Genomic DNA, 288,358 nt, shown 5'->3' with positions numbered 1-288,358 from the left:
AAAGTTGCATTTTCTCTACTCCTTAGCAAGGCTTGAGCAACCAGGAGCAGGAAGTCGAATAAATTAATGCAGAAATGGCCACGCTGCAAGGGACTCAGGCCAATTTAAAAAGCCACAAAGAGACAAGAGTTTCATCATCTTTCATACAAGATTTCCTCCAAATGGTAGTTGTCAGCTGCAACAGATGAAGCCACATGTCTGAACAAATCCTTATATTTACAACTCACTCCATCCTTTCTTCGAACCATACTGTGCCCTCCACCCAGATTTCTTCTCAACTTTTTTCAACCTTCTTCTGAGGCAGTGTTGGCTAGAAATCCATGGCTCTGTGGAATTACAGTCGACTGACTTTGCATTTGGCTTTTCTCATGATCATATTGGTAAAGGGACAGCAGGGGGCACGCCATGACAGGCCAATGGAGAGTGGGCTGCACAGTCTAAGCTTAATTCATCGCTTTTTCCATTTGGTTAAGCCACTCTCTTACCACAATGAGACTATAATTACTCCACAGTCTCCTCTTTTTCATCTTGCTTGTTTTTCTCTCAGTGTCTAAGTCACAAATATTCTCTTTAACTCCCTGATTTTTAGTTCAATTAATTAACATGTAAAAATCCCTAAGCATATTTAATCTCATAATTATAAAATCTCATAATTTACTAAATCTCTTACCAAACAACAACTCTATTGAGAACCCCACATGATGGGAACTGTTCAAAGAACATCCATGTGTTCAAATAATTACTTCTCAGAAAAGTCCCGTAGGGCAGTCACTAATATTATTCTTGTTTTATTGAATAGTATACAGAGGGGTAAAGAGGTTAAGTAACTCTCAGTAAGAGTTGGCATTGGGATGCAAATCCAAGCATTCTAAATGCAAAATCCACTTAATTACAATATTTACATTACATATATTAAATCCCTTCACTCTAATACAAAAATAAAATTCTAAACAGCATTATTCATCACCCCATAGGATACCTGGGAATCTTGCGGAGGTAAGCTCTGGCAGTACATTTAGATAGTTTAAAATCAAATGTGTACAAGGTCATGTCTAGGCAGGTAAACTAGGGGTGGCCACCGTCTCCTGCACCAATCATTGCCTCTTTCCTCCTCACCCCCTTACTCTACAAGCAGAACCTTCCCAGATCATTTTCTGAAAAGCTCGTTTCCAACAACCCCTGAAGAGTGAGTGGCAGTGGATTGGACCTCACTCACATAAGATCATCAAGGATCCAAGTTAGGTCCACCAAATTCTCTACCACAGAGATCGTGGAAGTGGGTTTAAGAGACTCACGTGGGCTCTGAGATTGAAAGGGGATTTATGAGAGGGTTAGGATAGCTTTTTTTTTAACCTGTTTAACTCTTTTAGAATTTATTTTTTTAATTGACAAATAAAAATTATGTATATGTACAACATGATGTTTTGGTATATGAATCACTGTGGAATAGCTAAATTAAATGATTAACATATGTATTGCCTCATTTTGTGGTGAGAACTTATCATTTTTGTGGAAGAACACTTAAATTCCACTCTCTTAGCAATTTTCAAGTATACAATATATGGTTATTAAGTATAGTCACCATGGTGTACAATAGATCCTTGAACTTATTCCTCTTGTCGAACTGAAATTTTGTATCCATTGACCAACATCTTCCTAACTCTCCTTCCTGTCCAGCCTCTGGTACCCACATTCTACTCTTTGCTTCTGTGAGTTCAACTTCTGTAGATTCCTTTTTTAAGTGAGATCCTGAATGGTACTGCCTAGGTTTTCTTCTAGGGTTTTTATGCTTTTGGGTTTTACATTTAAATCTTTAATCCATCTTGAGTTAATTTTTGTATAAGGTGTAAGGAAGGATTCCAGTTTCATACCATTCAGGACATAGGCATGGGCAAAGACTTCATGACTAAAACACCAAAAGCAATTGCAACAAAAGCCAAAATTGACAAATGAGATCGAATTAAACTAAAGAGCTTCTGCATACCAATAGAAACTATCATCAATATGAACAGGCAACCTACAGAATGACAGAAAATGTTTGCAATCTACCCAGCTGACAAAGGTCTAATATCCAGAATCTACAAGGAACTTAAACAAATTTACAAGAAAAAAAAACAACCAACCCCATCAAAAAGTAGGCAAATGATATGAACAGACACTTCTCAAAAGAAGACATGCGGCCAACAAACATATGAAAAGAAAAGCTCATCATCACTGGTCATTAGGGAAATGCAAATCAAAACCACAATGAGGTATCATCTCACACTAGTTTGAATGACAATTATTAAAAAGTCAGGAAACAACAGATGCTGGCAAGGATGTAGAGAAAAAGGAATGCTTTTACACTGTTGGTGGGAGTGTAAATTAGTTCAACCATTGTGGAAGACAATGTGGAAGACAGTGTGGTGATTCCTCAAGGATTTAGAACCAGAAATACAATTTGACCCAGCAATCCCATTACTGGATATACCCGAAAGATTATAAATCATTCTACTATAAAGACACATGCACATGTATGTTTATTGCAGTATTATTTACAATAGCAAACACTTGGAACCAGCCCAAGTGCCCATCAATGATAGAATGGATAAAGAAAATGTGGCACATATACACCATGAAATACTATGCAGCCATAAAAAAGAATGAGATCATGTCCTTTGCATGGAAATGGATGAAGCTGGAAGCCACCATTCTCAGTAAACTAACACAGGAACACAAAACCAAATACTACATGTTCTCACTCATAAGTGGGAGTTGAACAATGAGAACACATGGACATGGGGAGGGGAACATCACACCCTGGGGTTTGTCGGGGGGCAGTGGGGAGGGACAAGTGGAGGGAGAGCATTAGGACAAATACCTGATCCATGTGGGCCTTAAAACCTAGATGACAGTTTGATAGGTGCAGCAAACCACCATGGCACATGTATACCTATGTAACAAACCTCCTCATTCTGGACATCTATCCTAGAACTTAAAGTAAAATTAAAAAAAAAATAAATTTTTAAAAAGTGAGATCATGCAGTGTTTGTCTTTGCCCCTGGCTTATTTCACTTAACATAAAGACCTCCAGTATCAATGTTGTCGAAAATGACAGGATTTCTTTCTTTTTTAAGGCTAAATAGTATTCCATTATGTAAATGTACCACATTTTCTTTATCCATTCATCTGTTGATGGACACTTAGGATGATTCTACAACTTGGCTGTTGTGAATAGTGCTGCAATAAACACAGGAGTGCAGGTATCTCTTCACCTACCAATTTATTCCTTTCAATACACCCAAGAATAGGACTGCTGGATCATACAGTAGTTCTATTTATAACTTTTGAGAAATTTTCACACTGTTTTTCATAATGTCTGTACTAATTTATATTCAGGGTGGCCATTATCTGCCAAGTGCTTGAAGAAACAGAAAAGGCCTAACTGCAGAGACAAGGAAGAATAAATTACATCAACAGAGATGAATAGAAATGAGATCGCACTTGACTCTTGAAAAATGAAAAGCATAGTTTTAGTTTTTAAATTCATAATTTCCAGTTCCAGTCCCTTGAACCTGTGTGTATTTGTGGCTCCTAAATTCTTAAGACATCCCAATCCTCTCAAATAGTTACACACACACACACACACACACAGAGAGAGAGAGAGAGAAACACACATACTTTTTTTCTAAAACATAATCAAATTTCACTAAGTCTCTGTTACTTGGAACCAAAAATTACCAAAAACAAGAATGAAAGTTGTCATAGCATAAATAGCAGTGAAGCCAATTCTTTGTGGAGTCCAGCCATCACAACAAAGATGATACATTAAAAAACTCAAACACCCCGTAATTTTATGTGTTTGCCAAATATCCCACTGACCCTTATTTCATAAAATAGATACATGCCCTTCTTTTGCTTGCACTGGTCTGCTGGGGCAGAAGTCTCTAGGATTGGCTTCAGCATCATAAATTAGGGCTAAGAAATGATAGAACATCTAGTAGACCATGTTAAAGTCATAAAATTCAGAGCGTCAACATCTAGTAAGCCAGAAATCTGAAATTAGGGATCCAAGTTAATCACAAGAATCCTATGATCCAAAGCCCTATGAAAAAAACCCTATATGTATCTGGTTTAGAAAATGTTATGCACAGGTTACCAAAGGACACCTGCGGGGTGAGGGACATGTGGTCCCCCTATAAATGTAAACTTGTGTTAGGAGCCGAATGTGGTTCTTTCCGTCATTAAATGGTTACATCATTGACTAAATAATTACTTCCATACCAGATAATGTGTTAATACAATGTAAGGTAAGCACTATGACTTTGAGGATAAGGGTGCAGTTCCCCAGAGCCAGATGGATGTGATATTGATAAGGTTGCCCCTGGGTAGCGGTACAACCTCAAGAAGTTGCTCAAGGACTTTGATCCTGTCTCCTGGCTCTAAAATTAGCACAATGTAGCACCCTTTTCATAAGTTTGTTGTGAAGACTAAATGAGATGATGCTTTTCAAGTTCCTAGGGAAACCCCTCGTGCAGAGTAAGCGCTTCTTAATGTGAGTCATCTTCACCAGCTGCCCTGTTAAGAAGTCCCCGCCACTTTTCATTGTCATTTATCGAATTCAGGAAATAAAAATTGCTCCTTTTTTTTTCTTTTTTTTAAGATGGAGTCTCGCTCTATCGCCCAGGCTGGAGCGCGGTGGCACGATCTCAGCTGACTGCAACCTCCGCCTCCAGGGGTTCAAGCAATTCCCCTGCCTCCACCTCCTGAGTAGCTGATACTACAGGCACATGCCACCATGCTCGGCTAATTTTTTGTATTTTTAGTAGAGACAGGGTTTCACCGTGTTAGCCAGGATGGTCTCGATCTCCTAACCTCGTGATCCTCCAGCCTCAGCCTCCCAAAGTGTTGGGATTACAGGCATGAGCCACCAGGCCCAGCTGCTCCTCTTCTCTTAACCCACTTATTTCTATCATGGTTTATTTGTTACAAACATGTCTTTTCTCAAGCTAAACATTTAAGACCAAAGTCTTTCTTTTTTTCTTCCCTTTTCATGCAGATCCTATTTCCTACCACCTCAGATCCTGGATTCCCAGAAACATGGGCTTCATAGGATTAAGAAATCCTTGAGAACTTATGTGGAATTAAGTGGGCTTTCTTGTTCTTTCCTCCTTTGAGAATGCCTCCTGCGATTACATCGATGCGCCTTAGCTCATCTTGTAAGCAAATGTTGAGTAGGTTAACATACTAACCTTATGATGTGGGAGGTTTGACCTCTGAAAGCAGGAAACCTGAACCCACTTTGTTATATGAAAGGGGAGTACTGACACTTGGTTCAGGTTGCCCTTGGGACCTACAAAATTGACCTGAGGGCAGGAACTTCCAGAACACAGAAAAGACATAATTTTAGAGCCTGTAACCCCCAGATGTTGTTGACTATGTTCAAACTTTATCTTACAAAATAGCTTTCCCGCATTTCTGTAGGTGATTCATAGATATCCTGTGGTTTTCAACACTTTCCGTCGTTATTCTGAAAACCAGGTGTGAGGTCATATGGCAGTTACACTATGACATTTTCCAGTTTTAATCTCCAGCATACTCCCTAATTAATATAAAATGCTTAATAGGTGAGAGGATATTTTCTGTACTAAACCAGTGGTAATCATTTCAGTCATCCATCCCAAATCATGTTTGCTCTCACTCTTATGAATTAACTGTGTGCTTCTTCTTCTTCTATGGTTTCAAGACAAAAATCATTTCTCGGGCTTGGCACAATTGAATATGAATTCTTGATGTGAAATCTCTTGCTTATAAGCTATATAAATATTAATACCTTATCCTCGAAACCAGGCCCCGCCATTCAACATTCATCTGCCTACAATTGTTTAATGCCTTCAGAAAAGTAGATTATACTGAGGAATTGATGAACAAAACCAAAAGTAGGGTAGGGCTCCAGTGGGATAATTTCATTTCTGGAAACCAAATAACCAAACACTCACTAACTTAGGAGTTCAAGGTTGTGAGCTCTGATCATACCCCTGCAGTCCAACCTGGGTGACAGATCAAGACCCTGTCTCCTAAAAAGAAAAAAATGCACAGGTACCCACACACATACACACATTTGTAAATGCTTAGGAAATAATCTGGAAGGTTCCATATACCAAATTGTTAGCAGTGGTTTTCTTTGTAGATTAAAATTGTGTGGAAGCGATTCACTTTCTGTTCGTCTTTTATACATTTTTCCAATGTAATAATGTATTATGAAAATAAAATCTAGGACATATTCAGAAACAAAGGGTTAAGTATTTTATGTGCAATGCAATGGCTTTGAAAAATACAACATATTCACACTGGTCTATATCATCCTCATCATCATGATCCTCATCATCCAATTTATTCCTATTTTTTGCTTGTATGCCCTACAGTATTGAGTAAATTCTGGATCATACAGCTAAGAAGATCCAAACACAAACAATGTTTTAAATTTTCTTTGCAAACTCTAGCGAGTCTTTCTTCAACTGACTCATTAAAAAATGTGAGAGTGAGGTAGTAATTAAATTTGTTTCAACGTTGAAAAATTAGGCCTATCTACTGAATGCTTGATACTTCAAAATAAATACAGAAATGAAACAAGAAATTACAGCCTAGTAATTGCATTCTTACATGCATACCTGGAGAAGCTCTCACACATTCCACATAAAGAGGTCTGTACAATCATAATTGTTGCATGATTTCTTGTAAGAATGAAAGACTGTAAACAACTTTTATAAATATCAATTGAGAGATGTATTAATTCTTTGTGATATGTTCTTACTATAGTATTACTGCATAGCAATGAAATGAAATAGAGATTATTTTAGCATGAATAAATCTCAAAAAAATAGAGGAAGCTTCAGAAAGATACACGTAGCAAAGTATTATTTACGTTAATTTTTAACAACAAAAATACTACCACTGGCTTGTGAAACATAAATTTGTGTTAAAATACTAAAATGATAGATGCTTAAGATACACGGCAGCTTCAAACTAGCCTTACTGAAGGGAGGGAAGCTGTGGCAGATAGAGAAGGAAAGGGAATGGAGGAGGAGTCACTGTATCTGTAGTGTTTCATTTCTCTAAAAAGTTAGGTAAAAATCTTTAAAGTTGATACCTATTATGTCTAGATAATAGACACTATTCTCTGGGTAATATATACCGTTCTGTGTACTTTTCTCTATTTTTGAGATATTTTATGTATAAAATATATACATATGTAAATGATGTTATATACAATATGTACATATAAAAATACATATTTCTAGATATTTATAAATGAATACTTGCATTAAATATATATTTATATATGCATATAAACTATATGCAAATGTAAACATGCAGTGTTATATATAGCTTATATAAAATATATGCATATATAAACTACATAGAGATATTTGTAAAAGATTGTTTATATATAAAGTACATAGCATTTATTTTGTCTATCACATATGTTGTAAATTTAAAAGATAAAACAATTACAGAAGACACATAGACATTGTAATCAGATGAAAAATAACAATAAACACATGGTGATAAATAAGTGAATAAAATGGTATGACAGCATTTCAATATATGATGCATTTATTTGTTATCACCTGTCTTTGCATAGTAAATAATCATCAGTGCATATTAGTTCTGAATTAGGGTACATTTATGTAACATAACAATTTATGTAATTGGAAATGCATAGTTTTATATTTTTAATTTTTTAAAGACTAGGGCAGAGCTTCAATACTCTAAATGAACAATGCATTACAAGAAGCTCAGATAGATGAATGAGATGCCAGGGAAGGTTAATTCTGAGCTCTGCACGACAGCAGCAATGACAATCACAAATGAGAAGTGACATTCATTTTGTGTGTTCTATGTGCTGAATACATTTCCAAGTGTTTTACCTATTTAAGTTCATCCACTTCTTACATAGCTACCTGAGTGAGGGATTATTATTGCACCCATTTTACAAGTGAGGCGATGCATCACAAAGAATGCAGGTTCCCCGGGTGGCAGAGCTTGCAGTGAGCCGAGATAGCACCACTGCAGTCCGGCCTGGGCGAAAGAGCGAGACTCTGTCTCAAAAAAAAAAAAAAAAAAAAAAAAGAATGCAGGTTCCTTGCCAAGTCACCCAGGGAGGGAGCGCTGAAAGTAGTCTGTGGAGCAGACCTTATGGCTTTAAACTCTATGTTCTTTTTTTTTTTTTTTTTTTGTTGTTGTTGTTGTTCTGGTTTTTTTGTTTTTTGTTTTTTTGGTTTTTTTTTTCTTTTATTATTATACTTTAAGTTTTAGGGTACATGTGCACATTGTGCAGGTTAGTTACATATGTTTACATGTGCCATGCTGGTGCGCTGCACCCACTAACTCATCATCTAGCATTAGGTATATCTCCCAATGCTATCCCTCTCCCCTCCCCCCACCCCACAACAGTCCCCAGAGTGTGATGTTCCCCTTCCTGTGTCCATGTGATCTCATTGTTCAATTCCCACCTATGAGTGAGAATATGCTATAAAGACACATGCACACGTATGTTTATTGCGGCACTATTCACAATAGCAAAGACTTGGAACCAACCCAAATGTCCAAAAATGATAGACTGGATTAAGAAAATGTGGCACATATACACCATGGAATACTATGCAGCCATAAACTCTATGTTCTTAACTAAAGAGTGAATTTGCCAGCAGTGGTTGATATCCTGGTATTCTCCAGTGGGTTCGAGTTTGTCTAAGACACACTTGTGTGTACTTGCTGTCATTGGTGTTTTCAAACTAACTCATACCAGTTTTTAAAATAAAATACAGCAAGTGTTCACAGTGCCCCTTCAGCAACACAGAAGAGCTTTAGGGTTCCACAGAAAAATATTGCAACCCATTGTGAGAACCCTTTGGTGTCTGGGAGGTATAAATCCTGAGACGTTCATGAATCCCATTTGCAAGAATTCCAATTAACATAGAACAGTCTCCCATAAGGCAAAGACAATCGGAGCATTGGAGTAAACCCTGAGCTTGAGCACTGGTTGGCCATATTCCAGAAAGAAAAAGTTGCTGCATATTCAGGCTTTCTTCATGTGGATTGCAAAGGCCCATCGGTATGCAGTCTCACTAGGCAGCTGAGATCACTCATTTTCCTCTGCACCCCAGGCTCACAATGTTCAAAAATCAAATTCCAGCTTCAGTGAAACAGCCAATGGCTACACACCAAGGCCCTTTGGAGTGGCTTCCTGCACCCTAGAGTCTTCCAAGTCTTAGGAGAAAGCAGTGTGCTCAAGGTTACCCCAGGTGCAACAGACACCTTGAAAGAAGAAAGGCAGGCAGCCCACCCTTAGCAGTTAAGCAGAGCTCATGGACATCAGGACACTGTCATTCAGAATCCTTAAGATAATCCCGTGGCAACAGAGCACTCTCGTCTTGGTTGCTCAGTCCTCCTGGGAACTAACCAGGTCATCTTCTAATAACTATGGATTGCTGACACTCTCAACTCTTCTCTCAATCCCATGTCCCCTGTCTTTTTGTGATGGGTCTTACCTCTGCTACTCCACTTTTATCTGATGTCCCTCTTTGTCATAACAAACCTTCTGAGAGCAACAACCTAATTGGACCAGTCACTCATATCCCAAAACAGAGCAGCCTTCTCAGCCAGAGGCCCTCCCTAAGGCTACTGGCCATCTCTCCTGACTTGGCTTCTCCCTGGGTGACACAGTTTGGCTGTATCCCCACCCAAATCTCATCTTGAATTCCTATGTGTTGTGGGAGGGACCTGGTAGGAGGTAATTGAATCATAGGGGCAGGTCTTTCCGGTGCTGTTCTCATGATAGTGAATAAGTCTCACGAGATCGGATGGTTTCATAAAGAGGAGTTCCCTGCACAAGTTCTCTCTCTTTGCCTGCTGCCATCCACGTAGGACATGACTTGCTCCTCCTTGCCTTCCACCATGATTGCGAGGCTTCACCAGCCATGTGGAACGGTAAGTCCATTAAACTTCTTTCTTTTGTAAATTGCCCAGTCTTGAGTATGTCTTTATCAGCAGCATGAAAACTCACCAATACACTGGGTTTACATGAATTTAGGAAGTTATTTAACCTATTTGTGTCTCAGTTTCCCTGGATATAAAAGGGGAGTTTTCAGAGCATATTCCATTAAATAAAATGGCATGGAGAGGCATTTGGAAGAGTGTCCAGTTAGTACATGCATTTGTTATTCTGTGCCTATGCCCAGGTTACCCAGGCTTGTCCCAGTTTATATTGATTGTCCCAGTGTGTGATTAGTCAGAGTTCTTTCACAGACCTCTTATGACACCAGTGGGTAACAACAAGCCACTAATGTCCATCCTCCAAGGACAGCATTTACTATACAGAAGAAACAAAACTACATTTATTCAATAGGATCATTTGAGATCTTTTTTTTTTTTTTGATCCTTTAAACTTCTTTGTTACCACCAAATTCAGGTTGCTTTTGTTTCTCTTGGTTGAACTGGAAAACTGTAAGCCATGGCTGGATTCACTTGCTTTTTTGAAAGATTAGCACAGGCTCTTCCTAAGGCAGAGCCAAGATCTAGATGACCTTTCTCCCAGCCCTGGGCTTCTGCAAGATGAGCATGTAAAAAATCAAAAGCCGAAGAGTAAATGTAACTCGACAGTTTCTCCATGTGAAAGGCTGAGAGGTACTCTGAGCTATTTTTCAACTCTTAAGGGCCCCTGACTCCCAAATGGCCAGATCTGTGCAAGACAATCTCATTTGACACTTAGCTTGCCATGGTCCTTTGGGTCGAAAGAAGTTTCCAGAAAAAGATCAATAAAGTCCCAGCCCTCATGCCAAGATTCAAGATACCAGGGTGAAAAGAACCATCTGTACCTCTTTATTGAACTGGGGAAAAGTGGCAGAAGGAGGAACTGGCAGCTACATCTGTTGCCTAGAATTTATTAAGCTGGCGTACACATATATAGAGCCTGAGAGTTTATTTTTTTCTTATGACTGACACATGCTATAAAGATATCCTACATTTAATGGAACACAATAGAAGTGTTCACACGCTCCAGGAATAAATTTCATGTACCAGACACATTTCTGGTGGGGGTAGGGGGTGGGGTAAGCAGGTCCTCGAAGCAAATATTCAGCAGCTAAAAGAACTGCTAAAATAATTGAAACAAGATATTTTTATGTGTCTTGAAAAAAGTATTGAAAACATCATGCATTATTTTTTAAATGGTGTATTTTGTGTGTGTGTCAGCTGAAAACATTTTCTTCATACTGCTGATAAAACAACAAGCACCACAACAAAAAGTAATCCCTCCCAGAATCAAAGGCATACGGCATAAGAAAGTCTGATTACCGTGTCTAGCTCTCAAATTTGTATCCAAAGATTGCACTCTGCAGTACATTTACACTATCTAAATTCAAATGAACAGAAATTAAATACAATAAATTTGAAAAGCTAACTTTCAACCATTGTTTTGTGGCTCTGACATTCAGCCCTTTTCTGTGTTAATTGTTTAGGTCTTGAAAAATTCAAGCTAAGAATATCCTTCAGTGGAAAATTTAAAAGAATGACAAAATCTTATTATGAAAGTCAGAATGCTGAAAGGAGAGACTATTATTGAACTGTTTAGGATATCATTTGAGTTCTTAAAAGAACACTCAAAATAACAGTTGCTTTAAATGCTGAGAGATGAGAAAGAGAGCAAGAGAGATGAGAAAGAGAGCGAGAGAGAGAAAACGTGCACAATTATGAGGAATTGGCTCACTTGATTACAGAGGCTGAGAAGTCCCACAATTTGCCCTTTGAAGCTGGAGATCCAGGAAAGTGGGCACTATCATTTAGTCTGAGTCCAAAGGCCTGAGAACTAGGGGAACTGATAGTGTAAATTTCAGCCTAACGGCAGGAGAAGATAGGATGAGATGCCCCAGCTCAAGTAGTGAGGCAGGAAAAAGGGGGTGAATTTATTTCCCTTTCCCTTTTGTTCTATTCAGTCCCTCAGTGCATTGGATGATGCCCACACAAATCGGGGAGGGCCATCTATTTTACTAAGTCCATCAATTCAAAGGCTAATCTCATGCAGAAACTCTCTCACAGACATACGCAGAGGTAATGTTTGATCTGGGCACCTCCTGATGCAGTCAAGTTAACTCATAAAATTAACCAACAAAACTCGAAATAAAAATAGCAAAATAAAAGCAAAAGCAGCAGGAGATGACAGCAAACAATGAGAAAGTGCTGCTTGAATAAAGGGAGTTGGGAATTCAGACTTACAGGGCTGGGCTAATAATCGCATCTGGGGCATAGTGGATAAGTGGGTATCTCTGGGACACAGCCTGTCTTCCACACCAGCTCACCACTAACTGTTTGTGTGTCCTTTTGCAAGGCAAGATTCCACCCAACTTCCCTGTATTTTTACTTGCAAAATGGAAAAAATAATAACTAACTCATACAGTTTGCTGGATATTTAAGTAAGAAAATATAGATAGAGCATTGACTCATTAATATTTTCCAATGTGAGGGAAAATAGGCACCGTCAAACACTGTTGGTGGGAGTGTAGAACCTACAACATTTTCATAGGGCATTTTGAGAGTGTCAAACAATTTTAAAAGGATGTGATAACCGTTGACACAGGGTAAATTCATCTTATCAAAATACTGTCAAATGACAAAAATATTTTGGGAATAAGGATAGTTATAGTATTAAGGGTAATATTTTAAAAACAAAATTATCCTAAATTTCTTTATCAATAGGGAATTAGTTAAGCAAATTTTGTCACAATGCTAAGTAGTAAGAAAAATGAGCTAGAACTGCATTACTTTCATAAAGAAAATATTGAGCATTTTAATTTTAAATTATATATGTATATTGATATAAAACACAGAATATACAACATATGAGCATGCATTTGTTTCATGCTTGAGAAATATTCTGTTTGGCAGTTATATATGACAGGTATAATATTTGCATAATCCTAGAAAAATCTCTGGGAGGGTAGACACAAAAAATGACTAATGGAATTATCACTTTCTTTCATATTTTTTTCCTTTTTTGTTAAAATTTACTTAATTTTTTTATAATTTAAAAAGCAAAAGATAACACAGGAAATAGAGGTTTTTGACTAATATTTTACAAGGCATTCAAAACTTACCAGTCTAATAAACTGTATTTCCCTAAAGTTTAAAAGAAGTAGCCTATACTTTCTTCCAGTGAAGGGCCCTTATCTAAAGCTATAAATCTGCCACAACTTTCTCAACTAAAGGTCTGTCAAGAATTCTAGTATCACATTTACCGTTTCCCGATATTTTCCAAGTCAACTTGACTCTAGACTGTAAGTCTGTGGAGTTCACTTCTCTACCTGTTTCTCTCCATGACGCTGGGAAAATTGCACTGTAGCCAGGAGAAATCAATAAAAAACTTCTGGCCAACCACAGAAATTCTGTTATGTTAGGTCTTAGAGGCAACTCCTACCATGAAATGAAATGGAAAAATAAAAACGAAAAACCAGCTTCCTAGTTTTTTCCCCAAACCTCATTATAGATTATATTTTATTTGACATGTGGCTGAATATTGACCTAAACTTAATTTAATGAATCTGATTTTTCAGATAATAGCATTTCCAAGGTGTTTTGCTTTATTCATTCTGCTCTATCTGGTCAAAATATGTTTCCTAAAATCAAGCTTACATGATTAGTTCCTGTCAAAGGAACACTGAACCGATACAAGATAGAATCTTTGAATCTCTTCATTAACAAGCACAGAAATAAACAACACTACTTCAACATTAGAGTTAAATAATAATTTCTCTTCTTTAATATGGCTTCTAATCTGACTTTTAAGAGGACTAAATTCAAGTACTAATTTAACAATTGGCTTTACTGGAAATCAAAATGGTAACAAGATTCCATAAAGTCATTACAGAAACCATATAAATATATATTTAAGGCATCCCCAAATTAATAAAGGTGACTAGACACAATAAAAGAAGATGCTGTATTAGTTTGCTAGGGCTACCATAACAAAATACCATACCCTGGGTGGCTTAAGCAACAGAAACCTATTGTCTCACAGTTCTGGAGGCTGGGAGTCCAAGGTCAAGGTGTTAGTGGGCTTGGCTTCTGCTGAGGCCTCTCTCCTGGGCTTGGAGATGGCCACCTTCTTTCTGTGTCCCCATGTGGCCTTTCCTCTGTGCTCAGGCATATGTGCTGTCTCTTTGTGTGTCCAAATTTCCTCTTCTTATAAGGACACCTGACATGTTGGAATAAGGCTCCCCTAACAGCCTCATTTTAACTTACTCACCTTTTTTAATGTCCTATCTCAAGTATAGTCAAATTCTGAGGCACTTGGAAGTTAGGGCTTCTACATATGAACTTGGAGGGATGCAATTCAGCCAATAGAAGATAAATACAATACAAGCACTAAACATATCTTGTTGGCCTCACTTCCTTCAGCAAGATACTAGATTTCTGTTTGGAGTCTACTTTTCTCCACTTTCGGTCTACCTGGATTGAGAAGAGATCCAGCCTGACTTCAGCACACCACATTCTCCAGGCCACAGTCAGATGTTCAAGAGTTAATCCAATCCAAGTAGATCTCAGGAATTCTGCAGGAGTAAGTGGAGTGGCGACTGTTTCTGGCTAGACTTTATCTATGAGGTTGTGCTGCAGCCGATTTGTCATCAGTGAAGGAGAGCCTAGAGCGAGGAGGCAGGAGGCCAGGTGCACCACGTGCATCCTAACCACAACATCAATCCCACTGAAGGAGGCAATAAGAGTTGGAGAGAAAGAAAGTTCTATTGACATCATCTGAATCCAGCCACATGCCTGAAACCAGCATGGCCCTCAGACTTTTCAGCTATGTTTTCTAAAGTAAATTTGGGTTGAGTTCTTCTTTGTCTTGGAGCTGAAAAGTCCCACTAATCTAAAAGATGCCCTACCTTATGGAGATGTTGAAACTTCCTTAGTATTTGTACTGACATTTCCTTTCTTGAAAACAAGAGAAAAAAGATTGATGACATGTCTCTGTCATAAAATAAGTTTTGGCATTAGGCATAAGAAGTACTACTAAAAGTTCACTGTAAAAGTCACTTTGACTTCTTTGAAGCATGTAAGAATAAGTTTCCCATCTAAGTAGGAGGTATTGCCAGGTATTGCCTTCACGAAACTAATTTTTTTGAGACAGGGTCTCACTATGTTGTCAAGGCTGATCTCAAACTCCTGGGCTCAAGCAATCCTCCCACTTCAGCCTCCCGAGTATCCGGGACTACATGCATATGTCACTAAGCCTGGCATTCACTGAACTTTAAGAAATTCATGACTCACGATCTTAAGATATTCTGAGGACCATTTTTGCTTTACTCAAATGGTGATCATTGGTCCTCTCAAATGGTCAGCACTTCTGTAATTCCCCCTAGAGAGTATATAATGAATTACAATTCTCTGCATAGCATAGCAACACGTTATTCTCTCATCTGTGATCAACATTTTGGCAAGGGGTTCCAAATACCTGGAAGCCACCATTCCAGAAACTGCAGAATTGAGGATACCATCTTTAAAACTGAATTTGCAAATTGTGCACAAACTTTTAAGCCATTGCTTTGGAAACTTAATGAAGATAAATACCGTTGGCATCTCAGTGTTGCACTCAACTGGCAGGACAAGCCACTCTGGTGCAAGCCAAGCCCCGAATGTACATTAGGTAGGGGGTTTGTTTACTATGTAGCTCAACCTATTCAGAATGCTTCCTTGACATTGGCGACGTCTCTAAGAGAAGGAAACCCCAAGGCAACTGGCTTCTATGGCCTTAAAAAATAAAACAAAATAAAGATGAAATCCTAGAGTCTCTGCATAATATATGTGTGTTAGAGAGAAAACACACGCATTAAACTGCAGCCTTTCAGAACATGATGTCACAAGTCAGATCCTATTAAAGGAAGTAGAAGATGAATGTTTGCTCCAGGCAACTGGAAAGAATCAAACAAAAAATACATTGTAAATCTTTCTACTGCGTGCCTAAATTGTAAAAGATGACTTTCAGCATCATCCAGACTTTTCCAATGAATAACTTCTTCTCAACAAAAAAAATCCCAAGAAGACAGTAAATATAAAATATGGGTAGTCTGATGAGCTAAGGGAGACTTGAGCGTGTGATAAAGTTGAGTCCTCCGATTGAAATCTAACTGGGTCTTGAGGATGATGTATGGGCAGTAACCAGGAAGGACTCTGTTGGAACCGACCTCAGGCAGTGGAGAGGTGGAGAATTTGGAGGAAGAACTTAACTCACATAAACAACCCCACTGAACACTTTATTTTCTTTAAGAGTGGGGAAGTACTTATGTCATTTCCGCCAGCTAGACTAATTGCATGATTACAACAGCTCTCCACTTCACTTAGGCTCCTTCTTGGACCTAGAGCATCGGTTTCATTAACTGTAAATGTTGTTAACAGCATTTCATTTGGCAGAGCCTTAAACAGATTAAAATTAAGAACAGCATTGGGCATGCCTGCAGCACAATTTCAGGGACAGATACAGATGCAAGGTTTGCATCCTGTGCCACTGGTGTGTGCAAGAGAAAGAGAGTGGCCAGGAGGATAGATAAAAGGGCCTCTAGCAGTTTGATACATGCAGAAGGAAAACCCTTGTTGGAATAGAACCAAGAACCAAAAATCAAAGCTACTGCATAATTTCAAAATATTGCTAAATGTCTCTCATATATTATACACACAACATCTTTATACATCCGGGCAGCCAGCCACTGCATATGTCTTTACTTCCATGAGTAACTACAGTGCAGCTTAGGGACTGTGGAGCAAAGGTAACAAAAAGGTGTGGAACAGAAGAGGAGCATAAAGGAGCAGGCGAAAAGGAAATACATAGAGAATGGAACTCTAAGAAAAAAAATGGATGGAAATTGAGAAGGTTGTCAGTAGGCTTTATTAAGTTGTGTTTGCCATGTCTCCACATTAGGAACCCAAACTCTATTGGGTTGAAATTAATGAATGACTGCCATATTGAATGGTAGAGATACTGAATATTAGACAGAGGGTTAGTTTGAATTTAGAGTGGGAAATTAATGTTCCAGTTTATCATCCTAAGATAACAGAATTAGCCTCATCCCACAGATATATTGATTGACCTTAACATCTTTTGGTCGAAGGAATTCTACATTATAGATTTTTATATAACATTGATTACAGTAGTTTTCTAAATACTAGCCTTCAGATTTTAGAATTGCTGTTGTAAGAGAAGATTCTGAAGGACTAGTTTTTACAAAACTCCCAAGGTTTATCCTAGGAAAATCAGAAGTATTTTAAAATAATGATAAAATATTAAAACATTGACAAACTATTAGGATTTACTATATGATATTTGATTTAAAAAAGTGACATATGATGGGGAGAAGTCAGAAAACACAATAGTAATGATAAAATATTCAAACCCCCAAAATTTGAAAATCTTCTACAAACTTAGGCTGGGAGGGAACTCTATAGATTATCTCACTCAAACATGACAAATATTCTTCAAATCCCGTGTCAAATCTATCTAATTCTGAGTCTATTTCTGTGTTAAAGATTCTGAGGCTGATTAGATCCAGGAATAGTATAGTCATGAATATAGGGAAGGTGACAGCCCCACCTCATCCCCAATTACAAACATATTTCTGTTAGAGACAAACTGAAGCCCTCATCTTCAAAGAGGTTAAACAATTGGCAAAATGCTAGAAAGTGAATTACTAGAAACTCCATCACAAGATCCTATGTTTCTTAATATTCTTATTATCATCAGTATGGTATGTGTTGCCAAGCCCTATTGCCTCTTACATTGATGGTCTGGTAAATTTAATATACAGTTGGATGAATCAACTGAATACTTAAAACTGCAGATGGCCCATTATGAATATCCTAGCAGTTTGTGAAAATTTGACCCAACCAAGCTGTCCAAAGACATAATCTCACTGGGCAAAATGATTATCAAAAATGCTTCCAAGTTATCATCTTGATGAGAAAAATTTTCAAATCACAAGTGAACAGAATTCTTCCTTTACTTCACAGTGTCCTAAATTGCAACACAAGGTGTTGGAAAGAGAAAAGAAAATATACCACATACCTTTATAAACATGTCAAATCACTGGCTAACTGTGAGTTTACAATTAACTACAACCACCTAGTCTTTTTTGGAAAAATAACACATACTACCCACTCACCTACACTCAACCCAAAGACAAAAGCAGTTATGCTAAGTTCTTTGCCATCTATACTTATAAATAAAAGTGATTGTTTCAACCTAAACTTTTGTTTTTATGCCTGCTTTATATTGTCTTTTTGGTTTTGGATTCATAATTTTATAATCTGGGGTATTTTTAACATGATTCTTTTGGAATCTGCTTTGGTGTGAATGTCCACTCCAAAATTGATTTTGAAATTTAATTTTTATTGTGACGGTTAAGAGGTGGGACGTTTAAGAGGTGATTAGGTCATGGGGGCTCTGCTCTCATGAATGGATCAATGCCATTATCTCTGGAGCAGGTTATCAAAGAGTGGTTCTAGATACAAGGATGAGTTTGTCCTCTTTCCCCCTTGCTCTTGCACACTCCCTTACCCTTCTCCCTACTGCCATGGGATGATGTAGCAGAAAGGCCCTCACCAGATGCAGTCCCTTGACCTTGGACTTCCCAGCCTCCAGAACCATGAGAAATAAACTTTTTTTTTAATAGGTTATGCAGTCTTTGGTATTCTGTTCAGCAAAATGATGAAGACAAAAGCCCTTGTTAAACAGTCATTTGAAAATGTGAAGTGGCTTTAGTATTCAAGTTAACAGTCAGGCAGAAAGCAATTTAGAATGCTGAGCTGGCATTTAGGCATCCAAATTAATATTTAGCATCATGATAAGGTTTGACAGACTCAGTGGAATATAAACTCATCAATTAGTATACTTGAACATTGTTAAAACAATTATGACCCTATATAATTATGTTATTATTTAGTCAACTTCTTTTTTTTCAGTAGTGTATGTTGAAAATTTTGGCCTACTATTTTCCTGCATACTCAATATACCCTATATCTATGCCACTTATGCTATTTAAATAATGTAGTCTGCCAATTTTTTTAGAGTTTGATATTTATTTTTGTCATTCACTCTAGGGAGTAATCAATTCTTTGTGTCTCCGCTTGTTTAATAATGTGTTCCAATATATTTCAGTGATTGATCTCACACATTCTGGTCTATGGTTCCCAGAAGTGACAATTTACCACCTTTTACAACATTAGTACACAAGTTTGTCTCCAAATTTGATCCTTCACTCAGCCAATACCATCTGTTATGGTTTGTTGGTTCCTTAGTCATATCTCCAAGCTTTTCAGCATGCTAGTATATTTCATTTAATAGAAAATTTCATCACCACATTAAAAATGACTAAGTGATATTTCATTTCAGCATCATCAGACTGTGGCCCACAAGCCTACTTTTTCCTGTTGCATATTTTTAGAGGGATTAAAACATACATGTTTTAAAAACATTTTTAAACGGTTGAAAAAATAAGAGGCCAAAGAACATTGCATGACATGTGAAAATTACATGTAATTCAAAATTTAATGTCCATAAATTAAGACCTACTGGAACAAAGCCACAATAATTCATTTCTATATTGTCTACATCTGCTTTTCTTCCACAGCCGCAGAGTTGAGTAGTTGCAACAGAGACCATAAGGCTTGTAAAGCCAAAAATATTTATACATTGTGGGCCTTTACAGAAAAAGTTTGCCAACACTTGAGTTATCTTAATGTTGTAGACACAACTTTAATTCACCCATTAATGATGTTTGCTTGACACTTCCAGACTGATGATCAGGTTGGTTGGGAAAGAAGATTGAGATAAAATGATGACTGAATGTCCATGCCATTGTGAAACTTCTTACCATGCCCCTAAGAGATGTGTTGCTTTTTTTTCCAATTTATCTTCTTGTCTGACTTATCACTATAAAGCATTTTTCCCTTTATATAATATTTCCACAAGGTTTAATGGATCATGACCTTTAGCCTCCCTAAAACTCTTCCCATAGTTCTGTCACTTTTTTTTTTTTTTTTTTGTATTTGGCCTTATGTTCTTCTCCTTCTCTCCTCTGCTCATGTTGGCAAATACATCACAAATCTACCTGCCCACACACATCATCTACTTCAGATATTTCCTTTCCCACATGCCCAGATGATGAACATGCTAAATTTAAATAACTGAGCATCTTCTTTTAGTGCCATTATACTTTCAAATATCTTTTCAAGGGAATTTACTATTTCTACTCTTTTTTTTAAATCTGATTTCGTAAAGGCAAGTATAGAGATCGAACCTGTTTGACACCAGCCCTTCACTCTCCAATTCTTCATCTATAGTAGGCACTGCTAATATATGAGGGTGCTATTCCTCCAGCCCAAATGTCATCTCAGACCTCTGCTTGAGTAGAAGAGTGAGAGACCAAGCAGAGTCTGGGAACACACCTGGGTTAGTCTCATAGTCCGAGAAGCAGAAACCTCTCATTCAAAACTGAAACCAAGCCCATTTCTTCTAGGAAGGAACCCATATGATTTATTAAAGGTTGCAAATTTTCTGAATTACACGTCCAGTTCCTTGGAGTTATCTACCTTCAAGAGATGAAAAATGTAGGGAAAAATGTCTGCTCTGGACCTGCTATGTGGTCAGTGGAAATTTTAAATATCAAAACATAATTTGTTAGGAATACAACATTTTAGCTCTCACTTTAAAAACATGAGAAAATGCATCCTGTTAAGAGACTTCTCCCAGGTTGCCTGTTATCTTTTCTGGTGAAGAGGAAGGAAGACATGTTAGGAGGAATAGATGCAGGTTCCCAAGACATTCCTGGGAAAAGAAGTCACCTAGCTGGCCATCTGAGTGGTATACCATCTGCCTTGAATAGCATTTCAGAAAAAATGAATGGCAAAGATTCCCTCTTGTTCTTTTTTTTTTTTTCTTGTTTTGGAGACAGTCTCACTCTGTTGCCCAGGCTGGAGTGCAGTGATGTGATTTTAGCTCACTGCAGCCTCTGCCTCCCGGGTTCAAGTGATTCTCATGCCTCAGCCTCCCGTGCCTCTTCTTAAATGTGTCTACCATAGATAGATGTATAATACACTCACTAAAAGGTGCATAAAGCAAAAACCTTACCTATTACTTAAACACATGAAGTTGCTGTTATTCAACATTATTTGACTGTCATAAACTGTAATTTTATGTTTTAACCTAACATTTTAGAGTGATACAAGTTTAAAATATGATCAAACCTAGAATCATTATGAACTGAGCTCAAAATGAGAAATCCTGATGACAGCAATATTGAAATTTTTTAAGCCAAAGAATAAATTTGGAATCCCTGTTTGCTATCAGTGTTTTTCTTTTTAATAATCCAATCTGGCTGGGTGCGGTGGCTCACGCCTGTAATCCCAGCACTTTGGGAGGTCGTGGTGGGCAGATCACGAGGTCAGGAGATCGAGACCATCCTGGCTAACACAGTGAAACCCTGTGTCTACTAAAAATACAAAAAGAAAATTAGCAGGGCGTGGTGGCAGGCGCCTGTAGTCCCAGCTACTCGGGAGGCTGAGGCAGGAGAATGACATGAACCTGGGAGGTGGGGCTTGTAGTGAGCCAAGATCGCACCACTGCACTCCAGCCTGGGTGACAGAGCGAGACTCTGTCTCAAAATAATAATAATAATAATAATAATAATAATAATACAATCTTCATTCATTAGTATTGAAAAGATCCCCTTGACTCTGTCAGTTTAATTATTCCATATAATAGTTTTTCTAAAAAAATACAAAGCTTGTAGTTTATTTGGGGGCCCTTGTTTAGATTTTTTTAAATATATCCTAAAAAGTGATTAGAGGCCTTTAGATGCAGTTGTATCCTAATGAAAGGCAGCACTTATTATTCTTCCAGATCTCCATGAGATAGCCAAGAAACCAGAATGCTGATTCAGATTTGGAAATGAAGAAAGTTGTCATCCAAATCCCCAGACTCCCCAGAAATTACTGTGAGAGAGTAGATACAAAAGCTTTATAAAGCCATTCCCCTCCCATGAAATAGTACATTGCCTTGGATATACTAGGAGGAGATCCTGGAAACAAATCACTAGCAAGAAGTCATATCATGTGCATGTTTAGTTTCAAAATGTAAATATGCTTGCTGGACACAAGATGAAGAGAAGGGGCTGGGCGCAGTGGCTCACACCTGTAATCCCAGCACTTTGGGAGGCTGAGGCAGGTGGATTACCTGAGGTCAGGAGTTTGAGACCAGCCTGACCAACATGGTGAAACCCCATCTCTATTAAAAATACAAAAATTAGCCGGGCGTGGTGGCACACGTCTGTAATCCCACGTAGTGGGGAGGCTGAGGCAGGAGAATTGCTTGAGCCCGGGAGGCAGAGGTTGCAGTGAGCTGCGATCATGCCACTGGACTACAGCGTGGGCAACAGAGTGAGACTGTGTCTCAAAAAAAAATAAAATAAAAAATAAAAAAATAAGAGAAAGAAAGATAGCTAGTGGGGGAGGAGATAAAGGTACAAAGAGAGAAAGAAAATAAAGAAGGAAGGAGAGAAAAGAAGGATTAGATGAGTCACAGTGTCTAAAGAAACTTAAAAAAAAAAAAAAAAGTGGGTCCTGTGTTCCTTCCAGTGAAGAAAAACAAAACTCTAGAGGAAGGATATTGGCAGTGTGATGCACCAAGCATTTTGACACAAGTTACCCAATAGGTGATAATGAAACAGCAACAAATTACTGGTCCCGGTGTACCTTGATGCTCAGAGAAAAATGATGCCTCGGTGGTTCACAGGAGGGTCAGCTGACCAAGTCCAGATGTTATCTAGTCTCCAAGGTGGTCACATTATCCAAAACCGCAGATAATGGTCTGAATTCTAAAAGGTGGAGACTGAAACCAAGATTCTTGCTTTCTTTTCCTGCCAATCTGACAGAATGGGGTTTCAGAGTCAGACATTAAACTGACCTGAAAAACTGACAGTTAACATTCCTGTACAGCTGAATGTGTAGACCAGGATTAACACCAGCTACAGTCAGAAGGCATACATGGTGACATGCCGGTTGCCTCCCGCTGGAACTTACTGTAACAAACTTCATGGCCCCATGGCAAGACGACTTCTAGACATTGAGGCTAGACAAAGAGAAATTTCATGTGGTGCCAGAATGTCTCTTATAAACAGGCATCCTAAGTAAGAAGGATGCCTCTGAGACATGAGCTTCTCCAGAATAGCGACCCACCAAAACAGAACGACAGGAAGGAGGAGGGGCCCTCAGGATGAGCAAACAGAAAAGCTCTCTCTTCCCATGAAGTGAAGCACATGACCAAAAAAAGTTGACTTTCTGAACTAAATTTATACTAGAAATACATTATTTTAGAACATGTTTTTGGATCTATTGACAAAATAAAATAAAGAACAAAATATGACATCTATGGAACTTAGGGCATACAGTCCAGAAAAAAAAAAAAAAAAAAAAAAAAGAAACACTTTGAAATCAGGAAGCATTGCAAGTAAATTAAGAAATTTGCTAAACCAAGAAACATAATAGATACAAAGAAGAAGAAATTTGCTAAACTGAGAAGCATAACAGAGGTATAATAGAAGCATTGAAGGGCATATTGGCTACTGTAGAAAGATGAATTAGCGTGGTAGGAGACATATGCAAAAACTTTACTTTTAGGATAAAAAATGCATTAAAGGAAATGAGAGGGCAAAAGGAAGAGAGAGAAAGAAAGAGACAGAGAAAGAGGGAGACAGAGACAAAGAGAAACAAAGACAGAAACTTGAGAAACAGGTTGAAGAAGCTCAAATACAGTATGGAACAGAGAAAGACGTTGGAGCTAAATTAACAGCTACCGGAAGACTAAAACAATCTCTTCTAACCAGATGGCTGACCATTGCCGAACATCAAAAGGCTCCTTCCAACTGTCAAGTTATTTAATAAAAAGATTCTAATACCTAGGCCTATTCTGGTGGCTTTTTTTTTTTAATTTAGAAAAGGCCTACGAAAATTCAAAAACTAAAAAATAACTTGAGGATTCCATTTCTACTACTAACAGGAATGTTCCTTTTGGATCAAACTAACATGTAACAACTCTAAACTTTCTTTCCAAGTATAATAAACAACTACTTGAAGGCAGTGGAGAGTAACCAAAAGTGTTCCCAGGTAGAGTATAGAGTATAATGATGTCTACATCTTATGTTTTTAATTACATAAAAAATAATGTAGATCAATAAACAATGAGATGAATAATTAGAGAAATATGTGACAAGGTGAAAATAGAAAATGAATAATTAGAGAAATGTGACAAGGTGCTAATTGTGGAACTAGTTGCTGAAAATACAGGTGTTCATAATTCTTTCAACTTCTCTCTGGATTAAAAAATGTCATTATAAAATGTCTAGAAAAACATAAACTTAAGAAAGAAAATAAAAGATTAGATACAATTTTTTTAAAAAAATGAATCACAAAATTTTTACATAAGGACCATCTAGAGTTTTGAAAGAAAAGTATTATGATCAAGGAAATATTTGGTCAAAATTCATTAAGGGAAGATGCTGGAAAGATTTCTACTTTTTGGCATCTGTGAATGTTATTTTCTACCATATAAAGATATCCTTAACAATTTAATTTCAAATTTAAGATTTGTCGGCCGGTCGCGGTGGCTCATGCCTGTAATCGCAGCACTTTGGGAGGCCGAGGTGGGCAGATCACGAGGTCAGGAGTTTGAGACCAGCCTGGCCAACATGGTGAAACCGCGTCTCTACTAAAAATACAAAAATTAGCCAGGCATGGTGGCGGGTGCCTGAAATCCCAGCTACTCAGGAAGCTGAGGCAGGAGAATTGCTTGAACCCGGGAGATGGAGGTTGCAGTAACCCGAGATCACGCCACTGCACTCCAGCCTGGGTGACAGAGCAAGACTCCATCTCGGGGGAAAAAAAAAAGATTTGTCACTGTCCAGAAAAAACTATATATTTTAAAAAGAGGAGAATCCAGGACTGGTCCAGTGGGACTCAGCCTTTCAGTGTATGAACATGGACTTGGAGGCAGATACATCTAGAGGGTTAAAGCCTGGTTCCCCATTTCCAATTGACCATGAGTCAGTAGAAGACCTGCAGAGTCTGTGATAAGATGGAGAGTTCATGAGTATCCTAAAGATATACACATTCATTGGGAAAGGGCAATCTACAGGGAGAAATCTCTTGTGAGCAGCGTGCAGGTTCAGAACCCATGGGACTCCTGGCTGGGTTTAATCTTCTTTATTATGTCCTGCCACCTCACCATCTCTCTGGTCTTGCTACTCTCTGAATGTGTTCTCATTCTTCGTGGGCAATGTCCAGAGAAGGTCTGACACAGATATACACTTCCATCATAAAAAAGGAAAAATGAAAGGGCAAGAACAGTGTTTTCATTAATGAACTGGGAAATGGGGAAAGGCTAGCGACATATATATTTTCTTTTTTTTTTCTTTTTGAGATGGAGTCTCACTCTTGTCGCCCAGGCTGGAGTGCAATGGCAGATCTTGGCTTACTGCAACCTCTGACTCCCAGGCTCAAGCGATTCTCCTGCCTCAGCCTCCTGACTAGCTGGGATTACAGGCACCCATCACCGTGCCCAGTTAATTTTTTTATTTTTAGTAAAGACAGGTTTCACCATGTTGGTCAGGCTGGTCTTGAACTCCTGACCTCAGGTGATCTGCCCACCTTGGCCTCCCAAAGTGCTGGGATTATAGGCATGAGCCACCGCGCCTAGCCGACATATGTACTTTATATGTATTTATTAATTGTAATCTTCACTTGATTATGATTCCCTCTGTCAATGAGTCATCCATCCATCCATTACTTATTATAATCTGTACACTGAAGGGAGTATTGGATATATAAAGTGGAACTAGACACAATCTAATTGTCAGGCAGCTCTCAGTTTAGTTGTGGCTTTGAGCATCAAAAAAATAATTTAAATAAAAATATATAAATGCATTTTATATATATACACATATGCACATACACATAGGCATATACTGTGATGCTGGAATATAAAGAAAGCAAGAAATGTCTTAGCGTATATAGAAAACAATTGAAATATTAGATGTGGAAAATGGAAAATAGACACTTCTGAAAAAGGAATCATCATGGGCTAAGCAACACATACCTGACACAGCTTGTGGTTGATGGAGCCTGAGGAATTTGAAAACTATAAAGCAGACAGAGAAGTTAATAGGTAGGATGGGGCTAAGACAGAAAAGGCTGCGTGGGCCCTCAAAAAAGCTTTATGAAACAGAACCAATGACTTGATTTGTTTTTATAAGCAGGGGATAGAATACAATCAGTTGGTTTGTACAAAGATAACTTAGTTGGAAGTGGGGAAGATGTATCAGCAAGTTTGCATTAAATGGGCAGAACCAGGAAAACAATTATTCCATCTAATATGTGAAAATATTTGCTAGATACATTTTCTTACTTGGACATTGACAGGACAACTGAGAACCAGTTAGATCTTGGGGAGAATTTTAATCTCCCTAAAATGTGTTAATGTGTCTTCCCATCAGAAAATGGGATATTAAATGATTGATTATATTAATGAATTATTCTGTCCTTGTGCAGCTATCAAAAGGCATTTCTGAAGCATATTGCCATTTGGGGGCTCACAACAAATTACTAATGTATTATCACCATGCTGTGGTAGCCACTTCTTCCCCAAGCGCCAGCAAAATTCACATAGGCAACATGTGCTTATTCTACCAATGATGCCTGGAAACCAATACCAGGGAAGAAATATAACATGAAAATGTAAAACGATTTAGAAAAAAGTTCAAAATAATTTAATTAACATTTACCATTTGCCTTCTGGCCCCAGATTGTGTTTTTGATGTTAAAACGTATACGAATAAGCAATGAAAACACAAAATATAACTTGGAGCAACCAGTCCCCATATAGACACAAGGGCGAGGAATATATATCTCAATGTATCTCAAGGGCCATCCCAGTCCTGCTAGGCTGTACCATCACAGGCTGAGATGCGAAAACAGAATGCATGCTATCTAATGCAACCAATCTTCAATTATCTGCTCTAGCGGAAAGGATAATCACCTTTCATGTTATATTGTAATTTACATCTTTACACTCTGTTCCAACCTGTCTGTGGGCAGCTCAGGTAAGGAAAGAAAATCATCAGGAAGTAAAAAGAGCATGAATTTTAAAGACAATATTTGAAGCTTCCTTTACCACTGGCATCTGTTGTTTGTGTCTGCTAATCCTCATCACCCTTCTTCTAGCTATGTCACTTTGATTTTTCTGTTATCAACCACCCTTCCTTCATGCTTTGTCCCTACAGATGGTCCTTTCAGGTTCACTCTCCCCTTTCACTTCCCAACTCCAGTTCTGTGGATGGTAATGCAACTTAATCATGATCAATATACCATTTACCACGGCTGCAAAATAAATTTGCCCCAAATTCAGTGTCTTAAGGCAACAACAGCATCTTTTGTTTTTGTACACAGATGTGCAACTGGGGCTGGCTTTAGTGAGAATAGCTCATCTCTGTTCCACTCAGCATCAGCTGGGGCAGCGTGAAGGCAAGGGCTGTGGTCATTCAAAGTCGTACTCACTCACAGGTCTGGTCATTGAGGTTTGCTGTCGGCTGAGACCTTAGCTAAGTTTACTGCCCAGAACATCCACATGAAGCCTGTCCATGTGGCCTGGGTTTCCTTACAACATGGTGAGATTCCCAAAGTGAGTGCTTTAAGAGACAGAGGCCCAGATGAAAGGAGTCTGGCATTTTGTGACTTAGCTCAGAAGTTGTGCAGCCTCACTTCCACCACATTTTCTTCATTGAGAAAATGACAAAACTGCACCTGATTCAAAGAGAAGCACCTACCTTTCAGTAGGCTGTGACAAGGCTTTACAATGTTATCAGACCCGATTATTGTTGTGTCCAGTTTTGGAAAATATCATCTGCCACATTAGCATATTGCACCTCTTTGACCACACACCTTGGTTCAGGAACTAGAATTCCACTCCAAGACCAAATCCTAAGACTTTTCTTGGAACTGTTGTAAAATAAGTGCTCTTTTTCTTTAGATATGCAGAGAGGCTAGGTGGATATTGGAGCTTCTGATGAAATGTGCATGCTGAATCAAGCTAATATAGAAGAATCAAGAAATACAGAAAGACAGAAATCTAATAACATGGTCCCTGGGTCTATGCCTGAGCTTTTCAATTTTACAAACCAACAAATTCCTTTTATTTTCTCAATCTAGTTTGAGTTATTTTTCCCTCTTGTGACTAAAGTATCTTGATTAATAAAACCATTTACCAGGTGAGTAACTTCAAAGAAGATATTTAACTCAAGTTTTCATTACTTTCCTGCAAATGGGGGCTGGGGTACATATCCATATCACCACTATCACGTGGTGTTCTTTAGAGGACATTGTAGAGAAAAAATAGAGTTTGTGTAAATTAGTCATTAAAAAATGGCACTGACTTTCAGGTGTATCCACAAGAACCACCTTACCTCCCTTCATTCAGAAAACCTAGACTGAAATACATAGGAATCCTAAAGACATCACAGTTAAGAAGGGAACTCTTCCACACATAACCATAAAACCTGAATTGCTCAAAATGCTAAAAATCGAATCTAGGTAAGATACATTATGATTCAGAAGGTAGGTGTGCTTTCTTCACCTGCTATACCATGGGAGCAGACATCAAGGCTGCCTTGTTCATACCTATATCATCAGTTCCTGGCACAGAGCTTGCTGCAGTGTAGGGTGATCACACATCAACAGAATCAGTTAGTATAGGTAAACCCTCAATGAACTCATTGAAGACTATATTTTAGAAGAATAAGATCCCTGACAAGAAAATCAAGCTGCAGTTAGACTTGCTCAAAATAGAACTTCCAAGGAAGCTCTGTATGTTTTTTATCTCTGTGTCTTCTGTCCTCTCTACCTATAGTCCTGGCCAATAAAAAGTCTTCTCTATCATTCACTTTTTGATTAAATACTCTTTGGATATCTGCCATAAACCAGGCTCTGAAAAGGACCCTGCCATGGTAATCTCTTAGTAAACCAGGTTCACTGAAGTTTCACAAACTCATGGGTTGGCCATATAAACCAAATTAATTATTTGGAAAGTGGACAGACACAGTGGCTCCCACCTGTTGTAATGCCAGCACTTTGGGATGCCGAGGCCAGTGGATCACCTGAGGTCAGGGGTTTGAGACCAGCCTGGCCAACATGGAGAAACCCTGTCTCTACTAAAAATACAAAAATTAGCTGGGTGTGGTAGTGCATGCCTGTAATCCCAGCTATTTGGGAGGCTGAGGCAGGAGAATCACTTGAACCCGGGAGGTGGAGGTTGCGGTGAGCCAAGATCATGCCATTGCACTCCAGCCTGGGCAACAAGAACAAAATTCCATCTCAAAAAAAAAAATTGTATATTATGAATTCAGTCAACACCTGGCTAACTATGCTGGATTTTTGACCATAAAGAAAGGTGTTCCAGAGATTATAACTGGCTGCCCCCAGGCCACGTCTATTCTGAAGCCATGTTGGTTTGACCTGCATGGTAACAGGTAAGGAATATCACTTTGACTTTAACAGGTTGTCGTCAATATTAGAAAATTTCACAGAAAAATCCATATTCTCCAATTATCTTAAAAAATGAGAAGACAAACTTCTTTCCACATTTCTAAGAGGCAATAATCAGCTGGATGCATGTAATGCTTCCTCTATTTAAGAGGGAGGTCCTCTTTGCCACCACCTTGCTTTATTCATTTAACTTAGCTGCCAAGCCCCAATAAGTATTTCAGCTCACAGTTCCCACCCCTCACACAGGAGATAACACATGCGGCAGTTGAGTACATGACCTCTGAATTCACAGAGACCAACGTTTGCTTCCCAACTCTGCATTGCGCTAGCTATGTGTGGTTTTACCTCTAGAAGCCTCGGCTATCCTGTCTCTAAAGTGACAGCAATACTAGAACCCTCTTCAGAGGTGCTGAGAAGATTAAATGAGTGAATGCATAGAATGTGATTAAGCAAAGTAACTGACACATGCTGTATTAGCCCATTTTCATGCTGCTGATAAAGATATACATGAGATTGGGTAACCTATATAGAAAAAGAGGTTTAATGGACTCACAGTTCTATGTGGCTGAGGAGGCCTCACAATCATGCTGGAAGGCAAAAAACACGTCTTACATGGCAGCAGACAAGAAAGAAATGAGAACCAAGCAAAAGGGGATACCTGTTAGAAAAACAGTGGATCTCATGAGACTTATTCACTACCATGAGAACAGTATGGGGGAAACTGCCACCATGATTCAGTTATCTCCCACCAGGTCCCTCCCACAACATGTCAGAATTATGGGAGCTACAATTCAACATTAGATTTGGGTAGAGACACAGCCAAACCATATCACCAGCTAAGCTTTCTTTTTTTTTGAGATGGAGTCTTTCTCTGTTGCCCAGGGTGGCACATTCTCGGCTCACTGCAGCCTCCTCTTCCCAGGTTCAAGCAATTCTCCCCCCTCAGCCTCCTGAGGAGCTGGGATTATAGGCACACACCACCACACCTGGCTAAGTTTTTGTATTTTTAGTAGAGACGGGGTTTCACCATGTTGGCCAGGCTGGTCTCAAACTCCCGACCTCAGGTGATCCACTCGCCTCAGCCTCCCAAAGTGCTGGGATTACAACAGGCAGGAGCCACCGTGCCTGGATGCTTTCTTATTTTTAAAATAAGTCTTCATTAGGCAGTACATTAATCAGACGGAGCTGCACAACAAAAGTACTACAGACTGGGAGGCTTAGACAACAAAAATTTATTTTCCCATAGTTTTGGAGGCTGGAAGTCCAAGAACAAGGCACCAACAGGGTTTGTTCTTGGCGAGGGCTCTCTCCTTCGCTTGCAGACAGCTGCCTTCTCACTGTGTCTGCACAGGTGTTCTTTTCTCTGCCTACACACTCCTGGTGCCTCTTCCTCTTCTTCTAAGGATACCAACCAATCACTTCTGTTGGATTAAGGCCCTACTCTTTGACCTCATTTACCCTTAACTGACCCTTAAAGGTCCTGTTTCCAAATATAGTCACACTGGGAGTCAGGGCTTCAATCAATGTATTTTGGGGGGACACATTTCAGTTCAGAAGAGGCATATTAGCCACAAATTCTTAACAATGTGAAAAAAAGTTTACTGCCCGAGGAATTGATGACAAACTTTGAAATGCACATAAAGTAGAAGGAAATACAGTGCTTCTGCTTCTCTCCTAGAAATATTGTTTTCAGTGTGTACAGGGTCCAATTCCTGGTATGAAGAGTAATACAAAGGACATGTGGTAGGGTGAGGAAGGCTAAGGGGTCAGAGGTTCAGTAATCACTCACTTCAGGAGGGAGGTAGCTGGGCTTTGCAGACTCAAAAAATCCACTCAAATCAAGGAGAGACAGCTTTTAGAGAAAAATAAGGTAAAAAAACAAAATCTAAAACTAATGACTGTAAAAGGTAGTTTAAAGAAGTCAGAAAATAAAAATGCTTCCTTTTTTCTTTTTTACTTTCTAGACTGCATCTAAAAAGAAAAAAAAAGAAAGAAAAAATAGGCATTGAAAAATGTATCTCTTCCGTGTGAAGTCTCCACTAAATACTGACATGGTTTGTCAGTGATACTAATAAGAGTTAGCATTATTGAGCATCCTTGATGTAGCAGAAGCATCTTATTCAGCCTGTAAACCTTACTGCAGTAATACTGTAGAGTCATCATTATCATGATTGTTTAAAGGTAATAAAATGTAGCACAGGTACAGTTAACACATTTGCCCAACTGACTTAGCTAGAAAAGTTTGAGTCCCAGATGGAAACCCCAACACTATAGCTCTAGGACTCATGCACTTAAACAACTCTGTTCTTTTCAGGAAGACACTCTCTAGATTCAGCATGGGGCCTCTTGAAGATGTAAACATTGTAGTAACAAGAGGCTGCAGAAATAATGAGGTCAGCTATGGCCTCTTGAGCCAGTTATAGCTGGGAAACTGAAAAAAAAAAAGGCACCAGATTTATTTCTGCATTTTTTGAACATACAAAGTGACCCTGTGTTAGTGCCTAGAAATGAAGTCTGCATCTACATATACCAAAAGTTCTAAGGAACCAGGCATTTGTATTTAATGTCCTCAGACACCTGTTTCTAATTTAAGTCAACTTTTTAAAAATTGGCTTCACTGAAAGTCTTTGAAACTGGATATGTGAAATTTATAGATTATGCGATAAAGAAAAACAAATCTTATGACTGAAACTTATTCTTAGTTTTAAAATAATCCTGCTCAGTTCTAGAAATTGCCACAGAAGTTTGTGGATCAAGGGCTCTTCTGCCTGAAGATACCTGGAAGAATAGAGTTGGTCTTCTCATAACACTATTTTCTACAGCCTGGTATGGTAGACTGAAAAATGGCTCCCCACGGATATCCAACCTTCAGAACCTATGAATATGCAGCCTTGCATAGCAAAAGGGACTTTGCCAATGGGATGAAGTCAATGATCTTGAGATGAGGAGTGATGTGGTTTGGCTCTGTGTTCCCACCCAAATCTCATCTTGTAGGTCCCATAATTCCCAGGTGTTATGGGAGGGACCTCTTGGGAGATGATTGAATCATGGGGGCGGGTCTTTCCTGTACTGTTCTCCTGAGAGTGAACGGGTCTCACAAGTTCTGATGGTTTTAAAAATGGGAATTTCTCGGCACAAGCCTCTCTTTGCCTGCTGCCATCCATATAAGATGTGACTTGCTCCTCCTTGCCTTCCGCCATGATTGTGAGGCCTCCCCAGCCATGTGGAACTGTGAGTCCAATTAAACCTTTTTCTTTTGTAAATTGCCCAGTCTCAGGTATGTCTTTAACAGCAGTGTGAAAACAGACTAATACAAGGTTATTCTGCATTATCCATATGGGTTCAATGGAGAATCAGAGGCAAAGATGAACAACTAGAGCAGAGGTCAGAGACAGAGAGATTTGAAAGGTCATGGCTCTGAATATGGAAGTGGCCTCAGGTCATATCAGTGCAGGAGGCCTCTAGGATCTAAAAAGGCAAGGAAACTGATCTAAAGCCTCCAGAAGGAACACAGTCCTGCTGACACACTGGTTTTAGGAGTTCTGACTTCCAGAACTTAAGATCACAAATCTGTGTTGCTTTGTCATTAAGTTTGGTATGATTTTTTTTTTTTTTTTTACAGCAGCAATAGGAAATTAGTATGCCTGGTCATAACCAAATCTTCTCTGGTGCACTGTGTATTAGCTATGCAAGTGCCAGAGCTGTCTCATACTTAGTTTTTTTCTTCTATTAAAATAGTGGAGACATTCTTATGTCACAGGACAATGGTGAAGGTGAAATGTTTCAAGGTAGACCTGGGACAAAGTTAATTCTCTCCTTTGCAGTCACAAGCAGTGCTCAGTTAAAAAGAGGTCTCCTACCTCCTCAATCGGCCTTTCTTTCTTTTCTACAACTCAGTTTCTAATGAAGCTGCAAGGAATGAGAGGGGAGAGAACAGAGATTTCTGAATTTTGTTTCATTTACCGGAACTGCTTTGATGGATTCTACCCTTTTATTTCTTTTTGGAGCAGTCCTAGATAGGTATCAATAAGAATAAAGTCAGAGATAGGTTTGTGCAAACAAGTAACAGGAAATCAACATTTTATTACATATAAGGGCACACTAATGCCGCCTAACAACTGCCACCTGAACATTCAATATTTGTGCAAAGTGCCTCAACATAACTCAGCAAGTGGACACCTGGCAGCTTATTTAGGAACACAATCACCAAGCATGGAAGGTGAAGCTAGAGAAAGAAACCACCTTGCCAGCAGCATTCCTGTTGCAGCCTGCTGAAACATCTTCCTGGGCCCTCCGGTCCTAAAAGTCTCTCCTCAATCTTGGGGATTCATTTTGATTACATTGCTTTTTGTCCCTGCATCCAATTTATGGTACCTTTCTAGCAGAAGTTGAAGTGACAAGCTCAGCTCCAGCTGCGGTACCCTTGCATCCGGTGACAGCTGACAAACAGCGGCTAAAACTTTCCTATCACAAAGTTCATTCCCTCCTGATGGCTCCATTGTGCTTTAATGCATAGCAAACGGAAATCACGAATAGAAATGTCGCCCAGGCTCTGCAAAATTACATTTTATTCTTTGGCTCGTCTCTCTGATAACTGTTTTTGTTATCCTATTAACCAGATGCAGACAGATTACAGAGTCATCAACACAATGCTTATATTCTTGTACCTTCTTTTCATGAAAACAGTTTTTACTCCCTTTCTTTGTGTGAGGCAAGAATATATATTAAAAATTTCAGGTACCTCTGCTGCAAAAATGCAAGGAGGCCACAATTAAACTTCACTCAAGGATATTGATATGTACTGGAAATTGCAAATAAGAAGCAAAAGCAACACATGATATCATGGACAAGGAATCGGGATTGCAAATAATCTGAAAGTTGCATTCTCTGTAACTTGGACCAGACCAAAGCTATGACTCAGTCCTCTTCATATGGTGGCATTTCTTTTTGCTTTGATTCTGACTGTCTGGCTCACAGTTGTAGTGATAACAAAAGGCTTGCAATTTAAAAGCAATGAAATTCTCAGTTGATAGGGCCTGGGAAGCTACAACCTGCAAATCTGATTGTGTTACAAACAAGTTCACTCTCAAAAAAGGCAGCAGGAAACCCAGAAGCTACAGCTGCCCACCAACCAACCAAAGCACCGCTGAGCTCCACTTCTGCAAAGATAATTAAACTGTAATTAAATGCTCTGTCCCACTTTAAGCACTGGATCACACAATTTAAGCACTCTTTTGCTGGGATTGGACAGTCACGTGTACTGCTGAAAAAAAAAAGACTTTGGATTGATTTTGTGTCACTGTGTAAACAAGTAAATGAAATAATCCATTTGAGAAGCAAATGGCAGAAGTAACAGACCTACTCTGCCCCAAACCAAATCTAAATGAAATTTACATTGCATACGGCCATTTAAGAACACCTCCAAAAATATAGGATAAAGTAGAGCAGGGGAAAACCCTCCCTGCCAGGGAGGGGTTGAGGGGGTTGACCCTGAGAACAACCTATAGGACCTTCTTTGCCAAAACATGAACACATATGTGCATGCATATATTTGCAGTCGCAAGTATGCACACATGGACACACATCAGTGCATGTGCTTTTCCTCTGGTCTCACAGAAGATGGGACATTGCTGTGACTTCTCCTAGAATAATTCTACCCAGTTGCGGCATTCTAGCTTCTCCTCCCTGGCCTCAACATTTGGGCTTGAACATTCATATCTCACTGTCCGTGGATCTGCTTCTTCTAGCTCCAAAACTCAAGTGTTTATTGTAAGACTATAAGGAATGGATATATGTCATTAATTATAAAAGGACACACACCCACACAAATACACACACACACACACACACACACACACGTGAAGAAGAGATTATTCCAAGTATAGATGTCAGGTTCTATTTCAAAGGCTTTGTAGACTCAATGAATCTTCATAACAATCCTACAAAGCAGGTTTTACCTCTGATTTTTGCCTACATGTCACCTTGAAGAGGACTCCTCCAGCATCCTCCCTAAAGCAGCATTCTCAACCCCCATCATGTTAGTCCTTCCCACCAGTCACTAGCAGGCATCATGTTACCTGTGTACTTATTATTTCTTTATTGTCTCTCTCTGACAGTGGCACATAAAGTTCTTGAAGTCACTGGCTTACTTTATTCCCTGGGTATTAGTTGACTCTAATGAATTGTGATCCTGTGGCTTCAGTATACACAGTAACTTGCCAAAAATAGCTCACAACAGATCTACGATCGAAATTTGAGTCCATCTGAATCAGGCCTGAATCTTCAGCCAGTATTTTCAATCACAAACCAGACAAAAACTTTCTTCCCTGAAACATGATCTGCCACTTCCCCACAGTTATACTTTTAATAAAGTTATATTTTTAGTAAAGAGTTTTACAACAGTCAAGAAGCAAGATTTTGGCCGGGTGCAGTGGCTCATGCCTATAATTCCAGCCATCTTGGGAGGCCAAGATGGACATTTCACTTGAGGCCAGGAGTTCGAGATCAGCCTGGCCAACATGGTGAAACCCCATCTCTACTAAAAATACAAAAATTAGCCAGGAGTGGTGGTGGGCATCTGTAATCCCAGCTACTCAGGAGGCTGAGGTAGGAGAATTGCTTGAACCTGGCAGGTAGAGGTTGCAGAGACCTGAGTTCGCACCATTGCACTCCAGCCAGGGCGACAAGAATGAAACTCTGTTCCATCTCAAAAGGAAAAAAAAAAAAAAGCAAGATTCCACAAGGTCAGAGATTCAAGCTCAGTATTCAACTTGTGGTCGTCTTAGTCTCTTTCTAGATGGATATCTATATATCTATATAGATATATAGATATATATATATATGTGTGGCCATCTTCATCCCCTGCCCATATAAAACCCAAAACAGTAAATCAAAAATTGTCGGAAAAGTAAAACTGTCAACCCCAACTATGTCAGACCTGTCCTCAGATTCAATCTAAGGCATTTACTCCACGTGGTTTATAAGCAAGATATCTCCACAAACCTATTGAATGATTTCTCCTGATACTGGAAGGGATTATGATAGATGGGGAAAGTTGAGTAAAAAACAAAAATTAAAAGTAGGCAAACAATGTTTAATGCGTAATGAGAAATTCAAGACTTTATGAGGGAGAGAAAGGCTTTTCAGTATCACTGACTTGCAAGTAACTCTGACACTCAGAAAACAATAAAACAAAACAATCACCAAATAAAAACGTATTTCAAAACCAGGCTTAAAAATACCACTTGAGGTAAGTAAGTTCTGGAGATCTACTATACAGCATAGTGGCTGTATCTAACAATACCATGTTGCATACTTAAGATTTACTAAGGAAGTAAATCTTATGTTAAATATTCTTACTAAGAAAAAAGAAAAAAACAGCCATGATCATAATCTATGTTGGTGTTGTGTGGGAAGTTAAAAATAAAAAATAATAATAATAGTGATCAAGGGGACAGGAAGAAACTTTGGGAGATGATGGGTATATTCTTGACCTTGATGATAGTGATGGTTTCATGGGTGTATACTCGCCTCTAAGTCATGGAGATATATAAATTAGACATGCACAATTTTTTATATGTTAATCATATCTCAATAAAGTGGCTTAACATGTAATATATACCACTTAAGTCTTCTTTAGTACAATTTGTACTTAAGGGAGATATAAATGCATAAAGAGTATATATCAGTACACAGACACTATCATTAGATCTCTGAGACCTGAGAGCCATGATCCATAAGGCTGATCAAGAAGATACTACAAGCCTGGGGCCAGGCGCAATGGCTCATGCCTATAATCCCAACATCTTGGGAGGCCAAGGCAGGTGGATCATTTGAGGTGAGGAGTTCGAGACCAGCCTGGCCAACATGGTGAAGCCCCATCTCTACTAAAAATACAAAAAAAAAAAAAAACCCGCATGTGGTGACTCATGCCTGTAATCCTATCTACTCAGAAGGCTGAGGCAAGAGAATTGCTTGAACCTAGGAGGCAGAGGTTGCAGTGAGCCCAGATCAAGCCACTGCACTCCAGCCTGGGCAATGGAGTGAGACCCTGTCTCAAAAACAACAACTACAACAACAAAACAAGAAGGTACTACAAGCCTGGCATGGTGGCTCATATCCCAGCACTTTGGGAAGCTGAGGTGGGAGGATCACTTGAGCCCAGGAGTTGGACACCAGCCTCGGCAATATAATGAGACTCCATCTGAAAAAAATATTTAAAAATTAGCCAGATGTGGTGGCATACACCTCTGGTCTCAGCTATTCAGGAGGCTGAGGTGGGAGGATTGCTTGAGCCTGGGAGGTTGAGGCTGCAGTAAGCCATGATCATGCCCCTGGGCTCCAGCCTGGGCAACACAGCAAAACCCTGTCTCAAAAGAAAAGAAGCATAATATACAAGCTTGTGATGATGCTGAAGATACTATTGCCACTAAGGATAAACTGAAAATCACAGCAAACATTCAGTACATTAAGAGCTATTTGCCAGGCGCCAGGCTAAGTAATCTATATGTATTATGCCATTAAATGCTCAACAAGATCAGCATTATTTTTAAATCTTTGTACAGAGAAGGAAACTGAGGTTCAGAGAAATTGAGAAATTTCCCAAGGTCACACAGCCGATAAGTTGTAGAGCGCAAACCAAACCAAGTCTGTCTCCTGATCGCTCTCAAGCACTTGTCTGTGCTGTAATCTACTTGTGACTTGTAAGCAAACACATGATTCTGTATTAAATAAGTGTAAACAAATCATTAAACCTTAAATCTTTCTAAATTAGCAAGATAGATAAATTAGAAAAATAATACCAAGGAAATTAGGGAGCTGATAGTCTCATCAACTGCTGTTAGGAACGGGGTATCTACAGGCTTTGTGCTATGTAATATATAGCCACATCTAGTCATATTTACATGTACTTATCATTTAACCTAGTAACCTGGTGGTAGGACACACCCTGAGGTGGCCCCCAATGAGTCATGACCTTATATAATTTCATCCTTTGTGAGATCAGTCAGATCAAGTTACTTGCTTCTCATCAACAGAATATGGCAGAAGTGATGGAATGCCATACTCATGCTTAGATTCTGTTATGGTACATGATGCTGTATCTTGTCTTGCTCCCACATGGTGCTGGGTATGTAGGAAGCTGGGTGACCACCTTACATGCTGATCCAGCTTATGGGCCATGTAGATGGGGTAGTTGTCTTTTTGTAACTATTTTTCTACTTGCTGGGAAGGACTCAGGCTTTTAGGGAGGTTTCCTCACCAATACCTTTCCTTGGCCTAGATTCCTAAATTTATATCTCCCTGGTTCACCTCCAAAATGTAGGCATATAATTCATGTACACAGGGCTGTAATGTAGTTTTGATGTAGAGATTTAGAGCCAGGGGACCTCAAGATCATTACAGGCAAAAGTCACATTCTGCAGAAGAGGAATTCAAGAACTCAGTAAGCTGAGCAGTCTAGGTGGGTGGCTCACACTTACAGTCCCAGCAATTTGGGAGGCCAAGGCAGGCAGATCACCTGAGGCCAGGAGTTCAAGACCAGCCTGGCTAACATGATGAAACCCTGTTTCTACTAAAAATACAAAAAATTAGCCAGGTGTGGTGGTGCGCACCTGTAATCCCAGCTACTCAGGAGGCTGAGGCAGGAGAATCGCTTGAACCCAGGAGGCGGAGGTTACAGTGAGTCGAGATCATGCCATTGCACTCCAGCTTGGACAACAAGAGTGAAACTCTGTCTCAAAAAATAATAATAATTTAAGAATTAGCCAGGTGTGGTGGCACATGCCTGCAGTCCTAGCTACTAAGGAGGCTGACACAGGAGGATCACTTCAGCCCAGGAGTTGGAGGCTTCAGTGAGCTATGATTGTGCCACTGTACTCCAGCCTGGGCAATATAGTAAGACCTCGTCTCTAAAAAATAATCATAAGTGGAACAATTACAAAGTTTAAGTGCATGACTTCTGAATTTAGACTCACCAGGTTTACATCTGAGTTGACCACCTACTGCTGGCCTGACCTTGGGTGAGTTTATTAGGTACTGTAAGGTAGCTCAGTTTCCTCATCTATAAAACTGATAGTCCTTGATTCAAACCAAATCAACAGATATTCATTAAGCACTGTGCTGGCATAGAAGTTATACTGAAGAATAAACGAAGGAGTTCTTGCCCTTCGTGGAGCCTAGTGGACGTAGTAATACTTACCTCCTAGGTTTGCCGTGAAAATTAAGTGGAGAATACTAGTAGAGTGCTTAGATCAGTGTATGGCATGTAATACTAATGATTATAATTATTATAGTAATAAAAATTTTATAATCATTATTATTATTGTCATGATTATTGTTTAATAACATATAACCACCACATAATGAGTTAGTTTAAAAATCAACTGAGTAATGTATGTTAAATACTTAGTAAAAATATATAGAAACAATTCAATATATTTTATCTACTATTATTATTAGGTTAAGTGGTTTTGCCAAAGCCACAAATTATCGTCAGTGCTGAGTTGAGAATTTCCATCATAGGCCCGTACCATTTTGCAGACTTAACAGTCTGTACTATGATTATTTAATTTCCAGACTGTCTTAGTCCATTTTCTGTTGATATAACTGAATAGCTAGGACTGGGTAACTTGTTTAAAAAGAAGTTTATTTCTCACAGTTCTGGAGGCTGGAAAGTCCAGTCAAGGAAACATATCTGGTGAGAGCCTTCTTGCTGGTGGGGACTCTCTACAAAGTCCCGAGGTGGCACAGGTCATCACATGGTGAGGTACCCGTGAGAGACAGCCAAACTGGCTTTTATAACAGGTCCACTCTCGTGATAACCAACCCACTCCCATGATAACCCATTAATCTATGAATGGATTAACCCATTCATAAGGGCAGTGCCCTCATGAGCCAATAACCTCTTAAAGGCTACACTTCTTAATCCTGTTACACTGGGGATTAAGTTTCAACATGAGTTTTGGAGGGGACAAACATCCAAACCATATCACTGACTCTCTCCGCTATTCAACCTTGAGTTGCACAGTCACGTGCTCTCTGGCTCAGACTCATGGAGCCAGGCCTTACATGGGATTTCTGCTCACTAGGGCCTCAGCACCAAAAGTCACTAAGGATAGTAACACTTATGTGTGAAAACAAGCATGGTTTTATACACCTTCTGGTACTTTTTGAGACACTTTATGTCATCATCTATTTATTCAACATTTATTTAAACATTTTTGTAATCTCTTATAGGCACAAACCACCCCCCACAAGCTAAAGCAAACCCATAACAACTCTTCTAAACCCATCTCCTTACCTGTTACTATAACTAACCTACCACAACTTCCAATTATTTTGAAGTGTGTCTGTTTACTTTTTTTTTCCTGTTTTCCCCAAAGAATATATAACTCACGATAAGGATAGGTAATACTTATGAATAAATACGCCCTCAGCATGTGGCACATAGTGGGTGAATTACACCATAAGTATTCATGAATTGGACAATGTGCCAGGTTCCTGCCTTCAATGAGGTTAAATTCTAGTGAAGGAAACATTATTGATCCACACTACAACATGCAGTCACTGCAAAAGCAGCAAACGAAAGAAGCCAGATGCAAAAGACCATGTATCATAAAATTCTCTGTGAAATGCCCAGAATAGGCAAATCCAGAGCAATGGAAAATAGACTAGTGGTTGCCTGGAGTTGGGGGTGGGAAGAAGGATAGACTATAAATGGACAAGAGGTATTTTTTGGGAGTGAAGCAAAGCATTCTAAACAGAGATTATGGTGATGATTGCAAAACTCTATACATTTACTAAAAGTGGGTATAGTATATATTTACATAGTATATATTTACACAGTATATACGTAGTACATATTTATATAGCATATAAATTATACCTCAATAAAGCTGTTTGGAGGAAACAGACCTTCAACAACTAATTACTCAACTATTCAGTTGATTCCAGTTGTGATAAGTTTCATGAAGGCGAGGTCCACCATGCAGAGAAAGCATAGAACGGGCTTCAATGTCCTGCCATCTGGTCAGAAAACGTGTCTCTGGAAAGAGCTGCTTGAATTAAATTCATTGCAGAGGTGGGGGAGTTGGGGAATCACTAAGGGTAGAAGACTCAGCATGTGGGGGCTCAGGGATGAGCCAGAGCCAGGCAGTGTGAAGTGGGGGAGGAATGGAGAGAGGAGTGGGACATCCTTGTGGCTGAAACAGACTCCACAGAGGAGGCAGCTCAGGTGAGCCTGAAGAAGGGTGTGGCCTGACAACCACCAGGTACCCTTTAAGGACTTAGAACTTCGTCATTTAGGCCTTTTAGGACCACCACCAGTGGCTGTAGCAAGGAGAGGGGATTAGAGCCGACAGCTGGGCAAGAGTCACTGTAGTGACTCATGAGGAAGCTGTTGTGGAAGCCAACTTTTGATTGAACTTTTGGTTGTTTCTTTCCTCCGTATTTAGCTAAAATGATGGGATTTTGCATAGGTTCCTGACAGAGACTGTTTGATTGATGTTCCATACATTGCTGATTCAAATCACATTAAGAGGAAATCAGAAGTGTCCTGTTATGCAACTTTGATTTATAAAACATTTGAATCCAGGTGAACTTGATTGGAGAAGCCTTGGGTTTATCCCCTAACTAAAAGATTTCAAAGAAAAGCTCATAAAACTCCTCCCTGCATCTATAAAAATACTTTCAGATGAGTCCAGTTTCACCAGTAAGTTACGGTCAACTTTTAATAGATGGTCGATTAAGAGGATACTTACGGTAGAACAAATAGATTTGCAGCCAACTTTTAAAATTTTTGGCCAAAAATACCTGAGCATTTCCCTGATGTGGACAAACTATGCTCCACAGAAACTTAAAAAAAAAAGATTAGTTAAAATAGAATCTGAAAATCTGTTTTCAATAAGAGCTATTTTTGCAGAAATCTCCATCTTAAAAACATGTCCACACATGCACGCATGCACACACACACACACACACACACACTTTCTATCTAAAACATCCTGCGATCTTATTGTGAATCTCCTCTTTAATTCTCCATGCTTCTAAAAATACACGTAGTCCTTCATTAACACCAGAAGGCTCTCTCCTGAGTCATTTTACATTTGTGGAGAAACGAGCATGGTGTGTAATGATGAACACCAGCCCTTCCCATGTGTTCTTATGGAGCAATACATTTATCAGGACATCTGAAAAGTCATTTTGCCTTGCTCAGGTGATCTGTTCCCTCTCCAGCCTTCCCCCTACCATCTCAAGCATCTCTGCTATTACCTCCTGCCTAGGAAAGGGAGAGTGTAAGTTACCACACTGCTAAGACATACAAGGGAGCCTATGGGGTGTGTCAGAGCCTCAAAGGGTTTCTGGGCTCCCATTTTTTCTTCCACAATGAGTTTACTACTTTCATAGATAAATAAATTGAGGAATAGGGATCTGTGTGTAGCAAAGCTTTAATGAAAAGGGGGCTTATAGACACTGACTCCAATTATTTTCAAATGATATGTATAACATACACCTAACTGTATGTATATATGAATATATATGCATACCTAGATATATACACATAACTTCACATGCGTGTGCTTGCATGCACACACACACACACTCACACACCATGTTCTCCATTAGAAAAAATGAGAAAAATAAATGAGCCTTTGAAAATGCCAAAGTACTAGATCATACCTCTTCTCAAAACCCTCCAGAAACCTCATATTGCACTCCAAACAAGACACAAAAGCCCTACCAGGGTTTGCAAAGCCCTATATAGCTTCCTTGTTCCTACCTTCATTTCACCAGCATCCTTTTCTAGCAGTTTCTCCTTGCTACCTTCATCACAGCTGCACTGGATTCTTTGCTGTTGCTCTAACGCATTCCTCCTAAACCTACCTCGGGACCTTTGCACTTTTTGCTCCCCCTGCCTGGAATGTTCCAGCTCTTAAGAACTACTTGGCTCACTCCCTCAGCTCTCTGCTCAGGTTTCCCTGATCACCCCTTTCCCTCACTTCATTTTTCCCCTAGCCTTATTGCTACCTGACACATTATTTAGGTACCATTTATTACCTGTACCCACTCCCATTCTAATAAATTGCCCATGGCAGCAGGAACATTATCTTGCTTATCTTAAATCCACAGTGCCCAGAAGAGTGTCAGGGAGGCTCTCAAGGTTTGTTGAATGAATGAGGCTCAGCCTGGTGCAACTGGACTAGACTACTGCCAACCACAAAGCTCGGCACAGGCAGGGATTTGAAAATGGCAATTCACCCATCCCCCCTGCCAAGAGGGAAAGACCACACCTGAGCCTTGTAGCTGAACCCAAGCTCATGCCCTGAAAGTAAAATCATGGGTAACATCGCAGTCCAGAACAGACAGCTCAGAGAGCCAGCCGCTTTGGCAAACAGCCCTTTCAGTACAGCCTGTTTGGGAAGTTCTAGATGCCAGATTATTACCAAGCAGGCCAGTGAGATCCTCAGACCTGCAGGTATGTGGTACCCAGTGAGCAGGGGTCAGTGGGGCCTCCCCGCTAGCTGGCTGCACACTCCTTTGTACTGGGGAATGCATCCCTGGTTTTCAGTCTTGGCATTTCTTGCTAGGAAGGTCAGCTGAAACCTCCAGAAGCTAGACCCACTAATAACAAACACAGAGGCACAAGTTGAGCAATAAACTTGACCAGCTGATTGCAGACAAGGAGTCTTATGGGCAAGGTGCACATCAAAATTACAGTCAGGAGGCAATAGTTGAAGCTTATGGGCAGAATGCGACAGAGTGGAGGATGCCCATGCCACCTGGGCCCGCCCTGTGACTGCCCAGCAGAACCCCCTGGGACAAAGAACGGTGCCACCTCTCTCCAGCCAGATGCTAGAGGCAGGTCTCCTGGTCTGTATCTTTCGCTCGCTCTCCCCATTCTTCTACCCCTCCCCACCCCAGCAGGGTCCAGGTCTGCTCAAAGAAGGGGGTTTTGGTGCAGATATGCAGACAAGAAGCAGGCTTGCCTGGATTTTTTTTTTCCAGTGGGAGCTCCAGCAGGCTTGGAAATAGCTGGTCCCTAGCATCACCTTTCCATTCAATAGCAAAGCAGTGGAGGAGAGAGGGAGAGAGATGGAGAGACACTGGTCTGTGAGGAGCCAATGGCGAAGGGCAAGAAATGCTCCACAAACGAAGAACACAGTATTTATTCCCACTGGGGGAAGAGAAGCAGGTTCTGAATATACACAAATAAGAACCAGAATTGGGTAAAGCAGTGAAAAGTAGGAGGAAGAAAATAGAATTGGGGCTAGGAGGAGGATCTCAGCCCCCCAGTGCCTTGTGCAGGAGAGAAATGAAGCACAGGTCAGCACATGTGAGCGGTATACACGAAGCAGATCACTTTAACACTCATTCCTGACATCAAAGGGGATGGAGCGAGTCCTGCTGCACACTTTGCACTTGCTGGCCTCAGACCAAGCACTTCTCAGGCAGTTCCTCACCCCCGGCACAGGAGCTGGCGCCCATCATCCTTCCCACGTCAAAGAAGAGGGCACAAAGTCAGAGCCAGCCAGGGACAAGCTGAGCTGAAGAGGCAGAAGAAAGATCTGCCTGTTTTCCAGAAGAGCCGCACCCATCTCTTGCCTTTTCAAGTGCCTTTCCCCTGCCCCCTGAACTTATTCTCCTTCTTTGCACAGCTCCTGCCCAACCTCTTCCTTCATGCTGAGAAGGATGACGGTGAGAAAAAAACATATGGTGCCCAGAACAGTCCTATTTCTCTTTCTCAAGAGAAAAGCTGCAGGGGAAACAGGGGACAGGCTTATCCAGCTTCCTTCCAGAAGGGGCCAGACCAGTGCCTGTGTAAGCAAGAAGAAAAAAAAAAAAAAGGAAGGAGAAAACAAAAAGAAAATAATTTCTGCAAAGAAATTTGGACCGTTAGAACTGTTACTTGCTGTGAGGGCTGGCAATGCCCTCCTAAGGAACTGTCTGGATTCAATGCTGTGTTTTTGGAGTGGAAAAAAATCTACATGGGGTCAAAGAAATAAATGACAATTTTAAACTCTGCCTGCTGACTGTCCCTCCTTCTGCGGCCACAGCTGGTCACAGCTCTGGCTTTTGTCCCCTGCTGACTGGCCTCTGACAAATCCAATGCCCATTCACCTCTGGCTGGGTGCTCTTGGGCTGAGCTTCTGAAAACTTATCTGTTTAAAATAGTTCCATATTCTATTTGTTATAAACAGGTTTTCTGCAGCAGGTCTTCTGTTGAAATCCATATGCCTTGAGAAGCTGGAATATGGAAGAGGAAGCTCATTTTTTTTCTCCTCACTCTCAGCATAGTTCTCTGACCACCTATTAACTCATGCTTCTTTTCAGCGATGCTTCCAGAGACAATCCTTAGAATAATACAGATGTTCTCCTTGTATACAGTTTGCCTAGCAACCGCAGCAGACATAAACATTACGGGCTTGGCGTGGCACAAACTGAAGTAAGTGCCATAAGATAAATAGGAAAGGAAAAGTGTGTAAGCTGTTTTTATTTTATTAGCTTTAATAAACCTAGGCTTAGGCGGGGATCAGACAATCCAGCCAGCATCATTAAACAAAGAAAGTTGCTCATTTTTTTGCGCCTTTTTTTTTTCCAAATGAGAACATCGCCACCTGGCGGGAAATGTCTTCACCAGCAATTTCTGAAACAACGCAAAAGACAAAATTAAACCCAAACCTGACCACAGAGGTTAGCTGCCGGCAGCGAGAACGAACTCCAGACAATAGAAGGAGGTCAGGTTTCAAATTACTCGCTGACCTTTTAGAGTCCCTTATATATATCTGGTTCCCAGGAGATCAATCTCCTACAAACTCTTTGTTCTACTACAACGCTTGTCTTTCCTAGATATGGTCTTCCAGAAACACCTGTTCTAGCTGCTACTTACTCCTATTTTACCTATTATTTAATGGCTCGTACACTACCCACCTTCTTGAGTTCATCAAAACCCCCACATCTGTTTGCTTTCTCCCTCCTGTGACGTTCTAATACTCCGTGCATGCCAAAAGATGGACAATCAATAATCAATCAATCGATAATGATCAATAATAATTAATAGGAAAAAGATTTCCCAGTATCTGTTGCATAGGCAAAGGGAGATTAAAAAACAATCTGCTCATTGCTCCTGAGCTATTGGAATTTTCTCCTTAACTAAGGTATGAGCTCCTGGAGCTCTTAAATGTCTATGCCAAGGTCTCAAGCCAGAAGCCACAGCGACAATCCGGCCTGGAGATAGGTGTGGTTTTGACGTGCACACTGTAAAAACAAAACAATATCCATTGTTTCAAAATCAGATTTCACATAAAAATGTGGATTATCACAATTTCTTTTCTTTGTTTTTAATTTTTAGAGACGGTCTTGTTATGTTGCTCAGGCTGATCTTGAACTCCTGGGCTCAAGTGATCCTCCTGCTTCAGCCTCCCAAGTAGCTCGGATTATAGGCATGTGCCGGCAACCCCACCTCAGGATTTCTATAATTTCTAAAAACTCTTAATACCTGCCAAAGCTGACTCCACAGGGAGCAGACTTGTTCCCATTTTTCCACAGTCCCCAGCATATTCTGTTGTCTCATTAATGCTGAGTCTGAATTTCAGTTGTTGCTCTGAGCTTTTTCTTACATTTGAGAAATATGTTTTATATCTATGTCTCTACTGAAAGTAGGAAATAGTGGCCGGGCGCGGTGGCTCACGCCTGTAATCCCAGCACTTTGGGAGGCTGAGGCGGGCGGTTCACGAGGTCAGGAGATCAAGACCATCCTAGCTAACATGGTGAAACCCCGTCTCTACTAAAAATACAAAAAAAAAAAAAAAATTAGCTGGGCGTGGTGGCGGGCCCCTGTAGTCCCAGCTACTCGGGAGGCTGAGGCAGGAGAATGGCGTGAACCCAGGAGGCGGAGCTTGCAGTGAGCCAAGATGGCACCACTGCACTCCAGCCTGGGCGACTCTGTCTCAAAAAAAAAGAAAAGAAAAGAAAAAGGAAGTAGGAAATAGTAATAGCCCAAACAGAGCATATATTCAAAAAAATGATGGCAGAAAGCCTATTTCTTGGGAATCATATCCATATAATACACACACATACAATGCACTTTATTTCTTTGTGTTAACGCCTCTGTGAGCATTTGAATTCCCAAGCCCTGGTTTGCAGTAAGAAGCTCTATACCTCCCACAAGAGTTTTGTTCAAAATGCTTTCCCTGCCCAGCCCAGGCCTCTGCTCCTTCCTCGCTTTGCCTATGCAACAGACACTGGAAACTCTTTTTCTTATTTATTCATTGATTGTTATTGATTATTATTGAGGATTGATTGTACAGATGGGGTCTCGCTTTGTTGCCCAGGCTGATTTCAAACTCCTGGCTTAAGTGATCCTCCCATCTCAGCTTCCCAAAGTGTTGGGAATGCAGGTGTGAGCCACAACCATTTTTATCTTGTCTATTCATTTATGTATTATATAAATTAATTCTCAGTAAGAATTAGCTATTGTTAAAACTCCAAGGATGCAGCTACATCGCACTTTTCCATCGCTCCTGCTTGGAATGTTCTTCAAGATTGCACATGAGCTAGGTGCGGTGGCTCATGCCTGTAACCCCAACACTTTGGGAGGTCCAGGCAGAAGGATTACTTGAACCCAGGAGGTCAAGGCTGCAGTGATCTACGATCATGCCACTGCACTCCAGCCTGGGTGACAAAGCCAGACCCTGTCTCAAAGAAAAAAGATTTTATATGACACCCTCTTTCCCCAACACATAAAAACACTCCTCCTCCATGTTCTACCATTTGACTATAACTTTTTCATGAAACTTATTACTGTCAGATATTTCTTTTCTTATTTTAAAAATCATTCCGTGTTTCATTTTAAAACCATCAGTTATTTCTATTTGATTATTTGTTTATCATCTGTCTCACTGGAGTGAAGATATCCACAAGAATAGGAAATTCCTGGTACTTTGCAGACTTCAATAAATATTTCTCAATAAATGAATCTAGGAATCTTTTTTTTTTATTATTTCACACTAGAGAAGACAAGGAAAGGAGACAACTCATTCCTGCATAATTCACAGAGAGAACTTAGTATCCCACACCTGAGGTCATTCTGACAATACCAGTTTGCTATGACTGCAGCAGTGAGAGAAACATCCTTACTCAAATTTCAGTTGCTGCCCACCTGTCTGTGCTTACTGACACTGCAGCAGAGCTGTGCTTCTGCTTGCCTTCTCTATGAAGGTGTGTGCAGCTGCAGTATACATCAATGTCTTCATCAGCTCACTATGCACTGGAGAACCATGAGCTCAATGTTTAATGAAGATGAACGTATTTATTTATTTATATGCTCTCTTTCCAAAAAGGATAGAAGCAGAATGTTAATTGAATGAAAGGAAACACAATTCCACTTAGATTATTTTTTCAGACTTAGGGATTAATTTTTTAGATCAATTAATCAAATTATCGAAGTAATGTATTAGTACTAATTAGAGATTAAATCCCTTTGACTTAAAACGATACCCCCTTTTATAATGGGTGTCACCTCCATGTCTTCTGTCTCAAACAGGGACTTCCAGTATTGCTGAAATTTTCTGTGCCCTAAAAGTTGAAAAGAGTTGGCTAAGGTGCTGGACCACAGAGGACAATCAAATGAAGCAGAAGTTATCTCAGTGGTACCCAACAGCCCCTTCTTAGTGCTTTAGCAAAGGACCCTAGGACCTTTGCACAACCCAGCTGATGTGGGAGCCCTGATGGTAGCTGATATCCATTTATCTAGCCATCCAGCTGGATGGGGGCCTAGACAGGAATTTCATTTAATTGGAAGGAAAGTTAAAAATGTCTCTTTCTGGTCTGTCCAAGCTTGCAGACTGAGAGCCATCCCTACTGTACAATTTAACCAGGACAGAGGTATGTGGAAACCCACTCCCACCCTAGCCCTTATTCCTCTGTCATGTCAACAGAGCCAAGTGCCAGGATCAGGGACATGGCCATCTCCCTTGGGAAAGGGTGTGGCTTTCCATTTGAGAGGGACAGAACTGTGATGCCGGGCTGAGCAGAAGAAAATCATGTCCAAGCAACCACCACATCTCACCTGGAAGACCAGACTTGCCTCCTCCCTGATCTCCAGGCTGCCACCCTCTCCCCTAGGGGTTCCTCTCCACAAAAGAGGGATCCTTTTAAAATCAGGCCACCACTCTCTCCTCCTCAAGCCTTCCGGTGGCTTCTCATCAAACACAGGAAAAGAAAATCCCTGTGGTCCTCACAGCAGCTGGCACCTGACTCTTTCCACTTCTGCCCCTTCCTCTACAGCCACCCTGGCCTTCCTGCCCTAGGACCTTTGCTCTTACTGTTCCTTCTACTTGAAAAGCCCAGCCCCTCAAAACTTCTCCCAGCCCACTTCTTGTGTTTTTTTTTTTTTTTTAATTTTTTTACAGATCTCAGGAAGGTCTTTCTTGGCCAGTTTATTTAAAATAGTCTTTGCCTCCCATCTCTGCCACACTGCCTACCCTGCTTTACTTCCTCCATAGCAGGAATCACACTTTGCACTATGTTAAATATTCGTTTGAATGTTGTCTTTTTATCCCTTAGAATATAGCTCTTGTAGAGCAGGGCCTTGATTTTGCCCATCGTTGTTTTACTAGAAAAAGGCCTGATATAGAGAAGGGTCCCAATAAAACCTATCCAGTCAGTGAATCCATCTATCCATCCCCCCACCTATCCATTCATTCATCCAGCCAGACAGCCAGCCAGCTTCCAATGATTTCAGTGGTCTCAGTGGGATATTCAAAGAGATAGTAAGCTCACCATCACTGGAGGCATCCAAACGGTGTCTGCATTACCCTTGGCAGAGTTTTATAGTGAAGATTAGAATATTTGATATACCAGGCACTGAAGGGAGGTTTTCTGTGCTGAGATCCATAGACATGTACATGATTAGCCTCAGAGGGGTCTGTGATCTTGTAGATCATCTTACGATTTAATGTGCACAGCTGAATTTTTCCAAAGAGTGTGTTCGAGAAATATTTGCCAACAATTCCTCAGTTGTGGAGAAGTGGGAAATGCCTTCATGAAGGTTCAAGTCTAATGAGGACAATGGAAAGTGAAGAGACAAAAAAAAATTGGGTTCACTAGACAAAGGGGGCCATGGCAAGGGACTCCCACTCAATCTTGAGATTCAAGGAATTAACTTTTGAGACAAAACACAAGGAATGGTTGGGACTTAACCAGGTGAAATTAGGAATCAGGCCGGGCGCGGTGGCTCACACCTGTAATCCCAGCACTTTGGGAGGCCGAGGCGGGCGGATCACGAGGTCAGGAGATCGAGACCATCCCGGCTAAAACGGTGAAACCCCGTCTCTACTAAAAATACAAAAAATTAGCCGGGCGTAGTGGCGGGCGCCTGTAGTCCCAGCTACTTGGGAGGCTGAGGCAGGAGAATGGCGTGAACCCGGGAGGCGGAGCTTGCAGTGAGCCGAGATCCCGCCACTGCACTCCAGCCTGGGCGACAGAGTGAGACTCCGTCTCAAAAAAAAAAAAAAAAAAAGAAATTAGGAATCAAAAAGGTTAATATCTAGTGACCTAGAAGACTCTATCTAAGAACAGCAGAAGAGGATGCAAGATATGGTGTATGCCCATAACAGCCCACCTCTGCAGCCAGGACCCAAACTCTCAAGGGCCAACTCTCTTTGCTCTGAGAGGTCAGAACAATCATTTTCCCATAAGTCAGAGCTTGACAACAGTCAAGATACCAAATAGGCCTACAAGAGCAGCGTCCACAAAAATGCATCACTAGTGTTCAGTGCCAGCAACCAATCTGTCCTTGTGCAAGTTATTGAGGACATGAAAATATCACAGGGAGACCCGAGCTCCAAGCGCTTGAAGCAGTCACATTATTATGCACTGTTCAAAGCCTTGCAGAAACAAAACTGAGACCATTCTTTGCCATTCCGTGTGAGCACAGTTTTTATTTGTAGAAAGTATCTAGAGCCCCAGACGTGGAAAGCTTACCATTTGCTTAATGGACTCTCCAGCCTACAGAAAAGGTTTTATACAAGAGGACCCCATTCCACTGGGTTCAAACAAGAGGACCTTATTGAGAAGACTGGTTACACATAGACCTGCTGAAACCCATGAGCACACAGTGTTTCCCTGAACTCTCTAATCTAGAGAGTAGTCTAAGATAGTGCTCACCAGCCCAGTGATTTGGAAAAGTTTAAATTTTCTGTCACTCATGTTTCTTATCAATAAAATGGATATAAAAGCATTACTTCCCTATTAAGTAGTGGTGAAGAATAAATGATGTGTTTTGCATGCATATGCACTATTGTCAATTCTTCCTCATCCAACTCCTCCTCCCACTTTTCCGCTTCTGGGTCAGCTCCTAAACCACTCTCCAGGCTCTATATAAAACATATTTAACATATTAGACACCTCTTACACTGGAACCCAAACTAGCTACCTAATTGGTGGTATCCCATGCAAAATCAAAATGTAGAGCCAACAGTTCAATTAATAAGAAGCTCAGGTTAGCGACATCAGAGCATTAAATCAAGCATAGGGCCTTTCTAAGAGCAGAGCCCTGAGTGACTGCATGGGTCATATATCCATGAAGCCAGCTCTGAATGGAATAGCAGGTTAATCATATTAATGTTAATTTTACAAAATGACCTCAACTCCTACTACCCCTGTTGACATCTTACTTTGGGGTTAGAGTCTGTTGTTGTGTCTATAATCTCATTACAGCCTTATAATACCCAGGGAATGTGTACTATTATGCTTCCTAGTTTACAATGAAGAATCTTGGTTGCAAAGGGTTGAATTCAGTTGAGTAAGTTGATCAAGGTAACAGAGGTTTGAGATTCAGTTCTTTGTGATTCTAAGACTGTAACACTAACAGGGGTCATCTCTTTAGGCTCAGCTAAATAATCTGACTCATAAGACTACCAAACCTAACAAAATGCTTGGCACATATTAAGGTATTAGTCACATTTGAGGAATAAATAAATGCATGAGTGAATGTATTATATATGTTACTCTGAGCTTTCTTAACTGAAAGGATGTGATCCCTTAATACATTGAATTAGTCTATTTTCACACTGTTATAAAGATACTACCTGAGACTGGGTAATTTATAAAGGAGGTTTAATTGACTCACAGTTCTGCATGGCTGGGGAGGCCTCAGGAAACTTACAATCATGGTGGATGGGGAAGCAGGCACATCTTACATGGCAGCAGGTGAGAGAGAGAACGAGAGCAAGCACAGGGGAAACTGCCACTTATAAAACCATCAGAACTCATGAGAACTCACTATCATGAGAACAGCATGGGGGAAACCACCCCCATGATTCAATCACCTCCCACCAGGCCCTTTCCTCGACACATGGGGATTACAGTTCAAGGTGAGATTTGGGTGGGGACACAGAGCTAAACCACATCATAAATTATCATTCCCTGCTCCCCTGGGAAACTTTGGCTTTCAGCAAAACAATAGGTTGAGAAAAGATGAAATGGAAGACACAACAGGAATATATTTGAGAGATTCAGACATTCATAGTTTCCCCAAATTATCTGAATGCATAGTTAAATGGTGTGTTGAATGTGTTTAGAGCTTGAAACCACCAGATTTCTTAAAGCAATTGCCCCCGCCCACTACCAGGCACACTCTAGGCATCCAATCACAGGTCAGATAAGGAAGGGAGTACCCTGTCATTAGGATGGTCCCATGAGGATTTACCTCAATGCTGCCTCTTGAGCTACGCCCTGTCCACACAACAGGAAAGTGGAAAAGATTTGGCAATCATAGAGTTAATTTGTTCTGTGTCAACAAGGCAGTGTCAAGAGGATCATATTCCCATCCAGGGTAGAATATTATGGCACACAATTCTCTCTGGTGCCTCTTTAAAAATTCCTGAACCAGGCAGGAGACAAATGGGTTGAAATGGGCATATTTGATAGAAGAGGAAATGAAACCTTAGTTATCTGTCTGCTGTAGAAAAGAAGCGCTGATATTTCTCAAACAGGCTCTAAACAAAGTAACACAAGGAAAGGGTCTTCTTTCCTACTGGCAACTTTGCATTAGGGTGTTTTCTTATCACAGTGGGATCTATCATTGTGTTTGCCTCAAATTCACTTGGTGTGTTTTTCCGTATGCGGTAGAAAAATAAAAGTAAGACTTTACATAAGACATTTACATACAAATTATATTTGGCACTTTTATAACGTACTACAAAATCTTCAGTGCACTCTGATGAGGCACAGTATAATATTATAATGGGGAAATGTGCATTTTTCTAATAACCAATTGATTTTTTTCACAGATTGATCTTCAAGGGAGTTATAATAAGGCAGAAAAAAAAATCCCCACAACGACAACAAAAAACCATGTTTGAAATCCTGACAGCTTCTTCCAATGAGAGTTGAATAAGTGGGTCTTTGAATTAACCGATGTTACACTGTTCTCTGATTGCTGTGTGTGGGGAATGCATTTTACAAACAGTGATACAGAACAAAGTCATTAGAGAGGAATGATGGAATCTCATGGTCATGACTGTGGGAAGAAGCATGGGGTCTTAATTACACGCAAGTGAAAAGGATCGCTCTTTTGCAAAGATTGAGGACTGTATTCCTAGAGGAAGCCACCTTCCTGATCCCAGTGTTCCACACAGCAGTAGAGAAGGTAACTGGACTGTGCAATAGGCAAGCAACTCACAACCAAATGGAAGGTGATTTAAAAAAACAATATTTACTGAGTGTCAAACATGAGCCAAATATTGGGTTCCACATGTATCAATTTCTATAGTCCTCATAAGAGTGCTACCCCACTACAGAAATCACTTCTACATCACGGGCATTCAAGTTGTTGATTAAATACATGATATTAATCAATCCATTTTATAAAACTGATACCCAGAGAAATGAAAGAAGTTGTGTAGTCATGCCGGGGTTCAAACCCAGCTCTGTCAAAGGCTGAAGCCTTTCCAGTGCCCCCACCTCCTCTGCTGAATGCAGATATATGTTCCTTTATCCAGAGAAGGAAGAAATTGGAATGGAAAATTAACAAGAAGAAATGAGACCAATTTCTTTTTGACATGAGGAGGTATCCTAGGCTGTATAAATTCATGGGCTATAAATACTGTTGCCTTTATGGGCCCCTTTTTCCATTAAAAGGTCTTTAAAATTATATTATATGGCTGAGTTGGTATAAAGACAAAATCCAAAATGAATTTTTTTCTTCTGATTTTAGAAGAAAGTAAAAACATTTTCATGGATCTTAAAAGTACCATGAAACTGGGCACAGTGGCTCATGCCTATCATCCCAGCACTCTGGGAGGTTGAGGTGGGAGGATCACCTCAGACCACGCAGGGAAACATAGGGAGACCTAGTCTCTACAAAAAATAAAAAATTAGCTGGGCATGGTGGTGCACCTGTAATCCCAGCTACTCAGGAGGCTGAGATGGAAGGATCGCCTGAGCCTGGGATTTTGAGGCTGCAGTGAGCCGTGATCCTGCCACTGCACTCCAGGCTTGGTGACAGAGCAAGATCCTATCTCAAAAAAGAAAAAGTATCATAGGTTCCAGGCACCGCACTTACTGTGTCTCACAGAGAAGGCAGCCCTGACACTGGTGTGTAAAAACTCCATTCACTCAAAGAACCGTGCACACACACACACACACACACACACACACAAAACCTGTTCTAAATCCACATATCTGCCAGGTTTTGCTGTTCACAATGTTTACAAAATACCATGGAAATAAACCCCTATTGGCTGTTAGGATTCTGTTTGATTGCATATACTGGAAACCCATCTATAATGGCTTAACCAAACAGGAGATTTTTCTATGACATAGGTCCAGATGTGGTCATTCGCAGTTGGTACAGCAACTCATGGGGAGTCATAAAGGACCCACACTCTTGCTGACTTCCTCTCTGGCATCATTACCAAGCCTCTTTGCTCCTCGCGGAAGCAAGGTTCTCCACCTCTGAGCATCCTATTTGCATTCCAGGCAAGATGCAGGGGAGAGTGCTAAGGACGGAGGACAAAAACCTTGACTTCTAGAAGCTTTTTAGGGAGGAGAGGGGTGGAAGGACGTCTTCTGCAGAGACTTCTGCTTATATCTCATTGGACGTAATTGAGTCCCAGGATACCCCAGATCTGGAAAAGTATTTTCAATTAGAATAATTGCTTCCCCAAACAAAATCAGGGTTGTTAGTAAGAAAGAACATGGAGAATGCATAGGCAATTCAGCAGCGTCAACTTCAACAACCATAATTTATCTAAAGCAAAATGATTCTCTAAATGCACGACCAAATCTTTGAAAGGATCTCAGATCAGGAAAGTTTCAGCCTAGCAGAAAACTGGGAGACTTCTTAGATTTTCACCAGTGCAAGATAATCCAAGCCACTCTGCCCTCTGTTAGTGCCTGGGAAAACTGAGAAGTAGATATAAAATTACGCTTTCCATTAGCTAATAAGTCTGTGGCACCCGTTTCCCCAGGCTGCATTCGTTTATACAAATCACTTGTTTTCTAGTGTAAGACAATAGAGTTGTCTTTTCTGGGTCCATTAAAATAGGTATCTCATTCACATCAACTTCTCCCTGGAGAAATCTTGTCGGCTTGCTGATGTTTACCTGAAGTACTGTTCCCTCAATAGAAACACGGCGTATGCCGCATGATGCCTCTTGCTGCTCTGCTGGCCTGGCGATCCCAAACCCAGCTGATTGCTGCCTCTCCTATAGGACCGTGAGCATGATGGAACCCTTGCTACTGAGCACAATTCTTTGTTTATAAGCTTCCAATTGTTTATGTTTTTATATTTTTTATTTGTACACATGTATGGAGCACATGCAAAATTTTGTTACATGTATATAATGTGTAGTTATGAATGGTATTCAGTATTCAGGGTGTCCATTATCCAAGTACAATACATTTTTAAGTATAGTCACTACTCTGCTATTGAATAAATAATTTCTTCCATCTATCTTACTATGTTTGTACCCTTTAACCCACTTCTCTTCATCCTCCTCCCCAATCCCACTCACCCTTCCCTGTCTGATATTTATCTTTCTACTCTCCACCTCCATGTGATCAATTTTTCAGCTCCCATATAAGTGAGAACATGCCATATTTGTCTTTCTGTGCCTGGCTTATTTCACTTATGATAATGACCTCCAGTTCCATCCATGTTGCTGCAAATGACATGATTTTTTTTCCTTTTCTTTTTCTTTTTTGAGATGGATTCTCGCTCTCCTCTGTCCCCAGGCTGGAATGATCTCGGCTCACTGCAAACTCTGCCTCCCAGGTTCAAGCAATCCTCCTGCCTCAGCCTCCTGAGTACCTGGGATTACAGGCAATCACCACCACTCAAGGCTAATTTTTGTATTTTTAGTAGAGATGGGGTTTTGCCATGTCAGCCAGGCTGGTCTCAAACTCCTGACCTCGGCCCCCCAAAGTGCTGGGATTACAGGCATGAGCCACTGCGCCCTGCCATCATTCTTTTTGAGGGCCAAGCAATATTACATCGTATATATATATTCCACACTTTCTTGATACATTCATCCACTGAGGGACATTTACATTGATTTTGTATCTTTGTTATTGTAAATACTGAGCACAAGTCTTGGTAATGAAATCACACAGTGTTTGTGGACAAAACTATGGACAGGACGCAACAAAATATTGACTGTTGTACTGGGATCTGACTAGTGCGACCACGTGTCCCAGTTTGCCCAGTACAAGGGTTTTTTCCCCAGCCTTGGGATTTTCTATGCTATAAGCAGGAAAGTCCAGGGAAAGCTACGATAAGTTGGTCATGGTGAGAACAATCTTTATGCAGCATTGGCTTCGAACCTATCTAAAATAATATCATTAATAGAAACTAATGTTTATTGAGTGATAGCCCTGTACCAGGCACTATCCTGAAGACTTTACATTTATTACATTTATTACACTATTTAATCCTCGCAAGAACATTATTATTATTATTATTATTTTTTTTTTTTTTTTTTTTTTTTTGAGATGGAGCCTTGCTCTGTCGCCCAGGCTGGAGTGCAGTGGCTTGATTTCGGCTCACTGCAAGCTCCGCCTCCCAGGTTCACGCCATTCTTCTGCCTCAGCCTCCGGAGTAGCTGGGACTACAGGCACCCGCCACCACGCCCAGCTAATTTTTTGTATTTTTTTTTTATTAGAGACGGGCTTTCACCATGTTACCCAGGGTGGTCTCGATCTCCTGACCTCGTGATCCGCCCTCCTTGGCCTCCCAAAGTGCTGGGTTTACAGGCGTGAGCCACCACACCCAGCCAAGAACTTTAAAAGGAAGGGATGATTGCTATTCCCATTTTAAAAATGAGGAAACAGAGATGCAAATTGTTTAACCTACCTAAAGATTAACAGTAGAAGCAGCAGAGCCTGGACCCAAACCCAGGCAGGCTGGCTCTGAAACACAACCTCCTTACCAGGACTCAGTGCTGCCTCACTCAGATCCCCCAGAGATGTTGGGCCATGTGAGCCGAAGTCCATTTGCTGCTTGGGCAGCTGGTCCCCTACTCCTCCATCTGCTGTTATCTGCTGATATGCGACAGAACTTTCATTTTATGACGGTAAAAGAGAAGGGGATTCTTGGCCGTGCAGAAGCTTTTTAACTTGATATGATCCCATTTGTCCATGTGACTTGTAGATGTAGACACTGTATTTGTTTCTTTTTCTTGCTCTTTTCTTAGAGACAGGGTCTCACTATGTTGCCCAAGCAAGACTCACAACTCCTGGGTTCAGTCCATCCTGCCTCCTCAGCCTCTGGAGTAGCTGGGACAACGGGTGCAAGCCATTGCAGCCAGCCGGGAAGGGACATTTTATTCATGAGTTATTTTTGTAGTTTTCAACTGGGGAAATTTTGTTTACGGTGATTATACCTGGTGGGGGTGCTACTGCCATCTAGTGGGTGAAGTCCAAAGATGCTGCTAAGCACCCTGCAGTGCGCAGGGCAGCCCCCGCCGCAGAGAATGAGCCAGCTCAGGTGATCAATAATGCCGAGGGGGAGAAAGCCCACCTTATCTGACTCCTCACAAAGTCCTACAAATCACTATTTTACAAAGTAGGAACCTGAACCTCAGAGAGACCGAGGTCCCGCTAAGGGTCAAGGAACCTGTAAGCAGCAGAACAGGAACTGGAGTCCGGGTCTATCACCCAAGCCCACACTCTTTGCTGCCCAGTTCTGGACAACTTTATATCCTATCTGTGGGCAGAAAACACACCTTTCTGCCTGCTCTGACTTGCCGCATCCTGTGGCGGGATTGGCATTTAGTACTTAGTACTTGTCCATTAGCAATTTGATAATCTAATAACAGCCAAGAGAATACATAGTTATATTTGTATGCCAATCCTTCCCCTTCTCCAGTCTTATCAGCCACATGTCCAGGCTGCTTCTTAACTGCCCATGGTTTCAACTTTAGCTTCTATTCTCACCAGTTATGAGAACTTGAACTTAGCTTCCCCGAGCCTCAGGCTCCTCCCCTGTAAAAGGCAGATGTGCTTTCCTAATAGGCTTGTAGGGAGGATTAAATGAGATAATTCCTCATCACCTTCTGTGGCACAAAGGAGAACACACAATGATATATCAGCTCTTGTCATTCCAATTTCTAGTCCTCTGGACAAAAAAAAAAAAAAAAAAACTGGCTCAAATAATAGGTGAAAGTTGTTTCCATTTATCAGTGATGAATAGAGCTTATATTATGATTCAGGACACAGAGAAATATACATGAAGAGATACACACTGAAAACAAAGTTTCACAAAACATACTCACCATTATCAAGTGTGATTCACTCTGATATTTTCTGTCTTATTTAGAGAATGATGGTTGCAACACATTAAATTGATTTCACCCCACAGTTTTAAAAAGAGTACATGCTGTATAATTCCATCTATATAAAATTCTAGAAAAGACAAAACAATTGAGTGAGAAAGCAAATAAATGGTTTCCTAAGGCCAAAGGGTGGGGGGAGTTGATTATGAAGATTTAGGAGGAAACTCCTTGAGGTGATGAAATGATCTAAATCTTGATATCTTGTTTGTGACAGTGGTTATGTCACTGTGTACCTTTGCCAAAACTCCTCAACTACACTTACAAAAGACCAGATATTATGTCAATTAGAACTCTATGAAGCTGATTGTTTAGAAGAGCATTATGATAGTAAATGCCAATGTTTTATCCTATCTGATTTGGAATTTTTTAGCATTGAAATGACATAGTATAGGAAGTAAGTATTTAGGAAGCCAGGAACCCTTCACTATTGATCAATCCTCAAAATTGATAACTGATGGTGCTCAGAAAACTACCCCAAAATCTGGCACCTTAGCACTTGTGAAAACAGTAGAAGCAGGAAGGTATCTCTTACTTTCCACCTCATCTTTCCTGAAACAGGACATAAAACCTAGGAAAGTCACTGACATTCTCCTTCCCTTCTCCCTCAAAGACCTGATAGGAGGGATGTCACACAGAGAATCCAAGAAGAATCTGAACAAAGAGGCCTACCTAAGTTCCTCCCAGTTTATTACCATTGGATCACATTTTTCTTCCAATTATACTTCTATGTGACTGTCCATAAAAATATACAGGTTTTCCTTTTTCTAGAAAATCTTTATTTTTGAAATCTCCTGTGTCATGTAAAACTTTAAGGTCTTCATTTTGAAGCCTCTTGTGTCACATTAAATAAATTTGTATACTTTTCTCTTGTTAATATGTCTTTTGTGACAGGAGTCTTAGCCATGAACTTCAGCACAGGTAAGGAAAAGAGATTTTTTTCCCGCTACATAGCTGTATTTGTCCATTTTCATGCTGCTGATAATGATATACTTGAGACTGGATAATTTATAAAGAAAAAGAGGTTTAATGGACTCACAGTTCCAAGTGGCTGGGGAGACCTCACAATCATGGTGGAAGGTGAAAGGCATGTCTTACATGGTGGCAGACAAGAAAGAATGAGAAGCAATGAAAGGAGTTTGCCCTTATAAAACCATCAGATCTTCTAAGACTTATTCACTACCCCAAGAACAGTGTGGGGGAAACCACCTCCATGATTCAAATATCTCCCACCAGCTCCCTCCCACAACACATGGGAATTATGGGAGCTACAATTTAAGATGAGGTTTGGGTGGGGACACAGCCAAACCATATCAATAGCCATTTTTTTCAAAACCGATAACATTCTTGAGACCAATTCTATGAAAGATCCTATCTGAGGGCCTTATTATTTCATGAAGTAATCCTAAACACATTCTAAGTTAGGCATTGTTTTAATTATCTGAGAGATGAGGAAACAAACAACAGTTAAAGTTACTTATCTAAACTTATGCAGCTGATAAGTGGCAGAAGGTGAGATTCAGACTTAGGTCTGAATCTGAATTCCATGACACATAGTTTTAACCTTCAGGGACACAACCTCCCATGAGGAAAGTCTCTATTTTCTATTTCCCTTTAAGTTCTTTCTCTAAGTCACTTGACTTCAACAACCATTTGTCATTGCTTAAATGTTGCATCCAATCTGCTGCTGCCACTTGAAGAGATAACTTTCCTGTTTTGACAGATGTTAGATGTTACATATCAAATAATGTTACAGCACAAAAGCAATAATTCCATCAGTTTGGTTTTCTATAAGAAGGTTGATTCATAACCAAAAACCAAAAACTATTTTAAGGGACCTTCATGCAAAGACTAAGGTCACGGCATTTTCAGTCTTTCCAGATAACTGTGATCAAGTTTCACATCTATCAGTCTATTAGTAACATCTGGACAAAGGTATTTACTGGACTGTCAGGCTATTATGAAACTCCCCACACTGTTGGTGCTAAAGAAGATGAATTAAGGGGTCAGAGCTTTAAAGTCTCAGGGAAAAAAAAAAGGAGTAAAAATATTAACTGATTAGAAAAGCAGAATTAATGGAAGAAAGATCGCCTTACCCTACCCTGGGAATCATATGGTCAGTAGGTGCCACCATGTTACACAAGCATCACTTTGTCTCTCTCCACTTATAAAATAATATTATTAATGGCTAATATACAATTAACAATCTCCATAGCAACCCAATTTAACTTGGAGGGTTTAAATGGAAGGCCTACTGCTGATTTTGGCTCACTGACATTTTCTTCTATTCTCTGACCTACAAGGTATTAACCAACACAAGATTCTTTTTCATTAGTTTCAATTCTTAAAAACTGGGACATTGCACACACTAGAAGTTCTAGCTTCTAATTAATCAAAAACACAAAAACAAAAACTGAAGATTTAGAAACTTTGGGACCCCACATTCCCATATAGCCTCATTTGGCCGGATTTGAGTGAATTTGCCCATTCGACAGGGGCTCTGCTCCCCAGTCTCCATGGACCCCACTGCCCTCCAGGTAGGCCCAACCTCACACGTGGACCATTTCCTACCCAGCCACCATACGCATTTGAACTTGGCCCCTGGTTGAAATATAAGAATAACTAATTTTCTTAGTTAAAATAAAAAAAAGTATTCTGCCTCTTACTAATGCTGATGGATGGCTCAATTATTACTTAGATGCTTGGCCTTAAAAAATGATGGGCCAAAGTTGTCATAATGAAAAACTCACTTATTTTTCCCACTAGCATGCTCTGGGGGAGTAGCCAGAATTGCCCCATTGTACAGCAAGGAACACCAAGGCCAAGTAGAATAACGAGATTTCACAGTGTGGTAGAAATAGTGCCAGTTTTAGAATTCTGACTGGCTCAATTCAAGACCATTCCTACTTCCTGGCTATCAAAATTTGAGTGCTTCCCCCCTCTCTCAATTTCCTCCTCTGAAAATAAAATACTCACGCGTACATGAGCATCAAGTAGGATTATTAAAAAAAAAAAATCTCTGGAACAAAGCGCCTTCTCAGTAAGTACTAATTCCCTTTGTCCCTCCCCTACAACATGGAATTTATGGGTGTCTTTACGTATAAGACCATGAGCATCTTTTATTTTATACATACTCTTTCATTTCAGTCTGCATGACATGATGAGGAGAGGCATTTGATTTGGAACGAACCATAAAAGCACCTCACACCTGATCATCTTACAATTGCCAAAGAATTTCCATACAGATAACTTCATTTGATCTTAACTAGCCTCTGAGATAGAATAGTAGCTATCATTTTACAGATGATGATATTGGATCAGATACCCTGCATTCCAGCTACCTATGGAATTTTTCCAATTCTGACTCTTGCTGTGTCGGAGTCTCGCTCTGTCGCCAGGCTGGAGTGCAGTGGTGCCATCTCAGCTCACTGCAACCTCTCCCTCCCAGGTTCAAGCGATTCTCCTGTCTCCACCACCCGAGTAGCTGGGACTACAGGCATGTGCCACCAAGCCCAGCTAATTTTCATATTTTTAGTAGAGACAAGGTTTTGCCATGTTGGCCAAGATGGTCTCGATCTCCTGACCTCATGATCTGCCTGCCTCGGCCTCCCAGAGTGCTGGGATTACAGGCGTGAGCCATCGCGCCCAGCCATGACTCTTTCTTATAGTACTAGTGGGGTGTACAAAATGGTAACCCCAAAATCTGGCACCTTGGATATTGAAAAAAGAACAGAAGCAGAAAGATCTCTCTGACCTTCTCTTGTCACTTTCTACCCTAAAGCAGGCCATAGAAACTAACATTCCCCTTGTCCCTTCTTCTCTGAGGGCCATAAAATCCAGGAAGGTCAGTCTCTACCTTCTCCTTCTCTTCTGCCCTGAAAATCCTCTTGTGACAGATGTCCTGCCCTATACCCAGAGGGAAGGAACATCACACAGGGAAACCAAGAAGAATTGGAACAAACAGGCCTTGCTAAGCTCCCCTGAGTTTATTACTATTGGATCACACCCTTTTGTCCTCCATTCATACTTCTTACTATCTGTAAAAATAGTTTTCCCTGGGTCTGTGAGTTTTTATTAATCAAGTTTCCCATGTCAGGGAACGTTTCTATTAAATATATTTATTATGCTTTTCTCTTGCTAATCTGTCTTTTGTCATAGGGGTCTGAGCCATAAGCCTAGTGATAAGTGAAGAAAGATTTTTTTTCTCCCCTATAGCTCCTTGAAAGGCATTTAAAAAGTTATTATCACTACCAAGCTGAGAAAACAATCAACGATCAATGTAACACAACCACATTATAACTGAGAGGTCTCTCAGAGCACAAGTCTTTCCTCCCACACAACAGTTCCTAAAGTGGCGTCCTTGGAATCTCAACCCTAAAAGATATTTCAAGGAAAAGAATTCTCCAATGTTTCAAAAACTATTCTAGGATCTACAATTTAGTTTAAAATAGCAAAGACGACAAAGACACTAATTGGAAATTTACATTCCAGGAGTTGTGAGTTGGCATTTGGTAAAAGAAAAACTCAAACGAAACACAGGAATCAAAACTCCTTACTCCAGAAGTGGCTTCTGCTATTTTTATTCCTTGTCAACACCAGAAGTTTGTTAATGAAAAAGTGGGTTTTAGAAGTGCGCTCTTGGTGAATAAAGGGTATGCAAGGATAAATGGAATAGCTAGAAACACTGTGGACATTCCCATTCTTTGGGGGATTACGGAGTACAGCTCCTGCGGGCCCCAGCAAGTACCTTCACTTGCAAAATGGTGCCCTCACAAGCTTAGAATTCCCAACTGGTCTTCATTTGAACTCCTCCACCTCCAGCTGGAAACTCAGCTGAATGTTACTGCCAGAATATTGTCCTATCGGCCTCAAGAAATCTTTCCCATGCAATGCAAGCAGAACATCTGAAAGTACAGAGAGCTCACTGCTCAGCCCATATCACTGTCTTTGTGTCTGCTGACAAATGGTTATTAGCAAGTATCTGGAAATGTGGTGCATTTTGCACTGGAAACCACTAATTGATGGCCATGTTTGAGAGTAAAGGCCTGTCCTCACCTCCTAGTTATTGGAAGCTACTGAATTATTTTTAATTATTTTTCTGAGTCCCAACAGGAAACAAGAAACTACTGATGTAACAACCACCAGTCAAATTGGTTGCAAGAAAAACACTGCATCTTTTATATGCATTGGACCTACTGTTTACTAAATGTAAGGCTCCAACAACTCTGCGAAGTACTTGGTTTGACTCAACACTTACCAAAAATTCACTTAAGAACAAACTTTTTTTCTCCCCGTCTTAGGAACCTCAATTGGCATCTCATGGAACACATTTGGGGAAATCCTAGACTAGCCCTGTCTGACCCTCTCACTATTAACTGACATTTCCTCCAGGCAAAGAGAGGACCAGAATTAGACACTGGCTTTTATGTCTTCAGAGCTGAGTTCTTCCTATTGTTGTCTGCTCTTTTCTTCCTTCTCCAAGTAAATCAGAGGATCATCAGAAACCCTATTGAAGCCTCCCTCGGACGGCACTGTGATCTTTATCTTCAAAGCCATCCTGCTAGGGCTCCGCTTGAAATTTGCATGACAGCTGAAGGAAAATAAATTGGGGGGCTGGCTCCCTTTGATAACCAAATGATCCTCTTTCTTTCTTTGTTCTGAAGGTACAACTCTAAAAGGAATTCAGTGATGAGGAAAATAATTCTATAGCATTTAGCTCTGTGCAGTCACTGTGACTGGCTTGAGGATTTGATTAAAATAGGAACCCTGTGGCTTCTGTCCTCAACCGAGGTCAATTATTAAATGACTGGACTGCGAGTTTTAAAAGGCGAGCATCAGTCCTGGGTGGGAGCCACATGAAGAAGCACAAAAGAGACAGAAAAAGTCAACGAACAATCCCCAGTCCCGCTCAGTTGCCTTCTTCTCAAGGGGCACCTTCAGGACAGGGCGGCTACGGAATCAGGAGACCCAGTGTAAAATGAAAACGTGAACTTCCTGTTCCAAAAGCAGGAAAAAAAGTGGGTCAAAGGAACTAAAATACAAACATTTTTCCTTTCTTCCTCTCAACTTGTCATTGTAGGTTTTTTATTGCTATTTGATGTCATAAGTAAAAACAAAAAACTGAAATTTTAAATTATGGGCATGAATTTCACCATTTACCTTTATATTGTATAATGTCCTTTCTAAATGTTAATATAAGAACATGTAATTCATGTGCTGAATCACGAAAATTACACAGCTCATTTTTCCTAGCTCATATACTTGCTTATGTGTTCTCTTCTTGCCAAAACAGCAGAAATGCTGCATAGAACTACCCCACTTCTTTGCATCTCATTACTTGATACATGCATATTCTACCGACACTCCACTGTCAGAGTCATTTGAACCAGAGCAACTCCATCTTGAATACGAGCTGGGTAGAATAAAGCTGAGACCTACTGGGCTGCATTCCCAGATAGTTATGGCATTCTAAGTCACAGGATGAGATTGGAGGTCTGCAAAATACAGGTCATAAAGACCTTGCTGATAAAACAGGTTGCAATAAAGAAGCGGGCTAAGACTCATCAAAACCAAGGTGGCGATGAGAGTGACCTGTGGTCGTCCTCACTGCTACACTCCCACCAGCACCATGACAGTTTACAAAATCCATGGTAATGTCAGGAAGTTCCCCTGCATGGTCTAAAAAAGGGGAGAATCCTCAGTTACAGAAATCACCCACTCCTTTCCTGGAAAACTCATGAATAATCCACCCCTTGTTTAGCATATAATCAATAACCATAAAAATGGGCAACCAGCAGCCCTTAGGGCTCCTCTGCCTATGGAGGAGCCATTCTTTTATTTCTTTACTTTCATAATAAACTTGCTTTCACTTTATAGACTCACCTCAAATTCCTTCTTGTGTGAGATCCGAGAACCCTCTGTTTGGGTCTGGATTGGGACCCTTTTCCAGTAACACTACCACTGGCTTACTGATGAACAAGGAAGGAAATCCGGGTTGCTCCAGATTTGCTTTTCCTTCTGTGTTGTACGAGGAAGCAATGTACGTAAGAAAGGTTGAAATAGGCTTCCTCAGATGTTTATATTTCTTAGAATGCCATTGCCTTCTTTCTGCATTTGAAGCAAGCTCTGATTCAAAGGAAAAGCCGCTTCGGGGCCGTGGCCCCTCTTACTCAGCGACAGAGGTGACATACTTCCCTTTTGAACCCCAGGTATCTGAGACAGGTCTCAATTTAGGAAGTTTATTTGGCCAAAGTTTAGCACACACGCCCATGACACAGCCTCAGGAGGTCCTGATGACAGGTGCCCAGGGTGGTCAGGGCATAGCTTGGTTTTATATATTTTAGGGAGACATGAGACATCAATCAATACATGAAAGATGTACACTGGGGCCGGGTGTGGTGGCTTACACCTGTAATCCCGGCACTTTGGGAGGCCAAGGCAGGTGGATCACGAGGTCAGGAGTTCAAGACCAGCCTGGCCAACGTGGTGAAACCCCGTCTCTACTAAAAATACAAAAAATTAGCCGGGCGTAGTGGCGGATGTCTGTAATCCCAGCTACTCGGGAGGCTGAGGCAGAGAATTGCTTGAACCCGGGGAGCGGAGGTTGCAGTGCGCTACTGCACTCCAGCCTGAGTGACAGAGTAAGACTCTGTCTCAAAAATAAAAATAAAAAATAAAAAAAAAAAGTACACTGATTCAGTCTGGAAAGGTGGGACTTGAAACGGAGAGGGGCCTTCCAGGTCATAGGTAGGTAAGAGACAAATGGTTGCATTCTTTTGAGTTTCTGATTAGCCATTCCAAAGGAGGCCATCAGATATGCGTTTATCTCAGTGAGCAGAGGGATGACTTTGAATTCTGTCTATCTTTTGTCCACAAGGAAATTCCTAGGGAGGGAAGTATGCAGCTGTTTTATCTTAGTAGCTATCATTTTAGGTATAGAGTGGAAGTTAGGTTTGCCCTAAGCAGTTCCCAGCCTGACTATTTTTCCCTTTGGCTTCATGATTTTGGTGTCCCAAGATTTATTTTCCTTTCATAGTTTGTATTTGCGTTGGGACTCACTGCCACGCACCTCAGGTCCCCTGGAATTCTGTGTTCATGGGGCATCGTGAATGCTACATGCAAATAAAGCTGCAAGGCGCTCACTCAGTCTGCAGATATCTCTTCTGCTCACAGGCAGGCTCCATTATTCCATCAGACTTTACTTATAAAACACAAGTTCAAAGAAGGAAACACTGAGAATTTCAAGAAGGTTACAGCAGAGCATTAAATCAAGTGTGGGACGCTTCTGAGCATGGGGACCTGTGCAGCTGCCTGGGTTGCACATCCATGAAACCAGCCCTGCTTGTGTGTCCTATACAGGGCTAGGCACTCAAGCCACAGAACCTGCATCTCAGGGCTGTCCCCAGGCAGAAGGCAATGCAGAGCGGGAGCTTTCCTGCTTTCCCTGTTCATGGTGCCCTTAATGTCACAGTGATACTTCTCCTAGTACTCTTAGGCCAAAAGAAATATCTAGCAGTTCCATTTATTAAGCTGTTAAATCCAAACAATGTAATCAGTATTTATTTCCTGATACATTGGTAGCCATTAAAACAACACCTACGTCAAAAGAAAAAATACTTGTATTTCATTCCTAAGTAACTATAATTACTTGTTCATGTTGTCTCTGTGTGTGTGTGTTGAGCATTGTGGTCCCTCAAACCTGGGAATCAGATTGGACACCACCCCCCTCATCTCCTGATCCACATTGATTTTCACAGAGTATTTGCTTTTTTAATCAAAACAACGGCCAAAGACCCAGCTTCACAAAAAATGTGGTATCATGAAAATGAATTTCGTGTGATATCATGTTAAAACTGAACATCCTCAAGCCAGTAATTCCCAAGGGTCCAAGAGATGTTGAGAATCGCTATTTCCTGCAAAAATGAATGTATCCACAGCATCTCTGTGAGTTTACTGTGGTCTTCTGGGGTACCTTGGCACACCACTTAGGAATCAAAAGTACAGAAGCGTGTGAACTCTAGAGCCAGACTCCTGGATTTGCAGCCTAGCTTCTAAGCCCTGGAGCCAAGTTGCTTTAAGTGTCACTGCTTTAGATTCTACAGCATGAAACGCAGTAGTAGGGGCTAAAAGGGGGGACACCTTGCAGGGATGGTGTTAAGCATTATTGCAGCACATGGTGGGAGTTCCAGGAATGGTACTAGCGCGTACATCCCCAGCACTTATCCCTATATGACTTATCTGAGGAAAAAACTACTCTGCCTTACAACATGATTTTATAATGTATTCATTGCTATCTCACTTTCCATTTATTTACTTATGAAATGAATATTTATAAGCCATCTGCTAGATTAATTAGGCGCTTCATTTGCTGCTGGTGTTACAAAGCTAAACCAAATAGATATAGCACCTGCCCTCAGAAAGCTTGCAGAGGCATGGAGACAGCAGAGATCACAACCACTGCACAAAAATGTAAAACAGTTATGAGTGCAACATGTGCAGTGTTCAGAGTACTTTAAAAACATGTAGCTGGGCCAGGCACGGTAGCTCATCCCTGTAATCCTGGCCAAGGTGGGAGAATTGCTTGAGGCTAGGAGTTCGAGATCAGCCTGAGCAACACAGCGAGACCCCATCTATACTTTTTTTCTTTAATTTAGCCAGGTGTGCTGGCATGCACGTGTGGTCCCAGCTACTCTGGAGGTAGAGATGAGAGGATGGCTTGAACCTGGGAGGTGTAAGTTGCAGTGAGCCATGATTGTGCCACTGTACTCCAGAGTGAGACCCTGTCTCAAAAACAGTAAAATAAAACAAAACAAAATAAAACCATATAGCTGGCCACTTCTTCTTCCTCTGGCTTGGAGGTCTCAGGGAGGACTTCTGGGTGCCTGGTGCTTAAGTTGAAGTCTGAGAAAGTATCACTTTTGAAAGAGTGGAGGATTTTTGTAGGCAAAAGAAACAGAAGATACAATGACTCCTGCAGTGAGAGGGAGCAGGCCCTGTTCAGGAAATGGCTAAATGTTCCATTACAGGGAGAACATTAATTTCACAAGTAGTACATGTGGCAAGACATGTGAGCAGCAGCCTGGAGCCTGGATGATCCATTGGTTCGTTTGAGGGTGGGGATCATATAGAGGAGAGCTTGGCCAAACTGCCCTGCAGAGGGCATACGGTCCCTGTTGCAACCACTCAAGTCTATTGGTGCAGCACAAAAGCAGCCACAAATAATACTTTAACAAATGGACATGGCTGTCTGCCAATAAAACTTTATTTACAATAGCAGGGAATAGGCTGGCTTTGGCCCTCAGACCAGAGTTTGAAGACTTTTGTTATAGAGGCCTTCCATTGTTCCTCATCTGTCTTGCTACAGAAGTAGGCCTAGTGAGGTAACTGTCTACTACAAAAACAAACAATTAAATCTGGTCTTTGGCCTTTTAGGGTTTTCTATGTAAACAAGCAAATGTAAATGTAGCATAGAAACACAGAGAGGAGCAGTCATGGTCTGATAAAATTCAGAGCTTAAATGAAAATACTTGCAAACCATGCATCTGACAAAGGGCTAATACCGAGAATCTACAAGGAGCTCAACCAACTCAAAAAGAAAAAACACAAATAACCCCATTAGAAAGTGGGCAAAGGGCATGAACAGACATTTCTCAAAAGACAACCAAAAGCAGCCGACAAACATGAAAAAATGCTCCACATCACTAATCACCAGAGAACTGCAAACTAAAATCACAATGAGATACCATCCGACACCAGTCAGTTGGCTATTATTAAAAAGACAAGGCTGGGCACCGTGGCTCAAGCCTGTAATCCCAGCACTTTGGGAGGCCAAGGCGGGCGGTTCACAAAGTCAAGAGATCGAGACCAGCATGGCTAACATGGTGAAACCCTGTCTCTACTAAAAATACAAAAAATTAGCCAGGCGTGGTGGCAGGAGCCTGTAATCCCAGCTACTTGGGAGGCTGAGGCAGGAGAATTGCTTGAACCTGGGAGGCGGAGGTTGCAGTGAGCCGAGATCATACCACTGCACTCCAGCCTGGGTGACAGAGTGAGACTCTGCCTCAAAAAAAAAAAAAAAAAAGACAACAGATATTGGTGAGGATGCAAAGAAAAGGACACACTTATACACTGTTGGTGAGAATGTAAATCAGTACAACCTCTATGGAAAAAAGTGTGGAGATTTCTCGAATTCAAAATAGAACTGCCATTCCATTCAGCAATCTCACCACTGGAATCTTACCCAAAGGAAAAGAAATCACTACATTAAAAAGATAATTGCACTTATATATTTACTGTAGCACTTCTCATTATAACAATGTCATGGAATCAACCTAAGTGTCCATCAACAGATGATTAGAGAAAATGTGATATACATATATATTCATATATATCACATAGATAAAGAATAAAAATAAATTATATAAGTGCATACCATGGAATACTATGCAGCCATTAAAAAGAATGAAATTATGTCTTTTACAGCGACATGGATGAAGCTGGAGGCCATTATCCTAAGTGAAATACTCAGAAACAGAAAGTCAAATACCTCAAGTTCTCACTTACAAGTGGGAGCTAAAAATGAGTATACAAGATCATACAGGGTGGAATAACAGACACTGGAGACTTCAAAAGTGGGAGGTTGGGAAGTGGGTGAGGTTTGAAAAATTACTTATGGGTATGGTGTTCACTATTCGAATGATGGGTTCACTGGAAGCCCAGATATCAGCACTACGCAATAGTGAGGCAACAAAACTGCATTTATACTCCCTAAATCTAAAATAAATACATAATTTCAAAATGCTGTTATTTTGAAGAGAACAATAAAATTGATAAATAAGCCATACTAACCAAGATAAAAGAGAAAAGATACAAGTTACTAATATCAAAGATAAAAGCCAGGCCATCCATATCCGATCCCATGGACACTGAAAGGAAATTAGAAGATTATAAACTCCATACCCACAAATTTGATAACTAGATCAGTTGGACCAATTAATTCCTTGAAAGACCCAATCTACTAAAACTCGCAAAAGGATGAAATGGAATACCCAATAACCTTCAAAACATTTACATATTGCAAAACATTATGTTTAGCCATATTAACTTATTTAAACTAGTGGGTCCAGGGGTTCCCGATTTGTCAAGAACATTTGAAAATGGAAAATATTTAATTTTAATACATGACTCATTAAGTCAAGGAATCGATCCCCACTGTGGGATATCTTTGCACAATGGGTACATTTATAGAGAATGCAGGCAAAAATGATACTATGTTCATGGTTAAAGGAAGGCATAATTGTTTTAGGTATAGTAGCTTCCTCTAAGATCACAGGGGGTATCAAATGTAAATGTTGTGGTATCCCAAGGTATTATTCTTATTTGAGCCCTGTATTAAGGAGGTGGACATTTCCCAGTTGATGCATTTCAACAGATGTTGAAGTTAATTCACAACCTATTTTGTAGAGGCATAAAACTCAATCACCACTCATTTTTGTTTTACATATAACCTTTATATATGTAAACTTTGGCTTTTCAAACAAAAAATACTAAACCTTATCTGTATTAGTCTGTTCTCACACTTCTACAAAGAACTACCTGAGACTGGGTAATTTATGAAGAAAAGAGGTTTAATTGACTCAGTTCCACAGGCTTAACAGGAAGCATGACTGGGAGGCCCCAGGAAACTGACAGTCATGGCGGAAAGTGAAGAGGAAGCAAGCACCTTCTTCACATGGCGGCAGAAGAGAGAGTGAGAGAGTGAAGGGGGAAGCCCTAGACACTTTCAAACAACCAGCTCTTGTGAGAATTCCATCACGAAAACAGCAAGCGAGAAGTCCACCTCCATGATTCAATCACCTCCCACGAGGCCTCTCCCTCAACACTGGGAATTACAATTCGACAAGAGATTTGGCTGGGGACACAGAGCCAAGTTATAGCATTACCCATCTGCAATATCTGTAAATCCCCCTAAGCAACTCCTGCTTTTCTGTAGAGGACAGAAAGCAGCCTCACCAAAGGCCAAAGATAATAAATTTGTTATTATAATAAAAATGAAAGAACTTGGAGAAAGGAAGTAAGACAGGTTGGCTGGTGGCTCAGTGCTGATGCCTGAGCTAGAGCAGCTGGATTCTCGCTTCCTTCACTTCCTCACCCTGCCTGCCTTTTTTGCAGTCTCTGCTTTGCTTTCACAAGCAGCCCCTGGCTGGCGGCTCTTTCCTATTAAAAAAAACAGTGTGGGAAGGCCTCAAACTTCAGGCATCTCAGAGAAACAAAGAAGGTCAAACCAAGTCTCCTTATTAGTTGTTATAGCAACAAAGAAACTATTGCAGCGACGTTGAAAATGCCTCCTGGAATCCCACCTCTGGAGCTGCAATTACAGCACATCTCCCCTTCCTGTGTGTTATCCCAGGTACGGAATCGCGTCTTTACCTGTGTGCCAGAATTCTGCATCTCCTGACAAGGGAAGCGTCTTGGGCAGCCCACTCGAATGGAGGCACTGGCTTGGCTCTACCACCTGACTTTTCACAGGTGTCTTGGATAAAAGCGCATTGTCAATTGCCTCCAGGTGCCTCAAGTCTTACCTGATGGGTACTCCCTGCATTTCTGTCTCCTTGAGCTTTCTTAAAATGAGATTTTATGCCATTTACCAAAACCTGCACTGGAGTTACCTAGAAACACTGATCGAAAATGTAAATTTATGGACTCCACCCTAGATCTAGTGAATAAGTGTCTTTGCCAACATTTAAGAACTGCTAGCTTAGAGAGGGGAGTGTGGGTGATGGTACTTTATTTAGTGCAGATCCAGGCAAAAGATTATCACTTGGTCCTGCCTTGGCTGAATCAAATCACAACAGATTGATCCAATGAGTTTGCAGTGAAATCAGCCAACTGTTGATTTTCATGAGAAGATGGGCAGACTTACCTTTGCCCAGTATTTAATCTACAGAATTTAAAACCTGAATATCAAAGGGAAATTTCCAGTTTGCTGTCTTAATGGAAATCTGAACATCTATGTGTTTTTTTCCAGGACCAAAGGAAAGATTTTCTTTAATATAGTTTATACAGTATTTCAAGCTCATAAAGTATTCTCTTTCTCAAAAGTCAAGATTGCCCAAAGAAGAAATAATAAAATGTCTTCTCATACAAATGTATGTTCTTGTTAGTTTTTCTGTTTCCTGAGCAATTGGCTTACAAATTGAGTCTGTGGATCAGGCATGGTGAAGGCAAACACACTTTTCCTGTATACATCCTGGCATACCCATATATACTGTTAAATAAGTACTTGGAAAATGAATGAATAAATTTCAGAAACTCAAGCAGTCTTCCTTGAGAGCATTTTAATCACTACTGCAATATCCTGCCTTAAACTGGGTAAAAAAAAAGATATTTTTAACAGAGTTGAGGATGCAAAGAGGAATATGAGATTTACTTCCCTGCTCCCCCATCCTCACCTCCCACCAAAAGAAAAAAGTTGCTTTTTCTAATATGTAATTAAAACAGAAACATCATAGTTTAGCCTCCAGACCCCAGTTTATTTGCAAGTTACCACGAATGCTTTAGAATTTAGTGTGCATTAGGTAAAAATCCACCACAGCTTTGAAAAACTTTCTCACACTATGTTCACTACTTGAGGTAGGGATTTAGAAAAAAATCGAAATCACTTCAAATTATCACTCCCCTTATTTAAGGCCAGATAGTAAAGTATTTAAATTTCTTATGTTTTCTACCTGAAACTGTGAAATTAATATAAGATAGCATTTGAGGTTTTTATTTTAGAGCAGGGGATCCAGAAATAAGAGTCAACTCTGCCACTTGTATTTGTGAATAAAGTTTAATTGAAATAGCCATGCCTATCTGTTTATCTATGTTAAAAGCAGGCTGGGCACGGTGGCTCACACCTGTAATCCCAGCACTTTGGGAGGCCGAGACAGGCGGATCACTTGAGGTCAGGAGTTCAAGACCAGCTTGGCCAACATGGTGAAACCCCATCTCTACTAAAAATACACACAAAAAAATTAGCCGGGCGTGGTGGCACGTGCCCGTAATCCCAGCTACTCAGGAGGCTGAGGCAGGAGAATTGCTTGAACCTGGGAGAGGGAGGCTGCAGTGAGCCGAGATGGTGCCACTGCACTCCAGCCTGGATAACAGAACGAGACTCCATCTCAAAAAACAAAACAAAACAAAATACAAAACAGTCTATGGTTGCTTTTGCACCGGAAGGCAACAGAGACCATATGACCCAGAAAGCCTAAAATATTTGCATCTCAACTCTTTACAGAATAAGTTTGCTTTCCCCTAAGGAAGCCAGCCTTAGGGATTTACAAAGCAGATTTAGGAATCAGATTACCTGAGTTCAAACATGAATCTATCATTTAATAGGTAAAAGATCTTGGGCATATTAATTACATCATTTAGATTCCTTGAGCTCGGTTTCCCCGTCTGTAAAATGAAGATAATTATACTTACCTCATGGAGCTATTGGGGCGATTGAGATAATACCACAAAAGCACTTAGCGTTGTGCCCGGCCATAAATAAAAGCTGATAGCATAACCGAATCGAATGCTCTTTTCTGTCAATACGTTTCTTTTCTTAAAAATCCTCAAAGAGGTTCTCACTTCTAGTTACCTACATTCAGCAACATTTCTTTTCACACTCATTAGCTTGAGGCTTGCTTCAGTAATTTTAACTTCATTAAAATTATAATTATTTCTTTAATTCCATTTCCTTTATCTACTTCTTCAACGTAATTCTCCCATTGGCTGCCAAGGCCCTGGGAATCATGGAGAATCTCTGATGAGACAGTCTTAGAGAAAGAAAATAAATAAGAACCAGATAAAGTCAGGAAAATGAACAGTGAAGTAATTATCAAATGTGCCTGGCAAACCAAATTTTTAAAAGACAAAAATGAAGACCCCTGAGAGAAGTAGGATCAGCTAAAATTGTGTGAAAAGTAGCTACAGAGAACCCAGAGAGAACACACATGCATTTCGGGGAAGCCATTAGCACTAAACAATTTATATACCCTAATCTACTAATTAATTGTTAGTTGAATTCAATCCTTTCCCCAGTATTTCTCAACCGCTTAAAAAACATATCCTGAGCAGCAGTGTGCTAGGAAATCCCAGCTAACTCAGATCTATAAAACTATGCATTGCTTATCTGAAGTTCAAATTTAATTGGGTATCCTGTATTTTATCTGGCAAAGAGTAGTGAACCAGGCAGGCGCCATCCCTGCTTGCTCTGCAGCTTTAGAGGAACTCTAACTTTAGGTGCTCACAAAATTCAACTCACATCCAGCACTGACCTTCTCTTTAGAAGTTCATGGCCACTGGGGGCCCATTTGGCAGGTGTCACTGTATGATATTTCCAACTTGATTTTCTTGTGGCACTCTTCTGGAATTAAGGTCTTTGGCAACAAAGACTGTCTTTTGATTTCTACATCCCTGAACTCCAGTACAGTGCCGGAAACTCATAGATGCTCAATACAGACCACATTAATGAATGAGTGAGCAAATGCGTGAATGGTTGGATTCATATTAGACACAACACACAATACACTCACAGCTCACATGCAAAATGTCCACACACCCTTCAGAAATACCTAGGATAGAGAAAAACATGTTGCCAGAATCCAAAGAACATATGGGTGAAGAATGATCTTTTATTTTCAAATGTTTTATGAAGAGACTCCGAACAAAATAAAGGCTTTCAAAAAGGGGGGTAAAGGGGTGAGGAAAGCATGTGAGAGAAACTGTAACCCTGTAAACAACACTAACGGGTTCTTTGAACAAATAGTTTTGAACAGAACAGATAAGAGTGAGTCGAAGCACTGATTTAACTAATTGGTGATATAATCAAATATAATTTCCAGTAGTTAATCAGAACCACAGTAATAATAACTGAGGAATAGGGTGTAAACAAATAACAAATAATTAAAAGCCATTTTATTGTCAATACTGACTGTCATACAACTGAAACACTTGGAAGGAAAATCACAAGAATCCACAAAAGGACAGATTCAGAGAAGTGCAAGGGACAAAGTATCTACAATAGAAAATCATTTCGTGACATTGACTTCTTTCTGTCCAGCTGTAAAAGAGGGAACACAGAGTCAATATCTATAGAGCACGTTTCAATTACACTAAGAATTTAAAAAAGAAAAAGAAAATAAAGAAAATTATTGTATTGCAGAGTTTTCCAATGACCACACAATTAGCCAGGACTTTAAGCTTCTTCTCTTGGTCGTCATTTCCCTTGCTGTCATTCTGTGACCTCCTGGGTGAATCTGTGGCTGACACATCACAAGTGTGTTAACAATTCTTGGCAGTTACTGTCAGTGCTCAGATCTGTAGGCTGGAAAAGTCTCTGTTCGATGAAGCTTCAGAGGGCTGGAAACATCTTTTCCAAAAAGAATTTAAAATCAACAGTTACATTTCAAGAAAGCCCACAATCAAATTAGGTGGCAACAACTTTCTCTATAACAGAAATAAGTAAATGTACTTAAGGCAGAATTTTTTCCAAAGGCCTCTCAGGATGATATGTAAATGAGTCACAGAGATTGCATGATTTACGTATCATTTGCATGTGGCCTTTGGGCTGAGCCATGGTCAGTCCATTAGCAATTATTTTCTTCCTTAATTTTTCATCTGCATCAATCCCCATATCCAGGGTATTCAGGAGAAATGAGATAGAAACAGAACTATGGAAACTTTTAGCTAGAATATTCTGGAAACCTGAGCAGCAATAAGGCAGTCTTATGCTTATACTTTGGTAATCTTGTAAATGTTAAGGAGAACTTCCTAAAATTCATTTAGCCTTTATTATTTCAGGTTTAGATTTCAGACCAAACAGAGTTTAAAAAGTCAAGAAGGCAACACACAAGATCCCTATTAGCCCCCTTTGTGACATATTAATAATATAAGGGTTGTCAAGCATTTTCTAGAAAGAGCCAGACACTAAATATTTTAGGTTTTGCAGACCATATGGTCTCATTGCGACTACTGAGCCCTGCTGCCTGTAGCACAAAAGCAGCCACAGTTAATATGTAATGAATGTCGTCCTAATAATGCTTTATTAATGAAAATAGTCAGCAGGCTGGATCTGGCTCACAAGCCATTGTTTGCCAATCCCTGTAGATAATGCGTCCCTGATTTAACAAAAACTAGAGGTTCTACTGCCACCTGCTGGCCAACGGTTACCGCAAGCAAAGAAATGTACACGGCTAGGTGAAGATCTCAGGACTCACCGCAAAGCCTTTGGAACAAACTTCCGCAGCCTTGGTGAGTAAATGTGTGGATCAAGCAGGCACAAGAAACAGGATTGCAGCCAGTGGAGCATGTCCGCCCCACCCACACACATTCAAAACAATGTTGTTTTTATTTTATTTTATTTTATTTGTATGTATTTTTTTTCGCCCCGGCTGCAGTGCAGTGGCGTGATCTCAGCTCACTGCAGCCTCAACCTCTTGAGCTCAGGTGATCCTCCCACCTCAGCCTCCCAAGTAACTGGGACCACAGGTGTGTGCCACCACACGTGACTAATTCTTGGATTTTTTGTAGGGAGGGGGTCTCGCCTACATCCACCAGCCATGTGGCCTGGAGTAAGACCTTAACCTCCAAAGGTCTCTGTTTCTTCAGTCATTGAAATGGAGACCATAGTCCCACTCTCACCAACTCCCATGGTTGTCAGGAGAACCCCATAAGGCTACATGGAAGACGCCTGGTTCAGTGACACAACTGTTTAGTGCCACTCTTTGATTTCCTCAAATTATCTTAGGTCCGATCTATGATATAGGTGCCTAGTTTTTCTTGTTTTTGTTTTGAAACAGTGATGCTATCTTCCAAGGCAATTCCCACAGAAGAGTTCGGAAAACACTGGAGCAATGAAGCACCTTGGCCTAAGGGTAAAGATTGCTGAGATGATAACTTTGAGAAGGAGGTGAGAGAGTTAGAGGAACATTGTACTGAGGCCAGACACTCCGGTGCTCATGTGCAACGGCCTTGGGGCTAGTCTCCCACTTCCTCTCCTGTTCTCTTGCAATCCCTTGAATGAAAATATCGATTAAATCTGACACTGCCATGCTGAGGACCCTCTAATGCTTCCCCTCACACTTAGAATAAGCAAGTCTTGATTACCTGTATTCACCACCCCGGCTGTCTCTTTATGTCCCTTAGGCACCAGCCACACTGGCTCCTTCCTGATCTTTGAATGCCCGCAGCTCATTTCTGACTCAGGGCCTTTGCATTTGCTGACCTCTCTATGGAGAATGCCTTCCCCTGGCTCTCGGTATGGCTGCCTCTTTTAGACTTAAGGTCTTGGGGTGTTGCAGGGGCTTCCACTGACTACCCCATCTCAAGAAGTCCCTTTGTCAGCATCTTCTCAAAACCAACAGCTCTGCCTCACTTTCTTTATCATAAAAACTTTCTTTTCCACTGTTCCATATACCAAATCTGAAATTAACTATGTCTGCTTGATTATGGATTGTGACTCTCCATTAGATTATAAGCTCCGAGAGGGAAGGAATATCCCTGCCTAGGAGTCCCAGGTATGTCTGTCATCTAGCACAGCGCTTGGCCTAAACTAGATGCTCAATAAACGTTTACTGAGTAAACAAAGAATGGATGGATGGAAGAATGAGAGAGAAAAACCTTAAAATCTTTGTTACTTACTAGATAGGTAGTCTTGGACCCATTAATAACCCTTCAAATTCTCAGTTTCCTAACAGCAAATGAGAATAAAATACCCTTTCGGGCAGCTGTTTTGGGATCTAAATGAGATCATGTATGTTAGGTCCCAGCGGAAAGCTGGTACACAGTAGGTCCTCAGAAAGAGTAGCTTTTAGAAAGACCCCATTGAATATGGCTTGTCTCCCTCGTAATGATGAAATCTGAGATTTCAGCACTGCACTGGTGGCACGTGAATGCTTATTCATATAACAAGAAGGAAAAGAAGTTTCATGTCCAAATAGATGTGCAGAGCTTTGGTTTAAACAAGTTTAATCAGGTTTTTCATTGCAGGGCATCTCAGAGCCCTGAAATTATTGATTTGTTTTCTGACTCTCCATGAGAACTTAACATGTAGCATTTCCCCCAGACGCGTTTGACCACAGTAACCTTTCTTAGGGGAAAGGTGCTGTCTACCAGAGTTAGCTTTCCAAGGAACATAATTTGGGAAATGCTACTGATGTAACTGCTGTTATTTTATCCAATGCATTCCTAAAAGAATCCAGTGAATAGTATTCAACATAAACTTGTTGATTGCTTCTGTAAGTTTCTTCCATAGTTTTTTTGTTTTTTTTTTTTTTAACTGAGACAGAGTTTCACTCTTGTTGCCCAGGCAGGAGTGCAGTGGCATGATCATGGCTCACTGCAACCTCTGCCTCCTGGGTTCAAGCGATTCTCCCACCTCAGCTTTCCGAGTAGCTGGAATTACAGGCGCCCGCCACCATGCCCAGCTAATTTTTGTATTTTTAGTAGAGGTGGGGTTTCACCATGTTGGCCAAGCTTGTCTTGAACTCGAGATCTCAGGAGATCCACCCAACTCGGCCTCCCAAAGTGCTGTGATTACAGGTGTGAGCCACCACGCCCAGACAGTTTTCATTATAAACCTACTTCCAATGTTGATTTTGTATCTGCATAATCATAGAAGAGAATTTCTATGAAAATTTTAAAACGACGTGGGAGAAGCAGTGAAGGTAGATTAGGTATGTCTTGTGTGGCACGTGTCAAAACCAGCCACCTCCCTTTCCCCACCAAAAACTGTAGTAAAATGATAATTCCCAAATCAACCAGCAGGGGGCTCTCGAAGACTACATTTGAAGAAAATGACCATTATTCTCAAACCAATTTGTTAAATTCCTCCTTAAGGGTCTGTATGATTTCCAACCTTAACCTCCAGATTTGCCAGAAAAAAAAAAAAAAAGCCTGAAATTCATCAATGTAGGTGAATTGGCCAGAGGAATTACAACCCATAATCATCAGCAAAACAAGAAGAAATTAAAGGCTCTGTAACTTCATCATATGGCACACCCCAGGCCCCCAAGTCATTAACTTTTCCCAATCCTATTTCCTTTTTCTAAGGGGTATGAAAAGTAGGGGAGAGGGAAGGTAGGTAGTATAGGTAGAAGAATAAAACTTTTTTTTTAAATGTACTTGTTTAAATAGCCACTTTTGATAAGCAAGATAATTTTAGGTACTCTGTGAACATCTTTTAAATCTTCAATACTTATTATTTATTTTATTGTCTATTAAAAAGCATAACTAGCTGGGTGCAGTGGCTGATATCTATAATTCCAGCACTTTGGGAGGCCGAGGCAGGAGGACTACTTGAGCTCAGAAGTTTGAGACCAGTCTGGGCAACATAGTAAGACACCCTCTCTACTAAAAATAATAAATTAGCTGGGCTTGGTGGCACACACCTGTAGTCCCAGCTATTTGGTAGGCTAAGGCAGGAGGATCACTGGTGCCCAGGAGGTTGAGACTGCAGTGAGCCATGATCGCACCACTGCACTCCAGCCTAGGCGAAGAGCCAGACCCTGTCTCAAAAAAAAAAAAAAAAAAAAAAAACAGTATAACCAGTGGATATAACAGTATTAAGGTAGTAAAATATGCTTTTTTTAAAGAAGTATATTAAAATAGAAGAGAGTAAAATCGAGTAACATTCTGGTATGTATATGACAAAAATTGTGATGATATAACTCAAATATTGCAAACATTTTTGAAGTTTAAGTGAGAATCAGTGGCATTGTGACAACCCAATCTAACTCACTCTCTCTGCAGAGAAATCTTGGAAGGTAAGCTTATTTGTCAATTATTAATTCAGTCGTTTGCTCAGCTGCTCACAGAGGCACTCAGTATCTTTTTTTTTTTTTTTTTTTTTTTTTTTTTTTGCAGCATCTGCTATGTGCCATGCTCTCTGCTAGTGAACAGAGCACAGAGTCATGAAAACTAAAATGTAAATACCCCCAGTGCTTTCTTAACATTATGCATTCTTTCGACAAATCCTGATGGAAGGCATACAAGGTGCCGGGGGATAAAATGATAAAGATAGAAGGAGGCACAGCTCTCCTGCCCTCCTGTACATTATTGCTTCCTGGGAGAGCTGACCATGAGTCAATTGGCCACATAAATATGAAATGAAAACCGGCCATCATCTGCATCTTATGAGTGCACGTCATCAGAGATGTCCACTCCAGTTACAAGAAAGTCCTGAGGGCTTTCTTGGAGCCTGAGGGGCGCTGGAGGTGAGACCTGGAGGTGAGCAGGAGTTAACTAGGATGAGGGACGGGCGCAGCATACAGGAAAAGCTGCCTGGGGGAGAAAGGACCAACAGCAAAGACTGAGAAAAAAATGCTGTTGTGACCAGGGTTCAGAGCGGGCATGGAGGACTGAGGGTTCAGAGCGGGCATGGAGGACTGAGGGTTCAGAGCGGGCATGGAGGACTGAGGGTTCAGAGCGGGCATGGAGGACTGAGGGTTCAGAGCGGGCATGGAGGACTGAGGGTTCAGAGCGGGCATGGAGGACTGAGGGTTCAGAGCGGGCATGGAGGACTGAGGGTTCAGAGCGAGCATGGAGGACTAAGGCCATAGTCTTCCATGGTCATTCATTCATTCTTGCATTCAATTATTCAGCAAATTTCTGCACGTAAACTACGTGTAGTCCAGTGCACTCTATTTCCAGTTTGGTGGTCTTGTACCTCATCATTAAAGAGTTTTTTTGCGCGGAACTTGCAGTGAGCCGAGATCGCGCCACTGCAGTCCAGCCTGGGCGACAGAGCGAGACTCTGTCTCAAAAAAAAAAAAAAAAAAAAAAAAAAAAGAGTTTTTTTACAAGTATCCCCCACAAAGGCGCATAACATAATAAGCTATTCTTATGTACTATGAAATGAAAAACAAAACAAAACAAATATGTTTGAAAGGATAGGTTTAAATAGAATTTTTTTTTTTTGAGATGGAGTTTTGCTCTTGTTGCCCAGGCTGGAGTGCAATGGTGCAATTCTGGCTCACTGCAACCACCGCCTCCCAGGTTCAGGTGATTCCCCTGACTCAGCTGGGATTACAGGCACATGCCACCACGCCCAGCTAAATTTTGTTTTTTTTTTTTTTTTTTTGAGACGGAGTCTCTCTCTGTCACCCAGGCTGGAGTGCAGTGGCGCTATCTCGGCTCACTGCAAGCTCCGCCTCCCGGGTTCACGCCATTCTCCTGCCTCAGCCTCCCGCGTAGCTGGGACTACAGGCGCCCGCCACCACGCCCGGCTAATTTTTTTGTGTTTTTTAGTAGAGACGGGGTTTCACTGTGTTAGCCAGGATGGTCTCGATCTCCTGACCTCATGATCCGCCCGCCTCGGCCTCCCAAAGTGCTGGGATTACAGGCGTGAGCCACTGCGCCCGGCCTTGTATTTTTTTTAGTAAAGACAGGGTTTCACCATGTTGGCCAGGCTGGCCTTCAACTCCTGACTTCAGGTGATCTGACCGCCTTGGCCTCCCAAAGTGCTGATATTACAGGCGTGAGCCACCACGCCTGGCCATTTTAAGCAGATTTTTTCATTGTTCATGTTGTCCACACTATGGGCTGTTCTGCATCATGCTTCAGAGACCACTTCTCTAGAAGAAGAGCTTACTAGGATTTGCCTAAAGTCATTCAGCAAACCTGAAGCCATGGCTTCTGGCCTCAGTCCAGGGCCCCATCCACCAAAACATTGGCTCCTAGACCTGAGCTCTCGGGAGAATCACCTGGAGGACTTGTTCAAATACAGGTGGCCTGGCCCCACCCTCAGAGCTCCTGATTCAGTAGGTCTGGGGAAGGGCATGGAAATTTGCATTTCTAGCAAGACTTCAAGTAATGCTGATGCTGTGATTCATCAGTCCACTACATCATTTCTTGTAGCCTGGTCCCTGGCCCCTCGCCCAGACCCTGTGTACGGTCTGTTAAAAGTGCAGATTGCTCAGCCACATCCTATGCCTTAAGATCTAGAGTCTCTGGGGATGAAACCCAAGAATCTTCATTTTAAGTGACTTCCCCCCGGACACTGTGATAGATACAAATATCTCTAGAGCCATACAGATATTTGGCTCTACAAAGATTAAGTGCCTCGTGTGTGAGGCCTTGATGGGGGTCCTACCTTTGGAGGAAGGGCACTAACCAGCTGGCATGCAGCAGCTGCGAGTTGAGCTGAGCCCCCTCCCCAGTACTCCCAGGCCTGGCCCACACCCTGGACACAGGTAGCCCCACGCTTACCTTGCAAGCGGTAGAGCTGTCCCGTGCTGTGCTGCCGTGTGATGTGCTGCCAGTAGGCGCTGCGAGGCAGGGGCACCATGGTGCTCAGCGAGGCGGCCCGCTCACTCATCTTCATCTGGAGCTGCAGCCAAAGGGAAGAAAGTTGTGCGTCAGCAACACTGGGGCCGAAAGTGGCCTGACTGAGGAAACAGGAGAGCATGGAGTAAAAGAACCACAGAGCTGGCCAGGCTGCAAATCAATGAACATCGATTGAAGGTGGTGGGCATGGTGGCCAGCTACTGTTTTTGCTTACTTAGCACCATCCATTCTTTACCCTGCTGGCAACAGTGCCTTGATGACGTTCCTTTGGGGAACTTCCCTCCAACCCAGCTAAGTCCCTCTAGTCCCGGTGGGGCTGATTCCCCCATTCACTTTAGGGTTGGGCTGGTGACCCATGCCAGACCACTCCGAAATAATTTACTGAGACATTGTTAGCATTTTTGTGGAAGAGAGAATCAGCAGAAGTAAGCTAAAGATTTATGACTGTTTTGTTCATTGATCTATCCCCAGAGTGCAGAATATTGCCTTGCATGTAATAGATATACAAGTAACATGTGTTGAATGATTTCTCGTGGAGTTGTTAAGAGGCTGGAGATGGGACTGGAGCCTATCTTGGAACTACAAAGGGACCACGTGACAGTGAGTAGACACCATTCAGAAGAAGACAGCCAAGAAAAGCAGAGAGATCTTCACACACTCCACTGAGACCTTGGATCCCACTGAATCCAGAGGCTGGCCCCAGACTTTTCAATTGTATTAGCCATTTCATTCTTTTCAGTTTGGGGTTTTTCTGTTTTGTTTTGTTTTTGTTTTTTTTCAGATGGAGTCTTGCTCTGTCAGCAAGGCTGGAGTGTGGTAGCACGATCACAGCTCACTGCAACCTCCGCCTCTGGGCTCAAGCAATTCTCCTGCCTCAGCCTCCTGAGTAGCTGGAAGTACAGGTACATGCCACCACGCCCGGCTAATTTTTCTTTTTTTTTTTTTTTTTTTGTATTTTTAGTAGAGATGGGGTTTCTCCATGTTGGCCAGGCTGATTTCGAACTCCTGACCTCAGGTGATCCACCCACCTCGGCCTCCCAGAATGTTAGGATTACAGGTGTCAGCCACCACACCCAGCCTAATTCTTGTCAGTTTAAACTGACTTGTGTTGGGTGTTCTGGCATCAGAAAGAAAAAATAAAAGTCTGTTTGAACAAGTATTGTCGACAAATCATTGTTCCAGACATTGAGGGAGGAAAAAAGATGAAATGGCTTTTGGCAGCAGGCAACTCTAAAGACACAGTTCTAGTCCCCCAGATTATCAGAGAGCAGTCAACAGCCTGACCAACCACATCGGGGAAAGAATTATACAAAAGAAGGAAAGTTTCAGAGAGAAAAGAGCCTGTAGGATGGGTAGAATAAAAGGAAAGGTGAACGGGGTCAACGCATGCAAGAAGAATGGGGGTGCAAGTGGAAGCAGACCTCCAGGCACCCCCGTATCTGAGCCCTGGTCTTAGACACAATCATGACGCAGGTTGATTATGCCATTGTGTAAGAAGTGACTATTTGCAAAGTTGAATTTCCTGGATGCTTGAATATCAAATAATCCATTCCCATCTTTAAAAAAATTCACCCACAAAGATTTATGCAAGATGTTCATTGGGAGGTAATTTCACATTGGCGAGAGCTGACGGCTATTTAAGTATCCTCCCATTCAAGGCCCAGTTAACTACACATAGGCACAATGTAATACTTGGCAAAGATGGAAGATTTACATGAATTGGAAATGAAACATTTATATGTCGTACCACGAAGGAGACACAGGGGGTTACAGACCTAGTGCAATGTCATTTTAGTTGCTCATATGAAAATTGTCGAAATTATACACCTATCCATTTGGAAAGTATAAGAGTTTGATGAGATGATACCTACTTGGACTTACCTAGTAACAAATAGGTAAAGGGGAAAAATGGAGATGGAGATGATGATGATGATGATGATGATGATGATGATGATGATGATAATTAGAAATTGCAATGCCCATGTTAGGATTTTTTTTTTAAAAATTTCCAATCTCTTAAAGAAAAAAAAGTCTCCACTGTACACATCCCCTCAGCATGGTAGTTTCAGGCATAATTCACTCAGTAAAGCCAAAATAATAGGAGGCTTCATATGTTGAAGACCAAAACTCATTGTAGTTCATGAGATTCAACTTGAAAAAAAGATTATAATATTCACTCAAAAGAAAATTTAATTTGTATGCATTGAATTTACATTTGCTGAATCGAATTCCCTGTCCCTATCATAATTCCACAATTACCAAAACATGCCCCCAAGTGGAATCACACAGGATTAGATTCCATGAGGATAACTTTTCCTAAAAATAAACTTTTAGATGAAAAGGTCCAAAAGCTAAGTACTAAGCTAGTAGAAAAGTTCTGCAGCTGTTTCTTGTTTTTAATTTTTAAAATGTATTTTTAATGGACAAATAATAAGTATGCATATTTATAGAGTACAATGTGATGTTTTGATCTATGTACATACTATAAAAAAATTCATTTGAGCTAATTAACATATCCCTCACCTCGTCAGCTTCTCATAGTGGTTATTTCTGTATACATGAAAGTCTAAAAAAATCCAGAACGATTTACCAGTGACTTTTAGTAACATTCTATTTCATTTGCATGGAATTCAAAAAATAAAAGAAGGAAAAGAACTCAATTTAGAGGTAGGGGTTATTTGATTTTCTTGATATAAAGAGATTCTATTTAATTTAACAGAAAATTTCATATAAAGAAAACATTTGTGGAATACTAGTCACTTCAAATTATTCACTACTTCACTGCAAATATATTTAGGCAGCCCAGCATGATTTGACTGTATTTTCAGAAAGCTGATTTGGGATCAAGAGTGAAATGACAGCAACGCCGCGTTTTGAAGAGGAGAACGGTACAAAGCCGGGCTCTCTAGTTCTTTCTCAACCCTTTGGAAAAACATCTAATTTTATGAAAGAAGCATTTTAATTGTCTTTGGACAAAAAGAAAAGCCTTATAACAATGCAGAAATGTCTGCATAATTGTGTCAGGGAGAAAAGACGCAGGAAGTCATTTGGTGAGAATCCAGTAGGCAGGTTTCCGCTCCCTCTTCTGTGACGCCCTGAGTCCCTCTATCCTTGATATCAACCACCAGTGGAGGGCCACAAGTGGCACTGATGTACCGCCCTGGTGGAAATAGCAGTTAGCACTCATGTTTGGAAGAGTTGAAATTGGGTTACCTGGAGCGCCGCAGGTCCTCAAATAACGTCAATGCATTCAGCTTTGTTTCATTACAACTTCAATGTGAATATAGAAATCTGTTCCTGGCAGGGTCACTGTCTGTGTCGATTTGGCACGTTCTCCCCATGCCTGCTTGTGTTTTCTCTGGGTCCTCCGCTTTCCTTTCATATCCCAAAACTGCCTGTTGGCTTCACTGGTGTGTCTAAATGGTCCCTGTCTCAGTGGGTGTGGGTATGGGTGAGTGTGTCCTGAGACGGGAGGGCATCCTGTCCAGGCTGGGTCCCATTTGGCACCCAGAGCTGCAGAGATGGTGGGCTCTGGCCACCCGTGACCCTGAACTGGAACCACTGGGTAAATAATCGTCTTGTTTTGATTAATCTTTTCTCAAATGTACGTATAGCTCACATTTATTTCAATGTGTAATATTAGAAGTGTTTTTGTCTTTATCTAGAAGTTTGGTAATGTTTTTGTAACCAGAAATATGCCATAGGAATTTAACTCTTCTTTATTTCAATCAGCCTACGGGAAAATTGGTTTTGCTGTATGTCCTTCTGCTAAAGCCACAGAATCTATCAACAACATTAAATGAGGATTTAGTGTATTTGGAGAGAAGGATTACAGTCTTCCTACTTAAAAAATATATTTTTATATAGTTTTTTTTTTACAATAGATATAATATCTTCACATTAACAAGTAAAAATAAAAATTACCCTGAGCCATAGAATTGTAAAGTATGGGGATTTCCCCTGTAAGGTGACACAGAAGTTCTTGAAAAACCTCCCATTCACAAAATTGTGGGAAAATTCAGGGGGTGGGTTGGCCATTCAAATGTATGCCTATTTACAACCAGAGTCATTGTTACTTTGGGGGATAGTTTGCACAGCCCAGCTAGACTGGAGGTTGATTTGGGGTTATAAAAAATGTAGAAAACACTTGATTGGAAGTGCCAGCTTGAGGAAGTCCAGGTGACAGAGGTAGAGAAGGGGCTATTGCAGAAAGCTGGCAATGGTGGCTGTGCAGCCACATGAACAGGAGCTGAGCAAGACTGCAAAGGCTGGGCACACCCCTTTATAGGGAGGGAGTCCAGGGACTTGTGCTCATGGTTCATCTTCTGGAAGAGGCCATGCCTGTGCACCAGTCTGTAAGTACCTTTTCCTATCCAGCTTAAGGTTACAATTTCACTCCTTCTAATCTGGGCTTCCCTTTCTTAGAAAAAATTGCTTAGGAACCAACACAACCTTAATATTGTAGTGAATTTCCAATTTTTCAAATACATCTGAGCTCAGTGGCAATATAGAAGTGGTGTGGCTGGGCGCAGTGGCTCCTGCCTGTAATCCTAGCACTTTGGGAGGCTGAGGTGGATGGATCATGAGGTCAGGAGTTCAAAACCAGCCTGGCCAACATGGTTGAAACTCCGTCTCTACTAAAAATACAAAAGTTAGCCAGGCATGGTGGCAGCGAGCTGAGATCATGCCACTGCGCTCCAGCCTGGGCAAAAGAGCGAGACTCAGTCTCAAAAAAAAAAAAAAAAAAAGAAAAGAAAAGAAATGGTGTTATGGTGGAACAAACTGTATACTACACGTGACCCATACTCCTGACCCCGTATAACCTACTAAAATCATGTCCCTGGACTCTATAAAAAACAACCACAAAAATTACAAATAACCCATTTTGTTTCCTATGTCAGAAAAACTTAAAAGAATCATGGAACGTTAGAGTTGGAAGAACCATGGGGGACATCCAGCCTAGTCTCCTGAGTTAACCGGTCAAGGGACTATATATCCTCATGCTAACGGCCAAACTTCTTAGATTGGGGGGCTCTGATCTTGACACCCTTCCCTTCTCAGGCCTCAACATAGCCTAAACCACACCATTCAGCCCAGGCATTTCCAAGAGCCTGGAAATCCATTGCACATCTGCTCCTAAGCCCAAAGGTTCTCCCCATTACTTATGTGGTTAAATTCTACCTTCCCTTCAGGAGTCAGCTCAGGAATCACCTCCTTTAGATACTCTCCTGATGTCTCTTCTCCTCCCTTAATAGGATCAGGTGCTTCTACCAGATATCTCATCATTTCACTGTTTTGTGATAGTCACTAACCTAGCCTTCCTTCTGCTCTAGACCATGAACTGCTGAAAAGTAGGGATTATCTTTTTTTTTTTTTTTCGAGACAGAGTCTCGCTCTGTCACCCAGGCTGGAATGCAGTGACATGATCTCGGCTCACTGCAAGCTCCGCCTCCCGGGTTCACACCATTCTCCTGCCTCAGCCTCCCAAGTCACTGGGACTACAGGTGCCCGCCACCACGCCTGGCTGATTATTTGTATTTTTAGTAGAGACGGGGTTTCACCGTGTTAGCCACGATGGTCTTGATCTCCTGACCTTGTGATCTGCCCGCCTTGGCCTCCCAAAGTGCTGGGATTACAGGCGTGAGCCACCGCGCCCGGCCAAAGTAGGGATTATCTTTTATCTCTGTATCCTATTCCCAGCACCTAGCTAGAGCCTTCAGAGGCTTAACAAATGTGTGATGAATGAATGAATGAATGAATGAACCCAGGATTTGCCTAAGTAGCAGAAAATTGTCTTCAAAAATAAATCCTAACCAAGCTATCAAATTAGAAGCACTGTTAGCCCAAGGCTGAATTCATGCTGAAACTTTAGGTCCCGGTTAAATTAACATGGCTGTGACTGACTGTGGGGAACGTGGCAATAAGACTACTTCACTCGACTTTGCCATTCAAGTGATGAGCAGAAGCAGGACCTTGGGGAAAGATCTTTCTTATGTGTATATGCACAATCATTTAGGACTATCCAACAGCAGGGGAGTTTAGCACTGAACATTTATTAATTCTATTAGCAGTGTTAGCTCAAGATCCCACAAGAGTAGAAAGACAAGCCTTTGTGAAAGTCAAACAAATGCCTTCTTGTACTTCAACACTTGAACTTTCCCTCTAAACAGCATGAATGCATGCAGGTCTCTTCCTAACCTGGCCTAAGTGAGTCAAGATGCTGCCTGGTGGCATAAAATACTTAAAGCAATCAATCGACTTATGTCATCAATTGGGTTCTGAATGCACAAAAAGCATCATGCTGCTGGGGAGAGAAGCTAACCATGCAGTACGAGACCCATGTTACAATGTAGAAGCAGAAGACGCTTTGCTTCATGGGAGTTGCTTGGGCTTACAGGTCTCTTTTCTCATGGAACTAAGAGACCTGTGATGAAACTGTATACAAATTAACAAAAATATTCAGATTGCTATAAAAAGAAGAATGAAGTTCTGATATGTGCTACAACATGTATGATTCTGAAAACAATGTGCTAGTCATGAAAGTCCAGGGATTATGTTATTCCATGCTATGGTTTGAATGTTTGTCCCCCCCAAAAGTCCTGTTGAAATTTAATTGTCTCGTGACTGTTTTGGGAGGCGAAACCTTTCAAAGGGGCTGCCATTATCTTGGGAGTTCGTTTGTAACCATCTAATGAGTTATTCCTGCCCATTGCACAAATAAAATCAATTCATGGAGATCATGGCATTGCAGTAAAGAAAGAGCTTAATTGATGTGAGGTCAGACACACCACGTGGGAAATGGAGTTATTAGTCAAATCAATCTCACCGAAGGCTCAGAGGTCAGGAGTTTTTTAAAGACAGTTTGGCAGGCAAGGGGTTAGGGGATGGGGGCTGCTGATTGGTTGGAAATGCAATCATAAGGGTGTGGAAAATGGTCCTCATATGCTGAGCCCACTTCTGGGTGGGACCACAGGACTAGTTGAGTTACAGGTCTAGTGGGGCCATCTGGTTGTCAGAAATGCAAAAATCTGAACAGCCATCTCAAAAGGCCAATCTCAGGTTCTGCAATAGTGATATTATTTGCAGGAATAATTGGGGAAGTTGCAAATCTTGTGGCCTCCAGTATAATGTCCGGTCATTTTTAAACTACATCTAAATCTTAGAAGAACTGAGGCCCCTCTCATCCTCCTAACTTGGCCTTTCATTAATTTTACAAGGGCAGTTTAGTTTCAGGGAAGGGCTATTATCATTTAAACTATAAACTAAATTTCTCTTAAAGTTAGCTTGGCCCATGCCCAGGAATAAATGAAGGCAGCCAGCCTGTGAGGCTAGAATCAAGATGGAGTCAGCCATGTCAGATTTCTTTTACTGTCATAATTTTTCAAAGGCGGTTTCAGGTGTATTATTGCAGGAGTAGGTTCATCCCCTCTTGGTCTCTCTTCCGGCCCTCTCTGCTCTTTCACCACTTGATACTTTCCACCATGTTATGACACAACAGGAAGGCCTTTTCCAAGATGCCAGCACCTTGATCTTGGACTTCCCAGCCTCTAGAACTATAAGAAGTAAATTTCTGTTCATTATAAATTACCCAGTCTTTGGTATTCTGTTATAGCCGTAAAAATAAACTAAGATATTCCATTTACATAAAATGTCCCAAATAAACAAATCCCTAGAGAGAACATAGATCAGTGGTTGCTGAGGCCTAGAGGGTACTGTCAAAAATATTTGAGAAGATTTATTCTGAGCTAAATATGAGTGACCATAGCCCATTGACAAAGCCCCACAAGATCCTGAGAACATCTGCCCAAGGTGGTTGGGCTACAGCTTGGTTTTATATGTTTTAGGGAGACATAAGACATCAATCAATACATATAAGATGAACATTGGTTTGATCCAGATAGGTGAGACAACTCCAAATGGGGGCTTCCAGGTCATAGGTAGATTCAAAAATTTTCTGATTGGCAATTGGTTGAAGGAATTTATCGAAAGGCCTGGAATTAACAGAAAGGAGTATCTGAGTTAAGGTAAGGGGTTGTGGAGACCAAGGTTTTTATGATGCAGATGAAGCCTTCAGGTGCCAGGCTTCAGAGAGAAGAGATGGTAAATATATCCTATCAGAATTAAAAGGGCACCAGACTCTTAGTTAATTCTCTCCTGGATCAGAGAAAACACCTGAAAAGGGAAGAAGATTCTCTACAGAATACAGATTTTCCCCACAAGAGACAGCTTTGCAGGGTCATTTCAAAATATGTCAAATAATATATTTTGGAGTAAAATACTTAAATGTCTTTCAGGGCCTGCTATCTCTCATGTTAGTATCTTACTCCTACAAAGAGTCTGTTTTGTCAGTCTTGAGGTCTCTGTTTTAATGTTAATGCTGGTCAGTTTTGCCTGAACTCCAAAGGGAGGAGGGTATCATGAGGCATGTCTGACCCCCACTTCCCATCATGGGCTGAACTGGTTTTTCAGGTTAACTTTTGAATGTCCTTAGCAGAGAACAGGAGTTCTTCCAGTTGGCTGAAGAGCTTAGAATTTTATTTTTGGTATCCAGGGGTGATAGCTAAAGGAGGTGGGGTTTCTTCTTAGGGTGATGAAAATGTTTTGGAATCAATTGTGATAGTTTCACAAACCTGACTACATTAAAACCATTAAATTGTACAGTTTGAAAGGGTACATGTATATGGTATGGTACGTGTGGTATGTTCATATCTCAATAAACCTGTTACCAAAAAAAAAAAAGCAGATAGTAGTATATGCCCTGAAGATTATTTTAAAAGCATGATATTAATCCCGGCACTTTGGGAGGCCGAGGCAGGAGGATCACGAGGTCAGGAGATCGAGACCATCCTGGCTAACACGGTGAAACCTCATCTCTACTAAAAATACAAAAAATTAGCCGGGCATGGTGGCGGGCGCCTGTAGTCCCAGCTACTCAGGAGGCTGAGGCAAGAGAATGGCGTGAACTCGGGAGGCAGAGCTTGTAGTGAGCCGAGATCGCACCACTGCACTCCAGCCTGGGTGACAGAGGGAGACTCCATCTCAAAAAAAAAAAAAAAAAAAAAAGCATGATATGATGAATTAGTTGAGTGGCTACTTCTGGTCAAGCAGCCCCAGAAAAAGTAACATTGAATGAAGACCTGACCGACAACTGGCTGAAGCATGGTCCCCTGCCCCCGCCCCCACCCTGCCGTCATTATTGTCATTAACAGCACAGTAAAAGCCTTGTAAAAACTTCCCAATACTCACAGTGAGTGAAGGGCTGATTGCCAAGGCCCTTTCCTCATAATGGTGAGAAAATTCTATCAGCCCTCTTGGGAGAGAAAAAGATTCTAATGACCGGACCACTGCGCATAGCTTGTCACTGAGAAAAGAAAAACAACTGTCTGCCATACCTGCCAAATGCATTTCTGGTTTCCCAGTTCCTCATTTGGTTTCGCTGACACTGACTTGCTGCTGGTGCACTTCTTTCATGAGTCTGAGACCAGGAGTGCAGAGCAGTGGCAGGTCTTAGCCTCAATACTGCACCATATTGTCCTTCTCTGGAATCCAACTGTTTTTATGGTAGAGCATTGTGTTTTGCAAAATTGAACAGCACGACAGGATGTAATTGTTTTCTGCGACAGTCAATCATGAGTACCATATGCCGTCTTTGTGACATCAGTCTGGATTCATTCAGAAACGAGCACAAATCTTCACTATGGCAAAAAGATCAGTACCTCAATACCTAATTCCATCCTCATCAAGCTCTTAAATTTTCATCAGGTTGCTCCTTAAAGTATTAATAACTCAAGTGGGGTCTTTGCCAATAACAACTCTGCATATGCAAATCGTATTGTAATTTTCCTTTCATTCAACCTGGGCCCTAAAGCGACTGAATAAAGACACTGTCTTGATAAGATTCAGCTGAGTCAGAAGCCACATCCACGCCTGAACACATTCTCAACCTGAGAAACTTCCAATTCTAATCATATCTTCCGTTTCATATATGTAACCCAACTAATTTTCTATCAATATTTCAAGCACAAAACATGGGCAAAGTTGAGTCAGAAGGGACATCTCAGTCCAAGAGAGAAAGAATAAAACCACATTCCAAGTGAAGCCAGCCTCTGAATACCTGCTTTTCTCATTCTGCTGAAATCTCGGCTCTCATCTACACTACCCTCCACATTCACTGCCATTCTCCAGGTGGCTTCCTGAACAATATCTTTGGGTTCTGCCTACTTATTCTCTTGTGAAAATAATATTTGAAAACATGATCTCCCTATGCTTTCTGGGCCCTGGGTCAGCAGTTCAGCTATCCAACGGCAAGCAGAAGCATTACCTGGAGGGTTTGTTCAAATGCAGATTCCTGGCCCCACTCCTAGAATTTCCAAGGGTGGAGCCCAGGCATTTGTTTTTTTTGTTTTTTGTTTTGTTTTGTTTTGTTTTTGAGATGGAGTTTTGCTCTTGTCACCCAGGCTGCAGTGCAATGGCGCGATCTCAGCTCACTGCAACCTCTACCTCCCGGGTTCAAGCGATTCTCCTGCCTCAGGAGAAGCTGGGATTACAGGGACGCACCACCACGCCTGGCTAATTTCTGTATTTTTAGTGGAGATGAGGTTTTACCATGTTGGCCAGGCTGGTCTCAAACTCCTGACCTCAGGTGCTCCACCCGCCTTGGCCTCCCAAAGTGCTGGGATTCCAGGTGTGAGCCACTGCTCCCGGCCAGGAATTTGTATTTTGTAACAAGTTCCCAGATGGTTTTGATCTTAATGATTTAGGAACCATGCTTTGAGAATTACTGTCCTGTGCTATTTATTACCTTTAGAACAATCATTCTGGGAAATTTTCCACGGTGGTAAGAGCCCACGTGAAAGTCACAAAATCTGAGTTAAAGTCTAGAATCTGCCACTAATAGCTGCATGACCCTAGGCTCATTATTTAATCTCCCTTAGTCCTCAATATCTGGTCAGTAAAAAAGAGAGAAAATAGTTCTCGCTTTGCAGCTAATTCTTAGGCCACGCATAATTTATTGTGGAGTTCCATGGTTATTGCCAATATTTAGAATTAGCTCTATATCATGATACTGTCTTTAACAAGAATTTCTGAACAAGGTCATAATAGAAGCATTCATATTTTCTTTTCAAATCTAAATATCTGATATTGGACTGTTTTTCTAGCTTGAGGGCAGAAACCTTAAAATATTTTTAGGCAACAACGACAAAAAGCCATACATAAAACCACCAAATAATATGCTTAGAGAATACATTGAATCACCTGGTTTCAGTGAGTGTACAATGAATCCAAGGAACAAGCCTGAGTTAAGATGTTACTATAGGCATGGAACCATTGCAGGAACAAGAAAAAAGCAAAAAAGCTCTAAGCCCTCACATTCAGCCACGACCCCTGCAGGGAGTTTACAGTCTCCAAGACAGCTCTATCTTTGGGTCTGGTAGTATTTTGCCTGGCACCAAAAAGCGGGGAGGGGTCCATGTTTTTGTGATATTTATTACCCATTACCATTTTGTTGTTGTTGTTTTGTTTTGTTTTTGAGACGGAGTCTTGCTCTGTTGCCAGGCTGGAGTGCAATGGTGCAATCTTGGCTCACTGCAACCTCTGCCTCCCGGGTTCAAGCGATTCTCCTGCCTCAGCCTCCCCAGTAGCTGGGACTACAGGCACGTGCCACAATGCCCAGCTAATTTTTGTATTTTTACTACAGGCGGGGTTTCACCATGCTGGCCAGGATGGTCTCGATCTCTTGACCTTGTGATCCGCCCACCTCGGCCTCCCAAAGTGCTGGGATTACAGGTGTGAGCCACTGCGCCTGGCCTATTACACATTTTTTAACATGTAATAAATTATGTTCTTCCTTTTGCTATATTTTTTATTATGTTCATAAAATACAGGAAAACATATAAGGTAGATTTTAAATCAACCCGTATCCATTACCCAGAAAAACAAAACAAGGAAATAAAAACCACTTTTGACATATTGGTATATTTTCTCCCAGCCAGATAGCCTGGCTGGCTGCCTGCCTCCCTCCCTCTCTCCTTCTCTCCCTCCCTTCCTTCCTTCCTTTCTTTCCTTTCTTCTCTTTCTTTATTTTTTTGACAGGGTCTCACTTTGTTGCCCAGGCTGGAGTGCAGTGGCAAAACATGGCTCACTGCAGCCTCAGTCTCTTGGGCTCCAGTTATCCTCCCACCTCAGCCCCCCGACAAGTAGCTGGGACTACAGGCATGTGCCACTATGCCTGGCTAATTTTTGTATTTTTTGTAGAGATGGAGTTTTGCCATGTTGCCAGGGCCAATATTTTTTAAAAGGCACATACATAATGTATATTTAACACAAATTGGATAGCGTACGTATTCTCATGCCATTTTCTTTTGTCATTTAGTATATTATGAACATATCCTAACATTCCTAAATACTGTCTTCTACAGCATCATTTCAATGTCTGGATCTTAGTCCATCCTTTGGCTCTATCATACTTTGTTTGTTCATTTCCCTAACCACTGTTTAATTTACCAGATGAGACAGTAAAATTAAATTCTGACCCAATCTCCTCTGTAATATTTTTTTTTCCTGCTGACCACAATTTTCATCCTGGGACCTACTATATTGAAGACTGTTCTGATAACCGGTTTTTAAATGAATATTAGAATTTCATTTTAATTTGCATATTACAATAGATTTTAGACTGACTCAAAAATTGCTTATGTTGCTGCTATATCAAAAAAGTAGATGAGTTGGCAATTTCATTTTTATTCTTACACAGAGAAGTCTTACCTTCACATTATTGTGTAACAGACTAATCTGTAGCCAATAAGAAGAGAAAAGGTAAATCTTTGTGCAGTGATATGAAACGATCGTAAAAACAAGGAAGGGAATTATTAATCTAAACAGATTCACAGAGACAGCTTGTCATTCAGGCGGGTTTAAATACCATCTATCTACAACCTGACAATTCCCAGTTGGAAATCAGCAACCCTTATCTCTCCCCCAAATCTCAGAGTTGTGTATTAAGGAGACTATTTCCCACTCCCACCCGGATGACCGGTAGGCATCTCCCGTTTAACATGTCCTGAACTGTCGCTCCTCATACTCCTCTCCCCTCAACCTCTTCCCCTTCCGAGTACAGGTTTCCTCCATTCTACATGTTGTTCTGGTTAAAACACACACAGAAACAACTACAATCTTGAGATTGACTATCTCCTCTACTCTATAAGACTTCTTATGTATCAGCAAATCCTATTGGTCCAATCTTCAAAAATATACCCAGGATCCACCACTTTCCCTCACCTCCATCACCACCACCTTGGTCCGTACCCCGATGCTCACCTAGATACTCAGATGACTGCAGTAGCGTTTAACTCATCTTCTTGCTCGTACCCTTGCTCTGGGCACCCCCAGTCGTTTCCAAACAGCTTCCAGGGTGATCAATTCGAAAGCAAACTTAGCATATCACCCTTTCTCAAAACCCTCCAATGACTACGCAACTCTCCCCAAGGAAAATCCATAGCTCATAGCTACAGGGTCTGACAGGACCCGACTCACAGTTCCTTTCAGAATTCACCTGCTATGCTCTTCTCCTCATTTCAGCTGCTCCAGAATCACCAACCTCTTTGCACATGCACACGCAAAGCACAGACTGCCTCAGGGCTTTGGCACTTAAAGGCTCCTGGGCCTGAAGCACCTGGCCCTTAGGAATGGCTGTCTGCCTGGGTATCACTTTACCAGAGTGACCATTCCCGGTCATTCTCTCTGTCTTACACTGTTGTCTTCTTCATAGCAACTATCAGTTCTTGATATATATTTATATATTGATTGTTGATTGTCTTCTCCACCCACAGCAATGTAGTAAACTCCTTGAGGACAAAGACTAGTTCTTGTTCTCTGTTGTACTCCTGCTTCTTGGAACAAGGCCTTACAGAGAACAGGTACTTATATGTGTAGAATGAATGAATGTATTCATAAATATGTTTTATATCTATTAAACAATTTATATTCTGGAAAGATTCAAAGGAATCTGGTAAAGTGCTTCAGAGAATGTAAACTGGGTGTCTGGGACGATGGGACAGAGACTTGTTTTATAGAGTATGTTCTTTTGCACTGTTTATATTTTATATCATGTTACCAATAGAATCTTTTAATCCAAGTGCTTTATTTTGAAATTAATGCATCTCAAAATAAATCACAGCTTCCTCGCTCACTTGCACAGTATTCTATTCACCGGTTTCAAGGACTCTGTATCTGTGGATGAGGCACTGAGGGATATGTTAAGTGCATTACTCCTCTAAGCGCAATCTTATAAAGAGGAAATATCTTCCCACTTCATACACTGTGGTTTTATAAGTCCTGCCCCCAGCACTATCCCCAACCCTTTTGTTTTTCTCCAAATGACACTAGAAAATGAAAACCAGGGGAAATTCAAAGGAGAGCAGCAGAGTCCTCAAAGAAACCAAACATAATTTTGAGTCTCTAGAAAGAAGTATTCAAAATATTTCATGAATATTAAGTATGCTTTTAACTCAATCTTAAAATGTTCCCTGCATTTCTACAAGACTCAGACCAAATGGTCTCCCTTAAAAAAGAATGATGATCATAGATAATCCATTTTCTAAAAGACATTAAAAATAAAAAATGTGCTTGTGCAGTGTGTAATCTATTTACCAAGTCTGAAAAGTCGGTATTTCTGAGGTTTATAAAATACCTTCCTAAAGTTCTCACAAATGCATCTTGTATGGTTTGGTGAGGGGCATAATTTATTGAGAAAAACACATTAGCTGCATTTTGGGGGGCTCGTTCTGCTTGACGGAGCAGGTTCATTTAATCGATACAAACTGCGTAATATACTAATTGCTATGCTAAGTGGCAGTAACCAGTTCCTCTGGAACAGAGATGCAGATGTTATTGAACAAGTTTTGTGATAATCGTGGGGCAACCACGTGCTGATGAGAAGAGTAAGTCATTCTTAGGGCATACAGACAGAGTCCTGTGCATCAGTTCTGGTTCCTCCTCTTTCCTCCATCTGCTGGATTTGCTGCATTCCTCTTTGTGTTACAGGAAGAATGAATTCTTTTTTTTTTTTTTTTTTTTTTTTTTTTTTTTTTTTTGAGACGGAGTCTCGCTCTGTCGCCCAGGCTGGAGTGCAGTGGCGCGATCTCGGCTCACTGCAAGCTCCGCCTCCCGGGTTCACGCCATTCTCCTGCCTCAGCCTCCAGAGTAGCTGGGACTACAGGCGCCCGCCACCACGCCGGGCTAATTTTTTTGTATTTTTAGTAGAGAAGGAAGAATGAATTCTTAACAGGATCCAATTTTCTCCAATGAGAGAACATAATCACTTACAACTTGTTCTTGTTTCCCTAAACACTCGCAACCTTGTGAACATATAGTGCTAACACACACTAAAAGCTGGCTAGCGCCGATGTGATGAAACAAGTAGAAAAGTATGCCTGAATTGACTCTGTTCTCAGCACAGGATGTGATTACTGATCAGTGAGTATGTCTCACTGTGAACCGTTGTATCATGAAGGGTGGAGAAGCACAAGGTGCATGCTATGATTTCTGTAGCTCCCATTCCATCCCTTGTTTCTTCTTGAGACGGTCACACTTCTTGAGACTATACATCTTTTTGTTCTTCTCAGGACTAAGGGGCCAGATCCTGAAATTCACTCCAGAGCATCGGTTCTGAAAGCATGTTACCTGGTCTAGCGACCTCAGCATCGCCTGAGTACTTATCAGAAATGTGCATTTCAATGCCCTGCCCCAGGCCTGTTAAAACACTCAAGTGGAACCCCGAAATCTGTGGCTTTACAAGCTTTGTAGGTGACTGTGATGCACACGTAAGTTGGAGATCCACTGCGTCTTTCTTTCCCGTACCCTTACCCTGTCACCCTGACCCACGCCACAGACACATTTACCCTCAGACCCTAGAGGCTCTCTCCGCTTTCAACCTCTGACAAGTTTCCCAAACCTGTTTCTTCCTTTCAGTTCCCAGTGAGTATCAGTCCAGGGCTTTTGGTTCCCGTCCTGACTTTCTACTTAACTAAAGGGTGACCCACCGAACCTCAGTTTCTGCCATTATGAAATGGATCTACTAATATGTCCAATAAAATGCAAGATACTCCAGCATTTCAAAAGACAAGGCAGCAACACTGATTTAAATATTTTAAAAAGCGACTTAAATCCTTTAATTCAGCAATCCTACTCCCGAGTTTAGAAAACTCCATTAACTAAAGTTCACAAACTCAATTCAATAAGGTTAACAATCTATAAGAACTGTGTACAAGGATAATTGTTGCGGTATTGGTTTTGATGTTGTTGTGTTGTTTTGTTTTTTATTTTCAGGGACTCACTTCACAGTCAAAGAGTATTGTTTTAATGGCAAAAAATCTGATATTCTTATACGTACGTTTAATAAATTATGTTACATCAAGACTCTGAAATATCATGCAGCCATCAAAAAGAATGAATAGGAACAAAGTCGGCAAACTTTTCTGTTTTGGACCAGATAGTAAATGGCTTTGCAGGCCACACCATCACCAACTACTCGACTCTGCTGTTTCAGTGTGAACAACAACTCATAAATGAACAGGGAGGATGTAGCTGTGTTCCAATAAAATTTAAATTATAAAAACAGTCATAGGCCAGATTGCACCCGTGGGCTGTAGTTTGTCAACCTCTGAATTACAACTGTACTACAAGACTTCAAACTATTTCCATTAAATGTTTACTGTTGAACGGAAAAACTAGGGGTTAGTCGTGTGTTGTGATCACAATTTTGTAAAATAAACAATTGCATCACGACACCCATCTTTTGTATGTATCTGTGTATGTGTCTATGTATATATGTAGATGTGCATATCTGTACAGGATAATATGGGTACACAGGAAAACATGGAAAGGTACATGTGAACTTCTTAACAAGGTTAGGAATTGCTAATAAAGAGACAGGAGGGGGAAAATGCATGTAAACAAATTATAAAAAGAAAAAATAGAGCACTAATCATCATCTATATGACCATAATTTTGCAGTTAGTTAAATTTTACAGACATGTGTTTATGTAAAAATAAATAAGATTCAAAAACCAGTCCCTATCTCCAAGGATAGTTGTGAAAATTGAAGGAAATAAAGCACGCAGACTCTCAGCAAAGAGCCAGATGGAGCCACTCATTCCAACTCTAATTATCCCTCAATTAGAAGAAGCCTCCTAACTGGGTTTTCTGCTCACATGCTTCCTACCTAAAAACCTCCGCTCTTTCCCTCACCCCTTTCGATGAATTCTGCACTCGGTGTTCTTCGGCTCATTCATTCCCTCATCCCATCCATGTATGTACTCTGGGCATCATTTATAAGCCACACACTGTGCCAGGGTCTGCAAACTTAAAATGAATAAAAACTTTCACACTTTCTCTGTCCCCCAGGATTTTAGAGTGTCTGGTCAGACAGCTAGTTGAAAGCCAAGCTTTGGATATATCATTGTCTGCCTCCACAACGGTGCTCCTTCCTCTAAAAAGGAGAGAAGACCCTCCTCGCAGCAGCGTTCTCCTTCCTGAAGGCAGAGATTTCTTGTATATGCTCATAGATGTCGTGCCCACCATGATTCCTGGCATATAGTAGGCATTTAATAAAAAGGGATTGGATAATTGAATTATGGATGGATGAATTGATTGAAGAAATGAATGAATCATTTGTGTGAATGGGGATTCCCTATAATCTGCCTTCCCTTGCCATTTTATTCTCCCACTACAAGTCAGTAATAATAACAGCTCAGGTTGCTGCTATATTTAATAGGTACCAGGCACTGTGCCAAGAAATCACCTGCCTTATCTCACCTGGCAAGTTGTGAACTAATATAATCCACACTTTGTAGAAGGGGGAACAAGTACTAAGGGTGGTAAAGTTAGTAGCCCGAGGACCCTGAGCTGGTAAAGATGTCCAGCCAGGATATAGGACCTGGCCTCTTACTCCAGAGCTACAGTTCATAACACAATTCTACATATTTCTCATAGAAAGTACTGAGAGTATTATACAGATCCTAAAGGATGGACTCAAATCTACTCCGTTCCAAATGATAAAAGGCACCTTAACTGTATTTCCAAAGCTTAAAGAAATGGCAACTGGCCAAACGTCTAGGCTGCAAGGAGATGACGCTGCCCCCACCATCTGGAAAAACAGGAGATTAGAACCTCTATGAGGCCCTTGGACCCCCACTGTCCCAGGGGCCTTCTTTCAAGTGGAAATTAACGATCTGCCAAACATGTGGTCTTCCCCGACATTCTAATGAACCAGTCCTCATGGGCTGCCTAATTCTGATTCCAGCTCTGACAGATGTTTGGCAGGAACCACCCAAAGAGCTGTCTTTACTTTCTCCAAGTCCTCTCTTTTGTTCTGACATTTGGAGGAAAAGTGATGGGTACTCCTATCATCCAAATGTTACCAAGGTATCACAGAATATTATGAAACTGTCAAGAAAATAGAGTGAGTAGAGGCTTACTTCCTCGATGTTAGAAAAAAAAATGTGGGTAAGAAAGAAAGACCGCTTTCCTGCTAAGGGAAAAAAAAAAACATGCAGCAAAGACACTACACAGTGAGCAGACTCTGGCAGAAACAATGCCTCCATTGTGGCTTACAGCTTTGACAAAGCAGACTGTTAGTGAAATCAACCATTTGGGGCCAAATTTCCAAGTGCAGCATGTTGCCGAGCACCAGATGCACTCAAATGGTTATTTTCATGGGGAATGAAAGTGATTTGCATCAATTTATTCGGAGCCATCTGAATTCTCAGCCACATGCATAAAACAAATTCACTGCTCCCTTTGCCTCCGGTAACTTTTTCTGCCTCCTTACTAAAAAAATTCTCTCCCCCACCTATACATTGAAATAGATATCCTTAGGGACTGAGTTTTCTGTGGCCTTTTAAAGCAGACTTGCCTGGAACCTGTGCCCTGTTTGGGCATTAGGAGAGAACTGGACTTGGTATTTTGGCTTCGATTTTTCTTTTTCTCTTGGCTCACACAATAACTTATTTGATCCCTATTTTGTTCATTCAACAAACCTTTAAGCCCTGTGCCAGACCCTGAGCTTATTACACACCCATGGGGCCTTGTCCCTGCCTTCCAGAGGTTTACAGGCTCGAATGGAGCTGCCACTTACTCAGAGGTCAGCTTTTAAAGTTAATGCATAACATAAAAATCACATATAATCAGATTGTCCCTTTAAACACTAGGCTCACACTCAGTGGAAGCAGGTGCTTTTGTGACAAGATGCCAAGCACATGCCAGGGTGAAGGGGTGGGCTGCTGGGCAGAATCGCCTACACCATGTATTCACATATTGTTTTCTTGTTGCACTTTGCTTTACAAAGCAGGTATAACTGACTGTGCGTATTTCTGGAATTCCTGCTGAGTACTAGGCTATGAGCTGCACAGAAGACAGGGGCCTTACCTCATAGTCACATGTGGTTGTGCTTGCTCTATTCTTTAATACTGCACAAACATCATCAGGGTCTTAAGGAAACAAGAGCTCTCGGCTCCATCATTCAAATTCCTGGTGTTTCCTGTTTATATCCCCATTGCTTCAAGGTGAGTCTCTTTCTCCTCGCCCAACTCATATTGGTTTGTGTAAGTAAGAAGGAAATCACTGGCCGGGTGCAGTGGCTCACGCCTGTAATCCAAGCACTTTGGCAGGCCAAGGTGGGTGGATCATGAGGTCAGGAGATCGAGACCATCTTGGCTAACATGGTGAAACCCTGTCTCTACTAAAAATACAAAAAATTAGCCAGGCATGGTGGTGGGCGCCTGTAGTCCCAGCTAGTCAGGAGGCTGAGGCAGGAGAATTGCTTGAACCCAGGAGATGGAGGTTGCATTGAGCCAAGATTGCACCACTGTACTCCAGCCTGGGCGACAGAGCGACACTCCATCTCAGAAAAATAAAAATAAAAATAAAAAAAGACGAAATCACTGTAATAGTTCACATGTGTTGAATCTTACTATGCCTCGTCTCGTTGCCTTACATGCACTAGCTCATGTGAACTAACAAAACCAGGCAGAGACATTAGTATCACCCACTTATTACATATGATGTGAACAAGGCAAACAGAAGCTGGGTTGCACAGCTCATAAGCGATATTCAACCCCAAACACACAGACCCATCCAATTCTGGCCCAGCTTCAAGCAGAACCTGTCTATCAGAAGAGCAAGCGTTCTCAACCTTGGCCCTATTGACATTTGGGGCAAGCTCATTCTTTGTCGAGGGCAGGGGGGCTGTCCTAAGCATTGTATGGAACTTACAGCACTCCTGGCCTCTATCCACCAGATGCCAATGGGACCCCATTGTTGACAGCCAGAAATGACTCCAGATACTGCCAAATGTCTCCTGGGAAATAAAACTGCCACTAATTGAGAACCGCTGTTTTAGGGTGACTACGCGTTCCAATTTGCTTGCTCACATACTGTTTATGTATGTTCCCCAGGCATAACTCTTCACTGGGGCTGGCTTCACAGGAGTACAGTGTGTGCAGTCATACGGGGCTCTGTGCTTAGAAGGGTCCTGTACTTGATTTCATGCCCTGCTACCACCATTTCAAAAATCTTAAGAGTTTTTAAACTTACTCCTTGACTTCCCAAAACAGATCAGAAACTGCACTGAATTGATTTCTTTCTTCTCTCAGTCCTCATCACTATTTCTATCTCTCTCTTCTTTGCCATGCTCGACACTGGGAAATAGGATTACTCACCACCGCCCACACGGTCAAGCAGATGCACGTGTGATTTTATGCTCTGAAGTGAACATCTCCAAATGAGGGAAGGGTCGTGGCATGACAGGCTGCCTTGCCGCCATCAAGGTCGCAATGTACTGCCTACTGACGGAGCCCCCATCTCAAGTATTAAAACTAGTTTTCGAGTTTATAAACAAAGCCACGATCTGTCAGCAAAACAAGTTGTCTCCTTTTCCAATAGAGGCATAGCCACGAGTCAACCAACATCCCTGGCACCGTGACAGGAGCTCCCAGCTCCAGGGAGGAGCTGTGTAAGCTAAGGCAGCATTTAATAATCAGGTGAAAGCACTATTAAAACACACCCCTGCACGTTGCAAGTTATTACGTTGTTATAAGAGACTGAAACAGAAGTGCTGAGAAAATGAGATTTTCTTCCCCTAATACACAGGAACAAAGCCATCGCAAATTTAAGGAAGAAGCCTGAGTTTCATCCACATCTATCCTGTCTGAATAAACAGTTTGGTCTCTGTTAAATGTCTATTAGTAAATGTAGGTTAATCTCATTTAGCTCTTTTTTTTATTTTATTTTTTTTATTTTTTCTTTTTTTTTGAGATGGAGTGCTGCTCTGTTGCCAGGCTGGAGTTCATGGCGTGATCTCGGCTCACTGCAACCTCCGACTCCTGGGTTCAAGCGATACTCCTGCCTCAACCTCCCAAGTAGCTGGGACTACAGGCATGCGCCACCACGCCCAGCTAATTTTTGTATGTGTAGTAGAGACGGGGTTTCAGCATATTGGTCAAGATGGTCTTGATCTCCTGACCTCGTGGATCATCCTGCCTCAGCCTCCCAAAGTGCTGGGATTACAGGTGTGAGCTGCAGTGCCCAGCCCATTTAGCTTCTTTTAATTTCTAAAGAATTCATGAGTAAGTACAGCATAGTGGTGCAAGTGTGGGAACCGGAGCCAGTGGCCACCTGGGTTTAAAGCTTGGCTTTATCACTTCCTATCTGTGCATCCACACTTCAAACTCCTAAGCCATAAAAATGGGATGGTAGCACCCTTTGATACAGTATGTTAAGGCGTTATCATCTTTAATCGTGATTTTTTTTTTTTTGAGGCCGAGTCTCGTTCTATTGCCCAGGCTAGAGCGCAGTGGTGCAATCTCAGCTCACTGCAACCTCCACTTTCCGGGTTCAAGCGATTCTCCTGCCTCAGCCTCCCAAGTAGCTGGGATTACAGGCACCTGCCACCATGCCTGGCTAATTGTATTTTTAGTAGAGACAGGGTTTCACCATGTTGGCCAGGCTGGTCTCAACCTCCTGACCTCAAGTGATCTGCCCGCTTCAGCCTTCCAAAGTGCTGGGATTACAGGCGTGAGCCACCGCACCCAGCCAATCATGCATTTTTATGTACTTGAAGTGAAAGAACCCTCCCTCTCTCTTACCAGTTGAATCAATTACATTTGCCATATGCCAGAAACTCAACCACTGTTTCTTTTTCCAAAAATATATTATATAGCCATGATTTAAAACTGTTAAACAAAGAGAAAGACATAAAGTAATACATGAAAGCCTCTTCCCAGACTCTCCAAATCATAGTCTTGCTCCCAAAGGGTAGCCAACACTAACACATCCATTTGTACCCTGCCATAAGTTAATTTTCTGCACTTATAATAGCGTTAGTGAAGGTGTCAGAATCCACCTTGAGATCTGCCTCATATCCATTCATTTCCTTTACACACGTTGATATGATTATATATGACTCTCTTCATGTGGTCATTACTATACATGAATCTCCTCTATTTCTAGTTAGCTGCCTCATGTAATTCTTGTTATATCATGTGCCATAATCTGTCCCCTTGTGGTGGACACTTAACTTCTTTCTAGTTATTTCTGCTCTTACAAATAAGCTCCGCAAGAATGGGAACTTCATCTTCTTCAGAGCCATTTCCCCAGCACCTCGTATACTATCTAGTGGGCAGCAGGGCTCAGCAAATACTTGTTAAAAAGAGGAATCTAAGAATAAAGGAAGGAGTCCTCCCGTGAACATTTGTGTACGCATCATCTTCACTTCTGCTAGTATACGTCAGAGTAAATTCCTAGAAGCACTACTGTTGAATAAAAAGATGTGTGGATTTAATTTCAATAAATATGGTCATCCAAAGAGACCATAGCAAATTGAACCCACAGAATTACACTGTTGCATAAGGGGTATATTTAAAACTCCTTATTTAAATGGTAAGCTCCTTTAAAGATGAAAACAAATGCCAGGCGCTGTGGCTCATGCCTGTAATCCCAGCACTTTGGGAGGCAGAGGCTGGCACATCACTTGAGGTCAGGAGTTTGAGACCAGCCTGGCCAACATGGTGAAACCCTGTGTCTACTAAAAATACAAAAATTAGCTGGGCATGGTGGCAGGTGCCTGTAATCCCAGCTACTTGGGAGGCTGAGACAGGAGAATCACTTGAACCCGGGAGGCGGGGGTTGCAGTGAGCCGAGATTGCACCGCTGCACTCCAGCCTGGGCAACAGAGCAAGACTCTGTCTCAAAATCAATCAATCAATAAATAAAAGATGAAAACAAATTATGCTTTATTATATATTCTCCATAAGATCTAACACATTGCTTTGCAAGTAGCAAATAGGTATTTCATAAAAGTTTTTTGAAGGATAATTAATATGCCAGGATATAAAAAGGGCTTAATTCAGGAGGGGGAAAATGATAATTGCTTTAAGCAGCACATTTTAAAAAATCCATAAGTTAACCCAATTAACCAGAGCCCATAAATAGAAGAGGGAAAGACAGATTTTCTTGTGGTGGGGAGGTACAAGGGAGAGTAGGAGATGCTGAGTTGTGAAAAGAGCGTTTACACACATAAAACTCCACCATGCGAGGGTCTACTTTAGTGTCTGAATAGTAATGAAATTGACTCTATGATTTCTTTGATGCCTTCTATATCTAAGAAAGCCAAATGTGTAGCATATTGCGTTTAAAATTAGATTGAATATAAATTAATTTGATTTCAAAAATTATGGAAGAATGCCACTTGAATTCTACAAATTCATTAGCAAATTGTATTTGCAAATCCCAGCTTGGAAGTAAATCAATCCTTTAAACAAAGAAACACAAAGAAGTGACAAAAAAAAGTTCAGATTGAACTCTCAAGCCTGTGTGTAATCAGGACTCCAGAGTACAGGGCAGAAGTCACCCAGGGGCCTGAACGTCCCCCTCAGTGGGGCCCCCTCACCCCACCCGGAGCCCCTGGAAAAACCTGTTAAAAGCAGGCATTCTTCACCTTGAGGCTCTCGCCTTGAAGGAAAGTCTAAAAATGACAAGCCCAGTCGTGGAATGAGGAATATCCCACACACTGCCACGCCTTGTTCCAAAATTAGACTTTGTCATAGACACTGATCTCAAAGGTGGCAAAAATAGCTATAGCTGCTCAGGGGAGTGCCTGAGCTGTCCTGAAGTTTTGCTGCGGCTTCTCCAGCAAGGCAGCTGGCAGCTGGTGCAAGACAGTCCTCGCCTCCCCGCCTCATTCACAGTTAGTGCTCCACCTCATACTCCAGGCCCACCCCCACTTCTTCCAGCACCCCCTTTAGAGTGAATAATAACAATGCATTGAATTTTTAAAGTGGAAATGTAGACGAGAAATAATAAAGTGGCAAGACTGCTATCTAAAGCCAAAACTACACAAATAAATGAGATTTCATTTAACAGTGATTTTTCATATATATATATATATATATATATATATATATATATATATATATATATATAATTTATTGAAACAAGGTCTTGTTCTGTTGCCCAGGCTGGAGGGCAGTAGCACTATCATAGCTCACTGCAGCCTGGATCTCCTGGACTCAAGTCATCCTCCCACCTCAGCCTTCCCAGGAGCTAGAACTGCAGGCATGCACCATCATGCTGGGCTAATTTTTAAATATTTCTAGAGATGGGGTCTCCCTATGTTTCCCAGGTTGGTCTCTAACTCCTGGCCTCAAACAATCCTCCTGCCTTGGCCTCTCAAAGTGCTAAGATTATAGGCATGAGTCACTGTGCTCAGCCCTAACAGTGATTTTTTAAAAAGATATATTATACATTGATAGATGCTTCTGAAAGGTACTCTGATTATCAAGGTCATTTGAAAATGCTGAGACCGGCCAGGTGCAGTGGCTCATGCCTGTGGTCCCAGCACTTTGGGAGGCTGAGGCGGGCAGACCACAAGGTCAGGAGTTCAAGGCCAGTCTGGCCAACATAGTGAAACACCGTCTCTACTATAAATACAAAAAATTAGCCAGGCGTGCTGGCAGGTGCCTATAATCCCAACTACTAGGGAGGCTGAGGGGGAAGAATCGCTTGAACCCGGGAGGCAGAGGTTTCAGTGAGCTGAGATCATGCCATTGCACTCCAGCCTGGGCTACAGAGTGAGAGTCTGTCTCAAAAAAAAAAAAGGGAAAAAAAAGGGAAAATGCTAAGACCATGCTCAGTGGGGACATAAGAGCTTTAAAACCCTTCAAAGGAGTGAGGCATCATGGCCAGAGGTAGAGTTTTGGAACCAGATAAAACCACCCTGCATTCCTGGCTCCAGTAGTAATGAGCTACGTAGCTGCAGACAAATGACTTCGCCATGCTGAACATCCCTTTTCTCATCTATATCATAGGACAGTGATTCCTTCCAGGTCAGGGATCATGAATATTCTTTTCCATTGTAAGCCCTGTAGGAGCATAGGCCTCAAGTGTCTACTTGCCACGGTATCCTGCCACACAAAACAGAACATAGTAGGTTCTCAATAAACATGTTTAAATGGTCAAATGAATGAGAGTGAACAAATGAATCTACCTCAGAGTTATTGTGGTGATTAGAGAAAAGGCAAGTAAAGTATCTGCTATATTGTAGGAGGCCTGAAAAATAACAGTGGCTATTATTACTAAAGAGTTGGGCATATAGTAGATGTTCAATAAATACATCGTATTACTAGCAAGTGCCATAAAGTAGGAAAAATATTTAAAAGTGAAAAATCAAACCACTAAGTAAATATTATTCCAGAAAGTTTCACAGTGCAGGGGACAGACACTGAGGTGGCCCCATGATCTCATCCTCCTGGTGGGCATACCCTTGTGTGGTGCCCTTCCTTTGTATGCACAGGGCTTATGATTTGCTTTTAGTCAACAGACTGGCTGGGTACAGTGGCTCATACCTGTAATCTCAGCACTTTGAGAGGCGGAGGAAAAAGGTTTGCTTAAACCCAGAGTTTGAGACCAGCCTGGGCAACATTATAGGGAGACCTCATGTCTACAAAAAATAAATAATAAATAAAAGGAACCAGACATGGTGATGCATGCCAGTAGTCCTAGATACTCAGGAGGCTGAGGTGGGAGGAGGTCGAGGCTGCAGTGAGCTGTGATTGCACCACTGCAGTTCAGCCTGGGTAACAGAGCAAGACTCTGTCTCCAAAAAAAAAGAAAAAAAAATCGACAGACTATGGCAGAGTGATAAGATGAATAAAATAATCCTTCCATGATTGTGATACATAGGATTGTGCCCTCTTGCTGGCTTTGATGAAGTATGTGGCTGTGCTGGCAAGGTCCATGTGGCCAGGAGCTGAGAGTGGCCTCTGTCCAACAGCCAGCAAGAAACTGTAGCCCTCAATCCCACAACCCCAAGTAGCTAAATTCCACCAATAACCATGTGAGCTTGAAAGTGGATCCTTGGCTGGGCGCAGTGGCTCACGCCTGTAATCCCAGCACTTTGGGAGGCCAAGGCGGGTGGATCATGAGGTCAGGAGATCGAGACCATCCTGGCTAACAAGGTGAAACCCCGTCTCCACTAAAAATACAAAAAAATTAGCCGGGTGTGGTGGCAGGCGCCTGTAGTCTCAGCTACTCGGGAGGCTGAGGCAGGAGAATGGTGGGTGAACTCAGGAGGCGGAGCGTGCAGTGAGCCGAGATAGCGCCACTGCACTCCAGCCTGGGCGACAGAGTGAGACTCCTTCTCTACACAAAAAAAAAAAAAAAAGAAAAAAAAAAAAAGAAAGTGGATCCTTCCCCACTTTTACCTTGAGATGAGACTGCAGCCCCAACAGAAACCTACATTACAGGCTTGTGAAAAACTGGAGAGGAAGGTCCACTATGCTATGCCAAAACTCCTGACCCACAGAAACTGTGAAATAATAAATGGATGTTGTTTTAATGGTGCATAGTTTGTGGTACTTTGTTACATGGCAATAGAAAATTAATTTATATAGTAATATAGACATCAGTTAGCCACAGCATCAGTAGCAAGGTCCCAGAGAAAGATGTGTGAGGACAGACACTACTGGGTGTATCTAAGCATTGCCTTGTCAGGATGCAAGATCAGCACTGCCAGAGCTTTGCACTTTTCAAGAAAATATAAAAATCTGAGATTTATGTGTTAGCTCTCAATTTTTAAATGTTGGTCACTAATTTGGAGTTTTCAGAATAACAGTGAGTTAATCTCATGTAGGATAAAGAAAACGTGTCTAGGGGCTTGATTCAAAGATACAGTGTAAGGCAGGGGTTATGTCAGCACACCTGTTCCAAATTTGAGCCCTAATACCTTCTAAGCTGGTGGTTTGGGGTCTTCAATGCAAGAGTTTTCATGAGGTTTAGAAATTACACAAAATGTCCTTAACACATTGTCTGTTACAGAGCAGAGATATAACACATTCTTGTTTTGTTATTATTATTATATTAGTTTTCTATGGCTGTCGAAACAAATTACCAGCAAGTGGTGGCATAAAACCACACAAATTTATTGTCTTACGGTTCTAGAGGCCAGAAGTCCCAAATCAGTTTCTCTTGGCTGTGGTCAAGGCATCAACAGGGCTGGCTCCTTCTGGAGGTTCTGGGGGAGAACCTGTTTTTATGCCTTTTTTTTTTTGAGATGGAGTCTCGCTCTGTCACCAGGCTGGAGTGCAGTGGCGCAATCTTGGCTCACTGCAACCTCCACCTCCCAGGTTCAAACAATTCTCCTGCCTCAGTAGCTGGGACTACAGGCACACGCCACCACGCCCAGCTAATTTTTGTATTTTTAGTAGAGACAGGGTTTCACCATGTTGGCCAGGCTGGTCTCAATCTCTTGACCTCGTGATCCACCCACCTCGGCCTCCCAAAGTGTTGGGATTACAGGCATGAGCCACTGCGCTAGGCTGTTTTTATGCCTTTTCTAACTTCTCAAGGCCACAAACATCTTTTGGCTCACAGTCCCTTCTTCCACCTTCAAAGCCAGCTGCGTGGCATTTTAAAATCTCCCTCTCCACCCCTTCTCTATCTCTGTCTCTCTGCTTCCACCATTGCCTTGCCCTCTGTTTGACTCCTCTTGTTTCCCTCTTCTGAAGACAATTGTGATTATATTCGACCCACCTGGATAGACCAGGATACTGTCGCCATCTCAGGATCCTTAACTCGATCACACCTGCAAAGTCCCTTTTGCCTTGTAAGGTAACATTCACAGACTGCATAGATTAGAATGCGGGCGTATTTGGGGAGCCATTATTCAGCCTCCCACAACTGTTACTATTATTATCGGACCCACAGGCCCCTTCTTTATGAGTTTTGGGATTGAGGGTCATAAGGCTGACTGAAATCAATTCACTCCAGGCTGTAATTTCAGCCTGGTATTGGCCCCACAGTGCAACATTCTGTCTGTAGACACACTCTTGGGAATTTTACAACAGTGACAGTAAACAATGAGTTAGGACTTCCTAATAGTGAGGCTATGGCCAGATATGAGTTTTGCCGTCTTTCTCCGGTTATGAACTTGGCCATCTCATAGAAGCAAGTCAGCAGTCATATAAAGGCAATTCCTAGTGGGGAATGTAGCCAGGGCTATGTGGATCCACTCTTAATTACCAGAAAAGGCAAAACAATAACCGAGGCAGGGTGAGCCAGTAATGTTGCCTTCATTTGTTTTATTTTAGCATGGTATCCCCTAATCAGAGATTGACTAAAGTACATTGATTTTAAGCTTTTCACAATCCCTCGTTTAACTCCTTAAGATTCAGATCCATGTTGAAGCTTACTCATTTCCATCTATAACAGGATGCCGTGGCTTTAAAAATCACATTTATTTTATAGAACCCATTAAGCATACAGCAAATTAAGAGCAAGTGACATTATTTTCTAGTTAAATTTGCAAAGGGATAATCCAAACGATTTACTCATATTCCTGATTAATTTTTAGCGGAAATAATGAGGAGGTTGTAAATGGAAAAACATGTGCATGAGCATGCAGAACCCGCCTTTCAAGTACAAAACAATTTATGCTAATTGATGGCTCTACGAACAAGACAATCTTAGACAAACTTCTTCAGGTGCCTAAAGGGATCTAATGGAATAGCCGCACAACACTAATACAATGACATGTTGCCCTGTAAGTTTTCAGTGACTTGAATTCTACTTCACAGCTCGCTCTCACTCTCTCTCGCATTCCCCTCCCTCTGTCTCTCTCCATCCATCCACTGATGTCTCTTTATTGAAATATCCAGAATTTCTAAGTACATGGGAAAATAAATACCAAGATTGTATTAGTTCGAAAAGAAAGTCTTCCTGGAAGGCTGCTTGGAAAGAAAAGCAAATCCTTAAAAGCATTCTCAGACTTTGATTCAGCAATCAAGTTTTAAGAATTTATCTTAAACAGATAGTCATTGATGCATACAGACTGAGCATCAAGCTGATGCACAGGTTTTTTGTTGTTGTTTTATGTATACATATAAACTCAAATATAAATATATATAACCATATATATAAATAAATATATATAACCATATATATATGTATATATATTAGAGATGGGGTCTCCCTTTGTCACCCAGACTGGAGTGCAGTGGCGGGAACCTAGCTCACTGCTGCCTTGAATTCCTGGGGCCAAAGTATCCTCCTGCCTCAGCCTCCTGAGTAGCTGGGAGGACAGGCACAAGCCACTGTACCTAACTAGTTTTTAAATTTTTTGTAGAGACCAGATCTTACCATTTTGCCCAGACTGGTCTCAAACTTCTGGTCTCAAGTGATCCTCCTGCCTAGGCCTCCTAAAATATTGGGATTACAGGTGTGAGCCACCGTACCCAACCTTGATGCATAGTTTTAAAAATCTATGAAATATCCATATAATAAAATAGGACCACAAAATATGATGTTGCAGATGATATTTAAAGAGACAATATATAGACATTTTCTTGCAAAAAGCTAGCACAAGCAATGTATTCAATATAATTCTATTTTCTACATCCACCTAGTTAAAATACTGGAAAGCTACCCACTCAAAAGTGAGAAACAGGTATGTTCTTGTGTGGCGGGCAGAGGGATGACTTACTATGTTCTTTTTGTTCTGCTGTGTTGTCTACAATTTTTCAATAATGTGTAGATTCCTTTTGAAATAAGAAAATAATAAATATAATGATTTCTTATAGTTTCTTATAGTAGGTTCTAATTCTCTAAAATCTATTAAATTATATCATTCCCCATTCCTTCTCAATCTAATTTTACATTTGCTCTACTTAGACATTTAGAAAGAGAGAGAGATGGCGAGAGAGAGAGAGATGGCGAGAGAGAGAGAGAGGTGACGAGAGAGAGAGAGAGAGAGAGAGAGATGAGGCGCAGATGTAAATGGGCTTAGATGTTGTTACTAGATAATCCTCCAGCCATTTTCATCAGCCATTGCTAGGATCAATCTGGACCAACCAGTCTGCTCAGCTATTAACAGCAATGCTAATGATGGCTCAGCTATTAACAACAGTAATAACAGCTACAGTTCATGGAAAGCTATATAATGAGCTCTGGGCTGAACATGTTATGAGCATATCTCACTTAAACTTTAAGAGGGGTCTTTAAGATAAATACTATTACCCTTCCCATTTTACAAAGGAGAAAACTGGAGCTCAGGGATATCAAGAACTTTGTTCTCCTCCACAAAGCTGGAATGTTTCAGAAATGGTGTTGGAACTAAGTCTGGCTTCACGGGCCATGATCTTGAACACTGTATGATGGCACTGAAATTTATCTCTGTTTTATCTGTTTCTACCCCTAAATTAGTTATATTAGTCACAGTTTTCCAGAAACAGAGTAAATAGGATATATACACCAAGATATGCAGTCTGAAGGCCTGAAAGCCAATGGTGATGGTTTCTGGTCTGGATTTGAAGGCCAAAGGAGACCAATGTCCCAACTCAAGACCACAAAGAGAGCTAATTCTCTCTTACCCTCCTTTTGTTCTATTCTGGCCTCCATCAGATTGGATGAGGCCCACTCACATAGCAGAGGGCAATTTGCTTTACTCAATCTATCATTTCAAATATTACTGTCACTCAGGAACACCCTCAGAGACATACTCACAAGAAAGTTTAACCAAATATCTAGGCACCCTGTGTCCCAGTCAGGTTGACATATAAAAACAACCATCAGAATCCCTTAATTCATTCCAGGCCTCCTCAGCATGCCCACGTCCACCACCTCTGAAATCATACACAAGTCTTCAAGCCTGGTTTCTCGCAAATGCTTACGTCAGCACTGGCTCACGGGGGCAGGCACTTGCTCTTTTCCAAGTATAAGCTCTGTCCTGCGGCCCAAATCCAGCCTGCTGACTGTTTCTGAATGACCCATATGCAAAAAACAAACAATGAAAAAAACCTGCACTTTTTAATGGTTGAGAGAAAATCAACAGAAGAGTAATATTTCCTGACATGTGAAAATTATATGAAATTTGTATCTCAATGTCCATTAATAAAGTTTGTTTTGAGACATGGCCATGCTCATTTGATTACATCTTTCCAATAGCTGCAGCTGTGCTACAAGGGCAGTTAAGTACTTGCAGGCCATGTTAGTCCACAAAGCATAAAACATTTACTGTCTCTTTACAGGAAGATTTGCTGACCCCGGCTCTAAAATCCCGGATTGCTGCCTATAGACGTCATTTGGGAATAACCCGGGGCTGTGTTGGAACAGATCACATTACTGGCATGCTTTGCCCCTCCACTCTTTAAATCCAACCACCCCACATGTTTCAATCATAAAGTTTCAAACTACCCTAATCTTGCCAACGCAATTCCTTTTTGTTTTGTATATTTCCTTCCAGATGTGAAGCTCTATATATACATTTGCAGCCACAACGCATGATGTGCATTACTTAAGTGTTGTGCATTCATTTATGATTTATGATTTCATGAATTTACCCTCCTTAAAGAAAAAACTCATGAACATAATTATTATTATTTTTTTTAAATTTTTAGGCAGTGTCTCTCTTTGTCACTCAGGCTGAAGTGCAGTGGCACAAACTCGGCTCACTGTAGCCTTCACCTCCTGGGCTCAAGTGATCCTCCTATCTCAGCCTCTTGAGTAGCCGGAACTACAGTCGCATACCACCACACCTGGCTAATTTTTGTATTTTTGTAGAGACAGGGTCTCCCCATGTTGTCCAGGCTGGTCTCAAACTTCTGGGCTCAAGCAATCAGTCTGCCTCAGCCTGATTACAGTTCTGGGATTACAAGAGTGAGCCACCGCACCTGGCCTCATGAACATAATTATTTATGTAATCCAAGTCCCCAGCACAGTGTAAAGCAAAGAGTAAGTGTTCTGAGGGCATGTTTATGTGTGCTATGTGTTTATGTTTGGGCATCTTTATATACCGATGACTGTGAAGAGATGGCACACGCATGGCTGTGGGTAGCAGTTCACCCGCAGACAGGTTCTCTTTGACCCACAAAGTGTTGCACTCTTAACTAGAATTAATTTCCAACAGTTACCAACTAGCAGGTATTACATATAGACTCAAATCTTTGGCTTCCCTTGAAAAATCAAGGGATCTACCTAGATGGATGTCACAATCTCTTGTTCTCATGTCAACAGTTGTCTGGTCTTGGGCTTTTGACATTTCACTCCAGTTTCCCTCAGCCCTCTTCTTTCATTTACATTTTTCTCTCTGGCCCCTGTTGACATTTGAAATAACTTCTGACATAGCAAGACATATCTCCATAGGTAGATGATCCACATGGTTGTGTCTATAGATGTCTGTACACACGCAAATTAGTTTTACACACCCTTACGATTGAGTTGTAAAGTAGATAATGGGGATGTATGGCCAAGGTATTACCAACGGCCCACATCAGGCATTCTGGAATGCCATTTAATCCAAGTGATACACTGTTGAGAAGAGGAATCAGTCATCTGCTCAAATAATGCTGACCATATTTTCCAGCACAAAAATGACCCAATTGCTTTCTGCAGTGATAGGCACTGGGACACGAGGAAGAAATTCCAAACGTACCATCGAGTTTTTCACACTCTGTAGCAAGCGCTCGTGCTGCTCGGCTATGGCCAAGGCAGCAGAGTGGACTTTCTGATAGATGGCCTCCCCGTCTCGGGTCTGAAAGATAAACAGCCCTTCACCAGTCTCACACATCCTGTGAAAACAAAAACAAAACAGCTTCTGAAAATCCAGCGCCTAGAAGTTCAATGCACCAAGATCCTGGCATACTCCATTAGGCTGCGCCCATTTATTATTTTTTATTCTTGTTCACATTTGTTAAACAAAGTTAACTAGAATCGGAATGTTCAAAGTGTTCAATTAATTGTTATTAACAAGGGCAGGGGACCAAGGGACTCCAGGCTAACCTGTGCTGAATGGTTTTATCACAAAGTAAAACAGAAATTTTTTTTAAAAAAAAGCTGTTTCTTGATTTGCAGTATAATAAATACTTCACCTTCCCTATCCTTCACCTTGCCACTCTCAAAGAGAAATACCTGTGCAAGCGTATTCCTTTGTACAGTCTGTGAATAGCTCCTCATCAGAAACTGCCAGCGCAGAGAGACAGAAAGATTCTATGTCTCTTAGATTCTGTTCTCGCTTTCCCTACAGACCATGACTTTAAGGATTCTTTCCTTCCTAAAATCCTAGATCAAATATTACTCCAGCTTTCATTCAATGTGATGGATCAAATGCAGTTAATTTTTTTTTCAATGAGCATGACTGTGCTGAATTAATATTTGGAACATTAGAGAAGTTCTTCACGGAAAGTTGTATGGTTTTGATAATTAACATCAAGTGTTAAGAAGAACGGTATCTGTACCTCAGATGGTAAAGGTAAACAAAGAGAAATAAATTTCATTAATAAGGGAAGACTGGTACACACAATTAGGCAAGAAACAAATAAATGCTTTTTACTTAAATATATTTTAGTATATGTATGTGTATATATATGCTCTCTATATATTTTAGTGTGTGTATATATATGCTCTCTATATATTTTAGTGTGTGTGTATATATGCTATATATATATTTTAGTGTGTGTATATATATAAAACTACACTAAGATATATTTAATTATTATAAATATTTTTAAAGAACTTGGACAAAATCATATGCAGGGATATTAAAAGAAGCTCTGAATTTGATACATACATATGCCAACAGTAAACTAAGAGGTTGTTTTGTTTGCTTGCTTGTTTTAAAGAGCCGAATTATTCTAAGACACAACGCCACTCCTTCCATTTCAGAATTTCTTGCTGAAAAACTGAACGGTAGCTTCAGTGCCTGAATTTTGCTCCCATCTAAAGAACTGTTTAACACAGCATAGAAACTAAGCAAATTCTCAGCCTAAACCACTGTTATTTTTTTTAGTCTAGCCCAGTCTATGCAGTTAATGCAATAATACGAGGAAGATGTATCTAATGTTTCGCAGTTGGCCCAGTACCACAGCCAAATGACAGCCTTCTATACATATGGCATGGCCTAAGTAGTGGGCCAAAACCCATTACATTTGAATTAAATTTCATGAATTTTATGAATATGAGCCATGTATGAAGAAACAGAGGGAGTTTGGGTGTGGTGGCTCACACCTGTAATCCCAGCACTTTGGGAGGCCAAGGTGGGCGGATGATCTAAGGTCAGGAGTTCGAGACCAGCTTGGCCAACATGGTGAAACTCTGTCTCTACTAAAAAATACAAAACTTAGCCAGGCATGGTGTGGGGGGCACCTGTAATCCCAGCTACTCTGGAGGCTGAGGCAGGGAGAATTGCTTGAACCTGGGAGGTGGAGGTTGCAGTGAGCTGAGATCATGCGACTGCACTCCAGCCTGGGTGACAGAGAGAGGTGCCATCCCCCCACCAAAAAAAAAAAAAAAGAAGAAGAAGAAATAGAGGGAAAAACATGAAGGCTCTTTCAATAAGCTAATCTAAAGAACTAGCTCATGAGGTTGATCATGTGATTTTAATTATTAAGTCATTTTAACCCAAAGAAGATCTGAAACTGAAATTCAAGGCATTTTCAGTAAAGTCCCATTTCTTCCCTGAAGACATCTTAAAATACTTAAACCCTTTCTACTTCCTCTTCCTTATTTAAGCCGCCATACAAACTTGACTCTATTGTTTGGCATCCAATTCTGTAAGGTTTTGTTTTTCATACATCTTTATTCCATCAATTAGGAAATATTAATTTGTCAAGAGAAGGAAGTAATCTTAATCAATTCTTTAAGAGGAAAAAGTGGCCACTGGTTTCCCCTGGGGCAGAGGTCACTGTATATTTATTTACTTCCTTAAATGCCAACCTTGGTTCCAGAAGTAATGAAGGTACCTGTTACTCAGAAATACTTGTAGTGTGACAGATTAATACCAAAACTTGCAGCTATGTTTCTCAAGCTTGGACAATCTAGTTGCTTTCAAAGTCTTTGTTAACTGCAACCCGCCGTAGGAAATGTAGTTTAGATTTTTAGCCAGTATACCTATCAATCTATCATCAATCTATAACATGCTATTATTTTCTATTCTATCTTATTTGTAATACTAGTGGTGGAATGCTTAATTTATATCATAACCCATTAATTAATTTTACTCTTGGAAAATCACTCTTACCCAATGCCCACTTTGTTTTGTTTTGTTTTGTTTTGTTTTGTTTTGTTTTGTTTTGTTTTAGATGGAGTCTCGCTCTGTCGCCCAGGCTGGAGTGCAGTGGTGCGATCTTGGCTCACTGCAACCTCCACCTCCCGGGTTCAAGCAATTCTTCTGCCTCAGCCTCATGAGTAGCTGGGACTACAGGCATGTGCCACCACTCCCAGCTAATTTTTGTATTTTTAGTAGAGGTGGGGTTTCACCATTTTGGCCGCTGGTCTCGAACTCCTGACCTCGTGATCTGCCCACCTCTGCCTCCCAAAGTGCTGGGATTACAGGCATGAGTCACTGCACCCGGCCCCCAATGCCCACTTTTAAGAAACATAATAAATCCACAACCTTCCCTTAATGACATTTAAATCTCTAAATAAATATTGTTATCAAAAACAAATGAAACCAAAACTATAGGACTAAACATTCTTCTTTAATGTACATGGACTTCCCTCTCCTCTGCCTGAAGATCTGGAACACACACACACACACACACACACACACACACACCACTTACCACTAACAGAAAACAACAGGAGACACAACCTCAAATTCCATTAGAGTTCAGGCAGAGAACGTGAATGCATAAAGGTGCTCAAACTCACTATGACCTAGGGTAGAGGTAGCGCAGCTAGCAGAGAGCACAGGTCCTGTCTAAGCATGGTATCCAGAAGTCAGCCCTAGACAGGAGTCTATGTGGGGGAATGGGGAAATACGCGTCCAAGGTACTCACAGTTTCTGATTGTTTAGACAGGTTAGATAGCTGACAGTAGGTCACAAAGCTGGTGAGATGGCAGGCCAGCCAGGTGATCCCTGATCAAGCTCCTGCATTCTATTATGTTTAAGAGAAGCAAGACTTCTTGACTTTTATGTGAAGTCACCTGAATTTTATATGTCAGCAACTTGTTTCATTTTCTTTTTAAGTTGTGAGAGTCAAAAGGCCTTAATCAACCAGATCTGGCCAAGAAATCACCACTGTGCATTAAAGACACAAAATGCATTAAGAGCTCTAAATAGAACAGAAATGAGGCCTTTGGTGTAAATTGTTAGGACTTTTGCTCCTATTGCTCAAAGCCATGTGTCCTTCATTGGACAGCCTGACCCATGAAGATGCTAATGACCACAAACTGACCTTCAGATGCTCTTCCATCAGGTCTCTTCTATACTCTACCCACAAGTCCTTTTATCTTATCCACCCCTCCTAATTGATGTGTTTGGAACCGTTTCATAAGCAGCTTTACAACACTCTAAAATGTTACTACATGCCTCCATCAAAACCATATGATGGGCTAACTCCCCAAGGCAGTAAGAAGAAAACAAACAAACCAAAAAAAGGAAGTGAAAAGAAAGGCACATCAAACAGGCTAATGGTCTTACATAACCTCCTACAGCCATGTCTGCTTCTCGTCTCCAGAGAAAATGCAACACAGAACAAAGATGTTCTAATGGGTTTACCCTTTAGCAGAATAGCAAAGCCACCTGCTTTAACTTCTGTTGCTCCCGATTCCTCCTTTCTCTTTACCCATTGATTTTTACCCTGGATGCTCTTCCTGTATCCAAAGTGGCCCCAAGTGGCCCAAACACTCCGTACATTAATGGAAACCAGTGGATTGGAAACCCAGAGAAGGTTAAAAAAAAAGTTTAAGTTAGGCCTTTCTAATTTCCTCTGTGATGATAAGGATTCAAATATAATAATATTGCTGCCATATAGATGCAGGTATAGTTTTGAGTTTCCCAATAATTGCCTAAATGAAATGCCTGTCACTCCGAATCATGGATTATTCAATTATTCAAGAATTCAGAAGGAACCAATAGCTCAGAAAATGTTGGGAAGGATTCATTCTTCCACCTACCAAAGGCAACATAATAGAATGCAGGAGCTTGACCAGGGATCACCTGGCTGGCCTGCCATCTCACCAGCTTTGTGACCTACTGTCAGCTATCTAACCTGCCTAAATCTGCATTTTTATATGTAAACAAATGTAATGCTAAGAACTCTCACCTAGATTTACTGCAAGTATTAAATAGGATATGTAGAGTACACAATTACATCTTGAAGTAAAGAGAGCTTCCATTACTTTACCAGAATGTAAGCTCCCTGTAGACGGGGATTTTGTTCTGATATACTCGCAGCTTTTCCACTAATGCCTAGAGCATGGCTTGGTTTACATTTCATGTTCAATAAATAACTGTAGAATGAATTGTGAAGCAGAAGGCAGTGCTAGGAAAAGCATCACCGGGAACCTGACCCAGGCTTCCTTGAGCAACTTTTACTGACACTGAGAATTCATTGAGTTACCCTGGGGAGGGGAGTGGTTTGAGAAAGAAGGCAGGAAAAACAGCCTTGACAGACAGAACTGCACATATAAAGCTTTAAGGTGGGACACAGGTAAGTGAAGCCAACATGTTGGGGAGGTGGTGGGAAGAGGGGTAGCCTGCGGGGCTGAGCCCCCAGTGGACAGAGCACAAGTGTGCATGTGCTGGGACTGTGATCCTGGGTACTGTGAAGATTCAAGACCAAGACACTATGGTTCATATGCACTGAGTGCCCAACTTCAGAAACTCTGTTCTCTCGTTTTGCCCATAACATTGCACACTAACATATCTTATTAGAAAAATACTAATGGGGTTGAAATTATGAAAACTAAAATAAATTATCTCATGGTAGACAGAATGAATAAGTAAACATTTGAAATCAGTAAGCCAATAAGTTTCATATTTTCTTGCTTCCAAGATGTATTCTGTGCACATGGCTCTCTCTGTCTCTCTCTCTCTCTGTGTGTGTTTGTGTGTGTGTGTGTGTGTAGAATATATGGACACTGCCAAAAGCAGAACACATTTTGACCTCAACGTGTGTGTGTGTATACGTGTGTGTGTGTGTGTGTGTGTATATATATATATTTTTTTTTTTTGAGACACAGTCTTGCTCTGTTGCCCAGGCTGGAGTGCAGTGGCACCATCTTGGCTCACTGCAACCTTTCCACCTTCCAGGTTCAAGCAATTCTCTGCCTCAGCCTCCTAAGTAGCTGGGATTACAGGCACCTGCCACCACGCCTGGGTAATTTTTATATTTTTAGTTGAGATGGGGTTTCACCATCTTGGCCAGGCTGGTCTCGAACTCCTGACCTCGGGTGATCCATCCACCTCAGCCTCCCAAAGTGCTGGGATTACAGGCATGAGCCACCGTGCCCGGCCAACATGTATATTTAAGGTAAGCTTTTCTTTTTCCCTACCCCTGCCAAGGCAGCTATTAAATCAATGTTGTATTTTACATTTACAATTACGTTATAATTGAAAGAATAAGGTACTTGTTACACCTATCAGAGACAAAGCATAACAGCCGCTGTGAAGGATGTAAACATAGGCTTTCTCTTTGAGGAGCTGAGAATTAATTTGGAGAGACAAGATCTACATATGCAAAACATTTGAGAATAATATCATGGTTGCATGAGCCATACTGATGCGGCAATTAAAAAAGGAAATGTACAGTTGAGAAGAGGGGTGGGTGTCAGCGTTGGGAAAATGAAAATCTGGAATCCAAAAACCTGAGAGAAACAGATCCGAAGCACCTGACAGAGAGGGATATAAAATTAAAAGTAAAAAAAAAAAAAGCACAGAATGTTTACTTTTGTCTGTGAAAGTGAGGCAAACTAAAAATACAGTTTGAGGCCGGGGCGCGGTGGCTCATGCCTGTAATCCCAGTACTTAGGGAGGCCGAGGTGGGTGGATCACTAGGTCAGGAGATCGAGACCATCCTGGCTAACACGGTGAAACCCCGTCTCTACTCAAAATGCAAAAAATTAGCCGGGCATGGTGGCGGGCGCCTGTAGTCTCAGCTACTCGGGAGGCTGAGGCAGGAGAACGGCGTGAACCCGGGAGGCGGAGCTTGCAGTGAGCCGAGATCGCGCCACTGCACTCCAGCCTGGGCGACAGAGCAAGACTCCGTCTCAAAAAAAAAAAAAAAAAAAAAAAATACAGTTTGAACAAGTGGAGTACAATCCCCTCCCCCTCCCCCTGAGGCTATAGCAAGGCCAACAACACTATGACAAGAAAACGTACTTTCACAGACATGAGATGAAGAAGCAAGAGGCTTAGCCACGTAGGTTCTAGGAGTTTCATTGTGAGGAATAAATTTGGGAGGAATTTCTAAGGAGCTTGTAATACGGACTTGATCTCAGCTCTACTAAAGTCAGCAACACTGACGTGGTCTGATCGTGCTTTGTTATTAGGGCTGTCCTGGGCGTTGTAGTTTACTGAGCAGCATCCCCGGCCTCTACTCACTAGATGCCAGTAGTACCCTGCAGTTTAACAACCAAAAGTGTCTCCAGACATTGACAAGTATCCCCAGTTGAAAATCATTGAAATAGACCAAAATGAGGACAAGGGAGAACCCAGGTAATGAATACCTGGTAAGAGGTTTTCTATACAAGGCAGTGTCCGAGTTTAGGGAACTGTTGCTTCAGTACAGACTGGGATGACAAGGACATTCTGTGGTTGACTATCTTTGTTGTCTTTCCTGTTCCAATCACTGGCATTGCTGCCTGGTTGATCTCAGCTTAAGACAAAGCAGCAGTCTATTCTCCTAGTGCCCCGTGTGTGTACTCGCTGGAAATCAGGGGAATCTGGCCCACCTGCTACTGCAATTGTTTTCCTAGCCCTTTCTATGACTGGTAGGGTGAGAAATGGGAATTGATGTGAGATAACACATCATGTATCACTTGCCACTCAGGATTCTGAGCATGGGACAGCTGGCGACATCCATCATTCACAAACAACTTTCATGATGGTTGTCAAATCTTTGTGCCACCTACGTGATTCATTTTTAATCAACTTGCTTTATTTTCCTTAAACGAATATATTTTTGTAAGTTAGAATCATCACATCAATAGCAAACCAGTATCCCCTGTTATAAATTGAAAGCAGACTTAAAAAATACATTAAAAGTCTGGGCGCGGTGGCTCATGCCTGTAATCCCAGCACTTTGGGAGGCCTAGGCGGGTGGATCACAAGGTCAGGACTTCAAGACTGCCTGGCCAAGATGATGAAACCCCATCTCTACTAAAAATACAAAAATTATCCAGGCATGGCGGTGTGCGACTATAATCCCAGCTACTCGGGAGGCTGAGGTAAGGAATTGCTTGAACCCGGGAGGTGGAGATTGCAGTGAGCCGAGATCACGCCACTGCACTCCAGCCTGGGCAACAGAGAGAGATTCCATCTAAAAAAAATACATTAAAAAATTGTTATCAAATTCTGCTACATCCTCTTGCTGTCAAAGATTTGAGCTAGAAGTTTGCTCACTTCTTAGTAACACAGGTACATTAGAAAGTTTTAGAGATGTGTGTCAGGCATGCGGCATCCAACTGAAATGTTTCTCCATTATTCAACCAAAAAGATCAAAAAGTAAATGGAAAAGAAAATGACTATCACCGTGAGACTCATATTTATTTAACATCGCCTCTACTGCCCAAAATCATACCACATTTTTGGAAACACAGGTCTAGTTCCTAGAGCCCTGCTCCAGGTGATGTGGAGCTATGTCTGGAAGATAAGAAGTCTCAATCCCAGCTCCCTCCCATGATGCAATCACGACCCTGGACAAGTGCCTTGACTTCTCGAAGTCTCCATGACTTCATATTTCAAATGTGAATAACAAGGTTTCCCAAACCACACAGAATGGTGAGAGATTGCATTTTGTATTTAGCAAAGGATCCGGCATCAAATAAGCATTTAATTAGAATTTGTTGTTGTTGCTATTTTAACCCTTTAAAACGTCAAAGCCAAAGAGAACAGGACTCTTTGGAAAACCTCACGAGAGAGGCACAGCCACATATTTGCCTTGAAGGAAATGCGGGCAGCTGCAACCCAGAACAGCAGTAGGGAAGCAAGAATGACTAAGAAGTATGGGAATGGAACGTGTGTGACTGGGAGAAAGAGTGATGTGGAGGCTCATGGGTGGGTGAAAACAGAATAAAATAAACCTCTTCTTTGAGAATGAAAATATGAATTTGGAAACAGGAATCGCCCTCTAAGAAAAGGATCAGCTTTAATTAAAGAAAAACTAGGATGCAAAAATTGGGTGTTTTGTTTCTCCAGCTCCAGTGAAGTACAGTGTCTGTGCTGGAGGATTAGCACACCTTATGAGATATAAAGCTTCCTAGCTGGTGTGCAGGGTGAAGAGAAAGGCCCCAGTGCAGACTGTGCAGGGCCACACTGTGGCCCTCCTCCTGCCATTTCATCATCACTAGCACAGGTTTCCTAACAGCCAGAGTCCCCTCAAATGTGCACAGAGACCTTCGCTATCACTTTTAGATGTAAATTCTAATACTTACTGCCTGGACTTGAAGGTTGGTGGAAAAACCAACCAACAAACAGAAGAATAAATTAATTATCTGTAGTCATAGAACAAAGCTAGTATAACAGACAGTGGTTGTTTATTAATTGTATCTGTTCTTTATCACTTATGATGTGCATAAAGTCAAAGGAAGATCACTTTTTTCCATTTTTGCTTTATGATATGATCTGTCTCCTTGTGTGAAGAAAGCATTTTCACACATTCTTCCTGCAATAGCAGTTATAAGAAATGGGTTGGAATTAGCAGTGCTTTTAACAGTTCTAAACTCAAACACAATGTGTAGCTTTACTAATCTCTGACAAGATGAAATGGCAGTTTAGTAAGTGGGGTAAACTGCTGAATGAGCCCTGAAGTTAACCTTTCCAAAACTGACCTCTGGAAAATCCTCAGCCCCAGTGCTCACTCTGCACCCTTTCTCTGCAGTCTTAGCTGCTCCTGGAGGGTCCCTAACACTTCCCTTTCCCTCTTAGCCCACATCCAGTCTGTCAGTAAATCCTTCTGGCTTTAGCTTAAAAACCTATCATCATCCAAGACTTAAGACCATATTCACTGTTACCCACATGGCTACAGCCATTCTTGTCCCTCACATGAGTACTACAATACCCCGTAACTGGTTTTAGCCTGAGAAAGTCTTAAAGAAAAAAAAGATTATGTCACTTCTTTGCCTAACACCTCCAGCATAGAGAAGAATTTAACCTCATCTAAAAATAGCCCTTTGCTAGGATCTCCTGCAAGGTAATGTTTGCCTGCCTGGAAAACTTGAGCTAGACAGGAACAATATAACTCAAGATAACGGCTTCAGGTCATGTGATATCAGTCAGCCTGGAGACTGAGATCCACCAATCAATCAATCAATCACACGTACATACTGGAGCCCAGTAAAATCTTTGTGAGTGGTGGCTTAGGGGCATGTAGGTAGGCAATGCTCCATGTGTAATGTCACATGCAGGCAGGAGGAAAGCAGCATGCCTGGATTCCACAGGGAGAAGATAACAGAAGCTCCACAATTGGTACTTCTCTGGACTCCATCCTCCCATGCACTTCTTTGCTTGCTTGATTTCAATCTATATGCCCTGCTGTGATAAACCATAACTGTGTGTTTAATAGCTTTTGGTGAGTTCTGGGAGTCATTTTAGTGACTTACTAAATCTTAGGGTAGTTTTAGAAACCCATGAACTTGCAGTTGGTGTCAGAAGTGAGAGCCATCTTGGGGACTTGCTCAAACTCTGTAGTTGTCCAACTCTACACAGCCCCTGAGGGCTCCCCATCAGACTAAGACTAAAAGCCAAATTCTTCACAACCACCTTCAAGCTCCACATGGCCTGACCCCGCTGCATCTCCACCTGTGTCATGTGGCTTCCCATCCATTGATTCTGCTCAGACACATCAACCTCCTGGCTCTTCTTTGAATACTTCCTCTTCAGCATCTTCTTCCATCTTCCTTCTGGAAGGAATGCTCTTCCCCCAGATTCTTACATGGCTCACACTCTCACCTCTTAAGATTACGTACTCAGTAAAGCCAGTCCTGCTCACTCTCTTTAAAATTGCACCCCTTCTTTGGCACTGTCTATCATCCTTCCCTACTTTATTTTTCACTGTGGGACTCAATCTAACATCTATTTTACCTTTTAAAATGTTCATCATTGTCTATATCTCTCTCTTCTGTTGAGTAAGTTGTATGTTGTTTTCACTGCTACATCTGCAGTGCTTAAAACCACACCAGGCATTAGGGTGCACTAGGTGAATATTGCATAAAGGAAGGAATGATTCTTTTTTACTAGCCCTTTCTAGAATTCCAAAACACCATCTCATATAAAGTAATCACAAACACCAGTGGGCCATCACCTACATTAAAGATGGCCACAGACAAGGTATGTTGCTGAGTGCCTAATTTTGCCTCAAAGGTCAGAAAAAAGTCATCCTTTCTTTCAAGAATTTTGCATGCTATTTAATAAAATCACAGAAGCTCAGAGGTGGATAGGATCTAGCTAAGCCTCTTAGAATGGTGGCCTTGTCTTGTTTGTCTTCATACCTCTCACTTAGCACACTGTGTGGTAGACAGTAGACATGCAATAATGAAACATCTATTAAGATGATTATTAAAGAGGTTACTCCGTGGAGTAGAAAAGAGAATGCTCCCTTCTGATTTCATACATGCCTCTACTATTGGAATATTTATAATGTGTGCATTATCTTTGTAATTAAAATTATTTTTGAGGAAAATGCTAATGAATAACAAGTGGCCATTTAAATGACACAATGTTTGTTCCCTTTTTCTTACAAAAGAAGAGGACTTTACTTCTCCTGAGCAAACTTGTGTTAGATCCAGCACATTTGTATTCTAATTGTCATACTCAACATAGTTGGGGGAGCTCAGCATACTGGATTGCTTACTTGCTTTAAATTCTTCAATAAGGATAAGTGTATGCTCTGTAAAACATTCAGAAATGAGAGATTACTAAGAAGCTACCTAAGAAGATAAATTGGGAATATGTAGCTTTCAAATATGCAAATACACATATATTTCAAATATTCAAATAAATAGAAAATATTCATAAGCTATCAAAACAATTGTCATTTTACCTGTAAACTCACCAATTAAAGGAGTAAACAGTTTTTTTCTTGAATGAAAAGTTATTTCACCAATTAGGCTGGTTTTAGGGTGAAATATACAAAAAAACAAATTATTTTCTAAAGCTGTTCAGATGCCTTCATATCCAAATAAATAAAAATCTTTTTCAAAAACCGCTTGTGAACTCCATTTAAGGAAAAGTATTTGTATATGCAATTTGGATTTTCACATATTTTTGGCATACCTAAAAGTTTCTCTTAAAACGATGTCAAAAGCACAAGAGAGACTCTCTCCAGCTGGTAAAGAAAGGCACTCATGTGCGGTAATTATTTAGTACGTTCTGCCAAATGTCACCTGAGCTTCTCTGGCTCCTGCAGGTGCGAAACCCAGGGTATTAATTTAAATCAGTCAGGATGTAAGGCAAGTCTGACATTGAAGCATGCTAACTCAGCAGCAAGCTGTACAGTTAACAGAGAAAGGGACTGGACACCTGCCACCCTTCTCTACACAATCACATTGCAAGAATGGTTCCAAGGGAGATTTTGCTGCAGTTAGAACTTCATGTCAATTGGATCTTCCCATAAAAAATTAGTGCCCCTGCCAGTCTGATGTGCCGTGAGGTTTCAGGGCTTTGAAGTGGAAAGAAACAAACAAAAGACTAAGAAAACTTCAAACAAAATAAGCAATATGTCCATTAGCCCCCAAGATAAACTAATTATTCTCTGTCTCCAAGGGTAATTAATTGTGCAATTTCATCTTATTAAAAAATGTTATATTCTAATTCTGAATTTCCTCAAAAAATAGAGAATATGGTCAGATTTTATGATACCAGGAGGAGAAGGAGAAAAACACTGTGCAGAAGACCCTAATGACCTATGATCCACATAGTGCTGCCCTGGAAAGATGTATGTGCCTACACTCCAAACTAAGAGAACATACAGGGGGTTCCAAAAAGTCAAGTCAAACTAAGAACATTTATACCCCAGTGCGCAGCTCAGGAGGCATATTTACATCACCAGCATCTTTGCAAGTCTGTGGCTTATTGACAGATGCCTTCCTCACATTGAGGCAGCTTCAGTGGGAAAGGATAATATGCTCACAAGATCATCCAAAATGGATTTAGCAAGCTTTGGTTATGTAAGCATGCTTTCTCTCCCTTAGCTCTGCAGAAGTTAACTAAGAACCAGGCTAACCTCCAGTAGAAGGTGAGCCTTCTTAGAAATCTATGGAGTTTGGAAGTAAAAGATGCTTTCTCTCCCTTAGCTCTGCAGAAGTTAACTAAGAACTAGGCTAACCTCCAGTAGAAGGTGAGCCTTCTTAAAAATCTATGGAGTTTGGAAGTAAAAGATCTGAGCGTGAGTCCTGAATTTATCAGCTTTGTGTCTTCGGACCTCTTGCCATTGCCCAGGTTTCATTTTAAGAGGGAAATAACTGTATCCCCTAGTTTGTATGATAATGAGTAGCTCAAATGAGGTAATGAGCCTCTTAGTACAGAGGCTTTCATATAGTAAGGGCTCAGTAAATGGTAGTGATGATTTTCAATGGCTCATACACCTGCTAGAGTAGGGTTTCTCAACCACATGATTAGACCTGATAATCCTTTGTTGTCAAGGACTATTCTGTGCCTGTAGCAGCATCTCTGGCCCTTTTATGCACTAGATGCCAGTAACACCCCCTGCCCAGGTTGTGACAATCAAAAATGTCTCCAGACATTATCAAATGTCCCTTAGGAGCAAAATCACCTCTAGCTAAGAACCACTGCTCTGGAAATCGGCACTATTGTGAGTGCAAATGTCAATTACAGTCAAATAGCCTCTTGACCTTATTTGTTTTGAGCAATTATTAAATGCTATATTGTACATATTTTGTTAGTTTTTAAAAGCCTCACCTCCACTCCTCTTCTGATAGCAACAGTACCCTCTTCCTGCCTTCAGTGAACCAACCTCATTGCATTTGTACCCTGTGAGCTTTGTGTAAAGTGCAGTGCTTGACACATAGTATATATAATGACAGCAGAGAGTAGTAATATATCTCTCTTTTACTGAGATAGTGTGGGGAGATCTCAAAGCTTCTGAAAGTCACCATATGGAGCTAGAATGAAGCTATTTTAGAAGAAACAGAACTGTCACATAAAACCTGGGATTATCATTTGGACACTGAGCCAAGCCAAGCCTGAAGCCATCTTTACTCCTCAGACTTTGAGTTTATGGAAGTCAATGAGTTTCTTTTCAGTACTAGTTTGGGTGGATACAACTGCCTACTACATTCAGGCACTATTCCAGGTGTCTTTACATGTGCCTTTATTTAATCTTCATAGCAATCTTTTGAGATAAGTAATATATGTGTTCCCAATTTACAGGTGGCAATGAAAAAAAGCTCGGTGAGTTAAGTGACATATCCACGTTCCCACAGCCAGTATGTGATAGAACTGTAATTTTACTTCATTTCCTCCAACTTCCAGTTCAGTCTGTTACACATGCCCCACTGTCAGCTTTGGTGGGGTGAAACGGAGCCACTGAGCAGGAATAACACTCAGTTCTAGTTCTAAGAGAGAGGCTGAACATGAGCAGAACTTTGTCCAAGAAAGATTCCCTGTGTTCTAGAGGATATTGTTAAGTTTTTGCAGATGCATGTTGGATATGTGAAAACTACTTGCTTAGACAGACAACTCCTGCTCACTTCTCGATGTGAGAGAAGGGGAAAATTATACTGGTTGATATAAAACTGCTTTGTTTCAACACATCCAAAAATAGCCAAGGAAAAAACTTATCTTCACTAATAAAGCAAGGCAGACATGAAACCTTCACGCTTGGTGTGGAACACGAATGATCTTATTATCCTGAGCATCTTGATGGTAAGTATAAAAATTTATCTTTATTTGAGTTTCAAGCAAAATATAAAATAGTAATTTTACCTTGCATTTAACACTATCCTGCAAGCTTATGTTCTGCTCCAAAAGTAATCATAATAGAATACCAAAGATACTATTTAGGAGAAGCCCAGCATCCTTCCAGGTCATCTACATGCATTTCTGCCTTTACCTACAACAAACCTGCAAGAAAGTTATTACTCTGATCAACTTACAAGGAAAGTTAAGAACTTTGTCCAAGGTTAGCAGCTAGCAAAAAATAGAGATTACTCAGGGTCTCTCTAAATTCTGAATCAGTACTTTGTATACTACACCAAGCTGTTTGAGAAGTAAGATGCTAAGCATACAACTCCCACACTTTCCTTTCTGACCATTCAATCTCAAGTTTGCACCAGCCCTGCAAAACATGACCAATGCATAAGAAATAATGCTATTCAAAATCAATAAATATTCTATGTCCCTACGATATTGGAGATATAACATTGAGTGGCCTGGGTTGTGAATATTATAATCATCTAACCAGTGGAGTTCTTGGATGAAATAAGCAAATGGATGGACCATAAAGGGGTCATCAAAGTCATGGGATAAAACACTTATATCTTCCAAGTCAGCATGTTGGTAAAGACCATTGAAATAGTTCTCAACTTTGTCACCCATATATCTTTTCATCCACCATTGTTTCACTTGAACTGGTTCAATATCTCCCACATCCATACCTATCTCCTCTATCCTACCGTGCACAATGTGATCAAAGTGACCTTTATAAACTTTTTTTTTTTAAATGGAGTCTCGCTGTGTCACCCAGGCTGGAGTGCAGTGGCAGGATCTCAGCTCACTGCAAGCTCCGCCTCCCGGGTTCACGCATTCTCCTGCCTCAGCCTCCCGAGTAGCTGGGACCACAGGTGCCCACTACCACGCCCGGCTAATTTTTTGTATTTTTAGTAGAGATGGGGTTTCACCGTGTTAGCCAGGATGGTCTCGATCTCCTGACCTCGTGATCTGCCCGCCTTGGCCTCCCAAAGTGCTGGGATTACAGGCATGAGCCACCACGCCCAGCCCTTTATAAACTATTAACACAATTACATCACATACACACACACCCCATATACACACATCTCATACACACACAGAGACTCAAACATACCAGCCTCCAAGTATCTATGGTTTCCTACAGCACTTAGGAGAAATATCGAGGTCTTTTAAGTAATCACCTAAATCCTTAGCAGTTCCGTTAGATTTCAATATGAATAAATTAAACGTTTGCAGGATATGTACAGTGTTCATTTTATACCTGGAAAATTAATAAGATAACATGTTTTCAAGTTTAAAATAGATATGAGATACTAATAAAGTTTACTAAGGTTTTGATCCTCAAACATTACCATAAAAAGCTATACTTTTTTTCTACTACTATTTCCTGTAAATGGTAAATAAAAAAAGATTTTAAAATATTAATAATTGAATAAGTGCTGCCCAAAACAGATCCAAAGAGTCTTGATCAATGCAGAATTCTCTTACACATCAATATGAAATATGAATGGAGATGATATGAGAGGTACAGTCATAGAAAAGTCTATTTATAAAACATTTTCAATACTTAGATTTCACTGGTTATCGTTAATGCATAAATAATTTCTGAGACCCAAAGGGAAAAATATACCAACCTTACCAAAAAAAATTATTCATTTTCTATAGGGATTTTCTTTTGTCATTGTTGTTTTCTTTTGAGACAAGGTCCACTCTGTCGCCCCAGGCTGGAGTGTATTGGCAAGATCATAGCTCACTGTAGCCTCGACCTCCCAGGCTCAAGTGATCCTCCCACCTCAGTCTCTGGAGTAGCTGAGACCACAGGTGTGTGCCACTATGCCTGGCTAATTTTTTTTTCATTTAATTTGCTTTTATTTTTTGTACAATATACCCAATGATGAATAGGTATTCTTATTTTCTTTTTTAAAAAACTTTTGTTTTAAGTTCATGGGTACCTGTGCAGGATGTACAGGTTTGTTACATAGGTAAATTTGTGTCGTGGTGACTTATTGTACAGATTGTTTCATCATGCAGGTATTAAGCTTAGTATCCATTATTTATTTTTCCTGATCCTCTCCCTTCCCCATCCTCCACCCTCAGATAGGCCCCATATGTGTTGTTCCCTTCTATGTATCCATATGTTCTCATGATTTAACTCCCACTTATAAGTGAGAACATGCAGTATTTAGTTTTCTGTTCCTATATTGGTTTGCTAAGGAATTAGGCCTCCAGCTCCATCCATGTCCCTGCAAAGGACGTGATTCATTCTTTTTTATGGCTGCATAGTGTTCCATGGTATATATGTACTACATTTTCTTTATCCAGTCTATCATCGATGAGCATTTGGGTTGATTCCATGTCTTTGTTATTGTGAATAGTGCTTTGATGAACATACATGTGCATGTGTTTTTATAACAGAAACATTTTGGAGAGATGGGGTCTCCCTGTGTTTCCCAGCCTGCTCTCAAATTCCTGGGCTCAAGCAATCCTCCTGTGTTGGCCTCCCGAAGTGCTTGGATTACAGGCATAAGCCACCGTCCTGGCCTGGGATTTTCTTATAAGAAGAATAAATAAGTAATTCTCACAAAATAAGAACATTGCTCTCAACATTAAAGGTTTATTTTTTGTGATAACTTTTATAGTCTTTGAAAGATTCACCAACTTGTTTCTAGGTACTTAAAAATAAAATAGACCAGAAAAGAACTGTATGAAAAGTATAAAGTAAAAAACTTTGCAGACAGTTGTAAGAACATCAAAGTGATCATATTTCTGAAATGTAAATTTTAAATAATTGGGCTTTGATTATTTAAAATGTAATTTTTTTTTTTTTCTGGGAGACAGAGTCTCGCTCTGTCACCCAGGCTGGAGTGCAGTGGGTGATCTCAGCCCACTGCAAGCTCCATCTCCCAGGTTCACGCCATTCTCCTGCCTCAGCCATCTGAGTAGCTGGGACTACAGGTAAAATGTAAATTTTAAATAATTGGGCTTTGTTCATTAAAATGGAATTAACAGATTAGTTAGAGGGGACCACTACTGTTATCCATTCACATGGATTGGGGTATTTAGAACTTCAGTTTTTACTTTCCTTATATCAAGAGTCATATTCCTGTCAGGAATAACTGTCTGCTTTTACAAGCAATTTTTATTTAACATCACAAGTTAATGGTTTTCAATTTGAGTGTAATGTCAGGCCATATACAGAAGAACTTATATTTCTTAAAATTTAGGCATTTAAAATTCTAAAATAGAAAATTTATCTGGCCGGGCGTGGTGGCTCACGCCGGTAATCCCAGCACTTTGGAAGGCCGAAGCGCGAGGTCAGGAGATCGAGACCATCCTGGCTAACACGGTGAAACCCCATCTCTACTGAAAATACAAAAAAATTAGCGAGGCGTGGTGGCGGGCACCTGTAGTCCCAGCTACTCAGGAGGCTGAGGCAGGAGAATGGCGTGAACCCGGGAGGCGGAGCTTGCAGTGAGCCGAGACTGTGCCACCTACACTCCAGCCTGGGTGACAGAGCGAGACTCCATCTCAAAAAAAAAAAAAAAATTACCTGCAGTGTTCCCAAACGAAGCCTAAATTCTGAGGGAAAACTGAAGGACAAGGAAAATAGGATTATGGCTAGAGGAATCTTTTTGTAGGTAGCAACCAATCCATATACTACTGGCTTGGTTACTATACTATCTGGTTAATCTCTCCCAGATTAACCCCTAAGAGGAAAAAGAGAAAACCCGGAAAGTGCTTAGTCGGTATCACAAAGAGCAAGTTTTAGCATTAATCTCTTTCAGTATTCATGAGAATCCTTACACTGTAAGCCAAATAGATGGAACTCAAGAAATTGCAGCTGGTAAAAACTCCATGGGCCCTCATATTAATAATCTACCACAGTTAGCTCAGATGAGGAAACATATGTGAAATAATAATATGGAAGTTTTCCAAAATCAAGAAGCTGGCCTCTGTTCAGCTTGACCCAGGAAATGGTACCTTTTTAACATTTTTACCTGGATCAACTTCAGTTTGTGATATGGAATCAAACTGTGTAATGAAAATTTGTACCATGTGTGTGAAACATTAAAATCTTCCACAGGGGAGAAAAGCCATGTTGAGTATATAAATATTTCACAAGACCCCTCATATTATGTAATCGCAACTCTATGAATTTCCTCAAGTGTACTTCAGCTGGATCTCATATGTAAACCTACCGCCTCATATGATGCGAGCATGGTAAAAATGAACACACACACACACAAACAGAAAAATAGTCATTAAAAGTCATTAAACTCACCTCCCTGCCTCAAAAGTGAACCACGTAGTATCACGTCCATACCGCCGCAGGGCGCTTAGCGGCCAAGAGATGAGTTTGACTCTGGGATTCTGGACGTCCCAAAGACAGATATACTCATATGTAATCTGCAAGGCACATTCGCCATGTACATCTAAGTTAGGAGATGGCATCAAATACACATTGAATCTCTCTGGGAGAAAAACAAAAGGTTAGTCTAAAATCCCCAGGAATAAAACATCAAAGACATTGTAGGAACATAGAGGCATTTAAAAACAATTCAAGTTCACATTCTAGATTTCGGTTGCATATTCAGAAAGATAAACCTTTCCTATTAATTAACAGTCCCAGAAAATAATTTCTTAAATGCAGATCCTATTAAATAACATAATAATGATACAGCCTGTCAACATACACTAAGCACTATTTACATGAGCGAAGACCATTTTTAGAATTTTTAAATTTGCATAATAAAAATGTATATGCCAATAAAAGACTAAAGCAATACAACCATTAAAAGCAATTTTTTTTTCCTGCCAAGAACACATTAACTAGATCCACACTTTTGTGCTCACAAAAGATGCAGGTGCAAAACAATTATGTCATGGTTCCATGTTATTAAAGTTATATTGATCAACTTGTAATTTCTATAACTAAATGAATAAAACTGTATTTCAATCATTTAAACAAAATGCCACAGTAATACTATGCACTTAACTGGCCAACAATTTGGGAAAATGCCAATGCATATATTTGAACTAGTTTCAACAAAGAACTTCCTTTAGCCAAATAGTGGAAAGAAATATTCATTGCATATTTGGATGATTGCTAAAATGCAACCAAAATTATTCTACATAAACTGCTTGGCTGATTAACCTAATTTTCATCCCTGCAGATACAGTCACCATATTTCTGTTATATTTCTGGAAAATTCATTAAGAAGTTTTTGAGTCAAAGTCTTTCAGTGAAAAATGAACAAAAATATTACTATAGCAAACATATTTCCACCTATGCATCATTATGGTAGATTGCCTACATACGACAATGTGGCATTAACAATTTTATATTAGTGGTATTCTAAATACATTGTTTTATGATAAGATAGTCATTTGAATTTTCATAGATTTTAGTTGAATTTAGTAAATAGTAATGCTGAGATAGTGTTCATGAAATGTGTTCCGCGATCTACTATTCAAAAATTTTTAATTATTTCATATTCTCAATAAACAAATATTTGTTGATTTCTAGTAATCATATTTAAAAATGTATTCTAATTGAGCATATTCCCCCCCCTTGAAAGTTCCAAGTAAGAAAGACTGTCTATATTAAGTAAAAAGTAAGAGAGATCATTATCAATCTATTTGCTTAGAAGTTCTCTGAGTCCTACCTCACTCAAGAATAACAATAGGGGAGAGATAGGGAAAAAATAATAATAAAAATTTAAAAAGAGTAATAGCAATAATGGTGGAGTGACCATTTTAATTACAATCATTTGAAGTCATACTAATTAACATTGGAAAGGGCCTGAGAGGACACAGTTGAATTTATAATAATCCCTGATACTTGTAGACCAGAGCTATTATTTCCATTTAACAGAAGAGGAAACTGAGGCACAGAAAGCTGCTGTGGGAAAGGTATCTCCTACGCACCGCCAATTTTTAAATTCAGATTGTGGTGCTGTCAGGATACTGCTTCCCCAAATACAAATTTGTGAAAAGTGCTGATCTGAGCACTCTAGGTGAAAAAATGAATCATAATCAAAACCTGCCAGGTTTTCTTTATGCTTGGCTCCTAGGTATCCTCTCTGCCTGGGGTGTCCTGATTTAGTGAACCAGAGAAGGAGGAGCCTGGGGATTGGTTGTGTAACCCCGTCAATGACTTAACCTCTCTGTAGCTCAATTTTCCAATCTACAAAGAGGCTCCTCTGAATTACCCAGGGCTTCTAGGTCTCGGTCAATAACATTTCCATGGAGATGGGTTATGGCAGATATGGTGCATCCAAAGAGTCACAGATTGTAAATGTGTCATGAAGACATAGTTCCAATTGGGAGGGACAGCATTTTTTTTACTAACATTGGAGTGTGCACCTACAGAAAAAGTCAGTACAATTCCATCTCTGCCATGTCCGTAATCAAACCAGATGACCCACAGACCTTTCCATGGTGACATGCCCTCATAGATCAAGTCAGCCTACAGCAGAACTCTGTGATCTGATCTACCCCGTCCCCAGGCTCAGCTGTTAGGAGACAAAGGAATGATTCCTCACATCCAGGTTTGTTCTGTAAATCAACACTGATTTTTGCTGAAGTGTTCATGAATATTTTAGTCATTATTATTTTAAATTATTGATTCCCAGATTGACTGCTGAGCTCAGAGTTGGCTCAAGTGTTTCAATAAAATATGTATTTTTTTAATTACAGATTTTAGATGGGTTTAAATTTGGTGAAATAGTCATAAAGTTTGAATTATATTGAAAACATTGGAAAGTTGTTGATAACATTTTAAGTGAAAAAGGCATGACCAAAAAATGCCCATGACATTTTAAAATCTGTAAACTGTAATATAGGTCCAACGGTATCGTCTAGAATCAAACACTAGTGAGCTAACAGAATTGAAGGAAAGTCTTTACGTCCTCTAAATTTTAGTTTCCTCATCTGCAAAACGTAGGAAGTAATTATACCTACACCATAGGGCTGCTATGAAAAGTACAATAAATAATCTGAGATGAGTTAAGCATCTTCCACCAAACTGGCACATAGCAGGTTCCCCAAAATTTCTAACTGATATTATTAATGTAGATACATTCATGTTATGAATTGGAAAAAGAATAAGAAAAAAATACACTGAAATGTTAACACAGGTTGTGGATTAGATAAAAGATTACTTATTTCTTTATACATTTTTATACCCCAAAAACTTTACATAATGAAGATGTCTTATGTTTTATCATATGGAGACAGAAGCAGTTTTGAAAGAGAGAGGAGAGAATTTTCTTTACATACCACTCTGTTCTCTCTCAACCCCAGTGGCCAGTAAGTCAGGCTCTCCAAGGCTGATGTCATTGATCCGTGTTCCTACACACTCCATCTGGAGTACTTTGCACCACTCATCAGCCTCAAGATCTGTGGAAATGTCAAAAAGATTAAACTGTGTGCCCAGCATCCATTCAGAATCTAAAAGCAAAAGCCCCCCAGCCCTGCCTGAGACAAACCTGATTCGCAAGCAAAAGTCTTGGAGGTATCGTCATTGAAATAAATCCCTATGGCATGTTTCTTGGTGCTTTTTGGCAATCGAGCTACGTTCTTCACATTATTGAGTTCTGTAACCTGAAAATGAACAATTAGAAGTTTGACACACTCCCTGAATGAATGTCTCCAGTATACAACACCAAAGGTGAGGCCCGGAAATCAGTATGGCACAGCACAGCTGAGCACAACCTGTTGAAAAAGTATCTACATCTGAAAGCTAAGATGTATTTAAGTGAGTTTAGTATTATCTGTAACACACCGCAAGGATGGTTAACAAATTATCTTTCCTTATTAAATTTTCTGAAACGTATTAAGTGGAACAAGCTTAAAACTTCACAGAGGTAGAACATTTTGGTTTTTCTTTTTTCTTTAGTTTTTCAAATCCTCCCAAAGACTCCACTTGACCAATAGTTCTTATGTCTGTTTCGGTCTCTGTGGACAGCCTTCTTTCTCAGCTGGCTGCAAAAGCCTCCAAATATTCCATCCCTTCAGAGTATTCCCCATGTAAGTGTCTTAAATACATCAACCCAAGGAAGGGAAGGGAAGGAAGAGTGGTCCAATTCATAACTAGATTATTTCACTCTTTACCAGTCAGAGATACAGCGTCAAGAGTCTCAGAAACGACCCCTGACTTGAGGTCCAAATCATAGAAAGTACATAATGAATTTGGTTTTCCAAATATTTTCCCACTGTCTCTAACTTACTCCTAGCTCCTCAGTGGTTACAGGGCCTCTGTTTTAGGCTCTGAGAACACTACCCAGTGGCGCCTTCTTCCTAGCAGGGAGGAAAGCCATCCCCACTAGACGTTCTCTCTCTCCTCCCTCTCTCCCATAATTCCTTGGCTCCTTTAACACTTTTGTAAACCCCTCCCTTCCCACAAAGTGTCTTGGCTCATTATATTTCCACAGTGGTCATCTCTCATCCAGTTACATCCGCATCCTCAGCTGCATTGGAGGTTTGGAATATTTGGGTCATGCCTGAGCGAAGCCTTAGGTGGCTTCAGGGTAAGTATTTACAAGATCAATAGCTTTTCACACTGACAAGTTTAACCTCCCTTTCATATATCTCTTTTGTGCTGTTATACAAAAGAATCCACTTTCCATCAATCTTTGCCTGCAATGATGTTGTTCCGTTTCTCTCGTCTGTTACTCTAAATTCAATAAATGCTTAGCTCAAGCAGTAGGTGGGAAGTGAAATAAATATCCTCCATGCACAACACTAATCTGATTATTTCATTTCTCTGCTTCTTAATCTCCATCAGCCCTTTTCATAGTATAAATGCAAATTTCTTAGCATGAAATGTCACACCACTTCTCCTCAAAAAGTGCCCAAACCGATCACGTCAGTGACTCAGCACCATGTATCTTATTCTCCAACTACACCAAGTGCCTCAGGACTCACCAGATACAACTGTTGATGTGTTTGTTTATTTTTATTTTTTGCCACTACCCCAATTCAAGCCACTATCATCTTGTCACAACTACTTATTGATCTTTCCACTTCCATTTTAATCCCCATTAATGCATGCTGCACATAGCAGATTTTTTTTTCAAAACATAAGTCTTGAAATATTACTGTGCATAAACAGAACACTTCAGTGACTTCCCATTGCACGTGGGACAAAAGCCTGCATCCTTAGAATGACCACCAAGACCCCCTGTGGTCTTGCCCACGCTATCTCACCACTGTCCTCTCTATACCTTTCCCATGTGCTCTATGTCTCAGCCACCGTGGACTTTGTTCAGTTCCCAGAAGACACTGTGGTTCTCCTGGCACAGGGCCTTCTCTATCTCTCCTTACCTCACTCCCATTCCCACATGGGTCTCAGTTTAAATCTCAGTTACCCACAGAGGCCCCACTGGACACCTCCCATCCTAACACCTAGTCAGTCTCAAGGCTACACCATCCAATGATGTCCTATACCTTTCCTATTTGTTATTGGTTTCACACCCATCTTGCCTGAAAAGTGAGAGTTACATAGGGCAGGAATAGTTTTTGTTTTGTTTTGTTTTTGCTCTGCTCATCATTGTGCTCCCTGAGTCAAACACAGAACCCCTCACATATTGAGAACTCAATAATTATAAGTGGACTATATGAATGAAAGACCCAACTCACCCATAAATTTACTTGTATGGTGCTTCTAGAAGGCAAATGCCTCTCTTTCCTGCTTCTTTTCTCCAGGGAAATTTCACTTTTCCCCCAAGGTCCACTTCCTCTAGGAAATGTGCCCTGGCCTTAGTGTCAACTAACATTTCTCTTCTCTCTATTCTCATAAATGCTGCATGAAGCTCTACTGTATTATTTGTTGTCTCTCTGCAGCACCCAGCTAGACTTGAGTTGCCAGCAATGACTTACTGAAGGGCTGAATCAATGAAAACAATCATACTGATGCCAACATGCATTGGTCCCCACACATATGCCACATAACGTGCCTAGTTTATTGTTGTTGTTTGAGATGGAGTCTTTCTCTGTTGCCCACGCTGATCTCAGCTCACTGCAACCTCCACCTCCCAGGTTCAAGCGATTCTCCTGCTTCAGCCTCCCGAGTAGCTGGAATTACAGGCGCCCACCACCACACTCAGCTAATTTTTTTGTATTTTTAGTAGAGACAGGGTTTCACCATTTTGGCCAGGCTGGTCTCAAACTCCTGACCTCAGGTGATCTGCCCGCCTCAGCCTCCCAAAGTGCTGGGATTATAGGCGTGAGCCACTGCACCCGGCCAGCATTTTTATAGAGACTATCTCATTTGATCTTCATAAAAGCTCTGTGAAATAAATATTACTATTATCACCTTTTTCACAGATGAGGAAACTAGACTGCGAAAGGTTAAAGTCATACAACCAAGTTCACAGCTTAAAAAATGAAGCAAACTAACCCTAAAGCCTGTGCTTTTAATGCATCTGAAACACTAATGACTAACTAAACACTTTCAACCAGAGGCTCTTTAGCCCCTGAAAGCCACCTCTCATTTTAAGACTTCTTTCTTTTCAACATGGTTAAAAATTGAGGTGGAGGTAGAGCACGTGTGCCAACTTTATTCTGACTCTCTAGTGAGACATTATGTAAGAGTAGTCCACCCCAGCCTGAAACACAGCAATGACTTTGAAACATGTGACTTCATTACCTATCCATTAAGGGCAAAGAGGAAGAGATAGTCACCTGAAATAGTCAGGAAATGTAGGGGGAATTGTATGAGTCAGAACACAATTACCCATTTAGGAAATTGGTTTAGGAAATCAGCAACTGAACACCCCCGCTCAGGAGAAGCAAATGACCATTCCCAGAGCAGCCAGGGTCATAATTTTATGGGTCAAAGGACAATCAAATTTTAAAGCAACGGTCTCTGTCTCTACCTCAGAACTACACCTAGTGGGCATGTGCACACACACACACAACACACACACATACACAACACACACAAGCCTTGCAATCTACACTAATTCATAATGTGATAATGGAAACTTCCTCAATACACATGCTAAAGTATAGTAATAATTTAGTAATTTAGTAATAAAGTAAAGTAATACTTATGATAACTAAATTTTGCAGAGATATTTACAAGTCACATAAAACTTTTCAAAGATGTATTTATTTCCACTATCATTCTATTTTGCAAATGAGAAAACCAAGGCAAGACATAATAGTCCTCTTACAAAGAAATCTGCCTTATAAGAAATGCTAAAGGAAGTTCTTCAAGTTGAAATGAAAGGACACCAGATAGTAACATGAAAGCAAATGAAAATATATAATTTACTGGAAAAGGTGTGTGTGTGTGTGTGTGTGTGTATATCTAGATATATATACACACACACATATTATAGTGTATATATATATACACACACACACGAGTACATATTATAGTACTATATATATATACACACACATACAAATATATATTATAGTATATATACATATATACAAACACACAAATACATATTATAGTACTATAACATTACATTACATGTAATGTTACGAATATTGTATAAACAGCTTTTAATTTTGATATAGAAGTAAAAAGATAAAAGTATAAAAACTATAAAATTATGTTAATGGATACATAATAAAAAGATGAAATTTGTTACAATGATAACATAAAGGAGTCTGGTGGAATAGTTCAGCTTTTGTATGTGATTGAAGTCAAGTTGTTATCATCTTAAAATAGATGATCATAACTATAAAATGTGTTATATAAGCCCCACAGCAACCAGAAAAGAAATACCTATAAGAGACACACAAAAGAAAATGAGGAAGGAATCAAAATATGACCCTAAAGAATTTTTTAAATCACAAATACGACAGCAAGAGAAAAAGATAAGGACAAAAGAGCTACAAGAAATACAGAAAACAATAAAATGATAAAAGTAATCATTTCCTATCAATATTTATTTATTTTTATTATTTATTTATTATTATTTTTTAAACAGAGGCTCACTCTGTCACCCAGGCTTGTGCACAGTGGTGTGATCTCAGCTAACCTCTGCCTCCTGGGTTCAAGCAATTCTCCTGCCTCAGCCTTCTGAGCAGCTGAGACTATAGGTGTGCACCACCGTGCTCGACTAATTTTTTTTTTTTTTTGTATTTTTAGTAGAGACAAGGTTTTGCCATGTTGGGACCTCAAGTGATCCACTCGCCTCAGCCTCCCAAAGTGCTAGGATTACAGGTATGAGCCACTATGCCTGGTGCAGTAATTACTTTAAATGGAGATAGCTTAAACTGCCCTATCAAAAGATAAATTAAAAACCAGGTCCAACGATATGCTGTCTACAAGAGACTCACTTTAGATTTAAGGACACACATAGGCTGAGAGTGAAAAAATGGAAAAAGATAACCCATAGAAACAGCAGTCAAAAGAAGAGTAGGGGTGGCAATACTTATATCAGATTAAATAGGCTTTAAGTCAAAAACTATCATGAGAGACAAAGAAGGACACTATAATGAAAAAAAGATGAATTAACTAGTAAGATATAGCAATTATAATATATATGTATCCCATACCAGAGCAACCAAATATATGAAGTAAACATTGATTGATAGAATTGAAGAGAGAAAGAGAAAGCAACACAATAATAGTAGGAGATTTCAATACCCCACTTTCAATAATGGATAGGACATCCAAAGATTATATAAGAAAGAAAACAGAGTGCTTGAACAACACTGAAGACCAATTAAACTTAACGGACAAATACAGTCAATAGCAGCAGAATACACTTTCTTATTAAGTGCACATAGGATAGATCATGTGTTAGGTAACAAAACAAGTCTTGACAAATTGAAGTATCTTTCCTTACCACAATAGAATAAAACTAAAAAATAATAACAGAATTAAGTATCTTTCCCAACCACCACGGAATAAAACTAAAAAACAATAACAGAAGGAAAACTGAAAAAAAATCACAGTATGTGGAAATTAAACAGCACAATCTTAAACAACCAATAGATCAAAGAAGGAATCAAAAGGGAATTTGGAAAATACCCTGAGCTGAATGAAAACAAATACACAGCATACCGAAATTTGTGTGAGGTAGCAAAAGCAATACTAAAAAAGAAGATTATAATGGTAAATTCCTACATTAAAAAAGAAGAGATACCTCAAGTAAACAACCTAAATTTACACCCCAAGGAACTAGAAACAGAGCAAACTATGCCCAAAATAATAAGAAGAAAGGAAATAATAAAAATTAGATTAGAACTAAATGAAATGGAGAATAGAAAAGCACTAGGAAAAACCAGTGAAACCAAGAATTGGTTTTTGAAAGATCAATGAAACTGACAAATAGCTAGGTTAAGGAAAATAAGTGGAGTCTAATCAGAAATGAAAGGAGATACTACTTCTGATGCCACAGAAATGAAAAGGATTATGAGACTACCATGAATGATGATACACCAAGAAAAAGTCAACAGCTTGGATAACCTAGAAGAGGTAGATAAATTTCTGGAAACATACAACCTACGTAGACTGAATCATGAAGAAATAGAAACTTGGAACAAACCTGTAACTATTAAGGGATTCAATAATTAATCATAAATCTTCCAACAAAGAAATACACATGATCAGATGGCTTTTTGTGTATTTCTTTGTTGGAAGAAATGTTGGTGTATTCCACAAAACATTTAAAGAAGAATTAATGCAAATTCTTCTCAACCTCTTCAAAAAAACTGAAGAGGAAGGAACGCTTCCAAATTCATTCTGTGAGACCAACATTACTGTGATACCAAAGCCAGATATAGACACTACAAGAAAAGAAAAATACTGGCCAATATCACTGATGAATATACATGCAAATTTCTCAATAAAATACTAGCAAACTGAATTCAGCAGCATATTAAATGGATAATATATCATGATCTAGTGGGGTTTATCTCTCAGATACAAGGGTTCTACATAGCAAGATGGATACACCACATTAACAGAAGAAAGGATGAAAAGTATATCATCACCTCAACAGATGCAGAAAAGGCATTTGACAAATTTCAATACATTTCATGATAAAAACACTCAACAAAATGGGAGTAGAAAAAAATTACTTCAACATGATGAAGACCATATACTCAATGGTGAAAAATGAAAACATTTTTTTTTCCTAAGATCAGGAGCAAGTCAAAAGGTGCCAACTATCACCACATTTATTCAACAAGGTAATAGAATTCCTAGCTAGAGCAATTAGACAAGAAAGAGAAGTAAAAGGCATCAATATCTGAAGAGAAGAAGTAAAATTATCTCCATTTGTTGATGACATAATTTTATATGTAGAAAACCCTAAAGATTCTATCTACACACAAAAAAAGTTAGAACAAATAAACAAATTCAGTAAAATGGCACGATACAAAATCAACATAAAAAATCAGTTGTATTTCTATACACTAACAATAAACAATCCCAAAAGAAAATTAAGAAAATTATCTCACTTACTATTGCATCAAAAAACCCAAAATATTTAGGAATAAATATAACCAAGTGGATGAAATATTTGTACACTGAAAACTAGAAAACACTGAAGAAATTCATTTTAAAAGACACAGATAAATTGAAAGGCATCCTGTTTTCATAGATTGAAAGACTTAACATTGTTAAAATTAACATTGTTAAAAAAAAGACTTAACATACAATCTAAAATGATCTACAGATTCAATGTAATCTCTATCAAAATCCCAGGAGCTTTTTTTTTTTTCAGAAATAGGAAAAGCAAAGCTAAAATTCATATGAAAACACAAAGAACCTTATATAGTCAAAACAATCAACATAAAAGAACAAAGCCAGAGTTGCTTCAAAATATACTACAAAGCTACAATAATCTAAATAATATGGTACTGGCACATAGGCAAACATACAGACACATGGAACAGAAAGAGAACCTGGAAATAAATTGATGCTTATACAATAAAATGGTCTTTCACAAGGGTGCCAAGTTTATACAACAGGAAAATGATAGGCTTTTCAACAAATGATGCTACAAAATCTGTATATCCATATGAAAAATAATGAAATTGTACCCTTACTTCACCATAAACAAAAAATCAATTCAAAATGGATTAGAGACTTAAATGTAAGACCTGAAACTATAAAACTCCTAGAATAAAACAGAGGGAAAAGGCTTTATGACAGTGGTCTTGACAGTGATTTCTTGGATATGAGACCAAAAACACAGGCAATGAAAGCAAAAATAGACAAGTAGGACTACATCAAACTAAAAAGTTTATACATAGAAAAGAAACAATCAACAGAGTGAAAAGGCAACCTATAGCATGAGAAAAATATCTGCAAACCATATCCTTGATAAAGGGTTAATAGCCAAAATATATAAGAAATTCGTATAACTCAATAGCAAAAATAATAAAAGTAAAAATAAATAAGCCAATTTTAAAATGGGCAAATGTCTATTCAAAGATAGACATTTCTCCACAGAAGACATACACTGACCAATGGATATATCAGAAGATTCTCAACATCACTAATCATCAGAAAAAGGCAAATGAAAACCATAACCACATCCTCCTATCTCTTAGGATGGCTATTATCAGAAAAAAACAACCCCACAGACCTAAAAGATAACAAGTGTTAGCAAGGATGTGGAGACATTGGAAACTTTGTGTGCTCTCGATGGGAATGTAAAAAGGTGCAGCCACTTAGGGAAAGAGTGTGGAGGTTCCTCAAAAAATTAGAAACAGAACTACTATATGATTCAGTAATCCTACTTCTGAGTATTTATTCAAAAAAATTGAAAACAAGGTCTTGAAGAGATCTTTTCACTTCCATGTTTATGGCAGCATTATTTACAATAGTCAAAACAGGGAAATAACCTAATTATCCATTGACAGATAAATGGATAAAGAAAATGTGGTGTCTCTTCATATTCTTTGCCCACTTTTTGATGGGGTTGCTTGTTTTTTTCTTGTAAAGTTGTGTGTGGAACATATACACCATGCAATATTATGCAGCCATAAAAAAGGATGAGTTCATGTCTTTTGAAGGGACATGGATGAAGCTGGAAACCATTATTCTCAGCAAACTGTCACAAGAAAGAAAACCAAACACCGCATGTTCTCACTCCTAAGTGGGAGGTGAACAAGGCTAACACATGGACACAGGGAGGGGAACATCACACACCAGGGCCTGTCGGGGGATGGAGGGCTAGGGGAGGGATAGCATTAGGAGAAATACCTAAGGTAGGTGACAGGTTGATGGGTGCAGCCAACCACCACACCACGTGTATACTATGTAACAAAACTGCACATTCTGCACATGTACCCCAGAACTTAAAGTATATATATATAAAAAAAGAAAATGTATACATATACCATATACTATTATCCCACCCTAAAAAAGAAGGAAATTCTGTCATATGCTCCAACACGGATGAACCTTGAAAACATTATGCTATGTGAAGACAATCACGAAAGGACAAATACTGCATGGTTACCACTTATATGAGGTTATCTAAAGTAGCTGAACTCATAGAAACAGAAAATAGGATGGTGGTTTCCAGGGACTGCAGGGAGAGGGGAATGGGAGGTTGCTGTTTAACGAATATAGAATTCTAGTCACACGTGATTTAAAAAAGCCCTAGAGATCTGCTATAAAACAATGTACATGTAATTAACAATACTGCACTGTACACTTAAGAGTTTGTTAAGTGGGTAAGTCTTATGTTATGTGTTCTTTAACCACTGTGCCTCACCCCCTGCCAACACACACACACACACAAGCACACACACAACTTTTAGGCAGCAAAAGATACTCAGAATTTTAAAATATTATTTTCTATCCATTGTATTTTTTTATTAAGTTAATTTCTATTCATGGCAAGTGATACTGTTCTTGTATTAATGGTAATATGGTAATAAGAAAAGTTTTCTCTTATTGTAAATTTATTTAAACAAAAACCAACCTGATTTAAAACAAAATATTCGTAAGAGTAAAGATGATACTGATTATGGCAAAAAATAATAAATAAATGACAAATGCCTAAAAGTCAGGAAAGATACTGTTAATCTAATACTACTGCTATGAAATTGACTTTTCTTCATATAATTTCCTACTGAGTCAACAGTACAGCATACAAACAATAATGTCATATAATCACCCAGAACAAGTCTCATTTGCTTAGCAGAGGAATGACAATAGATTTTAACAGAAACTGGGTGATGATCTGATTCCCATTTGATATCTTAAAGACCACTCATCTCAATAGGGCCATTTGTTTTCCTTGTGCTTTTTTGCCCATTTCATGATTGTATTCCGCAAGCAACAAAGAAAATAAAGCATTTCAAGCTCCATGACTGAAACCTGAAATATGTCTGAGAATTATGATTTAAAGGACAAAATAGCTGTTGCAACGAAACAGGAGACACAATTATAAATTTTCTAAAGGAGATGCAATTATAAATTTTCATTACTAACAGAAAGAGTTTTGATAACAGAAAAGAAGAGAAGTCAAATTTTATTATTAAAAATGGTATGTAAATAGAGTTATTTATTTTTAGATATCCTTGCACACGATCTTTCTGCCAAAACAACAGCAGGCCAAGTTAGAAAATCAAAATAACTTCTGTGTATTTTCTGGGCTGTTACCTGCCTGGTTACTCCTTCAAATTAATCATTTGACTCTTCTCAATTCCTCAACTTTCTTTTCTTTTTTCAGGATATATTTAGGCTTAGGTTCCAGAGTTCTTTCTCTTGAAATGGAGCTAAAATTTGTAGCTATCAAAGAAGACCGGAAGTGTCTATACGGCTTACTAAAAATGTCAGTATTAGGACCTTTGAAATACTTGATTTTCTCAAAAAAATGGGTATTAAATTTCAAAATCCCAGCTTAATTCTATATTTAATCTGATTTTTGACATCCTGAAGTAATTTCTTACAGAAATTATCATAGGCTACCTCAGAATTCACAGCACATAGTGGTAAAAGATAATGAACTTTGGGAAGGTTTTTAATGCATGAAGTATACTTGTGATCCTGGAGGTTGGAAAAGATTCAGTAAAGATAAAGTTTGGCAAAAATGATTCTCTCCCTAGGATTTGGGGATATGTAAATCAAACCAAAGGCACATTCTGCAGCTCACAGCAACCTTCATTTTTTGTCCTAGATTGAGTTATCTATCAAGAATCATTCATTCCCTCTCAGCCCTTGCAACTGTTTCCTATGACTTTGGACTTGGCCATGCAACTTGCTTTGGCCAATACAGTGTGAGTTAATGTGCTTTAAGTGCATGTAATTAGGTCAGTCCCTCCCTCCTTGAGCTTCAACTCTCCACCATGAGAACAACATTGCCCTCCTTCCTGGATTTCTGAACACAGGTGAACCTCAGCTGAGTTGAGATGCATTCAGTACACTCACAGCCAATCAATCCAGACCCCTCATGTAACAAGAGTGAGAGATAAAGATGTGTTGCTGTAAACTGTTAAGATTTTGGAATTATTGCCACAGCAGACATTGGCTAATACACCCTCTGTTTGATTTCCTTTTGGCCAAGGATTTTCATAGAGTTTTCTCTCAAATCCCATTGTGTAACAATATTGCTTCTTGTATGAAGACCAGATTTCCTAGCCAAATTCCTAATAATCAGGAAACTGTACTAGAACATTGGCTATCAGTTTTATTTTAGCAGTTGAATCATTTTTTCTTTTTAATTTTCAAAGGAAATCTAACACACTGACCCATTATATGGATGCGGAGCTAGTATAAGGAAATAAAGAAATGAATTCCACTCGAATCCTCTTCCCAATAGTAACAATTATAAATCTACTTCTCAAGAAAGAAGCCTATTCACTTTAATCAAACACAGAATACTGAATGATTTTAAAGTGATACTAAATTCTCTGGATGATATAACATCCTTGGTAAACTATTATTAAACCCATTACAAGGATCAATAAAGTGAAAATCAAAGAAGTAACTTAATTATAATTTCATAGAAAGGAGGGGATGGAGCCATACTCAAATCTAGAACTTCCAGCTTCTAAAACAAGTATGTTTTTCCTAATACTACTCTCCACAGCAAGTGTTCCTTAAAAATCAAATAATAACATATGAATGAATCCCTGACAGGCTCAGTAAATGAGCAAATGAATAAAATTAAAGATGCAAATGGTCTTAGAGACAAATATGTTAAAGAATATTTCTGAAAATCATAAACTGCATCTTTAAAAGTACACCACTTGGAAATGCGAAAAAACGAATGCAAATCTTAATTTCTAAGTAAAAATAAAGTACTTGTCAATTCAAAAGAAGGCAGCCTGAACTAAACTCATCTTTCCTACTTGGACTTTAAGATGTGAAAGAAAACTCAGCTTCTCAAAACCACTTGGTTTTATGTGGGTACATATGGCACCATGGTTTAAAGCCCACGCAGGCTGCCACTCAAATGAAATTTAAGACACACAGCATAGGAATCGGCATGCCAGGTCCTGTGGCAAAGCACATATAGTAAAGAACAGAAATCTCAAGACCGCAGTTCAGTGAATCTTCACTCGTTACACAACTGTGTGGTAACCATATAGAGGAACATATAAAAAGAATTTCAGTCAATTCCACCCCTTCCTGGTCATTATGGCCCACATATAAAACTACCATTCTGACCTCTATCACCATTGATTATTCCTTCTTTTAAAAACTTTTTATATAAATAGAATATCATATTTTTGTGTGTGTGTCTGGATTCATTCGTCCAATATCATGTCTGTGAGATTCATCTTTGCAGTTGAAGATATAAGAAGTTTTGGCTTCTGAGCAGTAGTCTTCTATGTGAATGACCATTTTATTTATTTAAAATTTATTTTAAATTTTTATTTGCTTTCATCTTATATGTATCTCTTATAGAAACATATAACTGATTTTAAGAAATACGAAGTTGGATTATTATACTTTTATCCAATCTAAGGCATCGTCTTTTGATATAGATGTTAAATCAATTTAAACTAATTATTATGACTGACATTTTGGGAATATTTTCAGTCCTCTTTTATTCTTTCTAATTCTTTTCATGCTTCATTTTTTTAAAAGGTATTCTTTGTTTTCTGCCTCTGATCGTTTCTCCAGGAACTCTGTGTTCATGATTTTCTTTTCCAAAATTTTATTTTTAAGATTTTCAAATATGGAAAAACTAAAAGAATGATGCAACAAACACTAATGTATCCTCTACTTAGGATGAACAATTATTAAGATTCGCTACTTTTATTTTTGGATTTATCCTCTCTTTATATATAAATGTAATGAGTGTTCACATGCATGTGCATGTTCACACACGTGCACACACTTGCTTTTGGTTAAATGATTTGAAAGTAAATTATATAGTTTATCTGTACAACTCCAGCAAATATTTCTTACAAATAACACAGTTGGCCTGTAATCCCAGCACCTTGGGAGGCCAAGGTGGGTGGATCATTTGAGGTCAGGAGTCTGAGACCAGCCTGGCCAACATGGTGAAACCCCACCTCTACTAAAAATACAAAAATTAGCTAGGCATGGTGGCGGGTGCCTGTTGTCCCAGCTACTCAGGAGGCTGAGGCAGGATAATCACTTGAACCTGGGAAGTGGAGGTTGCAGTGAGCTGAGATGGCACCACTGCACTCCAGCCTGGGTGACAGAGCGAGACTCTGTCTCAAAAATGAAATAAAATAACAGGGTTGTCTCACATCACTTCAAAGCCATTTACACAACTAAGAAAATAGGCAATAGTTCCTCATATACTTAACTTCCATCCCATATCCAAAGTTCCCTGAAAGTCCCCAAAATGTTTTCTAAAGGTGTGTGTGCCCATGCCTGTCCACCATCACTCCAATCCAGAATCCCATGAGGATTCATGCCTTGAGTTTCTTTGTAACTCTGAGTCTCTTTAATTTAGAAAAGTCCATATTTTGTAAATGATTCCTGCCTGTTGAAAAGATCGTGTTAGTTTTCTTGCAGAATGTTCCGTGTTCTAGATCTGTCTGTTTTTCCACAGTGCCCTTAATTTTTCTATTCCCTGTGCTTCTTCTAAAATGGAAGTTACATTTAAAAGTTTGATGAGATTCAGATAAACATTTTTGTTAAGAATGCTTTATAAGTGATGTTGAGGACTTCACATGGCATCGCTTCATAAGGCAAAGAATGCCAGAAAATCCCTCCATGAATGAGGCTCAGCTTGATCACTTGGAGGTAGCTGCCATTTCTGTTTATAGTAAAATAGCAATTTTCCTAATTGTCATTAGAGCCAGGTGATGTTTTGGCATCACCTGACTATACTGTTTCCCAACCATTTCAGCAAACAGTCTTAGCATTCATCTAAGGCTTTCCTCTGCATCAAAATACTATTTTTTTAATCCCCCAATTTGTCCTCCTAAGCCCACATGTCTATGATTGCCAGGTTCAAGATAAACATTGACTGAGGACATTTTTCCTGTTTCTACTCCACAATGCTTTTCACTAATATAATCTGCAGAGATCCAGATTATTACTAGAGTCACTATTGCTATTCAATTTAATTTCAAAAATGTGTAACTACTGAATTTAGTCATATGAGCAAGTTCAACTCTTTAGAATTTACTCTGCCTGTTTAGCTCACATCAGTGCCCACCACATAGTCCTTGTACACACAGACATCCTCATCCTCAGCTTTTAACTCAGATGTGTCAATAGGTGAGCTGCTATACACACTCAGGTAGCTTCCTCAAGAAAGGAACAGTGGCATTAAAATGTCACATCATCGTCAGTCTCTTCATGGGTATCTCAGCAGAAATAGCCAGCTGGCTGTTATCACAACCACAAGTTCAAACTGTACTTATTAAGGATATGAAGAAAACCAAGCAGAGGTGGATACAGGTGTCTATCTAGTCCTATTGAGAAGGGATATGGGTGATGCTCTGCTTCTCAGGCCTTTTGGCGGCATTTGCATTCCATCATTAGCTGGGCCTTCAAAACCTCCCCAGGCAGCACAGCGTCCTTCCTTCAACAGAGACTTGCAGCAGATGGGGAAGGCGGTCCGGCTCGCCTTTCCTGGAGCAATGCAGGAAATGACAGAAGGCTACTTTGTCAGTGATGTGCTTTTTGGCTCCAGCATGTGATTATGTTGGATGGCACTGCCTGAAAAATCAGTCTGAACAAACTTTGATTCTCTCTTCTCAGGATATATTCCAACTGCATGTGTTCTTCCCACACGCTCTGAGTTCCTCTAAAAGAAATGGCTCTGTTTGCATAGTTGGAAGAATTAAAGCTGCACACTGAAGTTCTGCTTATCTAGTGGGCAGCTCTTTGGAACTTTCAGGAAGCTCCTATATACCTCTCTGCAAACATGGCCTTATTGTGATGCTAGAGGTCATTACGTGGAAGACACTCTACTGAAATGAAGTCAACGCACAACCAACGTTATTATCCTTTTTTTTTTTTTTTTTTTTTTTGAGATGGAGTCTCCCTCTATAACCCAGGCTGGAGTACAGTGGTGCAATCTTGGCTCACCGCAACCTCTGCCTCCCAGATTCAAGCGATTCTCCTGCCTCAGCCTCCCAAGTAGCTGGGAATACACGCATGTGCCACCACACCCAGCTAATTTTTTGTATTTTTAGTAGAGATGGGGTTTCACCATATTAGCCAGGATGGTCTTGATCTCTTGACCTCATGATCTGCCTGCCTCGGCCTCCCAAAGTGCTGGGATTACAGGCATGAGCCACCGCGCCTCGCCTAACTTTATTATCTTAAAAGCCCAGCTTTATTTTATCTTTAAAGCCCAACTGAAATCCATTTCATTTATGTGGTCTTTTTCTGTCACTCCCAACAAGCATTCTCCCTGCTCCGGGCTTTGCACTTGCTCTTCTTTTGCCTGGAAACACTTCCTCTAGCTACGCCATTGGCTCACTCTCACCCTACCATCAGTGACTTGCATATTACCCTCTCAATGAGACCATTCCTGATTATTCTGCTTAAAACTGCAACCCTCTCCTTCCATACTTCCTATCCTCTATTCCTGCTTTAATTTTCTCTTTGGCATTTATCAGTAACACCAATACTCTACATATTTTGCTTATATATATTCCTTTCTGCCTCCCTCTATTCCCCACTGCAGTAGGGTCAGGATTTCGTCTGCTGTGTTTGCCACCAAATCCACATTGCCAAAAACCATGCTTTATACAGGGTAGACCCTCAGTAGGTGCTTGTTAAAGTTCTACTTCCAGAGGTGAATATTGGCATCATCCACACTGTAAAAGCAAGAAGGCTGAGAGGCACAGTGATGTCATTAACACATCCATGGTTGGACCATTCCCAACTAGTGGCAGAGGCAGGCGAACTCCAGAGAATGATTATTTAGACCAAGTCTGCACAAGTGCAACAGAAGCATACAAAGGGAAAGATCTAATAATCTGATCTATATGGTTCCCAAAGGTCCCAAGACCTACAAAAAAAAGGGGGCTGCCTGCGTTGCTTGTGGGCCATTTGTAGAACCTTAAAAAAAAGATATTATGATAGCATAATAACAATAATAGCGGCAGTGGCTGACATTAATTTTTTTCTTAATTATATGCTAGGTATTACGTTCTGAACACCTCATATCAATCATGTCATTTAATTTTTTTTCCAATCTAACTGGCTGGCACTATTGTATTCCCATTGTACATATAAGAATGTTGCGGCCGGATGCGGTGGCTCACGCCTGTAATCCCAGCACTTTGAGAGGCCGAGGTGGGCTGATCACGAGGTCAGGAGATCGAGACCATCCTGGCTAACATGGTGAAACCCTGTCTCTACTAAAGAAATACAAAAAATTAGCCGGGCGTGGTGGCGAGTACCTGTAGTCCCAGCTACACGGGAGGCTGAGGCAGGAGAATGGCATGAACCTGGGAGGCAGAGCTTGCAGTGAGCCAAGATCGCGCCACTGCACTCCAGCCTGGGCAACAGAGCGAGACTCCGTCTCAAAAAAAAAAAAAAGAATGTTGCAACATAAAGAGGTTAATTTGTTCATACAGACGGTGAATAACTGAGACAGTAATTCAAACACAGAAAATTGAACAACTCTTTACTAAACCACCAAATGAATATAGAGAAAAAGGTCAGAGAGGCCATCATTTCTGAGTTAGGCCTCGTTAGTCCTAACATGGGTCTCGAAGGATGAGCACGGGTTTATGAGGCAAAGAAAACAAAGATGAGCTTCCAGGCAAAAGAAACTACACGTGTGCAATCATAAGACAACAGAGTTTGGTATGATGAAAACGTAGGGAAGAGTGATGGGAGGAAGTTGGCAACAGGAAACTGATGAGCATGAGGCTGGAGCAGACGGACCAGAGCTAGATCCTAAAGGGGCTGGTACGCTGCACTCAGGAGTTTAGGGTGAATCATAAGATCTGAAGAGTGCAAATTAAAAGGCTTAAGCAGGCAAATGGAACAGTCATATTTATGCTCTAGAAAGATGATTCCACAGGCCAGTGGTCCTCAGTCTGGGGAAGATTTTGCCCACCCCCCTTCCCCAGAGATACTTGGCAATGTCTGAAGATATTTTTGGCTGTCAGAATTGAGAAGATGTACTGGCATCTGGTTGGTCAAGGCCAAGGATGCTGCCAAAGGTCCTACAACGCACAGGACAGCCTCTCACAACCAAAATGTCAACAGTGCTGATGTTATATATAGTAAAAGTGGACAATGAACAAGGCAGCTGCCTCATACAACTATAAGAAGCACCACTCAAATGGAATCTCTCAGAATGGCACCTCCTGGATTTGAGCCTTGTCCAGCTGGCTTGGCCACACATGTTGACCTTTAACCATGAGAAGGATGGGAATGGGACCTGAGGGCAGGAGAGGAGGTCCTGAGAGCGAGGCAGACAAAACAGCAAAAAGCAATTAGGACTTTCACCTAGGTAAGAATAAAGAGGAATAAAAAAGCAGGGAGATATTTAAGAAATAGTTAATTACTATGCAGTTCTTGGTTTCTAGCTTTCTGAGTATCAAATACACAAAGTACTGTGATTCCAACAAAAGAAAGAAATACTCAACACTCTCCTAAATTACAGATAAATCTTTATGCCATCCAATTAAGAATTTCCAAAAATGGACTGCCAAATTAATTTTTCTGTTTAAAGCCATACTCCAGATGTCTTATTCATCATAAATGATAGTATTCATTGAAATAAATGTTTAACAGCCAACAATTAACAAAGTGGTCATACTTTAAATGTTTAATTTGCTACCGATATAGTTTTGCATTAACAACTTGGAAAACCATTGCAAATTACACAATTCAATTTTCCAAATGGATTATTTTGTAACTAGACGGGAAACTGTTGAAATTTCTTCTGCTGTTTCAAAAAGATTACTACAATGGGATTTTTAAAGGCACATTCCCTTCAGGAACTGGCATATTCCTGTCAGAATTATGCAATTAATCTGCATTTTGTGGGGATATCAACTATGTTTCTGACATGCTGCAAAGTCAAAAGCCATTTAAAAAAAAAAGGATCAGATTTCCAATTTTTCCCTTTCTTTTGCTGATGGTAATTTACAGATGATGATTTATTTATGTTTACCAAGTAAAAACAAGACTGCTACATAAAAGGTAATTTTCCGCCTTGCTTTGTAGGTTGTATCCTAATTATTTTTTCCCTTGTGGGACTGAATGAATTAAGTGAGCAATTCACTTTGTATATGCAAATTGCAAAGCTCTGCAGAAGCTTCAAATTGTTTCATTCTTAAAAAACAATTTAATTATCCTACCATTATCCTACCGAAAATAAAGAGGCACAAGCCCCTTTAACTTTTGTACGTTGTCTTCAAAAATAAAACTAACATGAAAACCATCCATTTCTGAGTCCACAATGTTTCTGAAGTGTTAGTAAATAACCCAATTAAATTATAACAATTATTTTTATACGATTATGTTTAAATGGCAGAGTACTCTAAAATACTCTAATAAGCATTTCTATTAGAAATTTCCAAAAGATGTTGTATAATGTGTTACAAAACTTTTAACCTTTTCATATTATCTTTTCTAAAAAAATACCAATGGCTTAAATATACAGTGCCAGTGAGCAGGGAGAAGCGAGCAAAGAGAAACATGCTCAGTTTTCATCAAAAATTTTATCCACAAGACATTTCATCCAAGCTCCTCCCAGGACCCTTGAACATAGCAGTTTAAGCAAACACTTTTATTAAAATTTTCTTAAGAAAGAACCAGTCTAGACAGTTATATTCCAGTCCCCATATACATGGTTTCATTCCTTCCAAAAATATCTACATGCCCTAGGTCACTTAAAATAGGGACTAGCGCCTGTCTGAGTTATAAATGTGGACGTCTCCTTGAAGAGTGGCTCTTTATTTGTCCATGTGAAATAACTAAAATAATCCATTTGTGCACCGTGCATTCTTTTAAAAATGCTTAAGTTGAGAAGTTTGCATCTGAAATTTACAGAGAGAATGGAATCTGACATGAGGGGGACTTTCATAAGCTGTCAGTGGGTGTATGATTTTATATAACCTTCTTAGAGACATCCTGGCAGTAACCAGAAAAAAACTTAAAGGTGCAGGCTATTACCTGATACCTCACTTCTAAGACTGTTTCGTCCACAAACATTAGTCTGAGCACATAAAAATAGATGCACACATTCTTTACTGTAATAGAATTGGTATTAGCAAAAACTGGAAACATTTTTGTCCACCAATTTGGGTATGCTTAAACAGATTATGGTGTATTGATATTAAACAGTACGCTAGAGCTGTTAAATTAAGGAGGTAGAGCCATTAATTACTGACTTAGAATTATAGTCAAAACATGAGGAAAAGGGGACTAGGGCAATTCGTGTGATCATATAATTTATCTCATTAACCACAATATTTTGAATATGAAAGGAACTGCCACTATAATTTACGCAAGAACCACAGGCTCACCAAATGTGTCCTACGGAAGCCTGAATTTATGAACTGCTTAAATATAATATGTATAATATGTAATGAATTACTCCATTTTACCTCTAAAACTAATTTATATGTGTGTGAGAATATGTTTCTGTGTGTGCAGACAGAGTAAAGAGTTTGAAAAATGCACATTAAACTATTAGCATTTTTTTCTGACGGCAGGGACTAGGGTCCAACATCAGAATTTTTTTTTTTTTTTTTTTTTTGCGTTTTAGTCCATACATTTCAGAAACGTTTATTTATTTATTTATTTATTTTGAGATAGAGTCTTGCTCTGTCGCCCAGGCTGGAGTGCAGTGGCGTGAACTCGGCTCACTGTAAGCTCCGCCTCCCGGGTTCACGGGCCATTCTCCTGCCTCAGCCTCCCGAGTAGCTGGGACTACAGGCGCCCGCCACCACACCCGGCTAATTTTTTGTATTTTTAGCAGAGACGGGGTTTCATCATGTTAGCCAGGATGGTCTCGATCTCCTTACCTCGTGATCCACCAGCCTCAGCCTCCAAAAGTGCTGGGATTACAGGCGTGAGCCACTGCGCCCAGCCAGAAACATTTATATTTGTTACAAAAAACATGCTTTTTTTAATAACTTAAAAAATAAGAAGTGTAAAGAGAAAAAATAAATCTGCAAAAAAATGTAAACCGATTAGTAGATTTCCATCTTTTGTCAATAGAATTTTTTGGGCATTGACTGCCTTGGCTAATAATAGCCTGTGATTTCTCCCAAACGGAAAAACTATCTGACAAACTTTTCACCAACTTGAGAAAACCCACCCTTTCCTTTTGGCATCATGTACAAAGAGATTATATGTGTACTTGGATTATGTTTAAGTGTTTATGCACATATGCATACAAATGTGAAACTGGATAGATTGTATCTTAGAGGTATACGCTATTAAGAAATTCATGTAAGAAACACATGAATGGAGGAAAAACATCTACAATCAATTCACTTCATAAGTAAAGTTTGGTTTTGTCTTGTTTTTCTTATGTCATTATGTGTATTGTGTGTTTCTTCAGAATATAACTAAGCTAACAAAAAACAAATAGTCCAATGACAGACTAAACAAATTAAACTTTTATAAACTGTTAAAAACCTGATGCTCTTCCCAAAATGCAAAGACAATTAATCATTTCTAAGATTAGTTAAATAATTGTGGGGTAGGAGAGAAAACTAGATGATTGTTTTGTCATATCATAGGCCAAAAATGACTGGCTTATACAAATTAGATACTCAATTTTAAAAACCTTAAAATTTAATACAAATTAAATGAAATAATCAGGTATAAATGTAATAAAACACATAGGATTTGAAGGCTGAACATTAGAAAATGCTGATGAAATAAATTTTAAAAAGCCTCTAACAAATGGAGAATCATACCATGTTCATGAATGGACTTAACATAGAAAAGATATCGGTTCTCCCACAATTTGCTCTATAGGCTTAACATAACTCTCAAAATCCCAACAAGGATTTTCTGTAGATATAGACAGGCTTATTTTTAAGTTTTATGGAAAGGCACAGCCACTAGATTAGCTAAAATAACTTTGAAAAAGAGAATAAAGTGAAATGAATCACTCTACCCAATATTAAAGATTACTATATAGCTACAGTAATCAAGAGAGTATGATATTGGCAGAGAAACAGATATACAGATCAATGGAAAAGAATAGAGAATCTAGGAACAGACTCACATAAATATGCCCAAATAATTTTTGACAAAGGTAAAAAAATCAATTCAATAAGGAAAGAATAATTTTTTTCAACAAATGATAGTGGAATAATTGGACAATCACAGGGAAAAGAATTAAATTCAATCCACATTTCACTCCTAATACAAAAATTAAACTCAAAATGAATCATATTTAAATGTAAAACTTAAAACTATACCTTTTTTCTTAAGAAAAAAACAAGAAAATCTTTAGGATTGAACTTCAGGCAAGGAGTTCTTAGACTTTACACCAAAAGCATGAACAATAAAGGTAAAAATTCAGAAATTGGGTCTCATCAAAATTAATACTTTTCTTCTGGAAAAGATCCTGTTAAGAGGGTGAAAGAAAAATCTATGCACTGGGAGAACATATTTTCCAGCACAATCTGACACATATATATACACACATACACGCACACACACAAACGCACACACTCCCAATACTCAATAGTAAAAAAAAAATAGAAAATAGGTCAAATACATAAAGAGACATTTCATAGAAGATATACAGAAGCATGTTCAACATCATTAGCCACCAGGGAATGCAAATTAAAACCACAGTGAAATGTCACTATTAGAATGACTAAAATAAATCCCAGTGCTTCGGGAGGCTGAGGAGGGAGGATCCCTTGAGGCCAGGAGTTCAAGTCCAGCCTGGGCAACACAGTGAGACCTCATCTCTACAAAGCATTAAAAAATTAGCCAAGCATGGTGGTGCATGCCTGTAGTCCTAGCTACTTGGTAGGCTGAAGTGAGAGGATCTCTTGAGGCCAGGCCTTCAAGGCCGCAGTGAACCCTAATCATACCACTGCACTCCAGCCTGGGTGACAGAGCAAGATCCTGTCTCAAAAAGAAAAGAATGACTAAAATAAAAATAGTGACACCACCAAATGCCAAATGCTGGTGAGAATGCAGAGAAACTGGATTACTCATATACTGCTCATGGGACTGTAAAATGGTAGAGTCCCTCTGGAACACAGTTGGACAGCTTTTTACAAAACTAAACGTGCAACTACCATATGACCCAGCAATTACTTTCTTCAGAATTTATCCCAGAAATGGAGAGGAGGGGGGACAACTTATGTTCATTCAACATGAACTTGAATATTCATACCAATTTTATTTGTAATGATGAGAAACTAAAAACGACCCAGATGTTCGTCAGTGGATGAATGTATGCAAACTCTGGGAATGTATACTATGGATTACTACTTAGCAGTAAAAGGGAATGGACTATTGCTATGCACAGCAACTTGGATAAGTCCCAAGGGAGTTATGTTGCGTGAAGAAGGCCAATCCCAAACGATTAAACATTCTTGAAAAGAAAAAAAAAACTGTAGAAATGGGAAACAAATTAGTGCCTGCTGGGGTGGTGGGGTGGGAGGACTGGAGGATGTGATTATGAAAGGGCAACACAAAAAGTCCTCTTGCTGATGGAAATGTTCAGGGTTTTTTTTTTTTTTTTGAGACGGAATCTCGCTCTGTCACCAGGCTGGAGTGCAGTGACGTGATCTCCACTCACTGCAGCCTCTGCCTCCCGGGTTCAAGTGATTCTCCTGCCTCAGCCTTCTGAGTAGCTGGGACTACAGGCACACACCACCACGCCCGGCTAATTTTTTTGTATTTTTTAGTAGAGACATGGTTTCACCCTGTTGGCCAGGATGATCTCCTGACCTCGTGATCCGCCTGCCTCGGCCTCCCAAAGTGCCGGGATTACAGGCCTGAGCCACTGCGCCCGACCATGTTCAGTATCTTAATGTGGTGATGGATACAAGAACCTACAGGTGACAACATGCACACAATAAGTTTCTTGGAGCTTAAGGTATACTAGCAGTAAACAAATATACATGTAGATTATGTTTTCTTAAGAGACAATGTTAGAGAGACTATGTTGAGACTATGCTGCTCAGGCTGCTCTCAAACTCCTGGGCTCAAGTGATCCTCCCACCTCAGCCTCCCAAAATACTGAGATCACAGGCGTGAGCCACTGCACCTGGCCAACATAATTTCAACAGTGAGAAAGGCTATCTACTTAATATATGGTAGTTTTTCTTGTCCATAGTTTCTGTTTCAGAGGCTTCAGGTTACCCACAGTCAGCTGTGGTCTGAAAATAGGTGAGTATAGTACAATAGATATTTTGAGAGAGAGAGGCCACATTCATATAACTTTTATTACAGTATATTGTTATAATTGTTCTATTTTATTATTAGTTATTGTCAATCTCTTATTGTGCCTAATTTATGAATTAAACTTTATCATAGGTATGTATGGATAGGAAAAAACATAGAATATATAGGGTTGAGAGGTATACACAGTTGCAGCCATCCACTGGGGGTCTTGGAATGTATCCCCCACACATAAAGTGAGAGTACAGTACTAAAGAAATGTGATTCTGAGAAGCATGGAGTATTCAAATAAGGCCCTTTTCAGGCAGTGAAATTGAGCTAATCCCTGAAGGAAGAGAAAAAAAATGGGGGAGAGCTCAATAGAACAAAGGAACAGAAACTGCAAAGGCTTTGAGACAGGACAAATGAAGGGAGGTCATTGTAGCAAAGTGACAAGTGGCATGGCAAGTCGGAGAAATGTGCTGGAGCAGAATCATACAGGGCTTAGGAGACCAGGGTATTGGCAATGAGCTTTGATATAATTCTAAGGGTGACGGGAATCCTCAAAAAGAAGAAAAGAAATATTGCAGAGGCACAGCTTTGAAACTACCTTGTACTTGCAACTCACAGGTGATATCTGATCCAACGTTTGTGACTCCTGCCCCCGTAGATGTTACAACATGGGATTGACATCACCTTTGACCTTGTTTCAACCATGGTCATACTACATGGTATATGTATTTTTTTTCTCTCTCTCTGATTTTGTTCTTTGTGTTTTCTTTGAAACCTGTCATTCTGGCATATAAAACATTCAGCTTTCCAATCACAATTAGGGTACTCTTACAGAGGAGGCATAGACACAAATTTGTCCTTGATGGTTTCAATGGTGTTGACCAAAATAATATTTTGGGAAGCATATGTGTATCTCTAATAAAAATCTTTTTTTTGACGGAGTCTTGCTTTGTCGCCGAGGCTGGAATGCAGTGGTGCAATCTTGGCTCACTGCAAGCTCCGCGTCCCAGGTTCATGCCATTCTCCTGCCTCAGCCTCCCGAGTAGCTGGGACCACAGGCACCCACCACCATGCCCAGCTAATTTTGTTTTTTGTATTTTTTTTAGTAGAGACGGGGTTTCACCGTGTTAGCCAGGATTGTCTTGATCTCCTGACCTCATGATCCGCTCACCTCAGCCTCCCAAAGTGCTGGGATTACAGGCGTGAGCCACCGTGCCCAGCCATAGAAGTCTTATTATAGCTGAAGTATTTGTAATGTTTTCATCACAATGAATGTATCTATATAAACTATAAATAACTGAAAGAAAATAGGAGTCTAGGTCCAACGCAATAAAGTATGATGATAGTTTTATTTGTAATTTACACATATTAAAATAGTAGACCTACTAAGTATAGTGCCACATGTTGCCTCCTGGGAATACCATTGCTTTCTCTTTCTAGCATTAGTTCAAGGGGTAAATAAGAGATTTAAAAAAAATTTTAAAGGCAGCTTTCAGGCCAATCACCCGGAGAGATATTCAATTTATACTTTCTTATATTTTAAAATTACAGTTAAATATTGAAAGTGTTCAACTAAAAGATCTTTGCTTCCAGTTTCTCTCGAAACAATGGAACGTGTGACAAGAGCGAGCCCACATTGCTGTAAGACAAGAATCTGGTATTGAATAACATGAAAGTAAAAAAAAAAAAAAAAAAAAAACCTGACAAATAGAGAAGAGAAAAGCAAAGGGGACAGGCAATAAGATCGTTAACAACTGAGACTGATATAAGAATCAGTCTCAGTATCAGAACATTTATGGGGAAGGGCACAGAGGTTTAACCATGTTATTGAATGTTCCACATACAGTAGAATATTTATTGAAAGTAATGTAATTGTCACAATTTGTAAGGAAGAAGAAAGAGTTGATGAGATTACATAAATGAGCCAAACCATTAACTTTCTAAAGGGGAGGAATCTGTTGGTAATGTTGGAAGTTAATAAAACAAGAAACAAAGTTATAAACACATCATTGAGAGTTACAGAGGCAACCACCAGGAAAATGAACACCAGGGAATGACAATGGTGATTAAGCCTCGGGAGGTGAATTCGTTTCCTAGAGTAGGGTTGCAGTAACAAAGTACTAGGTGTCTTGCACAACAGAAATGTATGCTGTCACAGTTCTGGAGGCCAGAGCCCAAAATCAAGGTGCTGGCAGGGTTGGTTCCTACTGGAGGCTGTGAGGGAGAGTCTGTTCCATGCATCTATCCTACGGTCTGGTGGCTGCCGCAGTCCTTGACACCTTTGGCTTTTAATTGTATCACTCCAGTGTCTGCCTGTCTTCACATGGCTTTCTCCCTGTGGGTCTGTGTCTCTTCTTATAAGGGTACCAGCTATGGGACTGGGGTCCACTCTAATCCGATAATCCCACAGCAACTTGAATACATTACAAAGATCCTAGTTCCAAATAAAGTCACATCCACAGGTACCAGCAGTTACACCTTAGGCATATATTTTTGGGAGGTCACAATTCAACCCACAACAGAAGGGTGGGAATAAAGTAGGCACTGCTACTTTTCATGATAAGCGCTTCAATACCATTTGATTTTTTTTTTAACCTTCTGTATGTTTTAGATTGATTTTTTTAATGTAAATATGCGTACAAATGAGGCCTGGCACAGTGGCTCGTGCCTGTAATCCCAGCACTTTGGGAGGCCAAGGAGGGAGAATCACTTGAGCCCACGAGTTCGAGACCAGCATGGACAATGTAGCAAGACCCTGTCTCTACAAATAATAAAAAATCAGCTGGGCATGGTGGCGCACGCCTGTAGTTCCAGCAACTCAGGAGGCTGAGGTGGGAGGACTGCTTAAGCCCAGGAGGCAGAGGTTGCAATGAGCCAAGATAGCACCACTGCACTCTAGCCTGGATGGCAAAGCAAGACACTGTCTCAAATAATAATAATAATAAATAAAATTTAAAATATGATGTCATTATCTCTGTTATTAGAAGGTCTTCTCCATAAGACAAAACCATGCATGTGCTCAGATGACAGAGAATTTGGCATGTGAGTCACATGGCCCTTTTAATTCTCAATACACCAGGGTTCCCTAACATTTCTACTATGCAATACTAGTATAAGTAGGCCAAGAATCATTTCCTGGGAACCGTAAGGGCCTGTAGAATCCAAAGTACCTACTTTGCATGAGACACTATGTTGGAAAGATAGATACAAAGATGAATAAAGCATGGTTTCTATCTTCAAGAAATTCAAATCCAACGGACAGTGACCATGTCAGGATACTCCTGGCTGTGAATAACAGAATTCCCTACCCAGAGTGCATTGGATGATGAGGAAATTTTACTACATCTCTAATAGCTAGGACTCTGGTGCACACAAGAGAAAATCCAGCATTATAAAGGCTTAAACGTGGCCAGGCGCAGTGGCTCGCGCCTGTAATCCCAGCACTTTGGAAGGCCGAGGTGGGCGGATCACCTGAGGTCGGGAGTTCGAGACCAGACTGACCCACAAGGAGAAACCCCCATCTCTACTAAAAATACAAAATTAGCCGGACTTGGTGGCGCATGCCTATAATCCCAGCTACTTGGGAAGGCTGAGGCAGGAGAATCGCTTGAACCTGGGAGGTGGAGGTTGCGGTGAGCCGAGATCGCACCATTGCACTCCAGCCTGGGCAACAAGAGCAAAACTCTGTCTTAAAAATAAATAAATAAAGGCTTAAACAAGAAAGAAGTTTATTCCTCTCATATAAAACAAATCCAGAGGTAAGTAGTCTTGGGTTGCCCTGGGGTTCTACAGTGTGAGGGAGAACAGACCAGCCCTGAGCACCCAGTTCCAGGCTTCACCTGTTGCTGGGCTACCCTCAATCCATGAGCTTTCCAGTATCATGGGCCAAGATGGCTGACGCCCATTTTCGAATCAGTAGGAAAGAACAAGAGACGAAGAAGGGTATGTGTCTTCTGTGCTTATTCCCCTGAGGCCAGGAATCAGTTGCAGGAACATATCTCTCTGCACAGGGGTCTTTACTATGGGTTGCCTTGTCTCCAACTAGAAATCAGACATCCATTACCAAAGAAGAAGGGATCAGCCCCAAATGGACAGAACCTGCCACCACCATGAAAATAAAGCCCTGCTTTCATTGTGACCAGTGCATCCAGGCAGAGGGGGCCCAGCAGATGAACCACCTCAGGGAAAGTCGAGAAGACTCTTGGGGAGGTGAAGACAGAGCAGAGACTTTGAGGGATTGATAAATGTTTGCCACATGGACCACGAAAGAAAAGGGGTCTATACAGCGGGAGTGCTGCATGCAAACCTGGTGATGGATTGATTTGAGAGGGAATATGGAAGAGAGTAAGTCAAAGACAACTCCCTGGCTTCTGCCTTGAATAACAGAATGGATCCTGATGCTGTACAATGAGCCACAGAAGCCCATAAAGAAACCAAGCTCAGGCCGGGCATGGTGGCTCACACCTGTAATCCCAGCACTTTGGGAGGCCAAGGTGGGTGGATCACTTGAGGTCAGGAGTTCGAGACCAGCCTGGCCAACCTGGTGAAACCCCGTCTCTACTAAAAATACAAAAAATTAGCTGGGCATGGTGGTGGATGCCTGTGATCCCAGCTACTTGGGAGGCTGAAGCAGAAGAATCACTTGGACCCAGGAGACAGAGGTTGCAGTGAGCCGAGATCGTGCCATTGCGCTCCAGCCTGGGCAACAAGAGCAAAACTCCATCTGAAAAAAGGAAAGAAAGAAACCAAGCTTGGGTAGGAAAGAGTTCAGTCAGTTTTGAACGTGTTTCAGGAGTCTTTGGCACTCTGGTACTGACTCATACTTCCTTGACTAGAAAAAAGTACTTAAATTGGAAAAATAGGGTGTTTTGTACTACAGTCAACCTCTTTTATCTAATTTACCTAAGCCTTAGAAATGTGGATATGGAATTATTTATCACCTGGGAAAAACATCAGAGTAATAATCCATCATTTAATTTATGGAGATGTGAAGAGTCATGTCCTCTTTGGCATAAGCTTAGGAAACTTCTAGAATATGGCATGGTGGGTAGTTTCTTACATGAGGAGGGGATGACTCCAAAGTAAATATCTGAGTATTGAAAGAGGGGGCTGTGACATTTTATGATTTTGAAAAGACATATTATAGACAGCTGTATCGGAAGAGGAAATGTTTTAGATGAGGAAGAAACTGTGTAAAAAAAGAATGAATCATTAGTACAGAAAAGGTTATCACACACACACACAGATAAGTTGGATGAAATTCCAGAGAAATAAATTTTAGGACATTAGCTCATTGTGCGGAAGCTAGAATCCTATTTTTGCAGAAACGAAGAACAAGGTCTGACATTGAGCTTAGGAGATACAAATGACCTAGTCACTATAAAGGGTAGAATGACAGAACAAATAAGACCAAAGGTGTTTGGGAGAATAAAAATAATAATGGCAATTAATCTCTACAGTTAGAGAGTTGTTCCCTTTTCAAATACATTCACGTTCATTTAATACACACATTAACCCTGATTTAGATAAAGTAGAAACGATCATCCCTAGTTGTTTACTGTTGAAACAACAATAAGTTAACACATGAAAGCAGCAAATCCCAGACTGTGTTCCCTAGAATTAAATTTATTTGTTCCATGGAACACACGATTAAAACAAATAGTTCCATGGCCCAGCTGTTTTGGAAATGCTGACTCAAAGTCCCTCCAATTTCTTAACTGTAGGACTTTTCAGAGCCCATGAGGGGCTGCAGTGGGTTATGAATCTCAAAGATGGGGCCATAAACGTTGCAGTTGCCAATTTCTTTGACCACACAACATTTAATCATGAAAGGCTCTTTTGACACACTCTTTCGTTCACATTTTGGGAAACATTAAACACAGGATTTGCTGGACTTGTCCTTCTGGTCCAAGGTGAACCGAATCCCTGCAGACTCAGCCACATGTGATGATGAGGAAGCAAATGTGTGACTTGCCTTGGAGGCCACCTTTACACAGAAAGAGGATGACTTGTCAGACATATACGGTGGCAAAGCTGGGATTAGAACTCAGGCTACCTAAATCCAGGACCGGCATACTTCTCACCATACCATTTGCCTTGGTCTCAAAAGCGGTCAATGGTCTTCCTTCCACTCTATTTCCTCTCAAGTGTTACTCATCTTGAAAAAGTAAAACTATGCACAGAAACTTTCATCCCCTTCTAATTAGTATAAGCAACATTATTTCCTGAAGGAAAACATGGAACTAGTGTTTAACAAGGTCAGAAACTATATTTAAAGTCACTGGAGTCTTACTATTGTGGGAATTACAGTTAATCAAATTTGCAGCCATCTCTGACAGCTATGGGTGCTTGAGGGGTGCTTCGTGGAGGAAGTAAGAAATAAAAAATAAATTGTTCTATATGTGCATTATTCATATGTTTATTTTCCAATTTTTGCAGGAGTGTACTTCGAGCTACATTTTCAGTGAGGGGGTACCAAATTTTAAAATTCTACAATCTTTTTCTTGTGTTGAAACTTCTAAAAAGAGTCAGATATGCAAAACTGGCATTTTTTTCTTAATAATATCTTTAAAAATAAAATGGGAGAAGTACTGTGCTCTTATAAAGGCTAAGATTTCCTATGGGAGGGATATGTCTGCATCCACCACACCACCTCCGTATTGATCAAATAGCATGATGTACATTTCCTCATTTCTTTTGGAAACGGCTTTATTTATGTTAGAATAAACTCTAAAATTTGGTCACGGTGTGCTACTTATAACCCCAGTATTTTATTATCAAGATTCATAAATTACACAGCATTTAGATGAAAAATGCATATCTCAGAATTACTCCAGCTTTTTATGTGCCCCGAGAGATTAATACTAAATGTATCAGATCTAAAAGAGTAGAGGATGAATCAGCTACAGGAATTCATCAAGGGCTTGGAGGCTAAATGTAGATAATTCTTCCATTCTAATGCTTTGAACTTTGGTTAATGATTATTATAGGTGAAAGAGAATGTGGCTTACCAATTTCCCCAAAGATTTACATATTAAATTCCAAAGCCAGCAGGTAGAAGTCTGAAATAGAGCAAGTTTGTCCTCAACTTCCCTTTATTCATTTCACATTCAAGCAAGAGCTTTTTCATCCACTTTGGTTTTATATTTTTCTGTCCTCCTAAAACATCCAAATCCTGGCTTTTTCTGCTTCCATCACTGCCCACCCTATTTTCTCCAAATCAAAGTTTCTTTTTCTGGTTTCAGATGCCTCAAGTACAGATTTCTTCTGGTAAACTAAATAAAAGTATGACACATAGACATCTGTATGTATTCCATTTCCTCTACTGATAACATTTCTTGCTTTTCAGCCAATACTTTTAAAAGTGTTCACTATGTGTTAGATTCTGGTAACTAATAGTGAATCATGTCTCCCATCCCCAAAAAATCCCTGTCTTTGTAGACCGTATTTTATGCGGGGAAGAGGGGAAGACAATAGGAAACAACCAAGCAAGTGTGTTATGTTCTGGTGCCTCCTGAGAAGAGCAATAAGAGGGATGTGGAAGGCAGTGAGTAGGTGGGTTCTATTTCCAACAAGGGAGTCAAGAAATGGCCTCTCTTAGAGGAGCAATTTGAGCAACGCACTGAACAAAGTAAGGGAGCGAGCTCTGTGGGTACCTGGGGGAGAGCATTCCAGGAAAAGGGAAGAGCAGGTATAAAGGGCAGGAGGTGCTTGGCATCTTCCAAGGAAAGAGAGGAGCCCAGGGCACCTGGAGAAGAGGAAGGTGGGATTAAGGAAACTCAGAGATGAGGTTAAAAGGGCAGCAAGAAATCAAATCGCGTGATCGCATTGACCAGGGACCCTCATCCCTGGGCAGCAGATGGGTACTGGACCAGTACTGGTCTATAGCCTATTAGGAACCCGGCTACACCGCAGAAGGTGAGCAAGCATTCCTGCCTGAGCTCCACCTCCTGATTCTCATAGAAGTGTAAAATCTATTGTGAACTGTGCATGCTAGGGATCTAGGTTGCCTGCTCCTTATGAGAATCTAATGCCTAATCATTTGAAGTGGAACAGTTTCATCCCGAAACCAATCCTGCCCCCAACCCCGTCTGTGGAAAAATTGTCTTCCCTGATACCTGTCCCGGTGCCAAAAAGGTTGGGGACCACTGGCATAGACCATTATCAGACCTTGGCTGAGGGTGTTGCAGCAAAGAATATCGTGATGTGATATAAGTGTTTCGAACAGACTCTAGAAGCCCAAGAATTTGGCAGCCCACTGCCTAGGACCCCAGTAGTAGCAGTAGAGACTGTGAGCTGTGTTCAGAGTCTCCATACATTTTGAGCATACAGCCAACACCATTTGCCGATGGATGGGATTTGAGGAGTTCCTATAATGTATTCCTCATTTATCTTCTTTCTTCTCTTAGGTATGTATAGGTCTATCTGTAACATAGCCTATTTCTTATTTTTTCTACATTCAGAAAGGTTGGCATATGGAATTGTGAAGAATTAGATGTTTGGATTGTGAAGAACCAGACATATTTGGAACTCTACCAAGACAAAAAAGGACCAAAAGGCCACACACAATGACCAGACAGTACAGAGCCTCAGGGTGAATTGCAAAGTTACAGACCGGCTAAGGTTCTCAAGAGAAGACCTGATGTGTAACTATACTTTCTGGCCACCTAAAGCTCTGTCTGTGTCTAGATGATAAGCCAAACATCTTCCTGGGTATTTTGATTCTCTTTTAAGAAAAGGCTGTTCTAGCAAAAATAAAGCAAGTCATCCTTATAGCATTGCTCGCCATCTTGTTATAAGGGAAAATACTGGATACATGAGGGATAACTGGGCCATAATACATCTGGTTCAAAATGACTGGATACAAATAGTTTAGAGTGTTATAAAAGTGGAGAGTTTGGCTCAAGATTATTTGCAGAGTTCAGAGTTATGCTATCACTGGCTTCATGGATCACTGTGCCTAAATAATACATTTTCAATTCAACAACTCCTCCCTGAGAACAAAAAATATATATATTTGAACAGTGTCATTTCATATTTGGCATATGACAGATAAATGATAGAGGAAATCTGGACTCAAAAAGGTATAAGTGGGTTCTCCATTGGAGAGAAGAAAGGCTGGGAGTGGGAGAAGCCTTGGAATGTGGAACTGCTTCATGGGGTGACAGGGAAATGAAATGCATGGAAGACGCCACCCTTGACTCCCTTCTCTACCTGTCTCAAAAGCTTGTTTTGTGCTTATTCTTCCCTTATGTACATACAGGTGTGCCTATAAAGTATAACGTAGTCCTTATTTCTCTAATTTGAGAAGAAATGCAGCTTCCCCATTGTTTTCATCATCATATAAACCAAAGTGTCATCATAGACCCTTTATAAGGTGTCGAAAAGTCACTACTTTTGGAGAATTTGCACAAAAGGAAAAGCTGTTCACTTCCCCCACCTAGCCAAGTTTCTGTTCTAATAGATCAACTGGTTTCGCATAAAATTTTAAATGGCAAAGAAGCCTGGCCCCAGTAAATTCTCACCAAATGAGGCTTAAAGAATCTTCAAGATGGAAAGCCAAAATTAAAATGTTCTATCATAAAAATAAGCATAGTTCCTTCATAGACAAAAGAGTAGTATTTTCTCCATATGAAAATAACCAGAGCCTCGGAGGAGTGTTAACCATGTGCTTTCACACGTTTTCATGAAAAAAGAAAATACATAGGCTGCGTGTTAACAAGGACCACGGAAATATACTGCCATGTAGAGGGAAATATTTAGCTAATTTGTGAATCCACGTGGTAAGTAAATCTTGTACTTACCTTAATGAGTTGTAACACACAATGACTATTTTTATTGAGAAAATCTCACTACTACTAAGAAAATTTAGTCATCAAACTTAAAGAAAACAATAAATCGGTAGAACTTCCTCTTCGTCCACTGTTACCTGTTTTCTGCTTCTTCCCCTCCCTTCTCTCCCCACATTCCCCAAGCATTGAATGAGTGTCTTTCTGCATCAGGCAGTGTCTGAGACACAATGAGATCCAGTCCTCATCCTCTCGGGGCTTCAGTGTAGGGAGTACAACAACATGATAAGTCCCATAGCAGAGACTGGAAAACAGCAAGAACAGCTACAGCAAATAGCAGGAAACCAGAAAAGTGACTTTACATTAGTCAATTACTTGAAACAATTAGCAAGCAGATGTTATTTTAGGGGTGTTTTGTCCTTGGAAAAGATATTGCTTGTACCTTTGTTAAATAATTCAGGCAAGTTTTCAGTCAGTAATTCCAGTTGCCTCCCTGTAAATAGATTACTGGAAAGCTACAGCAATTGAGTCTTACCTTATGATAACACCTGAAATATGCAGCACGTTCATCAGAAAATTTCTCCAGTCTTTTTGGACCTTTGCTTGAAGCTTTCTTGAATACTAACCAGCATCGCTGATAAATCTGGAAGGAAATACAAAGACTGAGCTCAGCATCTCCCCTGACTGACATTTGCATTTAAATGTTTTCTTTTTGATGTTTTCACCTGTGAAATATTTGCAAGCCAGAAATGTGATGTTGCTTTGTGAAAATAAAGTTTTAAAAATCAAAATTGTTTCCACAACGGGCATATTATGTGTCATTCAGACAATTACTGGAATCAAAAGAAAATAAGTATTTGAAGATAAATTTCTTCATGCTTTGATAGCAATATCACTAGGTATATTTCAGAAAAAAGTCCCAGAGATAAAAATCCCAAATGTACAAATAAAATAGGCATTCAAGGAACATGCTAGAATTTCAAGTGCAATTAAATCTGAAAACCATGGGCTTGGTCTATGCTGAAGATCTCATTGCCCATCCTAGAATCTGGCAGCTCATGGTTGTCGTGATATTCCTCATAATGGATGGTGAAGAGTTGGACCAGACACTAAACTAACTAGCTAATAATTGGCTGATTAACACCAACCAGATTCTTGCTTAGGATATTCAACCCAGAGACTTGAAGATTACTACCAGAGGTGCAGACCAAATTGAAAGGTCAATGCTGGTAGGTTTAAACAGAAGTTGTTGGCCATGTTGAATCACTTGCAGGAGAGTTAAGCTGTGGAACCTGCTACAGGGAACTAGATCATTTCTACTCTAGGTAAAAGAGACATTTTAGTTCTTCACAATCTTTCAATTCCTAATACTGAGATCTAGCCTTTCCTCTGGGTTTCTTGGAAATCATCTATATCCCCAGGAACCCATCACCATCAACATCACTGCAACTTTTAATTAAGCTAGCTTGAATGGGGGTCTGATTCTAGCAACCAAAACTATCCTGAAGAAAATAACTAGTAAAAGGTACACTAGCACATTAAAATATTAATAATGCCAGAGAGAGAAAATGCAAAGAGCTAATGAGCATATGAAAAACAATATTCTCCAAAAGCAAAATAAAATGAGACATTTTTAAACCTAAAAATTACTAAGTATAATTTTTTTTTTTTTTTTTTTTGAGACAGAGTCTTGCTCTGTCACCCAGGCTGGAGTGAGGTGGTGCGATCTCCGCTCACTGCAACCTCCGCCTCCTGGGTTCAAGCGATTCTCCTGCCTCAGACTCCTGAGTAGCTGGAATTACAGGCAAGCACAACTAGGCCCAGCTAATTTTTGTATTTTTTTAGTAGAGACCGGGTTTCACCATGTTGGTCAGGCTGGACTCAAACTCCTCACCTCATGATCCACCCGCCTCGGCCTCCCAAAGTGCTGGGCTTACAGACGTGAGCCACCGCGCCCAGCAAATGAGTATAATTTAATAATAATAGTTACTGATGGCAAATGTCTGAGTGGCACTATTATACTCGACTGGTCATCTTTAAAGGTCGCTTGACAATAAATAACCTAAAAAGAATAGAAATCAGGCCGGGCGCGGTGGCTCACGCCTGTAATCCCAGCACTTTGGGAGGCCGAGGCCGGCGGATCACAAGGTCAGGAGATCGAGACCATCCTGGCTAACATGGTGAAACCCCGTCTGTACTAAACATACAAAAAGTTAGCCGGGCATGGTGGCGGGCACCTGCCGTCCCAGCTACTTGGGAGGCTGAGGCAGGAGAATGGCGTGAACCCGGGAGGCGGAGCTTGCAGTGAGCCGAGATGGCGCCACTGCACTCCAGCCTGGGCGACAGAGCGAGACTCCGTCTCAAAAAGAAAAAGAATAGAAATCTATCCTTAGGAAAAAACCCAAAACAAAATGAATTCCATATTCAAGTGCAGACGGGTGGCTGCTCTTCAGTCATGATTATCCTCGATCCTTAAATTACCTCCAATTACCATATATATGTGGTTTTGTATATTTGACCTATAAATAAATTTTATGTACTACAAAGTTTAAGAACCTCTGAGCTAATAAGAAGAAACAAAACAAAGTCTACATAAAATATTTGGTCCTTCAAAACATAGTCAATTTAAAAACCTCTTATAATTCTATCAGTACCTGGCAGATGGGTGAGGAATTCAAGTTAACTACTACTTGTCTGCAATGTTTATATATTCCATTTTTCTCTTCTGTCTCAGAAACTTGAACATAAATTAACTGCTTTGTTCAGGGTGAAAAAACGAAATCCACTCTACTCCGAAGTTTAGTTCTAAATAAAGAAGCTAAGATATGTGTCTGATCCCACCGAATGTACAATAAAATGTTAGCAGCATTATTTACAATAAAAAAGTCAGGGATTACTCAAATTTCAACAATAAGGAGTGACAAAGTAAATTATAATACTTCTACAATATATAATGTAATATATCTACTTATCTATAGAGCAACATTAGTAGCTATATAAAGTAAATGGTACACATATAGTAAACATGTAGTACATATTACGATACATATAGAATATATCTATAATAAATGTTATACATCTGTAAGATAACATAGGTAATTATTTTATAAAAAATAGTAATATAGATAGTGTACATAATATTTATATAGTAAATTATACTACATCTATAATACATATATTATCTGTCTGCAGGATAACATAGTTGGTTCATTTGAAACAAGTTTCAGAAGGAATTTCCAAGGACATAGAAAAGTGTTCATAATATGTTATTGTGGGGAGGGGTGAAGCAGAATATAAATTTTCATTTAGGTCATGATCTCCACTATACTAAAAATGCATTGGAAAAAGACAAAAAAAAATGTTAACAACGTTTTCTCTGGATCGTGAGAATAGATTTTGGGTTTTGTTTGTTAGTTTTTGTTTTGTTTAATAAAAGTTAATACTGTATGGCTGGGCAAGGTGGCTCATGCCTGTAATCCCAGCACTTTGGGAGGCCAAGATGGATGAATCATTTGAGGCCAGGAGTTTGAGACCAGTCTGGCCAATATGACAAAACCCCATCTCTACTAAAAATATAAAAATTAGCTGGGAGTGGTGGCACATGCCTGTAGTCCCAGCTACTCTGGAGGCTGAGGCACATGAATTGCTTCAACCCAGGAGGTAGAGGCTGCAGTAAGCCGAGAACATGTCACTGAACTCCAGCCTGGGCAGCAGAGAGAGACTACCAAAAAAACAAAACAAAACAAAAAACCTGTAAATTAAATGAAAGAGGATTCTGTTATTTTTTAAATACCCAGAGGTATTAGTATAATTAGTCAATTCTATTGGTTTTCATCCTGCACAGTTATTAAATCCATCAAGCAATATAAAAACACAGATACAAAGGTGGAAAAGCAATTCAGTGGAAGAAAAGCAAACTTTTCAGTGTACAGTACTGAGGCAATTGGACATCCATGGAGGGGGGTGGAAAAATCGTCGACTTAAACATTAAAACACTCACCTTATATAAAAATAGCTTAAAATAGACCTAAATATTAAATAAAATGATAAAACTTAAATATCAAATAAAACGATAAAAAGAAAATGCATGAGATCACAGTCTGGAGAGAGTTCTTAGACCTGTTATCAAAGGCATAATCCACAGAGGGAAAATTTGAAAAACTGGACCTCATCAAAATGAAAACTTCCGTTATGTGAAAAACTCTGTGAAGAGGATGAAAAGACAAGTGAGAGACTGGAAGAAAAGATGTGTAAACCACATATCTGACAAAGAACTGGTATCTAGAATAGGCAAAGAACCCTCAAATCACAACAGTAAAACAAACAAATAATCTAATGACAAAATGGGCAAAAGTCATGAACAGACATCTCACCGGAGAGGGTGCGCAGATGTTCAAGAAGCACATGAAAACATGTTCAATATCACTGCCTCTGAGGGAAGGGCAAATTAAAACCACAATGGCTACCAATACACACCTATCAGATTGGCTGAAATAATAATAATACCACCACCACCAAATGCAGACAAGGATGTGGAAAAATTGGATGACTCATACATAGTTGGTGGGAATGCAACATGGTACAGCCACTCTGAAAAACAGTGGTAGTTTCTTAAAAAATGAAACCAGCATCATACAACCAGAAGTTTCATTCTTAGGAATTTATGACACAGAAATGAAAACTTTTATCCCCACATAAAAAAAAAATCTGTATATGAATATTTATAGCTTTATTCAAAATAGCCGAAACCTGGAAGCCTCATAATGTGGAAATCCTTCTGTGGGTGAATGATTAAACGAACTGTGGTACATCCTCCATACAATGGAATACTACTAGCAATAAAAAGAAATTGACTATTAATATCTGCAACAACTTGGATAAATCTCTGTAAGAATTATACTGAGTGAAAAAAACAGCCAAATCTAAAATGTTACATACTACATGATTGCATTTGTATAGCATTCTTGATGTCACAAAATTATAGAAACGGAAAACAGATTAACGATGGTCTGAAGTTAGGAATGTGGTGGTGGAGGAGAGAGGGAGCCCAGGGATGTGGATTTGGCTGTAACAGGTTAACATCAGGGATCCTTGTGGCAATGGAACTGTTCTGTAGCTTGACTACATCAATATCAATGTCAATATCTTTGTTACGATATCATACTGTAGTTTTGGAAGACTTTACTACCAGAGAAACTGAGTAGAGGGTATAGGATCTTTTTGTAATATTTCTTACAATTGAATGTGAATTTACAATTATCTTGAAATAGAATGTTTAATTAAATTTTTAAAAAGACAGTAAGATGTACAGATATTAAAGCAAGATCTTAAAATTACAGCCTAATCTAACATATGTCATCTACATTCTTCTCCAGTCCTTTTTTTTTTTTTTTTTGCCATCCAATCACAGTCTAATTAACGACCAGAGTGAGTAACTTTAAGAAGGCAAGTTACAAGAGCCATTGGTAAGAGTTCAAGCACAAAATCCTTTTCAGGTGGAGATTCAGCCATGAAAATGAACATTCTCAGTACTATGGTTGTCAAGGAGAGTCCTATCAACATCTTGCTTATGTCTGAATAACAGATGAGACGATTGGCTCCCTTGAAATATTTCCACCACCTGAGAACTGTAATTACAGTGGGAATGAACGTCACTCTGCTTCTTCAAATAAAGGATGTGAAAAATAAGTTTCTTGCTGTCATTCTACTATTGGCAACCTCTTGCTTTTGTACATGCCCCAAGAATGTGTTCAGAAACTGAACATGCTAAAGGTATGCAAAAATCATGCCCACTGCAAGAAAAAATATCTTCACCAAGAAAGATATTTTACATTTCCTAACTATCCCTCAGTTTTCAGACCCAAACTTCAATGACAGCATTTCTAACATTTTTTAAAATGTGTTCATTTTCTTCACAGTTTTTGCCTGGCTTATGTCCAAAAGCTGCTGAATGCAAGTTAAAGGTTCTTCAATTTCAGCATGCCTAATGATTTCCATTTTTGACCCATCGGTATTAAGTCTAGGGGACTTTTTTCTCATTTCTTATTTTTCTTTTGATTTATTAAGTAGTAAGGACAAATGAAAATACATTGGTTCATTAGAAGATAAGGAAAACTCAAATTTGGTTTATGAACAGGCAGTCTGTGATGTCAAACTATAACATACAAACACATGGTACAAAAGCAGACAGTACCAAAGTTGAGAGCAATGTGTGCAATCAAGATCTTTCCTTTATTGTCATATATCATACCTCAGTGATTCTCACTGTTTGGTCCAGCATCACTCAGGATAATTGTTAAATATGCAGATTCCTAGAGACTAGCCGAGGTCTACTGAGTCAAAACCTCTTCAGTTGGGACCAGACAAATTTGCTCTTTACCATGTTTTCAGGTATTTTATCTGTAATTTGCAAGTCAATCCCATAAATATTTATAAAGTACTTTCAGACGACGCTGTGTCTCCCTCTTGGGGCTGCCGACAAAGACTTCTAAAAGTGCTTCCCGATGCGGGCATCTGAGATGGGTGGCTTGCAAAAGGTGGCACATGGTGGCCTTTGAAACAGAGCGGCATGAGCTGCCATCTTGAGTTTGAGAGAGAAAGTGAAGGAGAAATGTAATCCGTTAAACTAAACTCCCAATTTCAACTGCCAGCACACTGTCCTAAGAACACGAGAAGAGCCACCAATATCCAGAGGACTAAAAGCTTATCCTAAATATCTCAGTATTGTTTAGCAAAAATAAAACAGGAAGACTTACTAAATATGATAGCATGTGGGAACTACTTGGGTTAACACTGGCATTGTTTCAAAGAATGACAGTTTGAAAATAATCCCATTCGCTTAAGAGTTTAGGGCAGTTTTTAAAAATTAATTCATTCAACTGTCTTTATATTTTATGTAACAAATCTACTTGTCATCTATAGTATTGTTTAGTTAACATTTTTCTTTAAATTGACTTTTTAAACTAACATTTTTATTTAAAAGAGAAATCTTTTATTCGAACTATAATAGTTTCACTGGCTATAAATAGTAGTTAATCCTGGCTGGGTGCAGTGGCTCATGCCTGTAATTCCAGCACATTGGGAGGCCCAGGTGGGTGAGTTGCTTGAGTCCAGGAGTTCAAGACCAGCCTGGGCAACATGGTGAAATCCTATCTCTATAAAAAAAAAAATACAAAAATTAGGTGTGGTAGTGCATGCCTGTAGTCCCAGCTGCTTGGGAAGCGGAGGTAGGACAATCATCTGAGCCCAGGGAAGTGGAGGCTGCAGTGAGTCAAGATTGTGCCACTGTACTCCAGCCTCATGACAGAGTGTCAATAAATAAATAAATAAATAAATAAATAAATAAAAGATAGGTAATCCTAATGTAAATACACTGTATGAGAATTCAATGATAGTATAACTTCCATGTTGAAATAGCTCACCTCCTATACATCATGTTTCTCAATTTTACCACAGTTGACATTTTGGGCCAGAAAATTCTTTCTAGTGGGGGGTTATCCTGTGCATGGTAGGATGTTTAGTAGCACCTCTGGCCTCCACCTGCTAAATGCCAGTAGCAGATTCTCCCACCTCCACTGAAAACCAAAATTGTCTCTAGACATTGTCAAACATCCTCTGGGGGGCAAAATGAGGACCACTGCCACAGCTGAATGCATGCTGATCTGAAATTGTATATTTGAAAAATATGTGTCTTTGTGAATATCTTCAAAGCCCCTGATTTGAACAAGTCAATCCCCACAGGCCACTGTCAAAGCTTAAGCAGATAAGCACATCACACAGTTCTAATAAGCTGGGTGGAAAGACAGCAGATTTAGTAGTTACATGAAAATCTCATTCAGCATGTACTTTGTTGTTGGTGGTGGTGATTTTATTATACCTAATTTTCAGCCTTAAATTGTCACCAATCCATGAATAATTTCTTCTGTTTTTCCTTTGTCTTTTCTTCCTTTAAAATTTGATACCCTTAATAATTGCTTAGCCCTGGTTTAAAATCTCTAACATTTTTTATTGGCTTCTTTTCCTAGCAAAGAATATTCTGGTAAGTTCACCAAAATTTCCAGTTCTAAGAAGCAGCTGAAACAATTAAGAATTTGCTTAGAATTCCTAATTTTACTATAATAGTAAGCCTTCACAATGTCTTAAAGAGTAACAATTATACTTCTAAAGGATTCAAGGACTGTTATGAAGAAAATAGCAAATTTTGGTCACAAAATTCCTGTTGAAAGGAAATAGTACACTGCCTGGGGCTGTTTAGGCCTTTATAATCTACCACAGGAGTTGGCAAACTTTCTGTAATGAGCCAAAGAGTAAATGTTTTAATCTTTGAGAGCCCCCAGGTCGCTATTGCAACTACTCAACTCAGCAAATATAGCATGAAAGCAGCCACAGAATATATGTAAATGAATGAGTGTGGATACCTTCCAATAAAACTTTATTTACAAAGCCAAGCAGTGGGCCAGATTTGGCCTGTGGACCATAGTTTGCCAACCTCTGGTCTACGGTAGTATTTCTCAACTCTTTAAGCTCAGATCTCATAGAAATCTGTTTGACAAGTCTCTCCAGGGAGAAATGGAAGTAATTATGCCTTCTGTGGAATCCCTATACATTCCACATCTCCCCATAAGCCAAGATTCTACTCCAATAAAACTCTATTAAAATGTTGACTTGAGGCTTTTTCAACCCCCTCCACCAAATGTCTGGTCTCCCTGTCCACCATTGGGGAATCACTGTTCTACAATTAAGGTGGATGCCATCCTGAAGAGCACTTTCTCATGCAGATCCATTAGCATCCCCATCTCTTGCACTGGGCTGCAGTTAGGTTTCTATAGTTATTCTATGAAGTTAAGGTACAATTTAACTAAGTAGGTGAAAATTGTTTTCCATTTTGCCAGCATTCCCTTTCTGTAATCACATTGACTTTCTCTTCTCAGAGCATTCTCTCCAAACTCTAAAGATATATATCAATGAGAACACTTGGACACAAGGTGGGGAACATCACACACTGGGGCCTGCTGTGGGGTCAGGGGAGGGGGGAGGGATAGCATTAGGAGATATACCTAATGTAAATGACGAGTTAATGGGTGCAGCACACCAACATGGCACATGTATACATATGTAACAAATCTGCACGTTGTGCACATGTACCCTAGTACTTAAAGTATAATAATAAAAAAAAAGATATATATCCTCACAGTGCTGACTGAATTAGCCTCAGTTCTCATGTGCTACTCCTATTGGCACTTACTTTCCAAAGCAAATCAAATATTTTTCTCAAGCAGGATGTTAATATTAATGCCTAGCATTGGCTGAACTCTTTTTCTGCGCACTGTGGAATGCTGAGCCTTTTATATGCATTATTTCAATTAGTCATCCCAACATTCCTGTTTGGCAGATTCTATTATTATTCCTATTTCACAGATGAGCAAATTTTGTTTTTAGTGAGGTTGAGCATCTTACTCAAGGTCAAAAGCTAGGAGAAATATGCCAGGATTCTAACTTTTGTTTGCCTGAATCTGGAAAATAAGCTCTTAACCACTACTCCAGGAATTTTTTCAGCAAAGTTGGACTCTTAGGGATGCATAAACTCAGGCTGATGGTCGATCCATCTGTAAGAAGTTTATTTTCATGCTTATCATAATCTAAAAAGAGACACTTAGTTGTAGCCATATGCTGTTTCATCTGGACGACTACTTTATAGATAATCTATTTCAGTGTGACATTTGCGTTTGTGATTTTAAGTTCACTCACTGGCACTAAGTGTTCACCCACAGTGATAGTTTTGAAGGGAGTTTTTCTGAAACTGGGTTCTTAAGACACTAATCCAGGACTCCATGTATCCTAGCAATCTGCAAGAAGTATTTGCTTTGAAAAGAACTCCATATTATCTCTCCTTCAGTGATAGCATAGTCAGTGTCTTTGACAGAAGTGCAGGAAGCCAAGCTAAGTATTTTTCTAACTACATTAGAATTAGATGTTATCTCATACAACTTCTCAACTCTTCTTGGATTTCATTGCTTCTCTAACTCTCAGCCTTTTGCTCTTCCTCTGCCATGGTGGTGGTAAACTAGTGTTCAGGCTAAATGACTCCCTGCTGGCCTGGACAGTCCACTATCTGGGGCTGACCAGTCACTTCTCCATGAGTGCCCAACCCTCCAATTTGGCTGACACTATCCCCTTAGAGTCTCAGTCTCCTCTGTCACTTTCAGGCTTTTCAATAGCCACAGAAAATGGTGTGGGTTGATATAATCTGGAAGTCAAGGGTGGAGATGTTAACCAAGGAGAACCAGGAGATAGGAGTTTGCCCCACAGGTAATGCCCCTCCATCCTATCTGCCATTGTCTGCAAATTTCTCCTTCTGCAATATAAGAGTGAAACCATCTTTGCAAAAATTATGACAGTGAGAAAATTAAGACAATGAAAGGGATTTGATCTAATCAGCCCTCATCTTGCCTTTAATCTCAAAACTGCCCTTAGTCATTCTTGGGCTTGGGCCAAGCTAACGTTGGGAGAAATTTAGTTTATAGGTTAAATGATAATCACTTTTCTTCAGAACTAAATGGCCTTTGTAAAACTTATGAAAGACCACCAGGTTAGGAGGATGAGAGGAGCTATTCTGCTAAGATGTAGGCATAAAGAATTACCAGCCATGATTCTGGAAGTCACAAGATTTGCTGCTTCTTCAATTACTCCTGCAGATAACACCAGTACTGTAGAACCTAAGATTGGCCTTTTGAGTTGTCTTCTCAGGCTTTTGCATTGTTGACCACCAATAGCCCCACCCAGACCTATGACTCTTGACTCAACTGATCCTGTGGCCCCCACCCAGGAGTGGACTCAGTACACAGGACTGTTTTCCACACTCCTGTGACTGCATCCACAACCAATCAGCAGCACCCATTCCCTTGCCCATCAAACTATCCTTGAAAAACCCTAGCTTCCAAATGTCCACAGAGGCTCCGGTCTCCTGTTCAGCCAGCTCTGGGTGAATTAAACTATTTCCCTACTGCAATTCCTCTGTCTTGACAAATTGGCTGTACCTGGGGAGTGATTAAAATGAACCCATTGAGCAGTCACAAGGGCATTGGCCTGGATGATCTCTGAGGCCAAGAAAGTCAGAATTTTCCATCCTATGAATGACTGTGTCATGACAGGATTTCACAGTTGGTGCTTGAAGACTACAAAAAGTGATTTCTAGGGCCTCCCCCAGTCATAATATACAGGCTGCTACCAATTCCACTTACCAAAATAATGAGCTGGGTCAGAATCATGTATTTTATGAAGGAAAAAAAATCTTTTTAATGAGTAAACAACATGATTCTATGCCTAAGATTCATATATACCCTTCATTTGTAAGGAAAGAAAAGCCAATTTGGAGAAAATTGAACAGTGGATATCAAGATATATTTTAAATTTACTGTAAAGAAAAATACCAGCAAAAATGGGTTAGTTAATCATGAAGTAAAATATGTATAAAGAAGATTAAAAATCCTTAAAAAGCATCCACAGGGAATAAATTAGCTAAGCCAACCCTTTCCTGGTGGTGAAGTAAATTAGCACGGCCTTTCTAGAGGCAGAATTATATCTACACTTTGACCCAGAAATACTGCTTCCAGGAACTTCCCTTTGAGGAAATAATTAAGGAAATATGCACAGGTATGGGAATAGGGCTCTCTGGAGAAAAACTGGAAATACTCTAAATGTTTCAGAGGACTGGTTTAATTAATCATGGCAAATGTGTAAACTAGAGGTTTCCATCATTAGAAATGATATTGTAAAATAATATGTATACCATAGAAAATGCTATTTGTCAGTTATTAAGTACATAAAGGAGGTTGCCCCTGCTTTTTAATCTGTTTCTCTTCTAGTTTATATACATATACACTCATTCTGTAAATTAGGCGGAGGTTGCAGTTGCTCATACAAGATTTGAGCTATACGTAATCCTCTCCCTTCCCCTCCTCTCTCTCCTCTCTCTCTTTCTTTCTCTCTCTCACACACACACACATACACACACACACACACACACACACACACAGCAATTCTAGGGAATAATCTGCACTTCAATGGAAAATTGGGCTTTCTGTAGCAAGTACCTTTTGAGAATTACCTGCTTTTGATTCTGTGGGAGCTATTCTACTTCTCTGTAAGTTGTAGGTAAGTGAAAACAATGCAAAATTATTCTAGTCTATAAAGATGCAAATTATGTCCTGTCTAGTAGAGGTTCAACTGAATCCCACCCACCCCACCCCCCACTGTCCACGAAGCTAGATTTGCCTCCTTTTGAATATTCATTTCATCATTCGGGATATATAAATGTATGAGTTCTTTGAATTACCCTTTGAACTAGTTATAATATTCAACGTTGTTCCTTCATTTAATTAATGAGTTAAGTAGAAACTTCAACACATCTTCATTCTACATTTGTATAAGAGTCATAATTTTACCTGTTTTGAAAATTATCTTTTAACACAATTCATCAGTCACCAAATTCTGTGTATTTTTACCCTCTAGTTAAACCAGGAATATTTATATTTCTCTGCAAGGGACTCTACTCTACTCTAAGCTACTTACTCTATGCTACTCTACTCTAAGCTACCAACTCTATGCTACTCTACTCTAAGCTACCATCTTCTGAGTTTCAGAGGGCTCCCTGTTTTATTCTTGCTACATTGCAATCCATTTTCTACCTAGCATCTGGGGTGATTTTGGCAACAGTAATCTGAACACATTGCTCCTTTACCTAAAGTGTTTCTGTGGCTGCCTGATGCCTTTAGGGCAAAAATCAATAAAAATCAACGTCTTAATAAGACATTCCAGAACCCTCAAGAACTGGCACCTCCCTATGTTGTAACCTATTTTGCAGTTTTCTTCATTTTACATTCTTCTTTCATAAATATATGTCCTGTAGTATGTGTTTTTCGTATAATAAAAATGAATATATTATTTTGAAAACATTCTGATGGAATCAATATCTGCCATGAACAGCTCAGAGCATTCTTGCCACACACAGGGAACCCTTCCTTTGTCAGTACAAAGTTGACCAGTGTCAACCAAGCAAGCGCTAAAACAGAAAGTTATATATGCTTTTCCTTCTCTGTCTCCAATGCCTTTCTCTTCTCCAAAGCAGAAGCACTGCAGAAAGAAGCCATAATTTGTTATATTTATTTGTCTAGCTTCGATTTCTAACTAGTTTTATAGAAAAAAGTAAAGACACTAAAGAAATGCCAGAAAATCTAAAATACTGGGTGAGCATTCTATTTAAACAAAAATTTGAGAGCTGATATCATTCTTTAATTCATTCAACAAATATTTATCAGGTGCCTACCATGTGCCAGGCATTATTTAGGTACAGGGGCTATGGCTATGAACAAAAGGGAGAAAATCTGCTGTCTTTGTTGTGCTTTCATACAATCAATAAGATATATATGCTTACATGCGTGTGTGTGTGTGTGTGTGTGTGTGTGTGTGTGTGTGTGTATCTTATAATATGTCTCATGGTGTGATGCACCACGAAGGGAAATAAACCAAGGACAGTGATAGGAATTGCTAGTGGTGGGTATTGTGATTTTAAATAGGGTGAGGGATGATCAGGGAAGTTCTCATGAAGAAGGTATCATCTGAGCAACGACTTGAAAGAGACAAGGCAATCAACAGAGTGGATATGTGAGGGAGGTGGGCTCTAGGTGGAAGAAATAAATGGCCTTGAGTCAGACACATGTCCAGCATGTTAAAGGGAGAATAAAGAAGCTTGAAGATAGGAGAAGAGTTCAGGGCTGGCAGTGGTGGTGAGCGTGGGTCAGCACGGTCAGACCTTATGGGTTTCACTAAAGTTGTTGGCTTGGCCGGGCACGGTGGTTCACACCTGTAATCCTAGCACTTTAGGAGGCCCAGGCAGGTGGATCACTTGAGGTCAGGAGTTCTAGACCAGCCTGGCCAATGTGGTGAATCCCCCATCTCTACTAAAAATGCAAAAATTAGCCGGGCATGGTGGTGCAAGCCTGTAATCCCAGCTACTCGGGAGGCTGAGGCAGGAGAATCACTTGAACCTGGGAGGCAGAGGTTGCAGTGAACGGAGATTGCACCACTGCACTCCAGCCTGGGCAACAGAACTAGACTCTGCCTCAAAAAAAGTAAAAAATAAAAATAAATAATTGAGTAAAGATGTTGGTTTTTTCTCTGACTGAGATGGGAAGTGAGACGAAGCATTGAATGGAAGTGATATAATCCAACTTCAGGTACCGTAGGGCAGGAAAGGCGCAGGTCGGGGAACCAGTTAGAGGGGGTCACAACAAACATTGCAGGGGGTGATACTGACTTGGACCACGATGAAAGTGGAGGAGAAGTGGAAAGTGCTAAGAATCTGGACATATTGTGAAATTATAATCAACATGATTTACTGATGGGATTGAATGTAAGGGTAAGGTTAAGACAAAAGTCTAGGATGATTCCAAAATGTTTAGCTCACGCAAGTGGGAGAATGGAGTTTTCATTAGCTGAGAAAGCCTGGAAAAGGACGAAGTTCAGTAGGGAGGTGTGAAGTTTGGGGATGGGGATATTGAGCTTGTCACACCTATTAAATATCTAAGCCTGTATAAAAATTATATTTAATAGCATAATGAAGAAGTAGTTCTGTATACATTGTGTATATGAGACTATATATACAAGATTTTATTGCACTCTATAAACACAATAATATTATCTTCCCTATAGGGCTGTGTGAGATTGAATATGTCAGTGCATGTAAAGTACTTAGGGCCAGGCACGGTGGCTCACATCTGTAATTCCAGCATTTTGGGAGGCCACTGTGGAAGAATTGCAGGAGGCCAGGAGTTCAAGACCAGACTGGGTAACATGGTGATAACTCATCTCCAAGAAAATAGAAAAATAAAAAAATTATCCAGGTGTGGTGGTGCACCCCTGTGGTCCCAGCTACTTGGGAGGCTGAGGTGGGGAAGGATCAATTGATCCCAGGAGGTTGAGGCTGCAGTGAGTCATGCTCATGCACTGCACTCCAGCCTGGGCAACAGAAACCCTGTCTCAATAAACAAATAAATAAATAACATACTTAGCATATTGCTTGGTATATAGCAAACACTCCATAGTGGTTAGCAGTTCATACCATCCAGCTAGGTGGTGATTTGCATGCAAACAAGGGCAACACATTTTGTTTCCTTCATTTACTCATTTATTCTGCAGATATCTACTGAGCACCAATTACAAGACAGACACTGTCCCAAGCAATGAGGAAAGAGCAGTACAGAAAGCAAAGTCCAGAAACTTTACTTTCTATTACGTAGGGACAAATAACAAGGCACTCCAGGCCCTCGCACAACACCAGGTCTGTGGTCATAATGGTGATAGACTATCTATGCAGAGCACTCATTTTGTGGTATGCACCCAATAGGTATTTTTGTAGAGTTGAAAAAAAAAAGCAATGATCTCCCTGGGGCTTCCAAAGGGACTTAGAGAGGTGTTCTGAGTAGTCACCAAGACTAAGTTCCAGTTGCTTAGCCTACCCTATATAACTGACCCCTGCTTACTCATTAGGCCTCATATCCCACCACTTCCTACTTCACTCATAATAGGCCAGCCTCCAAAGTGTTATATTCTTCTCTGACAAGAGATAAGAGAATATTTCCTCCGCTGCACTTCACGTGGTTGACTCCTTTTCCTCCTTCACGTCTTAGGTGGAATTTCTCTATCAGTTAGTTATTGTTGCATAACCAATCATTCCAAAGCTTAGCTGCTTAAACAACAATTTATCGCTTCCCATGAATATAACTGTTGATTGGGCAGTTTGGCTGATCTGACCCGGCTTCATTAATCATGGCTGGGTTCATTCACACATGAGCAGTCAAGTCCTGGGTTGTCTTAAGGTTGCCTGGAATGACTTAGCTCTGTGGCTCATGGCGTCTGATTCTCCAATAGCCTATCTGGGGCTTATTCTTCTGGAGCAAGCGGGAGCCCATGACAGCAAACAGACATTGAAAATGCTTTTCATTTTTCAACTAATCTTTTTATTTGGAGATAATAGTTGAGTCACAGGCAGTTGCAGCAAATACTACAGAGAGATTGTAGCTACTCTTTCTCAGTTTCTTCTAAGGGAAACATGCCCCAAAACTATAGTATAATACAGTCAGGATACAGACATTGATACAGGCAGGATTCAGAAAAATTTCCATCATGAGGATCCCTCACTTGCCCTTTCATTACCACAACTACTTCCTTGCCTGCCTTAAGCCCTGGAACCACTAATCTGTTCTCCACTTTTTTTTTTTTTTTTTTTTTTTTTTTTTTGGAGATGGAGCCTCGCTCTGTTGCCCAGGCTGGAGTGCAGGGGTGCGATCTCACCTCTGCCTCCCGGGTTTAAGCAATTCTTCTGCCTCAGCCTCCCAAGTAGCTGGGACTACAGGCGCAGGCTGCCACACCTGGCTAATTTTTGTATTTTTTAGTAGAGACAGCGTTTCACCCTATTAGCCAGGCTGGTAGGCTGGTCTTGAACTCCTGACCTTGTGATCTGCCCGCCTTGGCCTCCCAAAGTGCTGGGATTGCAGGTGTAAGCCACGGTGCCCGGCCCTGTTCTCCTTTGATATAATTTTGGCATTTCAACGATGTTATATGTGTGTAATCATACAGTATGTAACCTTTTCGATTTGGCTTTTTTCATTTAGCATAATTCTCTACAGATTCACCCAGGTGATGATATTCCATTGTACTAATGTAACACAGTTTGTTTACCCATTTGGTCACTGAAGGACATCTAGGTTCTTCAGCTTCTGACTGTTATGAATAAAGCTGCTAAAAACATTCGTACACAGATTTTTGTGTGACCATAAGTCATTATTTCTCTGGGATAAACTTTACCACCCTTCACATAATTTTACTTCTCCTATTTATCATTGTCCTAAATATTTTTTCTATATCCAGTTAGAAACATAGAAGACAATGTTATAATTTTGCTTCAAACATCAAACCTAATTTAGAAAACTTGAGAGGGGAAGGAAAACGTATTGTGTTTACCCATATTTTTGCTCACTGAGTTCCTTCTTTCCTCCTGATGTCCCAAGGTTCCTTCTTGTATTGTTTCCTTTCTGTTTAGAAATCTTAATCAACTATTTTTTAAGGTAGATCTGCTGGTGACAAATTCTCTTTATTTTCTTTCATCTGACAGTGTCTTGATTTCCCCTTCATTCCTGAAGGACATTTTTGCTAGGTATAAGATTCTGGGTTGACAGTTCTTTTCTCTTAGCACTGGATGAGTAAACTTCCTTCTGCCAAATCTTTTCAGCCATTATTTCATTGAGTTTATTAGGTCCTCCCTTAATATCAATAGGTTCTTGGAAACTGTGACTTAAAGCAAAAAAAAAAAAAGTGCATAATAAAACCAATTTTTTTCTCACCATAATAATGAAACGACATTACTCAAGAACTTCTTGTTGTGGCCAAGTGCAGTGGCTCACTCCTGTAATCCCAACACTTTGGGAGGCCGAGTCGGGAGGAGGATGAGGTCAGGAGTTCAAGACCAGCCTGACCAACATGGTGAAACCCCGTCTCTACTAAAAATACAAAAATTAGCTGGGTTTGGTGGTGTGTGCCTGTAATCCCAGCTATTCAGGAGGCTGAGGCAGGAGAATTGCTTGAACCCAGGATGCAGAGGTTGCAGTAAGCTGAGATTGTGCCACTGCACTCCAGCCTGGGTGACAGAGTGAGACTCTGTCTCAAAAAAAAAAAAAAAAAAAAAAAAAGAACTTGTACATCATTTCACTTAAAGTCACAGTTTCCAAGATTCTGTCAGCAATGGTAGATGAGGACTTCCACACTTTTCAGTCCCATGTCTCTCTCCTCTCCTTCTGGGCCCTGTTGACATGAATGTTAGATCTTTAGTTACAATGCCACAAGGTCCCTGAAACTCTTGTGATTATTTTTCCAGTCTATTTTTTCTCTGTTATTCCAACTGGATGATTACTATCGGTCTATTTTGCCTGTGTTCTCTCTATTCTGATGTTGAGCCCATCCAATTTCAATTATTGTATTTTTCAGTTCTAAAATTTCCATTTGGGCCTTCTTTCTATCTCATTTCTCTTGAGAACATTTTCAATTTTTTTCCTCATGCTTCAAGCAAGTTTGTAATTGCTCCTTGGGGCATTTTTATCACAGCTCTTTTCATATCTTTGTCAGATAATTCTATCACCTCTGTGTTGGCATTCATTGTTTGAGAGCTTCCTGATTTGGTATAATAAGTACTTTTTATTGAAACCTAAGTATTTAGCACATTATGTTATGAGGTTCTAGATCTTAAATAAATCTCTTTCAACAGGATGCCTCTAATGTTGCTACAACAGGAGAAGGGGTAGGAAAGTATGCCTTCTTGTTGCTGCTGGTAGAAATCCAGAATCCCCAGAAAATCATACTTGATACTTGACGGGGCCCCTCATTATTGATAATGATACTTGACAGGCCCCCGCATTATTGCTGGGTTGGGGTGGTAGGGATTCTGTCTGCTCATGCGGCCTCCACTGGTTCTGCAGTAGGAGTGGCCTCATTACCACTGGGCAATGCTGATTCCATTAGGTCTCCTCTGACACCACCCTAGTGGGGAAGGAAGGAGCACCTCATTCCTACTGAGCAGAATTAGAAGTCCAGGCTTCCCATGTGGTCTCCGCAGACACCATGGTGTGGAGGACTTGTTACTGATGGGTGTGGATGAGAGTCTGAGCTCCTGACTCGGCCTTCACAGACATCATCTTGGTGAAGTATTGGGATAACTCATTACAGTCTCATGAGGGTGGAAGACTAGGTCCCCCACTTGGCCTTCATTGGAGAGGGTGGGGCCACAGTCTCTTCTTTAGTGTTTGAATGGTATAGAGCAGCTCTTATCTAAAAGTTTCTTGCCTTGCTAGGCTGCCACACTTCCTGGTCCTCTGGCCAGGGAGAGCAGGCTTTTGCTGGGACTTTTTTTTGTGTGTGCCTATTGGGGTTTCTGGGTTGTTGGCTTCTTTACCTCCATGTGTGGGATCTATGAGGCAAAAGTTAGTCTGGCTAACTTCTTCTCTCCACCTTTCAGAGTCTTCTTAGGTTTGATTTACATGCAATGTCCCAGCTTTATAGTCTCAGCGAGAGGAGTAAGAAAAGGCACACCTACTCACTGTTCCCAAAAGTGGAAGCCTGTAAATACTTTTATAAGCCATTGCTGTGTCAAGTTTGCTAATATTTTATCTCACATGGTTAAACCCAGAGTCAGAGTTGATGGAGACAATAAAGTCACAAAGCAAAGATTATGGCAGTGACTAAGGCCACTGATGCACTCACAGTCTACCATGATGTCACCATCTCAGAGACACATTCCCATCTCCCAAATCTAAAGCACCCCCTAGGCCTCCACAAATTGACCTCAAGTCAATACCTTAAATTATTTTGCTTACTGATTTGTCTGCATTTTTAGTTTTTGCCTTGGTCTTTAGAATATAAAAACACACTATATTTTATCTGAATCACTTTGAATCCTCAAGGCCTGGAAGAGTATTATGTTCTCATTTCTTTATTTTTGAATGGCTGAGTGAATAAACAAATGAGCAAAAAAATGAGTGGGCAAAAGTCATACTGAGAACTCATGAAATTCCCAGAATTTCATAAATGAGGCCCTTGGATCAAAAGCCTCAGAATAGGCCTGACATTTCCAAACATGCCTTAACATATTTATATAAGAGGTTTATTATTTTTTTTAAAAAGTCCAGAATATGTAGAGTACAAATATTCAAATCATACTGAGAGACATTGTTTTAAGAGAAACATTCTTTTAAACAATTGCTCCACACATTTTTCCTTAAAAAGTTCATTGTACCAAGTGCTACTTTTTATACCATGGAGAAGGGCTCTGCTGGCCATTTGTCACATCAATGTTTTCAAACATCAGTGAGTTTTGTTCTAAAACCACAGAACCTCAAGATGAATAAATTTCCATATAGATAAAACAAATATAGAATATATTTGTTAAAAACAAGCTGTAGCAAAACTGGAGATATATCACTCTACTGTGGCAAAAAAAAAAATCCCAAATTAGGGATTTTGCATTAAAAAATGTCTGTTCTGAAATTGAATCACTGTAATAATTTCACAAGGAAACATTTCAGCAAGGTTCAGTCTCTCAACCTCCACATTATTGAAGCAACATTCAGTAAAAGACATTTTGTGAGAAGGCTCAGTATAGAAAATTAGAATGTCAGTCTCAAAGAAGGGAAGAGAAATGAATTCCATGGTTGAGAAAGCACTCTTTAAAAAAAAAACCCACAAGGAACAGATGTTGCCAGAAAAGGGCAGAAGGGGAAGAATAATTGTCATGTGGTAAAAAAATTTAAGCCAAGAATTTAAGGGAAGGAAACCTGGGTGGCCATAGAGGAGACAGTTGCAGATTTTCACAGATAACTTCCAGGAAAGAAACATGTTTTCGGCTGGGTGTGGTGGCTCACACCTTAATCCCAGCACTTTGCAAGCCTGAGGCGGGTGGATCATGAGGTCAGGAGTTCAAGACCAGCCTGGCCAAGATGGTGAAACCCTGTCTCTACTAAAAATACAAAAACTAGCCAGGCGTGGTGGCACATGCCTGTAATCCCAGCTACTCGGGAGGCTGAGGCAGAATTGCTTGAACCTGGAAGGTGGAGGTTGGAGTGAGCCGAGATCGTGCCACTGCACTCCAGCCTGTGCGACAGAGTGAGACTCCATCTCAAAAAAAGAAAGAAAGAAAGAAAGAAAGAAAGAAACATGCTTTCAAAATCAATTCTTGTTGTGAAGAGATATGAAAGGGACAGCATCTGCAAGGTGTTTTTGTTGTTTGTTTTAAGGATGAGAGATATTAAGCACTGTCAGCACACTATTTGTAATATATCATCATCCTCCTCCTCACAGATCTTCACTGCTTAGTTGACAGGTATTCAACTAAGTATTTCACGTGTATGCTTTCACTTAAATGTCACCCAAACTGTGTGAGCTAAGACCTGTTAATGTCCAGTTTATACAAATTAAACAACTAGGACTCAGACACTTAAGCAATGTGATCAAGGTAACACAGCTAATACATTATGGAGTCACATTTGAAATGTGGCAGTGGCACATGCCAGTAATCTCAGGACTTGGGAGGCTGAGGCAGGCAGATCACTTGGGCCCAGGAATTCAAGACCAGCCTGGACAACAGGGCAAAACCCCATCTCTACAATAAAACACAAAAATTATCTGGGCATGGTGGCGTGCGCCTGTAGTCTCAGCTACTCTGGAGGCTGAAGTGGGAGGATCACCTGAGCCCAGAGGGATCAAGGCTGCAGTGAGCCATGATTGCACCACTGCACTCCCGCCTGGGCAATAGAGTGAGACCCTGTCTCAAAAAAAGAAGCAAAAAAGATTTGAAATCAATTTCATCTCTCTCCTAAGCCCTGCTTTGCACCCTGAGCTCAAATTCCCAAGGTTTGATCAAAAACGAATCTTTACCACCATCCATGTTTTATAATGGGTAGTCCAGCCATACTGGCTATTTTCTTTTTGAATTCATTCTTCAGGAATTTACTCCTGACAATAAAGTAATACTTTAATAATCCACTAGAAAAATAGTCAAAAATTAGATAATTATCAAATAAGTTATAGTATGGTTGCTGTCTATAAATACTGCTAGCTGAAAAAAATGATCAGCATTTTGGGAATCCACTTTCTCTAAAATTACAATATTAATCAAAAATATAATTGTCCTCCTAGAAAAAGCAGTAATTTATCTTCTGGCATCAAGCAAATAATAAACAAAATCAGAAATAAAAATATTGTTTATTATATCACAAATTTAATATTAAGAGAGGTTCAGCTTAAGCTCTAAATATGAGAAGCTTGAGATAGAATTAAAGTAAAAAAAATACTGTCATTCTGCTTTGAGTAAATAACTTACCCTTTTGAGCTTCAGTTTTTCCATCTGTTAATGATGATAATGGTAGTGCAGAACTTACAGCTATGTGTATAAGGTACCCAATACTTAGTGCTTAATAAGGTTAGCTATTATTTTATTATTATGCATTCTTTTGTTAATTGGATGTTTTATTATTTTATTATTTGTATTAATTTAACTACAATAGGTTAGAAAAAAATGTTTAAATTTCAAATTATTGAAATGCTGTGAAATGGCCTCTTATAATACATCATCCAGTTCATAAACACAATCCATATAGCAATGACACAGGACTATAGGTGAAGAATACTATTCCTTTATGCTTACAGCAATAGCTCTCAACTAGGAGTGATGGTGTCCCCCAGTGGACATTTGACAATGTCTGGAGAAGCTTTTGGTCATCACAACTGAGAGGGGTTTCTAATGGCATCTCATGGGTAGGGACCAGGGATGCAGGCAAATATCCTACAACGCACAAAACAGCCCCCACCAAAGAATTTTCTGCAACAAAAATGTCAATGGTGTTGAAGTTGAGAAAAGGAAGGCATTAGGCAAAGAAGAGGATTCTCAAAATTAAAGCCATTATCCCAGATTTAAAAGGAATAATTAATCAGAATTTGGTCTACTGGATGAGGCAATGTACAACCAAAGTACTTGTCACGTTGGAAACCAACAAGATGACAAATTAGAGTGGCAAATGCCTTAGGATCAGGTAGACATAGATATCAACTTGTTTATCAAGCCAAGACATACCAGTTGTCCCAGGAGGATATACTTGAAATTTTAAAGCATTTTCAAACTTAGGTAGCACAATTAGCTCTGGGCCAGGAGGTCAGGACAAGGCCTGAGGAAATGCCACTCAGATCGCAGGTCTCTGAGCCTCCTGGTATCTTGCCCAAACTTGATCCTGGCTAGCAAAGTCACTGCCAGCAGGCAGACATAGAAAACAAGAGCAAAAGTGACACGGTGAAGATCACTCAGTATGAAAAGAAACAAAACAGAGGCTGAGAACAGCAGCAGTCCCGGCACATAAAGTCTTGAGTCTGCAGGCAACCTACAAGACTTGTGCCAAGCTGTGAAGATATACCCACCTCCAGCCTCCCACACACCAGGCTCCTTTCTTTCCTGAAACTATTGCCACCTTCCCCACCTTCTTTCTTGCACCTGGGCGCAATGCATCTATGTGGAACAATCTTCCCATTCCACACCCTTCCACTTGGCTACTTATCTTTTATGTATCATGTTACTTGTTCTAGGAAACCTCTCCTAATGCCTTCTTCTCTATAAACACAGAATAGGGAGAAGCATATACAATTAAAGTCAAGAACACAACCTCAGGAGCCCACCTGCCCACGAGCAGGTTAATTCCAAAATGTACATGCAGTGTGGCCTTGGGCAGGTTGTTTAACCTCTCTGTCCTTCATGAGATAATTGTAATCCTATCTACCACACTGGGTTGTCGAGAGGGTCAAATGAGTTACTACATTTAAATCACCTTAGAACAAGGCCTGGAATATAAGTGTTTAATAAATGAGAGATGCTCTTACTAGACTCCAACTTCCAGAGGTGGAGGGTATTTGTCTATAGCCTTCATTACTGTATCCCCAGCTCTAGCACAGGGATCACCATACTGTAGGTATTCAACAAATGCTTGCTGCATAAATCAATTACATGAGAGGCCCCTCTCATCCACACTCAGAACACATGACCTTTCTCCATCATAAACAAACTACACTTAAAGTAATTGTTTGTATAATTATCTCTCTTTAGACTGTAAATTCTATGAGGGGCAGAGCCTGCTTTATGCACTGCTCAAATTATAGTAATTGGGTCATGGTGAGCACAAAACAAAACAGTTTCCAAGTAAAATGAAGAAATAAATGAATCCCCAACTTAAAGAATACATAACATCAGTAGAGCCAGTGGCATTCACATAAATCTTTCTTTGCGCTTTCTTGGAAACTTTGTAAAGTTTTACTGGATTGCTTTTTCAAAGGATATGAAGAAAGTGAGAGCCTTTCCCCTAGAAACTAATTGGAACCTGACTTCCCCAAGACTTTGTCTCCAATAGTAATACGTGGAGGCAAGAGACTCAACTTCTATCTTCCTTGTATCCAAAGACAAAAAGAAGCTTGTAGGAGGTTGCTGAATATTGCAAAGCCCTGGAATGGCATTCTTACTCTGATTTGTTATAAAATGAGAGAAGCTGGTGATTTATTTCCTCTATAATATCAATTTATCCTTAGGTGTTCTATCTATAGTGAATTTTACCCAAACTCACTCAAAATTGAAAGACTTCCCTGGCTATAAACTAGGTTCTTGACGCTTTAGTCTTTTGGAGCTCTGGGGTTCTATGACTAAAATTGAAATTGACTCAAGATTCACCTGAGTGAGAATTTTAAGCTCCAGTGAAAGGCTTTTCCAATACCACATAATATATGAAAGTGGAGTGACACTAACAAACGTTCAGAATATAGTTTCACAGACATTCATGATGGACCACAAAGGCTCTAAGCAAGCAACATAATCCAAGCTTGGTAAGTTGTGAATAACATTCTCCATAAGACAAAAACAAACCAATTACTGAGGAAAGTCACAACTATTCTTTATAATTGGTCCAGACAGAAATATTGCCTCAAGCTCTTCATAACACATAGGAGTGTGGTTCAGACAGTCTCCATGGAAGGGCAACTTGACAAGAGTGTTCCTCATAATATACACATCTTCTGATCCTGCAATTCCGCTCACAGGAACTTAGCTTACCCCTTTATTCTTATATTCTTATGTGGGTCATATATATTCTTACATTTGGGAAATAATGGGTGTACAGGGTATTGCAGGGGTGAAAGGAAGCTTCCCTTCACCCTCTAAAGGCTGTCTTAAAAAATCAACTCAAAAAAGACAGATTAATAGGGGAAAAGGCATACAAATTTATTAACGTGCACATGGGAGAGAACCACAGAGTGAATACCCCAACTACCCGATGGGGTGCAGAAGCTTATAAACCATCTTGAGGTTACAGAAAGAATGAGGGCTCAGGATGGCCCAAATTAGGCTAGGCTGATAAACCAGGTTAGACTGGCAAGACAGGTCATGGGAAGTAGAGAAGAGGAGGCTTGGTTAGCAAAGGTGGTCTTGTGTAAATGAAATCAAACAGGTAGCAGCCCTCAGAGAGAAGAGATAGTAAATGTTTCTTCTTTAAAGGTGTCAGACTCTCAGTTAATCTTCCGTAGATCAAGACAAGGGTAGGGTTGGCTGCCTCAATGTAGACTCTCTACAGATGCAAATCTCGCCCATAGAAAACAGCTTTGCAGGTTGCTTCTGTCTGCTGGCCCCCTGAACAGCCATCTCAAAATATGTCAAATAAATAATGAGTAATAGGGCAGACTCTCAAGCCAGAATAGGCTTACAGAGACTTTAGCATAGCCACATAGTAAAAAAGGATTTATAGACACACACCAAATAAAGGACAAAGAAACAAAAGTGAGATACAGAAATAGCCAAATTGGTCACACCATGGCACTTGTGCATGATTTAAACAGTTGGTCATCTTTGATTAGCCAAAATTCAGTAATTGACACAAGAGTAAACTACAGTTGACAAAAAACCTTTAGGCTAAACTTAAAATATATAAAAAGAGACAGTTGTAGGCTAAACTTAATTTAACAAACCCAAATGTATAAATGGATGAATAGATAAACAAAATGTGGTCTATCCACACAATGGAATATCATTTAGCCTTAAAAAGGAATGCAGTACTAATGCATGCTACAACATAGATGAAACTTCAAAAACAATGTACTAAGTGAAAGAAGCCAGACACAAAAGACCATGTATTGTAGGATTTCACTTATACAACATTTCCAAAAGAAGCCAATGCATGAAAACAGAAAGTGGATTTGTGGTTTTCAGAAATTGATGGAAGGGAAAATGAGAAGTGACTACTGTTAATGGGTACGGGAATTCTCTATGGAATGATGAAAACGTTCTAAATTTACATTGTGATGATGGTTACACAACAGTGTAAATATGCTAAAAATACTGAATTATACACTTTAAAAGGATGAATCTTATGGTATATGAATTATATCCCAATAATGCTGTTTTTTTTTTTAAAGTCACCCTTATAAACTTGTTGTTGGGGGTAAAATTCAAAATAATTACAGAATGCCTGGCACATGCTATGCCAACAATAAAATCATCCTCATCTTGCATTTATTGAGCATTTATTAAGGGACAGCCTGTCACCTAATCAGCATTATCTTCTTTAACTCTTATAACAATTCCATGATTTATAAAGGAACTATTATTAGTAGTAGTATTTCAAGGTGAGAAGTTGAGGTTTAGAATATTAAAACTGCAATTGAAGAGCAATTATTGTTCAATGGAATATACTACTTCAAGAAAGCATTCCATATATTTTAGTCTTATTATTATAATTATGTCTATCTTCCTTAACACCCTAATGCCTTTGCATTTAATCATTAGAAGGCTAAGTGACAGCCAATAATTAGCATTTGTCATTAGAACTGTATCTCTGCAAATAGTTTTAGTAGAGATAAAAAGACCATGAAATCCAAATTGTGTATGCACCTGGTTGTCTCTCCCTGCTCAGGACCCAGAGAACAGTCATGCAGGAGGTGATCCATTCAAAGATGCAAAGATGCTTTAACATCAAAGAGTAGGTCCAAGCAAGATAGAGAATCATCTTTTCTATCATGTCGCTAATCTTGGACTGATGACTTACCACAACTCCACTTAGGTTTTCATTTCTTCTTTAAAATATGCATCCCTCTGCTTTTTTTTTAACTCATTATTTTAAAATACAACAGTACAAAAGTATATAAAGAAGAAAATGGAAGGGTTCCCGCTCTTCATCTCCACTTCTAGTGACCAAAGGAAGCCACTTGCAGCAGTTCCAAAAAGCTGCCTCCCAGCAGTCATTCTCTTTTTATTTGGCAGTACAAAACCCTCGGCAATGTGCCAGCTGAGGGACTGTATTTTCTATTCTTCCAGGTAAAGCCAAGTGACCAAATATTGGCCAAGGAGATATAAGAAGTTTTGTGTGAGCTTTCCAAGAAGGCTTTTTTAAAATGAGAAGGGACAAAATTAGTTTACTCTTCTTCCATCCCTCCTTTTTCTGGTCATGAAGATACATGATGCGTGGAGCTTCAACAGCCATCTTGGACCATGAGGTAACCTCTAGGTGGGAAGCCGTATACAAGAATGGTGGAGCAGACACATGAAAGATACCAGGTTTCCTGTTGACCATGGAACTACGATACTAACTTTAACTTCTTTCCCATGAAAGAAAACTAAACGACCTTAATAAGCTACTATTATTCTGAGTTTGAGGGTATCTGCAGCCAAAGCTAATTCCCATAGAGATATAATTCTATCTTCCTATTTATCTATACATGTATGAGTTTTTGTTTGGTTTGTTTTGTTTTGAGACGGAGTTTCATTCTTGTTGCCCAGGCTGGATGCAATGGTACGATCTCAGCTCACTGCAACCTCGCCCCACAGGTTCAAGTGATTCTCCTGCCTCAGCCTCCTGAGTAGCTGGGATTACAGGCGCCTACCATCACGCCCAACTAACTTTTTGTATTTTTGGTAGAGACAGGGTTTCACCATGTTGGTCAGGCTGGTCTCAAATACCTGACCTCAGGTGATCCACCCATCTCAGCCTCCCAAAATGCTGGGATTACGGGCATGAGCCACCACGCCCAGTATATGTGTGTATTTTTAAAAATTAAGAGGATCGCATCAACTATGTATTATGTTCCACAGTGTTCTCCTTTACTCTTCCTGTAGAAAGCAAATCAAAGGCAACTTTCCACTTAATATCCATAGCCCTAACTATTTTTTTCTAATGCATACACAGCTTTCCACTGCAAGGATACACCAACCTTAAATCTTACTGGTGGACACAAACTGGTTCCCTGTATTCCTTTGCCACTTTGTTGAATTCTTGTTTAAAATGTTCTTTCTTTCTCAAATCCATTTCTACTCACTTCCACCTTCCCAGGGAAGTAAGTTTTACTTTATTCTTAAGGAAGCAACTTTGTTTCCCAGCTTCCATTTTGGGGAAATAACAAAAAGCTCTCTGGGGTTGACCTCCCTCATAGTGGGAACTGAAGCATGTATCACCTAATAGCACACAAACCTGAGAGGTTTGCTCTTCGATTTGAATTTAGCTGTGGATGCCATAACAATATATGGTTCTGTGAAAGCAGCGAGCTGAGGGCTGTTTCCTGGTAACAGCCAGGGAATTGCAAGTGTAAGGAAGCTTCATAAAATCCTAAGCACATGAATGTACGCTTGAAATGTATCTCCATTAGTCAAACCATAAAATAGCTATTAATTGTAGAGGAAAAAAATTGAATTTAAAAAAAACTTTTAAAATGGCCATTCTCAAACAGAAGGTGAATTCTGAACGAAAGATCCTGAAATTTGCCATTGGAATTAGAATTGCAATTATATGGGTCAAACAGACCCCATATATCATTCAAAATCCATGTTTTCAGGCAAGTTGCTCAAGCTTTTAATTTTAGACAGAAATATTAAGGAAATAACTTTCGTGAATTGTTCTTTCCTCTAAAACTACAATTATCTCAGTATCCTTATCAGACCTCTACAGAAACCTCAACTATTTTGAACCACTTCCCAGTAAAATTAAACAACAACAATAAACCAGGAAAATTGTACCTCAATATGTAACATGGACTATAATAACTATAACCTCATTGTTTCATAGATATTACCTCCTTCTAGTTAAGCAATTGATCTTAAAGCATCTCCACCTCTGAATAAGAAATTGCACTTTTCTTTCTCTGGTATTCAGAAAGGGAAAAAAAGACTGCTTTTCGAAAACAGACAGCCCTACTCTTTTCTCCGGGAGTTCAGACACAGCCATGTATATAAAGAGATACCTATTATTGGAAAATGGAGGTGTTCCAGGTATTTCTGAAAAAAACACACAGTTTAATTACATGGCTCTAGGGAACTTCTAGAAATTGGACATCTTCTTTGTGTTCTTAAATTTTGGGGTTTTTAAAAATCCCATATACTTGGTTTCTGCCAAGTACTCACTTGGTTCATAAGCAAACCAAGAGTCTGCAGCAAGAAAGTTCAGTTTGGGTCCTAAGAAGACAATCACAACTCCTAATGTTCTTTAACATCAGACTTGTCAGCTTCCATGTTTCCTTTCACTTGCCAGCCAGCACCCTGGGTAGCCAGCTCTGGATCAAAGGACACAAATACATTTCTTTCCTGAATATTCACTAGCTAAAACTCCATGGATCCTGGCGCCATGCCGTCGTCGTCCCAGCTTTGGGGCCTCACCCTTCACAATGCACAGAAAAGACACCCCTCAGACTGAAAGTGCTCTTTAAACAGCCTGTCTTTATCCAACATTATGAATAGAGGAAGGAAGAAACAGCTTGGCAATTCTGAAATCTGACCTCATCAAACCTAAAAGAGAGGAATGCAGGAAATAGTTAAAAAAAAAAAAAAAGAAAAATCTTGGTTTACTTTCACGCAGGCTTCTGGGCCAGAGATCAGAGAAGGGTGAACCTTAATGGGAGAGGCAGCTAGACTTAAAGAGTAAAACTTAGTGAGGGAAAGTGGTTGCCACAGAAAATAAACTATGCAGCCTGTCACTGGAAGCTGGCATGAAAAAATATCACACTCAAGTGCACAAATTTAAAACAAAAAGTCTATTTGTGTCTCAATGTTTGGCCCCGAATCTGTAGGCAAATCTTCCAAATACATTGAATCAGCAAATGGGAAGCATTAGAAGGCCTGAATACAACTTCTAACAAATCCCTCTATCATTTCAGCGGAGATCAAAGGATTGCCTAAATTACCTTTGCAAAACCACAAAAATTTTTTCATCGTAAAAATTGGCAGTAAAACATGGTTTACTTTCAAATGGAGAATAATGATCAATATTTAGTAAAAGCCTAAAATCTGGACTTCTGCATCAATGTAGCCTATTTAACTCTCCCAGCTAATATTATTCTTGTCTCCATTGTAGAGGAAGAAACTTCCAACAGGTTGAGTAACAGGCTTTAACATCTCAAGACCAGATCTGCATCTAGATTTTTCCATATTCTTTCTTACCTGTAGCCTTAAGTGTCTCACAATTATTATCAGCTATTCAGAAATAAAGTGCAGTAATAAAAACTAACAAAAGCACCATATGTTACTTGCTCTTTAGGGTACTTCAATGGATGTTTTCTCTGACAGTGCATATTCCCTGCATAAATACGTTCAAAGGATGCATATTTGAAAATAAAATAAGAATTTTAATGTTCAAGTCCAAAAGGGAATTCATCTTGACCCAATTAGTATATTCCCATTTGTCCCTGTAATATTGTAATATTCCTCTGTACCCGCTAGTTAATCAGGTGGGTAATTTAATGATTTTCAACCAACTAAGAGGACAGGACTCCACGTTCTCCTGCTAGAGCTCAATAGTTTGTTAGTCTGTCACCCACCCTTGGGGAAGACAACTTCCTTTCAGGGCAAGGACACTCATAATTAGACCCACTATAAATAACACAAGTGCTCAGAGCAATGCCACTTGGATTATTTAACATGTGAGCAGGGTAAGAACTTCCGCCTGCTCTCCCACTGGACAGTGACCATCACCCGCTTGGGAACACCCTCAAATAATGTTCTTCTCCAAAGGGCTGTCCTCTGGCTGAAAACAAATCACAGCCAAGCACTATAACATACAAGCTGCAAAAAGTGACAAAAACTCAACCTTTTCCATCCCCCTTTTAAGGCCTGATTTTTAATTAAAGAAAGACTGGCATAGATCAGTTTCAGCTATAAGCTCAAGAGCATGCAAACTGTCTTAGTGAAAATTAGTTACCAAGAAAGAAAAAACAAATTAGGAGAGGAAGAATATTAAAACTTCAAGAAATGCTGTATGTTCTAAGTTGGCTTTAATAGTCAGAGAAAGCTGAGTTTGAAAGCCAGCTGTCCTTCTACTGTGTGACTTTGGGCAAACACATTCTCTAACTCCTCTTGGTCTCAGTTTTTCCTATTGAATAATGAAGGAAATACAACCAACATCTTCATAGCTACCCCACAGTATGGTTCCAGGAGAGAAGGCAGGTCCTGAGGCATACAATAGGCTGTTTCAGTGTTAGTCACAGCTAATAGATTTTCCTAAAATCAGATAATTCGAGAGGAGCCTGTGGTCAGAAAAGCAGAGTTAGGAGTTTCCAGGAACTGTTCAGTTTCAAAGGGTAAGTCCTGCTCATGTTCATTGCATTCTAATGGGCCATTTAACAGCATATATCTGTTTATGTTGTCAAGTGAACCACGCTGATTCTGAGAACAAAGGGGCAAAGTGAGAAACATCCCGAGTTGGATCTTTACCTGAAGCTAAGCTGCCCCTCACTTCATCCTTCTTTCGCATTAACACCCTTCTGTTTCTCCAATCCCAGACTTCCCCAGCACAATCTTTCTCCCCTCCTCCACCACACTACTTTTCTCCCCTCAGCCTTCCATCATCTCACAGTGGGAGGGCATAAACGTTGGGCTAGAACTGGGAGATGCATGGAGTAGGGTGAGAGGTGAACAGAGTGAACCATTGTTAACCCCCATTTAACAAACGTTTAGTCCCAGAACAACTTTTCAAGCCTGCTATGAAGGAGATTCACAGAACAGCATCCACAGTTTTCAATTCTGCAGGCAGAAAAAATTCAGTCCCTGATGCTGACCTTAAATACATTTCTTTGGCTGGGCGCGGTGGCTCATGTCTGTAATCCCAGCACTTCGGGAGGCCAAGGCATGTGGATTACCTGAGGTCAGAAGTTTGAGACCAGCCTGACCAACATGGTGAAACCCCAACTCTACTAAAAATACATTTAGACAAATGTGGTGGTGCACACCTGTAATCCCAGCTACTTGGGAGGCTGAGGCAGGAGAATTGCTTGAACCCAGGAGATGGAGGTTGCAGTGAGCCGAGATTGCGCCATTGCAGACCAGCCTGGGCGACAAGAACAAAACTCCATCTCAAAGCAACAACAAAAAAAGGCAGTTATTTATTTATTTGATTTGGTTGATTGAATTTTTTGAGACAGAGTCTCACTGTCACACAGGCTTGAGTGCAGTGGCATGATCTTGGCTCACTGCAACCTCTGCTTCTCAGGTTGAAGCAATTCTCCTGCCTCAGCCTCCAGAGTAGCTGGGATAACAGGCATGGGCCACCATGCCCAGCTAATTTTTGTATTTTTAGTAGAGATGGGGTTCACCATGTTGGTCAGGCTGGTCTCGAACTCCTGACCTCAGGCAATCTACCCACCTTGGCCTCCCAAAGTGCTGGGATTACAGGCTTGAGCCACCATGCCCAGCCCAAAAAATAAAGTTATTTAATTAATAGTTGTAATATTTCTATTGGAGCTTTGAAGTTAAGTGCCCTCAAAGAGGCCAAGTTTGATGGTTCCTTTCAGAAAGCTTAATGCATTTCTGACTTTGGCACTACAATGGCCAGGAATCAAATGTGTTAGAACTTTCTCCCTGAAGCCAATAGGAAATACAAGCCTTTCTCTTTGTAGCTATCATTCATTCATTCAGCAAATATTTTTGAGCACCTATTATGTACCAGACATACTTTTTTTACTCTAATAGGCTTAGAAGGATTACATTTGCCAAGGTATTTTGGCTTACAACAAATGGAAAACCCACTCAACCTTACTTAAGAAAAGGAGAATTTGTTTTCAGGACAGAGGCAAAGCTCAGAGAATTTTCCAAGAAAAAGAAGTAAAACAAAGTATCATGAAAAAGTAAAAATCCAACCAGAAAGCTCTTCAGAAAACAACTTTGGGCCAGGCGCGGTGGCTCACACCTGTAATCCCAGCACTTTGGGAGGCCGAGGTAAGTGGATCACTTGAGGTCAGGATTTCAAGACCAGCCTGGCCGACATGGTGAAACCCTGTCTCTACTAAAAATACAAAAATAAGCCAGGTAGTGGACGCCTGTAATCCCAGCTACTTACGAAGCTGAGGCAGGAGAGTTGCTTGAACCCGGGAGACAGAGGTTGCAGTGAGCCAAGATCACACCACTGCACTCCAGCCTGGACAACAGAGCGAGGCTCTGTCTCAAAAAAAAAAAAAAAGAAAGAAAGAAAAAGAAAAAGAAAACAACTTTGTTTTCTCTCCTTCTCTGTCTCCGACCCTCATGGAGCGTGTTTTCACTCATGTCTGCCTCTACCTATGGTCTTCCTCCATGAAGTATTGCATTAATTAATGTCCAATTTAATTCACGTAAGTAATTCATTCAGTAAGTACTGATTGAGTGTCTATGGCAAGCTTGTCTAACCTGCGACCCATGGTCTACATGCAGCCCAGGATGGCTTTAAATGCCGCCCAACACAAATTCGTAAACTTTCTTAAAACATTATGAGATCTTTATGTGCTTTTTTTTAAAGCTCATCAGCTATCGTTAGTGTTGGTGTGTTTTAGGTGTGGCCCAAGACAATTCTTCCAATGTGGCCCAGGGAAGACAAAAGATCAGACACCCCTGGTCTGTGGTGTATTAGGCACTGCTTGGGGTGCTAAATGAGACCAGTAATAAAACTGGCAAAAGTGACTTGTTTCTGTAGAGCTAAGTTCTTGCAAGTGGGGACAGACAACACCCAAGAACAATATGAAGCAGTTTGGCTGGTGTGATATAACAAGAAACATGTATTTCATCTTTGTCCCTGGTTCCAGCACAGAGACTCCCAAACCCCTGGAATGTCCTGAGTGACAAAAGTGACTGGAATTTTAGGAGTGTCTCTTGTGATTCAAAACTAGCCCCTTTCAACCAGTCTTGAGTTTATGATAATGAGGTGACTCTCAACTGGGCAGAAGAACCAACGTTGTGATTGGAGAGTTGGAACTTTCAGTCCCAACCCCAGCTGGAGAGGAGCTAAAGATAGAGCTAATCACCAATGTCCAATGATTCAATTAATCATGCCTAAGTAATGAAATCTTCATAAAAGCACCTAGATGACAAGATCTGGGGAGCTTCCAGACTGGTGAACACACTGAGATCCTGGGAGGATGGCATCCCTCAAGAGGACACAGAAGCTCCTCACATCACACCCCATACCATATACATTTCTTTTATGCCTGTTCCTGAGTCGAATCCTTTATAATAATCCAGTAAATATAAGTAAAGTGTTTTCTTGAGTTCTGTGAGTTGTTCTAGTGAATTATGAAACCTGAGAATGGGAACCTATAAATTTCTAGTCTGCTAAACAGGTGTGGGTAGGCTGGGACCCCCTTGTGGTTGGCGTCTGAAGTAGGGACAGTCTTGTGGGATTGAGCCTTTAACCAGCGGGATCTCTACAAGCTCCAGGAGTTAGTACCAGCATTGAATTAACTTGCTGAGCACTAATTATTATTGGAGAATTGGTATGGAAAAAGAGAACAGCAAATGTGATGTCAGAAGTCATGTCATTAAAAAAAGGATACCACAGCTGGTGAAAAGTGACATGATACCAGATAACAGATGGTAAGTGCCATGAGGGAGAGAGGTGCTGCCTCGAAGGTTGCTCACAGGTCCCTCAAGCAGGCACCATTCAACCAGAAGGCCAGGTGATGTAAGGGAGCAAGCCGAGCCACAAGCAGGGAAAGATCATTCTTAGGAGAGGGTAAGTGCAAAGACCCTGGGGCAAGTGTGTCTACCATAATTAAGAAAAAGCAAGTCAGCTTACAGAGTAAAGGGAAGGGTGATAGAAGACCACATCACAGAAGGATGCAGACACACAATCATGGGAAACTTCAGAGGCCATGAAGGACTCTGTATTTTATTATACGTAAAATATAAGACATGTAGGTTTTTTTGTTGTTTTTTGTTGGTTTGTTTTGAGACAGGGTTTTGCTTTGTTGCTTAGACTGGAGTGCAGTGGCATGATCATAGCTCACTGCTGACTCAACCTCCTGGGCTCAAGCAAGTCCTCCTGCTTCAGTCTTTCCAAGTAGCTAGGACTATAAGCACACACCACCACACCCAGATAATTTTTTATTATTATTTTTAGTAGAGATGAGATCTTGCTGTGTTGCCCAGAGTGGTCTTAAACTCCTGAGCTCAAAAAATCCTCCTGCCTTCACCTCCCAAAGTGCTGGGATTATGGGTATGAGCCACCTTACCTGGCCAAGACTTGCAGAATTTTGAGCAGAGGAGTGGTATGATCTTACAGTCTCAAAAATCACCTCAATCAAAAATGGGCAGGGGTAGAAAAGGAAACAAGTTAGAAGGTGATTGCAATAGCCCAGGTGATTATATATGAAATCTTGACCTAGAGTGGAAACAACAGGGGTATCAATCACTATATCCAGATGTGTTTTGAACACAGAGCTAATGGAATTTGATAAGGGGCTTAGAATTTGCTAATAAAATGTGAGAAAAAGAGAGAACTCAAGAGTGACTTAAGGTTGATAACCTAAGCAAGTGGAAGATTGGAGATGTCGTTTACTGAGATGACAAGGACTTACGGGGAGGGTTTAGGGGGCAGGATTAGGAGTGTTCTACTGAGTTGCCTTTGGTTCAATCAACTGTGGCAAGGATGTGGAGGGGCCCAATAACATAAGCATTGCAACAAGAGTTCAAATGTTCAGTGAAGCTGCAGGTCAAGGAGCAGTGGTGGGCAGGTATGTGCACCATAGAGGTTAAAACACACTTGGATGTCGAAGACCAAAACATTAAGACAACAGGATTCTCTTTTGAGAATTTGAAATGAGGTGTTACTAAAAGCCTGGAGTCAAATTTGCCACAGATAATCTACAATTTCTAATGCATCACATCTCCTTGAAGCTTAAAGAAGTATGAATTCAAGGATAAAATAAGACAAATTGGGTATCTCATAGCATAGAGCCAAATTCACAAACATAGTTATTGAATGCATCATTCTCTTTTGAATGAATTTGTATGGCATCATATTTAAACAGCTTATTTCTCTTTCTTTACTGAATCATAAGATAATGATATTATAGACTTTAGTGATATTTGTTTAAAAATACAAGCTAGTTATTTGAAAAAAATGAATATAAGCCTTACTCAAACTTGAAACTTTGACCTAAATGATGAAACTATTTTTGCTATTCTGTAGAAATTTTAAAAATCTTGGCATTCCCTCATCTTCAGTGATATGGGCAATAGTAACTTTTGCATCCTTATAGAGGAGAATAAACCATTTCATCATTTCAGAATGGTTTTAAATTTTAAAGGCAATAATAGAATCAATAACTATTATAATTTATAAGTTAAAAAAGAAATAGATCTAATACCAATTAAATATCTAATAGTTATTTAGCATTTACTATGGAACAGATGCTAAATATTAAACATACATCATGTCCCTTTTAATCTTTATTACACCTGAATTCTTGATACAAGATAACGCAGTTTAAACTACTAGAGCACAATAAAACATTAACTGAGACACAATATATATTAAAAGTATTAAAGTTAATCAAACTTATGTTGGAGCATTAGGTGATCCTGGACATGTTAAGCAACTCCACAAGCCTCAACTTCTCATTGAAAATAGGGATTATGTAAAAGTGCTCCTATTTCTTCACATCCTCTCCAGCACCTGTTGTTTCCTGACTTTTTAATGATCGCCATTCTAACTGGTGTGAGATGGTATCTCATTGTGGTTTTGATTTGCATCTCTCTGACGGCCAGTGATGATGAGCATTTTTTCATGTGTCTTTTGGCTGCATAAATGCCTTCCTTTCAGAAGTGTCTGTTCATAACCTTCGCCCACTTGTTGATGGAGTTGTTTGTTTTTTCTTGTAAATTTGTTTGAGTTCATTGTAGATTCTGGATATTAGCCCTTCATTACATGAGTAGATTGCAAAAATTTTCTCCCATTTTGTAGGTTGCCTCTTCACTCTGATGGTAGTTTGTTGGTGGTTCTGTAAACTAGTTCAACCATTGTGGAAGTCAGTGTGGCGATTCCTCAGGGATCTAGAACTAGAAATACCATTTGACTCAGCCATCCCATTATTGGGTATATACCCAAAGGATTATAAAGCATGCTGCTATAAAGACACATGCACATGTATGTTTATTGCGGCACTATTCACAATAGCAAAGACTTGGAACCAACCCAAATGTCCAACAATGATAGACTGGATTAAGAAAATGTGGCACATATACACCATGGAATACTATGCAGCCATAAAAAAGGATGAGTTCATGTCCCTTGTAGGGACATGGATGAAGCTGGAAACCATCATTCTCAGCAAACTATCACAAGGACAAAAAACCAAACACCACATGTTCTCACTCATAGGTGGGAATTGAACAATGAGAACACATGGACACAGGAAGGGGAACATCACACACTGGGTCCTGTTGTGGGGTGGGGGGAAGGGGGAGGGATAACGTTAGGAGATATACCTAATGTTAAATGACGAGTTAATGGGTGCAGCACACCAACATGGCACATGTATATATATGTAACAAACTTGCATGTTGTGCACATGTACCCTAAAACTTAAAGTATAATAAAAAAGAAAAAAGAAAATAGGGATTATGATAGTAGCTACCAGAGGGGGCAACTGAGAATGCTATGAGGTGATGCATGTAGAGTACTCAGCACAGTACTGGCAAGAAGGAAGGGCTTAATAACTGTAAGGCTGAGTCCATTTGGGCCTCTATAACAAAACATCATAAACTGGATGGCTTATAAACAACAGAAATTTATTGCTCATCTCTGGAGGCTGAGAAGTCCAAGATCAAGGCACTGGCAAGTTCAGCATCTGGTGAGGGCCCATTTCATGGTCCATAGACAGCAATCTTTTAGCTGTGTTCTCACATGATGAAAAGATAAATGACTACCTGGGGGTCTGTTTTGTAAAAGCACTACTCCTATTTGTGATTCATGACTTCATCACCTCCCAAAGGCCCCATCTCCTAATACCAAATCCTTGGGGGTTAGGATTTCCACATTTAAATTTGGAGCGGGGGGTGCATAAATATTCCAGCCACTGCAGAGACACTATCATCACCACCAACACTATCATCATCACTTTATCATCTCCACCAGCACCTTCATCGTTATTATAAAGCCTATAAAAGAAAACATTATTATTTTATTTTACTAATAAGGAAACTAACAGAGAAATATTAAACAAATCACCCAAAGCCACCCAGCTTACAAATGGCAAAGTCAGCCTTTAAACTAAAACATATGAAACCTCAAAGACTGTATAATTCAAATTGCGTGACTCCAGCATACACAGTGGTTAGGCTACAATTTTATCCCATGTTGCCTACATCATGATGCTTTAGTTTTATTTCAAAATTTAAGCTTGTTATAAAACTTCTGTAAAATAGCATCTGATTCTTGTGAGAATCCATACCTATGCCGATTATTCAGATGAAGAAAATGAAGCTAAGCTAACCCAAATAGGTTAACCAATTGCTGATAAATCTTGGCAAGAGACAAGAAGGGGTTAGAACTCATGTATATGAAACTCAGGGGCATGACACTGCACACAGGGTGGGAAGTTATATTTGAATCAAATCAGCTCTGCTAATTCCTTAGGGATTTTGCACACAACATTATTTTCAAACTCTCAAATAAAAAAGGGAATGAAAGGATTACTATAGAACAAAAACATCAACCCGAGATATGTTGCATTTAAAAGCAATAAGCATGGCTTTCAAGGAACTCGGTAACACGAGGGACTCTGAGCCCAGGAGACAGTTTGTAGAAACAAAATTGCTTCTGAGAAAAACCTGTTTTAAATTCAGTGTTGCAGAATAAATGCATAGATATTAAAGACTTAATTGCTAGTTTAGGAGCAGGTCTACCCCCTAGACTGTAAATTCTTTGAGGGCAAGAGCTAAATTCAACTTCTATATTCTCAGGTCTAGCAAAAAGCTTGACTTTTAGTACCTATTTAGTAGTTGAGTCAATGAGTTAATGTTAATTTTTACATCGTATATTGCTAGGCTATATCTTGGGTCAGTGTAAAGCACACATCTGGGGTCAAACTGTCAGAGTTGGATTCCCATCACCATCATTTAGAGGGACCTGAATTTTGGGGAGCATGAGCACTTAGCACAGGATGTTATAAGGGGAACACACAGTTCAGATATGATAGCATACTCTACCCACAACCCAAGGAAGGCAAAATGCCCTTAAAGCTAGAGTATTTACAAAGGGTTAAATTTAAATTATTTTCTTCTCTCACTATGCCTTTCCATCTGTTGTAAAAGCCTCTTTAAGTCAGGCAGAGCTACAGAATACATATACACATACTATCTGCTAAGAGGCAATCATTTCAACAACACTGCTCAGTTTTTTTTAGACTGAATTAGAACCCCAATTTGAATAAAACAACCCCCACATCATTTTCAAATTCATATTTTTTTCTTACTGTAATTAAATATGTATCTGTAGCTGACAATGATTTCTCCCTATGCATATTTAAACATAGTTTCTCTTCCCACTATAACTGGATTATATAACCAGATACACTTCTGCCCACTTGAGGAATTATATACGGGGAAATGAGAATATGGGACCCAGATTCTGAGATGCTTGTCTATCTTTAGCCTAAGGGTACACGACACACTGCAAGTGAACATTTTACTATTATACACATTTCTCCTTTTGCTTTCCCTGTCCACTTTATGAGTCAGAAGTAACCAGAGCCAGAAAGAGATGGATCGAATCAGGGACTGCTGTCAGCTAATGCCTTCCCCAATTACTGCAGCATCACAGAATTGCATAAAAGCATACGTTGAACATTCATGCCATCACCTGGCAAAACCGGCTGATGGCCAGTAATCTTATTTATTATTAGTCTACGTTTCTGGGTAGCTAGCATCTCCCCAGGAGGTACAAAACCCATCTTTGCGTACTCTCTTTAGTTGGACTATGCCACTTTTCATTGGTAACCAATACAAAAAAATGATTTTCTTCTTGGTAAACAAATTAACTCTCTGAAATGTATTAATCAAGAGAGAACACAAGCTCAAACAAATTTGCATCTGAACTGACATTGGTAGGATGTTCCCTGTTTTAAGATCTCAAAGTAAGGATTTAGTAATGAATAGCAACAAGATGTACTGTGGTAGACAAGAAAATGTCCTCCCAGAGATATCTACGTCCTTGGCTTATAAAATCTCCATGTCCTCACAAAACTCAGCAAAGTTCAACATTGAGATAATCTACAAATTAGTTACAAACCTGGACTGACTCAGGAAAATAAATGGTGGTTTCAATTAGATTTTCATCTTGTTCATTGGTTGTTTCCCACTAGGTTATAAGAAGCAGAATTAAGAAGAGAAATAATTCAGTTATAAAATCAGTCATAACTGGCCGGGCACGGTGGCTCATGCCTGTAATCCAGCACTTTGGGAGGCCGAGGCGGGTTGGATGGCCTGAGGTCAGGAATTCAAGACCAGCCTGGCCAACATAGTGAAACCCCCGTATCTACTAAAAATAGGAAAATTTAGCTGGGTGTGGTGGCGGGCGCCTGTAATCCCAGCTACTCGGGAGGCTAAGGCAGGAGAATTGCTTGAACCTGGGAGGCGGAGATTACAGTGAGTCAAGATCGCACCATTGCACTCCAGCCTGGGCAACAAGAGTGAAATTTCACCTTAAAAAAAAAATTATAACTAATACATATCTCAGAGCCTGAAGTTAGGTCCTTAGAACAGTAAGATTATTTATTTTCTTTAAAAAAAGAAAAAGAAAGAAATGAAGGAAGGAAGAAGAGAAGAAGGGAGGGACGGAAAGAAGGATGGAAGGAGGAAGGGAGGGAGAAATGGGGGAAGGCAGGTGAGCATTTTGGTAATTCAACTCCCTGTGACATCATTCACTCAAACTATTCAGCATAAGCAAAGATTAAGTGGAAGATGATTTCCTTGAACTTGCTTCTAATTGCCTCAGACAGGGACCTACATGTTTCTTCTAACATCAGTTTTACATGACCTCAAGTCCCAAAGAGACACCATATTCCTCCTCCTTTTCTCCATGAAGCCATCTCCAATTGCTCTCCCCTGATTGCCTTTCTGTAGCCAAAAAAAAAAAAAAAAAAAAAGAGTAAAACTTCTCTCAGTAAGCTAGTAAAGCTGTAGTTACTAGGCAACCCTCAATATATATTAAAATAACTTGAAGTTCCTCAGCAAGAGGAAGGAATATTTAACAGCCCATTAAATGTTGAATTTTTAAAGCACACCTGAACCAAAGTTAGCAAGAAAAGAGATCTCCTGCCATTTCTGGAATTCTTGGAATTCCTCTTCTGTCTGAAAACTGAAGCATGACCTTGGACTCCTACAAACTCTTAACATATTTTGACAAGTGGAAAAGGCAAATTCTCACGCTTAGTACATATAGTGCTGGGAGGATGAGGGCTTTGCAGAATTATTCAGAATAATGAAAGAGGAGAAAAATGTCAAGTTGGCATCTGTCAAACCAGAAGATGTGACATCCCAGGGGAGACTCCAAAAGGAGCCCTGTATTCAGAGCCACATGTCCCTTAACTGGAGCAGTGATGGCTTAGGAGGTACCAACGACTTTGTCAAGAAATCAGAATCCAAAACCACTTCGGACTTCCCAGCTATTCCCTTGAATTGCATCCTGCAGTGCACAATGAGTACAAAAAGTAGGGTGCAGCTATTGAATCCCTTCAGAATAAGTAATCTGAATCTCAAAATTCCAGATGGGAGGTAATTCCAAGGTCACCAAAACCACACAAATTTCTCTCTGATAATCTGTCCTAATTCAAAAAAACTTTACAAAATAAAGGCCCACAGCCCCTTCCTCTGCTAAAATTTAATAATTCTCAGCACCTAGAAAACTGTTCTCGTATTTATTCATTTATTCAAAATTCTTCTCCTGAAAAATAATTGTGTTTTCTTTTTTACCCTATTCTGCAGAAGACAAAGGATAGTCAACATCAGCTGTCTAAAATCCCTTCATATATTTGAAAACTATTAATTAGCCAATGCACAGCCCACTCTTCTTCAACTTTAATAATCTCACGTTTTAAAAATCTTCCTTTGACAGTCTTATTCTCTAGTCCTTTAGTGACACACTTCTGAATTACTTTCAACATCTCCATGGTTTGTTAAGTGAATAAATGAAAGCAATAAATGACCAGTGGTGGCAAAATGGTGGCCTACAAATGGATGTTGGGTTTTTTTTTTTTTTTTTTTTTTTTTTGCTCAGAGTATTTAAAGCAAACAAGCAAACAAAACAAACCAATATTTTAAGACAAAATTTTACGTAAAAGCTGATTTCCAATTTTGTTTTTAAAAATTGGAAAAACTGGTGAAGCTGGGTCCCAGGCTGAATATAAAAAGTGACTGCTTAATTCTCACTAAAAAGCTCAATTAACTACTATGAACAATGTTTTTCTAATTAGGAATTGCATTCAGCTGAATGTAACAGAAAACTAATTACTATGTCTTATTAGCCCATAGTTCCAAGATGACTGCTCAATCTCCAGGAGCATCCCTGGGTACACTCTAGGAAGAGGCAAAAGACAAGTTGCCAACATATTCTGCCCCTTATTAAAGGGCTTCACCAGAAGCCCTATCAGATGACTGAGCATGAGCTGAGGAGCTGGGAAATGTAGTTATTTTAGCTGGGTATCACATGACCCCAAACAACCCGAGGATCTGCTGGTGTATAAGGGGGAAAAAGCCATCAGTGAGATGCCCAGCAGTGTCTACAAAACAAACCTACATCATGAGTTTGTTATGAGGAAATAAGAGTTGACGCAACATTTCTGAAACATGCTTAGGCCCCCACAAATGTTTGCTCTTGCTCCTCTCTGCTTCCTTTACTCTTTGCACCCTTCTTCCACTCCCAGCTGCCACGTGCTCTGGTGATGGGCTTCCCCAGAACCACATTACAGCAGCTATGTAGTGACTGAGGCCGAAGACTAATATACACCATTGAAATGGAGTTTATCCTTCATAGCAAATTTCTTTTTTTAACAAAAAGTGTTTTCATAAGAGTAAAGCAAAGTACAACATTTTAACATAAAAGAATACTACTAAAAATGCCAAACTTTCTTATCAAAACCCATGTTTTATCACCCTCACTGTCCCAAAGGCAAATAATTAGTGGGCCTATAATTAGGCCCACTGTAGGCTGCTGTTACCATGGATAAATAAACTGTGTATAAATGACAAAGTCAACTTCTTAAGTTGACCCCCAATATGAGAAAAAAATCACAATGCATATTTTTAACAAATTGTAACTGTCCAGGTCAGTCAATGCCTTTTGAGTTCCTGCTAATCATCATAAATGACATGATGGTCTGAGTATAAACAATGTATTGCAATATTTATGGGACCAGCAGAAAATCTAAAAGACTGCATTATGGATGGCTCTTTTCCCTTGAGAAGGATAATTCTTTATTTTTTCTTTATTCTCTGAATAGGTATATTTTGCAGAAAGAAAACTTTCAGGAAATAGGAAAAGAAAGGAAGCAGATGTCTCCACATTCATAGGTGAGTCTACTCATTATGTATTCAGTAGTCTAGTGGATTTCTACTGCTTGTGTCATGGGGCATCTGTTCTTTCACACAGGTAAACAGCACTCCACATTTCCTTGGTGAAGCCACCTCTGCTCTGTTGGTGTGTATAAGGTAGACACAGCCACAGGTTCAACAGAGAGCAAACTGAATGGCCTGACCCAATCCTCCTACCCCATCATCTAAGCCACAAGATTCATTCAATGGTGGACATGGGACCTAATTTTGGCCAATGAAGGCCAGGCTTAAAAATGCTTCTTCAAAAGTTAGGAAAAAGAAGTACATTCTCTCCCTCATTGGGAAAGAATCTGAAAGGATATGAGTTTTAAAACTGCTGCAGTCATCTTGCAACCCCAAGAAGAGACTGTATGAGAATGAAGGAAAGAAAAGCCAAGAGAGAATCAGGTCCCATCAATGTCACTGACTCCAGCAATGAGCCATTCCTCAAGTCAGGTGCATCCCTGGGCCTTTGAATCTGATAAGCCAATACCTTCCTCTTTGCTTAGTTTGGATCGAATTTTCTGCCATTTGCACCATCACCAATATAAATTGCAGCTATGAATGTTTACCTAGTGTTAGTTGACAGTGAATGAACATTAAGCCAACGGCTTTTAAATTCTCCAAGAAACTATGTATAACAAACTAGCATACTAGAAACACATTTTAAAAAATTATCAGCTATCTACCACCTTTTCTACTTTACTTTCTTTGGTTCATCTTTTGGTAAGGCCAGAGAAAATATCTGTTTTATGAGCATGAGGAAGTTAAGCAGGTGACTTCACCTTCCTAAACCTAAGTACCTATTAGCAAAGCAATGTCAATAACTTTTATTGAGCACCTACTATGTATCAGGCACTATGGTATCCTGCTTGATACAACAGCTCTATGTAGTATATCCCCATTTTAAAGATGGGTAAATGTGAGCATCCAGGAGTTAGTCCACTTGCCCAAAGTCACAAAGCTAGGAAGTGGTCAATGCAGCATTGATACCCTGGAAGTGGAAGTGTGTGACTTAAAGCACCCTCATTCTCCAAAGTGATGCTACCTAGCTCATGAAGTCAAGGTAAAGCTTAATAAAAGCACATGAAAGTGTTTAGCTCAGCATTGAGCCCGTAGAAAATAATAAATGGTAGCTATTACTGCAGTTGTGGTTGAAGCCTGGTGATGTGGGTTTGACTGTCCTCAGATGCAAATGCTACTCTGTGTTGTCCTGCTGAGCACCACGGACAGTGTTGATCAAACCAGCCCTGCGGAGCCCTCTGGCTCATTCCCATTTTAATGAGCTACTCTTTCAACTCCAGAGGCGCAGGAGTGAAATCAAGTGGACAAATTTGTAGATGGGGTGTGCTCCCAATAGCCGAGCAGGGAGAGTAATTTCAGCCCAGCAAGCACACAAGGCCAGGCAGCCTTCCAAGCCAACACAACCCAGGGCAATGTAAGGGAACTCAAGCAAGGCAGCGGGGGCTGGGCCAACTGCATTCCAGTAGAGCGGGAAGGAGAGTTGTTCTTTCCAAAACTAGGCCATGGGATCCTATGTTGAATTTATTTTAAAACCCCCCACAACATTTCTCTCAATGTTTCAATAATATTATCAGTTTTTCCAGTTAGTCATTATTATGTAAAGTAATTTTCTGAGTATACATGCCTGGCTGTGGTTTAAAGAGATTGGCAATAAAACACCTCTCTTAACAGTGACTAAAAATTTAACATAAAATGGTTTTCTTCTCTCTTTAAATCTAATAAAAAGCTAAAAACTGTACAAGTACAAAGATTAAAATCAGCTGTTTTTAAAATGTTATGCTATTTAGTGTACATATATTTTAAAATTAAGTGTCAAGTGTGACTCTTAATTACTGAGGATTTGTGGATAAACAGCCCCTTCTAGGGTGAGTTTGCTTAACCAAGGAAGGGAGAAAGGAGAACCTACAGTAAGAAAAATGAATAGCTTTGTTTATTATAGCAGCAGATTTCCCATATGAATAAAGAATGCAAACAAAAAAATGTAAGTCGGTATTTTTTTAATTCTTATTTTTAGTTCTGCGGTACATGTGCAGGATGTGCAGGTTTGTTACATAGGTAAGCGTGTGCCATGGTGGTTTGCTACACCCATCAACCCATCACCTAGGTAGTAAGCCCAGCATGTATGAGCTATTTTCCCTAATGCTCTCCCTCCCCCCATCCCCCCACCCCAGTATTTTTAAAAGCATATGTACTGCCGTCTGAAAGCCTCCAATGGACATTTCCAGATCGCAGTGTAACTGGGTGGTTTTTAGTCGACTAGCTCCCAGGCAGCATTAGTTTTCGGGACAGGTGGAGGCAGGGGTCAGTGTGAGCAGGCAAGCAGTCTGTCCTAGAATGAAATTTCTCTCTGTGATTAAAGCTTGGTCTTTACCAGCATGAGTTTTAACTTACAGAATTTAATTAGAGAAGTGGAGAGGAGAGAAAGGAGAAAATTCTACTCAATAATAAATGCTCTCATCACTATCTTGCTTGAAACCCTTTCATTTGTTCCTGCTTTGCAGATGTTAAAGATAAATAAGATGAGAAAATGAATGTAAAATGCTTACCAAAATACTAGACACCATCTCTTGCTTAAAACCCAGCAATGGCCTCCCATCATATATGAAAATATATTAAAATCTTTCCCAACTGGGCATAGTGGCTTAGATCTATAATCCCAGCATTTTGGGAGGCGGAGGTGAGAGGATTGCTTGAGGCAAGGTGTTCAAGACCAACCTGGGCCAAAAAAGCAAGACCCCTGTCTCTACAAAAAAATTGTAAAATTAACCAGGTGCAGTGGTGCACGACTGTAGTCCCATCTACTGGGGAGGCTGAGATGGGAAAATCGCTGGAGCCCAGCAGTTTAAGGCTACAGTGAGCCATGACTGCACTACTGTACCCTTGCTGGGTGACAGCACAAGACTCCAGCTCAAAACATAAAAATTAAAATTAAAATTAAAAATTAGGCCGGGTGCGGTGGCTCACACCTGTAATCCCAGCACTTTGGGAGGCCAAGGCAAGTGGATCACTTGAGGTCGGGAGTTCAAGACCGGCCTGGCCAACATGGCAAAACCCTGTCTCTACCAAAATACAAAAACTAGCTGGGTGGGGTGGCGTGTGCCTGTAATCCCAGCTACTTGGGAGGCTGAAACAGGAGAATCGCATGAACCAGGGAGACGGAGGTTGCAGTGAGCCGAGATCGTGTCACTGCACTTAAGCCTGGGTGAGACAGCGAGACTCTGTCTAAAAAAATAAATAAATAGCTGGGCACAGTGGCTCACACCTGTAATCCCAACACTCTGGGAGGCCAAGGGGTGCAGATCACCTGAGGTCAGGAGTTCAAGACCAGCCTGGCCAACATGGAGAAACCCCGTCTCTACTAAAAATACAAAATCAGCCAGGTGTGATGGCACATGCCTGTAATCCCAGCTACTTGGGAGGCTGAGACAGGAGAATCACTTGAACCCAGTAGGCACTGGTTGCAGTGAGCCAAGATCGCGCCATTGCACTCCAGCCTGGGCAACAAAGAGCGAAACTCTGTGTCAAAATAAATAAATAAATAAATATAAAAATTAAAACATTCCCAAAGCCTGCAAGCTCCTCATGAGGTAGCCCCTGCACAGTTCTCAACACTCCCTCACCATCACCTTACCCACTTCCTTATTTCCACCCTCCAGATATAAGCTCCTGCCATCTCGTATGTGTGACAAGCATCATTATATCCCCAGCCCTTTGCCTGTGCAATTCTGTCTGCCTGGAACAGTCATTTCCAAAGTAAAATGCAGTGGGATAAAAGAAAAAAATAATGAAACTTTTATTTATGTGTGGTGGGGAGGTGGGATAAATAAGAAAAATTGTAGTAAAATAATAACACTGCAATACATGGTTTGATAGCAGTGCACATGTATAGGAAATAAACACCTATACAAATACTGGGAGTTCTACTTTTAATTGCATGCATTGTATAATCAGAAAAGTTTGAAGTCTATGGGTCTAAAACACCCCCTGACTCTGAAAACCCCGTCTAAACCCAACTTTGGCATGGGTAAGTCCTCTTTAGGACACATTTCCTCCAAGCCATCTTCGAGCTTCTAAAGCTAGACTGGATGTATTTCTCATGGCTTTGTGCTTACATGCTTGCTGTTAACATTCTACTCTCTGCATAGCAGTCAGTGATAGCTTAATCATATCACTTCCCTTCTTAAATCCTCCACGGGTTCTCAATACACTTAGAATGCATCCACTCTCCTCATCATGAACTCTTTAAACTCCTACCAGAACTGGCCCCAAATAATTCTCCATTGTGATATGACTATCCTTTTTCTTCTCTAGGGTGTGGCCCCAGTGGCTTTGTTGATCTGCTTTTAATTATCATAAGAAGCCCATTCCTGCCCTAGGTTCTTTGCCTAGTTCTATCTTGTACCCATGAGGGCTTCCTTCAAATTTCTCATGGCTGGGTCCTTCCTGTCATAAGATCTCATCTTCCCCTGACCATTCAGTCTAAAGCAGACACCTCATCATTCAACACCTGCACTGTGCAATGTGACAACCACCATCAGCAACATGTAGCTTTCAAGCACTTGAAATGTGGCTAGGCTGAAAAGAATTGTGCCACAGGGCGTAAAATACCGGATTTTTGATGCCTTAGTAGAAAAGATAATGTAGAATGTTTGATTAATAATTTTTATATTTTTATGGGTTAAGATGATAATGTCTTGGATATATTTGATTAAATAAAATATAGCATTAAAGTTAATTTCACCTATTTCACTTTATTTTTTAATGTGGCTTCTAGGAAATGTTAAATTGTACATGTGGCTCACATGTGGCCTCTAATTATGTCTCCATTGGACAGTGCTGCTGTAGAACATATATATTTTTATTTTCTATGTAGTTATTACCTCGACCTATCATTTTCATTTATTTATCCCCACTCAGTCCCCCTTGATCTCCTTAAAGGCAGGGTGTTCTTGTTCATACTGTATCCCAAGTACTTTCCAAACTCCTGTAACGTGGTAATAAGTACTCAAAAAATATTTGTGAAACAAATGACTGATTTTATAGAATCCTTTATGTTATACTAACAGCTGGTGTTTACTGAGCACTTAGATGCATTATCCAAATAAAGTTGATGTTCCTATTTTATAGATGAGGACAAGGATATAGATAGATTAAATAAACTGTAAATGGCTAACTTCAAAGAAATCATGTTTAGGACCCAGGCAGAGTCTGTGATTCCCCGAAAGCTGCACTGCTTCAGAGCAGTGACCTCGCGTATGATCGCCAGGTGTTTCTCTATCTCCCCATGAAGACAGAAACCAGAACTCAGTCATTGTTTCTACAGTGCTGCCACATAGCAGGTATTCAAAAATATTTATCAAGCCAGGAGCAGTGGCTGATACCTCTAATCCCAGCACTTTGAGAGGCCAAGGAGGGAGGATCACTTGAGCCCAGGAGTTCAAGACCAGCCTGGGCAACCGGAGAGACTCCGCCTCTACAAGAAGTTTGTAAAAATTAGCCAGGCGTGGTGGCACCTACCTGTAGTCCCAGCTACCTGGGAGGCTGACGTGGGAGATCGCTAGAACCCAGGAGGTGGAGGCTGCGGTGAGCCATGATAGTGCCACTGAACTCCAGCCTGGGTGACAGAGAAAGACCCTGTCTCAATAAAATACATTAAAATAAAATTTAAAGAAATAAAATGGCATGTATTGAGTAAGCCTTCAGTAATAATGCCAATCATGGTACAGCCAACATGTATTGAAAATTTACTACATGGCAGACATTGTTCTAAACAATCCCACCCCGATGTCTAAGGGGCAGCTCAAAATTAACATCTTTGATTCTGACTCTTAACCTTGACCCCAAAACTTGCCCTATCTCTGTTTCTTCCACATTGCAGTTAATGGTAATCCCATTCCTGCAGTTGACCAAGTCAAAGTATCAAAGTCTTCCTGACTTCTCTCTTTCTTTCCTGATGCACTCCAAATCTGTCAGGGAATTCTCAACTCTCTGTTTTTATAATATAGGCAGAGCTGGGCTGCTTCTCACCACCTCTACAGCTCTAACCCCAGTTCAAGCTGCCACTCATGGCCGCCATCTGCAGCCAGAGTGATGTTTTTAAAATGCAATCCAAAGCACACTATCCCCAGCTCACAAGCCAGTAGTGCCTTCCTTCCCATGAAGAACAAAATGCAACATCCTGTCTGTGGCCAAGGAAGTCCCAGCTCACTGAAAGCATCTTCAGGTCTCTCCTCTCCACCACCCAGCGGGCTTTGAGTACACTGGCCTCCCTGTTGGTCTCTGAACACTCAGACACACACTCTCACCTCAAGGCTCTTGTCCTTTTATGCTGGCTGTTCCTTCTGCCTGGAACCCTCTTCTTCATGTGTCCACATGGCTCTGATGTCATGTTACTCTTTCAGTGAAGGTTCCCTAATGACCCTAATTAAAATTGCATCTCCCACCCCCTATACTCTCTCTTTCTCTCTCTTTCTCTTTATTTCCTGCATTTCCCCCTCCATACCACTAAATCACTTTACATATATTTTACATTTTGGGGGTTTTCTTTTTGCTTTATTATCTGTTTCCCTCCTTGAACTGTAAGCTCCATGAGGGCAGGGACTTTTGTCTGTGTTTCTTCACTCTTATAGGCTCAATACCTCAATATAGCAGCCCATAAACATTTGGGAATTGAATTTATAGGTATTCACTTGTTTAATCCAGGGGTCAGCTAACTTTTTCAGTAAATACCTTAGGCTTTGTGAGCCACAGGGTCTCTGCCACAACTGCTCAACTTGCTGCTGCGAGGTGTGCAAACAGCCACAGATTACATGTAAACTAATGGGTATGGCTGTGTTCCCGTGAAAGTTTATTTGCAAAAACAAGCAGGAGAGAGGGGCATTTTGGCCTTTGGATCATAATTTACCAACCCCTGATTTAATCCTCACAACTACCCAGTGATTTGGAGCCTATAATATCCCTACATTGCAGGGACTTGAAGTGACTTCCCCAAGGTCAAACCACTGGTAAACTGCAGAACCAATTCAAACCTGAGCAGTGGGGTGTGGGATGAGGCACAGATTCAAGGATGGAGGGGATCCAGGAGACACCACTTGGGGAATGCCACCGGGACAGATATGAATAGAAGCATCTCAGTGAGAAGCCAGCCCCTGGTGCTTCCATCCACAGTTAGTAGGTCTGCCAGAAACTCAAAGTCATGAGGTCTCTTTAGCTACACAAAATTCTCCAATGGGTACTGAGATGGCCAAAACACCTTTCACAGATATGAGCCAAACTATGCTTTTTTCTCACCTACCACCTCAAAAGCCAACAAGCCTTTGATGCACACAACATTTGTCTTTGATGTGTGCCCATGACAGGTCTTCAAAGAGCTCTGTCTACAGATAAATAAAATCACTCTTTTCCCTTCTGTCTACCATATGATCATCTAGTTCATCATTTCATTCGTTTAAGAAGCAGAAATGCAGATAAGGCCAAGGATAGCATGACACCATCTCCAATCACCCCTGTATCCTCCTTCAACTGAGAGAGAAGAAGAAACTGTATTGGGAGAGGCAACAAATGGCACAGAACCTCACGTTGAGAAAGATACTCATTTTTCATGTCAGTCCTTCTGAGTGAGTCAAGGAGAAGTTCCATTCAGTGGGTAACAATAATTTTAAACCCCCCCTAAAACTTCCAGATCTTGCTTTTCAACAAGAGAAAGCCTCAGGCTCAGTGCCTTCATTGAACAATGTGTCTAATATTGCTTCATTTTCATTGTATTTATTTTTAGTTATCTTTTGCAGTGGATTTGTATTATATCAGCTCAGTTAAACTAGAACTATTTTTCAAAGAATTGCTTTCCTTGCACAGGTCAGAATTAGGGTGGACCGCGAGATCTAGAAGGTGGACAAAGGTAGCCTTATTGTAGGATGTGGGAAGGTTAGGGTAGCCATATTGAGGGTAGCCAGATCTGGAAGGTGGACAAAGTTAGCCATATTGTAGGATGTGGGAAGGTGAAGGTGAGCTTCCCCGCTGGAAGCTCAGGGCAGTGCACACTACTCTCACTCATGCGCACTGTCTCTGATGTGCTGGTTCACCAGGGTGGCATGGACAACAGCTGGGCTGCAACTACTTTAACTGCTTCCAGATCCTCCTTCAGCTCCTCAGAAACCTCGGCCAAGCACCTGCTTAGCTCTTCTCCTTACAAGATGACCCCATCTTTGAAGTTGGTGGATTGGGGGCTTTGAAAATCAGATGCTTCTAGCCCATCTTCATAGGCTGCAGTTTGTCTTCAATCACCTCATTTTATGTCCATCTTCACTTCTGATGTCAGGTTTCAGCACTAGGAGCACCTAGACCCTGCAAACCAGGTTCCTACAAGTGCAAAAGAAATAATCCCCAAAATCCCCAAACCAAACCTCTAATTAAATATCTTCCTGTGGTTCTTCTTCTCTGAAGGAGCTCCAATTTATGCAGCTTCTACTCATGGAAAATAATATTGGCTTTTTGTTAATGGCACTGCTATAAAAATCCAAAAAAAAGAAAAATAAATTATTTTAGTGAAGTAGTAAGTGAATAACAGTGAAAACTATTCACACATATGACAAAGACTGTGAAGAGGATGAATAAATGACATTTGGGAAACACTTCATTACTTTTCCATTTTTTTAAAAAAAATCAAGAATAAAAGCAACAAAACTATGAATTAGATCCAACCAATGAACACGTTCCAAGGCCAGGTCCACTTTGTGACTTCCTGCATTCCACCTGATTATACTACTTTTCCAATACCCCAGTCTATAAAATTATTTTTTAAAAAAATCCATGTGTACTCATATATTGAAAATGGCAGAATAATAAAGAAATATACTTTGATTTTTAATTTTATAGTTAATATTAATTTTTTGAAAAAGTAATACATTCACATGGATCAAAATTCAAAATTATTTCAGAGGTATATATTAATTAGCCTGCTTTCCACCTCTATTTCCTACCCCTGCACCAGACCCAGTCACTGACTTACAACTAAATGCATTATTTCCTTGTGCAAACACAAGCACATATATACAAATACAAATATACAGTCTTACCCCCACTTCTTACACAAAACATAGTATTCTGTGCATACTGTAGATCAATATTTCCAGATTATAACTTGAAGAATATTTTTCAATAGCCATAGAAACTTGCTCCACTTTAATTTGCAATTCTAGTTATTAAGGAAAAAAATCTAAGTGAAAGCAACTTATGTAAAGATATGCATTGTAGTACTATTTATAATAATGATAAAATATAATCAACAAGAATTCAAAATTAATAGAATATCTAACACAATGAAATACCATGCTGACAGGAATAAAAAAGAAATGTGGCCAATCTTTAAGTAATAATTAAAAGAGCTTTTTGAAATTTATTAAGTGACACAAGGTAGTTAGAGAATAATGGATAGCGCATATATACTATTTTTGTGGGGAAAAAATGCGGTGTACACACACATGACATATATACAAATATACCTATATATGTATATGCTGATATATGCTTGAAATATGGCTGAAAGAGAAGAAACTATAAAATTGATTGCCCTCTTGAGGAGAATTGGTGGCTCTGGGTAGACGGGTGAGAGAATCTTTCCTGTATACCCTTTTGAACTTTTAATTCTTGAATTTCGAGCCATGTGAATGACTGTAAAATTTTTAATAGTGTTGCTATAGTAATCCTAAAATGACTCATTAAATGAGTGCATAGCAGAGCAACGATACTAACCATTCATCTATTTTCTGGTTTACTCTGATTCACCAGTTATCTCCTGGTACAAAGAATTACCTTATACATAGAAGATACTCAATGAAAAGTCGTTGAATAGATGAATGAATGTGTGGTCTACATGGATCCACAAATGAATGTAAATGCATTAAATATACCAAACTACAAGAATGACTAGGTCACTGGTATAATGGTTATTAAATTGGTCTCAATTATTATTGTAGTTTCTGATAGGCCATATACATACCACAAATAGCCAGAGATGCACGTTCTGTCAGTACAGAACTGACTCAAATGAGCACGCTCTCTCTTTATTAACCTTCCCAGTATTGCAGTGGAGGTAGACAACTTTATCAATGGCATATAATTGATAAAGAGCATAAGCCACAAAACCAAATTCAATGCTTTCCATTGTTAGCAAGCATAGCAAGTAAATTACATTCAGAGTATTAACCGAGGAAATAAAATTTGCTCAAAAGTCAGAAACCAATATTAAGTGTCTTCTTTCTAGTTTCAGAACAAATGAACTAAAAATGTTCATTGAAATCATTTGGTGGCATTTATTAATGTGCTGAACACAGCACAGCTCACCATTGCTAAGTCATATTTAAGTTTTCTTTGGTTACAATGAAATACCTAAATGAGTTAAAGAATTTACAGAGACTCTAAATTATGGAAGTCACAAAACACTGTATGTATCTTCATGCTAAGGGTCGAAATATACACATTGGACTCTACATATGACTTTGTTTTATTACTTAGTTTGGGATTCTGAGCCACATCCTATAACCAGTGCATGGATGACTGCAAAACAAATAGAACATCAGCTACCTCTGTGGCCCACTGCCAGATTTATTTTTTCTTTTTCCTTTTCTTCTTTTTTTTTTTTTTTTTTTTTTTTTTGAGAGTGAGTCTCGCTCTGTCACCCAGGCTAGAGTGCAGTGCCGCAATCTCGGCTCACTGCAAGCTCCGCCTCCCGGGTTCATGCCATTCTCCTGCCTCAACCTCCTGAGTAGCTGGGTCTACAGGCGCCCACCACCACGCCCAGCTAATTTTTTGTATTTTTAGTAGAGATGGGGTTTCATCGTGTTAGCCAGGATAGTCTCGATCTCCTGACCTCCTGATCCACCCGCCTTGGCCTCCCAAAGTGCTGGGATTACAGGCGTGAGCCACCGCGCCCAGCCCCACTGCCAGATTTCTAGCCTTAAAAACTGGCTGTAATGTAAATCGTAGCCCATAGGGAAGTTAATTTGTAATATGTATTAAGAGCCATAAAAATATTCAAACTCTCTAACTTCATTATCACATCCATTCCAAGGAAACAATCTAAAACATGGTCAAAGTTACAAGCCTGAGTGTCACTTTTAGTTAAAAACAACTTAAATGTTTTTACTATCAAGTAAACTACGTACCTAGTCATCATAGACTTCAAACTCACAGTTTTAAAGTTAAAATGATGATTTGGGGAAGTATTTACAACATAACAAAATACATTTAAAAATATACACGGCCGGGTGCGGTTGGCTCACGCCTGTAATCCCAGCACTTTGGGAGGCTGAGACAGGCGAATCACCTGAGGTTGGGAGTTCGAGACCAGCCTGACCAACATGGAGAAACCCCATTACTACTAAAAATACAAAATTAGCCGGGCATGGTGGCACATGCCCGTAATCCCAGCTACTCAGGAGGCTGAGGCAGGAGAATCGCTTGAATCCGGGAGGTAGAGGTTGTGGTGAGCCGAGATCGTGCCACTATACTCCAGCCCGGGCAACAAGAGTGAAACTCCATCTCAAAAAAAAAAAAAAAAAAAAATACACTGGGTATGACATTGTAAATATGTGATCCTTGTAACCATGTGAAACTTTCAATGTTTAGGAGAAAAAAATAGGAAGAAATATACCAAAATGATAATTTTGTATTGGGGCAGTAGGTTCATATTAGGTTATTAAAAGGAAAATATTATAAAATTCAGCAAAACAATGACAATAAAAAGAAGAAAAATGTTTATTGACATCTATGTGGCCTTCCCTATTTTTTTCGTGTCCAGTGTTCAAATTTAGTTTATTATATTGGTGATGATCTTGGTTATTAAGATTCTTCTAAAGATTCTAACTATGGAATTTAGCTTTAGTCTTTTTTCCTAAAGAAATAAACCCACAAAGAGTGCTCAAACCCCTGCTGCATCTTCTTCCTTTGTTTTTTCAAGTCAGTTGTATGGCATTCACTTTAGTTTCCTTAAAATCCACTTTTTAACTTTTTCATTTAGCAACTTCTTGAAGTTTCTCCTCATTTGCAGAGGATCAGGTAAATAAAGCAGTTTGAGAACATATCTAAAAGAGACAATCTTCAAGTGGTAACCTGGGGTATTCACCTAGCCCTGTTACTAATATTAAAATTACAAGGATTGGCTACAGGACTATGCATCAATATAGCAGAGATTAAGCAGAGAAGGCATGGATCTGAGCCCCTCGCTCCTCCTGTTCCGAGGTGAGCAATCTTCAGTGAATTGTGCATCCCTCCAAGCCCAAACTTCTTTACCTGTAAAATGAGTTCAGTGACAACACGTCAGAATAGACTGAGATTCCATTGAATCCCAGATTTAACCATTATGCTGTATTGCTACTTGGTCAAGTAATGTGATTAACCATAAACGGTGGATGTGAGCATCTTGTTTGTGTAAATGTGATTGATTAATCTGTGTCTTAACCTTACTAATGTACACAGAGATGTTTTTAAATTGGCCATAGAGACAACATAAGTGAAACACAGAGCCTCCCACTCAGTAATAATTCCACTATTATTGGCTGCATAGCAGTACAATAACTGCCATATTAGCAGAACATTCACAGACGCAGTCTTTGTGGGTGATGCCTGATTCACCCACACTTCCTCATCCATCCAGCATTCTGATGAGACTTCTAGGTCTGTCTGTATCAGGGTAGGTATAGGTAACAGAACTAGCATGGACACCGGTACCACAAATACAAATTCAAACTCTATCCAATCCTTTACCCTGTCTGTAACTCTGGACAACTTCCAAATTCTTGGAGCCTGAGTTTCCTGAAAACTTAAATGAAGTTAATAACACATGCCTTAAAGGATTAGTGAAAAGAGAATTAAAAAGGATGAATACAGAAAATCTAGCATGGCATGTAAGAATCCTCCTCTCTCTCCCAAGGGAGTAACAGCAATGTTTAAACCTTATCCCAAGAGTTAAATTAAGAATTAATTAAACATTCCCAAGTTCAAATTCTAGGTTCATCTCTCTTGACCATGTGGCCTAGGACAAGCTTTGACAGTGCTCTGATCCCCAACTTCTTCATCCATGAAATTGGGGTCACCGGTAGTAACTGTTTACCCTGTACAAGCATATAGTGCTGTACAGAACCAGCTATTAGTCAGTGTCCCATTATTATTAATTTCAAACTCAGAATGCTGATGCATATAGCTCATATCTGTCAATATTTCCATATTTCTATATTTGCATTACAAGTGACTGCCCTTAAATGACAGTTAGATGGCTTTATTCTTCCACAGGGGAGAAAAAAAGTCTTTTTTGGCTAAAGAGTGAAAATCTGCAAAAATACTAGCTTGTGAATAAAATAAGCTCAATAGAACATGATTTTCTCCTTCCCCACTTTCTATTATTGTCCTAAACAAAACATACTCTTTATACAGTTCACCAGGATCGTGGCCCTTAAATATTGAATGTAATTTTGCTACGTAACAGCAAACACCAACACTTGCAGTGTGACAAAAATTAAAAGTAAACAAATTATCAAGGTACATTTTATTTCCAAATCAGCTTGATTTACTCTGAAAACATGACCCAACTTCCTCTTCCCAATTGCTCAATCTGACCACAGTCTCTCACTGACCCAAGCTGCAATTCTTAAATATATGAGCAGATTAATCCAAATCCCATCTTTCTCTCCTTTGACAAACTAGAATTGCTATTGTTCCCTTGGTAAACATAGTAGGATATGAAATAAGACAATTTAATCCTCTAATTTATGACAATGGGAGAGATGTTGCTGAAAACCCTGAGCTATCAGTGCTTTTAATTAAAACAACATTAGTAATGGTCACTAAAGGAAAATATATTCCATTGTAAATGTCAAGATTTACACTGTCTCTGACAATGACACAATAATTATGCTAAGGTGCAGAAAGTAACACCGCCTCACTAATTCTCCTGCAACACAAAATATACAGTGAAAGTGACAAATGGATTAATTTACATATGGATGAACATGATCTGTTGCTCTCCAAGGTCCCAAAAGATACATAAGAGAAAAATTTAGTGATGTTACTGGATGATGTCTTTTAAGACAACACAATACAATATCTGAGTATGTACCCTTACGACATAGAGAAGGGATTTTCAAAATATTTTAACTTAAATAGATTCACTAAAAGAAATCACCTTCCAACCACTGTTCCTTGTCTCTGGTCAATTAGGGTCATAATATTGTTTTCATTGTATTACAAAAGGTAAGAATGTACACTGTATAAATGAATAAATAATATAGATTACTAGATAAGCAGATAAATAAATACAAAAGCACAAAAATACAAAAGCAAATGACCACTCAACTCACTTCCACCCACTTCAAGGAAAACACAGTTCCTTTATCATAGTTACTATTAGAAGTCTTTCCTTTCTTCATTTTCCTACAAGCATGCAGAAATATATATGTGGACACATTTGTGCCAGAATTCCTTTTTTTCTGACACTCACTTTTTTCCTCCTACTCCACAATATGTCAGGACAATTTTCTACAAGATATAGCAAATGGAGTAACATAGAATAGAGCAAAACATGAAAACCTCAAACTCATTAGTGGATGATGTTTTTAATCTTATAATAGATTATGCCACCTTTTAACCTTCCACTCCTCCATTTAGAAGATGTTACCTATGCTTATGTTACACAAGTTTACACTTCAATTACAAGAGTTCAGAACTAGATATTCCAAAAGTAAAGTAGCTGCATGTTGTTCAAATGTAAGACTGTTTAAATTGGCATTTTAAATGGATGACAATTTTAGCCTGCATAATGCATGAAGCAGTGTCTCTACATTCGGGTTTGTAATATTCATTCATTGATTCATTAAGGACCCATTATGTTCCAGGGCTCAGGAATCCAGGTGAACAACCAGCCATGGTCCGCAACTTCAGAATCTGCTTTTCAAAGTAGCTAATGGGTTATGAAAAGGCTCTACAGCAACTATTTTATTTAATGTTCAAGACATCCCTGTGATTCAGGAGCCATAATTATTGATATTGTTTAACTGAGGAAACAGAAATTAGGAGAGGTTAAGTAACGTGTCCAGAATCACAATGTAGCCATGGTATAGAAAGATCTGTCTGTCCACCGCCTCCCACAGAGGTTTATGCTCTGAGCCACCAGGTTATATGTTTTACAGCTTAAAAATGTGGTTACTAAGAGGCCAGAATCTTAGAGAAATCATGAAATCTCACTTGCCCTCAGTTTCCCCATCTGTAAAGTACAGAATTGGAGAAGTTAATATCGAATCTCTCTGTACTCTAAATGTCGATTTATGCTGGTTCATTTTTTTCTTTTTTTTTTTTTTTTTTTTTGAGACGGAGTCTTGCTCTGTCGCCCAGCCTGGAGTGCAGTGGTGCGATCTCGGCTCACTGCAAGCTCCACCTCCCGTGTTCATGCCATTCTCCTGCCTCAGCCTCCCAAGTAGCTGGGACTACAGGCGCCTGCCACCACGCCCAGCTAATTTTTGTATTTTTAGTAGAGACGGGGTTTCACCGTGTTGGCCAGGATGGTCTCGATCTCCTGACCTCCTGATCCACCCGCCTTGGCCTCCCAAAGTGCTGGGATTACAGGCATGAGCCACCGTGCTCAGCTCTTTTTTTCTTCTCAAGGATTTCAAAACTTGAACTGATGTTATTCATCCAATATGCTCTCCCTTAAATTTAATATGATCTTCACTTGCATGCCTCTCTAGATCAGAGAATAGTAGGAAACATTTTTAATAACCCTTATATTCTTCCTGTTAGTCTTTCTCCAGCTAATATGCCAGTGCCTTTCTCAGCCTACACCTTTGTAAGATAAAAGGAGAAACTGGTATTTCTAACTTTGTATTCATGACACCTATTTAAAATCAAGATCGAATTCCCTAGAATGCATGACCTTAACTTGCAGAAAGTTGACCCATTCTTGAGTTAATATTAGAGCAATTAGTCTAACAAAAGGTCTTTTCTTCATCTTTATAATATTCAACTTCATCTGTGTCTGAAAACTAAGCTTCAAAATTTAATGCCAATAAAACGTCCAATCTCCTTCACACACGCTTGATCCTGTGCCTGTCTCTCTAAAATGAATTTAACTTCAGAAATTTACTTCTGTATGATAAAGAACTTTTGCAGTCCTATGTGTAAAATTGTCAGTCTCACTTAGAGGTACCCCAGAAGCCTGGGAAATGTACTTCTTTCTAATTTTTTTTTTCTTTGAGATGGCGTCTCACTCTGTTGCCCAGGCTGAAATGCAATGGCATGATCTCGGCTCACTGCAACCTCCGACTCCCGGGTTCAAGCCATTCTTCCACCTCAGCCTCCCAAGTAGCTGGAATTACAGGCACCCACCATCATACCCGGCTAATTATTGTAGAGATGGGGTTTCACTACGTTGGCCAGGCTGGTCTTGAACTCCTGACCTCAGGTGATCAGCCCACCTTGGCCTCCCAAAGTGCTGGGATTACAGGCGTGAGCCACTGCGCCCAGCCACTTCTTTCTAAATCTTTAATCAATCTCAAAATATCTGCTTGTGAGCGTAACTTCTATAATTCCATCTATTATACAAATATTCCCCAGAAATGTATAGCTGCCCAATGAAATTGACAGTTATGAGAAAAAATTAAAATAAAATTTTCTCCCCTCAGTCAGTAGGCTACTTGATGGCCAAATACCCTGTTCAGGATTAAAGTGGAATCAATCCCACAGACAAAAGCATCTCTCTTCCCTCTGGCTACAACGAGCTATAACCAGCATTCCCTTTTTATGGTGATATAAACAGGTACTCAGGAAGAGCTGCTATTAGGCCATTGAAGCAAGAAAAGCTAAAGTAACATTTCTTTAAGGCACAGAAATCTTGCCTACTGTTTGGAGCTTCTTCCTCCCAGAGAAAAACACAGTTGGTACTAACCCTTTACCCAGTGCAAATTCAATGTAATGAACCAGTTAAGGTATTTTCTTTTTTATTTTTTTTTCAGTGTATGAATCTACTGAGGAGATTGGGGCATTTTAACAACATAGTAAATAAAATATGATCTACCAAATTTCCATTTTACGAAAATCAAATTAAAGAGCCATTTTAGTTTTGAGAACATTGAGTAAAATAAAGGGAGAACCATGGGCCAAAAAATCAAGCCAGATTCTTGAAAAAGGTCTTAAATCCCTCTTTAGAAGGTTGGTCTAGAGTTGCAGATTTGCAGTTACATATCAGGTTGCTGGAGACTGGGTTTTCCAGGAACAGGTTCCAAGAAGGAGATCTGCATGCAGGGTGTTCACTGCGGAGGGCTCTCAGGATCAGCACCTTGGAGGGAGTCAAGGGCGGGCACAGGTCAGCTGTGATGTACTCTCAGCAAGGGCTTCAAAGAGTTTTTTCAGTGTATGAATCTACTGAGGAGAGTGGGGCATTTTAACAACATAATAAATAAAATATGATCTATCAAATTTCCATTTTATGAAAATTAAACTAACGAGCTATTTTAGTTTTGAGAACATTGGGTAAAATCAAGGGAGAACCATGGGCCAAGCTACCTTGCCTAAAGGTGCCAGCCACCACACCCAACTAAGTACCAGCTCAGCTGCAAGCTGTCACTGAGTCACACTCCAAGCAGCTGGTAGAAGGAATGCTTCAGTCATTAAGACAGGGATGGAGATCTGGGAAGCAAACTATTAAAACCATGCTCACCACACAGGTCTAGCTCAATCATAGTCAATCTTCCCACAGTTAAGCAATGGATTCTGAAATGTCAAACCCAATAGGAAAGGCTAAATATCCCCAGATGAATGAGTCTTGCTAAGGTATCCAACTGCAGTTTTGAAGGAAATCGGTAAAAGTGTAGAACATCCAGCTCCTTCCCAGAAGGTCCACTGAACATTAAGAGTACAACAATAAAGCGAAGAGCTGAGAGGAATTCTTTAATTCATTCACTCATCATTCATTCAACAGATAGTTATTGAACATTTAATATAAGGGAAAAAGCAAGAAGTGAGACAAGCTGTGCCCTTGTGAAGCTCACAGGCTAGTGAGGCTAAAATCATCAAAACAACACTCTCAAAACAAGTATTTTTAAATAGCCATGAGTATTATGAAGAAGTAATATAGGGAAGCACTGTCCAATAGAATTCTCTACAATTATAGAAATATTTAATTTTTAATTTTTATTTTGAGACTTGGTCTCAGTCTGTCACCCAGGCTGGAGTGCAGTGGCATGATCATGGCTCACTGCAGCCTCCAACTCCTGGGCCTAAATGATCCTCCCACCTCAGCCTCCTGAGTAGTTAGGAGTACAGGTGCCAGCCACCACACCCAACAAAGTTTTTTTAATTTTTGTAGAGACGAGGGTCTCGTTATGTTGCCCAGGTTTGTCTCAATCTCCTGGCCTCAAGCAATCCTCCCACCTCAGCCTCCCAAAGTGCTGGGATTACAGGACTGAGCCACCGCATTCAGCCTAGAAAAATATCTGTGTTGTCCAATATGGTAGCCACTGATGACTATGTACGTGGCTATTTATCACTTAAAATGTGGCTAGTGTGACTAAGGATTGGGTTTTTAAGTTTATATTTAATTTTAATTAAATTTACATGTCCACATGTAGCATGTGGCTACCCCTACCATTTAGACTGGGATATGTCAGAAAAAGATTTCCTGGATTTTCAAGATGAGCAGTAATTAGAGAAACTAAGAGTAAGGGGAAGAACTTGCTAGTCAATAGGAAGAGCACATATAAGGATGGTGACAAAGGAAAGCGCGTGCCTACTGGAGGAACTAAAGGTGGTGTGTTGGGCTCATGCACTGATTTTGGGTAGTATGGTGTGACACAGCGAGTGAACGCAGCAGGCTCTGGGTCACACAGTGTCCTGAGTACATTTCAGAGATATTCATGTGCAAGGGGAAGGCACAGGAAAGTTGTAAGAAAGGTAGGATAGAATTAGATTCAATTTTTAGGTAATCAATTTGCCATAAAGGGAACAGATTTGGGGAGTGGGGGATTGAGCCAAGGAGCAGAGGGACAAACACATCCCTTTTTTTTTTTTTTTTTTTTTTGGAGGGGGACAGAGTCTCACTCTGTTGCCCAGGCTGGAGTGCAGTGGCTCAGTCTCAGCTCACTGCAACCTCCGCCTCCTGGGGCCAAGCAATTCTCCTGCCTCAGCCTTTCGAGTAACTGGGATTACAGGCGCCCGCCACCACTCCTGGCTAACTTTTTTTATTTTTAGTAGAGACAGGGTTTCACTATGTTAGCCAGGCTGATCTTGAACTCCTGACCTCAAGTGATCCACCCCCCTTGGCCTCCCAAAGTGTTGGGATTACAGGCGTGAGCCACCGCACCTGGCCAAGAACATCCTTTAAAAAGTTGTTCTCTCTGTTACCTCTGATCCTAAAACACACACACACACACACACACACACACACACACACAAAGCCACACTCTTACAAGCACTCTTTACCAGAGTGTACCTGGTACAACCTCTTTGAAGAAAATTTGTTTTATTCCTCAAAAGTGTAAATGTACACAACTGTGTAAGAGTAACTCTTTTTTTTAGGACTTATCTTAGAAATACAGTATCATGTATGCGTGAGTGTATACCCAAGGATGTCACTACCTCATTGTTTATATAGCAAAACCTGGAAACTACCTAAAAATGTCCATTGTTAGTGGACTACATTAAAGAAATTGTGACATAGAAAAAAATGAATATTGACCATTCATAAAAATTTTTGAAAAGTGTTTCAACATACGTTAAAAGGGACAAAGTATATAATAGGATTGTATAATATGAACCCATGTGTGTAAAACAAATTATATATATACACACAAGTACACGCACTTTTATGCTTGCCTCTAATAAACGTCTCTGTACTAATATACAAGAATCTGCTAAGAATGACTAACCCCAGGAAGTGAGACCAGTCTGGGGTTGGAGAAAATTTTTCTCTTCATTCTATCCTTTTTTGCATTGTTTTCTTTCTCTACCATGTATATGTAATATAAAATACTGGTTAAATTAAAAGAATTTATATATATGACATATGAATTTATATATATGATATATATGTCATATATACATATGATATCCTTTGTTGTAGATAGAGTGGGTCCATTTTCTTTCTTTCCCTCCCTTTGTCTTTCTTTCTTTTTCTCTTTCTTTCACTTTCTCTCTCTTTTTCTCTCTTTCTTTCATTTTTTGCCATTCTTTGCCAGAAATTAAACTCTGCTTTTTCTAATATGAGATCACTCTTGGAATCCAAAGTAAAGAATACATTCAGTTGTTTGGGATCTGATACAAGTCATGGTAATTTTGGAGAAAAATCCCAAGTTTTCTCAGCTATTTTCCACTCAGGAAGCCAATGGTGGGATGCTGCGGAGACCCACTTGGGACTGAATAGAATGTTTCGGGTACTTGAGATGCTCTTCACAACCACAGTCACCCTTCCTGTGCAGAGGTGAACAGCTGGTGGGGGAAGGAGGGCAGGCATTTCCGTCTCCATCTTCCGCAGCGGAAGCCGAGGTGTAAGCAGTTCAGTGACATGGTCTGCTCATAGCAGATGGCCGGCAGTAGGACAGGGGTGAAAATTGGGCCCTTCTCACCCTGGCCAGGTTTCTCTTCTACCAGTTTGGCCTGTCCTGGGGACTGCAGCTGCGATACTGCAAAAAGGCTACAAGAATCAAGAATCACACAATAGAATTCCACAAACCTTTTGGAATTTCTTGACATATATGAATATGAGTATGTATTCTATGCTAGGGTGACTTGCCTCTTTCATAATTTAACATGCAAGATGTTATTTCAGGTTTTCAATTATTCACTTAAATATTTATTGAGCACCTACTGTGTGCTCAGATACTATTCTAGCCACTAAGAATTCAGCCATGAACAAAACAGAAAAAGACCCGCTCAGTGCTTGTGGTTACTAGAAGAAACAAGCAACAAAGAAATGAATAATTTAAGAAATCATTACAGTTGTGAGGCATGATTCTGCATGCAATTAAAAAGGAGTGAGACAGAGAATACCTGAAGGAGACCACCTAAGATTGGATGGTCAAACAGTTCCCTGGGCAGGGGACTTTTGACCTGACAATGAAGTCAGAGCCTGCCATGGAAGAACGTTACTGACAAAGGGAAGCGTGAGATGGCAAAGACATGGACGGAAAAGAGTTCACCATTTGAAGAGTGAAAAGTAGATGCTATAGCCAGAGCTTAGAGAGAAAGGAAAAGAGGCTGGGCGCGGTGGCTCACGCCTGTAATCCCAGCACTTTGGGAGGCCGTGGTGGGCGGATCACAAGGTCAAGAGATCGAGACCATCTTGGCCAACATGGTGAAACCCCATCTCTACTAAAAATACAAAAATTAGCTGGGCGTGGTGGCATGCGCCTGTAGTCCCAGCTACTTACTCGGGAGGCTGAGGCAGGAGAATTGCTTGAACACGGGAGGCGGAGGTTGCCATGAGCCAATATCGTGCCACTGCACTCCAGCCTGGTGACACAGCAAGACTCCGTCTCAAAAAATAAAAATAAGAGAGAAAGGAAAAAAGAGGCTCAAGATACCAGATACCCAGGAACAACATAAATGCAACATTCAGAAATTATATCTAGCACTCAGTACAAAGATTCACATCATCCCCTACCCTCCCACTCCTGCCACATGGCTAGACACACTTGAAGCATTTTATAAGATTGACCAAGAATATAGACTGAGCTGTATTAATGAATATGTATTTATCTGATTAAATTTAAAATATATGTATGTATATACGTATGTATATGTATATATGTATCATTTCATTCAACATAATATTTATCAAAAGTGCAAATTCATAATTTAATTTTTAGAGAAAAAATACAGTAACAGTTAACATATAATTTATCCTATCTTTTAGGTAAAAGATTTCCATTGAGCCATTTCCCAGGAAGGTGTGTTTTAAGACAGTAAATTATGATTTATATGTTTGTAAATGCTCACTAAATAACTACTTTTTGAGTTGAGTAAATATTACTCTTAAAAGAAAAAAGCCTGCACAACTGAAAAGATTCTAATTATAAAATGCCTTGAAACTCAGCCACAAGTTAGGGAAATCTATACACAAATGAGTCCATTTCTCACCTCGTAGACTAGCAAAACGTTGAAAAGGCTCTCAGGCCTAATGTGACAAAATGAGAGGAAATGGGCTTTCTTGTCCACTGCTGGAGAACATCCTCCAAAGCAACTTTCATGAAATTCTACATGTGAATACCCTTGGAACAATAAGTCCCACTTCTAAGAATTTATTCACCTTCAGGCTCTCCAATGGGTATGATGAGGGGTGGTCTATAGCACTGTTTGTAACAGAGGAAAAAAAATGGATTTACCCCAATGTTCCATGAAAGAGATAGACGTTGGATTCGAACCCAGGTTCTTACACATAAGGCTGTGTGAGCTGGCCAAAAACTGAACCTCTTAGTATCTCAGTTTCATAATTTGTAAAATGGGCATAAAATAACACCTACTTTATGCACATATTTAACAAAAAAAAGGAAGGAAGGAAAGAAGAATAAATAAATAATCAAATAAAATATATAAGATATATCCATACAGGGGAATCCTATCGAATTATTCAAAACTATGATATATCACTAAATAAGAAATCCATGGCTCAGAAGACTATATAAGTATAAATTGCATGCAAACGCACATACAGACACACACATGCACACAAGCCCACACACACACAAAACTACTTATATATAGACTATTCTGGAAGAGACTATTCACAGTGGTTGCTTCTGAAAAAGGGAACGAGATGATTCTAGGAAATGGAGATGAAAGGAAACTCTACTCTTTGGTGTATAAACTTTGTATCCTCGAATTTTGTACCAAGGGTACATATTACCTACTCCAAAAGAATTCAAATAAAATTTAATTTTAATGGAGTAAATCCAAACCTTTGATATTAACTGCTGTATTTCCTGATGATGAATTTGCAGATTATATATAAACAACTATGAGAAATTCTAAAATGTTCTACTGTTCAGAAGAGAATCTACTGCAAAATGAGATGGGATATAGGCACAGTTTTCTATTTGTCTTCTTACATCTGAATACACCATTCCATTCTTCTGACAGGAAGTAAAACCATTCATCCATTCAATCAACAAATATTGAGAATTTACTAAGGACTACGACCTGGGGATACAGCAGTGAACAAGATAGCCAAAGTCCCTGGCCTCAGAGAACTTACTGTCAGATGTAAATAATTTGTAAAATGGGCATAAAATAACACCTACTTCATGCACATATTTAATAATAAAAGGAAGGAAGGAAGGAAGGTAGGAAGGGAGGGAGGGACGAGGGGAGGGAGGGGAGGGGTAGGGAAAGAGGGAGGGAGGGAGGAAAAGCACATAAGCAAATAATATATGGAAGGGAGGGAGGGAAGGAAGGAAAGAAGGAAGGAGGGAAGGAAAAATACATAAGCAAATAATATATGTAAGATAAAACTTATGTCTCTTAGAGTAAGTTCTATGAGGCCAGGGACTTGGCTATCTTGTTCATTCCCTCTCTTACAGAAGAAAAACAAACAAGAAAAAAATGTATATAGAAACAGAGAAACAGAAAGAGAAGAGAAATAAATGGCACAAAATAAAGAAAAATTGTTAAGTTCTATACATGGATTTAAATTACGTGATGTTCTAGAAGGATGTGAGGAGTCAACTTAAATGTTGTAGTCAAGGCAAGTCATTCTGAGGAAGGAATATGGATGCCAAGAGACAGCCAGCCAGGAGAAAATCAGACGTTAAGAGCAACCAGTTAATGGAGAAGATGGATTCAAACCAGTGAAGACTTCTCCAAGAGGACAAACTCTCTGGGAAGGGTTGCTATCCAATCTCACTTTACACCACACTGAATTAATGGATGCTGAAGACTAGACTACGTTCGTGATAACTTCCAGATTTGAGGCCACTGTTGGTGGAATGGAACCCAGACTCAAAAAGTGGCTCTTACACAGATTAGCCAACATATCTGCACTTTGGTAGACAGAAACCTGGAAACTGAGAAATTAGTATAAAGAGTCAATTTTGCTAGGGGATTCAAAGAAGTATGATTTCTTAAAAGTTTGGAAAATAAATTTCTTTTATTGAATGAATGTATGGTGTTAAGATAATAAAATGAATTCTAAGAGTTGAATTGCTCTTCTAAACATGGAAACTTGTATTAAATAAAAGAGTTAGTCCATTGACGAGACTTGCTAGTTTCTCTTTCTGTTAATCACAGCAGTATCCATTGTACATCCGAATGAAGGGAAGAAAAAATAAGGGCTTGGGCAAAACCAAAATAAGGTTGTACAGTTTTTGGGGGGTGAGAAGTGACATATACATGGTGATATCAGAGGAAAGTCTTGTAAGAGGATGGTATTGGGTACATGGGAGTTTTTTCCCTAAGCACCTAATTTTTAAGTTATTTATATAAAATGATGACATTTGGCGGCTATAAGTAAAGAAATTTTAGAAAACCTATTTTAAAAAATAAGTACACTGGTCTGCAGTTTCCCACACTTCAGTCCTGCACCCTTTGGATTTGCACTGCGTCTGTGTACCACCACCTACCTCCAAAATTTTTGTCACTGCATGGTCATATAATACCTGCACTGTAAGTTAACATTAATTAAGTTACTTTGCTTTTTTAAATAAATAAGCTTTATTTAAAGAGGAAGCACACATTCTTATCTGAAATTGGAAACCAGTATCACTTGAGAGAAAATGTCAAATTTAACATAATATAAAGTTAATCAGTGCAATGAAACATGACGCTGTGAGCTGAACACTCTGCACCTAAGTCAGGATGGTCCTCTCTAGGAAAAGACCTAGTAGTCACCAACTCTTTGAGTTATGTTGGACAATAAATAATACTTTTTCTCATTTTATGATTGAATGCTGTTTACTACCCTAAAATTATCTCTCCAGATATATAAATCTCACATTTGGACAAAGCTGTTAGAGTTAATAGGCAAAAATACTGTGGCCAGTCTTATAATCAAAGTTCTGCCATTTTGGCTAATATATTCAAGTCTTTATGTTCTAAGATAGGATTTCACTGGAGGCTCCTAAATAAACCCAATATTACAAAAATATATCATAGAAGACAACAGCAAGAGGAAGATAGAATGCAACCTTTTTTTTTATTATCAAAAACATGACTCTTCCGCTGGAATATGAGTGAATTAATTTCCACCAAGGCCATGGTTCTCACAGACAATAAACTAAAAATATCATTTCAACCTCTTACCAATAAAAAATAAAAATCAATAGTATGACTCACTGAGTTTCTACTATGAGTCAGGCACAGGATTAAGAGCCTGGTATATTCATCTTTCGTATATTATCCTCATTTTTCATATATAAGTAAGGTAAAGATCAGAAAGAGTAAGCAATTTTCCCTAAGGCTACAGAGCCAATAAGCGGCCAAGCTGAGACCCAAACTAAAGTGTGAGTCTCAAACTTCTGCTATTTCCACCACAAAAATAAACTAATGCACCAATTAAATCGTGTGTGTGTGTGTGTGCATGTGTGTGTGTGTAAAATGAGAAAGTATCCCAGAAAGATTTCTAGTAGTTATAGACATTATTTTAAAATTTATATTAAAAGGTAAAGGAACTAGAATAGCTAAAACAATTTTGAAAAAGAATAAACTGAGAGGGATCAGTGTGCCCTATTTCAAGACTTATTGTATAGTTACAAATACAGACATATATAGACATATATGTCTATATATACAAATACAGACATATATAGACATATATAGACATATCACTGTACATATATAAGGCATATAGAACAATGGAACAGAATAGAGGACCCAGGCGAAGACATGAAAATGCTCAATGAAGAAAAGACAACCTTTTCAAAAAAGTGCTGGAGTAACTGTACATCCATAGGCATAACCTTGACCTGAAATGCACACCTTATACAAAAATTACTCAAAATGGGTGATGGACTTAAATATAAAAGATAAAACTATAAAACTTACAAAAAAAATTGAAACATCTTCAGGATATTAGGCTGACAAGACAAGACTGAAAGAAGATACTTGCAAACCACTTATCTAAAAGGGATTGATATCTAGAATATATGAAGAACTTTCAAAACTCAACCGTTAAAAAATAAGCAATCCAGGCATTTTACTGACATGGACGGCAAACAGGAACATGAAAAGATGCTCAACATTGCTACCCTTTACAAAAATGCAAATTAAAACCACAATAAGATACCACGACACATCTAGAAGAATGGCTAAGATAAAACACAGTGATGACACCAAATGCTGGCAAAGATGCAGAAAAACCGATTCACTCACACATTGCTAATGTGAATGTAAAATGGTACAACTGTGAGAAAACGGTTCAGCAGTTTCTTTAAAAACTAGACACAACTACTCTACAACCCAGCAATTGCACTCCTGGACATTTGCCTAGAGGCACGAAAACGTATGTTCACGTGAAAACCTCTACACAAATGCTTATATGAGTATATCAGCTTCATTCATGATAGCCAAAAACCAGAAACAACCCATGTCCTTCGACAGGTGAGTGTCTAAACAAACTACGGTACCTATTGTACATACACACCATGGTACACTACTCAGCAAGAAAAAAGAACAAACTTATACACACAACAACCTGAACGAATCTCAGGGGATTATATTGAGTTTTAAAAAAGCCAATCCCCAAACATTACATACTGTATGGTTCTTTTACATTACATTCTTTTTTTTTTTTTTTTTGAGACGGAGTCTTACTCTTGTCACCCAGGCTGGAGTGCAATGGCACGATCTCAGCTCACTGCAACCTCCGCCGCTCACTGCAACCTCCGCCGCTCACTGCAACCTCCGCCATCCGGGTTCAAGTGATTCTCCTGCCTCAGCCTCCTGAGTAGCTCTCCACCATGCCCGACTAATTTTTGTATTTTTAGTAGAGACAGTGTTTCACCATGTTGATCAGGCTGGTCACCAACTCCCGACCTTGTGATCTGCCCGCCTCGGCCTCCCAAAGTGCTGGGATTACAGGCGTGAGCCATCATGCCCAGCCTACATAATATTCTTTTTAAAAAATTCTGAGACAGAGTCTCATCTTGCTCTGTCGTTCAGGCTGAAGTATAGTAGTATGATCAGAGTTCACTGCAGCCTCAACCTCCCAGGGTCAAGTGATCATCCCACTTCAACCTCTCAAATAACCAGCACTACAGGCGTGTACCACCACACCTGGCTAATTTTCTATTTTTATTTTTTGTAGAGACAGTCTCACTATGTTGCCTGAGACTAGTCTCAAACTTCTGGGCTCAAGTGGCCCTTCTGCCTTGGCCTCCCAAAGTCCTGGGATGACAGGAACAAGCCACCAAGCCTGGACTCCATTTACATAATATTCTTGAAATGACAAAATGACAAAAGGAAAACAGATTAGTGGTTGTCAGGGGATTAGGGATATGGAGGACAGGGGCAGGAGGGGCAGCTATATAAGAAGACTGTGAAGGATCCTCCAGGGGATGAAATGTTCTATATCTTAATTGTATCATTGTCAATATATTGGTTGTTATATTGTCCTACAAATTTGAAAGATGTTACCATTGGGGGGAAAGTGGTTAAAGGGCATGGAATATCTCTCCATATTATTTCTTACAACTACATATGAACATAACAATTATCTAAAAATAAAACTTCAATTAAAATAATGAAATATTGATCTTAACTTTTTTTTTTTTGAGATGAAGTCTTGCTCTTTTTCCCCAGGCTGGAGTGCAGTGGCGCAATCTCGGCTCAATGCAACCTCCACCTCCTGGGTTCAAGGGATTCTCCTGCCTCGGCCCCCTGAGTAGCTGGGATTACAGGCACCTGCCACCATGCCCAGCTAATTTTTGTATTTTTAGTAGAGACAGGGTTTCACCATGTTGGCCAGGCTGGTCTAGAACTCCTGACCTCGGGTGATCCACCCGCCTCGGCCTCCCAAAGTGCTGGGATTACAGACGTGAGCCACCACACCCAACCTGATCTTAATCTTTAAGAAGGCATAGCAGGTGGAAAGTGGGAGAGGCTGGGGCAGGGAGGACCAGACTTCTCTAAGAATCTCATACAAGCTGCAAAGCATTGTCTCAGAAAAGTCACCTGCATCCTCTCACTGGAGCCTAGTTAACAACTCGGCTTAAGAACACAAGACAACCAGTTAACAATTTTGTTCTCTGGGATCCAGGGCATAAACAGAGGGTGAGAACACTAGTGAAATAAAGGCAGCCCCCACAACTGCTCTGCAAAAATCAGCTTCCAAATACTTATCCAAAATGTAGCCATCTGCATTCTAGAAAGAAGCTATTTTAATTTAAACATTCACATATATCATGTGGCATTTCTAAACTCACAATTTTATTTTGAATTTCACAGGAACGGGGGGGTCGCACCATAATCTCTTCAAGGCTTAGAATCTCCAAAGGTTTAATTTCCACCCTACTAGGATCAAATTCCTAGAGTAAGAGAAAAATCAAATTTGCCCTTCCTCATTTCACAAAAATAGAATAGAAAAATATCCTCAGGCATCTTTTCACTTCAATATTTGACCTGTTACTCAGATTAATTCCTCTTTAACTATAGTGAATACATTAATCTCTTGTTAATAATACAAATCAAAAATTAAATTGTCAACTCCTTGAGGATGGTGATTGTATCTGCCTTATTTAAGGTGGTTAACACTAATAGGTACTCAAGAAATATTTGAGGAATGATAAAACAAATGGAAGAAAATATATTCCAATGAAAACTAAGTTCTTAAAATACCAAACGATTCCCCACAAAAATTACAAAGCTGCTTTAAAAATAAATATTTCTAGTCTTCTAATAAATATGATTTCAAAAATACATTGGCAGATGTGGGGACAATCATATCACTAATTTGGTTTATGTCTATATACAAAGTCACTAAATTGGCCACTCTGCTTAAATCAGTTTTGGGGATGATGATGTAAAGGCTGACTTTATGCACAATTAATCGTCTCATCCACATGGACAATCAGATGAAGACGACTGAAATACCAGCTGGAAAGCCCTTCTGACATGGAAACCATGTCAATGAAGCTGATTCAAATGAAGCCAAAATAACTGAGTCGTCCCAGCTGATGCATGTATATATATGCAGTCTATCTGGCCATAAATTTCCCTACTGGTAAAGTTATCCCAAAGCCTCTTGTTCTTAAAGAGTAACTAAACTTCACATATCTTACTGAATAGTTGCATGAGTTCATATGTGCATATATGTGCATGTGCATACATATACTTAAATAACAATAGCATATGATGAGGCCGGGCACGGTGGCTCACGCCTGTAATCCCAGCACTTTGGGAGGCTGAAACGGGTGGATCACCAGAAGTCAGGCATACAAGGCCAGCCTGGCCAACATGGTGAAACCCTGTCTCTACTAAAAATACCAAAATTAGCCAACTGTGGTGACATGTGCCTGTAGTCCCAGCTACTCAAGAGGCTGAGGCAGGAGAATTGATTGAACCCAGGAGATGGAGGCTGCAAGTGAGCCGAGATCACACCAGGACACTCCAGCCTAGGCAGCAGAGCGAGACTCCATCTCAAAAGGAAAAAAAAGGAGTATATGAGTTTATTCTATCTGTATAATTTTCATACTACGATTATGACTTTGTCATGGTACCATAAAAAATGCATGGATTCCTGAACATCTAAATCTAAAATCCTCAAATGAAACATGAAAGCGTTTGTGGCATACCAGGTCAGGTGAAACTATAAAATGAAAGAATTAGAAAATGTTTATTTTTAAAACCTGGCCGTGAGCTGACCAATTTTTAAAATTTCTTCTCTACCACAAAAGAAAACAGTCCCCAAGTTAACAAAAATACCTCCTAGTCCAGTGAATTCACTCGAATTGGAGTTACATGAAGAGGCATTTCTCCTTATTTTATATCTCTACCATTTGTGTAGAATCATAAAAAATCTTATAAAGGCGAAATCTTATAAATTCCTTCTGTATCAACCATCAATGCCAAGCAACATTTGGTACTTGTACTAAGTTTGTTTTCCTAACTAAAAAACAAGTTCTTTGAGGATATGAACAATTGCAGTAGAAACAGTGAAATAATAACCAGTTAAGTGTCATTGTCTCTAACCACACTGGAAGTAGGAGTGAGAGCCCTAATAAACATTAATTGGGTTTTTACTGTGTCAAGCACTGTGTTAAGCTCTTTATGATCATCATCTATTAGGTGAGTAGTAAGAGTCTCCATATTTTTACAGAAGATGGAGGCTTATAAATATTAAATAACTCACCAGAAGTCACATAACCAGCCAGTGAGTTGGGATTTTAACGCAGTCACATGTCAGAGCCTATGCTCTTAAGCCACAACACAGTGATGGGGTCATTAATTTATTCCACAAATCTTCATCAAATGCCCACTCTGTGCTGGGCCCTGCACTAGGCACTGGGGGACAGCTATGATTAAAGAAGAGAGAAACAAGTCCCAGCCCTCATGTAGCTTCACATGTCCTTGGCAGTACATAGGCAATACAAAGATAAATGAAGGAGAGGGTAATAAGTCTAGGGAGAAAAAGGGGCAGGGAAAGAAGGAAAGGAGAGGGAGAAGAAATAAAATAGAGTGGTCTGAGGCCGGGCACGGTGGCTCACGCCTGTAATCCCAGCACTTTTAGGAGGCCGAGGCTTGTGGATCTCAAGGTCAGGAGTTCGACACCAGCCTGGCCAACATGGTGAAACCCTGTCTCTATTAAAAATATAAAAATTAGCTGGGTATGGTGGTGCATGCCTGTAATCCCAGCTACTTAGGAGGCTGAGACAGGAGAATTGCTTGAACCCAGGAGGCAGAGGCTGCAGTGAGCTGAGATCACGCCACTACACTCCAGCCTGGAAAAAAGAGCAAGACTCCGCCAAAAAAATATAGATAGATAGATAGATAGATAGATAGATAGATAGATAGATAGATAGATGATAGATACATGATAGATAGATAGATGATAGATAGATAGATGGTAGATGATAGATAGATAGATGATAGATAGATGATAGACAGATGATAGATAGATGATAGATAGATGATAGATAGATAGATGATAGATGATAGATAGATGATAGATGATAGATAGATAGATGATAGATGATAGATAGATGATAGATAGATAGATGATAGATGATTGATAGATAGATAGATAGATAGATGGAGGCCTTAAAGGCCTCATTGAGAGGGTAGGAGCTGAGAAAAGGCTGAAGGAGGTGAGAGAGCAAGCCAGGAGGAGGTAACTGGGGAAACAGCATATTCCAAGCAGAGAAAACAGTGAACGAGAGGGTTCTGGGGCAGCATAGGGCCTCATGGCCCATTGTAAGACTTCTCTGCAGTATATGGAAAGTCACCAATGGTTTTGTTACCAGACAGGGGTTCTCATCCAGACCCCAAGAGAGGGTTCTTGGATCTCTCACAGCAAAGAATTCAGGGCAAGTCTGTAAAGTGAAAGCAAGTTTATTAGGAAAGTAAAGGCATAAAGAATGGCTACTCCATAGACGGAGCAGCCCCGAGGGCTGCTGGTTGCCCATTTTTATGGTTATTTCTTGATGATATGCTAAACAAGGGATGGATTATTCATGCCTCCCCTTTTCAGACCAAGGGTAACTTCCTGACGTTGCCATGGCATCTGTAAACTGTCATAGCACTGGTGGGGGTAGCGCCACGTAGCAGTGAGGAAAACCAGAGGTCACTCTCATGGCCATCTTGGTTTTGGTGGGTTTTGGCTGGCTTCTTTACTGTAAACTGTTTTATCAGCAAGGTCTTTATGACCTGTATCTTGTGCCGACCTCCTATCTCATCCTGTGACTTAGAATGCCTTAACTGTCTGGGAATGTAGCCCAGTAGGTTTCAGTCTTGTTTTACCCAGCTCCTATTCAAGATGGAGTTGCTCTGGTTCACACGCCTCTGACAGCTTCAGCAGCCAGGTGACATGACCTTTCTTACATTTCCAAAGGAACACTTTACTGTATTGAGAAGGCACTAGCGGGAGCAAGAGTGTAGGCAGGAAGTCAAATGAGAAGACTGTTGCAATGTTACAGGGAGGAGATGAGGAGGGTTCGGACCAGGGTCGTAGCAGTGGATAGCGTGAGGTGACAGCCGGATTCTAGATATATTTCAAAGATACAGCCCACAAGATCTCCTGATGGATTGCCTGTAGGGGTGGGAGATGAGGGGAGAAGAGTGAAATGACACCAAGGTTCGCTTGTGATTTTTACCTTCGCAACCAAAATGCTGGGACCTCTAGTGGCTAAGATGGAGAGGACTCTAGGAGCAGCAGGTCTGTGAGTCATCCAAGTGGAGATGTGGGATAGACAGGAGAATTTACATGAGTGGAGGTCAGAAAAGAGGTCCAAGCTGCTAAGTCCTTGGTAGACAAGAGCACAGAAATGTCACTTAAAGGCAAGTAACTGAGGGATTGTGCGTAGATAAATAAACCCGAGTTTCCGTTCTGAAACTTGCACTGTGGGCAAGCCATGACAATGATTGATTGGAAAATCATCTCCATTGCAAGGAAAGAAACGAAGTGAGAATTGTTATATGATGCTATCTAAGTCACACATTCAGCAGGTTAATGTTGTACAAATTGCCTGATTTGCCTCTCCCCTAAAAAGAAATTTTTAGTGCATTTAATCGATTACTCAAATAATTATGGACAGCTGCTCCCCTCCTTCCCCCAGCCCCTCAAATAGTAACGTCGACATTCCTGAACAAATTCAGTACCCAGGGCACAGCTGGAGACCTCCAGGAAACAATGGGGATTAAGCTGGGGAATACAGATGTGAAGATACTGAAACTTTTGAGTTAAATGAATTATATTTCATTAAGCTTTTTGATGTCTAAAGAAGAGAATAAATCTATACATATTTGATTGCTTAATCATTTAAACTCTTTAGGATTTCAAATGAAGGTGACCACTTATCTGTGACCCATTTGAATGGGAATGTTTTTAGAATGTTTCCTGTCCTGTTAAAAAATCACATATATAAATATACGTATATTATATATTATACAATATGTACATAGGTTGTATGTATATATTTATTCCTATGTATAAAAATACACACACATACACATATATGTATATAATTTGTAAAAGTTTCATCCATTGAAAAAATCTGGAGCTGCATAAACATTTATGCCTTTGTACACTTCTACATAGAAAGAGAAGGAAATAGATAATTCCTATATCCGTCTACCAATCCTAACTCATCTTTGATTAAAGAAAATGATACAAGCAGAATCAATGTTCTAGACTTTCATTGCATTTTCACAAATATCTTCTTTAATGCTCCCAAGAACATTAAATAGTGTTCATTGTACAGACTAGGAAACTGAGGCCAAGAAAGGTCAAAGGTCAACAAGCAATAGAAGCAGAATGCGTTCCCTTCTCCTCTTTCTCCAAATCTGAAGAAGCATTTATTCCTTGGCACCAGGAACAGCTGCTTACCATGAAATGTTTTTGTATTTAATTATAAACCGTCCCAAACATGGTCTGGATTCCATTAATAAATGCTGTTGTATTAGTTCCTAAAGGTTATAAATGGCAAGACCATCCATGCACTATATAGTTCAGCACATATTTCAACATGAACTTACCAAGTGTCTACTCTGTGCTAGACAAAATAAATGCCCTACCTCTCTTTGAGACTGGCACATATTCCTAGAAGATACATGTCGCATGCTGTTCTAGACTATATGTAGCCTAGATTAATACCGCTAACATTCCTTACTGTGGACATAGGGTCCCCATGCCAATTCCGTACAGCATCCTTCACCAATATTTGCAGCCTCCATTAAAACTTTGGTTTGCACTGTGTTCTGGCAACTATGTAATCAGCCTCTTTTGTAAATCATACCATAAGAATATTTTAAAAATTAACTGGTGAGAAAACCAATGCTAACAAATAAGACCAGATTTACTTGATCATATTTTTGACCTTTTCTCTCCATGAGCAATAACCATAATTCAATAGATATTCTGAAGTCTGAACGTGAACACAGACAAAAAGAATAAATCTTGAGAAAGTATACTGCTCATTAGCATCCAAAATGCTGTAAAACATAAAACAAATACAAACTAAATATTTCTGTTCCTTCTGCTTCAAATATCTGTCCATAAATGTTGGCACACACATAGGGCTATGTTGTGTCAATTGTAATAATCTAGAAAAAATAATCTCAGTTACCACAAACAAGAAAGTGATGGTAACCAGTTTTTCAAATAAATTACCATGTGTCACAATTTGGCATAAACTCTGATCCTTATGAATAATTCATATTTTGTGCATTAATAATGCATGTCCTCTTCCCATTGGAATGCTCCCTAACACAGAATGGATGTCTCATACCAATTCCTTCCATTGACATGATGGAGTAAAGCTAAATTAGAATGCTGGGTTTTTTTTTTTTTTAACTTAACTCCCCTTAAAATTGTAACACTTGGCCAGCCTATAAGCATACCAAAAATAGAAAGTTCCCATTATTGTTTGCCCCTTACATGGGAGTCACTCAGTAAAGTACCCCCAACAATGGGTGCTCTTGAAGATGAGAATATTTGCATAGCAGAAAAGAAAACCAAGGAAACTTTGGCAGAGCTGATGGAAATGGTGAATTCTGTTACATTTCTCCCTAATTACATATGTATATATTCACAATAACACAGGACATAATCGCTAAAACATGGTCACCAGCAGGGGAGAAAAAGAAAAGAAAAAGACCAAAACGAATTAGGCAAGAGTTTTATAATAATTGCGGATGTTCCTCCCCACAGGGCTTCCCTCCCTAGCTGAGTTTACTACTGTGAAATTTCTTTTCAGTTTTCAGTAAAAGTATCTGGCACATTAAAACAGTCCAAAGACCAAGTAAGAGAAAGATGCCAAATGACACATATTTCTAAAGAAAGCTATTCAATTTACCACTCATTATCAATGGCGGCATTCCACACGATTACTGACATTATACTTATTTCAGGCATTACACCAAAGGATATTTTCTCCCCCCGCCCCCGCCACCTCTCCACCCCCACTTTTCACCCCTTATGTCCAAACGCACAGGATCAACTAAAACAGCGACAACACTTGATAGGAGGCAAAGAGAAATGAGGGACCTAGTTTGAAATTTTTAGGAAATAAAAAAATCGTTCCAGTATCTTCCCTCTCCCTCAAGAATTCTTCCACCATCATTCAGTCCCAAGGAGAGGAAGGGTAGGTTCTCTTTTGAAGCCTCCTCCAGCGAAGAGCCAAGAGAGAAAGGGGCGAAAGAGAGGGAGTTTTAAGGAAGGAGCTAGCCTGTGTCAACATCTGTCCCAAGTGCCCTAAGATTCATTCATTCTTCCTTTCAGGACATATGTAGGGAGCACTTGCGCTATGCCAGGTATCAGGTTCCACGTAAATAACCCTTCCGTGGACCTCCAGGGTGTATTCCAGCAACAGAAATCCACCACCCCGGCTTCGAACCACGGAAAATCCAGATTCAAGTATCTACCCAAGTTGGCCCCGACCAGAGGCCAGCCCGCACCGCCTTTGACACGACACCTGGGACAGAGGTGGGGGGATCCAAAGACACCTTACGCTTGGCAGAAATCTCTCCCTGGGGTCAGAGGGTTCGTGACCTCGTTCACACCGAGTATGCGTGTCCTCTTTCTCAACCAGCCGATCCATCCCCCGGAAAAGTTAAGTTGGCGGCGAGTGGGAAAAGAGGGGAACCGGGGGCATCCGGCAGGCACCCCCGCCCGGGCTTCTCAGCTCCAACTTCCATGGCTACCGAGAAATATTTATTTCGAGTAGATGGGCTCCAGGGGCTACTGAAGCCCAACACGCGGCCACCATCAGAAAGCCAAGTCATCCAAGAGATAAAGATAGATCCATTACATACCTAGACGCTGGCCTTACAGTGACAGCCCCGGAGACGCGGGTTTCGGCTGAGAAAGCCACCGCGCAATTCTCCGGCGCGCGGCCGGGGACTCTCCGTCCACCCTCCAGGGATGCTGGCTCAAGAGAGAGACAATCGAACCGGCGAACAGCAACACGGAGAGGATCGATACTCACCCCGAGGCGTCTGCTCCGGATCCTCACGTACCCTTGCTTCACTATGTCATTAAAATTGGAAGCCATCCCAGACAGCCGGTGACCCCCCCTTTACCCAAGAGCGCGCACCCGAAGTGGCTCTGGGGAGGGTGGAGGGCAGGGTCAAGACAAGCAGTCGGTGGGAGAAAGTTGGAGAGGTGAAGCTGCTTCGGCGGCGCTGGGCGAGGCTTTAGAAGGCGCACATCACTTTCTCTGTCCCCCCAACCCTGACAGTGGGCGGCCGGCTTGCAGCCACTTTCGGGGAGCGCAGAGCGCGGCGCGGGGAGGCGAGGCTGGAGCGCCGGCGTCAGCTGACTCCGCGGCCGGCCTGCCAGGAGGAGGAGCGGCGGCGGCTGAGGGATCCAGCCCTGCCTCCTCCCGGCCGAGAAGGAGGAGAAGAAGGAGGAGGAGGAGGAGGAAGGAGGAGGAGGAAAGAGGAGGAAGGGGTGGGGGGCTAAGAGGAGGAGCCGCGCGAGTCCCAGCACTGGGCTGCGGCCACCCGTGAGCAGCCGCCCTGGAACGCTCCCCGCGCCTCCCACCCACCTTTCCCTCCCCGCTTCCCCTTCCGATCCCTCCCCTCCTGGCGGACCCGGAGCGTGCCCCCGCCACCCCCGCACCTCGCCCACAGCCTACTGAGATAGCGCTCGCTCTCCTCGCTCCAATGACTTATTTTAGGAGGAGAGGAAATTTCACTTTTTTCCAGCCGCCGCCCACCCCGCCTCCCCCTTCAGCCCCTGCCCTTTCCCCGAGAAGGGCCGATTTTGCGTGTGTGTCTGGGGAGATGGTGTTGCCGCGGCTCGCCTTGACCTTGGCATCTGAGGAGAGGGATATTGTCACCGCTTAAGCCAAATGCTTCCTTGGGTTTCCTTGTGTCAGGGACCTAGCCCTCGCTGGTATCATTTGCCACAGTTTCCCTGTTTCAGCCTCTTTCCCGCCGGAATGTGTTTCCCAGGGGGCTGAGACTTGGCCTCATCACTGTCTGTCCCCAAAGCCTGACCCCAGAGCAAGTGCTCAGTAAATCCTTGTGGTTATCAAGATGGCCACCTAGGTGCCAGGCACTCTCCAAGCCTTTTGCATGGATTGACTCATTCAAACTCCCCTGCACTTTTTGAGGTAGGTGCCCTGTTAATGTATACACCAGGCCCATATTTAATTAAGCCTCCTTAGCCTGGCAATAGAGCTCTCATTGCCATTATGAGATACTGCCTATACAATAAGATGAAGAAGGGGACTGAATTTCACACTCACCTGCCCCTGACTGCATTACCTCCCTAAAGCATACTTGATTGATAATTGCTAACACACATTGAGCACCAGTGTGCTGGGCATTGTGCTAATCTTGTTAAGGGAATAATGAATTAGGCACCAGCATCCACATTTTACAGACTTGCTAAGGTCTCACAGCTGGCCACTATCAGAGCTAGGATTGAAGGGAGGTGTGTGTAGTGCCCAGCTCTGCTCCTAAACATTCTCCTATTCCTCTTCTGAAGAGAGGATCTCACAGAAAGAGAGGTTACTAGTTGATTTCCAAGGAAGATCTTTCTAATCATTTGCACTATTCACAAAGGCAAAGATAATCATCAGAAATTAGACAAAAATTCTTACTCACTGGGAAGCGACAAAGCTAAAGCTAGAGATCACTGCTCAGAGCCATTGAGAAGAGGATTCAGTTAGTAGTGGATTGTTTGACCTGATGACATCCACAGGTCTTTCAACTCTAAGACGATATGAATCTTCCCATTCTCACTGGGAACATTAGCTTTTAGTCACCTTGGCTTGATGAGTTTCAGTTAAAGAACAGAAACCTCCAAGAATGTGTCATAGGAGAACCGAGACTAAATGGGGACAATCAAAAAGGAGATATTCTGGCAGGGAGAACTATTTTTGCTACATAGTAAACCATCTGTCTTCATGTTGCCATTCTATGGAAAATGATGTTTTAATTTTAAATCTCTCACCAAAAGAGATGAAATGGTAAAATCATTTGGAGAGCTCCTTTTGAAGGATTGGAACTTAAAAAAAAAAATGCTGCCCATGGTTGCTGTAAAATAGAGGTGTTCATGGAAGGCATTTATCTAACACATCATTTATAGACCAAGTCCACAGTATTATAGAAACAAAAAATGAAGAAATTAAGGCATAAGGAGCTTGAAATGAAGGGCCCACAATAACGGAAATAATTACTGACAAAAACTGAAGGCGAGAAATCCATCCCTTGATAGTTAATGCTGACTATAATCAACATCCATAGATAATTTAACTGGAGCTGAGGAAACTAGAATCAAACCAGAAAATATCAAACTAGACGTGAAGGAACAAATGATTTCTTTTTTAAATTGCAAGACTGAATCCAATATATGGTTTTGTTTGGTGAAATCCAATTGACATACATGCAAAACGTACAGACTGTGATATACTATTCATAGGACATTTACACTTGTCCAAATTGTGCAATACAAGCCCTGGCAGCAAGAGCAAAGAGACTGGGCACAGTGGCTTACGCCTGTAATCCCTGTAATTTTTTGGGAGGCCGAGGTGGGTGGATCACCTGAGGTTGGGAGTTCGAGACCAGCCTGACCAACATGGAGAAACCCCGTTTCTACCAAAAATACAAAATTAGCTATGTGTGGTGGTGCGTGCCTGTAATCCCAGCTACCTGGAAGGCTGAAGCAGGAGAATCACTTGAACCTGGGAGGTGGAGGTGAGCCAAGATTGCACCATTGCACTTCAGCCTGGGCAACAAGATCGAAACTCTGTCTCAAAAAAAAAAAAAAAAAAAAAAAACATTAAAAAAAGAAAAAGAAATGGAAAAGAACCATTCACAGAGGTAGGCAATGTAAGGGGTGCTTATAGAGTTCTACAGTGCACAACTTGCCTAACCATATGCTGCCGAACAAATATACTATCACACATGATTTAGTTTTACTGGAAATGTCTGACAAGAAAAAATACTATTTCGTTCCGTGTTTTGAACTCAATTTTTGAATATTTAGAGCTTCTTATTTGTAGTATGCATTTCTGTTTGTTTCCTCAGCATCCAGAGTTTGTTCTTCCCATAGTAGTCACCATTTTCACTGAGTGTACTCACCCCTGTTTCCAGCTCACGTGTGCAGCCCTGTCCATGGCCTTTCTTTGGACAACTAGTGGTTGGTGATTGGTTCAGATATGGGCACATGACCTAAGCTGGCCAATTAATAATGAATTGGGTTACTTTTACTGAATACTGGGAGGAAGACTCACACTCCAGCTGAAATGGAATCTGGATGGAAGAGGCCCAGGAGCTGCTGGCACAAATGGTGAAACCCCAGGGGAGGGCTTATCGAAGAGTGAAGGCCACGCTAAAGGAGCAGAACCAAGACATAAAGAGAAGCAAACCAGATCCCGACGATCTGATTTGAACCCCTCTTCCAGCACCCCAGGAAGTTATTTAAGTAGATTTGAAGATTTTGTAACAATTAGACCCCAAAATATAATGATTTAAGATGCATAAAAGTTTATTTATTTTTCATGTAACAGTTTATCCTGGGCAAGTAGGACACTTAGTCCTATAAGGATGCCCAGGGATCCAAGCTTGTGGTTCAACTCTGGCACCTCAGGACACGGTTTTTCATCCTTGAGTCTAGTCATTGTCTGATACAGTTTTTCTGTGTCCCTACCCAAATCTCACCTTGAATTATAATAATCCCCACGTGTCAAGGGTGGGGCAAGGTGGAGATAATTGAATCGTGGCAGTGGTTTCCCCCATTCTATTCTTGTGGTAGCAAGTAAGTTTCATGAGATCTGATGGTTTTGTAAAGGCAGGAGTTCCCCTACACAAGCTCTCTTGCCTGCTGCCATGTAAGACATAACTTAGTTTCTCCTTTGTCTTCTGCCATGACTGTGAGGCCTCCCCAGACATGTGGAACTGTGAGTCTATTAAACCTCTTTCCTTTATAAATTATCCAGTCTCAGGTATGTCTTTATTAGTAGCATGAAAACAAAGCAACACCCTCTCATTTCCCAGGAAGTGGGAAGAAAACATGGAGGGAAAATAACCTTCTAATAAAAATATGATCCAGATGTGTCAAACATCTCTTTTTCTTGCATCGCGTGGACCAGTGTTTTGTCACATGGCCACAGCTGGCTCCACAGGAAAATGGAGAATGAAGTTTTCATCTGGGCATGGTCTGTTACTGAAAGAACAAAATGAATCCATAATGGGCAGGTCCATTAGCACGCTCTACCTCACCAGTGCCACTCCTAGACTATTTAATTGCACAAGCTAAAAAATTCCCATTTTCGCTTAAACCAGCCCAAACTAAGATATTCTGTCACTTACCACTAAAGGAGTCCAGCCTAAGGCACCATACTGTGACTTGAAGCCCAAAGAATCGCAACTAAATTGGGTACAGATACATGTGTAAGGCTCAGATGACTTGAGAAAATTCCAAAATTTTCTGTGGCATTTCCATAACGCTATGGACCAACAGAAGTAAAAGCAACCGCAGCCAACTGATCCACCTCTGTTGTTTGGGAATTGCTACACCAGTCCCAACAATGAGTGATTCTCGTGGCGTGAGTGCTGAGTGCAGCCCCAGTCACTCTCACCACAGGCTGGACAGCTGATCAAGGCTGGGCATTCTGCGTGCCTCACCTGGCATTGGCACAGGGATGAGCATGTGACCTAGAAGAGCCAATCAAAGTCTTCCCTACAGTAAACAGATGAAAACATGAGGGCCCTACTCCTAACAGCTTTCAGCTAGCCCTGACCATCTTGCCTCCAAAATGAGAGACTGGCTGAGAATAAAGTGAAGAAAGAAGAACCAGAGACAGATCTAGAGATAGAACCATGCCTGAAGCTAGAACTACCTCTTGGACTTTCAAGTGGCATGAGCCATTTTACGTTCTGTTTTATTTATTGGAGCCTATCTTATTTGGCTTGTAGAGAGCACACTCCCCAGGGCTGGGACTAGGGTAGTGGGGGTGAGGCACCTAGGGCATAAAATTTAAGGAGGCACTTGCTGTCAGGGCTTCGTGAGTGCTGAGCCTTCATTGGCATGACCCTGAGAGTGAGTGCTTCCTTAAGTCTTGCACTAGGCCGGCGCGGTGGCTCACGCCTGTAATCCCAGCGCTTTGGGAGGCCTAGGCGGGCGATCACTAGGAGATCGACACCATCCTGGCTAACACGGTGAAATCCCATCTCTACTAAAAATGCAAAAAATTAGCGGGCGTGGTGCTGGGCGCCTGTAGTCCCAGCTATTCAGGAGGCTGAGGAGGAAAATGGCGTGAACCTGGGAGGCAGAGCTTGCAGTGAGCCGAGATAGCGCCACTGCACTCCAGCCTGGGCGACAGAGCGAGACTCTGTCTCAAAAAAAAAAAAAAGTGTTAATTAAAATGAAATGAACGTGAGTTTAAAAGACAATACACATAGTGGTACTCTTTTCTTATGTGGTCATCTTGTTGATAGGATACAAAACTTATAATGCATTCAAATAGAACCTTCTAACCATAGCATTGCAGAGCCAGAAATTAATCCAAGAGTCATTGTCTACCACATTCAAAACAGAAATCCACTCCAGCTTAAACATATGGACAACTTTTGCCCCGCTCTCTGAATTTCATTCAGCCCATTATCATCCTTATCATTGTCATTATTCTTCTTTAGCTATTGAGGGCAAGAAATTATGTACAAAAATCCAGAGGCTTCTACACTTCTCTAGAGCAGGTAATGGGCTCCCAAGCTTCACCAAAGGAGGCTGTGTTTTCATCAAGTACCACAAAGCACCAAAGCTGAAGCTGGAATGGCACTTCTCCAATACCCTTACCAAAAATAACTTGAGCTTTGGCCCTGCTGCCTGCTGCTTTCAGTGGGAGTGTCACAGAAACATATGCAGCCTTTCCTCTGGAAAGGTGAGACGGTGCTCATGAAAATGACTTGGCTATCACTAACAAGGGAGGTTGTTTGTTCTACAGCCAGCTCTCCCCTCTACCAGTCCTTAGCCAGCTAAAGAAGAATGACTTGGAAGATGACATCAAATCAGGTAGGAGAGCTTGGGAACAGTTCTGCTTCAGTTCCTCATTGCTTCATTCCTTCCTTTCTGCATTCAACAAATACTTATTGAGCATCTGCTATGAGCAAAGATTGTCCACAATAAACTTTGGCACACGCAAACATGCACACACACACACACACACACACACACAAACGGATAAAAAAGGTTCCAGTCCCCATGGAGCTTATGTCTCGGTAGGAGAGAGAAAAAATAAACAAGAAAATAAACAATGTAAATAGCTATACATGGTGGTGAAAAGGAGTCAGCAGTGTGCTATGTAAGGAGTAAGAAAGAATTCTACTTCAGATAAGAGAGGGCCAGGGAAGACTTCTCTGAGGAGGTGATATATAAGTTAAGAGAGGAAAGATAAGAAGAAGCTATGGAAAATGTCAGGGGAAGTGCATTCCAGCTAGAGAGAAGGGTGCTTGAAGGGTTCAGGCCAGCTTGCAGGAAAAAGCTTGGCGAGTTCAAGGGGCTGTGGGAAGGACAGCATGGCTTAAGCTCAGGGAGGGAGGGAGTGCTGGGAAATGTAGTCCTAGAACCAGGGAGGAAGGGGCAACGCAGTTCTGGTCCTTGCAGGCCACAGCAAGGAGATTGCATTTTATTTAAAAGAATGAAATCAGGAAGTGGCATCTGATTTATATTTTTAAAAATATTAGCCTGTCTGATGAATAGAAATGAATTAGAAGGGATTGGACTGGAAATGGTGAGATCATATAAAAACCTACATCTAAAAGTCATTACCTGAATATCTTTACAAAAAGACAAATAAAACTGCTGATGAGAATGTGAATTTATATCCATTGATATACCCGTTTTGGAGCAAAAGTAATATTTATTTTTAAAAAACTAAAAACTTTAATAATTGCCTATCCTTGGTCTTCAACAATACCATTTCCAGACATGTTTCCAAAGGCACAAATATTTAGTTCTAAGAATGTCCACTGCAATGTTGTTCATGATAAACAAATGGGAAAGTTTTGTTTGTTCTCAGTTTTGCCTTGGAGTTGATGCCCTATAGGTAGCAGGTGAATGAATAAAAATTTTGCTCTTTCTGTCATGGAGATTTTGTGAATCCATTAGAGAAGGTCCATCTGCAATTCTTTTTTTTTTTTTTTTTTTTCTTTTTGAGACAGAGTTTTGCTCTTGTCGCCCAGGCTGGAGTGCAATGGTGCACTCTGGGCTCACCACAACCTCCGCCTCCCAGATTCAAGCAATTCTCCTGGTTCAGCCTCCCAAATAGCTGGTATTACAGGCATGCGCCACCATGCCAAGCTAATTTTGTATTTTTAATAGAGACAGGGTTTCTCCATGTTGGTCAGGCTGGTCTTGAACTCCCGACCTCAGGTGATCTGCCCGCCTCAGCCTCCCAAAGTGCTGGGATTACAGGCGTGAGCCACCGTGTCCGGCCCCATCTGCAATTCTTTTGTCAGTCTGGCTACTCTTTTACCTCCTCCACCTCCAAGATCCCAGTGCCCCAGATGGATGCTGAGTTCCGTTTGCACTTCTGGGTGGTCCTCTTGGTGGCATCTATTCTATGATAACCTCTAGTTGTTCCCTCTGTATGTTTAACCAGCCAGAGGAAAATCTCACTCATTGTTGCCATTGTACATGGACTGTCAGCTCTATTCTAAGGCTCTTTGCTCTGCCATAGTCAGGGCAACTAGCCAACCCACAGCCTCCACATTTAGACTCCTAGCGGATGGGTCTGGCACTTGTCCCTGTGTCCTCAGCACATGAGGAGATGCACATCTGGCCTTCTGAGTGATTCTCTTGAAAGCGGCTCCATTCCTTTAAGGTAAAGGGCAAGCTCCCCTGTCTGTCCCTGTGGGAAAGAGAAGACCAGCTCTCTGCCAAGAAATCTTCCTCTTTAATCTCTTTACCCACAATGTCTTATTTAGGCTGGAGGTGCAGGATCAACTTATGCAGACAAAACAGTTTTGAACTACTATTTTTGGCAATTTCTGCACAGATGGTCCAGCACCTTGCTTTAGAGTGTTTTCTAAATGTTTTTGCCCCCTGGGCCTTTAAGGCTTCTACTAAAATGAAATCAACAGGAAGAGTCACATTTACCATTCTGTTACAAATCCAAATCATGGCCACTAAAATGAGTGGGAAAAATTTCACTTATTTGTTCACTCAGCAGATATTATTTGAGCTACAATTTGAGCCAGGCATGCTAAGTACCTAGGTGTCAATAGAGTAGAGAGAAGGAGACCAGACTCTCCGCCCTCATGGAGCTGGCTGTCCACTGGGAGTGAGAGATATTATAAGAATAGTCTGTTAAGTGTAAAATTATGCACGAAGGAAAATTACAGGATATTATGCAAGGGCAGAACAAGAAGACAGGACCTGACCCCTTTGGAAGGTGAGGGATGGAGCAGTTAGGGAGCTGAGCTGAGAAGGAAGAGGTGCTGTTGTCTAGGCAAAGGTAGAGAGGGTGTTGGGATGCCATAAACAATGGAATAGCGTATGGTAGAGCAAGGTCAGGGTGGCTGGAACTGGGAGAATAGCAAGATCCCTACGTTATAAATTATCTATACAGTATGGTCCCATTTTTAAATAATGTGCTTTTTATGACCAAAAAATCTGAATATCTCTACATCAAATATTAGCAGCAGTTATTAATTATTGGTAGAAGTAGTGGAGATTTTCATTTTCTCCTGTGTGATTTTTTAAAAATAAGTTCCAAATGAAATTGTTAAGAACCAGAATGACTGTTTCTTTCTGCACAAGTGGGTCTCACATCTTAAGTTTTATGACTAAGGACACAAAAACAAACATATGCCTCCAGTGAACTTGATGGGGATAACCATAAAGACTCTTCTGATCATTAAACTCTCCCAGATATTTTCTGAGTTTCTTTTCTGGTGAGAAGAGCCCTCCTCTCTGCAGGTCACTGCAAAATGGATCCAAAAAAAAATCTAGGCTAACACACAAGAAAAAGACCAGAGAGAAGTAACTAGATAACACGGGTATTTGGTATTTCTAAGACCCTTTTTCAAAACGAAGCATGCATCTAATGGTTGTTGCAGGAAGATTAGAAGTCAATATTCCAGAGGACTCCTCAGGGCTGTTCTCCTGGTTCACCGAATGACTTTGGGCAAGCCATTAATTTCTCCCTGCTTCATAACCTGATCTGGAAAACAGAGATAAATGGGACCACCCTTATTGGTACAGTCTGTTGAGGTCCCTGGATAAAATGTGTGAAGAGGGCAAAGTCTTATGTTCAAAGTGCTCTGCCAATGTTAATTAATCCTCACAGCACCCTCAAGCCCTGTAATATTATCCACATTTCACAGCTCAGGGACCTGATGCAGAAAGACTAAATGGCTTGTCCAAAGACAGAAGAAGACTGCTTCAGTTTGGGGATTAGCATTCAGCAACATTGCCATCTCCAGAATAAGCATTTTAACTTCACTTATAAAATACCATGTAATTGTGTCTGGAATGTTTTTATTTTGAAAACTTAGTTTCTGTGTCGATGAATTATAGGCTGGTAAAAAGCCAGACACATTTAAAATGTAATGCGACAGACCCATTTGCAATTTTAGGGACTCCTTTCTTAGAGTGGTGACTATAATTAGCTAAACATGTGAATTCCACTCTTATCTCATTGGCCAGAACTTAGTCACATGACCTCATCTTCAGAGAGGTGGCAAAATGTGGGCTTTATGCAATGCAGCCATGTTTGGGAGTCTATTGCAAAGGAAGAAATACTGCTGCGTGGGGAATGGATGTGAGAGAACCTAAGAAGAAGATGTAGTGACCAGTTAGGAAGCTACTGAGGGGCAACAGCAGCCCTAACCAAAATGCCCTGATCTTAACAGGCCTAAAAACAAATTCACGATCCTCCCAACCTGATTCCCCATCCAGTATTGCCAATTATATCACTTAGTATGTTTTTAGCTGGAAAATAGCATAAAGCTCAGGCACCAGAATCTCAGATCAAAGGCATTTATTGCCGCCTTTTATAAAATCTAAGATGCCATCAATTTTAAGATGCACCTCCATTTTATGCACTAGTAAGAAAAAAAATACTACTAACTTACTTTTTCATATCAATGAGCAATTATACTTTTTGAACAAACTTCACTGAGATATAATTGACATACAACAATCCGCACATACATAAAGTGTAAAATTTTATAAGTTTTGGCCCATATATATATATACCTGTGAAATCACCACCATAATCAAGATAATGAACATATCCCTCACTTTCCAAAGTTTTCTCATGCCCCTTTTTAGTCTCTTTCTCCATCTCACCAGATTCCAGTCCCTAAGCAACCACCAATCTGCTTTCTGTCACTATAAATCATTTTTGCATATTTTAGATTGCTATAGAAACAGAATTATACTTACATATTCTGTTTTATCTGTCTCCTTTCAATCAGCATTATTTTGAGATGCATCCATATTGTAAGTGTACCAAATAGCTCATTTTTGTTGTTGTTGGGTAGTATTCTGTTTTACAAATATACCACAATTTGTTCATCCTTTTGCCTACTAATGACCTTTTAGGTTGTTTCCAATTTTAGGCTATTGTAAATAAAGCTGCTGTGAGCATTCATGTACTAGTGTTTGTACAGATGCAAGCTTTCTCTTCTCATGGGCAAATACCTCAGTGTGGAATGACTGAATCATATGGTAGTTGCTGTCTTTCAAGGCACTTGTCCATTATTTCGAGATGCACCCGTGACATCTCAATGATGAAATTAAATGAATCAGTAGCAGAAAGATATGTGGAAAATCCTCAAGCCAAATAATATACTTTTAGTAACTTATGGGTCAAAGAAGAACTCAAAATAAAAAATACACTTTATGTATGTGCAGATTGGTGTATGTCAATTATACCTCAATGAAGCTTGTTCAAAAAGTGTAATTGCTCATTGATATGAAAACGTTAAGTTAGTGGGTTTTTTTCCTACTAGTGCATAAAATGGAGGCACATCTTCAAATTGTGTTTAGAACTAATGTATTGGCATAAATTGTTCTAAATACTATCTTATTATCCTTTTATATATGTAGAATGATGGCGGCCATCTCATTGACACTGGTAATTTGGTTCTTCTCTCTTTTTTCCATGTGCTACCTGCCTAGAGGTTTATCAATTTCATATTCCCCAAGAACCATCTTTTGGTTTCATAGATTTACTCTATTGGTTTTCTTTTTCCTATTTTGGTGATTTTCACTCTGATTTTTTTTTTTCCTTTCTTCTGCTTGCTTTTTGTATGATTTGCTCTCTTTTTGTAGCTTCTTAGCATAGAAGCTGAGGTCATTGGAGACTTTTCTTCTCTGCTAATACTGCCACATAGTGCTAAAAAATTTCCACTAATTACTGCTTTAGTGGTATCCAACAAATTTTAATATATTGTATTTCCATATATGAAGTTCAAAATATTTTCTGTTTTTTATTTTGAATTCTTCTTTGACCTGTAAGTTACTAAAAGTGTATTATTTGGTTTGAGGATTTTCCACATACCTTTCTGTTATTGATTCATTTAATTTCATCATTGTCAAAGAAGATATTTTGTATATTTGAGTTCCTTATTGAGACTTTCTTATGATCCAGAATATGATCACTCTGGTAAGTATTCTGTATGGGTTTGAAAGAAATGTATATTCTACTGTAATTGGGGGCAGGGTTCTATAAATATCAGTTAGGTCAAGTTGATGATTTTCTATCTACTTGTTCTGTCAATTACTGATAGAGGCCTGTTGGACTTGCTGATTCTAAGTGTGCAATTGTCTATTTCTTCTTGTTATTTTTTGCTTCATGCGTTTTGAAATGCTGTTATGAGGTGCATAAACATTTAGAATTGTATGTCTTCTTTATTACTATTTCTGCTAATAGTCTGTGCTCTGAAATCTTTGTTGAATATTAACATAGTCACCTCATCTTCCTTTATCTAGGGTTGGCCTGTATATCCTTGTTCATATGTTTTTCATGTATTTGTATCTTTTCATTTAAAATGGTTTTGTGGTTGATTTTTGTAGGTATCATATAGTTGGGGCTTCCATTTTTATGCTATCTTGACTATTTCTTTTGAGATACTTAGACCACTATAATTTAATGTAATTATTGATATGTTTAATTTATAGTTAAACAAATAGCAAGAACAAATCTTGCTATTTGTGTTCTACTTGTTCCATCTATTCCTCTTTCTCACTTTCCCTTTGTCTTCCTTTTTAAACATTACTTTAATTTTTTATTATTCATTTTTATTTCCTTAGTTGGTTTATCAGCAGTAAATATTTGTTTTGTCATTTTAGAGTTTGCATCTCTTCTTTTAGCTGAAAATACACATGTCCCCAGAAGCCCTCTAACACATACCCCTTACATACTTTGTAGCCTCGTGACTACAACAGAAGATGGAGAAATAACTATTTTGCTGTGTTTAGCCTCTACAATGAAAAAAAAGATTAATGACATTGCGAACATTAAGAAAAATTGCATTTTCTTCATGACATCTTACTGACATCAAGGATGATTTTTAGGTAGCTAGCCAATGATGCCAGCCTCATCTAAATTCATAACTGCTACTAGCTTCTATCCACCTCTACAATCCAGAAAACCTAGGAGCATCTCATATACTTGCCTATTTTTCAATCATCACAAAATCTATCATCAACTCTTGTTTACTTTTATTCCTCAAATACTCTTTAGACACTTCCAATTCTACATATTTCTACTTCCCTAGACCGTGATACTACCATCTCTTGGCTGGAAGAACAATTTACTTTCTCTTTACTAATATGACGTATCTTCAGTTCATTCTCCATGGTTCTGCCAGTGATCTTTTCAAACAATAACCCTAATTACTTCCCAACACTGTTTAAAACATATCATTGCCTCAGATGTATATTCATAGCATGAAACACAAGACTTCTCCCTGGTCCTTCTAGGACATCTCTCTCTTCTCAGCTCTGCTCTTTCCTTTCTCCATGTGACCTTTCCATAATTCTTCATAGTCAACATTGCCCTTTATCACAATAAGACTGTGATAGCCATGTAGTTTCCTTTAGGAGAATCTTTGGTAACATCCTCCAGCTGCCACATCTTTGGGTCCACTGTGCTTGTTCACGTCAGTCAACACTTTGACTAGGCTGCTCTCAGCCTAAGATAGAGTACGGCAGGATTACCAAAATCACCAATTTCTGCTCAATTCAGACCCTGTCTAACGAACAACTTTGACTCAGGGATTTCCTTTGGCCTGAGAATTTCTTGGCTCTCTGTTGAGGTCTGAAGCTCTTCCTACCCATTCCTTCCTTCCCTCTCTCCCTTCACAGATCAGATCAGTGTCTTGGTCTAAAGCCTTCCCCAGTCTACTCCTACTTGCTCCCTGCAATGATTAATTTTATGTGTCAACTTGACTGGGCCTCAAGGTGCCCAGATATTTGCTTGAACATCATTTTGAGTGTGTCTGTGATTGCATTAGTTCGTTTTCACACTGCTGATAAAGACATACCCAAAACTGGGAACAAAAAAAGGTTTAATTGGACTTTACAGTTCCACATGGCTGAAGAGGCCTCAGAATCATGGCAGGAGGTGAAAGACACTTCTTACATGGCAGCGGCAAGAGAAAAATGGGGAAGAGGCAAAAGAGCGGAAACCCCTGATAAACCCATCAGATCTCATGAGACTTATTCACTATCACAAGAATAGCATGGGAATGACCAGCCCCCGTGATTCAATTACCTCCCCCTGGGTCCCTCCCACAATACGTGGGAATTCTGGGAGATACAATTCAAGTTGAGATTTGGGTGGGAACACAGCCAAACCATATCAGTGATGGTGTCTCTGAATGAGATTAACACTTGAATAGTGTTGATTGCCTTCCTTAATATGGGTGGGCCTCATCCAGTTAGTGGAAGGCCTGAATGGAACAAAAAGGCTGAGTGAGAGGGAACTTCTGCCTGCCTGCTGAGCTGGGACATTGTTTTTGTTTGTTCGTTTTCTGTTTGTTTTTTCCTGCCTTCAGACTCTTCCTGGTTTGCAAACCTGCTGGAGCTACACTGTCAGCTCTCCTGGGTCTCCAGCTTGCCAACTGCAGAGCTTGGGACCTGTCATTGTCTTTAAACATATGAGCCAATTCCTTACTGTAAATATAAACATGTAAATATATATCCTATTGGTTTTGTTTCTCTGGGGAATCCCAATTAATACGTCCCCTGCCTTCACAGGTGTTTTCTCCAAATAGGTCCCTCACATGTTGAGTCTCATCTTGGCTTTTCCTTCTCAGAAGACCCAAACTGGTGCCAGGACATTTTAATATGCTACTCTCTATGCATCCAAACTCTTTCCACTCTTCCTCCTCAAACCCCTATTTGCCTTTCACATCCCAGCCCTATTATCTTTTCTTTATGGATGATCTTTCCAACCTCCTGACAAGATCAACATTTTCAACTCAATGCTGCCATATCATTATGCACTTCTTTGCAGCCCCTAACACAGGTGTGATTCTGTATTGATTTAGGTGACTTTATAATGAATGACTTTCTTTCTCATTAAACTCTACATCATGTTTCTTACTGTTTGTTTGTTTATTGCTTTTTGTTGTGTTTTTAGCTTACCATTATGCCCCTAGGCCCTAAGTTCCTGGCATATAAGGTGCTCAATAAATATTTAGTGAGTCAATAAATATCATTTTGTGCATGGGTCTTTTTTTCTGTTCTAGAATAAATTCTAGGGTATGGAATTTGGGGTCAAAAGGCAAGATAAAACCCCTTGTTTAATGTTTTCTTCATGCCATAATCTTTCTTCCTTGGTTTTTATTTTCTAATTTTTTAAACAAAATTTACATACAATAAAATATAAAACAATTACATCTGCAATGGACAAGTTGTGACAAGCATAAAGCTATGTAGCCAACACCTCAATCAATATCTAGAACCTTTCCATGAACTCAAACATTTTCCCCATGCCCATTTCTAGTCATCTGCCTCTCACCCCAGGAGCAAACTGCTGTTTTAATTTCTACTGCTACCAATTGTTCATCCTAGAACTTCATAGAACTGAAATCAATGAAACACAGTATTAATGAACAGTAGTTACTCTTTTTTTTTCTTTGCTTCTTTTTATCAGCATAATGTTTTTGAGAATCATCTATGTTATTATGTATATCAATTATCTAATTCCTTCTGACTGTTATATAGTGTTCCATTGTATGCAGACACCATAATTGTTTATACACTCTCCCAATGATTGCATTTGATTGTTTCCAGTTTTTAGCCATTGAGAATAAAACTACTGTGAACATTTTTATGCAAGTCTTTGTATAAATGTTTTTTCATTTCTCTTGAGTAAATTCCTAGGGAAAGAATCGCTGGGTCATAAGGTTTATGTTTAACTTGCCTGAAACTGTCAAATAGCTTTTCAAAGTGGTCAGCAATTACAAGAGGTCCATTTACTCATATCCTTACTAGCATTTGGTATTTTCAGTCATTTAAAATTTTATCCATTCTAATAGCAGTAAAATATACTTCATCCTGGTTTTAATATTTATTTCTCTGATGCTTAAGGATATAAGGCACATTTTTATATGCTTATCATGTAACTGCTCAATGAGTTATCCTTGCTACTGCCCAGATACAACCAATTTATCAAGACAGGGGAATTGCAATAGAAAAATAGTGTAATTCAGGCAGAGCCAGCTGAATGGGAGACTGGAGTTTTATTACTCAAAGCAGTCCCCCTGAAAATTTGGAGACTGGGATTTTTTTCAGGATAATTTGCTGGGTAGGGTGCTAGGGAGTGGAGAGTGCTGATTGTTGGGTTGGAGATGAAATTTCAGGGGAAGTAGGTTCTTCTTGCTGTCTTCTGTACCTGGGTGGGATCACAGAACTGGTTGAGCCAGATTACCAGTCTGGGTGGTGCCAGCTGGTACATCATAATGCAGGGTCTGAAAAAAATATCCCAAGTACCAATTTTCAGTTTTACAACAGTGATGTTATCCCTAGGAGAAATGGAGAAGGTTTGAAATCTTGTGACCTGTAGCTGCATGACTCCTAAACCATAATTTCTAATCTTGTGACTAATGTGTTAGTCTTTTTTTTTTCATCGTATTCTTTTCTTTTTTATTTTTATTTTTATTATTATTATACTTTAAGTTTTAGGGTACATGTGCACAATGTGCAGTCTTAAAGACAGTCTGGTCCCAAGGCAAGAAGGGGTTTTTTTGGGAGAAGGGCGGTTATCATCTTTGTTTCAAAGTTAAACTATAGATTAGGCTCCTCCCAAAGCTGGTTTGGCTTACGCTCAGGAATAAACGAGGGTAGCTTGGAGATTGGAAGCAAGGTCAGATCTCTTTCACTGTTAGAATTTTCTCACTGTTACACTTTTTGCAAAGGCAGTTTCAGTCAGACATTCCTAAACCACAATCTCTCCATGAAGACACAGACCACACTGAACTACAGAATGTTTCACAAAAAAGTCTGCACTCAATCGTTGTGTTTAACGCATGATGTTATTACAGTTTTCTGATTTTGGAAGGTAGCTGTTGTCCTAGCTACCTTAGAGGCTGAGATGAGAGAACTGCTTGAACCTGGGAAGTCGAGTCTGCAATGAGCTATGATCACGCAACTGCACCCAGCTTGGGCAACAGAGTGAGACTCTGTCTCAAAAAAACATAAAAAGAAGACCTCAGAATTAACAAATATCAATGTTTTGTCATATTTATTTCCGATTTTTGATTTAAATAAAATGTTACAAATAAAGTTAAAATTACCCCATATTTCTCCCCAGTCCATTTCCTTCCTTCTCAAGTAGAAACCATGATGATGACTTCATGCGTATCTTTTCAATCCAACATACAAATAAAAATATATATGGTGAATTATTTATGTATTTAAAAAATCATATATTTCTATACCTATTTGACTACAACCTACCTTTTCCCCCCTCCTCATTCTGTAGAGACCTGCACTGGTTGAATACAGGGAGATCTAGTTCATTAAACTGCTGAATCATACTTCATTATATGACAATAACATGTTTTATTTCTGCTTTCTCCATTGATAGACGTTTAAATTACTTCCATTTTATCCCTATTACAAGCAATAGGTCTTACATTGTTATGTCTAAAATATGGAATAAGATCATCACTGCAATAATATCTTTCTAAAAAATATCTAAAACCACTGACAGTCATTGACAGTATCAGAATTCTTAAAAATACAGGTGCTCGTGGGCTTTTCTAAATGAAATCAAATACTCAATAGACCTTCTAAGACACTAGTGCAATAAAAAGTCTATTTTGCAGAAACTCTACAGGGAGAATAAAAACTAAACTAATATATTTTAAATATTTCTTTGATTTCCCCTGTAAGCTTCACATTTTAACTCTCACATCAGTCTATGTAAATAACTGTAAACATATAACTATGACTGATAGAAACAAGAACATGTAGGACATTGCATTAGTATTTTGGTGGTGTGAAAGGTAACGTTTGGCCTTCCTTTTGGAGTGGCCCCAACAAGATCATATTCCATTGGCACACAGAATAAAATCCACACTCATCTCATGACCTACAAGGGCACAAATGCCTGGGTCCTTATCCACCTTCCACCTTCCTGATGTCATATCCTCCCTCTTGCCCCTGGTATTACCTTCCTTTCCATTCCTGAAATACACCAAACTCACTCCCTCTTCAGCATCTTAACATGTGCTTGTTCCCCTCTTTTGCATGCTCTTCCTGCAGGTTTTCACATGGCTGCCTCCTTCTTTGCATTTAGGTCTCAGCTTGCATCATCTCTGAGAAGCATTTCTTGACCTCTGAACCCAAATTAGCACCCTCCCTCCAACCAAGTCACTCACCTTCACAAAACTTGTATTTTTTTCAAAGCACTTATCACGAATTGAAATTATCTTGTTTAATAATACATTAACATATCTCCTGTCTGTTCTCCACCTCCCCATCAGACCAAGTGTGAGCAGGGACCTTTCCAACTTGTACATCAAAGAGCCTCAGTTCCTAGGACAACCCCTGGCATTGCTGAATGGATGGATTGATGGGTGGATGGATGGATGGATGAATCAATGAATGGAATTAAAGCAACACAGACAGTTCTTGCAGTCTATTATTTGATATTCTATGTGCCCTGAGATGTTGAATGAATAACAGAAACCTAAAATAATATCTATATCATTATCATCTCACTTTTTTTTTTTTTTTTTTGAGATGGAGTTTCACTCTTGTCATCCCGGCTGGAATGCAGTGGCATGATCTTGGCTCACTGCAACCTCCACCTCCCGGGTTCAAGCAATTCGCCTGCCTCAGCCTCCTGAGAAGCTGGAATTACAGGTGCTCACAACCACACCTGGCTAATTTTTGTAGTTTTAGTAGAGACGGGGTTTCACCATGTTGGCCAGGCTGGTCTCGAACTCCTGACCTCAGGTGATCTGCCTGCCTCGGCCTCCCAAAGTGCTGGGATTACAGGCGTGAGCCCATGCCTGGCTATCGTCTCACTTCTATCTTCCTCCAGCATAAGCCACTTGTGAATAAAGATTCTTCCTCACTGCATTGCCTTACACTTACATAGTTAAATGCCAGTGTTAGTGTTCAAGATGGACCTATTTCCATAAAGGCATTGTATACTAGATGAAGAAATCAATCCAAACAGATAAGCAAAAACAACCAGCAGCTACGGTTTTGGGAGTCAAACATTTTGTTGGAATTCCTGCGCCACCATTTCCTGTGTCTCTGAATCAGCGGTTCTACTGGGGGCAATTTTGCCACTCAGGAGACAGTGGTCGGGAGATACTGTGGTTGTCATTACTATGGAGGGAGAGGAGCTACTGGCCTCTAGTGGATAGAGGCCAGTGATAAAAGAAAAACTTCAACCTGATTAAAGTTTAATGGAGCTATGAAGATTCATTAATTGGGCAGTCTCCTGAGCTACAGTTTTCTCAGAGACTCCAGTGTAGCAACGTGACGGAAGATTTATGGACAGAAAAAGGAAAGTGATGGGCAGAAAATGGAAGTGAGGTAGCCAATCCAGAAACAAGTGGATGGGTTACAGGTTGGCATTTTTGCCTTATTTGAACATGGTTCGAACAGTTGGCTACAATTGATTGGCCAAAACTCAGTGACTGGCACAAGTGTAGGTTACGGTCTATTTATATCTGCATTTGTTATAGTTCACGATGTACAGAAAAACCTTTAGGTGGAACTTAAAATACATAAGGAGGCAGCTTGAGGCTAAATTTGATTCAACACCAGATATGCTACTAAACATCCAGTAATGTGCAGGGCAGCCGTAGCAAAGAATTATCTGGCACCAAATGTCAATAGTGCTGGGGTTGGGAAATCCTGCTCTAAACAAATTACTACTTTCTCATCTGTAAAAGGTGAACAAATATTGTTAGTCATGTAAGATTGATGTAGAGATTAGTAAAAATGTGCTTAAGGCACCAAGAGCTGGGCCTTGAGCATGATAAGTCTGCAAATAATCATTGCTTTTGTTATGAGCATTGAATATGATACTGATAATTACTTGCTTTTGTATCTCACTGGCATGTGGCTGCTTCTATGGCAATGAGTGTTTCGTTCTTTATCATTGAGTTTTCAGTCCCTGACAGAGGGCCTGGCCCTTAGCAGATGTTTAATAAAAGTTGCCTGAATTAACTTAAATTAAATATTTGTTGTTTCAAACATCTTATACTTTCCTCTCATTTCCCTCTCTAAAAATTAGTTTGACCACTATATGCTCAAATTTCTTATTTTTTTATTATTATCAATCTTTATGACCTCTTAAATCCAGGACTGAATTATAAGACATCAAAATTAATGATCGGGACCCTTAACTATATCTGTGATCATATTCTCCCTTCTTCTCCATGGCTTTCTAGATGTAGCACACCGACTTTCCTGCTCTTTCCTCACAGGCCAAACTGGACCTTTGCAATCCTGCTAGCCAGATGTTCTTCTCCCCTGGAGAGCAACATGAGATTTTAATATTCATTTCTCTGTGACCATAGGGGTTGAGCATTGTCATTTATATACTTTCTAAATACGTTTTATATTCTGTGGGATACTGTTCATGTCTTTTGCCAGTTTTTCTATTTATTTATTTTTTGTTATTTATAGAAATACTTCATTGATATATACTATAGGTAAAATTCACTATAAAATTTTTTATCACTTGTAAGTGTTACAAAAATCAGCCAGCCATGGTGGCTTACACCTGTAATCCCAGGACTTTGGGAGGCGGAAGTGGGTGGATCCCTTGAGTCCAGGAGCTCATGGGCAACATGGTGAAACCCCATCTCTACTAAAAATACAAAAATTAGCAGAGCATGGTGGTCAGCGCCTGTAGTCCCAGCCACTTGGGAGGGTGGGGCAGGAGAATCACTTGAACCCAGGAGGTGGAGGTTGCAGTGAGCAGAGATCATGCCACTGCACTCCAGCCTGGGTAACAGAGTGAGACTCTGTCTCAAAAAAAAAAAAAAATAGTGTTACAAAAATCTTTTCTCTTTTTTTTAATGATGTATTTTAATGAACAGGGTTTAATTTTTATCGAAATCAAACTTACCAATCATTTCTTTCATAGTCATTTTTGAGCCTTGTTTAATATATTCTTCAGTATCCTAATGTTATAAAAATATTATCCTGTATTCTTCCATAATTTAAAGTTTTTCCTTCCTACACAAGTCTTTAATTCATTGGGAATTATTGTTTTATTAGGAAAGAGAGGTGCCATGGAAGAATGGAATCCAATTTCATTTATTTCCATGCGGAAACCAGTTGTAGCAGCCACCTTTCCATGTTTATCTACAATGTCTCATTGGTCATAGATCAAGTGTCCACACACAGATCTGTTTGGGGACATTCGGTTTTATCCCCACTTCCTTTGTGACCATAGCTTTCTATTGTTAAAGCAAACTAAATGTGGCCTAAGAAGGACTCTGTACTTCTATATTTGAGTCCTTGTGGATGAACTGCAACCTAACTTAATAGGTAGACAAGATTGAAAACCTAATTGAGGAGTATGCACCTGTAACAATAGCTGAGTGTTGACCAATCCCAGCAGCCATGCTTCAGCTACGCATACACTGCGAAGTGTTCAACCTGTGTTCAAATAAATAAATAAATAAATAAATAAGGTGTAACCAACCCAGTTGTTTCTGTGCCTCACTTCCAATTTCTGTTTGCCACTTCCTTTTTTGCTGTTGTCTGTAAATCTTCTTCCAACATGTGGCTGCACTGGAGTCTCTCTGAATCTGCTGTGATTCTGGGGGCTGCCCAATTTGCGAATCATTCATTACTCCATTAAACTCCTTTACATTTAATTTGGCTGAAGTTTTTCTTTTCACACTATTGTAGGAGCTAAGAGAAAACTTCCCCTTTACCCTCTGAAGGTTTGCTGAAAAATCAGCCCACAAAAGGCAGATTAATAGGTGAAAAGGCATACATATTTATTAACGTGCACATGGGAGAGAACCACAGAGTGAATACCCCAACTTGCCTATGGAGTTCAGAAACTTATAAACCATCCTGAGATTACAGAAAGAATGGGGGCTCAGAGCATGGCGAAAAACAGGTTATGCTGGTATATTAGTCTGTTTTCACCCTGCTGATAAAGACATACCGAAGACTGGGTAATTTATAAAGACAAAGAGGTTTAATGGGCTCACAGCTCCATGTGGCTGGGGAGGCCTCATGTTCATGGCAGAAGGCAAAAGGCACATCTTACATCACAGTAGACAAGAGACAATGAGAACCAAGCAAAAGGGGTTTCCCCTTATAAAACCATCAGCTCTCATGAGACTTATTCACTACCATGAGAACAGTATGGGGGAAACCATCCCCATATATCAATTATCTCCCACCAGGTCCCTCCCACAACACATGGGAATTATGGAAATTAAGATGAGATTTGGGTGGGGACACAGCCAAACCATATTAGCTGGTAAACCATTTATAGTGGCAAGACAGGTCATGGGAGGCAAAGAAGAAGAGGCTTGGCTAGCAAAGGTTGTCTTGTTGTGTAAATGAAACCAAACAGGTAGCAGCCATCAGAATAGATGGTAAATGTTTCTTCTTTCAAGGTGTTAGACTCTCAGTTAATCTTCTCTAGATCAGGACAAGGGAAGGGTTGGCTGCCTCAATGCACATTCTCTACAGATGCAAATCTCCCCACAGAAGACAGCTGTGCAGGTTGCTTCTGTTTGCTGGCCCCCTGAACAGGCATCTCAAAATATATATATTTTAGGGTAAAGTATTTTGATTTCCTTCAATATCATTTTTCCTCCTTCATTCAAGCCTTCTCCTGCTCATTTTTTGTTTGCTTGTGTATGCAGGCTCTATTCCTTTTTCTATACCTTAAATGCTGGTGTGCTTTGGGGTTTGGTGAAAGTGCTCTTAGATTTTCTCACTCTACACACATTCTCTAGGATTCCACTGCCTTGTAGAGGCATCGGCTTCCCAAATACATTTCTGAACTGTGATTTCTGTCAAAGATAAACAAAGCTGGAGACTAAAGCGGTAAGGACAGATTTTAATAAATAACATATGATTGCAATCAGAAAGAGGGTCCAATGTGGACTGAACTCAACTTTGATTTGTGCGGAGGTGACTGGACATTTTAAAGGGAGAATGAAGAGTAGAAAGGGGAGGTGGGGGTGGCTACAGTAGGGTCAGGGAAGTGAAAATGACAGAGAGTTGAATGTAAATGCAATTTGGCCAGCTGAGTCTGTTAGCTGCCAATTGAGGAAATTAGGATTCTGTCCTCCCACAGAGCCTGGGAGGCAGAGGCCCTATCCAACCTGATGATTACATTTTTCAAAGGAATGGCTTTCAGGTCTTTGAGAAAAGCACTCCTAAATTTAAGGAGATACACATACATCTCAAAGGGATGGAGAAAGGATTCACAGTTGGAAGTCCTTTAAGTAACTACTATAAGGAAGAAAGGTCAGGTGCCTATATCAGGTGTTAGGTAGGACAGACAGTACATTTTTCTGGTAGCTTGGAGCTTTCCTAGGCAGGCACTTTAGGAAGGGCTCCGGTCATGGTTTGGGTGCAACCTTGAGCTGTTAGAAAGGATGTTAGTGTTGGTTTAAGTCTTTTAGTTGGGGAGAAGGGTGGATGAGATGGTTTGTGCTGAGAGTCGGCAATTTTTATAGGCCAAGGTTGAGGCCTGGTAGAGAAGAGGGCTCAGAGTGTTAGTGGTGGCAAATCCTGCAGGTCTGCAGCAACCTCAATTCTTGCCTCCTCAGAAGAAGAAATTCAACCAAGAGGCATAGGGAGAATGAGAGACTGAGGCAAGTTTTAGAGCAGGAGTGAAAGTTTATTAAAATTTTCGGGGCAGGTATGAAAGGAAGTAAAGTATACTTGGAAGAGGGCCAGGCGGGTGACTTGAGCGAGTCAAGTGCACTGTTTGACCTTTAACGTGAGGTTTTATATATTGGCGTACTTCTGGGGTCTTGAGTTACTTCTCCCCTTGGGGTAGGCTGTCCGCAAGCGCATGCGCAGGGGCTGCCAGTACTGGGGAGGGGCCACGTGCACAGTGTGTTTACTGACATTGTGCACGTGCTCACTTGAGGCATTTTTCCCTTACCAGGTGGGTGTTCCTATAAGGTTATAGACCAGTTAGACTCTACCATTATCCCACTTAGCGTGCATGCTTGAGCCTGCACGCTACTCCTGAGATTTTATCAGGAAGCTAATCACCAGTTTCAAGTTTTTCTGTCTCCTGGGAGATTGCCTTTCCCGGGCTCTGGCTGCAAGAAATTATGTATTTATTTATTTCTTTCTTTATTTTGGGACAGACTCTCGCTCTTTCGCCCAGGCTAGAGTGCAGTGGCGCGATCTCGGCTCACTGCAAGCTCCGCCTCCCGGGTTCACGCCATTCTCCTGTCTCAGCCTCATAAGTAGCTGGGACTACAGGTGCCCGCCACCACGCCTGGCTAATTTTTTGTATTTTTAGTAGAGACGGGGTTTCACCGTGTTAGCCAGGATGGTCTCGATCTCCTGACCTCGTGATCCGCCCGTCTCGGCCTCCCGAAGTGCTGGGTTTACAAGCATGAGCCACCACTCTCGGCCAGAAATTATTAGTTTAGAGAGACGGCTTAACAACTGCCTGACTACCACCTGATGGGCGCCTGACATTCCTGGTTGGGGTTGAGGGTCGGGGGGCCTCTCCTGCCCTGCTCATGTCTGCCTAACTACCTACCGTAACAAGAGGACCCTGGCTAGAGTTTGGTCAAAGAGTGAATCTTTGTCACCTCTCTCTCAGGTTCCACAACCCTATTTATGGTAATAGCAGCCCACGTATGCTGAGTACATACTGTGTGCTGAGCATGATCCAGGAGTTTGCCATGCACTTGCTCATCAAATCCTTCCAGCAGTCCCGGTGGCAGGCGGGCACCACCATTATTGTTTACGGTCACCAAGGAGAATGCGTGGCACAGAGAGGTTAACGTCTCAAGCCCTTGCGTGGAGAAGGAAGGGAGAAGGAAGGTCTCACTACATGAGACCTTGTGGAGTGTACATCCTGGACCAGCGAGCTCTGCTGATTCTTCCACAGCTCTGTCTACATGCCCCTCCGCCCTCTCAAACTCAGCCCAGATGTTCCAATATAAATGACTGTTAATGAGGTTTTTTATTGTCCTCAGAGGGATTGAGTATGAATTCTCACGTACGTATGCACGTGTGTGTTTGTGTGTTTACAGGAAAAAATAATATCCAGAGCTCTGCTTCCTTTCATTTATTTTTGGTAATATTCAACTTACGGAATTTACAAATTTACAAACCTTGTGACAAAAGAAAAAATGAGGGCAACTTGAGTGAAAGATAGAGGGAACCTTTCTGTACTATCTTTGCAACTTTCTGCAAATCTGCATTTCAAAATAAAGTTTTTTGTTTTAATTGGTTGTTCCTTTTAACTTCAACTGCTAAAAAACAATAGTATAGCATTTATTGGTTCTGCAAAATCTGCCTGTCACTTCTAGGGAGTCTTGGAAGGATGATTGCTTTCATTTCCAAACTTAATTCAATACCTTAAAACATTTTAAGCTGTATTTATAAAGGGAATATATTCAATTTCCTTCTTAAGTACTTCAACTGTCTACCTTAGCGTATAGAATCTTCCCTAATACAAATAATTTTTATGTATTTAAAAATGGGTAAATATGTGAGCCTAAATATTTCTTAAATATCTCAATGCTTAGTAACATTCCAATTTAGTCAGAAGCCTAAATCAATTCTTCACATACCCTTTTGTGTATGTGTACGTATATGTGTATGTATGTGGAGTTAAAAAACTTTCACTGAAATGGACTAAATTCTTTGATTTTAAAAGCCTAAATATGTAACAAAATGTTAATTCTATAGTTTTGACTCTACTTTGCCTATCTATACCCTACATCTATAATTCTAAATCTTCCTGGATTCCACAAAGCATACCCTGTAAGTACCAGCTCAGTTCATGCAAGGCATGAGGTCTTTTGCTTCAGAAGTTCCCGTCATCACTAATTACTAAAACAAAACAATGATTACTATTATTCACATTAGCTTGACAGGTGGTCTGCTTCTCAGGCTGGAGGTTCCTAAGGCCCAGGGTGCTGGTTGATTCTTATCAGCAACTTTCCCAGCGTCACTGAACCCCATGTTAGAGTTTCCATGTCACGGACCCCACAGAGGAGCCAAAGAGATGCTCTTCCAGGTTGCTCGCATCATGTCCCTGGATTCAATTTACATTCAACGTCCTCATTCTTCTGTTGCATTTCAGAAGTCTGCACCACCCACTCAACTTGCAGTCTGATTGGAATTTGCATTTCTCTGATCCTTGTGCTGGGGCTCAGAACAGGATATCCCAAAATATGGCACCTTGGCATACTGTGTATTTTAAGCTGAAGGAAACTGAGAAACCTACAAAAGCAGGAAGGTCACTCTGACTTTCTCCCACTTTTCTCCCCCAAGGTCGTAAAAAGAATCCTCTGACCTACTTCTTCTGAAAGTAGAACAGAAGGTTCTTACTCCAGGGGGGTCCTGCCCTATACCAGGAGAGAAGGAATGGCACAGACCTAGGCCAAGAGGAATCTCAACAATCAGGGCTTGCTCCCGGGTGTGGTGGCTCACACCTGTAATCCCAGCACTTTGGGAGGCTGAGGCAGGTGGATCACAAGGTCAGGAGTTCGAGACAAGTCTGGCCAACATGAGGAAACCCCGTCTCTACAAAAAATACAAAAATTAGTCTGGCGTGGTGGTGTGCGCCGTAGTTCAGCTACTTGGGAGGCTGAGGCAGGAGAATAACTTGAACCCGGGAGGCGGAGGTTGCAGTGAGCCAAGATCACACAACTGCACTGCAGCCTGGCAACAGAACGAGACTCCATCTCAACAACAAGAACAAAAAAAATTCACGGCTTGCTAAGTTCCCTGAGTTTATTACCATTAGATTCCACCCACTTTGATCCAAACACACTTCTCCAAAACTTCCACTCTCTTCCTCAAAATAGTTTCCTTTGTTTCTTTGGATCTTCATTTCTGAAGGCTCTCATATCATGTAAACTTACATTAAATAAATTTGTTATGCTTTTCTCTTGTTAGTGTGTCTTTGGCTATAGGAGTGTCAGCCGTGAAGCTCACAGTAGATGGGGAAAGGTAATACGCTTTTGCGCCTCTACTGGAAATCTGTAGCTGTTTGCTGTCTGGGTCTAAATACCAGTGTATTTGTCAGGATCCTGAATTCTTGCACATGCTTTCTCTCCTTGAACCAAACAACTCTCAATGATGTTCAGAATGACATCCTTTTTAACTTTGTTTTCTCACATTTGATTTGGGAGGCCGTCTTCTGATACCTTCTAAGCCTCCTCCAAACTTACTGTTCCCTTTTCTCCCCAAATTTACTCAGCCATTCTCTACCCACCTCTTAAGTCATTCACTCAATAATTGACATCTCTTAGTGCTTTAGACCCAAACATTTTTTTTTTTTTTTGAGACAGGGTCTCGTTCTATCACCCAGGCTAGAGTGCAGTGGTCCAATCACAGGTCACTGAAGCCTTGACCTCCCAGACTCCGGTGATCCTCGCTCCTCAGCCTCCTGAGTAGCTGGAACTACAGGTGTGCACCACTATGCCCAGATAATTTTTTTAAATTTTTAATAGAGATGGTGTTTTAATAGAGATGGGGTTGTCCAGCTGGTCTTGAACTCCTGGGCTCATGCAATCCACCCACCTTGGCCTCCCAAAGTGCTAGGAATATAGGCGTGAGCCACTGCACTCAGCCCATACTCATCCTTAATTCCTCTTCCTCCCACATGCTCCCACTCCAACACTTTTTGATTTATGTATTTTGATAATTTTTTAATTTCATGCATAAAGATACATGGCTCTATATTTCTACTCAGCGGTGTAACACCAAAATAAAACGAACTTCCTTTGCAACGTTAATAATTTTTGCTTTGAATTCTGCTTTTTAAAATTAATTTTTCCTCTTAATGTTTTTCTGATAACCTGGCAAATCTATCCTTTATTTTCAATCCCTAGGTATCATTTTTATAGTATGTTCTCCTTCAATTAGTGTATAATTGTATGTATCTTTTCACTGGATAGTTTAATCCATTTTTATTTTTAACAGGTATTGGTGTATTTGGTCTTTCTGTTGCCCTCCCAATTTTTTCTTTCTACTTTTATGCTCATTTTATGTTTCATCTTTCTCCTTTTTTCTATTAAAGGCATGTTTTCCTTTTTAATTTTTAATAATGCTGATGTTAAAAAAAATGTTGCTGACTACTGGTACCATCTACATCCGTACAACTTACTGTTCATGTTAACGTGACATTATTATGCATTATAATTCTAGGCAGGAAATTCTTGCCCAGAAAAAATGAAGTTGCACATAACTTTATTGTTTATTTCAAGAACTTCCTGAAAATCCATTATCTGAACAATAGACTTCACCTTGTTCTCTTCAGAACAAGGAACAAGTGCCCCATCTCGCTATTAAACCAGGGATTGCTCAAGGGGTTTCATCCAATGATTGATTGTCCGTTTTTTGAAGATTCACCTCAAAATTGCCTCTCCACATCCATCAGTTCTCCACTGTTATATCACAGACTCCTAAATTCCAGTCAGGCACCCGCATAGCAAGACTTACCTTAAATCAGACCACTGAGACCCCACAGGTATCCCACTTTCTAGATATCATTTAGATATATCCCACATTTAAGTTTCCTCTTTACAGATGCTACTGAGACTGTCTTCTCATACTGCAGTCAACAATAAACTTGACTCTTCTTGAGCTATAGGTTATTTTGATGATCTCCTTAGGGAGTTAGCAGTTAACACTTTGACAGGGACACACTTGGATCCCAGAGACAGTATAAAGATTAAATAAGGCTGAAGATATTTGAGATTCAACAAATGCAGAAAAAGGAAAAGCCACCTAGGAGCTTCTTCTCTCATGTAAATCAAAGCAGCAACTTCTGGGAAGCAAGGCTGCCATGAATTCTTTTTAGAGTAGATCTAGTCCCAGGAGGGAAAACCTGCACAAAACCTATCCCAAATCCTTTCTCCACGGGAGTTTCATGGCCCTGAAGTAGATAAGTCCACTCATTCCTGTGTAAACAAGTATTTTTAAAAACGTTCTTATTTCCTGTTCATTCTCCTGAAAATCCAAAATGTCATTTGTTTTTCCATAAGTGCCTTTCTCTCCCTCCCCTTTATCTATTAAGACAGTATTTACTTCTGAAATTTTAACTGCCTCTTTGAGTTACTTGTCTCTGAATTTGTTTGCGTGTGTGCATTGCATGCATAAATAAACTGTTTTTTTCCCCTCTTGTTAATCTGTCTTTTGTTAGTTTATTTTGCAGGTCCTAGCGACTGAACCCAAAAGAGTAGATGAAAAGTTTACTTCCTCTCCTTCAGCCTATTTATATTTTCCAGGCACTTCATTCTATAATGTTATGACAATGTTTTAATCTATTCTTCATGTTTATGTCAAAATTTTTTCAAGTCTCACGTTCTTACAGAAGATGAAAAATCAAGCAACTTTTCTTTAACCTTGATCCTACCTCTTTTCTAGATTTCACTGATATGATATGGAATTATAATGATAAAGATGATGATGCTTTTATATCACACCTGCTTTCTCAATAATTATTTTTGACATTTGTATTTGGTTTTGTAAGTATATAAACATATATGATGGAAAATTAAGCATACTTCGTTTTATGCCTACCTCTTCTAGTATCTATTGCTATAATCTGATATTTTCTTTTTATTATTATTATTTCTTTTTTTTGAGACAGAGTCTCACTCTGTTACCCAGACGGGAATGCAGTGGTGCAATCTCTGCTTATTGCAATGTCTGCCTCCCTGGTTCAAGGGATTCTCTTGCCTCAGCCTCCCGAGTAGCTGGGACTGCAGGCGCGCACCACCATGCCAAGCTGATTTTTGTACCTTAGCAGATATGGAGTTTCGCCATGTTGGCCAGGCTGGTCTCGAACTCCTGACCTCAAGTGATTCACCCGCCTCTGCCTCCCAAAGTGCTGGGATTACAGGTGTGAACCACTGTGCCAGGCTCAATTTGAGATTTTCAGTCCATAAATCTATTATTCATTTTTTCCCTGTATTTTCTTTTTGTTCTCAAATTTTGAAACCCAAAATTCTTTTTTGTTCACTATTATTATAACATTTAATTAAATCCTACTATTAAATTATATCTTATATCTCTCCTGAGCACTTCTAGTTTTTCAATACTGCCATTTTCCTTCTCTGAAATTCTTTTTTTTTTTTTTTCAACAGAGTCTCACTCTGTCACCCACGCTGGAGTACAACCTCCATTCCCTGGGTTCAAGCGATTCTCATGTCTCAGCCTCAGCCTCCTGAGTGACTGGGACCACAGGCGCATGCCACCACGCCCTGCTAATTTTTGTTTTTAGTAGAGATGGGGTTTCGCCATGTTGGCCAGCCTGGTCTTGAATTCCTGGGCTCAAGCTATCCGCCCACCTTGGTCTCCCAAAGTGCTGGGATTGATTACAGGTGTAAGCCACCATGCCTGGCCTTGCAATTATTTACTTTGATGCTTTCTTATGAACAGCAGGAGGGTGTCTACTTTTTCTTCAGGAAACATACCTTTATTTTTCTGCCAGGAGAATGACCTCATGAGTTTTAATGCAAATCAGACAAAGGCCATGTGAGGTATACCAAATTTAACCAAATATCATTATAAACATCTCCATCAGTTGTATAGATTTGAGAATATTATGTTAAAAAGTAATATCGTAAAACTGAAAAGTTTTATCCTTGGGAAGAAATTATATTTATGTCTTCAAAATTCCATCAAATTCTTAAGTCTGAGTTAGCAAAGGACAATGTAATATGCTTCAAGAGGTTGGGGGGAAAAAAGCAAAATCAAATAAAGTGACCAACTTTCTTGAAAAACTAGAAGAGTTACAGAGAGATAGAGCCTAGTGAATAGACTTAAGAATTAGTGAACGTGTATAACTTGAATTTGAGAAAATAAAGTAATTGGCTACATTCTGAAGTTATGGAAACGGGAAAAGAAAACTATAAAACAGTGCTCAGTGAGTGTCAGCAGGATAGCCAGTAAAAGTCCAGGAAATCTTTTGCTGTTCTGGATGAAACCTCTGGTCATGAATAAATTCAGTTAATTGGAATGGTAACTACTTTCCTTAAATGGCAACACATCTCTTGCATTTTAAAATTAAGCATAAAAATTATGACTAACAAAACCATAGTAATACTATTTTTCTGTAAATAGTAAATGTGGGCATACTGTATGCATTTGAAATATTTTAAGAAATTTAAAAATTCCTATATTTTTAATGATCGTCATTCTAACTAGCGTGAGATGGTATTGCATTGCGGTTTTGATTTGCATTTTTCTAATGACTAGTGATGATGAGCTTTTCTTCGTATGTTTATTGCCTTCATAAACATCTTCTTTTGAGAAGTGTCTGTTCATATCCTTCACCCACTTTTTGATGGGGTTTTTTTTTTTTCTTGTAAATTTGTTTAAGTTATTTGTAGATTCTGGATATTAGCCCTTTGTCAGATGGGTAGAGTGTAAAAATTTTCTCCCATTCTGTAGGTTGCCTGTTCACTCTGATGGTAGTTTCTTTTGCTGTGCAGAAGCCTTTTAGTTTAATTAGATCCCATTTGTCAATTTTGGCTTTCGTTGCCATTGCTTTAGGAAACAACAGATGCTGGAGAGGATATGGAGAAACAGGAACATTTTTACATTGTTGGTGGGGGTGTAAATTAGTTCAACCATTGTGGAAGACAGTGTGGCAATTCCTCAAAGATCTAGAACCAGAAATACCATTTGACCCAGCAATCCCATTACTGGGTGTATACCCAAAGGATTATAAATCATTATACTATAAAGATACATGCATATGTATGTTTATTGCAGCACTGTTCACAATATCAAAGGAACCAACCCAGATGCCTATCAATGATACACTGGATAAAGAAAATGTGGCACATACACACCATGGAATACTATGCAGCCATAAAAAAGGATGAGTTCGTGTCCTCTGCAGGGACATGGATGAAGTTGGAAACCATCATACTCAGCAAAGTAACACAGGAACAGAAAACCAAACACTGCATATTCTCACTCATAAGTGGGAGTTGAACAATGAGAACACATGGACACAGGGAGGGGAACATCACACACTGGGGCCTGTCAGGGGTTTGGGGGATAGGGGAGGGATAGCATTAGGAGAAATACCTAACGTAGGTGACAGGTTGATGGGTGTAGCAAACCACCATGGCACGTGTATACCCATGTAACAAATCTGCATGTTCTGCTCATGTATCCCAGAACTTAAAGCATAATTTTTAAAAAATCTCCAAGTTAAAAAGAACACATATTTTTATAACTTTAAACATTGGTCAATGAAAAAGACTTGGTAAATATTCAGAAAGCTGTTTTTATTAAGCCAGGCTTTTAAAATCATTAAAGAGAGCAAATACATTAAATTTATAACAGCTGTTGAAAATGTTATTGGTGTTTCAGCTTGTAAAAGGAACCAAATATTGTCAAAGCTCCCTTGAAAGTGACTGTTAAAATCTACTGAATATACAAATGGAATAAATTTGTGAACTACACTGAAAGGTTAAAAAAGAGCTAGTTTTACTTTTACATTTATAATTTTAATAAATTGAATACTAGTTTTTAAAAACCTTCTGAAAAGTATTTTCTGTATGTCCTAGCCATTCTTGAGTGCAACAAAAACCTCGCATGAATATATCCTTCTTTTATCAATAATGTATTTAGTCCTTAAACACAGATTTATTAAGTGCCTAGTTCATGTAAAGGGCAAGACACTGGGAATAGGGCAGGAAATGAGGGAGGGTTACTAGCAATATCTTCACACAGACACACATTGTAACTACAATTACATAGGATAGCTGTCTCCCTCCCCACAAACTGCCTGTTTGTTACCCTTCCTTTTTCATCAGATGGTGGTAGAGTAATCATAGATTTGGTTTGGATCTGGCTAAGAGAGAGATAAATTTAGGATACATTATTTTTGGTTTTAGTGGGATATATTTAGGTGATTCATAGTTATTGATGTGTTCACTTTTTTGCTAACTGTTCTGGTATAGAAATTGCCTATTGAGAGATTCTCAGTGCCTACTAGGATGACTATCCTGGCATCATGACATGAATATGCCAAGTCTTTTGCCTTGGGCAGAAATTACATTTATATATTTAAAATTCCATTAAACTCTTAAGTCTGAGTTAACAAGGGACAGTGTAATATGCTTCAAGAAGTGGGAGAAGAAAGCAAAATCAAATCAAGTGACCAACCTGAGTGAGAGGACAGAAATTATATCCAAAAGAGATGTGATCCTGACCCCAAAAGTACAGGGGACATGGAGGAGAAATGACATTTGAATGTTCACAGTCAGACGCTAGTGTATGGAAAACCCTGACACAAAGATCTCTATTATTAGGAATCGACAAGATAGCATAAGTGACAATAAATGCACCACACATTTTCATTTCTCTTTTGTTGAGAATTATGAGAAACGGAATTTCAGAATCCTTGAATTTATAGTGTACCATCCTCAAAGTATGAGTGCCACCATATTAAATCTCATCTCAGCTTATTTGACACATCTTGTCCTGATGAAGTCTCATGGATCCAGACAGAACAGCGCACAAAACTGCCCTCAAAATACAGATCACCAATCATAGTAGAAGAAAGACGGAGTTTGCTTTCGATTCTCCCTCTAGAAAATCTTATAAAATAATTGTCACATGAAGAAATGATTAAAAGGTATGCCCATAAAAAAGTAGGGGAAAGGTACTGCAGAGGCTTGGGTCATAATTTACCAAAAAAAGAATAATATGCCATGTTTCTAGACTTTGTAACATGTGGTTATCAACTTTAAAATAAATTGTAACTTGGGAGTTATGATTTTTTATGATTTATGATTTATTAAATGATTTATTTTCTCACTCTACATAAAAATTTGTTCTGTGCTGAATTCTGTATTCATTATTTTGTATACTTTTCCATTTTAAAGAGGGCTGTAATAATTGTATCAGACAACAATAAAGAGAATCTGTCACTAGTAGTGGGCCAAACAGCTAAAGATCTCAGGTTCATAGAACATGTTATTGTCGTGGGAAAGTACCTGTCTTTTGAAGAGTAATAGCAATTTGTTTGGGCTTATAGACTTGCTTTATTCTCTTTTTTTTTCTCCTAAATATGTAGGCATCATTTCATCTAATTCTGGAAGTTAGTATTGCAGACGGCTGGTATAACAGGAAAGATAAGACACCATAACCAGGAGGAGGGGGAGGGCATTGTGAAATGAAAAAATTGGGTTTCCATGGAAGACTATGCATGATCTGTAACATACCCTTTTGGGTTATCAGAGTCTAGCTCTATTCCTTTACTTTGAGCTATCTTACAACTCTATAAATTGCAGGTAACCAGTAGATATGCAAAGTATGTCTTATCTGGTGGAGGTCCAAATTGTCTCCCCTCCCACCCTGGGAGAAAACAGTTTGTGTCATTGTTGGCAATTCATCTTGATATTCCTTTACTCCAGATAAATTGTGTTGTTTTGACTTTCCCTTCGAGCCAGTTATAACATCAGCCTGGATCCTTATTTGAGTAAAGTAAAATATTTAACACATGTTCATTTTTACATCTATATAAAAGCTGTGGTTTTATCTCTTCCTAAAAATGATCTTTTACCAATGGGAAGGCCTGTCTTAAGTCCCCCACTCCTAGAAGTCCCAGAAGGCGCTGAATTTTATTTCTTTACAGATAATTTGATTTTTTCCCTCTAGACACTTAAGTAATTTTTCTTTATCTTTGAAGATATGAAAGTCACCATAGATAAAAGTTATTAGTTTGTGGCAATGTGTGAATTTTAAAATATAGTCTATGGTCAGGCATGGTGGCTTATACCTGTAACACCAGCACTTTGAGAAGCTGAGGCAGGAAGATCAATTGAGGCCAGGAGTTTGAGATTAACCTGGGCAACATAGCAAGATCCTTGTCTCTATGTTTGTTTAAGAAAACAAGAAAATTAAAAGTAGTATACAATCTCTAGTTTAAGACAAGGCAAAAAACGCACTTTGATTTACTATTTTGAATTCTCTTAATTAGTGCTATTTGTGGATATCATTAAATATTGTTGAAATTGAAACAAACTACTGATTTTTCATGTCAAAAAATTTTAAACCATCTTAGAGTTAGACAAAGCCTGAGAGGCAATGTACAATCCCACATTCATGTGCACAGTTCTTTTACCTAACGCCCATTGGGTCTATTTTGATTCTTTCCAATGATATTATCATCATCTTAAATTTCAAGGAGATATAAAATGTCTGATGTATAATATGATATTATTTTGATCTAAGAATTGTTCAAGCAGATTATCTGACATTCTTGCAATATTGCCAGCAAAGCTTATGTGCCTTGTAAGAATGCAGTTTACAGCATTTTTAGGCTTAAGGTGTCATATCTTTAACATGGTCAGGCTGTAAGTTTAAATAATGCGAGATGCTTATTTTCAGAAAATCAATGCAATGCTTCCACCCTGCTGTTTTTCTTCATCTACCCAAGACATTTTCTGTTTCATTTGCCACTTAAAATTCCCCCTCATAAAAAAGGAAATATATATTTGTTTCTCTGAATCAAATCATATGTTGCAATACATCAAGACTGAATCAATTCTATAGCCAAGAATGGTCAGAGTTCAAAACTATTTGGCAAAAGCTATCTTGATATTACCCACAACTCTAGAACCTGTCTTCTTTAAAAAGAAGAGTTAATCTTCTTTTTAAAATGGAGACAAAATTCTCTAGATATATAGATAGATAGAAGTACAGAAATTTAAACATGGTAACAAGTAAACTGAAAATGAAATAAATACATTATATTTATTTAACTGTAAAAAAGACTGAAGGTTATATACTAAACACAAAAAAATTTATCTGCAGATATTGAAATTAAAGATTATTCCAATTTTTATATTGCTACTTTTCCACACTTTACATTTTGTATAAAAAGCTCAGATTAATTTAAAATAAGAAAAAAATAGGCCAGGTGCAGTGGTTCACACCTGCAATCCCAGCACTTTGGGAGGCCACTGCATGAGAATTGCTTGAGGCCGGGAATTCAAGACCAACCTGGGAGACATAGAGAGACCGTACCTCTACAAAAAAAAATACAATAAAATAATTAGCTGAGCATGGTGATATGCACCTGTAGTCCTAGCTACTCGGGAGGCTGAAGAGAGAGGACTGCTTGAGCCTGGGAGGTGGAGGCTGCAGTGAGCTGTGATCACGCCACTGCACTCCAGTCCGGGCACCAGAGTGAGACCCTGTCTCAAAAATAAATAAATAAATAATAAGAAGAAAAGCAAATAGCATTAATGAAATGAAAAAAAGTTTTACTCTACAACAGTAGAGTCAAACTTCTTTGCAGGACATAAAGAAAATATCTACACATGGCCCAGCCTGCTTCTCTGTCCTCGTCTCTCACTGACCCACTTTCCTCACACGTCTCAACTCTACACTCCAGCTACACAGAGAAAAATAACATGGAATCTATACTCCTTGGCCTTTTCAGAGTGATATGGTTTGGCTGTGTCCCCAAGCAAATTTCATCTTGAATTGTAGCTCCCCTAATTCCCACATGTTGTGGGAGGGACCCGGTGGGAGGTAACTGGATCATAGGGGCAGTTTCCCCCCATACTGTTCTCATCGTAGTAAGTAAGTCTCAGGAGATCTGATGGTTTTATAAAAGGAACCTCCTTTTGCTTGATTCTCATTCTCTCTTTGCCTGCCACCATTCGAGACATTCCTTTGCTCTTCCTTCACCTTCTGCGATGATTGTGAGGCCTCCCGAGCCATGTGGAACCGTGAGTCAATTAAACCTCTTTCTTTTATACATTACCCAGTACTGGGTATGTCATTATTAGCAGCATGAGAACAGGCTAATACACATAGTCACTTTCCCTGATTTTGTTTCTGCCTGAAGAAAACCTTTTCCTTATTTTTGTCAATGGCATGAGTTGTAACCACAGCATTTTTGCATCACCTCTTCAGTGGAAATTATCATAGCATGGCTGTCTCATTAACATATACTCCCCACTCACCTGTGGCATGGACCACTTCTTATATATCCTAGCATTTCTGATGTCTGTGTCTGACATTTAGTGTGCCCCATATTTGTTGAATAGATGAGTCAATGAGCAACAAAATCCAAAGCAAGATTATGGGAATTTTTTTCAGCATGCAAACCTTACTTTTAAGAGGCCTGAGTGTACTTCCTGCATCCTCCATTAAATTGTGGTCTGAATTGTCATTCTTTTCTATAAGTTTGGTGAAAAAAAATATATAGATAGTCTGTGTTGATGAAACCTTCCTTTTCTTCCAGAACAATCAAAAGAAACACTCCTTTGCATCTCTGGGGAGAAACAGGTTTTCTCTTAAGTGTCCAGCCTATAAATAAAGAAAGCAATTTGTGAAACTTGCTGCAGAATCACATCTAGGTCAGAAATTATGATCCTTTTGTGTATATCTCACTTACTTTGAAGTTACTTACTATTTTGGCAAAAATG

General features: G+C 40.0%; 1 protein-coding gene across 5 annotated transcripts, besides 1 other annotated feature; it reads right to left on the bottom strand.

Annotated features, from left to right (window-relative positions):
- Positions 64,824-65,328: an enhancer, noted in NCBI's record as "OCT4-NANOG-H3K27ac hESC enhancer chr20:53278465-53278969 (GRCh37/hg19 assembly coordinates)". NCBI's record gives its function as "activates a minimal SCP1, AML or CMV promoter by ChIP-STARR-seq in naive H9 embryonic stem cells {active_cell/tissue: H9 hESC(naive)}" and the evidence as "EXISTENCE:reporter gene assay evidence [ECO:0000049][PMID:30033119]".
- Positions 76,085-251,661, bottom strand: DOK5 (docking protein 5). 5 transcript variants are annotated; one of them, NM_018431.5, is made up of 8 exons: positions 251,242-251,661; positions 172,214-172,321; positions 138,657-138,771; positions 138,448-138,567; positions 135,449-135,638; positions 116,731-116,866; positions 83,676-83,796; positions 76,085-76,839 (listed from the first exon to the last, which is right to left on the bottom strand). In NM_018431.5, exons 1-8 carry the CDS (start codon positions 251,305-251,307, stop codon positions 76,775-76,777), a joined length of 921 nt encoding a protein of 306 aa, NP_060901.2. In that variant the 5' UTR covers positions 251,308-251,661; the 3' UTR covers positions 76,085-76,774. The 5 variants fall into 5 exon arrangements, with proteins under 5 accessions (NP_060901.2, NP_808874.1, XP_011527206.1 ...); NM_177959.3 differs by having other exon boundaries at positions 251,350-251,661; XM_011528904.2 differs by lacking the exon at positions 251,242-251,661 and adding an exon at positions 251,069-251,188.
- Positions 251,662-288,358: the final 36,697 nt, after the last annotated feature.

Source organism: Homo sapiens, chromosome 20 (assembly GCF_000001405.40).
Source record: "Homo sapiens chromosome 20, GRCh38.p14 Primary Assembly".
Taxonomy (NCBI): domain Eukaryota; kingdom Metazoa; phylum Chordata; class Mammalia; order Primates; family Hominidae; genus Homo; species Homo sapiens.
The sequence above is the reverse complement of the archived record's forward strand: the minus strand, read 5'-3'. Positions and strand labels throughout refer to the sequence as shown.

Excerpts from the sequence above, each read along its gene's own strand:
- DOK5 (NM_018431.5), bottom strand. The coding sequence starts at position 251,307 with ATGGCTTCCAATTTTAATGACATAGTGAAGCAAGGGTACGTGAGGATC. Across the intron at positions 116,867-135,448 it reads TTCACTTTTGAGGCAGGGAG|GATGTGTGAGACTGGTGAAG; the intron begins GTGAGTTTAATG and ends TTGTTTTCACAG. Across the intron at positions 83,797-116,730 it reads AGAGTGTGAAAAACTCGATG|CTCCAGATGAAGATGAGTGA; the intron begins GTACGTTTGGAA and ends CTTTGGCTGCAG.